Source organism: Schistocerca piceifrons, chromosome 2 (assembly GCF_021461385.2).
Source record: "Schistocerca piceifrons isolate TAMUIC-IGC-003096 chromosome 2, iqSchPice1.1, whole genome shotgun sequence".
NCBI classification, from domain to species: domain Eukaryota; kingdom Metazoa; phylum Arthropoda; class Insecta; order Orthoptera; family Acrididae; genus Schistocerca; species Schistocerca piceifrons.
In genome coordinates, this window is record NC_060139.1 from 985,811,913 (window position 1) to 986,100,270 (window position 288,358).

General features: G+C 41.7%; 1 protein-coding gene, 1 long non-coding RNA gene, 2 other non-coding genes and 1 pseudogene across 6 annotated transcripts; 4 read left to right on the forward strand and 1 right to left on the reverse strand.

Moving 5' to 3' along the window:
- Positions 1 to 1,999: 1,999 nt before the first annotated feature.
- LOC124776265 (prolyl 4-hydroxylase subunit alpha-2) lies at positions 2,000 to 205,585 on the forward strand. Of its 3 annotated transcripts, XM_047251161.1 has the most exons (13): positions 2,029 to 2,107; positions 96,974 to 97,043; positions 136,724 to 136,780; positions 174,843 to 175,035; positions 178,554 to 178,705; positions 179,191 to 179,361; positions 180,947 to 181,111; positions 190,426 to 190,589; positions 190,928 to 191,194; positions 196,113 to 196,337; positions 197,168 to 197,233; positions 200,177 to 200,342; positions 205,113 to 205,585. In XM_047251161.1, the coding sequence occupies exons 4-13, from the start codon at positions 174,845 to 174,847 to the stop codon at positions 205,181 to 205,183; spliced, it is 1,638 nt and encodes a 545-aa protein (XP_047107117.1). In that variant the 5' UTR covers positions 2,029 to 2,107; positions 96,974 to 97,043; positions 136,724 to 136,780; positions 174,843 to 174,844; the 3' UTR covers positions 205,184 to 205,585. The 3 variants fall into 3 exon arrangements, with proteins under 3 accessions (XP_047107116.1, XP_047107118.1, XP_047107117.1); XM_047251160.1 differs by lacking the exon at positions 96,974 to 97,043 and having other exon boundaries at positions 2,000 to 2,107; XM_047251162.1 differs by lacking the exons at positions 96,974 to 97,043; positions 136,724 to 136,780 and having other exon boundaries at positions 2,004 to 2,107.
- Positions 63,795 to 63,912, forward strand: LOC124778591 (annotated as a pseudogene).
- Trnaw-cca lies at positions 137,431 to 137,502 on the forward strand. Its single transcript has one exon. It is a non-coding gene; the product is annotated as a tRNA-Trp (tRNA).
- A 42,581-nt stretch (positions 205,586 to 248,166) lies between the features above and the next one.
- On the reverse strand, positions 248,167 to 278,166 carry LOC124776451. Its single transcript, XR_007015620.1, has 3 exons — positions 278,041 to 278,166; positions 249,624 to 250,042; positions 248,167 to 249,025 (listed from the first exon to the last, which is right to left on the reverse strand). It is a non-coding gene; the product is annotated as an uncharacterized LOC124776451 (long non-coding RNA).
- Positions 278,167 to 278,389: 223 nt separating this feature from the next.
- On the forward strand, positions 278,390 to 278,552 carry LOC124778102. The gene has a single exon (XR_007015834.1). It is a non-coding gene; the product is annotated as a U1 spliceosomal RNA (small nuclear RNA).
- Positions 278,553 to 288,358: the final 9,806 nt, after the last annotated feature.

The following is a 288,358-nucleotide window of genomic DNA, read 5'->3' on the forward strand; positions in this document are numbered from 1 at the left end:
ATTACGCTGCCCTGGGGCACACCTGCAGTTACTCTTGTTTCTGTTGAAGATACCCCGTTCAGGACGACATACTGCTCCCTGTCTGTTAGAAAACTTTCTATCCAACCGCATATGTCATTGGATAGACCGTAAGCGCGCACTTTTTGTAGCAAGCGACAGTGCGGAACTGAGTCGAACGCCTTTCGAAAGTCGAGAAATATGGCATCAACCTGGGAGCCGGTATCTAGAGCCTGTTGTATATCATGCACAAAGAGGGCCAGCTGTGTCTCGTGTGACCGCTGTTTCCTAAAACCGTGCTGGTTTCTGCAAATGAGCTTCTCAGAGTCTAGGAAGGTCATTATGTCTGAACAAAAAATATGTTCCATGATTCTACAACAAATCGATGTCAGTGAAATTGGACGGTAATTATGTGCCTCCGATTTTCTACCCTTTTTATAGATTGCTATGACCTGGGCCTTCTTCCAGTCCCGTGGAACTTCCCGCCATTTCAGTGATCTCTGATAGATGACGGATAAGAATGGAGCTATACAGGGTGTTACAAAAAGGTACGGCCACACTTTCAGGAAACTTTCCTCACACACAAAGAAAGAAAATATGTTATGTAGAAATGTGTCCGGAAACGCTTACTTTCCATGTTAGAGCTCATTTTATTACTTGTCTTCAAATCACATTAATCATGGAATGGAAACACACAGCAACAGAACGTACAAGCGTGAAATGTTCAAGATGTCCTCCGTTAGCGAGGATACATGCATCCACCCTCCGTCGCATGGAATCCCTGGTGCGCTGATGCAGCCCTGGAGAATGGCGTATTGTATCACAGCCGTCCACAATACGAGCACGAAGAGTCTCTACATTTGATACCGGGGCTGCGTAGACAAGAGCTTTCAAATGCCCCCATAAATGAAAGTCAAGAGGGTTGAGGTCAGGAGAGCGTGGAGGCCATGGAATTGGTCCGCCTCTACCAATCCATCGGTCACCGAATCTGTTGTTGAGAAGCGTACGAACACTTCGACTGAAATGTGCAGGAGCTCCATCGTGCATGAACCACATGTTGTGTCGTACTTGTAAAGGCAAATGTTCTAGCAGCACAGGCAGAGTATCTCGTATGAAATCATGGCGGTGAATTGAGGAAGTACAGTACATACTGACGAAACTAAAATGAGCTCTAACATGGAAATTAAGCGTTTCCGGACACATGTCCACATAACATCTTTTCTTTATTTGTGTGTGAGGAATGTTTCCTGAAAGTTTGGCCGTACCTTTTTGTAACACCCTGTATTTGTAGCGTAGTCAACACAAAATCTTACGGGGATACCGTAAGATACATAGTCTTAATTGCTATGTATCGTAACATCCACTCTATTTTTTCCTTCAATATGATTTGAAAATGGGCAAGCCGTCCGAAAAAAGTCGTCAGTAAATAAATAAAACCCTCCCACGCAATTTAAGACGGTTCCTGTAACCACATAAAAATTGCATACCTGTTTCAACTCCAGCATGCTGGAGATATAGAAATAATTTACAAGTGTAAGTTTATGCGCTCTAAGTCGAATTACTGAAACGGCGTTGAAGTTATGGCATTGAAGGATGCAGTTCGCTCAACTATAGTGTGCTTCGTATCTGTCTGTACTGTGCCTTCCGGGTGTGCAGGTGAAAATGAGGACCTCTCGCCTCGCTTGCCGGTCGTCTCACTGCGTAATGTAAGTCTTCAGATCGTGACCGTCTTCCAAGACATCCTCGCCGGTAGCTGCTGAGACTGCGGGCGCGGCACCCATAAAACACGCACCCCGGGTGTCCTTATCTAGACGGCCGCTTTTAACAGAGCGCGAGTTAACGCAGACAGCATCCTGCCTGAGCTTTCTCCGGCCTGTGCCATCCCCGTTTCCCCCTCCCTCTCCAGCAGTCCCCTCTCCCCCCTCCCCTCACCTCCTCCCCTCCCCCCCCCCCACCCTCCCACTGCCCCTTGACCAAACCGCCTGGTGCAGCAGCTGCACAGGCCAGCGGTTCATCAGTCGGCTCGTGTCTGCGTGCCCGCGGAGGCTGTGTTCTTTCACGCCGGCGTCCTCTTCTCTCGTGGAGCTCATCTGCGCGATCTGACCAACAGGTAGGCGGCACAGGCATGAGCTTCTGCGCATGCGCTGTACTCGAGTGTCCGCTGTTCGATCCTAGCTGACAGGTGGTTATCGATGCTGGTGAACGGGACACAGCCACGCCAAGTTGAGAAGCAGAGCATCTGCCGAATTTTACGCGGAGCGGTTGCAGTGCTCCCTGTCATTTTTATTATTGCGAATAGCCAAGTACAGTGACCGGTGGAGGACGCTTCATCCGCAGCCACATTTCGCTTCTGATGGCGCTGAGCCAGTACGTCCCTTACTTATTCACTAAGCGTTTCGGCTTCCCTTTCGTCCTCGTAGCAGTCGCGACGAAAGAGACACGGTGTTAGGTTTCCGACGGTGTTCGAGAACATTCTGTCGTTCAGTTACTAACTGTCGTCTGCAGACGGACGTGCAAAACTCGACATCGATAATATGTTTCCTATGTGTTCATACATAGTCACATTCCCGCCACAGCAATTTTTGAGGAGATAAACTTCACTTTAAAAGTTTCAATATGATCTTTGTCTTTAAACTCGTGTAGATCCGGATCTCATTATAGCGTATAGTTACTAAAAATGAAGGAGACGAAACTTCTTTCATCTGTCACAGTATCGTTATGCTTTTGCTGCACAATAATGCAATATATGTGTGGAATCTGTACAACCGTTGTTCTTAGACTGCTGTGCAGATTCTAGACTTGCCGGTAGCATTCAAGATGCAATCTCATCATTAATGGTTTAACATGATATACGCTCCTAATGAATTACTCTCAGACGAGGTGTACCTCTGAGCGTGCGTTTGGATTTAAAATTACAGTGTCTCTCCTGTTTACTCATTAGAAAAGAATTTATAATCTACGATGCCTTAGAGCTTCTAGTGAGAGACAGAATACAACCGAAAACCTTGGATATCAAACGTGATAAGTTAATACAGAATATGAGTCTTATATCTGAAGACGTCATAAATATTTAAAAACTGTTGTACTCGCTGGATAGCAGAGTAAAGAAGTCCTAAATGCGTTGTATGAGTTTACTCAGGCTACGGTTAGCCCTGATTCAAGAATTAAGTCAGTTTCGTATTGACCAAATTAATTGGATATTATTCTCTAATTAAATCTTGTGTTTTTATGCACGGAAGTAGTTTGCCTTTGATTAACAGTCGAAAGAACAGCTCACATGCAAATTGTATGACAAACATCGCGCCTTGAAATGTACGTTGTCGTTTAGTTCAGATGCAAGACCATGCCGTGCGTGATGGTAGGAATACAGTTCGTCTTAACGATGCGTCCAGTGTGAGGACGGATCTATTTCAGTACTTATAGCATTCCATGAACTGTTACACTCGATAAAAAACGTGTTGATATTATTGTTCTCCACAATGAACGAATCTCCTTACACTGGGTTTATTTTTCTCTGAATATTTGTGATCTAGTAGTCAGCCGATTATAGTACACAGTCCTTACTCGATCGCTTCAACAATAATTCCTTCGTTCCTAATTACTATATATTGTTCTCAGACCATGAACTGTGATCATATTTACCCATGCCGTTCACGTGATGCTTCCTGTTATTCTGTGATCTTGGTAGACCGTATGTGTTTAGTTTTTCACGTATGGCTAAAAGGGCTTGCGTATTTTTTTCGTAAAGACGTCAATTTGCCTCAATTCTCGATTTTGTTCACGCGTTATTCGGACTGTATATACGCAGATGTGAGGATGGTCATTGACTGAAGTCGATATCTGTGGACAACATTTTGTCATCTTACACTGGAAACAAATTTATATACCTCGTGGATCACATTGTGTTCAAATGCGACCATTTCGCACTTTGTGAAAAGAATTTTTTAGTCAGATGTCAATATTTGCAACTTCTTTGGCGTAGTTAATTCTGCGTGTACCAACAATGTCTAGTGAAAGGGCTGATAGCGGGAAATTCTTAAGATTACAGCTTGATAAAAAATATTGTTGGGAGGAGTATAGTACGGAACTGCTGAATTACTATCACTTACACGAACAGTATCAGAGATAGGCCAGATAAAAATAAATACAGCAAGCTGGCGTAGTTTGCATCCATCCCATGATGTTGTAGATTATTACATTTTAAGATACGTCCTCAAGATAAACTTTTCCCAACCCACAAGTGCGTAATACGAATTATTTGTGAATATTTCGTCCATAACGGACTGCATTATGAATGCTGCGACTGTTGATCGATACAAATAAAACAGTTCCTGCGCCAGTCACTTGTCTATGTTGTCACTTTGCGTTTCGATGATTCACACCTTCATCGCCAGGTGGAGAACTGTTTATTTACATGGATGGTGTTGGTGAAGAGTATAGACGTCTTTTCACAGTCGCAGACCGAGGGTAGTGTAGGTTATTTTGCGTCTTTTTCTAATGATAAAAGTTTTTGATTTAGAAAAGGCACTTTAGAGGTTAAAAAGCGTGAATTTCTGACAATGAATTGTAGTTACAGGGTCAGGGGAGAGGACATACATAAGGCAACAGTATGCAGACCCTTTACAACTCTATCGTCCCTCAAAAGACAAAAAATAACCTACACTGCCTTTGATCTGCAACTGTTGAAAGACGTCTGTACTCATCACCAGCATTAGCTGTGTCACTAAATAGTTCTCCACCTGAAGATAATGGTGCGAAGCATCGAAACCATTAGTTGGAAAATAAACAACTGCTTTATTTGTATGAATTATCTGTAATGTGAATTCAAACGTAAGCAGTTCAGACAATATTTGATGCGTAAATACTGCTTCTTAGTGTCCTTATTTCTCAATACACCGATTTTTTCAACAGATTACTAATTTCCCAGATTCAGTACTACAAATAAGAACTATCTACATAGATACAAAAATTGTTATGGAACTCAATTACTTGAAGCTATCAAAAACGTTCAGCTACCAATAAAGTGCGGATTAAAGAACGATCTACATAAATACAAAAAAAATGTGTGTGAAATCGTATGGGACTTAACTGCTAAGGTCATCAGTCTCTAAGCTTACACACTACTTAACCTAAATTATCCTAAGGACGAACACAAACACCCATGCCCGAGGGAGGACTCGAACCTCCGCCGGGATCAGCCGCACAGTCCACATAAATACAAAAATTGTTCTGGAACTCAGTTACTTGTAGCTATCAAAAACGGTCAGCTACCAATAAAGTGCAGATTAAAGAAAGTGGGATGGACTTACCATAGGCCAAGTCCGTCCTCTCCATCATCGTAATGTTTCACAGGAGTTGCTGACGTCAGATTATGTGAGTTCTATAAAACCGTCAACATCTGCTCTATTAAGGTGCAACAACGTGATCAGTACAGGAGTCAATATTCAATCGTCTCATTTGACAATGGTTGGCTATAGCAGCCGTCAATTGTGCTTATTTTAGTATGTGAACAAACTGTATTTACATATTTATGGCCGCTGCCGGATGAAAATATGTAAAAAGAAACGTTTTCAATCTTGTTTGCGCGTTCCATAACCCTAAAACTACGTAATTTTTCGTGTGAAATATTTATTCTGTAATTTTTGGCTATAGCAGCCGTCAATTGTGCTTATTTTAGTATGTGAATAAACTGTATTTAAATATTTATGGCCGCTGCCGGATAAAAATTGGTAAAAAGAAACGTTTTCAATCTTTTTTGCGTGTTCCATAACCCTAAAACTATGTAATTTTTCGTGTGAAATATTCAGTAATTTGTTTTTATCACATGTACTACATTCAACGACGCGTTATCACTGTGTGTCTGTGGAACGAGCAATAGAATGAACGTGCTATAATTACGAGGCCTATTCGGAAATTAAGGTCCGATCGGTCGCGAAATGGAAACCACTGTGCAAATCAAAAATGTTTTACTTTCATCAGTTAGCTACACCTTCCAGCTACTTCTCTAAACAGTCGCCGCTCCGACTTTGACATTTATCGTAGTGTTGTACCAACTTTCCAGTACCCTCTTTGTTGTGGACTGGCAAGACAGCCAGTCCACTAGGAGGAAGCCGAAAGGCACGCGTTTAAGCTCACGCAGGCTGGCGTGAGGTCTGGAACAGTTAAAGGAGTTGAGTCTAGTAAAAAAAGTACGTAGCTTCTGGAATACTTAACTTTAATCCATAATTGGTGAACATCGCTCTTGACGGAACATGCATCACAAGATAAATAGCAAATGATAATAGCACCTCGCTAGGTCGTAGCAAATGACATAACTGAAGGCTATGCTAACTATCGCCTCGGCAAATGAGAGCGTATTTTGTCAGTGAACCATCGCTAGCAAAGTCGGCTGTACAACTGGGGCGAGTGCTAGGAAGACTCTCTAGACCTGCCGTGTGGCGGCGCTCGGTCTGCAATCACTGATAGTGGCGACACGCGGGTCCGACGTATACTAACGGACCGCGGCCGATTTAAAGGCTACCACCTAACAAGTGTGGTGTCTGGCGGTGACACCACACTCTTCATAGAAGGCAGCCGCCTGCGCTTATCGCCACTTCTCTGCGCTGGTCTGCAGGTCGTTGTCTGTGCCAAAATGTCTTCAGAGCCAGCGCTTCATGAGAGCAGAGATGAACATCGGAGGGAGCCAAGTCCGGGCTGTATGGTGGGCGATCAAAGATTTCCCATGGAAAACGCTGCAGGAGCGTCTTCAGTGCCCCTGCAGTGCGGTGTGCTGCCCAGAACTGGCATGAAGAAGGAAACTCATGACAGTTACGTTATGTGGGCTGCATGACATATGGTGAAATCTCTCACCTGGCGGGAGACACTATTTTCCAGGCATCTTTACGTGCTGACTGTGCTCTCCGAACCGAAAAGAGCGACGTGACGCGGTCGACAAGCATACCACAGACACTGTCCAACACATGTATGCAAAACATGGTCGGACCTGCGCCGCGGTCTCCATTTCGCTCCCGATCGGACATCAGTTTCCGAATAGCCCTCGCAAGTTCTTCACCTCCCAGAAAAGGAAAATTTATTGTTGTTAAAAGCGTTGCATGTGAGTTGAGTATGTTAATAACGCTTTCACCCACATTGTTTGTCTTTCGACTAGTATTTAACATAATGGGTTCACGGTAAGCTCTAGGCTACCGAGTAAACAAACATTTACCTCTTCCCTTTGCTTTGTAGGCCGTGTGTTTTAATGTCACTTTCTCCGTAATTGTTTGTCTTGCGGCTGACGTTACAAACTATTATCTGTGTGCTTCCCTCTCGCTTTCTCCGTTAGTGGTGGTGTGACGCAAAGAACATTAATTCTGGCGCGGGACTTAACGCGTGATTCCGCTTGGCAGCGGCAGTACGTGACATGAACAGAACAAGCATACCGATGGCAAGTTTATGCAGAGACATGCATACGTAAATGATTTGGTATAAGACTCCATGGTTGTCATACTTCGTACAAGTTGTCTGCAGGTAGAAAGACTGTCGATGTTGATCCGTATGAGGTCAGTTACTGCAATTTTACCGCCGCGGTAATTACGTGACCTATACATTATTTGATCAAAAGTATCCGGACACCGCTATGTAATGTGGGCGGAATAGACCACTAGAGGCGGACCAGACAGTATAAAAGAAGGCGGGCAGAATGGTGTTGTCAGTAGACAAGTAGTAAGAGCCGAATGGGACGGCCAGGGGCCCTATTCTGTATCGTTCATACCTATCGGTGTAGTAGGATTGTCTCGGTAGTGACGTCATTTTCGGTTCTTTATCGAAATATCCTATTCAGTAAGCTTCTGAGATCTGTTGCCGGACGGTCCTCCCCCTGATTTTACGACAATTGTACCGGGAGGTTTTGGATTTCGGTGTGGACCTGTCGATCGGTGAGCTATGGTTCATGTACACCTATAATTTGTTATTTTAAACATATTTAGCGGTTTTAGCTTTGGATTTAGTGATTGTGTTACTAAAGAATCACCAGAGGACGCATCCAGATGGAAAGTGAGTTCATAATAGACTATTTTCCTTTGTTAGAAATATGGTTAGGTTGTTACTGTGAATAATTACATCCAAAAACAAAAAACGTTTTCGGTTAAAATACGTGTTATTTTTATGCAAATAAGAGTGTAAAGCCCGTTAAATATCAAGATATCGGCTCTGCTTACGTGTATTACATTAGTGTGAACTGACGTTACTAGTGGCTTTGTGTACTTTTTCTCACAAATGGCTTAGTTAGTAATCATTATTATTATTATGGAAAGCAATTATGTGAAGTCTGATATTGGAAACCTTCCAAACTATCATGCATTTATGACTTGCGCAGCACCGTTTGGCAACGAAGTCAGCCTACGTTCCTCTACACAATAGTATGAGAATTGAGCATAGCGTTTACGTTGTATGGCGTGGCCAAGTAGTTTGGAGTATTTGTTTTCTTTTGGAAAAAAAAATAAAACAAAAATTTAAAAAAATAAAAAAGATGAGCAGAGCATAAAAAAAGACAAAAAAAGCGGTCTCAGGCAAAAAAAAGTGATTAGCGCGCGGGGATGCGACATGAAAAGACACGGGTTAGCGCACGGATAGGTGCAAAAAAAATTTTTTTCCTCTTCATATATGCAACACGTTCTGAGAATGTTATTCGTATAGGCTAAGATTTTTCTGCAATATTCGTTATTACTCATATGTAAGAGCGCACTTCCTCAGTAATGATTTCGTGATTTCTATGTCTTTAAAAAAGGAAATGTGAAATTGCTGGAGATGACATTGCTGTGAGTGAAAGAACCGACAGTGACCTTTGCATTTTTTCTTGTCAGAAATAATTCACCATTTTTTCTGAAAATGTAGCGATTTCCGAGTATGCGGTTAGACAGGAATCTAAGAGCACAACTTAAATTGCTGGGAATGTAACTAGTAGCAGTCATGTTGATAATCTTGCTTGTCACAAGTACTTAACTGCGATCGAAACATCAACAAAGTAGACAGAGATGAAAGATATCCGCCGTAATATTTTTAGACTGTAGCACCATATACGAAACATTTTCATTCATGAGATGCAAGTTATTAACTTCGACGAACTGCAGGAGCTCTCGAAAATACCGAGCGAGGTGGCGCAGTGGTTAGACACTGGACTCGCATTCGGGAGGACGACGGTTCAATCCCGCGTCCGGCCATCGTGATTTAGGTTCTCCGTGATTTCCCTAAATCGCTCCAGGCAAATGCCGGGATGGTTCCTCTGAAAGGGCACGGCCGACTTCCTTCCCCATCCTCCCCTAATTCGATGAGACCGATGACCACGCTGTCTGGTCTCTTTCCCCAACCAACCAACCAACCTCTCGAAAATGCGTATTTTCCATTTTGTTTTTAAGACCCAAATCGTTGACGTAACATATAGGGAAGTGGGCTACTTAATCGTTTGGATCTCTAGGCGCGAGTTACAACCACATCTGTTTATTTTCTTATTCTTTGAAACTCTCAGAATCAATTTTTCGGGTGCTTTTACAGATGTGTTAGTACAATGTGGTACTACACACTATTCCTTCTCATTTTCCGAATCGTAAAATCCAAAACATGATGTCAGTGTGAATGAGAATAAGAAGACATAATGTGTCATTTACGACAATCTGCAGAATACAGTCAAATACGCTATCGTTATTATGCATGCATGGAAACATGCGATCAGGAAAACTGTAAAAATTTCTATGCATTTCAGCTGAGAATCATGGAAATTGATATACTGCGCCTGATACTGCTAAGGAGGAGGCAAGAGCGATGAAGACGGTCACGTCAGCTCGATAGAATGCGGCGTCATGCGTTATACCATAACGTTATGGCAACGTAAACACAATTTTTAGTACTTGGAAGAATAGCGCGCCTGTGTCGTCTGCTAGCCGCTTTGTGTTCGTGGCGCTGTGCGCGCTGCAGGGCGCATGGGCGGATACGAGGTTACTAAATAATAAGGTTGGGCAGTAAGCGCTCTGCTCTGCCATTGGCTGGCCTAGTGACGTCAGCGTGGAAGCAAGCGCTCACAAGCAGACGACACGGCATGCGCGTTTACGTCAAGTTTTTGGCGGAAGATTTTGTTTATACCAGAAATGAGATGTCTAAACTGCTTTTCTGCTGCTAAAATATTACAGTTAAAAGTGATGAGTTATATTCTTTCGCAGCTTATGCCTCACACATCGGTAAAATGTCAGATCATAACCACACTGACACACACTTGAAATTCGAAACCTCGGCTCAAATAAATCAGAAACTATTCATTTAATCGCATTGAAATGAATTTACTAAAGAGCTCGAAGTTGCACACACTTGTTTGTAAGAACAGCATTCCTTCTTTCTAAAGCCGCTATAGTATTCATCAAAGTAACTTTATCTGTGTCTCAAAAAAAAAAAAAAAAAAAAGAAAAAACTGTCATCTGTACATGTGCTCTTATTATGATGTTTCTTATTTGGTGACAGCTTTTCCAGAGTTTCCAGAGATTTCTTATGTAGTTCTCGTTTCTTATACCGTTTGGTTCTGTCTTCTGTTGCGGGTGACACATTGACAGTCGCACTACTGCACGGCAAATTGCGCGAAGGAACTGCATCTGGCTTGAGCATTCTTTTTCGGGGCAAATTAAGCAATTCAGACTGTAAATCCCTTAAGTAATCGGTTTCTGCGAAATGGAGAGAACATATTCTTGCATGCGCAACATTTACACTGTCTTTCCCTCAACATTTCGACAACCATAGTTTTTGTAATGTTTCATTACGTGGGAAACTGTGATACATTACGTCAGTTCCCTTTGTGCTCCAGTTGTAGGAAAAACGGCCCGTTACAGCACAGCCTGGCATTGTAAAAATTAATTTTCTCACTCACTTGTAGATTTTCCAATAGGAATTTCACAGGACGAACCATAAACTATAGAGCCGGCGAACACAATGTTGATTCTGCTGTCCACTATCGCTAACCGTTTCAGTTCCGAATCAAATATCAATTACAGCAAAAACCGTTAACACTCCCGAATTCCGAATGTTTCCGCTGTTGACTGAGTACCTCAGAAGAAAGAACTCAATCAAAATACTCCTTCAAACACAAAACAACACAAGAAAAACAATCATACACAATTCGAACTGTGTACTGTTTGGCACAGCTGCTTCCACCGTGACGTCATGCGCACAACTGAGAAAACACGTTGCTTTCTGCGCATAGCTTTCTGCGCCCCCCTGCGCGGATCTGCGGCGCTTGCTTTTGATTGGCTTGCGCGACGCAAACCGACAACAGCGCTTCGGTTCTGTAGACCCGAACGGTATCGCTTCCGAAATGCATCCTAAATAATGCAGGAGCTCTAATTCGAGTACTAGATCGTTCGGTGCTCTTGAGTACTGAAACGATCGGCACAATGGCGGAAAGATACAGAATAGGCACCCTGGAAACCTCAGTGACTTTGAACGTATAGTAGTCAGTATATGTCGTCTGAGTAACAAATCCATCAGGGACTTTTCAATCCTTCTAAAGCTGCCCAAGTCGATTGCTGGTGATGTGACTGTCACGTGGAACAACCACACCTACACCAAGACCAGGCATACCTTACGTACTCACGGACAACGACCGTCGACCATTGCTGAAGATCGTTGTAAAAATTCGCATGAAATCAACGGAAGGAATCACTCCCGGATTCCAAAGTGCTATCAGCAATCCAGCTGGTGTACTGCCTGTGGGATGGAGAGTTAAAAACTATGTGGTAAAATTGTAGAGCAGCTCCTTATAAGCTACATTTCAGTAGTCGATGCTGAGCGACACTGAAGGTGGTGTCAAAAGCGCCGCCGTGGGGCACTGGGTCTGGCGAATGCCTGGAGAATGTTATCTTCCATCATGTGTAGTGCCAACACTGAAGTACAGAGGAGGTGGTGTTAGGTTATTTGGATAATTTTTGTCGTTACATATTTTGCAGCACAGTGCACTGCGTACAGTAGAGGACAAGTTCGGAGACAGTGAGTCTATCAACCACGCGCTCTCTGTCATAAAGCAGCACCTGTGAGACAATGGTTCGTGGAGAACAACATTCCTGAAATGTACTGGCCTGCGCAGAATCCCAACCTGAAGCCAATGGAATTCCTCTGTGATATGTTAAAACGCCGACTTCGCTCCTGACCCTTGCGTCCAGCATCACTAATGTGTCTGGTTTCGACACTTGAGGAACAGCGAGCTGCCATTCCCCCACAGACATTGAGACACCTTATTGAAAACGTCCCCAGAAGAGTTCAAACCATCATATACGCGAACGGTGGACTCACATCATACTGACGCCCATTAATGTCTGTCCGGGTACTTCTGATCACTTAGTGAATTGTTGAGCAAGTACACTACTGGCCATTAAAATTGCTACACCACGAAGATCACGTGCTACAGACGCGGAATTTAAGCGACAGGAAGAAGATGCCGTGATACGCAAATCATTAGCTTTTCAGAGCATTCACACAAGGTTGGCGCCGGTGGCGACACCTACAACGTGCTGACATGAGGACAGTTTCCAACCGATTTCTCATACACGAACAGCAGTTGACCGGCGTTGCCTGGTGAAACGTTGTTGTGATGCCTCACGTAAAGAGGAGAAATGCGTTCCTACCATCACGTTTCCGACTTTGATAAAGATCGGATTGTAGCCTATCGCGATTGCGGTTTATCTTATCGCGACATTGCTGCTCGCGTTGGTCGAGATCCAATGACTGTTAGCAGAATATGGAATCGGTGGGTTCAGGAGGGTAATACGAAACGCCGTGCTGGGTCTCAACGGCCTCGTGTCACTAGCAGTCCAGATGACAGGCATCTTATCCACGTGGCTGTAACGGATCGTGCAGCCACGGATCGATCCCTGAGTTAACAGATGGGGACGTTTGCAAGACAACAACCATCGGCACGAACAGTTCGACGACGTTTGCAGCAGCATGAACTATCAGCTCGAAGACCATGGCTGCGGTTACCCTTGACGCTGCATCACAGACAGGAGCACCTGCGATGGTGTACTCAACAACGAACCTGGGTGCACGAATGGCAAAACGTCATTTTTTCGGATGAATCCAAGTTCTGTTTACACCATCATGATGGTCGCATCCGAGTTTGGCGACATCGCGGTGAACGCACATTGGAAGCGTGTATTCCTCATCACCATACTGGCGTATCACCCGGCGTGATGGTATGGGGAGCCATTGGTTACACGTCTCGGTCACCTCTTGTTCGCATTGACGGCACTGTGAACAGTGGACGTTACATTTCAGATGCGTTACGACCCGTGGCTCTACCCTTCATTCGATCCCCGCAAAACCCTACATTTCAGCAGGATAATGCACGATCGCATGTTTGCAGTTCCTGTACGGGCCTTTCTGTATACAGAAAATGTTCGACTGCTGTCCTGGCCAGCACATCCTCCAGATCTCTCACCAACTGAAAACGTCTGGTCAGTGGTGGCCGAGCAACTGGCTCGTCACAATACGCCAGTCACTACTCTTGATGAACTGTGGTATTGTGTTGAAGCTGCATGGGCAGCTGTACCTGTACACGCCATCCAAGCTCTGTTTGACTCAATGCCCAGGCGTATCAAGGCCGTTATTATGGCCAGAGGTGGTTGTTCTGGGTACTGATTTCTCAGGATCAACTACTTCGCTGTTTCCGCGTCCCTTTCGACACGCTTTATACACTCTCCTCTGCTAGTGGTCCCACCTGTCGTCTGTGAGTGGTTCTTGCCGACTGACGTTGAACATAGTCAGCGCTCACATTAATGTGACTGGACTTTCTAGTTGTTTCATACGCTAATTGGATTTTTTTTCTTTCATCCTCACCCTCAAGTTGGAGAACAGCTGATGAATATAATATATGAGAAGTAATAATAACAACGCCAATCGCATCTCGATATCTCTCTGTTTAAATGCTACCGGTTTTGCTGGTCCACTCCAGCATCATAAAGTCTCTATGTTATTATCGTCATTTGTCATACCACTGATTATGGCTCGTAAACGCTTTAGCGTAGAAAAGAATAAAAGGTATTTAAATAACAGGTGACAGATGAAGCCTGTGTCAGGCTATACTAAACGGATATACGATGCGCTTTGCGGTTCTTCTACATCTACATGGATACTCAGCAAATCACATTTAAGTGCCTGGCAGAGGGTTCATCGAACCACCTTCACAATTCTCTACTATTCCAATCTCGTATAGCACGCGGAAAGAATGAACCCCTATATCTTTCCTTACGAGCTCTGATTTCCCGTATTTTATCTTGGTGATCGTTCCGCTCTATGTAGGTCGGTGTCAACAAAATATTTTCGCATTCAGAGGAGAAAGTTGGTGATTGGAATTTCGTGAGAAGATTCCGTCGCAACGAAAAACGCCTTTCTTTTAATGATTTCCAGCCCAAATCCTGTACCATTTCTGTGACACTCTCTCCCAAATTTCGCGATAATACAAAACGTGCTGCCTTTCTTTGAACTTTTTCGATGTGCTCCGTCAGTCCTACGTGGTAAGGACCCCACACCGCGCAGCAGTATTCTAAAAGAGGACGGACAAGCGTAGTGTAGGCAGTCTCCTTAGTAGGTCTGTTACATTTTGTAAATGTCCTGCCAATAAAACGCAGCCTTTGGTTAGCCTTCCCCACAACATTTTCTATGTGTTCTTTCCAATTTAAGTTGTTCGTAATTGTAATACCTAGGTATTGAGTTGATTTACGTCTTTTACATTAGACTGATTTATCGTGTAACCGAAGTTTAACGAGTTCCTTTTAGCACTCATGTGGATGACCTCACACTTTTCGTTATTAGGGTCAACTGCCACTTCTCGCACCATTCAGGTATTTTTTATAAATCGTTTTGCAGTTTGTTTTGATCTTCTGATGACTTTATCAGTCAATAAACGACAGCGTCAACTGCAAACAAACGAAGACGGCTGCTCAGATTGACTCCCAAATCGTTTATATAGATAACGAACAGCAAAGTGCATATGACACCACCTTATGGAACGCCAGAAATCACTTCTGTTTGATTCGATGACTTTCCGTCAATTACTATGAACTTTGACCTCTGTGACAGGAAATCGCAAATCCAGTCACATAACTGAGACGATATTCCATAAGCACGCAATTTTACTACGAACCGCTTGTGTGGTACAGTGTCAGAAGCCTTCCGGAAATCCAGGAATACGGAATCGATCTGAAATCCCTTGTCAGTAGCACTCAGCACTTCATGTGAATAAAGAGCTAATTGTGTTTCACAGGAACGATGTTTTCTAAACCCATGTTGACTGTGTGTCAATAACCTGTTCCTTCGAGGTAATTCATAATGTTCGAACACAAACATGTTCTAAAATCCTGCTGCATATCGACGTTAACGATATGGGCCTGTAATGTAGTGGATTACTCCTACTACCTTTCTTGAATATTGGTGTGACCTGTGCAACTTTCCAGTCTTTGGGTACGGATCTTTCGTCGAGCGAACGGTTGTATATGATTGTTAAGTATGGAGCTAATGTATCAGCATACTCCGAAAGGAACCTAATTGGTATACAGTCTGGACCAGAAGACTTGCTTTTATTAAGTGATTTGAGTTGCTTCACTACTCCGAGGACATTTACTTCTACGTTACTCATGTTGACAGCTGTTCTCGATTCGAATTCTGGAATATTTATTTCGTCTTCTTTTGTGAAGCCATTTCTGAAGGCTGTGTTTAGTAAATCTGCTTTGGCAGCACTGTTTCGGTAGTATCTCCATTGTTATCGAGCAGAGAACGCATTGATTGTTGCTTGCCGCTAACATACTTCACATACGACCATAATCTCTTTGGATTTTCTGCCAGGTTTCGAGACAAAGTTTCGCTGCGGAAACTGTTATAGGCGTCTCGCGTTGAATTCGGCGCTAAGTTTCAAGCTTCTGTAAAGGATCACCAACCGTGGGGATTTTGCGTCTGTTTAAATTTGGCATGTTTGTTTCGTTGTTTCTGCAACAGTTAGTGACGTTGAGACTTCAGTAAGTAAATTACACATGTCGTCGCCAAGACCATTGCCGAATGAGAGTACCACATTGTCAGAAGACAGTACATGTTCCCGATTTCTTTCACTGCTCTGTTGCGGTACGAGTAACAGGTGCGAACAACTAGAAACATACTCCAAAGATGAAGTACGCAGGATAGTACGAGTCTTGTGAGAAAAATCTTTAAAGCTACACACTGTTATTCGGTGAAATTCTGGTAGTAAATCGACGAAATGCAGTTTCGCGTCCAGCCGCAGTGAAATGGTGTCAATAATTCGACACGATTTCTGCTCTGTTGTGGGTGAAGGAACATTGAGCGTGGATGACAATGTCCAGGTAATCGGGGAACTTAGTAGAACGTTATTACCGTTGTTTTACAGAGACTGTGTTGAAAAATAGTGCCACGTTTCCGTGACTTAGATGTGTAGTGCAGCATTCAATAAACGTTGCTTCGCCTGCCTTAATAACGTGTAGCTTACTTACTGAAGCCCCTCACATAACCAAACTGCGCCAGCTTCCGTGGTCGGTGTTTATATTCTTTGTGATAAATAGTTCCCTTTTATCTTCGCTGTTTTGGCAGTATTCCAAGTCGTTTTTTTTTTTCTGTCTGATGTTTCGCCTCGTGCTGGTGGAGATAACTGGTTGAGTCTCCAGCGTCAAATGTGTCAAGAGAAGGCAAATTGATTGCCAACTCAGCTAGCGAGGCAGCAGAACTGTCGTTAGTTAACCACGCAACGGTCGTCTTCATGTAACGTAATCGGGAAAGCACAGAAGATTGCTGAGTCCGTTCGTTTGGCGAGGGAGAGCACATTCGACAAAAGTTGGGCGCTGTCAGTTTTATTTAGCTGTTCGCTCATAATCTCATTTAAGTGCTGTCTGTTCACGGTTAAAAATGTTTCCATGTTTTTATTTCCGTGGCCACTGTATACATCACGACTTAGTGATGACTGGCCATTGGCAGAACTTCAGTGTTGGTGGTCCTCTGGCCCTAGTGCATGAACTGCTACATTTAAACGTATTTCCGGTACAACAAATTAAGTACAGACATGGAAAACCATGTAAGTCCCAAAAACGCGTTTCTTGTAGTGGCCATTTTCGCAGCAATTGTTTATAAATTACAGTTGTTTCAAAGAAAATGCCTTTTGCATGCTGCACATCGAAATTTTTATTTTTATTTGTGCACCCAGATGCGTTTCGCCTTTTGTACAAGGCCTCTTCAGTGGGTGTCCTGAAATATTACATGATTTGTCCTTTTTACACGTAGGTTATGGTTTCACATCTAGGTTGCAGATTTAAAAACAGTTCCTTGACATTTTTTACGAAATGGAAAGGTACTTACAGATAACTTCTAATTCACTGCATCTAACCAAACTGCTTTTCCTCATCTGGCAACCAGGTGGACATCTTACAGTTCACTTTCAATTCACTGTTTTCGTTACACATCACTGCAACCGCCATCTTTTTAATACAGAGATTCATTTGTTTTTCTAAGTGTTACCAACTGTTTTGTGATGTATGTATGTATGTGTGTGTGTGTGTTATTTTTAAGAATAAAAAAGAAGGAGAAATCTCTCTCCCTCTCTAACACACACACACACACACACACACACACACACACACACACACACACAAAACAGTTGGTAACACTTAGAAAAACAATTGAATCTCTGTATTAAAAACATGGCAGTTGCAGTGATGTGTAACGAAAACAGTGAATTGAAAGTGAACTGTAAGATGTCCACATGGTTGCCAGATGAGAGAAAGCAGTTATCTTAGATGAAGTGAATTAGAAGTTACCTGTAAGTACCTTTCCATTTAGTAAAAAAACGTTAAGGAACCGTTTTTAAATCTATAACCTATATGTGAAACCATAACCCATGTGTAAAAAGGACAAATCATGTAATATTTCAGGACACCCACTGAAGATGCCTTGTAAAAAAGGCGAGACGCGTCTGGGTGCACAAATAAAAATAAAAATGTCGATGTGCAGCATGCAAAAGGCATTTTCTTTGAAACAACTGCAATTTAAGTCCCAAAAACGTCGAAAGTCATTTTATTGGCCAGTAGCACGATTAATCCAGCAAGTTAGCTGGCACAGTGTGCGGCAAAAACACCTCCCATATTTCAAAAAGTAATTTCAAGCAAACAAACAAAAATTCAGAGAAAATGCTTTTATTTGTGGACTACGAATACTACGTCATTTTACATTAGCTAGTTTTTAAAGTTATATCCGGTAAATGGTGTCCTCCATTGTTGACAACTTGACAGAGCCTTTCCCAAAAGCTGACCACAGCTCTTCGTGCCTTTTCCGGTAGGATGGCAGCAGCTTCCGGGGTAATTGTCTCCTTTAGTGCTTCCAGGGTTGTGAGGCGGTGTTTGTACACTCAAGTCTTTAAGTGTCCCCAAAGAAAAAATTGCAAGATGATAAATCGGGTGGGTTTGGGGGCGATGCGGTTTGTCCTCGCGAAGAGCGAAGACGTCTAAGAAACAACTATCTCAAAACTTCTAGAGAATGACCATATATGTGAGCTGTGGCGCCGCCTTGTTGTATCCAGACAGTTCCCTCTTCATGTCCCCAGCAAAGTGGTTCAACTGAAGTCGGAGGGTCTCTGTCATGTGACAGTGATGTTAATGAGGGTTTTCTGCTGTCCAGTAGCTGAAATTTTATTTACAGTACCTGAGAAGAAATCAAAACAGCGCCTGCTGAATGCTCTGAAGAATTGTGTGACAAACAGCTCTGCGAGTTTCAAAATATCTGTCGCTTAATTCTTGGGTAACCATCATTTAGTATGGGAGTATTTGAGATCTCTCTGCAGCATTCTTCTTTCAGTCCTGTCAAGCAATTGCAGGGCAGCTGCATGTTTAACTACTGAACGCTTTGGAGATTGCTGGACGGCGCTCAAACACGCGCCACATTTTTTGGCCTTGTTACTGTCGAAGGTCGTCTAGTAGATTTTGTTTTCAGTGTAGAACCTGATCCTCTAAAGTCTGACAACCAAACTCGGATAGTTTTTCTATCAGGAATAGAACCATGTCGGACAAGTTCGAATCAAATACGAAATGCTCTCTGAGTAGTAATCACAGAATCACCATGACGAATATACTCCTCTACAACAAAAGTACGATATTCATCTAGCCAAGCCATTGTGCCTGCTGAAAATGACAGGCATACTTTTATCGATCGATACCCCCTCCACATCAGAATACCCACCAGAGCTCACACAACGGCCTTTCCAAATAGAGGTGGTCTTTTTGTCAGACCTTGTAGAACAGCACCGTTTGTACAACTCTAAAAGTATTACGTTAGTGGTAAGTGTGAGGGCCTTGGCACAGAGAAGGCACGAATTCCACGTCACAGAACAATCTGGACAGCAGTATCCTTCATGCTTTTCATTGTGTCATACTGGCATTTTGTTATAAGTGATTTAGTCATTTTATTAAGTGGAAAGGAAGTCGATAAAGGTGATTACTTTCAAACCAGTAAGTAGAGATCCATTACTGTTATGTGAGATCTCTCTGTGGCTATGCTCCTCCAGGAAGCAACGAAGTTCCCATGTCCTGTGAGCCAGGTGTTAACGCTCAGTTTGGTGGTTCTTATGTATACTTGACAGAATATGCAGGCAATTTTATGATATGCAGCAGATCCTGTACACACTTGCATAGCGCAAGACCGTAAGAGAATCCAGATCTCCTTTGCCAGATACTTACACATCCACATACTTACACATACGAATAACTGTTATATCCAAGTTTCTCGTACAGGTTAAAACACTGGTAGTTATAATTATTTTATGTTTAGGGGATGGGATCATATTTCGTACAGATCACATTTCACAGTGATCACCACGAAGACGACGTTCCAAACAATTTCGGGGAAACAACAGGAACACCACAGCAAGCAAAGATCACAGTGTGACGGGGGAAATGTCAACATTTGGGGGAAATGGATGGTTCCAAAGGAGAAGCTCCCTTCTGGTCATTCAGGGAAGTGGACAACATGGAAGGCTCTCGCCAGACTACACTCTGGTACCACGAGATGCAAGACCAACCTGTAGAGTTAGTTTTTTTTTTTTAAGTGCGGTGCTGCGCAGCCAAACAAGCATGTTCTTCATCTCCAGCCACATTCACCATGAGAGGCCTGATGAGTGCAACATCGCACTCGACATGTCCAATTTCTGGTCAGCCAGAGTATAAACTCATGTCAAGGATCAATTACCTTTTGTTGATTATTTAGTTTGTGCTTCTGAGACGATAATAAATAAACAAAACAGGATAGTCAGCGAGCAATATCATAGTCCTGATGATCCTATCTGATATATCGTTTATGTACTTTTAAGAACAGTAGAGGTCCTGTTGCGCTTCCTTGGGGCGCAACCATTGTCACTTTCGTTTCTGTTGAATATTCACCGCGTAGTTCTGTTAGTGAAACTAGCCCATCTTTTGATTATATGTAAATATGACACCACAGAGGCTTAAAGCTTCTTTCACATGTTCTAGTTTTTGTGTGTACCTCAGATGTACACAGAATTTTTTTGTGTTCCTACATTCATATCTGATACGAATAGTGTTCTTTTATTGAAGTCCATCCCTTATGCTAATCTTGTTATGGCGTATCCTTTTCTTCGTCCATCCTGTGTAATCTTAACTCTTGAGACACGAGAGTTGTTTCACTTCTTTCACAATATTGTTCAATTTTTATGTTAAGCAAGTTGCAATTCTCCTTCCTACTACTCTAAATCATCTTCGTCTTCACATTTGTTGGTTGGTTGATTTGGGGGAGGGGGCCAAACAGCGAGGTCATCGGTCCCATCTGATTAGTGAAGGATGGCGAAGGGAGTCGGCCATGCCCTTTCAAAGGAACCATTTGCCTGAAGCGATTTAAGGAAACCATGGAAACCTAAATCAGGGTGGCCGTACGAGGGTTTGAACCGTCGCCTTTCCGAATGCGATTCCAGTGTACTAAACATTGGGCCACCGTGCTCAGTCTTCACTTGGTTTATCCTGTACTAGTGACCCAGGCTTTGCACCGGTAGCACTAAGTAAGTACAGCTGAACGATTTGTCTAGGTTAGCGATATTGAATTGTGAACACAAACCTACATTTTGAACCAGTCTATCCATTGCTGAAAACCATATCAGAATTCCTACTGTAGTTCCTGAGATTAGTCTTCATTTCAGACCGAAAAACATGGCAGGGGACTGTTATAATATGTATGGAAAATAGACAGGGTGACTCAGCTGCTCGGTTTTATGCAACCCGCAATGCCTTCAAAAACCACATACAAAATTTTCATATTCTCTTTCTCGCTAAGCGCAAACTATTAGTTCTACAGGAAGGTGAGCCGTCCTTGGTGGCCGAGCGGTTCTAGGCGCTACAGTCTGGAATCGCGCGACCGCTACGGTCTCAGATTCGAATCTTGCCTCGGGCATGGATGTGTGTGATGTCCTCAGGTTAGTTAGGTTTGAGTAGTTCTAAGTTCTATGGGACTGATGACCTTAAAAGTTAAGTATCATAGTGCTCAGAGCCATTTGAACCTACAGGAAGGTGAACACTTGTTATTGTAGGAAATTTAATGTAGTTACATTCTGCAAAGGGATAGATTTTCTGTTGAGGCCACCTTTTTCGATTTATTCGAGAAAAAGCCGTGTAAGTGAGGTCATATTTGTACGTTTTTCTTGGATGATCGAAAATACAGCCCCTAGCGGAAACGTATCCCAGTAGAAAATTTAACCACATTAAACTTCCTACAAAAACGTCCAGTTCATTTTTTCTCTAGAACTGATAGTCTGGGTTTAGCAAGCGAGAGAATATGAAAGTCTTGTGCGGCCGGCGTATTTGAAAGTATTGCGGGTTTCATAAAACCCAGCAGTATGGGCAGCTGAATCATCTTGTATATGTGTATATTCCAGTCGAGCTTCGCTGCTGTCCGAAGTTGCAGTGGCTTTATATTCTACCGCTTTTCCCACTAGATACCACCTCTGTAGCTGACCAGCTTGGAACGTCCATCATGGTGACAGGATGTCACTCTAAACGCCAGTTAAATATGGAACAGATAACAATACATATATTAAACAGTCATCATTGCTATAACTATAAGTTGTACATACAAACCTTCCTCATGAATAGGTCTCTTTATTAGTGAAAACTATGTTGTTGTTGTGGTCTTCAGTCCAGAGATTGGTTTGATGCAGCTCTCCATGCTACTCTATCCTGTGCAAGCTTCTTCATCTCCCAGTACCTAATGCAACCTACATCCTTCTGAATCTGTTTAGTGTATTCATCTCTTGGTCTCCCTCTACGATTTTTTCCCCCCGTGCTGCCCTCCAATACTAAATTGGTGATCCCTTGATGCCTAAGAGTATGTCCTACCAACCGATCCCTTCTTCTAGTCAAGTAGTGCCACAAATTTCTCTTCTCTCCAATTCTATTCAATACCTCCTCATTAGGTATGTGATCTACCCATCTAATCCTCAGCATTCTTCTGTAACACCACATGTCGAAAGCTTCTATTCTCTTCTTGTTTAAACTATTTATCGTCCACGTTTCACTTCCATACATGACTACACTCCATACAAACGCTTTCAGAAACGACTTCCTCACACTTAAATCTATACTCGATGTTAACAAATTTCTCTTCTTCAGAATCGCTTTCCTTGCCATTGTCAGTCTACATTTTGTATTCTCTCTACTTCGACCATAATCAGTTATTTTGCTCCCCAAACAGCAAAACTCCTTTACTACTTTAAGTGTCTCATTTCCTAATCTAATTCCCTCAGCATCACCCGACTTATTTCGACTACATTCCATTATCCTCGTTTTGCTTTTGCTGATGTTCATCTTATATCCTCCTTTTTCAAGACACTGTCCATTCCGTTCAACTGCTCTTCCAGGTCCTTTGCTGTCTCTGACAGAATTACCATGTCATTTGCAAACCTCCAATTTTTTATTTCTTCTCCATAGATTTTAATTCGTACTCCAAATTTTTCTTTTGTTTCCTTTACTGCTTGTTCAATATACAGATTGAATAGTATCGGGGAGAGGCAACAACCCTGTCTCACTCCCTTCCCAACCACTGCTTCCCTTTCATACCCCTATACCAACAATACCAGAAGCCTTATAGTACTTGCTGAGAGGTTACCCTTCACGTACAGACGCAAAAACCTGGAGGGTGACTTCAGTTTACTACATAGATAGATAATAGAGTATTACATAAACTTTATTCGTTAGTACGGAGTTAACCTAGTGAAGAATACACGGTCAGAGAAACACTACTTTTGTAATTATTTTACATCTACACTTGTTTCTGGAGCACGCAAAGTCACAGGATAGCAAACTAGCATGCTTCTGGATGTAATACCAGAACTTAACACGTTCCAGCAGAGTGTCTGATATGATGCGGTGTCTGGGAACACAACAAATCACGACACAGTGGAGTTAAGAATACAGAGATGACACGGTGCTAAGAAAAGACTCTGTCTAAGGAGAGAAAACATGTACTGAAGTTGCCAAACAAAGAAGGGCAGATGTGACATCATAGCTCTAGCGTTTGGCCCGACAGCTGGTCCCTGGTAGTGACTACTTACGTGCAGATTGAATGCAATGCCGACCTTCTGAATGGTAGCCGTCTCAAAGCCGAGACTGTGCGCAGCTGGGTAGCGTGCGCACCGAACCATTGTCTCTGAGGAGGCACGTCCTCTGGATTCAGAGTTGCGGCGCCTCAGTACGTGACTTGCGAGAGGAGGAAGCCAGATGGCGTGTCGCCTGACCGAGCGGCGTAGCTAAAGGTCATCTTCCCAGAATCTGGCAGCCGGATACACCACGAGCTGGTTTCACTGGCAAGTACACCTACGGTGCACCTGCTCGTTCTCTCTGCGGTTTTTATCGAGTCCCTTCCCCAAGGTAAACTCATCTTGTTCTTCTTCTTTTTATTCTTCTCCCTTATCTTTTCCCGTTTCTCTGCAGGATCTGCATGTTTATATGGATTTTGGCAATTTTAATGACAGTTTGTGGCCGGATGCCCTTCTGATACCATCACTGCCCCCAATATGAAATATGTGTACTACCATCCGTGCCGGCCGTGACGTTCTAGGTACTTCAGTCCGGAACCGCGTGACTGCGACGGTCGCAGGTTCGAATCCTGCCTCGGGCATGGATGTGTGTGATGTCCTTAGGTTAGCCAGGTTTAAGTAGTTCTAAGTTCTAGGGGACCGATGACTTCAGATGTTGAGTCCCATAGTGCTCAGAGCCATTTGAACCACCAACCGTCTGTGTCTAGCTTACATCCTATGTTCAAGTTTGAGAAAGTTTTCTAAAATTAGATAAGGATAGAAGCCGAAATAATGAATTAAAATTTTTGCCAAGGCCAGGATTTGAACCCAGGACTCTACTTACTATGCAGATATGTTATCCACTACACCAGCCTGGCATTCTGGCTAACACAGCTTCAAGGACTGCACTAGTCCAACGCCCTCCCTAACGCAAACTTCAATTCACACCTCAGCCAGTCTTGATTTTCGCCTTCTAAAATCGTCAGTATTGCTGAGGAAATCCGATATTGGAACAGCACCCCAGCTTTGTATGTAATAGCGAAATCCTGGCTGCACTTCAGGTGTATGTGATCTATTGAGCTGATGAGATTGATGAGATTACATTTTCCTGGAGACATACTGAGCTTCGACATTATCTTCATTACGGACAGAAGCTGCAGTAATGAATTAAAATTTCTCAATTGGAAATTGAACCCCAGTTTCTTGCAGGATTTCCTCGTTATGTACACAGTTGGAATGCTATTCCAAAATCGGAGGCCCTCAGCAATACTGGCAATTTAAGAAGGGAAAATCAACATGGGCTGAGGTGTGAATTGAAGTTTGTGTTAGTCAGGGCATTAGACCAGGGTAATTCATGCAGCTGTGTTAGCCATAAGGCCAGGGTGGTGTAGTGGATAACACCTCGTCCCATTAAGCAGGAGACACGAGTTCAGACGACACGAGTTTGTAGCTTTGGCACAAATCTTAATTCATTCCTTCAGCTTCTATTCTTATCGAACATATAGTTGAGACCCAATATGTCTCCAGGAAAATGTAATTCCATCAGGTCAAAAATTTTTTTTAAATGTCTGCTAGCGTGTATTTGACGCAGGACGTGGGTAACAGTCCGCTATTTACCTACAAACTGCCTAAAAAAACCACATCCTAGCTGGCCGCCTCACCAGTCTTTGTGGTTAATCCGCACGGCGTATTCAATCCGGGTAGTCTTTTCTCCCCGAATCCCGGAAGCGGCGCGTCAGCGCGCTCAGCTTTCCTGGCGTGTTCCTTCCCAAACGGAGACAATAAAACGGAGAATAATCATGTTAATGACATTAGCGATATAGTCGTATATTCGATGTTTGAAGATCATGTTTTAAAGCTCCATACCTCAATCGGTAAAAACGGAACTCTTATAGGGTCATTTTGCTGACTATCTATGTGCAGTAATCGCTCCTGGGTATCTGATAATGGATAAAATCCGAAAATCATATGAGCAATAAAGTCATTCCTTGTCTGATGTTTGACTTTTACCATTGCGACCCAGTCAGCCTGAATGGAGAAGTACAGATTATTATAATAATAGTCGGCTTCCGCCTGCCTGACTTTACGTCACTTTTATGTTATTGAAATAAAAACATTCGCCAAAAATCTTGAAATCCCTGGGACCGATATCTTGCCACTATCAATGTCGATAAAAGGCAAAAATGGTCGAGATTATGGATTCCTGAAAGGGATGAACTGTTCATAGTTAAGTTTGTACAGAACCATCAGTGCATGAGTTCTACTTGCACCCGGCGAATTTTTTTGTCTGCTGCGGGGTAAATGAAACATAATTTTTTGTGTACGAGACTAATTACGTGAAATCGAGATAAACAGCAAGATAATTGCTTCCGGAATGAATTTCCATTATGGAGCAGTGAGTGCGCCATCCAGAATTCTGGCTGCACTACTCAGTTTCAATACCTTCAACAATTGAACGCGCGAGCACGAATTGGCCAAAAATTAAACAAGCTGTGTGCTTGTGACAGAGAGAGAGAGAGAGAGAGAGAGAGAGAGTAGGTAAACAATTGTGACACTTCGCCCATCTGCGAAACGTTTCGTTCGCTTTGAATCCCTTTGTTGCCACGGTTCGTCTCACTTGTTTATTTTTGTATTGTTGTTTAAAACAGTATAAATATCGGGTGGTTATAATTAAAATTTCCGTATTCAACACGTGATAACACGGAAAATAATTACCGTACAAGTACCTAACTTGGAAGCATTAATGTCCAGAGTATGGGGTGCATGATTTCTGTGCGTTTAGTTCAGTTCCAACTATGGCCACCAGCTGCCGTGATCAGTCATCGTGATTCATGGTCTCTCACACCTGAACCATTCGCAATGCACCTGTTGACGTGTCAACATTAGCTTGGACAAAAGGAGCAGGGCATTATTGGTGAAGCTCTGTTACCAAAACAACAGTAATGCTGCAGCTGCATGTCGTGAATATCGCCGGCTGGAAGGATTTTGAAGGGCCCTCTTTCTCCATCTGCTGTGCGGAGCATGACGAAGAAGTTCGAATCAACTGGAGAACTGGGCGTCGCTCCAGGAAGAGGCCGACGACCGGTTGCACCACAGGTGGTTGATGAAATCGCTGTTGCTATGGCAGACAACGCTGCGCTCAATTCCCGATCGTCAGGTAATGCACGTGCTGTGCCACAACAGTTGAACATCCTGTGCTCCCTTGCACGGAAGGTGTTTCGAACCATTCTCCAATGGTATCCGTACAAAATCAATGTCGTACAGCAGCTTGCACTACAGGACGCATGATGACGTGTTGACTTCACTCTCCACTTTCTCGCAAGGATTGAAGTTGACGGGGACCGGCCCAGAACCGTCCTATGGACAGACGAAGCTCACTTTTCTGACGGGTGAGGTGAACACACAGAATTTCCGAATGTGGGGATCTTCAGCTCCAGTCACTGTGCATGAAGTTCCTCTGTATGGTGAACGTGTCACCGTATGGCGTGGCTTCACAGCTACGTTCGTCATTGGCCCATTCTTTCTTGAACAGGTTGGCGCTCAAGGACCAAAGACGTGCAGTGTTACTGGCCAGCGGTACTGCGATATACTTAGCCAGCATGTCACACCCGCCCTACACGAGAGAGACACGTTGAACTCCACAGTTGTCATGCAACATTGGGCCCCGCCGGGCATCGCTCGTGAAGTTCACCTGCTTCTCTGAAACAGAGAACGAATTATCAGCCGATCCGTTGCAAATGCTTGGACGGCCAGATCACCTGATCTCACTCCCTGTGATTTCTGGTTGTGGGACTATCTGAAGGATAGGGTTTACCAGAGGAACATTCACTCATGTGCTGATCTGAAGCGCAGCGTATCAAGAGAGGTAGCCAGCATATCTATGGACATGCTTCGTTGTGCTGTGCAGAATGCAATCCTGCGCGTTCAGGCACTTCTGGACACTGATGGGCGCCATAAAAATGGTTCAAATGGCTCTGAGCACTATGCGACTTAACTTCTGAGGTCATCAGTCCCCTAGAACTTAGAACTACTTAAACCTAACTAACCTAAGGACATCACACACATCCATGCCCGGGGCAGGATTCGAACCTGCGACCGTAGCGGTCGCTCGGTTACAGACTGTAGCGCCTAGAACCGCACGGCCACTCCGGCCGGCTGGGCGCCATACTGACGCCCTTTTTGTAGCAGTAATGGTACCGGTATCTAATGGTATGATGTACCGCAGCAGCACATTGTTTCAATTGAATTGATTCTGCATTATTTCTCTTCCTCATGTCCTTGACATTAATGCTACCAAGTTTGGTCCTCATACAGTAATATTTTCCGTGTTATGAAGTGTCAAATAGGAACATTTTGGAATTTGTAGTAAGTTCCTATGGGACAAAACTGCTGAGGGGCCATCGTAAGCTTACACACTACTTAACTCGAACGTCCGGGGGGGGGGGGGGGGGAGGAAGGGGGGGGGGGGGGGGGAAGAACGTGCGAACCGGTACAAGGATTACAGAGTCAGTAGAAAGAATTGTACTTGTCAAAAGTGAAACAATATTTTGATAAATTGGGCAATAACGAAGTGAGGTATTAGATGTGTTTTAAAAATTTGTTTTTCAAATAGTAACAAAAAAAGAAAATTCAAGAAAATACACCACTACAACAGTAAGGCAAAATTAATTACTTGACAAGATAATACGAGACTGGATAGAGTGTTACGCATTTGTTACTATAAATACATGACGATATCGGTGGCAGAAGGACGTAAATAAAAAAAAGTGGTTTTGAGATAATCGAGACATGAATGTTCTATTACGGCAGTTGTAGATTCAAGACAATGAGTATCTCACAATTTCAGTGACATCAGGGCCCACCGAGCGTTTATTTTAAAAAGAGGCAGCACACTGTCAAAGTTATGTAGCAGACGTATAAGCGAAACGACTGGATAAACTATTGTGTTTGTCTGACTGCACAGGGAAAAAATGTAAATTTCAGGTAAGGTGGGCCTGTTCGGGTGGAGCTTAGTTTTTTAGTAAGTTATTCACTTTCGTTTGCTGCTCAGCCGTTTTCCTGATAATCTGTTGTATAATTTTATACTGCAAGTTACCAATTTTAAAAATCGTCATCTATAATGAAAATAAAAACGTTCTTGATTTAACGATTGTATTGTTTTATTTAAAACTTGAGTAAATCGACTACATCTCTCTCTCTCTCTCTCTCTCTCTGTGTGTGTGTGTGTGTGTGTGTGTGTGTGTGTGTGTGTGTGTGTGTGTTTTACGTTACATCAGCAATGACATTTATTATAATGAATTTTTATCTGAAGCAGGTGACCTGGAATAGATCGACTGCTCACAGTCCATCACGGATTTAAAAACTGAACGTCGAATTGTATAGAATTACAAGGGCATGCTGAAAAGTAACGCCTCCGATTTTTTAAATGTAAAAACTCTTCAAGCATTTTAGATAAAAGAAACGTTGTTAAGATTCTACTTCAGTACTCTTCATGTCCACATATTTATTTCTCAACATAGTCATCTTGACGACGAACACATTTCACCCAACTAGAATCCATTTTGTTGATACCGTCACTGTAGAATGTCTGACATCGTTGACGGAGTCACAACATCACCTCTGCTCGCACCGCTTCATCACTATTAAAGTGAAGTCCTCGAAAGTGTCCTTTAAATTTTGTCAACGGATTAAACTCGAATGGGACCAAGTCGAGATTGTATGGAGGATGTTCAATGACAGTGAAATGGGGCCGGCAGAGAGAGAGAGAGTATCTACCATACTGTTGTTATCGACGTATCGATCACTGGAGGTATAATCTCACTCCTTTCGATGCTTTTATGGGTAGGACCATTTTTCCAGCACTAGTAATGAGTAAAGAATCGATGTTTTTCGTTCGATAACGTGTCACTAGCACGACTCACGACCCCGCGTTCAAAGAGTACTCTCCGCACACGCGCACACACACACACACACACACACACACACACACACACACACACACACACAGAGAGAGAGAGAGAGAGAGAGAGAGAGAGAGATAGGTAGTCGGTATTCTGGAAACAGTCTCTTTGGCTGTGGTTAAGTCTTATCTCCGCGATATACTGTCTTCCCTACCGCTAGGTAGGCAGTAGATCTGTGAAGTCTGTTAAGATAGGAGAGAGTATACTGGTGGGGAGAGTATGTTGGTGGAAATAAACCAATGAGGGTAGGCCGTGATTTGTGCCTGGATAGCGAAATCAGAACGCTTGCCTGCGGAAGACAAAGATTCTGCGTACGAATCGCCGTCCGAGCACACAGTAAGGAAATGTAAATATACATTTCTGCAAGCTTTCATGCCCGCGAAAATTCCGAGAGACAGTCGTGATCTCTAAGGATGAGAGTAATTTCGAACGAGATGATGACTACTGGCTTCCGAATTCGTGGCTTTCCGCCATCAAGGAAGTAACTGCCTAGACAGGGCGCGTGAGGAATATAAACAACTACCGGGAATTCACATCGCCGGCACAACATTGCCCGTCTCTTTCACTGCCAGGTATCAGTTCCTATCCAGTGACGGTGGTCCAAGACGGAGGATAGGAGGCAAGACTCCAAAATTACCATATTTTGATATAAATGAGTATTGTCTCACAGCGATCAGCCGCGTAATGCTACAACAGGATATACGGCAGTTTTAGCAGAATCACAGGAGATCAGGTCTAGAAGTGTACAAGGGTTGTGTAATGAATAACAATTCTGTACTCTATAGATTCCAGGGAGATCTCTTGCCTGACGCAATCCTCCAATTCTCCCCCTTACGGACGCCTAAGTCATGAATTCCACTTCTTCGGAAAAAAAAAATGTGGGAAACCTCCTTCTACGAGTGAGGTTGACACTGGTTTTCCTACAAGTCCAACCACTCGGGGCATCATATGACAGTTGAGGTAGATCCCAGCAGAAGCTACAGGTTTGGAGAAGAAGTTGAGGAGGAACATCCATACTCAACAAACCTCTGTGGAGCGCACGATAGGGTGCAGTACCCACTGTGCCACGTCTTAGGGTTTCCTTCCTATCCAATCGCGTATGGAGCGCGAGAAGAATTTCTGCTCAAATACACGCTATCTAATGTTCACTTTCACTACGATTCAATGGGGGCTTATGTATTCCTACAGTCCTCACTTAATACTGCTTTTTGAAACTTTGTAAGGCTTTCATGGCATAACTGACGTCTCTTTTCAAGGGTCTGCCAGCTCAGGTTCATGATTATTTCCGTGACGCTCTCCCGTGAACCAGTCACCATTTATGCAGCCCTTATTTGTATACGTTCATTATCCAGTGCTAACCTACTTGGTATGGGTCCCACACAGTTAAGCAGTATCCTAGAATGGATCGCGCGAGTGTTTCATAACCACTTTGTAGAAGAATTGTATTTTCCCAGTATTTTACCAGTAACCAAAGCTTTATCCATGACTGTCGGTGTGATCGTTCCATTTCATACCTACACAAATTGTTAGACGTAGGTATTTGTATCAGTGAACTGTTTCAGATTGTGGTTCATTATATTGCATCTCATAGGATACCATGTTTTCTTTTTTTGCATATTGGGAAATACATAATTCAACATTTCTGAACATTTAGGGAGCAAGTTGCTAATCTTTACAGCACATTGAAATCGTATCTAGATGTGACTGGATATTTCTACAGCTTCATTCAGATATCACTTCATTATATATAACTGGATCATATGCAAGAACTTGGAGATCGCTTATTAAAGGTCATTAATTCAAAGCATGAACAACAAAGGTCCCTACATACGTCCTTGCGGCACGCCTGAAGCTAGTTCTACATCTTTCGATGGCCCTCAATCCAAGATAACATGCTGCAACATGCCGCATCCTCCCCTAACAACAAATCCGCAGTCCGTTTGGTACCGCATAGGCTCGATCCTTTGTGGGTAGTCGTTGGTGAAGTATTGTCAAATGTTTTTCAGAAGTCAAGAGATTCTGCCTCTGATTGCCTTGATCTCTGGTTCTCATAACGTCAGGATGCCTGATTTTTGCGGAGTTCATGTTTCTTGGCATGGAAGAGATAATTCTGTCCTAGATGCCTCACTGTGTTTGTCCTCGCTGTCAGAACATGACTGACAACATGAGTGCGGTTTAGGAAGTGGGGGAAGCAAGCTCTGATCAGGACATAGTGCTGGATGGTGTGAATCTGCACGCAGTGTTGGCAGTGCATGGGAGTTTTTTGTTTTATACAGAGTATCGATTCCAAAGCAGATGAGACTCATGGAAGTAGCGAATGCTTACATAGGTACGGTAGAGATTGTGCTGGATCCAGAAATGCTTTATCACTCAATTCGAAACACACACAGCGACAGCCGGCCGGAGTGGCCGTGCGGTTCTAGGCGCTACAGTCTGGAGCCGAGCGACCGCTACGGTCGCAGGTTCGAATCCTGCCTCGGGCATGGATGTGTGTGATGTCCTTAGGTTAGTTAGGTTTAAGTAGTTCTAAGTTTCTAGGGGACTAATGACCTCAGAAGTTGAGTCCCATAGTGCTCAGAGCCATTCGGCTTCGACTGGCCAAACGCATTGTACCTATCACATTTCTTAATACTCCTGTTCAGTGGCACACGGTGCGAGGCAGCATCACTGTCGCTTGTTTATGGACCAAAATTCAGAAAAATCAGTCACTCCCCACGAATGGAAATATTCAGGAAGGTTTCATAATCCCATTTAAATCACATTAACAAGCCTGGGGGACTGATATGGGGCAGTTAACTAGCGCTTTCAAGCTGGAGAAATCGGAACTGTTGTCTTTAATCCAGCAAAGCTTCTTGCGAATCGGAAAACCATATTCTCCAATTCCCGGGTTTGACCCTTTCTTACGATACCTGGCAAAAATTCAGTCGTATCACATGTGGGGACACGGAAAACAGCTTCTACTGTGCACAGCTGGGGTGGCGAAACATCAAAGTCGTGACTGCAGCGAGGTGTCACATATCGTCCAGGACTGCACCTTGCGTGCTTTCGCCGGATTTCTGCAGGAGCTACGACAGACCGGCTGTAATGCAATTCAGGCCGCGCGGGATTAGCCGAGCGGTCTTGGCGCTGCAGTCACGGACAGTGCGGCTGATCCCGGCGGAGGTTCGAGTCCTCCCTCGGGCATGGGTGTGTTTGTTTTGTCCTTAGGATAATTTAGGTTAAGTAGTGTGTAAGCTTAGGGACTGATGACCTTAGCAGTTAAGTCCCATAAGATTTCACACACATTTGAACATTTTTTTAATGCAATTCAGTGGCTGAAAAAAAACTGGATTTTGATTTTTAATTTTTCGTTTTGTTTGCTTTACTACTTGTTTATGTCTTACTGTTGATACATTGCGATTGGCAAAGAGCAAACGCCAGATTAAATTGGTGCCAAACACCGTGGTTATTTTTTATCTAAAATCACGAACTTCAATCCCTTTATTGTTTCATATTTTTTAAGTACTTCATCTTATCCCCATGTATTTCACTTTCTTGTGCTGGTGGTGTTCCCGATTTCTTATTTCCTCTGTCTAGAAAGTTTTCTAAAGTTTAGTATTTTATTCTTAAGATGATTTCTTCCTGTTATTTCGGTTCCTTGATGTTGTTTCTTGCTAGTTCTTTTCTTATTTTCGTGATCCATGCTATCGTCGATTTATTTTTCCAGAAATCGGGAATATTTGTTCCGTTACCCTCTGTCCAAAGAAGATTAATCTTCGTTTTGCCATTACTTCTGGTATTTTCTGTGTAAGTTTTCTAGGTATCCTCAGTAGTTTGTGTTGTAACCATTATTTTTTTAATAAACCATTCAGCTTGTAGTTCATAATTAACCATTCATACGCATGTAAACAGTTTGTGTTGCAACCATTATTTTTTTAATATAAAGCATCCAGCTTGTAGTTCATAGCTAACCATTCATATGCATGTAAACAGTCTGGTATTACCATTGTGGTATAGCATTTTAGTTTGTTTTCCAAGGTATGCGTTTCTTGTTGTAGATATTTTTTGTCAGACCATATGCTCTTTTCATTCTATTAACTCTTACATCTACTGCAGATGTTTCTAGTGCGTTCTGCTGTATGGTTTTCCAAGATATTTGAGTCTACTAACTTGCTCTATTTTAGCTAACTGTCTCATCACCAGGGTGGTCAGAAACAGTCCTGAAAAGCTTTTAAGAGTGTTGCAGGATAGGTTGTGCTGGGAAATAACAGTTAAGAAAAAAATTGATCCATTGTGTCATTTTCGAGTTAATTAGCATTGAAGTTAGCCAATAGGGCCTCTGCGAGCGCAAATTCAAGCGGTCCGCCAGAGACGTTGTCGCCAAACGTGTTCTTCGTTTTGGTTTCCTAAAATCGATCAAACGAACAAGAGAGCGATACAAAAGTTGGACATGGGCTGGTAGTAACAAACGAATCCGAACCACAGGCTGAACTATCTCGTGCGCTGCCAGCCACGCTATGAGAATAACTGAGATAAATTGTGTCTGCCGGGCCGCTTGAACTTTCGCGAGCAACTGCCTAATTGGCTAACTACAACGCTAATTGTCTTGGAAACGGCGCAACGTATCGAATCTTTATTAATTATTTATCAGCATAGTCTACCCATACAAGTATTTCAGACTCTTTCTGACCCCCCTGTATTTTTTGTGTATGTTTGATATTTATCGTGTTTTTTTAGCTGAAATTCTGAAATAAGTACTATTCGCTGTTCTTTTCAAAAGAGTTATTTAACTAACTGATTCTGTCAGATTTTCTGAAAAGATTGCAAACTTGTCTGCAATGGATTTCCTTCCCAGAATTATTGGTTCAGTTTTATGATTTTGTAACTCCAAATTCCATATAGTGTTGTTATTATTAGATCTCTAAGGACGGCAGTAGTAAGATACAATAGCTGCCCAAAGTCTTTCGCCTTACACCGTTTCAGAACTATTTAGTGAATCCAGTAGTCAGGGGATCTACGAACTGAGGTTAGTCAAGTGACGAAGTTTCGTTGTGACCGGTATTTTTACCTTTGTCAAGCAGTGCCTTTCGATTCATGTGCCTTTATGCACCTACACTTTCTTCAAGTCTTATGACAAAATCCGATACAGGGAAGCCTTACATATCAGTGCGCTGGTTGCACTCAAGACCTGTGTGGAATCTCTTTGTCAGTCATTCAAAAGCAGACGTTGAACCCTCCCATCAGGATCGTTGTGTTATTCATATCTGACATTTATGTTTCAAAACTAGAAAACAATACTGGCACAAATGTAACGAGGTATCCCTTTCAGTCAACAACGACCCTTTTGTTTTCTATAACTTGGTGAAATCCTTAGGTTCGCACTACAACTGGCAGAGCTGTAGACATGCAGTCGGACGCTATCTCTCCATCATCATATGCTAAAGCACAGATTTGTCTTTTCAAGGGCGTCCTCGCCACTCATGAATTTTAAAGCAGCATTTTGATGCAGAGGCTAACGCATATGGCGAGACAGACAAGCTAGTTTGCAAATACACATGATAAATCGACTCTTTCTCGTCTCTTTTTGATGAATCTAATTGGTTTACTGCAAGCCAAGAGCAGCTTTGTACATAACCCGAGAATCAGATCGTTAAGATGAGACGCAGTAGGTTAATTTTTTTTTTCTTCGGATCTTTAAGAGATTCCTCACAACTAAAACTCTCCTACGACTGTATCATCGTTGTGTTGTGTATCAACAAGTTTCGGGCTGTGACAATTTGTCCAACGTCTTCCAATATAATTGTGGGAAAAGTCTTGATTAAAACAGCCGCTATCTGGCTTATTATTCGCAGGTTCATTAATCTGCATGAGGCACATTTCAGTGCAGGAACTGGCACTGTCCCGGAACGGAAATGAATACTGAGTGTTGCCCGTAAATAGGCGAAAAGATCTATTACTGTTTGATTACAGTATTGGAGATAAAACTTTTGAGACAGAAAGAACTGAAAAATATCTGGGATTAGCCTTCCCGAATGATCTCCTATAGAACGACCATGTTAAAACAGTTTTAAGGAAAAAGAGACCAGACCGACAAATCTTTGGCAAACACAGTTCATCCACGAAAAAAAAAAAAAATGGTTCAAATGGCTCTGAGCACTATGGGACTTAACTACTGAGGTCATCAGTCCCCTAGAACTTAGAATTACTTAAACCTAACTAACCTAAGGACATCACACACATCCAAGCCCGAGGCAAGATTCGAACCTGCGACCGTAGTGGTCGCGCGGTTCCAGATTCCAGACTGTAGCGCCTAGAACCGCTCGGTCACCCAGGCCGGCCACCCACGAAAGACATGGCTGAAAATACATAGGTTTGGACGATTTACGAGTACTGTTCGTCAGTCTGGGAACTTACCATGTAACATTAATACAGGAGGCAGATGTCCAAAGAAGAGTAGCACGTTTCTTCACGGTCTCGCTTATTACGAGCGAGAGCATAGATAATGGCGGAGACTGCAAGATAGTGCGGAGGCTGTAACGTGTCAGTCGACCGATCATGAACGAACGAAAACGGCAGAAATAGAAGGGCAGCGTTGGGGTATAACCCTCTCGCAGGACCGAGCGAGGTGGCGCAGTGGTTAGCACACTGGACTCGCATTCGGGAGGACGATGGTTCACACCTGCGTCTAGGCATCCTGATTTAGGTTTTCCTTGATTTCCCTAAATCGCTTTAGGCAAATGTTGGGATGGTTCCTTCGAAAGTACACGGCCGACTTCCTGCCCCATCCTTTCCTGATCCGATGGGACCGATGACATACCAAACAAACAACCATCCAAACTCTCTCAGAGATGGCAGCCCACACTTGTTATTTGTGCTTCTGCGGAAAGCAGAACCGACATTCGGTCACAGCGATCGCCGATCCATTCTTGTGTCATTGCAGTCACCCTCGAACTCCGTGATAGATGAGGTTTAGCAGCTTCACTCAACACAAAATAAGAAACTAACGAGCAACACACAACTCAAAGCAAAGCGAAGTACACAAAGCATTTCGTAACGGCTAAAGCGAAGTTCTCTTGTTGAGGTTGGCAGTGCCGTGAACGACGTAGTACTGGCATGGCCTGTACCGATATCTTACTCAACTACAGGTCGAAAAAACTCCAACAACCACATTGTCAGTGCAGTGCCAACTACAGGTACTGGCTATAATGTGCCTACGTATTCAAAGGAAAAAGTAACATACGTATTATGATTGCCTATCCTGTCTGACGGTTCACGGCAAAATGTAAAATAACATATACGTAAGTCATTGTGTAAAGTAATCTTCTCTGAAATACGCTACTGACCATTAAAATTGCTACACCACGAAGATGACGTGCTACAGACGCAAAATTTAACCGTCAGGAAGAAGATGCTGTGATATGCAAATGATTAGCTTTTCAGAGCATTCACACAAGGCTGCCGCCCGTGGCGACACCTAAAACGTGCTGACATGAGGAACGTTTCCAACCGATTTCTCATACACAAACAGCAGTTGACCGGCGTTGCCTGGTAAAACGTTGTTGTGATGCTTAGTGTAAGGAGGAGAAATGCGTACCATCACGTTTCCGGCTTTGATAAAGGTCGGATTTTAACCTATCGCGATTGCGGTTAATCGTATCGCGACATTGCTGCTCGCGTTGGTCGAGATCCAATGGCTGTTAGCAGAATATGGAATCGGTGGGTTCAGGAGGGTAATACGGAACGCCGTGCTGGAACCCAACGGCCTCGTATCACTAGCAGTCGAGATGACAGGCATCTTATCTGCATGGCTGTAACGGATCGTGCAGCCACGTCTCGATCCCTGAGTCAACAGATGGGGACGTTTGCAAGACAACAGCCATCTGCACGAACAGTTCGACGACGTTTGCAGCAGCATGGACCATCAGCTCGGAGACCATGGCTGCGGTTACCCTTGTCGCTGCATTACGGGCAGGAGCGTCTGCGATGGTGTACTCAACGACGAACCTGGGTGCACGAATGGCAAAACATCATTTTTTCGGATGAATCCAGGTTCTGTTTACAGCATCATGATGGTCGCATTAGTGTTTGGCGACATCGCGGTGAACGTTCATTAGAAGCGTGTATTCGTCATCGTCATACTGGCGTATCACCCGGCGTGATGGTATGCGGTGCCATTGGTTACGCGTCTCGGTCACCTCTTGTTCGCATTGACAGCACTTTGAACAGTGGACGTTACATTTTAGATGTGTTACGACCCGTGGCTGTACCCTTCATTCTATCCCTGCGAAACCCTACATTTCAGCAGGATAATGCACTACCGCATGTTGCAGGTTCTGTACGGGCCTTTCTGGATACAGAAAATGTTCGACTGCTGCCCTGGCCAGCACATTCTCCACATCTCTCACCAGCTGAAAACGTCTGGTCAATGGTGGCCGAGCAACTGGCTCGTCACAATACGCCAGTCACTACTCTTCATGAACTGTGGTATCGTGTTAAAGCTGCATGGGCAGCTGTACCTGTACACGCCATCCAAGCTTTGTTTGACTCAATGCCCAGGCGTATTAAGGCCGTTATTACGGCCAGAGGTGGTTGTTCTGGGTACTGATTTCTCAGGATCTATGCACCCAAATTGCGTGTTTATGTAATTACATGTCAGTTCTAGTATAATATATTTGTCCAAAGAATACCCGTTTATCATCTGCATTTCTTCTTAGTGTAGCAATTTTAATGGCTAGTAGTGTAGATTACGGAAACTGCAGGCTCTTTCTGTCAACTTAATTAAACTAAGCATATACACTGACTTGATAAAAGCATGGGGTATCTCCAAATATCGTGACGACCTCCTTTTGTCCGGTGCAGAGCAGCAACTCGTCGTGCGCTGCAGAAATATTGAGCCATGCAGCCTCTGTAGCCGTCCATAATTGCGGAAATGTTGCCGGTGCGGGATTCTGTACATGAACTGACCTCTGGCCAGTTCGTTCGCTCGAATTGTTCAGAATGTTCTTCACGCGTTGTCATCAATAAAAATTTTCATCGTTGTTTGTGAACATGAAGTCCATGAATGCCTACAAATGGTCTGCAAGTCGCCTAAAAAAAACCCTTTCCAGTCAATCATCGGTTCAGTTAGACCACTGCACAGCCCACACTATTATGAAGCCACCACCAGCTTGCACAGTGCGTTTCTGACTACTTGGATCCATGGCTTCGTGGAGTCCGCGCAACACTCGAACCCTACCATCGCCTCTTACCAACTGAAATCAGGATTCAACTGACCAGGCCACGGTTTTCCAATCTTCAAGGGTCCGATACGGCCAAGAGCCCAGGAGAGGCGCTGCAGCCGATGACGTGCTGTTACCAGAGGCACTCGGGTCGGTCGTCTGCTGCCATAGCCTACTGACGCCAAATTTTGCCGAAATGTCCTGATAGAAGCAGTCGTTGAACGTCCCACGTTGATTTCTGCGGTTATTTCACTCAGTGTTGGCTGTCTGTTAGCAACTCTGCCGAGACGCCGCAGCTCTCTGTCATTAAAGCAAGTGCGGTGAGGCAGTGGTTAGCACACTGGATTGGATTGGATTGGATTGTTTGGGGGAAGAGACCATTCAGCGAGGTCACCGGTCTCATCGGATTAGGAAAGGGCAGGGAAGGATGTCGGCCGTGCCCTTTTGAAAGGAACCATCCCGGCACTTGCCTGGAGCGATTTAGGGAAATCACGGAAAAGCTAAATCAGGATGGCCGGACGCGGGTTTGAACCGTCGTCCTCCCAAATGCGAGTCCAGTGTGCTAACCACTGCTCAGTTAGCACACTGGACTCGCATTCGGGAGGACGACGGTTCAAACCCGCGTCCGGCCATCCTCATTTAGGTTTTCGTGATTTCGCTTCAGGCAGATGCCGGGATGGTTCCTTTGAAAGGACACGGCCGACTTCCTTTTTCTAATCCGAGGGGACCGATGACCTCGCTGTCTAGTCCTCTCCCCCAAATCAACTAATCGGTCGTTAAGTAAAAGCCGTCGGCTACCACGTTATCCATGCTGAGAGGTAATGCCTATAATTTGCTGTTCTCGGCACACTATTGACACTATCGATCTCGGAATATTGAATTTCCTAACGAAGTGGTATGTCCCATGCGTCTAGCTCCAACTACCATTCCCCGTACAGAGCCTGTTATTGCCCGCCGTGCGGCAATAAACAAGTCGGAAACATTTTCACATCAGTCACCAGAATACGACTGACAGCTCCGCGACACTTTCGGCATCTGTATGTGCGCATATCGCTATCCCTTGACATCTGTAACCTTAGTGGTTTGTCTCTAGTAACTGCCTTTCCAGATGAGAACACGAATACGTGGCACATTAAACGTCGATTATGAATCTTGCCCTTGACTGTCATTTAATATATTTTCTTATCTGATGAAAATTTTTCAGTGAGTGAAGGTACGTAATGAATAAGCAGCAATGCACGTGCTGTTTAACAGCAATTCATATTTTATTTCTAACTAAACACCTGTATCTTCAATGTTCGTCAGCCAAGGGAGAAAACAAGAACGGTAGTGGGAATATAATATGGCCACGACGACTTGTCTAATGATACACTATTGGCCATTAAAATTGCTACAACAAGCAGAAATGCACATGATAAACGGGTATTCATTGGACAAATATATTATACTAGAACTGACATGTGATTACATTTACAAGCAATTTGGGTGCATAGGTCCGTTGGGGTCCAGCACGGCGTTCCGTATTACCCTCCTGAACCACCGATTCCATATTCTGCTAACAGTCATTGGATCTCGATCAACACGAGCAGCAATGTCGCGATACGATTAAGCGCAATCGCGATAGGCTACAATCCGACCTTTATGAAAGTCGGAAACGTGATGGTACGCATTTCTCCTCCTTACACGAGGCATCACAACAACGTTTCACCAGGCAACGCCGGTAACTGCTGTTTGTGTATCGGTTGAAAACTTTCCTCATGTCAGCACGTTGTAGGTGTCGCCACCGGAGCCAAGCTTCTGTGAATGCTCTGAAAAGCTAATCAAAATGGTTCAAATGGCTCTGAGCACTATGGGACTTAACATCTATGGTCATCAGTCCCCTAGAACTTAGAACTACTTAAACCTAACTAACCTAAGGACAGCACACACATCCATGCCCAAGGCAGGATTCGAACCTGCGACCGTAGCAGCAGCGCGGTTCCCGGCTGAAGCGCCTAGAACTGCTCGTCCACAACGACCGGCATACCGTGTCATTAGGAAAGGATGGGGAGGAGCATCAGCCCAGCACATCAGACTCCCAGCCTTTGTCAGACTGTATCCGTCAACAGAAATTTTATCTAGATTCCTGTAGCTGATGTGCCGCTGAATCTAGGTAAACCTGCGTTTACTAAAAACATCCTTATGAGTAAGCACAAAATCTTGTTTGAGGAAACACAAGGCAAATCTAGCCCACATTTCAAACTACTCGCACGAAATCAACTAAGGGACTGGAAATTGGAATGTGTGTGAACATCTTTAATGTTAGCACAGTATTCTCGCGCAGCATTGCGCGTAATCGGACACTTACCAATGAGAGTGTGTAGGAGTATGTTCCGTTTTATACAGATCAATTCAAAATGAATGTAGCGATTATCTTCTTGTTGTAGCGATATGTCCTACTTTTCTACAAACTGCCTCGTGTCTACACCAGAGTATGAAATCATATCACACGCAAACAGACTCACCCGCATGTTAAATCACTTCAGTCCTAAGTTTCTGTAACAGGTATACAGAATTGTTTAATGTTACGTTGAAGCTCACACATAGTATTCAATTTTTATACAAATTTGGTAATTTGTGGTAACGTCTTATGGGATAAAATTGCTGAGATCAGCGGTCCATAAGCTTACACACTACTTAATGTGACTTAAACTTACGCTAAGGATAACACACAAACCCTTACACGAGGGAGGACTCGAACCTCCGACGGGGGTCTACCCCGCGCGGCATCTTTTATTCAGATCACTCGTGCACCTAAGGGCAAATTCTCACATATTTCAGCTTCATTTTTCACTGAGACAACTGTTGTTTCACTTGACGGGGGGAAAAATATCAAAACGCTCGAACAGATTTGTTTGGAAGCCGTGTAGATGGTACCATGGAGAACCCTAAAGCAGATAGGCTTTCACATCGACCTGGCATGGGCTGGTGGTGTCTAAACGGTACATGGCAGCCATGCAGCTGGTGGCGCTCCCTTTGTAGTAAAACACTCATTGCAACGAATCCTAGAATACTGCCCAAGTGTATGGGACCCATACCAAATAGGACCAACAGGGGATGCTGAAGGACGGTAAGAATGGTCACAGGTTCCTTTGTCTCACAAGATAGCCAATTACTCTTTGAAAGCATCCTTGCGAAGTTTCAAGAACCAGTATCGAGCGATAAATCTAGAAATAAACTCTAGCCACGTACGTACGACTGGCGAAGGTTGTTGTTGTTGTTGTGGTCTTCAGTCCTGAGACTGGTTTGATGCAGCTCTCCATGCTACTCTATCCTGTGCAAGCTTCTTCATCTCCCAGTACCTACTGCAACCTACATCCTTCTGAATCTGCTTAGTGTATTGATCTCTTGGTCTCCCCCTAAGATTTTTACCCTCCACGCTGCCCTCCAATGCTAAATTTGTGATCCCTTGATGCCTCAAAACATGTCCTACCAACCGATCCCTTCTTCTAGTCAAGTTGTGCCACAAACTTCTCTTCTCCCCCATCCTATTCAATACCTCCTCATTAGTTACGTGATCTACCCGTCTAATCTTCAGCATTCTTCTGTAGCACCACATTTCGAAAGCTTCTATTCTCTTCTTGTCCAAACTGGTTATCGTCCACACGACTGGCGAAGGGACCGCAAAAATTAGGAAAATGACAGTGCGCACAGGGGCATTTAAGCAGTCATTCTTTCCTCGCTCTATATCCGAATGAAACAGGAAGAAATCAATGCTAAGTACCCTCTGCCATGCACTTCAGACTGGTTTGCAGAGTATGTACGTAGGCAGATAATTGGCTCCTTCCTCCTACCACCTGTCTGGCTATACGTAAGAGAGAGTAATTGCTGTTCTGCTGTGAACGAAATACTGGCTCGGTGCATTGCAATACGCGTAGTAAGCGCGTGAGCTCTGCTCTATTTGCGGCTATGACAGTTGTGTCTTGTCATAGGACAGCAGAAGAAGTGTGTTCAGAGACTTTTCTCACAGCCTCAGCCAGTGGCTAGGAGTACACCACGAAGATAGTGAGGATGGTATGCAACCACATGGCAATGAACGGTGGACTAGTGGTTGATTAACAAAGCATTGAGAGAGGGGAAAAAGCGACTGACAGAATAAAATATGCTAGGACCGACTGGAGACTGAACCCAAAACCTTTGGATGTGTAATTTCACACGGAGCCATCGAATCACACTGCTTCATTGGTACTGACCAAAAAAATTGTGCTATTTGTCTTCTGAGGACCTTTTCGGCCTGACCCTGTCAGAAAGAGCTCACTTTCAGTCGATGAACACACATCATAAGGTTCCGGAAGATATAGTCCGCGGAAGATGACCAAGCCATGCATTTGTAGCAGGTGTCTGAAGACGAAGTCAATAAGACTCTGAAATCGGTAGCATTATGAACTGAAAGAACAATAATACAGCTGTAAGGATAAGTGACGAAGTTATAAAGAATACCATTCAGTCCATGGTAAGAAGATTGAAGCACTGCATTGATGCCAATGGTCATCACTTCGAACACCTTCTGTGAATGGACGTTCATGCCACCTTTTTGACCTTCGTTGACCTTACTGTTACACATCATTGGATTCGTCTCGATAGCCGCTATCAGAAAAGAAGTACCAAACTCTAGCATCTCATTTAAAAAACAAAGATGACCTTCATATCTCTGATGCGACCCCACATAGAAACAAAACACCAACCTCCTATTATGTCCCCGTTGTCCTATGCAACATTTGCCCCACAAACTTTTCAGCTACTATCATACTTTCGGAGTTGTTCTAGGTGGCAATAGGTACTGACTCACCCTGTATATGATTTACATTCTTTGTTCTTTAACTGTTACATCACGACCCGCCTAATAGCTTCTAAGCGATCAACGAATGAATAAAACAACAAGAACAACAAAAAATGTTCAAATGTGTGTGAAATCTTATGGGACTTAACTGCTAAGGTCATCAGTCCCTAAGCTTACACACTACTTAACCTAAATTATCCTAAGGACAAACACACACACCCATGCCCGAGGGAGGACTCGAACCTCCGCCGGGACCAGCCGCACAGTCCATGACTGCAGCGCCTCAGACCGCGCGGCTAATCCCACGCGGCAAGAACAACAACCACTACTATTATCATAACTAGAACGTGTTTCCACGATTCCGTGAGGTTGGTTAACTCCAGTAATTGTCATCGGTAAATGTATTTCAGGCGGGTAATAACACTGCCAGCGCAGTGATTCGAACAAGGGAACTCTTCGTTTGGACTAAGTGATGAGTTCATACACTGAATAACATTGTACCAGTGAGTAGAAAAACATCACAGTCTTTATATCCATCTTGTCATAAACGTACTGTTGTGACCAGTGGTAATATTTTCGTAAGGAATGTGTTTACGAGGGACAAACAGGTTCGTCTAACATCTGCCCTAACACGCGAACGATAGTTATAACGTACGTTCGCTCAGTCACCTGCTCAACTCTCCGGAAACATGTTCGAGCCACTGCTCAGTAAACGCCTCATGCCGACTGGTGTGTAGAAGTCGTCAAGCTGACAGCCTGTACTTTTAATATGGTGTTTTGATAGGCGGCCAATTATCGTAGGAGGCAAAGCTGACGGAGTACGTGCCTAGCGGACTGGGGCGAATGTAGGCCGCTGCCCGGCGCGAAACGAAACGTGGCACTAACGTCACGGCGGGGAAGGCTCTGCGGCCTCCGCAAGACCACACACACACACACACACACACACACACACACACACACACATGCGGACGTTGCGTCACGCGTGGGCCCACACAAGGCCGGGTGGCGGCGAAGCGTTAGCTGGTGCTTCGAAGAGCTTCCGAGTCGGCCCATCTGGCAAGTTGCCTGTAGCCAGGGGGACTGGACGCTGGCTGTAGAGTGGGTAAAGTCGTTCATCCTTGGAAACTAGTTCACTGGTGATTGCTCTTTTTTTGGAAACCGTTCATTTTTACTCGTTCACCGTTCATTGTGCTGGTATATGGTTCTTATGAAAAATTGCAAATTAGTAGCATAGGTGACAGAAGATGGAAGGCGCCAAGAGGGGACACTTACCTTCCCCCTGGAGTACAGAGTTTTTATTCATAACAGAATTCTCACACACTTGTAATTTTCGTGATTCTGCAAAACATCTCGTTTAGCCAACTGTAGTGTTAAGTGGCCGATCGGAGTGAAATAATATAAGATGGCGCACGAAAAACCGGCCCCGAGTACCAACTGCTCGCCAGTTACGCACGATTTGTTGACCGCTACGAGCAGAATAGGTAAACATGTAATAATTAGGCAGTGAAGAAATAACAAATAAGGTAATGCAAACAACTTCGAAACGATAGATGACGATTGGTAAGCGACAATGAGCAGTCTAGTACTCGGGGCCGATTTTTCGTGCGCCACCCTGTACTACTGTAATAATATTGTGGGAGTCATCATATTCTCTTTACAAAATTGACATCATACACTCGATTACGAAGCGAGGGCTTCATTCGGTTGTAAGTCGGTCTGCCTTCCATAACAAAGAACATGCTGTTTTACCTTGGATCAAAAAAAGACGGAAAATGACCACTCGTGTGTGCCGTGTCAACGTCCTTTGCATGTGTAATAACATAAAATCTTGCCTTGTTACAAGTATTTCTTCTGCTGTTTATCTAAATAGTGAAGTAAGCTGATACGCCGTTTTATTACCTGAAAAGATGTATGTATTACATACCACGTAGTTTTTATGTAATTTACGTAATTGTAAAATACATTTTAATTACCGGTCGTGGACGCTGAATAGAATACGAAAAGAACCTGAAGTTTGGAGTTCAAAAAAGGTTTGAAACAGATTCAGAATGGACTTTCGAAGCGAACGAAACGAACAACAACTCGATACTGAACTAGGAGCAGTCGGCAGTGGAACTGCGACGTGTGGCCACGCGAAGAAGGACGAATCCGGCCGAGGGAGACCGATAGCGAGACAGGCTGGAGCAAGACCGGCCGACGTGCCGTTCGGGAACGAGGCCGACCGCTTCCCGTTCCCGGGAACTATAAGTAGAAAGCCGCGACCGAAGTGAACTACGAAAGACCGTTCCTTAGAATTCGTTCCTCGTTCGTTTCGTTCATCTTGGTGAACCGTTCCTTTGTACCCGTTAGTTCGCGAACGACCTACCTCAAGAATGAGATTTTCACTCTGCAGCTGAGTTTACGCTGATATGAAACTTCCTGGCAGATTAAAACTGTGTGCCGGACCGAGACTCGAACTCGGGACCTTCGCCTTTCGCGGGCAAGTGCTCTACCATCTGAGCTACCCAAACACAACTCACGCCCCGTCCTTACACATTTACTTCTGCCAGTATCTCGTCTCCTACCTTCCAAACTTTACAGAAGCTCTCCTGCGGTCGTGCTTGGGTAGCTCAGATGGTAGAGCACTTGCCCGCGAAAGGCAAAGGTCCCGAGTTCGAGTCTCGGGCCGGCACACAGTTTTAATTTGCCAGGAAGTGACATATCTCTAGTTGGCTGTTGAACCTGGCAACACTGCCCTTGTAAAGAAAGACCCAAAGCCCCATCACAAGCAGAAAAAAAAGTAATAGGAAAAAATAATCATACACATGTGCAATAGAAATTGCACATTGCTGACAATGTAGCCACATCTCGGCACTAAATGCAGCCAAGTGTCAGCAACATTGCCGGTTAGTGTCGCCCGACAATGTCTACAGTAATGTATTTCCCGCCCAGAAGTGTTTACATGAGCCACACTACTGCCGCGCAACAGATGAAAGTGATCTACTAGAACTGATAAGACGCTACGGCATTTGCACTGCACAACGAATAAATTTATGAAGTTAAAGATAAATCGGGCTTTCTGGATGTTTTCTTTTCTAAGTAACCGAACTGTCTCCGACACTAACTCAAGAAATGATGATGGATATCCGCTTCTTCCAGAATATTGAAATACGATTTAAATTTACTGACAGCAACTGGTCCAAGAATTGGTAAGGCCAAAACCACTACGAAAAATTGTATACTAGTTGACAACCAGATTGGTTATTACTCTTTGCTTTTTACCTACTGGTGATTTGTACACAAGCTTTATGAAGCTTTTTAAAAGTATACTTCTCACGGATATGCCTCTTGGTACTAGACTTTGGAACACTATCGTGCAACTCAATGAATTAAATGTGTATGATAATATTTTATTGTCAGTCACTAGTACAATGAAAGAACTATGATTTCATAAAAGCGATAAAAAATGTTCAGATGTGTGTGAAATCTTATTGGACTTAACTGCTAAGGTCATCAGTCCCTAAGCTTACACACTACGTAACCTAAATTATCCTAAGGACAAACACACACACCCATGCCCGAGGGTGGACTCGAACCTCCGCCGGGATCAGCCGCACAGTCCATGACTGCAGCGCCTTTGACCACCTAATATTGTATCACTGCTCAAATTATGTGATTTGGCACTGCAGTGCTTTCGGCGCAAAAATGAAGAAGCACGGTTGAGATTGAGGGGGAATCAATTACAGACACGGTCAGAGATTCATATCGCCTGCCTATACCAGATATTCTCTGCCAAACATTCTCCACCCTTTGTGCACAATGCCTGGACGACCTCGGCCATACCTCGTCTGCTACTTCTGCAGCAGTCAATGCCTCCGGGCCGTATCACGACATTGGCGTATGTTGCAACTACACTACACCATTGTTGACGTCTGCATAATTGCGGCCACACGTTGCACTAAAATATGGCGTCTACACTCCTGCGGCCATACATTGCAGTAAAAGTGACGCCAACAATATTGTGGCCATACATAGCAGTAAAATATGGCCGGCGTAATCGCAGATTTACAGGAGAAAAAGAAGGGCGGATGGAGTCGTCTCTTTGTATGCAGCGAGCAAATGAGTGTGTCGAAGCAACGTTTCAACAAGTTCTCTACTAGTTATCTTCAGGGGGGGGGGGGGGGGGGGAAGACTGGGTACAGGCTGCACGAGAACGGAGGGCTGTATCAGGTTTTCACACGGTAAAGGCCCTGCATCCTGCTGTACAGCGCTGAAGCGATTGGTTTCATACTGAACAGTAGTGCTGTTCACACGATCCTTATAGAGCGCGTAACAGCATTTGGCTCTGAGCACTATGGGACTCAACTGCTGAGGTCATAAGTCCCCTAGAACTTAGAACTACTTAAATCTAACTAACCTAAGGACAACACACACATCCATGCCCGAGGCAGGATTCGAACCTGCGACCGTAGCGGTCGCGCGGTTCCAGACTGTAGCGCCAGAACCGCTCGGCCACCAGCGGCCGGCAACAGCATTTGGGCAAAATCGTGCGTGTTGAAACGTACCACTAAGGCGCGCATCGTTATTGTTATCACGGCGTCGAGCGTCATTAGGAATTCGGCAGTTCTTAATTACTCTGCTCCTGCTGCAGTACATGTCGTAGCAGTGAAGAATATAAAAAGAAAAACGCATGCGCACACGGGAGAAAAGGAGAAGCTCGACTTTTCTTCAGCAAGAACTTCTTTCAGAGGACAAATTTTAGTTTCGAAATTATTGGAGGAAGAGTGATGGCAATTACTGATTCCTTCTGAGATTTAAACAAACTGCACCTGTTTTGCCCAGAAAACAAAATATCTTTATTACTAAACGTCTAAAACTGTCAGCCAGCCTACCCAGCGGCTGTGACGGGCAGCAAAAATTTGATTTTCAATATTTCACATAATTACTGATCGACGATACCTATACGAGAAACTGGAAAATAAAGGTGTACACTGGACACAAGGGGACGCTATTTCACCTATTTTATTTAACCTCGATTTAAAGAAAATCGATAGCGAATTTATTAAAATTAGTCTACAAGGGATCCAGATGCAGGAGGTGAACATTACTAGATTTGCCTATGCAGATGATGTAGCATTAATGCGTAGCTCGAAAACATAATTAAACTAAATGATGCAGAGTTATTATAAAATCTCTGAGGAAGCAGACTATCTGGTTATAAGTAAGTAAATCCGAATTTTGGCTGTAGATGAATTTAGTTTCAAGGCAGCTGACCTCTTCAGTTACTTTGGGAGTCTTTTTAGTAACAACAGTGGAACTAATGTACAAATAAATGCCCCTCTAGCAACAGCAAACGAAATACAGTACTTTTAAGTTTTTAAAGAAGAGGGCATTTAATACTAACTTCTAAATATGCTTGTATCAACCTATTAGGGGCCTTGCCACCTCTAAAGTAAAGTAAAACACTCACCGAATTTAGAAATGTAAAATCCTGTCATAATCCACTCATTAAGAGGTAGAACACATTACGTAAAAGATAACATTATACGTTGTGAGGCATTACTCTTTAGAAAGAAAGATGATGAAAAACTGTTAATATTCGAAAGAAAGATGCTAAGGAAAATTTTTGGATCTGTATGTTATGAAAAACATGGAATGGATTCAAATGGTTCAAATGGCTCTAAGCACTATGGGTCTTAACATCTGAGGTCATCAGTCCCCTAGACTTAGAACTAGTTAAACGTAACTAACCTAAGGACATTACACACATCCATGCCCGAGGCAGGAATCGAACCTGCGACCATAGCAGCAGCGCGGTTCCGGAATGTTGCGCCTAGAATCGCTCGGCCACAGCGGCCGGCCATGGAACGGAGTATAAAAAAAGCTGAAGATTTAAGACAGCTGTACAAACGCCGTAATGTCGTCGAAGTACTAAATAAGAGAATGTTGAACTGGGCAGACCATGTAGCAAGAATGAAGGAGTTAAATTACCTAGAATAGGTTTCTGCAGAACAATAGATGGAACGAGTCGAAGAGGAAGACGCAGAATTATGTGGCGAAATAACATGCAAAATGACACAGCTCGGACGAACACCATTACCGAATGTCAAACAGTGTACTCAACAGAAGTAAATGCTCTTTGAGCAAGCGTATGGTCGATAGGCCCGTTGCCATATGTAAAATAATCACCGAATTTAGAAATGTAAAATCCTGTCATAATTCACACATTAAGATGTATAATCTTACGTAAAATGTTTAACACAGGAAGTCAAGTATCAACGTTAAAAACTGTGTATATGAGAGAAGTCAGCATACAACACACAATGCGCAAATAATACAGACAATACTCATCCAGTACTTGAGAACGAGCGCACTTAGCGACTTCGAACAAATTTTGCTCATAATTTCAAACTTCAGCTTCTCGCTGATAACTCCTACAAAATAACGAAAGGAAACAAGCTTGCCGCTTGCTACATTTTCGCTGGCTACATTTTCGCTGTTCATTCAGTAAAACACCTGCATCAGGTACGACGCTTTAATTTATTACAGTCTTTCGTACTAATTCTACGCGCAACATATTTTGCTGATAGAATGCACGTATACCACTGAAAGCACCTGGAAAATTAGAACGTCATATAGCATATATTTCAGGAGACAATGATGTCATAAACAATGAGACACGTGAAAAACTAGATTTACTGAAAATGAAGTGCAAATTATCCAGACTATACGGATCCAGTGTTTGATAATGAGAGAACTTAGTAAGTTCCAACAAACTTTAAACATAAATTCAAAGTGTTTAGAAATGTCTTTGGTGTTATTAGTTACGGATTGTTGATCCACACACAAATGCAAAAGTTAAATTCAAAATGTTTAGAAAAGATTTGAAATTAACAATGAAGATTGTGCATACTTAACGTCAAACATTTACCATATTAACTCATTCGTATAGTAATCAGAGGTTTGAAACTGTTTTATGCTTGGGAATTACATTGTTTAAAATATCTGTGGTGAAAAGGGTAGGGTTGTTCTGGGTGTCGAGGGACTTCAAAAAAAAAAAAAAAAAAAAAAAAATTCGGGTACAAGTTTCTTTGAAATTATGGTTCTTTTACCATGTGACTTCCGACACAATTTAATTACGAAAGCTGTGACCATGTCTGTGTATTAATATATCAAAGAAAGAAAAAATTTCTCGCGCACCCATTTATATTGTCTTTGTTGCTGTCATTATAGTGTTGTTGTTACCGATTATGTTATGCTTACAGCCCATTTTCAGTAATGAAAATTTTAAGAAAGAAAGTTTCCACTACCCAAAAACGTGCTAAAATAAAGTAATATGACTTGGTTAGCTGGGAGACCGCAAACTGCTCACACTTCAGCTGTGCAGTTCGACGCTTCCTTGGGTGAAGTATGCATTCCCGCAGTGTTCGTTAGTGGGCGTTGCAAAGCAATCCCGGAGCAAAACGAAAGGAAGGTACCGTGTGGCAAGCCGGCCTCAGTGACCGAGCGGTTCCTGGCGCTACAGTCTGGAATCGCGCGACCGCTACGGTCGCAGGTTCGAATCCTGCCTCGGGCATGGATGTGTGTGATGTCCTTAGGTTAGTTAGGTTTAAATAGTTCTAAGTTCTAGGGGACTGATGACCTCAGAAGTTAAGTCCCATAGTGCTCAGAGACATTTTTGAATCATATGGCAACTTGGCGCAAAGGTCACGTATTTCAGGTTATCAGTATGAAGAGAGGCCGTGTCGTTTCGACTTCGCTACTGGAGAATATCACAACGGGGGAAAAGTGATAAAGCAATAAACGAAATATATAGTGCTTTACGACAGTGTAGGCGAGAAAGACAGTGAAGGACATTAAAAACTCTTGCGTTCACATTACGGCCGAGAAAGACATGACATGACAGCTGAAAGATAAGTGGTGCTGGAAATGGATCATATTCACGTAACAAAAAACTGTTTTTTCATAGGCTCCATTTCCTGGACATGTACTTAGGAGATAGAAGCAGACTGTCTAAAATGTTATATTTAGTACGCCAGTGCACGTTTATTTTTCACTTGGTTCATCACTGAAACTTTCCATGCATATTACGATCAGCGTGCTGTAAATAAGGGTCTGCAAGGAAAACGTTACAAAACCTTTTTGATTGCTTTCAGCATTGCCTGTACACTGTTTGATTTTCTGCACACATCCAAAAGCCGCCTAGAGAGGTGACGTCATGTGATTGGAAGGAGTGGGGTTCAAGTGAAGACTTACCCCCAAGCTTTATTTTTCAATGGTTTCCCTGAATCGATTCGAACGAATGCCGTGATGGTTCTTGTGAAACTAGACACGAATGATTTGCTTCCGTATTCTTGTGTAAACAGAGAATGTGCTCCATTTCTTGTAAGTTCGTCGTCGACAGAACGTTGTACCCACAGCCTATATAAACAACATAGGATATCCAAGGCGCCGCCATATTTGAAGGCAACTGGAAACTTCGCCGCCACGTTTTACAAGGTCGTGTTGGGTGATACCAATAGCCTGCTAGCGTGGAGCTGTACGATTTCGTTTGTTATACAATAACTTCTGTTGCTACCTGTCTCGATTTTTCTTTAATTATTTCCCGCACCTCGCGTTTCGGCAAATAATTCTCAATGAGATGTGCGTTTGTTGTGTACTATGGCAGCTCAAGCGCGATGTTTGCGACGTTCGACTTATTGCATTATTCCGGTGACTTCTGTATAATATAAACGTGCATTTGTGTAATTACCGGTGTATCTTACCATATAGATTTTTGCAAATTTCTTTATAACTTTTACTTACAGTTACTACACTTTTGACTTGAATGACGTGTCACGAGGAAGTTCTGTCTTATTTATTTATCAAATAGACATATTTACGTAGGTCGTTGGTATTTACAGAGAAAACATACGATAGATATTAATACGCGATTCGAAGGGTTAATCACAGTTACTTTATACGAGGATATAAGTGAGCTAGAGTTTTTGGTTCTAGCATCGTTACTTTTTATGTGACTTTCGGTATTTCTAATGGAAGAAAGGACTGTCATGTCATATTGCTTTAAGATTTTTGTTTCTCGGAAAAGAGCAATTACCAGAATCCCTAAGATTAGATAAGCGTACATACCTACGCTCATTAGGCCGCCACTGGTTCCCGCCTTATACTGGTTATCTGTCGTTGTGTTAGCACCTTTTTGTCAAAAGAATTCTGTAAAAATATATAAAGATGAGCGTAATTAATGTTTACACACATACATAGAGCATAGAATTTTTTTAACACGTAATTCTAGTCTGAACAAACAGATATATTGTCGATACACTGAGACTCGCTAACTGCATTAGTGAGGTGTTCTTTAATAAAGTCGTCTGCCTGAATATCAGAAGACCATGAAGATAACGAATATACGATGTGGAAATTAGGAAAATGTTACTGTCACGTATAAGAAATGTAAGAAGAGAAATGACGCTGATATTTCGCTGAAATATGACATTCCAGCTGTTTTCATTACTACAATTAATACAAATGTGCTCTGAACACACACTTTAAATTATATTTTGACCACAAAATTGTACGATTTTCAAACGTATGTTGCATCTTCCTAAGTTAAATGTTGGATACGCCTAACGTCACAAAATATGGTGGCCAGTGTTGTTTGTTGCTGTCGTCCAGATTGCTGTAACAAATATAGCCTCTCTATGTTCACTATACACATCTTGGCGTTATATCCTAATCTTCCTTTCCTTCACACCCCAAGAGAGTTTCACAAGAACACTTCGTGTTTAAGGTCCCTGCCACACTTACTGCACTTTGTTGAGGACTGTATCCACAACTTCCGACCAGTAAAGTACTCGACTTGCCCCTTCAAGTCGACCTTTTGAGCACTTCAAATACCAGAGCAGTGTATTAATGTATGTCGAACAAGAGTATTCTGCTGCAGCTTCCTTAAAAGACAGGCTGCTCTCCCCGAATCCCCGCAAGAAAAATAAGACCTTAGTCGTGTTGTCTACTGCTAACTTCACGTATTCGTTCCGTATCATCCTGAATACTTATACACGACTTGACAAGATCCAGGAGCATGCTGCAAGCAGATAGTAACAGCTTATTTCTATTAGTTATCGACACCATCCTGCGTTTACCCGCATTAAAAGAGCTCCGATTCAGTGCACGAGCTGCAGTGGTCGTCTGTTTAGTTCACTCTTTCTTAACAATTACCCGGAGAAGATTAAGTGCCGCTACTGGAGGACAGTTAGAAGAACGATCATCGTTTCAGATAGCCTGGGACGTTTGAGACTGCCGCTTGCGACTATGATAGGTGTACAAGGACGACGACACCGCAAATGGAATGGGCAGCTCTTCATTCAGTTGACGACGCCCCTAGTGTCAGCGTAAGACAAGTAGGCGCAACACATCGCGATGACGGCACAACTGTCTGGCGAGTGTACGTGCTGCCCTTATCAAGGATATTTACAGGCATGTAGAGGCACTATCACCGGCTCATTTCCTTACACGGGTATATTCTGCGAATGGTTTGTTGAACAACGTGTTAAACATTATTTAAGTGCAACTGTGCTCCTTACGGGTGAGGCATAGTTTCAGTGTGATCAAATCGTAAATTACGACACTCAGCAGACTGACATTATTAATAAAGATTCTGCCTCCTTATCTGATTAGCATTGGTGGTGACTCTTTTTTGGGGTTCCGTATCATTTAAAAATGGACAATTGACGAGCTTACAATACTTTCTCAGAGAATTCTACAGAAGATGTGTGCTTGTCATTGCGACGAAACATGTACTGTATAAACCATGGAGTTTCGGGATTGCAGCCGGATGACGTCGACATCTTGGCACGATATTTCGGCAGACAACCATTCGGCCATTGTCAGGTGAGTGTTTTACACTGGGCAATGCCTAGTGCACGTCGCTAAGCTTATACGAAAAATGGTCGTGGAGGCGCTTGCGCATGGGTTACGCTGCATGATCGCCCTCTGTCGAGTTTAGAGCCCTCTACAAATGTTGCTGCATTTGATGCATCCATCTGGTGATGCATACACCCCCGCCCTCCCCCCTCCCTCTGTCTAATTACGGGTTCATATAGTTAAAGTTCAGCTACCGACATAAGAAAATTAACCGTCGCTAGAAGTGTATTTAGGCGTAAAAGATTTTCTTTCTGAAGATATTAAAGAAATCATCGGTTCGCGCGCCTTATCCAGTTGAAAGCTGCGATCACGATTAATAAGATCTCCTGCCAAACGTTTTTTCACAGATTCGTCTGTAAATGAACCCCGTGAAAGTTCTCGTCGGGGCCAATAATTCCGTGGCAGAATAGTCCACAGAATTTCATGTGCAGAAACAGTGCTCGGCTATGGCTGATTACTGGGCTGCGAAAAGTGAGAGTGGTGATCAAGTTCAACGCACGTTCCTCGTACTGTGATTGTAGTCTGGCAATTGTAGGTTTTGCCACAGTGGCATAACATTCTGTATTCTGGCAATCTCCAGTGTAAAAGACGGCTGAATGGTTGTCAGTCGAAATATCGTGGTAAGATTTCAACCTCATTCGGCTGCAATTCCGGAACTTCATGTCTGCTGGTTTTCGTGGCCTTTGTCATTGATGGTAAACTCTCCAGAGTCGTTAAGCCTCGTCACGTTCATCTTCAATGCTCCACGTTTCGATCCTTCTGATGGTATATACGTCAGGGCTCCAATGGTGCCGCCGGCTGACTGAACACTCCTTCCTAGTACAGGGATCCAAAAGTGACCATTGGAAAAGTGTGACGGGTAATTTGACGCAGCTTAACGACTCAGAAGATTTTACCATCAACATAATACAAGATAATTATTTGTATGTTTCTGCTGTCAGACACATTTATTTCATGTTTAAGATGCTGCATCGCATTTCAGGTATGTTCTGCTCGTCATCGAGCGTTTATGCATACAGATAAATGTCACTTAAAGTATCTTTATCTAAATTAACATCTTGTGCTGGAATGACTATTGGGGTATTTGGAGGGAAGGGGCTTTCATTTCATTTATTGCATATTTATACACCTGCTGCATGATATTTTAAAATACAGGTGGTGCGTTATACTGTTTTACGTGTAACAGTTCATTGTTGCACATTACTAGCAAGATTTGTTATGAGCAGTAAAACAGTGTAAAAGGAAACAGTATTCAATAAACACAAAACATCTGAGTTTATAACAGTAAAAATGAAATCTGAATCGTAATTTACAAAGTTCAGGGGCTAATTGCGCCAAATTTCACAGCCTACAACCCTGGCGGCAGTCGCTCAACGCAGGTATAGCTCCAAGGAACAAGACAACTACTCAACTTTTGCTACGAAGCGGCAAAGCCCTCGCGCGGCAATAACTTAGACCTCGGGCGTTGGGCAGGATGCCGCCAAGGTAGCGGCCCCAGAAGTCACGGCTGCAAATACCAAGGTAGACTCACGTGTTTCGCAATCAGCTGAACATAAATCACACGTGTGGTAGCACCTTCAAACAATAACAATTTTACACTCACGAATGATGAGCCTCATCTTAGCAAAGTGGATACGACTCGTAACCTAAGATAAACCAACTAGTTACAGCCAAACTTATATATATATATATATATATATATATATATATATATATATATATATATATATATATATGGCTTTTAATCAGATCAGGGGAAACTGCCAAGATTGACAGAGACAATTAGAATGGATTTTGATGTACACAGAGTAAATACATACGCCTCTGTGTAGGTAAGATGATAAACGAGTACATGTAACCAACAAGGCGCAGGTACAAACAGATCAGTTGCAGTTAAACTCTTAAGCAAGGCAGAAAATTTCACTCAGTAGTTGCCCTACGTAACTCAATTATGACTAAAACACATCAACGTAGATTGGAATAAATACACTTTACTGAATCACAATTAGATTTCAAATTCATACCCAGTACCATGACATTACCACCGGGTACAGTGCCACTCACCGGTGTTACCACTTCAATTCTTAAAATCGCACCCCAAGCAGGTGCACACCTGCGGTTTGCCAATTAACAGTATCACGTGGCTTCAAAGAAGACGCACTGACAAACATTGGCCACTCTCAAGCCAAGGCATACTGCAGAACAAACAAATACATATTATTCGCTGAACAAGACAGTAATATCGCGCCAATTTTCCTTTAATCGATTAAGTCACAGGGCCAGAAGATCCATAGGCAGTATCCTTTTAACTCGTTTTCAAATAACAGAACGAGGCCCCCGTCAGCAGAGCCCGACCTTCGTCACCTTCTTTAGCGGCTGCCCAGCATATGACAAGTCGCTCGGCGATCCGGTTGGGTACATGCATTGTCCATCCCGAATCGGCCCAATCAAACCCCGCCGCCTGGCACTGCTGCTCCAGCCCTCCCCCATCCGTCACGTGCCTTTCATCACTCCTTCCGCCGGGCCGAGCCTCCACACCTTAACCAGCAAAACCAAAGATAGTCACAAGGGAGGTGACTATCGATACCGGTGCCAGAGATAGTCAAACCGAGCCGCCACAGCTCAGTTATGGTGCGATAATCGTATGATACACCTTTAATATGTCAGTTGTTCACTTACGTTTATGATCTCCTAAAGCTTCATTCGCTTCGTTTGCAAACTGGCGGAAGTGTGGTGTAACATCACACTATTGCAGTGCTTAGTCTGACACTGACCTGGGAGTATTTCACTGCACCAGACGTTTCTTCATAGGTGTAAAGAGTATAGAGGGTGTCCCACGAATAAAGTTTAGTGTTCAGGGATATGATAGGAATCATCATTCGAAGCCAAAAAGTCTAGTAAACGTCGGTTCTAAAATGCATACCTTAACACTACAAGCACTTGTCCATCATCGATACTGTGAAACAAATCTCTTCTACTGCAAGCTCTATTCTTTCCATATTGTGAGAGGTTGTGGTATGGACGATAATAAGAGAGAGGTGTCCAGTAAACGTGGGCTCTGAACTGATTACTTAACACGAGTACTTGATTATCTTCGTTAATGTGAAACACGTCTCTTCTACTATTCAAGTGCCTCTTAAGGTATGCAATTTAGAGCCCATGTCTGCTAGACAATTTTTCAGTATTTTGGGCCATATTATCTCCTCCCAAAATATGGAAATCAATGAGCTTGCGGTAGAAGAGATTTATTTCATAGTATCGAAGATGAAGAAGTAGCGAAGCTCTTAAGGCATGCATTTTAGAGCCCATGTTTACTTTACTTTTTTACTTCGAATCATCGTTGCTGTCACATCCCTGAGTTTGGTCCATTCCTCCTAGGACATGCTTTATATTTAATACGAGGGTCGTCCACAAAGTAAGTTCCGTTTCTATTTCTATCCGCGGCAGCGCTACGATCGCAGTTATTCTGACTCAAGGAGAAGACATGTACGCCATTTTCAGATCGCTGCTGCCGACCTGTGCTTTGTAGTGCTTCTTTATAATGTCAGCCGTAAATGAAAACGCCGCCGCGCGAGAAATCAGATCAGCAGAAATGCAAAAAAAAGGTTAACCCAAAGGAAATTCATCGGCAAATCTGCGAGGTTTACGGACAAAATGAGTGATTCAATGGTTAGAAGATGGGTCAGACTGTTCAATGAAAGACGTGATCAAGTGCACGATGAAGAACGAAGTGGACGCCCGTCTGTGGTTACTGATGAACTGGTTCACACAATTGAAGATAAGATCAAGAGCAACCGTAAGTTTACACTTAGTGCCCTTGCTATGGAAGTTCTGCAAATCTCACGATCACTAATTCATGAAATTGTTACGGAAAAACTGAAATTTCGAAAACTGTGCACCCGTTGGGTACCCAAAATTCTTACTGAACAACACAAAAAACAACGGATGGGCAATGCACTTCAGTTTTTGACACGCTACAGTGACGAAGGCGATGGTTTTCTTTCTCGGCTAGTCACAGGGGATAAAACTTGGGTATCGTACGGCACCCCTGAAACAAAACAGCAATCAATGGAATGTAGGCACACTTCATCCCCAACGAAGGTTAAGCCTAAGCAAATCTTTAGACCTCGAAAAGTCAGGTGCACAGTTTTTTGGGATAGAAAAGGCATTTTGCTGATTGATTTGTTACCACGAGGCCAAACAATCAATGCACATAGTTACTGCGAGACCATTAAGGAATTGCGCCGCGTAATACAGAACAAGCGCCGAGGATTACTGTCAAAAGGTGTTTTTTTTTTTTTTTTCCTGACCTCGAATGTGACCAAACAACTCTTATGGTAATTTCACTGGGACCTCGCTCCTAGCGACTTTCATCTCTTCTCACACCTAAAATCTGTCCTTGGTGGTCAACACTTCAATGATGACGACGAGCTGAAAGAACATGTTACCACATAGTTGAATACACAGGCGGCAAACTTCTATGAAGCAGGCGTACAAAAACTTGTGCCACGCTATGACAAGTACCTACAAAATTTCCGAAGCTATGTAGAAAAGTAGTTCAACAGTTGTAGATTTTTGTACAATAACTATTTTTTCTGTATCTGTACACGTTTGTTTTATTTAACCGAACTGAACTTACTTTGTGGACATACCTCGTACAATAGGGTGGCCTTGTAGTGTGTAGATGACTTTCGACTATCGCTTCTTTTCAGCGATACTCGCAATGCTGACAGTTTGATAGCCGGCCGGTGTGGCCGAGCGGCTCTAGGCGCTCCAGTCTGGAACCGCGCGACCGCTACAGTCGCAGGTTCGAATCCTGCCTCGGGTATGGATGTGTGTGATGTCCTTAGGTTAGTTAGGTTTAACTAGTTCTATGGGACTGATGACCTCAGATGTTAAGTCCCATAGTGCTCAGAGCCATTTGAGCACACCTTAAATGCATTGCATTAGAAGTAGCTGGAGGCTGCTGAAGAATTTTGAGCTTTTGCATTCAGTTATCATATTAAACATATTATCTCCATTTTTTCTAGTGTGAATGAATACCTTCACTTCGTCCTTGATATGCAATAATTTACTTAGTCAAATTTTTTGCCAAATTATGAAGTTGTCTTCGATTTGCAAGGAAGTCGTGAACTTTATGGGCATAAAATGGGGGGGGGGGAGATACTAGGGGGGGAGGAGGAGTCAGTGGAATGTATACGTGGAACAGTAACACTGTTTAATACAAACTGGCTACTCCTGCTTTAGCCGTTGTGAATAGTGTAGTTGTATTTGACTATTAAAGGGTAGTGTTTATTGCACTGTTCTGGCGTGATTTATACGGGGTGAACCAGAGCTCCACCGACAAACTTTCAGAGCAGAAATGCACGCCCAGAATTGTCAGCCGCGCGGCAGCAGACAGCAATCCTGCCCCGCCCCCTTCCCTCCCCCCCTTTCCCCGACACCCCCACCCCTTCTCTCAGCGGAATCCAATCGTCGCGCGCAGTAATGACCACTGCAGATCCCAATAACTGCAGTGGCAGCGCCGATCCGTGCTCGCTTTATGGGCCAGTGACGCGTTGCAAAGGACCTCTCATTGCGGATCTCTGCGGTGGGTCGCAATTAGCACGCTGTTATTTGAGGGAACCCCTTCTTCCGCGCCGGCGCAAACCCGCATGGGGGTCAAGCGACGCACAGACTGGTGGTCGTTTGCTTCACGTAACAAGTGGTCGCGGAGGCGTTGATGGAAAAAGTGGGGCTCACCATACCCCGACAAATGGCGTATCGTGTATACCGAAAGTGTTCAGTGGCATAGAACCAACAAAAGAGACATTTTTTTCTAAATAAAACCGTCTAGACCGTTTAATCTACATCTACATCTACATGGATACTCTGCAAATCACATTTAAGTGCCTGGCAGAGGGTTCATCGAACCACCTTCACAACTCTCTATTATTCCAATCTCGCATAGCGAGCGGAAAGAATGAACACCTGTATCTTTCCATACTAGCTCTGATTTCCCTTATTTTATCGTGGTGATCGTTCCTCCCTATGTAGGTCGGTGTCAACAAAATATTTTCGCATTCGGAGGAGAAAGTTGGTGATTGGAATTTCGTGAGAAGATTCCGTCGCAACGAAAAACGCCTTTTTTTTAATGATTTCCAGCCCAAATCCTGTATCATTTCTGTGACACTCTCTCCCATATTTCGCGATAATACAAAACGTGCTGCCTTTCTTTGAACTTTTTTGATGTACTCCGTCAGTTTTTTATAATTCTTCTTCCCCTTCTCGCTTCATGTATTAGGTGATTGCACCAGTTCCGATCAACAAGGTGTAGCCGTCTACCCGTCTAGTTATTGATTACAGCGGTGTTATCTTGCAAGGCCTTTCTCAGGAAAGCTCACGGCGTTAGAAACTGGTCACGAATGCCTGTGTTCGACTCTTTGATCACATTTGACAATCATATGCACAGCTGTCCTGGCTGCGTGCAGACAAGCGCAGGAATTTTGCATACCCTCTGATTTTTTTCAGTGGACACTGGCTCACATATCTCTCACCGACTATAACACTCTTGTCTAAACAACATGGCAGAAACACCCGTTCCCATCAAAGCAAAATCCTTTCTGTCGCACTCCGTCGTTCAGCCACCTTCTCGAAGTCCATCTCAGTAGCAGGAAACCGACTCTGGAACAACTTCTCGCGTTATATTAGAGAACTAAATATCTCCAGCTTCAGATTATAGGTAATGACATATGTGCTAAAACAACAATAAGGATTACCATTACCCCTGTACGCAAAGGATCACCATTGTCTCTTTACGCACTCCTTACCTTCGTGTATCCCTTTTGCCAACCTGATCTACCTCACTTCCCAGTATTCTTAGCCGGTGCAGTCTCCTTAAGTTTCCTTTTCCCACAACTCGTTATTTTATCTATTTTGTACACCTGTAAGTTCTGCTTATTTCTATCATTATGTTTATTGTTATTAATGTCGTATTCATTGTCAGTATTAACATTATTACTTTTATTTTTATTATTATTGTTACATCTGTTAGTGGCAGCAGCTGCAGAACTACAAATACTGTCAGTATTACCGTTGTTAGTTCATAGTTAGTGTAATTTACTGACACTGCCAGTTCAGACACTCAAAAACTGGAATCGGTATGGCTCCACATCCCTGCCAGTACCTTCCAGAGCCTCATTGACTCTCTCCTAGCTCGTCTCACAGCATCGACGTTGCAAAAGGAAGTTACTCAAGCTTTCGACAGATGGTCACTTTGAAGCATCCCCAACTCTCTTGTGGTTACCTTTCTAGGTACTTCACGTAGACGTCTGCTCGTAGATACGTATCGTCGGTAGGTTATCCGGCTTTACTTCCCGTCGTGATAGCGACGACTTTCCGATGAGGTGCGGGCCTTGTGTTTTGCTGTTACTGCGAGTCTTGTAAATAACGCTTTTATTTAGTAATTTGCCCGGCTAAAACTCTCCCCTTTTATGATTAAGACAGCCTGCGCCACCTTTCGGAGGGAGTGGGGACGTCAAAGAGTCACAAAAGTTCATATTAAGCAGTCGGTAAAACACGTAAACGTTCACTTCAGTTAGCGTGTTAGTTAATGCCTACGCTTTCCGCTAGATGGTGCTGACTTACTGCTGACTGGCTTTGGTCCCGTAAAACCTTCACTGATTAGAACTAGGTAAATGAAATAAGTACAACACTCTTGTATTTCACTTTCACTCTGTATTCAAGGATTAAGATGGTGATGGATGATGGTCTATTTCAAAGGTTCCTAGCCTGGAGGAATCTAAATAGTCCGCAAATGCCGATATGCACGCGCTCTACGCCCAGATTCGCAATTAACGGCACACGACACTTTCAAAAGTCCACTCGTTAAAATCTGAATACGGTTACCTCTGAATTCACTCGTATCAGCAGATAATTTGAGTTTCTGTCGTCTATGTGTGCGTAAAGTTCCAATCTAACACTAAAGTCCTAAAATCCCCTTAATACTCCGTTGCTACCAACAGTCAGAGATCGTACACTACATCACTTTTAATCTCCGTAATATTCTAACAGTTTATCGTGAATCCTGACACGATAAAGTCCAATCTAATTATTGTCTCGCTGGCTGACACGGGTTCCCCGCCCTTTAACGAAACAATCAAGGGAAAAAGGCGGCAATAATGACGATCAGGCCTTTTTATAGGTTTTTCATCACAAGAGTTTAACATCACTGCCTTCTCCATGACGGAGCTTCCGTGGCTTTGCTGTACTTAGACGTTGAACTACTTGCTGATAATTTTGATCTGCAATTACCGAACTCGTGTTTCTGCACTATTTTCCCCTCTAAAAATTCTATTCTTAATTTTAAATTATTCTTTCTATAGCTTTTATCACTGTAAACTGAACCGAGGTGTTACAACTTCCCTAAGTGCATCATGTCCCCACCATACCACCAGGCGGCATTCAGTCTCGTGGTGGTCACTGGTCATGTCAGTGTATCTCAATAAATACAACAGCCCATACAAAGCGATATAGGCCACTTGTTAAGACACTGGTCTCGGACTGGGGTTCAGTTCCCCGTCGAGCCAACCACATTTACGTTTGTGTGGTTCCCTAATTCTATTAAGGCAAATGCTTGATTGTTTCGCTTGATGTGGACACTGCCGATCTTCTGTGTCCGCCTCTCTGACCTTGTCGTCGACGGTACATTAAACGTTAATCTCTCCTCCTTTACTACGTTGCTGCCACACTGGGAGGGATTCCAATCAGCCTTGGATAGTACAAGGCCTCATAGAGTAATTTGTTGTAGGCTTGTGAAGGCACTTGGCCTGCTAATTATGCCAGAGCTGCACCGGCTGTGCTCAGCGACCAGAAAGCGCGAACTGGAGGCGGCGCGAGTAGCTGGATCAGCGGTCGCGCCGCGGCAGGTAAACCGGTCGCAGACCATTCCTGGAACGCCCACTGCGGGGTCACTGGAGGCCGTCCAGATCCCCCTCCCCCTTCCCGTGCCTACGACAGCCTTCAGCTCCAGAGACGGCGCATCTGCCGCGCGTCGCGGCCTCCAGTAACGGCGCGCTAAAAAGGCCAATGCCGTGCCGTCCAGGTGACGCAAGCGGACTCACTCTTCTCCAGTGACTGCTCTTATGCAAGCCCTCGCGTGCCGAGTTAAGTATGCTTACGGTACTGGTAATTCGTCCCAGGTGTCTTCTACAGGACTCTTGACAATAGCGGCATATGAAAAACGAGAAGACTACAATTCTCTGCGGAAGGTTAAACACCAGTGGCCGTTGTGGCATCTATGGTTGGTTGCTGTATGCCGGGTGGTGATGGGGTAACGTATTCTTCCGCATTTCCAGGTATCTGCCATATTGTAGGCCAACGGCCTTGCCGCAGTGGTAACACCGGTTCCCGTCAGATCACTGAAGCTAAGCGCTGTCGGGCTGGGCTAGCACTTGGGTGGGTGACCATCCGGTCTGCCGAGCGCTGTTGGCAAGCGGGGTGCACTCAGCCCTTGTGAGTCAAACTGAGGAGCTACCTGATTGAGAAGTAGCGGCTCCGGTCTCGTAAACTGACATACGGCCGGGAGAGCGGTGTGCTGACCACACGCCCTCCAATATCCGCATTCCGTGACGCATTTGGGCTGAGGATGACACGGCTTCCGGTCGGTACCGTTGGGCCTTCCAAGGCCTGTTCGGACGGAGTTTAGTTTTTACCGTATTATAGTATTTTTTTTAAAAATCCTCCCTGCTCCCTTATTGACTACCTGATTCTCCCTATATTTCGTCAATGATCACTGCTACATAGCCGGCCGGAGTGGCCGTGCGGTTCTTGGCGCTGCAGTCAGGAACCGAGCGACTGCTACGATCGCAGGTTCGAATCCTGCCTCGGGCATGGTTGTGTGTGATGTCCTTAGGTTAGTTAGGTTTAATTAGTTCTAAGTTCTAGGCGACTGATGACCTCAGAAGTTAAGTCGCATAGTGCTCAGAGCCATTTGAACCATTCGAAACTGCTACATAAATTAATTCCGTGCGGTACTGTTCAGATTCCATGACCGACAGGGCTCGAAAAGTTCTCGTACAATAATCGATACTGTTGTCAACATATAGTCTTTCTTCGTGCTTCTGCGGAAAGATGGCGGTTTGTCTCCAAGGGAATGCGAGGAGCCGAAATGGTTCAAATGGCTCTGAGCACTATGGGACTTCACTTCTAAGGTCATCAGTCCCCTAGAACCTAACTAACGTAAGGACTTCACACACATCCATGCCCGAGGCAGGATTCGAACGTGCGAGCGTAGCGGTCGCGCGGTTCCAGACTGTAGCGCCTAGAAACGCTCGACCACTCCGGCCGGCCCGAAAAAGAATCACATAGTCTACGCGTCTAGTGGGATCGTGAGACGGGGCAATGTTCACTTGTTTCTCGGTCGATACTGCCAACCCACTGATGCGTTCATGTCGTTCCCATCAGCTGCTGGCCCGACGGGGAATAACACACGGGAGTGAGAAGGACTGAGGAAAGCAGAGTTTAAAGAAGTTTACGTTTAAACATGCTCCTTGTACCATTTGTTTCTCCATTGACTTACACAACGCAACACTATTTCGCAACGCTTCGAAAGAGCCAGTATTGATAGATCGCTTAAGCTGGCACATCGGAAAACAGAGGACAGTCTGGTACGCCTCCTGCGATATGTTGATTTCTCAAGGACTGTTTCCCTGGCTCTCTATTTCCTTTGTTTTACTATTACTCGCGTAACAACTAATGTATGAGATAAAATATGTTGCTATGAAAAGAGCCCCGAAATACCTTTTAGTGATGCTGTGCTGTGACTTTCTTTGGATCATTAATTTTCAACAAAACAAAATATATTATGTTCTTATTGTTCTGGATCTGGCTTTCTATTAAAGGAACATTTTTTCGTTACCGTAACTCGCCATAAAGTTCAACATATCTTCCTGACTTTACAGTTATTGAGAAGGTTAATGAAAATTATTTCGTTATCAATACTGATGTTACATTACGCAATGATTGTTCAACATCAAAATTTTGCAGTGAATTTTTGTTAACAGTAAGACACCAATAAGTACCACTACTAACACGAGAACATGAGACTATTATCAGAGAAAAAGATGTTTTTACTACAAGGTTTGCCAGACCAGAACTACGCACAGCAAGATTTCTTTTATGTTGTGAAGGTAAATTATCTTTTTGCACTGTTAGTAATATGTTATCAGCAGCCCGCGTCAACATGTAAAACACATCATAAAATCTGCTGCTCTGCTCTGCAATTCCGAAAGCTGAAATAAATAATTTTAGTTCACTATTACCTGCCCGCTTCTTTGCGGTATGATTGATTTCCTTTAATGCAGTTTGAATGCGCCGCGGCAGCGGCTCGTTCGTTCGTAGCGCAGCTCTGCACCACGAATAATATTTAAACAACAGAAAATGTCTTAAAGGGATGGTATAAAATACCAGGCAAGCTTATTACAAATCATAATGCAAGTTTTCACTTAGTAACGCTATTCAAAACATTTAAACAGATTAAGTTATTACACACCTTTCCAAATCAATGTCTAATGGCGCCCCTCTATCAGTCTTGACAAAAGAAATGGCTCTGAGCACTATGGGACTTAACTTCTGAGGTCATCAGTCCCCTAGAACTTAGAACTACTTAAACCTAACTAACCTAAGGACATCACACACATCCATGCCCGAGGCAGGATTCGAACCTGCGACCGTAGCGGTCGCGCAGTTCCAGACTGTAGCGCCTAGAACCGGCCGGCCCTTGACAAAAAGAATGCCACGCAAGCGTACAATATAACGTCACAGGCTCTTCCTACTCACGTAACTACAAGAAGACGACAGAGAAATTAATGTTCGGTTTTTACTATTTATAGTAGTCACATATTCTCATCTGTGTTTGATATTTAGTAAGTATCGTCTGTGGCGGTTTCAGTGCTCGCCGACACAGATATTATTTTAAAAAATCAGTACATAATTCTATACAAGAACAAAACATGACACATAATGCTTTCTCTTTATTACATAAAGTTCACACAATCGTTGTCCACGCAATTACAATCATCCAGTTCAATTATTCTTTTCTCCTTTTCTTTACCACATATAATATGTGTTCTGCTAAGAGACGTTACAAGTGGAAGGGCTGGACCCAAATAAAGATCAAGCGCCATTCGTAAAATGCATAAAATAAGTTATTTCGAACAACATAACAAGATTGAAATGTTATCTTCAGAGAACACTTAAACAATTTCAGCAGTGATAACTCTTGTGTCGTCCGAACAACAGGCCGGCCGCTGTGACCGAGCGGTTCTAGCCGCTTCAGCCCGGAACCGCGCTGCTGCTACGGTTGCAGGTTCGAATCCTGCCTCGGGCATGGATGTGTGTGATGTCCTTAGGTTAGTTAGGTTTAAGTAGTTCTAACAAGGGAACCTCCAAATCGCACCCCCCTCAGATTTAGTTATAAGTTGGCACAATGGATAGGCCTTGATAAACTGAACACAGATCAATTGAGAAAACAGGAAGTAGTGTGAAACTGTGAAAAAATAAGCAAAATATACAAACTGAGTAGTCCATGGGCCATATAAGGAACATCATGGACGAAGTGTGCTTTGAAGCGCCGTGGTCCCGTGGTAGCGAGAGCAGCTGCTGAATGAGAGATCCTTGGTTCAATTCTTCCCTCGACTGAAAATTTTACTTTTTTTATTTTTGCATAGTTATTACCTGTCCGTTCGTTCATTGACATCTCTGTTCACTGTAATAAGTTTAGTGTCTGTGTTTTGCGACCGCACTGCAAAACCGTGCGATTAGTAGACGAAAGGACGTGCCTCTCCAATGGGAACAGAAAACATTTGATCGTAAGGTCATAGGTCAACCGATTCCTCCACAGGAAAACACATCTGATATATTCTATACGACACTGGTGACGGCATGTGCGTCACATGACAGGAATATGTTGTCGACCCACCTAACTTGTACACTTGGTGAATGGGTAAAAAGATTCTTCTACCTTGCCTGATTTAGGTTTTCTTGTGGATGTGATAATCACTCCCAAAAAAGTGATGAAAACATAAGAGTTTGTCACATAAACTGAAAATAAAAAATTAAAATTTACACTTGATGGAAGATTTGAACCTAGGATCTTTCGTTCCGCAGCTGCTCACGTTACCATGAGACCACGGCGCTCCTGCGTTCCTATTGTCCTTCTTGTTGCTTATCTTCCCTTGAACTACTCAGTTTGTATATTTTGCTTATTTTTTCACAGTTCCACATAACTTCTTCCTGTTTTCTCAATTGATCTGTGTTCAGTTTTTCAAGGCCTATCCACTGTGCCAACTTATAACTAAATCTGAGGGGGGTGCGATGGGGAGGTTCCCTTGTAAGTCTAGGGGACTGATGACCTCAGATGTTTAGTCCCATACTGCTTGGAGCCATTTGAATTCCGAGCAACACACAGGCGCTGCGAAAGCACCACAGGCGCAAAGATGTGAGCTGGTGACAGAGCCATAGAGACTCGCCACTTGCGCGAGTTCTACCACCGCCACGGGCGGTGCTCAGGATGAAGAATCGACTTCACTTCGGCCAGTACAATCCGGCAATGACTGGACGACAACGGATAGAAACCTACTCCGACGGTAGAAGAGCAGCTCTCGCCCCGTTGGTTACAGATCATCATCCAGGGCTGGCACAAACAGGGAACGTCGTTAAGTGAACTGTTAGAAGTGAACAGACAGTTGTATATTGCATTTGCTATGTACTGTAAGTAAATTTACAATTTGTACAGAAAGCAGATGGCAGTTATAAAAGTCGAGGGACATGAAAGGGAAGCAATGGTTGGGAAGGGAGTGAGACAGGGTTGTAGCCTGTCCCCGATGTTATTCAATCTGTATATTGAGCAAGCGGTAAAGGAAACAAAAGAAAAATTCGGAGTAGGTAATAAAGTCCATGGAGAAGAAATAAAAACGTTGAGGTTCGCCGATGACATTGTAATTCTGTCAGAGACAGCAAAGGACTTGGAAGAGCAGTTGAACGGAATGGACAGTGTCTTGAAAGGAGGATATAAGATGAACATCAACAAAAGCAAAACGAGGATAATGGAATGTAGTCGAAATAAGTCGGGTGATGCTGAGGGAATTAGATTAGGAAATGAGACACTTAAAGTAGTAAAGGAGGTTTGATATTTGGGGAGCAAAATAACTGTTTATGGTCGAAGTAGAGAGGATATAAAATGTAGACTGGCAATGGCAAGGAAAGCGTTTCCGAAGAAGAGAAATTTGTTAACATCGAGTATAAATTTCAGTGTCAGCAAGTCGTTTCTGAAAGTATTTGTATGGAGTGTAGCCATGTATGGAAGTGAAACGTGGAAGATAAATAGTTTAGACAAGAAGAGAATAGAAGTTTTCGAAATGTGGTGCTACAGAAGAATGCTGAAGATTAGATGGGTAGATCACATAACTAATGAGGAGGTATTGAATAGAATTGGGGGGGAAGAGGAGCTTGTGGCACAACATGACGAGAAGAAGGGATCGGTTGGTAGGACATGTTCTGAGGCATCAAGGGATCACCAATTTAGTAATGGCTCTGAGCACTACGGGACTTATCATCTATGGTCATCAGTCCCCTAGAACTTAGAACTACTTAAACCTAACTAACCTAAGGACTGCACACAACACCCAGTCATCACGAGGCAGAGAAAATCCCTGACCCCGCCGGGAATCGAACCCGGGAACCCGGGCGCGGGAAGCGAGAACGCTACCGCACGACCACGAGCTGCGGACTCCAATTTAATATTGGAGGGCAGCGTGGAGGGTAAAAATCGTATAGAGAGACCAAGAGATGAATACACTAAGCAGATTCAGAAGGATGTAGGCTGCAGTAAGTACTGGGAGATGAAGAAGCTTGCACGGGATAGAGTAGCATGGAGAGCTGCATCAAACCAGTCTCAGGACTGAAGGCCACAACACATGTACTGTGAAGTTTATCTACGATTATTTGAACTTCAGCATTGAGGGCCTTTTTTGTGTTGTATTACAAGCAGTGCTGCAGACCTCTTTATTCAACAAGCCACAAAGATAAGTAAACCTTTGAAGTCATTTGTGTGACTATGTTACCAATTTGTCGGCGATTTGTAGTACCCTCTTTCTCCTATTTTGTTACCTGACTCGGGGCGTAGCTGTATAATAGTGACAGGGAGCAGTTGTCTTAGCGGTGTACTACACTAGAAGCCGTTTCGCGAACTCAGATTCGGCCTACCGTAACAACAGTGGCAACTCGGTCTCCACAGCAGTAGCGACGAGGCCTTTACAAAACTGGCAACGAGTGTTTACAAAAATAACAATATTTCGATTAATCCAGAACAAGAGCCTTAAGGCTTGGCCTGGTACGCCTCCTGCAATTCGTTGATTGCTCAAGGGTTGGAAGGACTGAATCCAAATAAAGATTTAGCGCCATTCGTAAAATACTTAAAACAATTTATTTAAAACAACATAACAATATTGAAATGTTACTTGCAGAGAATTTTTAAAATAATTTCGGTAGTGATAACATTATTTCCATTAATACAGAACAGGAGCCTCTAGGCTTCGTTAGAACTTTGAAATAACTATCAAACGCCCAAACTGAATGCAATTTAACAAGGATTATTAAGCAGTTTTTAGACTTTAGGGGAACGGTAACTAACTTTACTAATCAAAAATATGAAGTGCTCCAAGATCTGTACGAAAGTTAAAATGTACCTTAATCAACAAGGGCAGCTACAGAATAAAAGCGATATCAAAAATACGGCAGCATGATTATTAGTGCAAACCGCCTTAACCGCCCAGGCGGGAGTGTCCTTACACGTCCTGTCCCTGCAGACCAACCGTCCGTCTACATATCCGGAAGAACAAACACCGCGCATTCATGTAACTGATATGCCTAGCTCGGCAGTGGATCCTCTTTCTTCAGCGTGGACACACAAATACGTCCGACCTCCTGTGAGAATCTCAGAGTAGCGGATGGTGAGTAAAATGGAGAGCCACTGCGGATAGGTGGCGCTCGATGTGAATGCGGATCGGTCGTGAGTCGTGCCGAAATAGTCCGCGAAGTTGTCTTCCGGATGGCGCAGTTGTTAAACCACCTGCCTAGTAAGCCGGAGATACGAGGTTCGAATGCCGGTCCAGTCACATTTTCGCTCGTCGCCGCTGATTCCGCGTAATGTCCATCTGCAACTGACAGCAGAGATCCCCTTCAATTTACACACACTCTCAGAAATACACATCACAATTAAATACCAATTCAAGGGTCCGGTCTCAATATCGCGTGTGAATTCAGGTGAGTGAGCTAAGAACGCAATGAATAATTAGTGTTAAGATGTTATCTGCCTTTCCTTCCCAGTAATAGTAAATGACTCTCGAGGAGCTCCAGAAAGATGTCAGGTTAGACTAGTGACAAAATTTAACGCGGGAGAAGCGAGCGCACAAAAGTAGCAGAAAGCGCCAGAAAATTTAAGTAGGCTCGCTCACACTGCTTTTAAAATTGGACAAGCCCACCCCAGGACGGATTCGTTACTATTCTTCCGGCTAATTTGCGCTTTAATCTTCCCGCGAAAAGGAAGCAAGCTACTAACAAGGGAACCTCCGCATCGCACCCCCCTCAGATTTAGTTATAAGTTGGCACAGGGATAGGCCTTGAAAAACTGTACACAGATCAATCGAGAAAACAGGAAGAAGTTGTGTGGAACTATGAAAAAATAAGCAAAATATAAAAACTGAGTAGTCCATGTGCAAGGTAGGCAACATCAAGGAGCGTGTTAGCTTACGAGCGCCGTGGTCCCATGGTTAGCGTGAGCAGCTGCGGAATGACAGGACCTGGGTTCAAAGCTTCTCTCGAGTGAAAAGTTTAATTTTTTATTTTCAGATAATTATCAAAGTTCAGGCACTCACACATAATCAACTTCGCTCTCCAAAATTCCAGGACATGTTCAGATTTGCTTGGACATATACAGGATTTGACGGTCTACGCACGGAAACATTTGAAAACGTATAAAAACATATGTTTTGACAGAGCACAGGGAAAACTGCGCGACTGTGAAACTGTTGCATTCATTTGATGCAGTTTATGTGACAAACTCATCACTTTTTTTGGGAGTGATTATCACATCCACAAGAAAACCTAAATCGGGTAAGGTAGAAGAATCTTTTTACCCATTAGCCAAGTGAGCAAGTTAGGTGGGTCGACAACATATTCCTGTCATGTGACGCACATGCCGTCACCAGTGTCGTACAGAATATATCAGACGTGTTTTCCTGTGGAGGAATCGGTTGACCTATGACCTTGCGATCAAATGGTTTCGGTTCCTATTGGTGCACGTCCATTCGTCTACTAATCACACGGTTTTGCGGTGCGGTCGCAAAACACAGACACTAAACTTATTACAGTGAACAGAGACGTCAATGAATGAACGGACAGATCGTAACTTTGCAAAAATAAAGAAAGTAAAATTTTCGCTAGAGTGAAGACTTTAACCGAGGACCTCTCGCTCCGCAGCTGCTCATGCTGACCACGGGACTGCGGCGACCGTGCGCTTACATTCTCCTTTATATTGCCTATGTTGCCGATGAACTACTCAGTTTGTATATTTTGCTTATTTTTTCATAGTTCCACACAACTTCTTCCTGTTTTCTCGATTGATCTGTGTTCAGTTTTTCAAGGCCTATCCACTGTGCCAAATTATAACTAAATCTGAGGGGGGTGCGATGGGGAGGTTCCCTTGTAAGCAGAGCGGCCCCAAACAAGTAGGCCCGCTCGGTTTCACAGTTTAAGTGCACATATACAACAGTAAAATCAATATCCACAGTACTAATGTCTTACACAGCTTAACGGCCTGGTAGGCACGGGCCTTACGGTCTATCATACGTAGAATACACTACCTCATAGTGGATTCAAGTACCATACGTTGAATACCTACGTACCATATGTAGAATACAGTGGATACAATTACCATTAATCCAGAAACACAAGACGCGGAGTCTGAGCAGACCCACTCTATAGAACTAGGTCAAATTTTGGCTACCGATGGTACAATTAGCGATTTTCATGGTTCTGGGGGGAACGTTTACTACGGAGCCATGACCTAGCCGTTGAATTTCCCTGCATCGGCCACCACTTAAACGCAGCACACAAACGAAATCGTAGTTCGAATAATATCGCACCAAGTATCTCCGCACAGGATTCTTACAGCCAGGCCGCTGAAACTTTGCACTTGACATACGCGTTTGAAGTTGGCAGCGTAATTGAGTGGAAGAGAAGTGCGAGGCGTTTGGCGTGGGGCGTGAACCAATTCGAGCATGGTAATCGCTGCCGGTCGTGACGTCACGACTCCCGCGTTGCCGGCTTTGTTTGGTGTGAACGTAAACAACTTGCATCGTGTGTCGTTGCTTGCTTTGCTTCGCTGCGGTTTAGAAAATTCTGATACTCGAAAAAAAACTTCTTTTGCCTAGTGACAATCCTCTGTTCCAAGAGGTGCCGCTAGGCAGTTACTACAGTAACACGTGCGTTTTACGAACCAGAGAAAGAATACGCAAGTATTCATGGACAGTCATCAGTTCCTGCCGATAAAGTAGTGTAACACACATCAAAAACTCTTGGCGTTAGTGCAAGAACAGATGTAAGCAAGGGAGTATTACTGCAAAAGTTGAGAGATGTTGTCGTGAGCCGTAACGATTTCGAGTCGTCTAGATCAGATAATATATTTTTAGCGACTCCTGGAAAGAAGAAAAAGCTGCCTTACCGTGTCACTGACTTCGACTCTTTCAAGACGGGTGCAATTTGCAGGTATATTTATGCTTACTACAGCAGAGAAGACCATCCTACGGTAGCAAAGTTGCTAGTCCCTTTGAAAGAAACATGTTTTCAGGTGTGGGAAAAGTCACAAAAATTTTTTCTGAAAAGTACGGATTTTCGATACAAAGCGCTAGACGTACGCGAAGTCTTGTTAGAAAAGGTGCATATTGTTACGGCTCGAAGCAATTCTTGCGCATAATTGTGGTCAATTTGATTTGTGTTTGTGTTGACGACCATGAAGACGGTTTTGGCACTGATTCCGACTACAATGACTATGGGGAGCTGGATGCATCGCGCCATTGCCACCGTAAAATGGTGCGTGAAGAGAAACGAATATCGGTTATTTATTCCATCATTGTCATTATAAAATGTAGAGCGAAAAGTTACACTCACGGTTATTACTTATTTTGTAAACTATGTACATTGTTTTCAAGGTATCGGTCATCATCAAATGCTTATTTTCTGCATTTCTTTGCTTCATTATCGAAAGCGTGTGCTTCATTGTGATTGTATAAACGAAAAAACTTTACAAAGGGCATTATACTGGGTATTACAACTAAACTTTCCCTATTTAACACGTTATAACATGGAAACTAATTACCGTGCGAGTACCAAACTTTACGGCAAGAGTGGAAGAATGAATTGATTGTTGGAGTTAATAACGATCATCCCCCTTTACCTCCTCTGCATTACTGCAGATGACGTGTCACTGAGCACACTTGTTCTGTGCATGCAGTACACGTGAGGCGCCTAGTTGTTTCCACTGTACTGTGTGGAATACGAAGCTTCTGTTATAGTTCACTAACCTGCTGTCTTCCAAGTTGATGTCCCCAGCGCAGAAAACAGGACGCAGGTTGTAGGTTCTGTATCTTGAGGCTGAAACTGACTTTTAGCGAGATTCTGTTCTGAAATAATGTATCACTTCTTTGGGATGCCACTCGCGTATTTTAATGTAGCCACACGAGAAGACTACATTGTCTTAGTACAACACCTTCTGATACAGCAAAGTACATGATCAAACACAATGTTTACGAAAATGTATCTTTACACTATTTGTGGCACGTGTCTGTGCCTCATGACTACCGGAGTGAATCTTTTAATACTGAATACTGGCAAACACATCCTGCCACAGACAACATGACTGCACATCTCGACTGCCTAATCCAGAGAGACGAACAGGAACTTAAATAAAAATAGGAAACACATCCTACGACAGATAACATGTCTGTTCTTCTAGATTGCCTAATCCAGAGTGACGAACACGAACTTGAATAAAAATTGGAAACACATCCTACGACAGACATGTCTGTTCTTTTCGACTGCCTAATCCAGAGTGACGAACAGCCCGAAACACTTCGCGCGCCATACCAGAAAAGGCGTGACCCGAAAGCTTCCGAAGTGCTTCGTCTGCAATTTCGTCAGTCTTTTGTTTTTTATTTAAATTGTTTTTAATAATTCTAAAATGACTGATTGATAGTCAGCTGTTGAGAGATGTTTATATTAAAAAGTGAAGTCATTCCAATGAATAGTTTAACTAATAATAATAACTATACTTTAACGTTTTGGCGCCCTTGCTCCGAACACAGCAGCCACTCACAGAGCAGTAGCATTATGCAGGCGGTCTTTCTCACGGGAATGGTACCGAATCTAACACCTGTCACAGGTGCCACACATCACATTTCGTCATCTACATACTTTTTGCATCTCCACTGCTCTGAGAACAGCTTCTTGGAGCCTAATATGATGGCTGACTAAGCCAGAAATATTACAACTTGTTAGCATTAATGTGCAGAGAATGGGGCGCATGATTTCCATGCGTCACAGCGCCACTTCCAACTATGACCGCCAGATGCCGTGATCAGTCGTCTCATACAACGGACCCGTCACAGTGCACTTGTTGACGTGTCAATATGAGCTAGGACAAAAGGAGCAGGGCGTTATTGGTGAAGCTCTGTTATCAAAACATCGGTAATGCTGCAGCTGCACCTCGAGAATATCGCCAGCTGAAAGGATTATCTAAGGGTCTTCTTTCTCCAACTGCTGTACGGAGCATGATGAAGAAGTTCGAATCAAATGGAGAACAGGACGTCGCTCTGGGAAGAGGCCGACGACCGGTTGCACTACAGGTGGTTGATGAAATCGCTGTTGCTATGGCAGACAACGCTGCGCGCAATTTCCGATCGTCATGCAGTGCGCTTGTTTTGCCAGGACAATTGAACATCCCGTGGTCCACTGTACGGAAGATGTTTCGAACTATTCTCAAACGGTACAAGACCCATATCGTATAGAAGGTTGCACCACAGGGCGCACAACGACGTTTTGACTTCGCTCTTCACTTTCTTCCAAGATTGAAATTGACGAAGGCTGGTCTTGGACCATCCTATGGCCAGTCGAAGCTTATTTTTCTCTGACGGAAGAAGTAAACACACAGAACTGCCGAGTGCGGGTATCTTCACCTCCAGTCACAGTGCATGAAGTTCCTATGTATCGTGGACGTGTCACCGAAGGTGTGGCTTCACGGTTACCTTCATCATTGGCCCATTCTTTTTTGAACAGGTTGGCGCTCAAGGACCAAAGACACGCAGTGTGGCTGGCCCGCGTTACTGCGGTATGCTGCGCCAGCATGTCATACCGTTCCCACAGGAGAGGGACGCATTCAGCTCAACCGTTTTCATGCGTCAGTTGAAGTTCACCCGCTTCTCCGAAAGACATTTGGAAACGATCGAATTATCAGCCGATCGTATATTGGTCGACAAGATGCCTAACAAAGGTTGGGAACCACAGGTGTAGGTAGTGGCCACAACGCGGATTGCGAGTCGCATACGGCTCTCGCCTCAGCATACCCTAGCTGTTGTCGGTAATGCTGTAAATGCGCAACCTTCTTGTCGCATTGATAGCCAGTTAATATTCATCTTCACATTTTCGCGATGGACTGACTGATCCATCAGATTCTGGACGTGCAGTCGCAGGGACTCCCATATCTTCAAGGGATAATGCGGCCGTGTATCTGTCGGTCGTCTTCTGAGTAAGTTACACTGTAGCTACAGCACTCACTCGGAAGATGGCCGAAAGCTGCACGGCCAAATTACCACTTGAAGAAACAGAGTTCGTGCGCCTGCGCGCTCGAAATCTAATAGATCAGTTAGTGAGTTACTCTTGTACGAGTAACATGCTTATTGTTCTCCGTGCTGTAACTTCGTTGATGTAAAATGATGACTGTTGCTAGTGCCCTGACAGTTACGATATTATATAAGAATCATAAATATGAAGAAGAGAGTAGGTTTAGTAAAGTTTGGGAAGAAGAAATTCGTTTGATATAGATACGGTAAACGAGTGTATACTTTGTGTCAGATGACATTGCCACAGTTCAAGGGAATAATCTGAAACGTCATCATGACAGCAACCACAGTGGTTTCAACAAAGACTTCCCTGTTGATTCACATGTAAGGAGAACTAAACCGACAACGTTGAAGGGAAATTTAAAAGATCAGAGTAAAATCATGTCCATGTTAATAAAGGAAGTAGATTTTACAATCAAACTGGCTTCTTCTTGGCTTTTACTATTTCAAAAGCTTACAGACCTTACAAAGAAGGAAAGTTCACAAAATGAATATTAGACAAATTTTTTCTATCTTAGTCCCCGAAAATAAGAAACTGCTGAACGTACAGCAGAGAGGCGAGTTCCTATTTTTGGCGGCCATATTGTAAGTAATTTCCAAAAAGAAAAAGGATATTCAGTAAGTATGAATAAGAACACCTTCACTCATAAATGTTCGTGTTTCATACGATTGAATTATGCTTTGTTTTCTGTCCTGTTGATAAATGTGTTTAATTTCCAGCATAAGCTGCGCGGTGATTCTTATTTTAAAGAGGTAAAGTCTGAAGGCATTCGTGCACTCTTGAAAACAGGTTTTGAAAGTCCTGCCTGCCCTCTGCTTGTTTTTTTGTATATGGTAGGTAAAACAACTCTAACTTATTTTCTGTCATATGATTCGTGAATTTCGAAACTTAACATCTAATTTTCTCGCAATAGGAACATTCGTTTCTCATCACCTAGATCAAGAGAGGAAGTAAATGCGTTAAAACGATTTGCAACTGATGATGGACCCACAGGGTCCGAAATGCATCGTGTGATTAATTAATTATACACGGAAACTTGTGACTGAAGGCGTTATTATTCTTACTTCTTGTGTTTTGACTAGTCACGTGCACTACTGCAAGATATGAATAAATGTAAACGCGTATTACTGAGTATTTAGTAATGAGTCTACGAGCTTACAGATACCAAACATCAACAGTAATTTGCCATATTAGTTTTAAAAATTTTATAAAAGCTTCTTAGGTAATGCTAGCTGTTAAGTCTCTAAATAATATGTAAAAATCTTGAATGCTTGGTGCTCAACAGCTTTCAAATACTTACTAAAAGACGTCTTCTGTACACCATGAGCTGCATTACTTTTATTTGCCAAAACAGGTTTTCGGGTTTATAACCCATCATCAGCGGTATCTGATACAGTGGAATAAACACCTGTATGTGTATCGATTTCCGCGAAACGACACTCTACATATGCAACAGTAATATAAATCTACTTACATCCTGCATTTCTATAGCAATGACATGCTTGTCAGTTAATACGACTAGACCTGAAATGTGTCCTGTAACATAGTACACAGTTTGTCATATACGTTACTGCTATCAAATTTTGGGCAGTGACAATTCTTGATAATGTTAGACATAAGTATCATATACAGTAAACATGGATCTGACAGGTCAAGGAGCCTACATTACCTGTCCTTTGTTATTTCTAAGATCATATTTATATATGTCTGTGACATGCATTCATATATTTATGTAAATTACAATTTCTGACAATTTGCATGTCAAGGTAGAATATACAAAAAGTATAATATTGCAAAATAATCCAACATATCACTTAAAATTACACAATTTTACGTGCAGCACACAGACTCAAAACCAAAATCATTCGGTTAAAACTCTGTTGAAATTTTGTATATACATCTTATTCCGTAACTCTGCGTGTTCATTCACGACTAGACAAGATACTTAATGGACAAACATAGTTATGGAATAAGATGTGTATGCAAAATTTCAGCAGTGTTTTAACCGAATAATTTTGGTTCGGAGTTTATGTCCTGCACATAAAATTGTCTAATTTCACGTGATATGTTGGATTATTTTGCAATCTTATACCTCTTGTATATTCTACCTTCACATGTGAATTGTCAGAAATTTTAAGTTACATAATTATAGTATATGCATGTCAAAGTCATATATAAATATGATTTTAGAAATAACAAAAGGCAGGTAATGTAGACTCCTTGACTTGTAAGTTCCATGTTTACTCTATGTGACAGTTACGTCAAACATTATCAAGTATTGACACTGCTAAAATTTGACGGTCGTAATGTACATGACAAACTGTGTACTATTTTATAGAAAACATTTCAGATCCTGTCGTATTAACTGACAAGCATGTCATTGCTATAGAAGTGCAGAATGCAAATAGTCTTATATCTGTACAGTTACGTTCTGTAGAAATCGATGCACATACAATTGTTTGTTCGTCTGTATCAGATGCCACTGATGATTGTTATAAATCCGAAAACCAGTTTTCGCAAATAAAACATTTCTAGTGCAGCTCATGGTGTACAGAAGATGTCTAAATAATGTGGCTCTGTTCGAATCAGTTCTGTTAGCAGGCGGCTTCAAAAGGCAATTTTAATGACCGCCACAGGTTTATAGCTTTGGTTTCCTTTCTTGATGACTGTTCCCAGTATTTGCAACTTCCTGAGTTGTCTGGCTAGCATAGCTTCGCTCACCAGTGTGGCTTGTATCCGAGCTCATGCGTTAAGATAAGTTTGTGGCCTACCTCCGATGTTACTCAACCTGTACATTAACCGAACATTAAGAGAAACCAAAGAGAAATTTTGAGAGGGAATTAGAGTTCAGGGACCAGAAATAAAAACTTAGAGGTTTGTCGGTGACATTGTAATGCTGTCAGAGACAGCAAAGAACTTGGAAGAGTAGTTGAGTGGAGTGGACAGTGTCTTGAAAACACTTTATAAGATGAAACAATAAAAGAAAAACAAGGGCAAAGGAATTATTCGCATTTAACCGGGCGATGCTGAGGGAATTAGATTAGGAAGTAGAAAGGGTATAAAATGCAAACTGGCCATAGCATGCAATGCATTTAAAAAAAGGGAATTTGTAAATATATAATGAAATCGAAATGGTAGGAAGTCTTTTCTGGAGATATTTGTCTGGAGCGTAGCGTTGTTCAAAAGTGAAACGTGAACGAAAAACACGTCAGACAAGAAAAGAATAGAAGCTTTTAAAATCTTGTGCTACAGAAGAACGCTGGAGATTAGATGAGTAGATCGAGCAACTGGGAAAGTACTGAATATAATTAAGGAAAGAGAATTGTATGGCATAACTTGACGAAAAGAAGGGATTGGTTGATAGGACAGATGCTGTAGCAACAAGACATCGTCGATTATGTAACGTAGGGAACTATTGGGTATAAAAATCGTAGAGAAAGAGTAAGATATGTACAGAGTTTACAGTCAGCAGGTTGAAGGGGATGTTGGTTGCAATAGTTATTAGGAGGTGAAGAGTAGCGAGACCAGCTGTATCAAACCAGTCTTCGGACTGAAGTCAACAAAACTAAAAACAACAACATATTGACATAGAAAAACTTTGCAGTTAGAAGGAATAAAGACGGTTTCATACTAAGCCAGTTGTGGAACTAGTCGCCCTTCGAAAACAAAAATATGCTGGGAACCTTTAACAAGTTTGTCACTTACAGTACTAGTTTTCGGAACTCCCTCCCAGCGGGTATGGAACATGTCTCAACTTTCGACAAATGTTGCACCCTAGTTTATCATAGCAATGCAGAAGATTTTCCGCTAGTTCCTTGTAGTTTTCTGCCTTTGTCTACAAGCTACAACGGAATTCCAGCCTACCGTCTGGATACCTATGAAAACGTTATCGAGACGTTCATGTTTTAACAGAGTCAGTATTTCGGACCACCACAAACTCCTCCGCTGTTTCTTGAGTAGGTGCGCAGAAGTGCTGTCCCGGTGGCTCTGGGTTTTGACGGATACGACAAGTAATTTGTTAATTACTCTGTCCATACCAAGTTGTAGTGTCTGATGCGCAACTGCTGACGGCAATATACTCAGATTACCAGAAAGAAACATCATGCAGTATAATGTGTGGAATTTTGAAGGTAGTTTCAGAAATGTCAAAATTATGCTTATCGGTAACTAGTAATGAAACATCCAGCCACATCATCTTGGAAAATATAGAAAATAGGGATTTTTGGGGAAGGTTTCGTGATCAACGTATCTGTTTTGCAGGGTAACATCTATTTTTGTTCACGATCGTGTTTCACTGTCGGCTAGTGTTATCCGCAAGAACTGGTAGATCTGTCTCACATCTCATGCTCAAACCGAATGCAATCGTTAAGGAACTGGACTCGTATTTTGGCATACAGGATTTCCAGTCTCCCGTCCCAGATTATACTCATCGATTTCATTCCTCGTCCTTCTCGAACGTGACCTTTTGAACTCTTATGACCTCCTCGTTGTTATATTCCGGTATTTCTTCCTTTTTTCTTTCCATCTTACGTAATTCCAGCGGATAGCAGGTACACGATAGCACACTACCGCGAAAAAAATCCTGTAGAGCTTTATCGCAAGTCGCAAGTTTCGCGTTTGGGCAGACGAGTATCCTTGGAGAGCAGATTTCTGAAGGACGAGTATCCTGGTCGCACGTATTCAGCATCAACGAAAGCGCCTTCGAGATCAGATTGCTGCCGACCGCGTCGGCTACGGTGCGTTGGGGCACTGACCGGCCGTGACGTAACGGCTGCCACACGAGCCGTACCACTCGCACCTGCTACCACTGATGGGGCCCGACTGAGCTGCCACCACCCTAGGAAGACAATTCTCTATTTCTGAATAATAGATGTCCCTCTCTCCTGTTGACAGTAGAGGTCTTGGTCCGTACACCTTGGGAAGCGACCATTCGCAGATGGAACAGAAAAGGGAGGAAGTGATTGGTAAAGGTTGACAAAGTACCCTCTGACATTCTGCTTGTGCAGCATACATGTAGATGTAGCTCACAGCACTGATTACAACTGATTACCAGTGTGGGGAGACCAGACAGTGGAGTGCCACTGCTAGATACTCTTCTAACGTGACGCCCAAACATAAACTATTTTCGAGACTGACCCTACTCAATCTTGTAAATTTGTGGTAAGTTCTATGGGACCAAACTGCTGCGGTCACCGGTCCCTAGGCTTACACACTACTTAATCTAAAGTAAACTAACTTACGCTAAGGACAACACACACACCCATGCCCGAGGGAGGACTCGAACCTCCGACGGGGGAAGCCGTGCGAACCGTGGCAAGTTGCCTTAGACCGCACAGCTACCCCGCGCGGCCCTTCTGGATCTAATGCTCAACGCAACGTGTTGTGTCCCCCATATGATTCGTTACACAGCCTACATAAAAGATCGCTGAGCTCCTTGCCTACAACTCAGGCGCAACGTAGTTAAGAATGGAGAGGGAGCACTCGACAAGAACTTACGTTACGCATCCGCCTTCTGTCACAAAAATAGTCTGCAAAACGAGAATATAAGCCGACACGCGACTCCACTCAGCAGATAACACCTCAAGCCAACCGTTGGGCACTCGTCAGACGGTACCAAGACAGTGTGTCACCGAATGTCTTTGTACTCACTTACGGTCGCCTCCAAGAAAACCCAAGTTGGACGTTATATGAAGCAAGATGGCAGTTATAAGAGTGGAGGAGCACGAATGGGAAGCAGTGGTCGAGCACGGATTGAGGCAGGGTTGTAGCCTATCCCCAATGTTATTCAGTCTGTACATTGAGCAAACAAAAGAAAAATTTGGAGTAAGAATTAAAGTCCAGGGAGAAGAAATGTAAACCTTGAGGTTTGTCGATGACATTGCAATTCTGTCAGAGACAGAAAAGGACTTGAAAGAACAGTTGGACGGAATGGACAGTGTCTTGATAGGAGGATATAAGATGAACATCAACAAAAGCAAATCGAGAATAATGGAACGTAGTCGAATTAAATCAGATGATGCTGAGGGATTTAAATTAGGAAATGAGACAAAGTAGTAGATGAGTTTTGCTATTTGGGCAGCAAAATAACTGATAATGATCGAAGTAGAGAGGATATAAAATGTAGACTGGCGATGGCGGGGAAAGCGTTTGTGAAGAAGAGTAATTTGTCAACATCGGGTATAGATTTAAGTGTCAGGAAGTCCTTTCTGGAAATATTTGTATGGAGTAAGTCTTGTATGGAAGTGAAACATGGATAAACAGTACAGACAAGAAGAGAATAGAAACTTTTTAAGTGTGGTGCTACAGAAGAATGCCGAGGATTAGATGGGTAGATCATGTAACTAATGAGGAGGTACCGAATAGATCTGGGAAGAAGAGGGATTTGTGGCATAACTTGACTAGAAGAGGGGATCGGCTGGTAGGACACGTTCTGAGGCATCAACGGATCACCAGTTTGGTATTGGTGGCAAGCGCGGAGGGTAAAAATCGTACAGGGAAACCAAAAGATGAATACACTAAGCAGATTTAGAAGGATCTAAGTTGCAGTAGTTACTCGGACATGAAGAGGCTTGCACAGGATAGAGTAGCATGGAGTGCTGCATGAATTCAGTCTTTCAACTGAAAACCACAAGAGCAAACAATGAGGGACGTTCTGAAAGTAAGTTTCATCATTGTTTTTTAAAAAGGATATAGTGCAACAGGTGACACAAACAAATGCAGTATGAATGCACACACAGTGCTAGTTCAACGACGGAAGGGGAGTCAGCGGAGAATGAATGACACCACCGAAGAAGAGGAGAATAGCAGCAGAACGCCGTGTCCGCAGTTATTCAAGTGCACATTACGATAACAGACGGACGTATATTGACAACGTGGTGGTCAAGTGCGTGCTGTTATCATGTGTGAATGGGCACGTGGGACGTTATATGAAGCAAGATGGCAGTTATAAGAGTGGAGTAGCACGAATGGGAAGCAGTGGCCGAGCACGGATTGAGGCAGGGTCGTAGCGTGAAATCAGTTTGAAGAAACCACTCTCATAAAACTCGGTGCCCTAAGATGCAAGAAACTGCCGCACAGCCTTATCCACCTCAGCACTGGCTTAGAAGTGACTTCTCGAGAGTGCGGCTCATGACGATAACACAAGACGTCATGGAGCATGTGATGGGCTTGAGCACGGCCAATACGCAGAGTGGGTGCCACGTTCGCGCCGTTATGTTCCTGTCCGCTAACAGCGTGTCCTGTACTGCAGCAATGTTGTTTCTATTTGTGGGTGTGGAGGGACGCCTACTTTGCCTTCATCCTCCACACAGTGCCTTCTTTCTCTGAACATGCAACACCAGTGACCAACCATTTGACGGGATTCGCCATACACAGTCTGTAGGATTTCATGAAATCGAGAAATACTACATCTACCTGACTGCCTTGATCCAACGCTTTCAGTGTGTCATGTGAGAAAAGTGTGAGTTGGTTTCACACGATTGATGATTTCGGAAGCCATGCTGGTTGGGATGGAAGAGGTCGTTCTATTCGAGATACCTCATTATGTTTGAGCTCAGAATATGTTCAAAGATTGCACAGCAAATCAGTGTCAACGATATTGGACGGTGGTTTTTTTGGATCACTTCTAAGACCCTTCTCGTAGACAGGTGTGACTTGTACTTGCTTCCAAGAACTGGGCACGGTTTTTCGGCCGGCCGCGGTGGTCTAGCGGTTCTGGCGCTGCAGTCTGGAACCGCGGGACTGCTACGGTCGCAGGTTCGAATCCTGCCTCGGGCATGGGTGTGTGTGATGTCCTTAGGTTAGTTACGTTTAAGTAGTTCTAAGTTCTAGGGGACTTATGACCTAAGATGTTGAGTCCCATAGTGCTCAGAGCCATTTGAACCATTTTTGAAAGGTTTTTCGTTCGAGTGATATACAACAGGTTATAGTTAAAAGAGGGGCTAAGACAGCCGCAGATTCAGTACAGAATCTGATAAGGATTCTATCGGGCCGTGGAGCTTATTTCAGTTTTAACGATATCAGCTGTTTCTCAACACCACTGACACTAATACTGATTTCACTCATCTTTACTGTGGTGCGAGGATTAAATTAGGGCAATTCTCGCATTATCATCGTGAAATATGCAGTGTGTCCTTTGTGAGAACGACAGGTGCTTTGAAGGGCGGTATTGAAACGCTGAAGTAGCACAACCATTAGTGCTGTAACTGCACCTTATTAACGATTCACTCTCGAAACGTAAGTAAACTATTTTCAGCAAAGACCAATTAAGTACCTCCTCGACAGCGCCTCAAGACTACCCTCTGTTAACACAGCGGCCTAGACACACCTACCGTTCACCTGCACAGGCAGACTTCATCAAAGACACAGAGGTAAAAAAAGTTTGGTTACTATAATTGGTGGCCATAGTTAGAAAAAATGTTTCGCTGGCGAACAGACCTTCTCTTCAGTATTTTTCGGCCTACTTCCCCTTTCCACAGAGTGATTTGGGTTTCAACATGCGGCTGAGCCACCACTCTTAAGACAGCAACTTTGGTCGCCCCGGCGCGGCGTCCGGTCTGAACTGGTTTCGATAATGCGTCCTCGCTGGCGAATCTCACGCAGCGCTAGCTTGTTTGCGTCTCCATGAAGAGGCGTGTGTGTAGTTTACAACTCCTCGCCCATGTGGATGATGACACACCAGAGCAACGCTACAGGCTGCATTCCACTTCGAGACAAGTAAAAAAAGCGAGAGTATTTTAGTCTCACCGACGCGGCGAGACTGTTTGAAGGGGCTATTAAATCCTTCGAGCGGCACGGATTGAGGGTGTAACATCCTCTCTGTTGGGAGGTCAAACCACTGCAAGCCTTATTTACATTACTCGTAGGGAAAAAACAGAGTGAAGGCTGACGCTAGTGCAGTAGCATATTGTTACGCACAGTCCAACTGCAGATTTAACTCCCTCCTATCTGCCCCTTGTTGCGGGGCCTAAGTGTCTCTTTCGGTCTCCCTTAACCGATCAGGTGGTCACGTTGCAAGTTCCACCCAACAGTCTACTTGTTCCTCCCAGCTGCGTCGCTTCTGTGGCCAGGTTTCTCCCGCAAAGAGGTCATAAAGAAAGAATGTAGTATCAGGTGCCCCACAAGGATTAGTATTGGGGCCATTAATTTTCTGGTTGTATGTTAGTGATGTGTCGAATATTATCTCCCACTGTAAATATCGCTTATATGCTGATCGCCCAAAAAATTTGCGCACCCACCTAAAACCCAAGCAATCTTAGTCGCTCACAAAAGACTTATCACTCCACAGTTCAGAGAATTTCTTCCACTCTTAGTCCTAAACAGCACAGAAATCATATTTCTTCATCTTCAAACAATTTGGGGATACTTCTGTACCATCACTTAGACTGGACATAACACACAACTACAGCCAGTAAGAAAATGTCAGCATCACATCATTCATTACAGAAATATAAAAAATTATTTCCTCCTCGAGCTTAAACAGAAACTCGTAGAGTCACTAATACTCCCCATACTTGATTATGGTCACCATATTCTCCATGGACATTCGTATGACACCTCAGGTTGGCTAGGATTGGTGATGAATGCTTGTGTGCGATACATTTGTGTCGTATGCTATTTCGACCATATTAATCCTGCCTATGAACAATTTTCATGGTTACGTGCCGATAAGCGTAGAAATTATCGTAGCCCATGTTTGCTGCATCGTCTTCTCAATCACTGCACTCCTTCCTATTTATCTTCAACCCTATCGCTGCTAGCTGACCAACACAGCAGAAATATTCGTTTTCAACAAAGTAAAATCTTCTCTCTTCCGGTACACAATACTGCTAATTCACTTTCGTTATCAGGAACCCAACTTTATAACAATATTTCTCAAACTGTTGGAGGAATTAAAATCCTTCCAAACTTCAATGGTCCACCTTCTATCACAATAGCTATCTCTTTTTGCAGCTCAGTCTTATCAACCCTCCGTTCCCCGCCATTTTTCCCTCCCCTTGTCTACAGAGTTCCCTATTGAAAATTGTTTTTTTCCTAGGAGCCATTGCCACTTTCATTTCAATCCTCTCCTCCTTCATTATCCCTTCTGCTTCTTCTAATACCAAACAATGCTTCAACAGTGCTAATCTGATCAACATCATTCTTCAATCTTAATACTTCCATTATTTTATTATCATTTTTAGTGCAACTATTACTATTATGATTATTACTATTATTGCTAATTATTATTTTTATCAAAATTACAAATTATAATTATTGTGACAGCTATGTAGTATTTTTTGTGTGTGTTGTCCCTTGTCAGATTTAAGAGAGAACCTTAAAACCTTTATCTGGTCAGGCTAAATAAGCAATAAATAAGTAAGTAAATAAATAATATTTGCTTTCGCTTATTGTATACATAACACTAGCGAAATACTGTTTCACGGAAGAAGCAAGGAGAATATGAAGTGCAGACTAACAGAGGCAACGAGGGTATTCCTGGTCAATAGAAATCTATTACACTGAAGAGGCAAAGAAACTGATATAGGCATCCGTATCCAAATACAGACATATTTAAACAGGCAGAATAAGGCGCTACGGTCGGCAACGCCGATATAAGACAAATGTCTGGCGCCGTTGTTAGATCGGTTATTGCTGCTGCAATGACAGGTTATGAAGATTTAACTGAGTTTGAACGTGGTGTTATAGTGGGCACACGTGCGATGGGGGACAGCATCTCCGAGGTAGCGATGAAGTGCGGATTTTCCCATACGACCATTTCACGAGGGTACCGTGAATATCAAGAAACCGGTAAAACATCAAATCTCCGACATCACTGCGGTCGGAAAAAGACCCTGCAAGAACGGGACCAACGGCGACTGGAGAGAATCGTTCAACGTGACAAAAGTGCAACCCTTCTGCAAATTGCTGCAGATTTCAATGCTGGGCAATCAGCAAGTGTCAGCGTGCGAACCATTCAACGAAATCTCATCGATATGGGCTTTCGGAGCCGAAGGCCCACTCGTGTACCCTTTGAAGACTGCACGACTCAAAGCTCGCGTGGGCTCGTCAACACCGACATTGGACTGTTGATGACTGGAAACATGTTGCCTGGTCGGACGAGTCTTGTTTCAAATTGTATCGAGCGGATGGACGTGTACCATTAGTGAATCCATGGATCATGCATGTCAGCAGAGGACTGTTGAAGCTGGTGGAGGCTCTGTAATGGTGTCGAGTGTGAACAGTTGGGGTGATATGGACCCCTGATACATACGTCTAGATACGACTGTGACAGGTGACACGTACGTACGCATCTTGTCTAGTCACATGCATCCATTCATATCCATTGTGCATTCCGACGGACTTGGGCAATTCCAGCAGTACAATGCGACACACCACAAGTCCACAATTGCTACAGAGTGGCTCCAGGAACGCTCTTCTGAGTTTAAACACTTCCGCTGGCCACCACACCCGCCAGACATGAACATTATTGAGCATATCTAGGATGCGTTGCAACGTGCTGTTCAGAAGTGATCTCCACACCCGGATTTATGGACATTCCTGCAGGATTCATGGTGTCAGTTCCCTCCAGCACTACTTCAGACATTAGTCGAGTCCATGCCACGTCGTGTTGCGGCACTTCTGCGATATTAGACAGATGTACCAGTTTCTTTGGCTGTTCAGCGTAGTATCGAACTTTGGAAGTAATCTGAGGAAAAAATTTCTGAGGACGTACCTTTGGGGTGCAGCATTGTGTAAAGTGAACCATGGACTGAGGGGAACCCGGAAAAGAAGTGAATCGAAGCATCTGAGATGTAGTGCTGTAGAAGTATGTCGAAAATCATATAGACTGATAAGATAAGAAACGATTAGGTTCTACACGGAATCACTGAAAAAAGAATATATGGGAAACACTAAGAAGAAAAAGGGACAAGACAAGTGTTAGATACAAGGGAAAAACTTCCATGGTTCAAGAGGGAGATGTACAGGGTAAAAGCTGTGCGAGAAGACAGACTGCAGCACATACAAATAATTGAGGACGTAGGGTGCAAGTGCTACTTTGAGATGATGAGATTGGTTCCGTAGAGGAATTCGAGGCGGTTCACATTAAACCAGGCCGAAGACTGATGACTAAAAAAAAAACCTCTCAGGTGCCCATGTGTATCCCAACAGTCCACCAGCAGGTGTTGCTTCGCGCTACATCGCTTCTTGTAAACCAGGTTTCTCACTCAACTGCATATTCGCTTCTTGTCCACATTCCAGTAACGTCACCATCTTTGCACAGACCCATGATGCGACAGACTTAAAGCAAAACTTGTATCGGCCTAACTTTACAACAACCTGTATAAGACTGACATGGTCAAGTTTGTGGAGCACACTATCGTAAGTTTGAATGTAAACTTTATTTGTCTTGTACGCACATGTATAAAATGATGACCTATTACGATTGTTCAAACTATCATATTCAGAACATTAAAATTTTGTTACAGTGAGTGTCTCGCCAAATGTAGTACATACACTACTGGCCATTAAAATTGCTACGCCAAGAAGAAATGCAGATGATAAACGGGTACTCATTGAACAAATATATTATACTAGAACTGACATGTGATTACATTTTCACGCAATTTGAGTGCATAGATCCTGAGAAATCAGTACCCAGAACAACCACCTCTGGCCGTAATAACGGCCTTGATACGCCTGGGCATTGAGTCAAACAGGGCTTGATGGCGTGAACACGTACAGCTGCCTATGCAGCTTCAACACGATACCACAGTTCATCAAGAGTAGTGACTGGCGTATTGCGACGAGCCAGTTGCTCGGCCACCATTCACCAGACGTTTTCAATTGGTAAGAGATCTGGAGAATGTGCTGGCCAGGGCAGCAGTCGAACATTTTCTGTACCCAGATAGGCCCGTAAAGGATCTGCAACATGCGATCGTGCATTATCCTGCTGAAATGTAGGGTTTCGCAGGGATCGAATGAAGTGTAGAGCCACGGGTCGTAACACATCCGAAATGTAACGTCCACTGTTCAAAGTGCCGTCAATGCGAACAAGAGGTGACCGAGACGTGTAAGCAATGGCACCCCATACCATCACGCCGGGTTATATGCCAGTATGGCGATGACGAATGTGCAATGTGCGTTCACCGCGATGTGGCCAAAAACGGATGCGACCATTATGATGCTGTAAACAGAACCTGGATTCATCCGAAAAAATGACGTTTTGCGATCCGTGCACCCAGGTTCGTCGTTGAGTACACCATCGCAGACGCTCCCGTCTGTGATGCAGCGTCAAGGGTAACCGCAGCCATGGTCTCCGGGCTGACAGTCCGTGCTGCTGCAAACGTCGTCGAACTGTTCGTGCAGATGGTTGTTGTCTTGCAAACGTCCCCGTCTGTGGACTCAGGGATAGAGACGTGGCTGCACGATCCGTTACAGCCATGCGGATAAGATGCCTGTCATCTCGACTGCTAGTGATACGAGACCGTTGGGATGCAGCACGGCATTACGTATTACCGTCCTGAACCCACCGATTCCATATTCTGCTAACAGTCATTGGATCTCGACCAACGCGAGCAGCAATGTCGCGATACGATAAACCGCAATCGCGATACGCTACAAACTGACCTTTATCGAAATCGGAAACGTGGTGGTACGCATTTCTCCTCCTTACACGAGGCATCGCATCAACGTTTCACCAGGCAACGCCGGTCAACTGCTGTTTGTGTGAGAGAAATCGTTTGGAAACTTACCTCATGTCAGCACGTTGTAGGTGTCGCCACTGGCGCCAACCTTGTGTAAATGGTCTGAAAATGTAATCATTTGCATATCGCAGCATCTTCTTTCTGTTGGTTAAATTTCGTGTCTGTAACACGTCATGTTCGTGGTGTAGCAATTTTTATGGCCAGTAGTGTACATGTACTGCATCACAGAAACTACTGACTACTCATTTCGATCAGCAAAAATCTTAGGTTTCCATTGTCTATAGGACATTTACAGCTGTCAGCCATTATTGTAGTTTGTCTTTTCTTACAAACGAGGCGTTTCGGCAACTAAACCCTGTCATCAAGTGCGGTTTTCTTTATTCTTTTGACGCAAATACGGTTTGACATTAGAACCGCTAATACACTGAGGTGATAAAAGTCATGGGAAAGCGATATGCACATATTCAGATGGTGGTAGTATCGCGTACACAAGGTACAAAAGGACAGAACATTGGCAGAGCTGCTATTTGTACTTAGCTGCTTCATGTGAATAGGTTTTCCACGTGATATGGCTGCACGACGGAAATTAACAGAATTTGAGCGCGTTATGTTAGTTGGCTCTAGAAGCAAGGGACATTCCATTTCGGAAATCGTTACGGAATTCAGTATTCGAAGATCACATTGTCAAGAGCGTGCCGAGAATACCAAATTTCAGCCATTACCTCCAACCGGAGATAATACTGTGGCCGAAGGCCTTCACTTAACGACCTAGGGTAGCAGCGTTTGCGTGGAGTTGTCGGTGCTACCAGACAGGCAACACTGCGTGAACTAACCACAGAAACCAATGTGGGACGTACGACGAACGTATCCGTTACGACAGTGAGGCGAAATTCGGCGTTATTGGGCCATGGTAGCAGACGACCGACGCAAGGCCACTGGTTAACCATGGCCAGGTCGGGTGAGTCGCGATTTCAGTTGGTAAGATTGCGAGGTGCCGGGGCTAGCAGTGTATTTAACACTAAATTCTAGAATCTACATATGTAAATGATGCTCTAAGCCCCCCCTATTCTAACTCCGACTTTTGCTGTTGCACAAGGATTAAAAAATATACGCGAAGTGACTGTAATCAACCCTGCAAGTGGAGTAGAAAAGAGTTTGGCACCAGCAATAATTTAATTTGATAAATAAGTTAAATAAAGGAAGGTTTCATTAACGTAGTGAGAAATGATGGGTTGCTCTACCGATTACCAGAATGAAAGTTCTGTCCAAAATGACAATATGATTTATTAAGACTAAACACAAAATAATAAACAAAAACACATGAACAATTATAATACATAAAATTGGCTCAAATTGGATACACAAACAAACACTGTGAAGGTGAAGTTGTCCCTAAGCTAGATTGTGAGGTTTATGACGAAGTGATATGTGGAGCCAATTCCTTGCCACTCAAATCTTAAGAGAGACACACAGCTAACCCAACATTAATTGCTGCTACTCAAGACAGAACAAAGTTAGAAAAAGACGAACAGGCGCGCTCTGCTGAGCTCTGATTATCACCTAGGAAAATCCCTATCTGCCAGTGCTGCGGACATACATTACCAAACTGTCTTCTTAACTGCCAGAACACGATCTGGCGTACCGGAGGCGATGGCTGGTTGCTTCGACGTCCTCGACCGAAAGGCGAGAGCCGACTACCCAGAGCACCCGTACAATGCCGAACACCGAACATTCCCGCCCCCACCACAGTGGCCGTGGTTAAACGTTCCAATCAGCAACTCGAAAACCGGCGGAAAATTCCACTCCATTGCCGGAGCACTACCATTCCACCAACGGAGATTCTTGACGCCAATTTCTGCGCTGATTTTGCTACGTCACGAAGCTATGTCCTGAGCAAGCCAATCACAGTTACTATTTTGCAGAAAGCGCGGGAATTTTCCCGCCACAACTGCTTGGGTACACAAGTCATTCCCACGCCTCGCTGGTAGCCCGCCAGAAAGTGTTTTCGCTAAGATTCTGCGAAGTAACGGAACCTCTAGCCCAGCCGCTACTTCAGACCACTCCGGGCGTGTCTTTTGACAATGTCGGCGTCTGCAAAGCATTCACTCGACTTCCTCACACCCGTCGGCTTAGCCCTTTCAAGATCAGCAGAACCCGCCTGTCACCGGACCACCCGGGTGACGAGAGACGCTGCGTGGGAAGTCCGCGTGTGAAGGAATAGCAACTTTTCACCGCATGCAATTAGAGAGGAGAATCGTAAGATATGAGAGGGGGCTCATGCCACCACTCAAGATCTGATGGTAGAGTACGAGTGTGGCACAGATCCTACGAAGCCATGGACCTAAGTTGTCAAGAATGCACTGTTCGGATGTTCAAATGTGTATGAATTCCTAAGGGACCAAACTGCTGAGGTCATCGGTCCCTAGACTTACACACTACTGAACCGTGAAAATTTACTTTCAAAATCTTTTCTTAAAGAATTTACTTTATTTACTAGCGATTCATCAAGAACATTAACACACTATGTGTCCGTGGAAGTAATTGCCAAGGAGCAACTGATGGAAACAAATTAAATTTCAACCAATGGAAGTTTTATTCATAAAAGTCTTTTCAAAAACAGATTTAAAATTTATAAACAGAAAAGCACCCTCGAAATATCAAGTTACAATTATTCAGACGCAGAATAAAAAAATTTTTTTGTTACAGTAGGAGCCTTCGGGCTGAGAAGCTTCCGCTCCCTTTCGACACGTCCGCAGTCACGATCGCTCACAACGACCTCTGAAAAACTACAGTGGTGCAAATCTGCAACACACCAGATTATTTTAAACTAAAATTTTTAACAACTCACACAAACACATTAACTATGCACCCGGTAAGAGGGATGGAAATGGTACAAATACTCACACTAAGAACTTATTTTCCACCAAAAGTGCAATTTGTTTTTAAAAGGGCCCTTACGGTGGAAAGGTGGCAACTTTATAAAAATGACTATTTAAATAAAACCCATAACATTCAGACTTACATAAAGTGTACAACATGCTCTCCGTTACACATATACCGCCTCGCAAGATGATAGGCAACATAAAAACATATTTCAGGAATTCGGCCCTTGCCTTAATTCTATAAATTCATTAACACCGAATCCGACAAACACGACAGAGGCAGCTATTAACGTACGGCAGACCGACCGACAGACAGACAGACACTAACTGCCTAACAAATGCGGACGGGACGAGCAAGCTGGGGACGATAGACTGACCAAGAAAACAAGTAGAATTTAACAAGTAACTGAAACAACATATCACTAATAACTTCTAATAACTGCCATTCCTGGCAAAGACGTGGCGCAGCACCCCAAAACGCTCTCCCGAACCGTCGCTGCCAGCCGCTTCAACGGACGCAGGAAGGCGCGCCGATCTCCCGTGTCACGGCGTCGCAGCTCGCCCCGGCCAGACCGATGTCGTGGATTGCCTCCTGTTGCTCTTGTGCCGGCCGCGAAGCCACTACCCCTCGCTATACGGCGCGGCCCACTGGACTCACGTGGCGACCTCACATGCGCCGACGCTCCAGGCGGACAAGTCATCTGGTGTCTCAGTGCACGATCGACCAACCGATCCATCCAACCGCCAATGCCCATTGCCTGAGCAAACTCGAGCAGACTGGCGGCCTAACACATACTAGCTCTCCGGACGACAGACAGACACTGACTGGCCCATACTGATCCGGCTGACCAACTGACCATACTCGCCGAGACTGACAGTCTGACTTGGCTGACCAACTGCCTCCGACTGACTACCGCAGACTAACTCCAGGCCGAGCTCATGGCACCTCTTAAATGCACGTGAACAGGGAACTTTTCCCCTTTCCCACCAGAGGGAGACACCAAAGCTGCGATTGCCACAGCAGCGCCACCGCTAGAACGGAAGGCGACCGCTTTACACTACGCGCTGCGGCGCGCTCTCCAAAACAGCAAATTTTACTATGGCTGAACTACTTAAACTAACTTACACTAACTTATGCTAAGAAGAACACATACAACCTTGACCGAAGGAGGACTCGAACCTCCGGCGGGAGTGGCCGCACAATCCGTGACATGGCGACTCAAACCGCGCGGTCACTCCGCGCGGCACACTGTGGAAGTTGGTGGTGGTTCCATAATGGTATGGACTGAGGCCTCTGGTCCAGCTGAACCGACCATTGACTAGAAATGGTTATGTTCGGCTACTTGTAGACTATTTGCAGCCATTATCGTACTTAATGTTCCCAAACACCGATGGAATTTTTATGAGTGACAATGCACCTGTCACCGAGCTGATTGGTTTGAAGAACATTCTGGACAATTCGACCGAATGATATAACCACACAGAGCGCCCGACGTGAACCCCATCGAACGGTTATGGGACATAATCGAGAGGTCAGTCCGTGCATAAAATCATGTACAGGGAACACTATCGCAGTTAATGACGCCTGTACAGGCAGCATGACTCAATATTTCTGCGGGCGACCTCTAACGACTTCTTGAATTCAAGCTACGTCGAGCTGCTGCATTACACCGGGAAAAAGGTGGTCCGACACGATGGTAGGAGGTATCCCATGACTTTCGTGAGCTCAGCGTAGTTACACAACGGACCACACCGCTGTGGAGATGACGATATTGTTTGTCTTAACTCACAATGAGTCGCAACGTTTGAATACGTTGGAATTCCTCATGACCGACAAATTTTTTTAAAAACTGGTTCAAATGGCTCTGAGCGCTGTGGGACTTAACATCTCAGTTCATCAGTCCCCTAGACTTAGAATTACTTAAACCTAACTAACCTACGGACATCACACACATCCATGCCCGAGGCAGGATTCTAACCTGCGACCGTAGCAGCAGCGCGGTTCCGGACTGAAGCGCCTAGAACCGCTGGGCCACAATGGCCGGCTGACAAATGTTATTCATTTCTTACCTTAGACTGAATTTGCTTGCCGAGAGCACATGAGGCTTTCATTGTTCTTCTTTTGCACATCACGTAACTACCTTGAAAACAGTTGGATTTTATTATTACGAAAAAAGTTTTTAATTTATTAAAAGGGAACTACAGAATATAAGACAATGCGTATAATCAATCGACCATTGTTTCAAAAATTGTCCAAAGGCGATAATTATGTATATCATCAATTTATCAGGTCACTGTCATATTTAGTAGTAGTAAATGATTCCACGAGGTAATTTTTTATGCAGCTATAACGCTGAAATAAAAAAGCAATTATGTTTAAAAGTACTGCGCCATTTCTCTGAAAAGACATGAAGAGTGAATAGCAATGTATATGAGAAAGAGTTCAGTCCAGCAAACCAGGTCCAGAGGCGCCTCTGCCTGGAATCTGGAACACAGAATTTTTATTCAGTGCAGAATTCTCATGCATTCCTAGAAGTGATTATGATTCTACGAAATTGCAGGTTTAGTCCCTTCTAGCTTTTTCGTTGCCGACCTAGATCAGAAGTACTGTGATCTTCACAGTCGCTATGATTCGTTTATCGGTAAAGCGACAGTAAACACCAGGTTGCATGAAGTAAGTGTTTTCTAACGGAAAAAGCGTTTTGTTTCAGCCTCTCGTTTATTATCGTATGCTTGACCTCACATAAAAATCATGTTTCATAAAATGAATATCTTTCCGTGGTTAAATGGAACACTTAACAGGTGCCTCAGCACGACACAGGTGAAACGTTCAGGGTAGACTGACATCAAATCACACGAATGTCAAATGTAAACATGTCCCCATAGCAACACATTGCCATCGAGTAACACAATGAGTGCAACACACTGACTTGTACCGAAATTATCATAAAATATTTATTTATTGATTATTTAGCCTTATTTTGGTTATTTGTTACAGACTTTAGTTGAGGATTTTTACTTTGAATGTATTGACCTTATACTTTCTTTACAACTTTAAAATGTTGGAAAATTGGAAAAATGTTCATTTTGCCTTTTTTCCCTATTTCAGATTTACGAGTATACCCCAAAGTTTGTAAATGTATTTCTTAAACAGTTTGTACATAGAATCAAAGCTTTGCGTCCTAAACCTCCATTTCTGAGAGCTTCTAGCCAGTTGCACGTCATAACTGGCTAATCTTCTTTGTCCATCAGAATTTTTGCAGTTGATCTGCTGTTTTCGTATGTCTGATTTTCAGTTTTCCCTATCAACCTGACATTACTGATAAGAACAAAATTACCATTTGTGAATATTTTATACTTTTATTTTGAAACTTGTTGGTCATTTTGTTGGTAAGTTGTAGGAATTACGAACGCAGAGTTGTAATGAGACTATAATTTCACAACACTGAGATGAAAAAGGCGGCATCAATAATCGACTTAATATTATAAAAAGATGTATTGCGTACATCCTAATGATTTATGTGTATCTTTTAGTGTCATAATAATCTAACTACAATAAATATTTACAATACACGTTCTGTACCTCCTGTAAAATTTAATTCGTACTGTCACAGCTATAGAAAGAAATTTGCAGAATCCTGCTCCTTCCTAACCCCCTTCTCCTCCCTTAGATAAATTTCTGTAGATGTCCATAACGAGATCAAAAGCCAGTATGAGAGGTTCTCCATGGAAATGTTTTGAAATAAAAATAGGTATGAAATTAGTACCGTTTTATAATTTTATAGTTTATTGTTTACAGATATAGACTGTCTAGCAGTTGTATTTTGTTTCTTTTTCGTGACAGATCTGAGGATGATCATAATGGACCGCAATTGATAGACTGGAGACAATTTGTTTGTGATAATTGACAGAAATTACAGACAGAAATTCGGCATTTTTTCTCTTGAGACACATTTTATTTCATATATTGACTTGTATCTTCGTTTTTTTTCATCTAACTTCTTTAGACGGATAATGTGTTTCTTTTTACAGGTTGGTAGAATTTCACATCCCGACATTCGTCTGTCAGCTGAGGATAAACTGCTGGAAAACCCCACTGACGGTTAGTTATTTAATCGCTTGAATATACTGTTTATTATCTTTTTCACCGTACTAACTCTCGTTCTTTTCTTTAAATCTGGTGTCGCCTTAAATCAAACGTTCTTGATTTTGTGCTTGATAGTTTCTTAATTGTTGTATTTCTTTTTCATAGTGCGTTGGTACCGGTCCAAAAGTTACGCTTTGTGCTTGACTAGAGTGAAATTTCGGAAAATAGTATGTTGTTCTATACTAATTTTATGATTCATTTTATGTGCCTCAGTCTTAATCCTTGTGAGACCGTATGGTGCTTTTCATTTCCATCTCTAACTGTTGTGAATCTGTAACTTAATCTGCTGCTCTGCTTGCGGTGGAGGTACGTAATCTTCGAGCAGTGAACAGATGTATTGTGCTTGCTACAGAGATTCTCTGCAGTTGCACAGTCTCTGTTTCAAGCAAGACTTTTTTTTTTTTTTTTTTTTTTTTTTTTGAGGGGGAAGGGGGGGGGGGTTGGATCACCAGTCTCGTGACTGGTTTGACACTGCCCAGCACGACGTCCATTCCTGTACAAACCTCTTCATCTCAAGAGTAGCACTCACACCTTATCTCCTCAATTATTTGTTGGATATATTACAATCTCAGTCTCTCTACAGTTTTTACGCTTCACAGCTTCTTCTAGTACCATGATGTCTTAACCTGTGTTCCATTACCCTGTCCCTTCTTATTGCTAGTGTTTTCCATATGATACTCTCCTCGCTGAGAATCTCATTATTCCTTCCCTCATCAGTCCACCTAATTTTCAGCATCCTTATATAGCCTCAAACGCTTCGATTTTCTTCTTTTGCTGGTTCCCCACAGTCCGTAATTCACATCCATACAGCATTGCGATGTAAATGTACATCTCAGAAATTTCTTCGTCTTATTAATCTCAGTATTTGAGTCTAGCGCGCTTCTTTTGGCCAGGAACTCCCTCTTTGTTTATACTAGTCCGCTTTTCATAAACTCCTTATTTCGTCCGTCGTACGTTAATATGTGTACAGTGTAGTAGAATTCCCTTGTCTACTTCTTGGTCTCCAATTTCGATATTGAGTTTCTCGCTGTTCTCATTGCTGCTACTCCTCATTACTTACTTCCATCTTTCATCGCTTTACTCTTAATCCATGTTCCGTGCTCAGTAGACGGTTCCTTTCAGTCAGTATGACCCGTGATTCATCCTAGTTTTCACTGAAGTTAGAAATGTAGTCAGCAAATCTTATCACTGATATTTTTTCACCCTGAATTTTGATCCCACTTCTGAACCTATCTTTCATTTCACACTTTGCCTCTGCGATGTACAGATTCAACAGTAGGCGAGGAGTCCTTACCAGGGCCTTCATCATCAGTCATCTGCTATATTAGCAGGTACTTTGCCTCTCCATTTTCTGTGATCCATTGCTTCCTTCTTAAGGCTGCTGTGTGTTGTACCGTCCATCACGTCATCCAGTATCTGAAATCTCTTCCTTCCTCGCTTCCTTTTCCCTTCTATATAACTTTCTAAAACTGTTTTTATCAGTCCATCAGTTTTTCCTAACATATGCCCAATCCAATTTCTTTTTCTTCTTTTTATTACATCTAGCAACTGTCATTTCTCTCCCACTCTTCTCAGTATCTCTTCATTTTTTACTCTGTCCATCCAAATTACCAGGGTATCGATCCATATTCAATGACAGCTCTCATAAATTTATTACGTGTGAAAACACAGATCTGCGAGCGTCCCTGAGCCATGTACATTTCACACTCATGATGTGACGATGTGACGACTTCACCTGTAACTGAAACTTGAAACATGGATTGTCTTACCCATTTAGCATACAACACACAGTGCAGTAATGTTAACGCAGTGCAGTGTGTTTCGAGAGCCACGTGTCATGCTCACATCATTTGAAGTCAATGTGCAAATCACCAGTCAGAAGAACGTGAATTTTTCAGAGCGGTGGTGATAAATTAAAGCTTTATGGATAAAAAATCGTCATACTTCAAAAGCTCCAACTTATTTCCCTCTGTTCCTTGTCATCACAGTACTGCTACTTCACCAAAGTGCCTTCTTTCTTCAGCAGTGTGTCTGACTGCCCACTTGTTATCACACCAGCTGAAGTCTAGTACAATGATTTGCCCAGTGAACTGTAAGCTAACAACCTCAGGTGACAACTAAGAGTCTTCAGCTGTTTAAGCCAATTCCAGAAATGACAACATGTGATCTTGCTGGACGATGTAGAGGTAGTCCATGTCGAGAAGAATGGAGGGAAACTTGACCTACTTGAAGGATTTGGAAGAGGCGATTCACCAGAACAGATTAATAACCTGATTAATGTATAAACGGGAAGCAGCCCGAAGGGATTCCATAACGGTTTCATGGACCTTTTCTGTTGGCATAAACATGGCATACGCAAAATAAATTCATGCAGGCAACTAATGTAAATATTTGCTTCAACACAACAAAGTGCTGTTATAAAAAATTGCCGAGTCTTTCGTGGCCACGTTTTAAGACCCCAGGATCTTCGGTCGACGTTTGTTCAACAATTTTTCCGATGTTTCGCCAGCACAAGTGGCTGCATTATCAAAAGTTCACCCTCCGTTGCTGGTTGCGGACAGAAGTCGATGTTGTGGCCAGAGATTATAATAATGTACCTGTCTCGCAAATGTCTGAGGACTTTTCCTTCGTCACTGCCGCCTGTGTTTCTCTTCTTATTACCTGCAACGTTCTCTGCATCCGAGATCCGTTTACCTTGAGGGTTTCTGCTTGTTAAAACTTCTGTCATATTTGTGAATGTCTACGGGTTCCTGAAGAAACGGCCGTGGTGATTTTTTTGCCTATACGCCCGGATAACCGTGCATGTTTAAGCTCCATTTTTGGGATGGCCCAGGCTCAAATCCACCCGCGGTTTAACGAAGAGGGTCGGTTTGCGTTTCAGCCTGGATGTAGATTTTAGGCCGTTAACCACATCCGACTAGGGGAATTTCGAACTAATATTCGAGTCCCGCCTCATGTACACGATTCGCAAACATTTAATAAACTGTCGCGCACTTTCACATGAGTAATGATACATATGTTTTTGTTGGAGGGGGGGGGGGGGGGGAGGAGGAAGGACGTCCGACCACCCCTTAAATTAACCATGCCGACACCGCGCAGATTCGAGACGAAGGCGGAAGAAGGAAAGATAGCTCTTCTCCAGAGCGAGAATCTGCGTGTCCGCGAATATCATTATTTAGTTGGTCACACACATCGCATGATCCGCCACAGATGATTTCTGCACTTGTTGCAACCACCGATGATCTTAGTATTGAGGGATCGCCTACTCAGTCCAACATAGACTTTTCCACATGTACAAGGTATGCGATAAAATCCCAATATTGCAAGTGGGTAGCTTTTGTCCTGTGCCGATCTGAAGTACACTTCCATCTTCTTGGTAGGATTGTAAACAGTCTTTACGTCGAGTTTGTGCAATATAAACTTACTGTGTCGCTCATTCTGGGGATGTATGGCAGAAAAGCCGGACCTGACGTTTCTTCTTTGACAATGCCAGCCTCTCATGATGGCGAAACGACAGAAAAATCTTAAACAAACGTCGGCCGATCCGGGATGAAAACCAACAGGCAGTACGGCAAGTGTTGTTATCTTCGGAATGAGAAAGAAGAGCTGATGACTCATTGCATTCAGATGACGTTGTGAACTTATTATTCACTGGATTGAGCGTTGTACTAAATATCGGTTTGCGTGATAACAAAACGGTCTGAGGTGCAGCTGAAGAAAAAGAGTCACACTGGTGGAGCAACGATAATGCCATGGAATAGTGAAACACAGATTGGAGTAAAGGTAAGCCGAGAATTTTTGATCGTGATAACTTAGTTTTATGACTGCTACGTTGCCCATGGATGGTTCAGATAAGGATACCAGCTAATGAAAGCGAGAGTCACGAACTAGTAGCGGAATGTTGTACGCTAAATAATTATAATGACTGATTTAACAGAAAGACCATGAAATGGATGCTTCGAAATCGAGATTAATTGATTATACTGTGCAAACGAGACTTTGTAATTCATATTATGCCTTACGTGATTATTATGCTCGTTTATCTTCTCTGTTATTTAGCTGACGTGCTTCGTCCAAGACAGTTACCAGTCCAAGCTGTCTTGACTCACTTACTGGTTTCACGGTACATCCCCATAGCTGTATTCCCACATTTTCCGCCGATTCTTTGTCTGCGATCATCACGCTTCCATGACGAAAGAGTAATAATTGCCTTCTCGCTGGCAGAAAGTATTGGCCCTTCGATGGTTTTGGTTCAAAAATGGCTCTGAGCACTATGGGACTTAACTGCTGTGGTCATCAGTCCCCTAGAACTTACAGCTACTTAACCTAACTAACCTAAGGACATCACACACATCCATGCCCGAGGCAGGATTCGAACCTGCGACCGTAGCGGTCACGCGGCTCCAGACTGTATCGCCCAGAACCGCACGGCCACTCCGGCCGGCGATGGTTTTGGCTTTTACATAATTTTGCGATCCGTAATTGCAGTTGTGACAAGTATCACGCTACTATCCGCTGCTAGGAGATGGCTTGGGCTCCTAGCGGAATGAGTAGAGGCAGAAACACTGCATCTCAGCAGTTTTAGTCTCAGTGTTGTCATAGTCATCAGCGAAGCTCCTAATGAGCTAAAACAGATACTAGAGAAACTAAAACACTTCACCAACAACTGTGAACCTTCCAGTGGCTCGGTCGCTAAATGGGTAAGGACCAGACTGCAAACCTGAAGTTTGCGCTTTCAATCCACAGCAGGACCTATGATTAGTGTTTCTTTTCTCTCTCTCTCTCTTTTTTTTTTCTTCTTCTTTCGCCTCTGAAAATGATTTGTGTACGTGAAGAAAGCGTTGTTGCAACATGGTTGGTAGTAGTGCCTGAGTAAGTTCTTTCAAAAATCTGAAGGGCTTACTAGTTCCAACAGGACCATGCATAGTAAAGCACTGAGGATTTCAAACCAACCTTTTGGTTGAGGAGACCTTTATGTTCTTTACAGTACTCCACAACTACGACAGAGCGAAATTGCAATAATCCACTGACAGCAGGCTCTGAGAAACTGCACTTAAGGTTGGAATATTGTAACGACCGTTATGTGCGATCTGAGCGGAGGAGGAGATACGAAAAATCTTTCAGATTAAATAATGTCCAAAGTCGGATCGATTTATTAGAGAATAATGGTTTCAGATCACACCAAACAAAACTATTTTTAAGTTTTTCATGACAAATGCTTTACGATAAAATATCTTTCGCTCACGGCTGTACCTACGTAATAAGAAACTGGGATTAATTGGCGTAGTTAAAATCCTGTGACCGTGAAATTTTAAATTATAAGTCCTCCAATTTCTGTTCGCACTGGGAGATCGAACTTCCAAGAAAAAACAAGCAGGTCTTACGTACTCGTAATAAATATAATAGTAATTTCGAGGGATATTCGGAAAGTAAGTTCCGATCGGTCAAGGAATGGAAACCACTGTGAAAATCTAGCTTTTGCACATAGGCTTATGTGTTCGACAGTGTTTCTAGTATGCCTGTCCGTTACATCACTTCGCTCTATTCAGTTTTGAGCGCATGGTGAGCACGTAAAGATGCGTAGAAAATAGTGTCTCCCGCCAAGTATGAGCTGCAGGTGAGAGATTTCGCCAGATGTTAATGCAGCCGACATTACAGAACTGTCATACGTTTCCTACTTCGTGACAATCTGCAGGGGCAATGAAAATGCTCCTGCAGCGTTTCCAATGGGAAGTGTTTGATCACCCGCACTACAGCCCGTAATTGTTCCCCCTGTGTTTCATCTCTGCTCAAACTAACTACTGGCTATGAAACAACATTTTCGCACAGACAACGAGCTATAGCTGAGCGTAGAGAATTGGCGGGAAGCACAGGCGACTGCCTTCTATGACGAGGGTATTGGAAAGTTCGTACAACGCTACGACAAATGCCTAAGCCGGAGTGGTGACTATGTAGAGCAGTGGCTGGAAGCTGTAGCTAACTGTTGCAGATAAAATATTTCTGATTTTCAAAGTGGTTTCCATTTTGCGATCAATCAGAACTTACTTTCCGAATAGCCCTAGTACTTCAATGAGATGGTCACAATGACGTCTGAACCAGATCGACCAAGCCGGCTAATTCTGTTCACAAAATCTCTCCACTTGGGCCAGGAGATGAGCTATTAAAACGTAATTTTGACATTAAATTGAAGAGGCGTAATACAATGAATTTCATTTATCGTTACTTATTATACAGTAAAACTTACATCATGTGTCCGTACAGATACAAGCAAGAAGGAGACCATAAGAACAGCTGACAAGAGAAGAATGAAACAACTGACAAAAAGTAGCAAGAGATTCTCCCTCTTACTTATGGAGATAAAAATTAAATCAGGTTTATTTCGATTCAAGTCCATACACTTCGTGAGTTCTTTTGTCGTCGAACAGTATTGTTTTCTGTTCAATAAAACATAACGCAAGCTGAGGGCAATATACTAGCTGGTTAGACGTCTGTCATGCAACGCCAAACTCCTGCACTACTTGTCACTCACACATCCATAGTCTCATTAGGTGCTTGAATGCTGTAACCGTGAAAGGAAAAGAACCAACAAATAAGTAACTAACAAATAAGTTGGAAAATCAGGATGGACAAAGGCACGGACGGTGTAGGGATAATTCAAAGACATGGGAGAATACAGGAAACACCCAACAAGGAGCTCAAAATTTAGACTGGAAAAACATAACAGACGAGGTCGCAACGTCTAAGGCGTAACCGAGGAACGAATCGTTCGAGACTGACCAGCTCTGTTTCCGAGCACTGGAAATACAGCACGGTGAAGCCGTCACAGCTGACAGATACTGCAAAACATTTACATGAGTTAACGGTGGATTTCGCCTTAGATCAAGGGTATTTTTGGATGGAAGCAGAAGCAAAACGTGTTTCATGACACCCCTGTTCTAAGAGCGTCATTCCTGTGGTCGCCAGTGAGTAAAGAACATCGCGGCCAGAGCCCGCAACTACTTGCCGTAGATCGAGGTCTGTCCTGAGCGAAAAAGTTTTAAGAGGGTCGTTGCGTAAGTAATGCCTCCTATTTTTATTCATGGACACTGCAGGACATAAATAAATCACAACAACATGGCTAAACAGAGCAATATATCACCTACAGAGTATCATTTTTCCACATGGTCACCACCATTCGTTATGCACTTTTGCCAACGATGAACCACAGCCTGCGTGCCGCTCTTGTAAAAATCGGAACCAGCTGAGGCCAACCAATTCCTTACAGCTGCGAAAAGTGCGAAGTTATTCACATGAGTACTAAAAGAAATCAGCTAAATTTCGATTACGCGATAAGTCACTCAAATCTGAGGGCTGTAAATTCATCTAAATACTTAGGGATTACAATTACAAATTATTTAAATTGGAACGATCACATAGATAATATTGGCAGAACACTTAGAAGGTGCAAAATGTTTACCAAAGAGACTGCTTACCCTACGCTTATCCGCCCTATTCTGGAGTACTGCTGTGCGGTGTGGGATCCGCATCAGGTGGGACTGACGGATGACATCGAAAAGGTACAAAGAAGGGCAGCTCGTTTCGTATTACCGCGAAATAGGGGAGATAGTGTCACAGCCATGATACGAGAATTGAGTGGCAATCATTAAAACAAAGGCGTTTTTCGTTGCGACGGGATCTTCTCATGAAATTTCAATCACCAGTTTTCTCCTCCGATTGTTGCGAAAACATTCTGTTGGCACCCACCTACAGAGGGAGAAATGATCATCACAATAAAATAAGAGAAATCAGGGCTCGCACGGAAAAACTTAAGTGCTCGTTTTTCCCACGTGCCGTTCGAGAGTGGAACGGTAGAGAGACAGCATGAAGGTGGTTCATTGAACCCTCTGCCAGGCACTTTATTGTGAATAGCAGAGTAATCGCGTAGATTTAGATGTAGCCTTGACAACAGTCAAGTCTGAAGGCGCTAAATCGGAACTGTACGGTGGACATGGTGAGACAGTCCATGCGAATTTTGCAGTGAGGTGCGTGGTCGTAAAACTGGTGTGGGGACTGGCGTTATCATGTTGCAGGTGACAGTTGGTCTTCTTCTCCGGCCATACCCTGGAAATTCGGTCTTTCAGCTTAGTGAATGTCGTCTTGTAGCGTGCTGAATTGACAGTTTCTCCAGGCTCCAGGACATCCAAAAGCACCACCCCCTGGCTATCCCAGAAGACTGTGCACATCACTTTGCTTGCGGACGGCTGTGTCGTGAGTTTCTTCTTCGACGGAGAATTCGCATGTCGGCATTCCGTGAACTGCCTTTTTAATTCCGTGGTGACACCATGTCTCATCTCCGGTGACGATGCTATTAAGAAAATTGTCACCTTCAGCTTCATATTGGTCCCTCAGGTCCCGACAAATACCTGTTCGATGAGTTTTTTGTTCTTCTGTTAGCATCCGCTGGATCCATCTCGCACAGACTGTGCGATTACCGAAATAATCCGACAATGTTTCCAAGGCTTTACAGTCGATATTCAGCTTGTTTCTGACAATTCTCTGGTCGATATCCGCCGATTACCACGGATGAGTTGATCAAGACTCTTCATTGCGAGGGATGACAGCTGTGCAGGGTCGACCGGGCCATAGCTTGTCATGCGCATCTTTTTCACCTATCGCCTCACGTTGCTCACTTCTATTGCATTTTCTCCATACACCTTTAGCAAGCGTCGATGGATATCAATCGGCGCAATTTCTTCAGCAGTGAGGAATTCACACATCGCTGTTTTACACGGGCATCCGTATGAGACTCTTCGACCATAGATACTAGTAGACTGGCCTTGCTGTGCAGAAGCTATAGGGCTCGTGTGGCTCCAACATAAACCACGTGACTGTTGGCAAAACGTGGCGGGATTTCAAATCAGCGGTCTGCCATCCTATGTTTGTATCGTATTTTCCCCACATTTCTCAATTGACTGCCAAACGCTTCCAACAAAAATTACTTTTTTATTTGCGAAAAATTATGCCAGAACTACATTTGACATGGATTTGTTCACAGTACCATTTATAAAATCTAACAAATACATCGAACGCCACTCTGGTGGGTAGCGGGACGAAATTACTATAAACAATTAAAGGAAAATGTCGTTAAAATTCTTTTAAACACTAAGAGTGGGCTCATGTCAAAACTTTAAACATTGGATTCGCCGCGTTTTGAGCTCTAGTCACTTATAAAAGAAAATGGGATATGGGAATTATTCTAACAACATTCAGACTTACAGGCATTGGAAGCACAGATTTCAGAAGACGAGGCATCATCTAACGAACGCCTTCTAGTGTGTGATTTACGGAGCTTAGGCCTCTTCGATTTCATATGCTCCGGAAAATCAAAAAGTGTCGGGATAGCCAATTCCCTCCAGTCTCAGCCCTATAAAAACATCAGTTTTAAAAATGACAGACACTGTAAATATAAATATACATTGTAAATAATAACTAATCTATCAAAACGCTTCTCCTCGAAGTGCTTCGAGCAAAGGCGTATATGCGCAGATGGCTTAAAGTTTTTCCGTTTCAGGGCCTGTATCCAAAGCTGCCTTCGGTTTTCATCCTTAGGGAACCTATGAGTAGGAACGAGGAACAGTTATACTTACTTCTGTAACCGAATTATCACAGATACTTTCCAAAATGTAATATGAATCTGACTTTACAGGCATCACTTTCAACACTTTAATTTACGTGATACCATATTTCAAGTGTAAAAAACATATAAAAGTCACTTAAGCAGATTTCAATAAACGCATCTGCACTATCATAGAAACACTTACACGTGAAATGTAATGCTATTTCCCCCGACAAAACGCTGAGTACAGCCATAAGCGCAACACGAAACAACCATGTTTTGCCAACATTCACGTGATTTCAGCCCAGAGATGTTGGAGCCACGAAAATGACGCCAGGGCCAGTCTATTATATTTATGGTCGAAGATGAGTCTCCATTTTGGGACACTCCTCTGCTGGCGCAAGCTACCGCAGAACAACGGAACCACCTGCAAATGAAGGAGGAAGGTTCAAGCATTAGCACTACACAAGTGACATCTGGCGCGGACGTCCAAAGTCACCACAACAAAATAGGAGGCATCACTTTCAGAACGACGCTCGTATATCCAGGTCCCTGGGTGGCCTACCCGAAACGAGAAGAAAAAAGGCAAGGGGGAAAACCAGAGAGAAAGGATGATGGTGTTCTGTGAAATATCAAACGACCCTCCTGCTGCGGAGTCGCACACGCGATATTTTGCGTCCGGGATTGGCGCACGGGTTCTCCTGCTGTGTTGGGAATGGTGCCTGGTACGAGTCGCGTGCACAATTTACGATGCGGTTGGCGGACCACAGTCGTTTGCAACTCCAATTACGGAGGTCGCGACGCCGCTGCCCGGAAACTTTGTCGGCGGCGTGCAGGTATCTCCATGTTCGCGGAGCACCTGTTACAATAAATCTTTTGCGAGAGTAGTTTATCTAAAGGCCCGGTTCTGGCGCTCGCAAATACTCTCCTCCCCCCCCCCCCCCCACTTCCTTCGTCTGCATCTTCCCCTCTTCGCAACGTGTCATAACTGTAGTTCTCATTCGTACGCCAGACACATAATTATTCACTGGAGACTACAGAATTAGATGGCACCGCCCTAGCCCGGCAGAATAGCTGCGTTGTCTGGATTTTTTAAATGCCGTGTCAGAAGCATCAGGTTACAAAATAAAATTTTTAAAAAATTGGATGAAAGTTATGAGAATAGAACAGACAAGTACACTCACAGCGCTAGTATAGCTTGTGTATTAGAACTCCGATTATCCGAACCCTGGCTATCGGAATCGCTGGTTATCCGAATCGCAAAATACTGATTCTGTCTACGCGCGCTGTTGTCCTTCCGCGAAGCTTTCTAGTGTAGGCGCAGCGTGAACTTAATTGGGACGATGAGTCACTGTCGCCAGGTGGCTGGCCCGTCGCACCTGTTACTGTTCCTTTTGATTACTGCACTTGGAATCACGAACAATGGCTCTCGAGTTCAGGCTTGTTCTCCGCACCTACCTGTACTTCACGCATTCTGTTGTGAATTGGCAGGAGCCAACCCACGGGGTTTGGAGGAAGCCGAAAGGCACGCGTTTAAGCTCACGCAGGCTGGCGTGAGGTCTGGAACAGGACAAGGTAGTTAGACTAGAAAAAAAGGATGTAACTGGTGGAATACTTAACTTTAATCCATTAATGTTGAACGTAGCTCTTGTCTGTACATTCTTTACAATATCAATAGCAACTGATAATGGCGCCTTGCTAGGTCGTAGCAAATGACGTAGCTGAAGGCTATGCTAACTATTGTCTCGGCAAATGAGAACGTATTTTGTCAGTGAACCATCGCTAGCAAAGTCAGTTGTACAACTGGGGCGAGTGCTAGGAAGTCTCTCTAGACCTGCCGTGTGGCGGCGCCCGGTCTGCAATCACTGATTGTGGCGACACGCTGGTCCGACGTATACTAACGGACCGCGACCGATTTAAATGCTACCACCTAGCAAGTGTGGTGTCTGGCGGTGTCACCACATTCTCCGACAGCCAATCAGCTTTCATCATGTTCTCAGCGCTCTGCTGTGAATGCCGTAGCTAATGCGCGCATTAAACGTGATCGTAGCTAGTTGTTAAGTGGATTTCGATTCCATTTGTTGTGAACTGTCGTCGCTGATTGCGGTGGTAAGTGATAAATTCTGCACAAGCGAGCGACAGACATTACTTGCAGGATATACGCTTTCTTCATGCGGAAAGCACGCTCATGCGCGTGCCGCAACTGTCGCTTGGAATCTTGAACAATGCAATCCGCTCCGTGCCTCAAGATGCGCGAACCGCCACCGTTCATAGATCGGTCTTCCAGTCTGCATGTCGTGGACGTGCTGACTGTACGTGTTTTTTGTTTGTTAGTGCGTTTTGCCTTTCACCATGGCTTCCAAAAGAAAACGTGTTGTGTTATCGTTAGTAGATAAAATTATAGAGCAATCAGATCAAGGAGTTACGAGTAGACGGTTGAGACGTACAGTGTTGAACAAGCAACGATTTTAGACATTAAAAGAAGCAAACCAACACTTTTAAACTTCGTGTCAGTACTTGAAAATGAAGGTGGAAGTTCTTCAATAAAAAAAAGGTAACATCAAACAAAAATTTAGAAGATGCCGCTTTCAAGCGGATTTTGCTACAACTTTCTATGGGAAACCAAATTTCGGGTCCGATTCTTTGTGAAAAAGCGAAGATCTTATGTTAGAAGCTTGGTTATTCATCCTTTAAAGCATGTAACATCTGGCTAAGAAATTTTAAGTGTAGGTATGGTGTCCGCGAAATTGATTTAAGTCGTGAGAAGTTATCAGCAGACTCCAGAGCTGCAGAAGATGATTTTGAAAAATTTAAAGTTGCAGCAGATTCCTACGATCATGAGTTTCAGTACAACGCTGATGCAATCGGTCTTGTTTGGAAAGCTCTGCCTGAAACCTCTTTAGTATCTAAAAGGGAGTGTAGTGCTCCAGGATATAAAGTTATTAAAGACCTGTTAAAGTTCTGTGCGATTTCGACTGAAAGCCATAAATACTCCTTCTCTTGACAGGGAGGTCAAAAAGCGTAAGAGCATTGTGCAAATTCGACGGGAAACCATAAATACCCCTTTTGTTAATAGGGAGGTCCAAAAGCGCAAGAGTATTTCAAAATGTAAAAAGCTTCCCTTCTTTTATAAAAGCCAACCCAAGGCTTGTTTGTAGAGTGGTACGACGAAATTTTCATTCCTGAAATGAAAAAGCAACAAAAATCTCTTGGAAGAGAAGGCAGTAAAGCGCTTTTGATTGCTGATATTGTACCAGTTCATCCCACCGGACAATTGTTGGAAAGAGGGAATGGCCAGTTTACAACAATCTTTTTACCATCAAACGTGACAAGCTTGTTGCATCCATTGGACCAGTCCGTTATCGAAACCATGAAACGCCATTACATAAGGCAACTTTTAAGGAAACTTTTGGTAGAGAACGGAGACGATGAAGGTGTATTGGTAAACCACAACAAAATCAATTTGAAATATTGCGCATGGTGGCAGAAGCTTGAAGCTTGGTTAAGGTAGTCGCTTTAAAACGTGTGCAGAACAAGTTGAATGGCATATCATCAGAAGAAGGAAAAGGAGGAAAAGGACAAAGAAGCTCAAGTAAAGGAAATGGAAGAGAGAGGAGAAGTAGACGTTGACGTGTCACTTGAGGAAGTAAGAAACATTCTTATGAAAATTCGTGGATCATCAGAAGTTGGTGATGAACACACAGCAGAATGGATGGTGTGCAGTTTGTCAGATCCTGGGTCTCAACTGCTAAATGATGATGAACTTATTGAAAGTGTGTCAGAAGAAGGTATCGACCAAGGAGATGACCTTAATGTCGAAGTTGAAGCAGACACGTGACAATCAGCTAGTGAAGCGTTTCCGGCCTTGAAACTACATTTAAGTGGATGGAGCGTCAGCCCGAATGTGACCACATGCAACTTCTCACTGTCAAACGGATGCGCGATTTGGCTGTCCGAAAAAGTATGAAGATAGTCAGACAGCTGACTTTGACCGAGATGTTCAGCAAGCAATGACTTTCAGCAACTGTACTGTACAGTTCGCTATATAACAAATGCGTAAAAATGTTGCACTTTCATTTTAATTAATCGAAACCTCTTTTTTCTTTAAAAATATTTTTTCTCCCACTTCCAACTTTCAGTACGTAATTACTGCAATTAAAATACATAGACCTTTTGTCTAAAAACACCCAATTATCAGAATTTTTGATTATCCGACTGGGTCCGATCCCAATTAATTCGGGTAATTGGAGTTCTACTGTTCCAAAAGACAGAAAAGGGCAATTAAATACACAGACAGAAAAAAATCGTCACAATACCAAGAAGGAGTTGCGCAACATAAACGAAAGTTGGTAGGCGTGTTTCTACATGTGAAACATTATGTCTGTTCAAATTCCGAGCCAGTCGCATTAGAGTGGCGCTAGAGCCGCCAGTGTCAGAATACAAATCTTGTTTGTTTTAAGTACACGTTATAACGGTCGTTAGCGTTAGTTACCTTCGAGATTGTACGTGGTAATTTGATGTTAGTCGAGAATGCCTTTAAGGCAACAAAGGCGCCATTATCAACACCTCGCTGAGTTTGAAGGGTATCGTGTAATACGGCTACGAAAAGCCGGATTTTACTTTTGCGATATTGCAGAAAGACTTGACAGGACTGTAGCCACTGTATATGATTGCTGGAAGCGGCGGTCACGAGAATTTATGGTCGCAAGAAACCGTGCTGCGGATGGCCATGTGGCACTACCGAAAGGGAAGACCATCGTGTTCAGCGTCTGGCTCTGGTGCATTGGGCAGCAGTCGGCACCACAGAGACACAACGAACCGATACAAATCCATTACTTCAAGGACAGCTCCGAGCCAGATGCCCCGTAACGTGCACTCCGCTGACCCCAAACCACTACCTTCTGCGACTTCAGTGGTGTCAGGCTTCTTCTTCTTCTTCCGTATCCGGATGCACCAATTATATCTTCCCTTCCCAGTAATTAGCAACGTAGTTTGCTTTGTCATTGACTTTCAAAATATCATCTTTAGTGCATGTTATAGACATATCTGGGCAGATCAGTAGGTGGTCCAAGTCCTGTACTGCTCCGCATTCACACCTATCGCTATCACTGTAACCCCATTTAAACAGATTTGATTTGCACCCAGTTACTCCAGTGCGCAGCCGGTTTAATGACCCCCAAGTTGTAAAAGGTAGTTGAAATCCTGCAGATCCCTCCTCAAGTAGTTCCATTGTGGAGTGTGGCACCATTTCTTCCCAAAGAGATAGCCGCCCTGCGACAGGCTTGGTGGCGAGCTCTTCAGTAGTTTCAATGAAACTCCTGCGGGATTTCAGCCGGACACGTTGTTTTCGGTGCATATGCATCGGGTGTCGAGGATCATTCTTTTGTTTTGATCTTTCGATCTCGGTGGCTACTTGTCTGCGGATAGTGGGTGGTGCTATGCCTATGATGGGATAAATGATGTCTGTGGGAGTTGGTTTGAGGCATCCTGTGGCAATACGTACAGTTTCGCTTACGGCGACGTCAACTTGCTTAGTGTGAGCAGAGTTCCTCCAAACTGGCGCCGCATATTCCGCTGCTGAGATACTCAGCACCAGACCCGTGGTGCGCAAAACATGTGGTTGAGCTCCCCACGATGGACCTGTTAGCTTCCGCAGTATGTTGTTCCTGGCACAGACCTTTTTTTTAGTGTTGTGACAATGCTGCTTAAAAGTAAGTGCTCTGTCCAATGTTACTACCAGATATTTTGGGCTGTTTGTACGTTTCAGCTCTTCCTCTTGCCACATGACTCGGAGTTTCCATTTGGCTTGTTTGTTCCTAAGATGGAAGGCGGATACTTGAGATTTACTAGGGTTTGGTTTGAGATTATTGCCGTCGTAATAGGTAGTAAGTTCTGTTAAGGCTCCTGTGAGATTCTCCTCCACCTGTTCAAAGGTTTTATCCTGTGTGGCCACTACTACATCATCAGCATATGGTGTCAGGCGACAGCTTATTGGAGGGCAGGGTGCAAGGCTGGTTCTGGTTCAGTGCCAATGATGGCTGTGTGTTGGTTAGAAGGAGGCCAATCGAGGGCCTGCAACCAACTGTCTGGATGCTAAACTCACTGAACCTGCAACTGGAATAATGGTTGGAGTGAGATTTTCTATGACAGCAGGAGCACTCTCGTAGTAATCCTAGACCTGTTGTGCTGCCATTCGTGAATAACATTCCAGGGGTTGTTTTCCAACAGGATAACGCTCGACCACATACGCTGCTGTAACAAGTAACCTTGGCTTGCTCGATCACCATAACTGTCGCAAATCGAGCACATACGGGACATCACGTGACAACAACTCGTGCGTCATCCACAACCAGCATTAACCGTCCCTGTAGTGACCGACCATGTGCAACAGGCATGGAACTCCATCCCACAACCTGACATCCGGCAACTGTTCAACACAATGCATGCACACTTGCATGTTTATATCCAACATTCTGGCGGTTACTCTGGTTATAAATATACCAGGATTTCACCTTTGTAATGGTCTATCTCGCGCATATATTAACCTGTTATCTTGATATGTTAGTCACTTAAATATCTTACGTAGACACAGCTATTCCCGAAATTTCATTAATGTCCATTAATTATTTACTATTTCTTTGCATTAATTATTTTTTATGGTATAAGTTAACCCAGCATGCCTAACAGGTACCTGAAGATGAGATAAGATTGAAATGGCTTGTAGAAATATGAGCTAAACATCAAAATAAAATAAAAATATAGCAGTAACGAATTTAATTTCTATTACAATAAATAAATAAAAGCTGAAAGCTCTACAGATATTTGGTGCGTAACCAAGTCCACGAAAATACAACTAATACTGTCGAAGAAACAAACCCTAAACAGGTCCGAACCGTACTGAATGCAAGCTTGAGGGTAGAGTCTTACAGCTACCAACAGTAAGTGCCGTGAGTGCTACTAGTTTATTTCCAAAGAAGACAGATACCGCGTAGCGTCGACATATGCACTCGTGTGCAGATGTATTCAACGCATAGAGATACAACGATAAATTGTGGGTAAGAAATCAAGCGAAGTCCAATATGTCTGTAGTTAGCAACCAGAGACTACAGGACTCTTATACAAAAAGAAGATATCCCGAAATTTCGTGTATGAGGTTCGGGTTTACCATTGATAAGGACTATAGACGCTGTAGCAGTAATCTAGAATTGGTGATTAGCGTCTTGTATGTGATTTCCTGTCCAGATGCACTCCAAATCCTAGTGCCTTGTAAGCAAATCTCTGCCTTCGACGTCCGCTTCTGTAGCTCAGTGGTCAGCGTATGTGACTACTACACGGAGGACACGGGTTCGATTACCGATACAGCGAGGGGCGAAACACGGTGCGGCCAGCCTCGTAACACCAATTGAGTAGCTATTTCAGTGAGAAGTAGCGGTTCCATGATCAAGAAAGCCGACAACAGGGAGAGGTGTGCTGACTCCATGCCCCTCCGTAACCCATCCGAACGCCGCCATTTGAAAAGGATGACACGACGGTCAGACGGTCCAGGTTGCGTAACTTTGCTTTAAGCTTGCTTCCGCTATCCTGATTTCATGTGTTCGTCCCATTTCGCTTCTTCATTATCATACATAATGTACGAAATACGTAGTCACGATATTCACCACAAGTGCCGTAGCCGGATTCTCTCGATATCTTTCTCATTGTTACGGCCAGTATCTTGCATTTTATCCACATTTGAAGAGAGCTGGGATTCACATCATCACGAAGAAACTTTATCCAAGTCTTCCTGAATTTCCTTTTGACCGTATAATGACGATATTCTTCTGTGGACAACAGCGCCATCAGTTAACAATTTTATACTGTTGCCGACTCAATATGATGAATCGCTTATGTTCACTGAAAACATTCGCTGTCCTATTGCGCTTCGTTCCGACACACCCGATGTTACTTTCATTTCTGTTACCGTTTTGCCTTTCACTAAAACGTACTGTTTTATATTTCTTTTAATTTTTTTACTCCATCAGTCTTCGGACTTGTTAGATGTGGCCCGTCCTCCTTCCTCTGTTGTACCGGCCTCTTCATCTCTGAATAGCATTTGCACCCAACGTCCTCAGTTATTTGTTGGGTATATTCCAATATCTGTCTACCCCTACAGTTTTCGCCCTATACAGCTCCCTGAAGTGCCAAGAAAGTCATTCAGTGACTTGTTAAGACACGCCCTATCATCCTTTGCCCACTTCATTGTTTTCCACATTTTCATTTCCTGTCCCATTCTATGGAGAACCTCATTTGTTGTCATTTTCAGTGTCCCCATGCAACACCACATCTCGGACGCTTCGATTCTTTTGTTTTTCCCATTTCCATACAGTCCATGATTCACTGCTGTGCTCCAAACGTACATTCTCAGAAATTTCTTCATTCATTCATCCATTGTGTTCCGCAGATCAGATCAAGAACGAGAACCTTCGTGGATGTGGGATGTACAGGATGTCCCAGGAGGAATGGTCGGTATCATTCGAAGCAAAAAGCTTCACATGGCGTGTACCCTATTCCGAATCGTTTCCGAAGAGAACACATGTAATGTATATTTCACAAGCTGCGACATTGTCGCGAATGGAACAATGATCCAGAAAGTATTGAATAAATTTCTTTACTTCCGTCTATGATCAAGAACTTTATCAAAACTAGACATAATCGTCTCAGTGGGAATTCCGCGATCGTTGATTAATAAAATATGACAAGTTACTCTCTAACTACAATATATGATCTGAAGATGGGCAGCTAGCCCGAAACCGGTAATTGAAAATAAAGTATAGCGATCGAAGACTGAAACGCCATATTTTATCAAGAACTTTGTTTAATGTATATTTGTTTTTGGGCTAGTGGTGCACGGGTGTGTGTATGTGTGTGTTCAAAATGGTTCAAATGGCTCTGAGCACTATGGGACTTAACATCTGTGGTCATCAGTCCCCTAGAACTTAGAACTACTTAAACCTAACTAACCTAAGGACATCACACACATCCACGCCCGAGGCAGGATTCGAACCTGCGACTGTAGCGGTCACGCGGTTCCAAACTGAAGCGCCTAGAACCGCACGGCCACACCGGCCGGCTATGTGTGTATGTGTGTGTGTGTGTGTGTGTGTGTGTGTGTGTGTGTGTGCGTGCCTTACGCTCCCAACCTCTATGACGTTTTATTCTATCCAAACCTACCTCGTTGCTTTCAACCACTTTGCTCGGAATGTCTTTTAGCCATTAAAGTAGCCCGTTGGGCGCGCAGTTGTCCGTGTTGTGAGTGAAGCAGTGTGAGAGACTCAGTGTGTATCAGACAAAAGTATTGTTTATTTGTTATTACTAAAATGGCACACAGCTACACTAACGAAGAATATGCAGGTAAGGTGTATGTTTACGGCTTTATCTCCGCTAGTGTGGTACATATCTCTTCCACTGAAGGTATGCACTTTAGAACCCATGTTTACTAGACTTTTTCTTCAAATGAACGTTTCTGACATATCTCTGAATATTGACTACCTCCTGGGACACCCCGTAAACTAAAATGAGACAACGACATCATAGACACTTCATATGTATATTGTATTAATAGTAACCTGTCGTTAAACTGCTTAATGCTATTCACGCTTACGCCATCTAAATTTCATGGAGTAACTTAGTAGTAGACGAACTCCTAGTTTTATTTTGCTGTGTAGCTGCTGCTTGTAGGAAATTGTTATATACTCGATTAGATCTATAAATACTGGTCCTATTTATAGTATGTTATTGTTCGTCATAGGGGTCTGAACTAATGCTGCAACTTGCCTTGTTACTAACGGAACTTCTCAGTTCCTGGATCTAGATATTCAGATAATTTGAAGAAAGAGTCTATAATAAAGTACGTTTTTAATTGAGTTCAGTTGAAATTGATTTTTATTATCAGCAACAAAAACTTTTGAGGAATAAATATTTATTGGGGAGAGAAATCCAAGAACCTTAAAGAGGCAACTGCAAGAAGTATGTTTATCTACTTTACACGATATTCTTACTGTTCACTTCAGGTGAACAAACACTTCAGTTACATTGCCCCAGAAGATAACCCCATAAGGCAACGGGAAATGAAAGTATGCAAATTAGGCAATAATTTGTCTTTAGGACAACACGATGGGAGACGCTTCTAAGGAAATAACACAATGAAATGAACTTCTTGAGCAGTTTATCTGTGTGTTCATTCCATTTTAACTCGTTATTCAGGTGTACACCACGAGATTTTTCACGCTATGCTTGATTAATGTCTGCTTCAGGTGCTAAAAGGTCATTATCGTTTGTTTAAAATTACAAAGTATGTGTCTTAGTGAAATTAAGATTTAAATTGTCGTCTGTGCTGTGTCGGCTAGTGTTAAGGTTGAGTCCTTGATTAGTATGCTTGTGTCATTGGCAAACATTACAGTTTTTGAACCATTCTTTAAAGCGATTGTAAAATCATTTTTGTTGTTCAGAAACAATAGTGGGCCCGGTACCGATCTGTGTGGCACACCACGTGTAATGTTACCGCATCCTGAGGTTATTTTAATGCCTGGGATTTAGCCTGTTAATGAGACACTCAGCTTTCTGTTATGGAGGTAAGTTTCCATCCATGAAAGAGGAATGCCAAAACCGCCGTAAAAATCCTGACAATCAAAGGCTTTTGCGAGGTCACAGAATGTGATAACGGGATATTTTTTGTTGTTGAGCTCTGACAGCCCTTCAGTTTTAGGTTTTGCGTTGTTTTCTGTGTGGAGAATCATTTACGAAATGTAAACTGAGAGGCTGGTTACAAGTTATGCTCAAATTATGAGCTATGTTTGATACTACTAGAGGTCTCTTAACATCACAGCCTTGAAGTAGGTCCATACAATGCAGTGAGGCTTGTTATTGAGGATAGAGTACATTTTAAGAGCAAGTTAAAAGAGATGCCACGGTATGATATATATATATATATATATATATATATATATATATATATATATATATATATATATATGGTAACGTGAAATTCAATTTATTCCATAGCAAATTTGTTTCAGTATTTGAAAGCTACTTGCCTAAAATTTTATCCATAAAATCTATTGAAAAAAATGTAAATCGTGGTTATTTAAGGCAATTAAAATCTCGTGTAAGAAGAAGAGGCAAATTTTCATAAAGACCAGAATCAGTGAGGATCTCACACTACTTGCATACTATAAAAATGCTGTAATATTTTAAGGAATGTGATTAAAAAGTCAAGAAGTATACCCATTCTAACAAATTAATAATGTAGATAACAAGATTAAAATTAAATGGGATATTTTCAAACATGAGACAGGACAGCCAATCAATGTACAAGAGACTATAACAATCAAACTAAATGACAATGTTGTGACTGATAATTGACAAGTTGTGAGTACTTTCAACAGTCACTGTTTACATGTAGCAGTAAAAATAGGATTAAATGTTTCAAAGAAGCAAGAGAATAAACTAAAAATGTATTTCCACAAAACTTTAAGCATGAAGAAGTAGCACCAACACCCTTCACTGAAATTAATAGAAGTATAAAGATTGTAAAAAACTAAATCTCATATGACATTGATATAATTTCTAACAGAATTCTGAAATGTTGTTGTTAGTGATATATTCACTGCAATACTGATAGAAGGAATTTTACCAGACATGTTAAAACATGCAACTGTCAAACATCTTCATAAGAAAGGAGACAAGACAGACTTACAAAATTATCGTCTATTTTTCTTATTGATACATTTTTTGAAAACATTCGAAAAAGTAATGTACTTGAGAGTAGTCTCACACTAGGTGGAAGGACTTATTTAACATATCACTGTGTAGAATCCAGAAGGGTTGTTCGACTGAGAATGCTATTTATACATTCACTCGTCAAATAGAACAAGTGTTAATAATAAAATATCGCCATTTGGTATTTTTTGTTAGCTTCTACAGAATCGATGGCTTTACACACAACTTTTTGGGATCACACTTAAAAAAATATAAAAGTTGAACTGAATAAGTCAAACAGTATTAAAAGAAGAGGAAATTCGAGCGACTGGGGAGAAATCATAAAGAGAGTCCCACGAGGTTCAATTCTGGGTCCACTCCTATGTGAATTAGCTCCCACTTCAAAAAGCACGATTGCTACTTTTTGCAGACGATACTAGTGTTCCAATAAATCCCATTAGGAAGAAAGTAACAGAATTACATTTGCAGTGGATTATTAAACGATTGTCTGAAAATGTACTCTCCCTAAATTTTGAAAAAAAGAACACTGTATTCAGTTCCGTACAACAAACAGAGTCATGTCAACAATTGATGTTGCATATGGGCAGGCGTCAGTAAATATGGTAGAATTCTCCAAACTTTTGGCTGTACATATTGATGAAAACTTGAAGAAGCATATCAATGAGTTTCTCAAACAAATAAGTTCAGCTGTTTTCGTTCTTCATATAATTCCTAGTCTTAAAAACGGTCGAATCAACCACCGGACATATTTTGCATATTTCCACTCAGTACTGTCTTATAGAATAATTTTTTGGGGTAATTCATTACTTAGAGAGAAATTATTGATAGCACAAAAGTGCACAATCAGAATAATATCGTGTGTTCAACCACAGTTGTCATGTAGGCACCACGTAAGGAGGTAGGCATTTTAACTGCAGCATCACAGTACATACATTCGCTAATGAAATTCGTTATAAATAATCTGTCACAATTTGAGAAGAACAGTGATATTCATACTTATAACACTATAGGAAAAAAGAAACTTTCTTAAGTCATTATTAAACCTGTCGTTGGCTCAGAAAGGAGTTTTGCAGCAACAAAAAATTTTGATCATTTGCCAGATAACATAAACTGATAGGTAGAAAAGGAAGTTTTAGATATAGTGTAAGACGATTTCTCTTGGTCAATTCCTTCTATTCCGCGGACGAAATTAGATTTAAAAATTGGTATAGCCTGAGAAAAAAGTATGGTTTTTAAGTGTAGGTGCAATATGAGTAGGACTAGTACGATATTTGCTTTCCGTATTGTATTAATAGGGACAATAAAACACGAAGAATAACCAGTACTTTACTGTCCTTGTTAATACATGCCCATAAAACAAATATCGCGCTATACTGATCTGCGACCGCTCTGCAGAACGGACACGTAAAATTCCGCTTTAAAAATATTTTTGTTTGTTACGGGATACAAACCGACGACGCTTTCCGTCTACGCTGGACGTCACCTGAAAGACGTGATGACCATTGTTTGTTTCGTCTCACTCCGGCCACACAATGCAAAAACGAAATTGCAGCATCTGCTATTACGCCAGAGGAAATGCGCCTAGAGACTCTTAAGAGAGACATTCTGTATACACTGATCCGGCAGAACATTATGAACACCGACCAACTATCGATATAAAAACGTCCAGGCGATAGCAGTGTCACCTGGTAAGGAGTAACTGCCAGTCAGACACACACGCACGGTGCATGTAGTATGCGTGTGTAGAATGGGGAATGTGTGCGATCTACACTACTGGCCATTAAAATTGCTACACCACGAAGATGACGTGCTACAGACGCGAAACTTAACCGACAGGAAGAAGATGCTGTGATATGCAAACGATTAGCTTTTCAGAGCATTCACACAAGGTTGGCGCTGGTGGCGACACCTACAACGTGCTGACATGAGGAAAGTTTCCAACCGATTTCTCATACACAAACAGCAGTTGACTGGCGTTGCCTGGTGAAACGTTGTAAGGAGGAGAAATGCGTACCATCACGTTTACGACTTTGATAAAGGTCAGTTTGTAGCCTTCCCAATTGCGGTTTATCGTATCGCTACATTGCTGCTCGCGTTGGTCGAGATACAATGACTGTTAGCAAAATATGGAATCGGTGGGTTCAGGAGAGTAATACGGAACGCCGTACTGGATCCCAACGGCATCGTATCACTAGCAGTCGAGATGACAGGCATCTTATCCGCATGGCTATAACGGATCGTGCAGCCTCGTCTCGATCCCTGAGTCAACAGATGGGGACGTTTGCAAGACAACAACCATCTGCACGAACAGTTCGACGTTTGCAGCAGCATGGACTCTCAGCTCAGAGACCATGGTTGCGGTTACCCTTGACGCTGCATCACAGACAGGAGCGCCTGCGATGGTGCACTCAACGACGTATCTGGGTGCACGAATGGCAAAACGTCATTTTTTCGGTTGAATCCAGGTTCTGTTTACAGCATCATGATGGTCGCGTCCGTGTTTGGCGACATCGCGGTGAACGCATCCTGCTGAAATGTGGGGTTTCACAGCGATCGAATGAAGGGTAGAGCCACGGGTCGTAACACACCTGCCTATTCAAATTACCGTCAATGCGAACAAGAGGTGACCGGGACGTGTAACCAATGGCACCACATACCATCACGCCGGGTGATACGCCAGTATGGCGAAGACGAATACACACTTCCAATCTGTGTTCACTGCGATGTCGCCAAATAGGGATGCGACCATCGTGTAAACAGAACCTGGATTCATCCGAAAAAATGACGTTTTGCCATTCGTGCACCCAGGTTCGTCGTTGAGTACACAATCGCAGGCACTCCTGTCTGTGATGCAGCGTCAAGGGTTACCGCAACCATGTTCTCCGACCTGATAGTCCATGTTGCTGCAAACGTCATCGAACAGTTCGTGCAGATGGTTGTTGTCTTGCAAACGTCCCCATCTGTTGACTCAGGGATCGAGAGGTGGCTGCACGATCCGTTACAGCCGTGCGGATAAGGTGCCTGTCATCTCGACTGCTAGTGATACGAGGCCGTCGGGATCCAGCACGGCGTTCCGTATCACCCTCCTGAACCCACCGATTCCATATTATGCTATCAGTCATTGGACCTCGACCAACGCGAGCAGCAATGTCGCGGTACGATAAACCGCAATCGCGATAGGCCGCAATCCGACCTTTATCAAAGTCGGAAACGTGATGGTACGCATTTCTCCTCCTTACACGAGGCATCACAACGACGTTTCACCAGGCAACGCCGGTCAACTGCTGTTTGTGTATGAGAAATCGGTTGAAAACTTTCCTCATTTTAACACGTTGTAGGTGTCGCCACTGGCACCAACCTTGTGTGAATGCTCTGAAAAGCTATCACAGCATCTTCTTCCTGTCGGTTAAAGTTCGCGTCTGTAGCACGGTTCGTGGTCTAGCAATTTTAATGGTGAGTAGTGTACATTAGATTTGTGGTCATAAAGTTTTGGCTGATCAATGTATATCCTGTTAACTGACTCGTTCCTCATCAATTCGATAAAGGAACCGTTCAGATGGTCTATGTGACATGTAACTCATTAACAACGAATGTCTTCTTTGCCTGCGTGCTGGCTCCTACTAGTAAAAAGTCGTGGCACTTGTCAGATATCTGTGAAGGCACTCGGTATAACTGTTATCTTTGGTTACGAGCCGACGATTCGCGAAGGCTGGGCTTGCGCAACGGCAGCCGGTCTTGTGCAGGAGGCGCTGTGGGCGGGGGAAAGCGGCGTCGTGCGGCAGGCGGGCTTTCGTCAGGCACGACCCGCGGATTCGTCTCTGCACCGGCCCGAGACGGCCGGGCCGCAGCCTCTGTGAGTCACGGCCGCAGATAGACCAAGGACGCGCCGGCGCGGCCAGATCTGTCGCGCCGGCATTTCCAGCCGCGCGGAATGCGCGTTACCGCAACGCGACGCGACGCCGTTGCCTCGCCCGCCCCTTTAATAAGGTCTACTAGCTGGGCTGCGCTGCTGCAGCTGCCGATGCCTTGGCGCATCCCGCGCTTCTTCCTACTCCCCCTCCTCCTTGCGTCATCCTGAGTTGCAGTGGCCACATCCTGTGAGTCATGCCCGCCGTCGATCTTTCTGCACCTCTATTCCGCAACCCGTACGGTGTGTCCCGGGGGGTACATCCTGTCCACCGACCCATTTACGTATTTTATGCTCGAGCGGCGTGCGGTAGAAACGCTGTCGGTACCCCTGCTTAACTATAGTAGCTGACATTTGCAGCAATCGGGCTGGACTGCTCCAGCTAGCCATAATACGCTGATGATGCGGCGGCGAGATCCTGGTGCTGTCAGCAGCCACTGTGTTGACACTTCCTTTCCGCAAAAGCACTGTGCTTGCTAGTTCTCATGTAGGATACACATTCACACGCGAAAATTTTGCCTGTTACAAGACAAACGTAAATCCAGCCCTAATTAAAATCAAGAAATGGTTTTTGACGTGCTGTAACCGACAAGAAGAAGATGCTGTAATATGGAAATGATTAGCTTTTCAGAGCATTCACACAAGGTTGGCGCCGGTGGCGCCACCTACAACGTGCTGACATGAGGAAAGTTTCCAACCGATTTCTCATACACAAACAGCACTTGACCGTCGTTGCCTGGTGAAACGTTGTTGTGATGCCTCGTGTAAGGAGGAGAAATGCGTACCATCACGTTTCCGACTTTGATAAAGGTCGGATTCTAGCCTATCGCGATTGCGGTTTATCGTATCGCGACATTGCTGCTCGTGTTGGTCGAGATCCAATGACTGTTAGCAGAATATGGAATCCGTGGGTCCAGGAGGGTAATACGGAACGCCGTGCTGGATCCCAACGGCCTCGTATCACTAGCAGTCGAGATGACAGGCATCTTATCCGCATGGCTGTAACGGATCGTGCAGCCACGTCTCGATCACTGAGTCAACAGATGGGGACGTTTGCAAGACAACAACCATCTGCACGAACAGTTCGACGACGTTTGCAGCAGTATGGACTATCAGCTAGGAGACCGTGGCTGCGGTTACCCTAGACGCTGCATCACAGACAGGAGCGCCTGCGATTGTGTACTCAACGACGAACCTGGGTGCACGGCACAACGTCACTTTTTCGGATGAATCCAGGTTCTGTTTACAGCATCATGATGGTCGCATCCGTGTTTGGCGACATCGCGGTGAACGCACATTGGAAGCGTGTATTCGTCATCGCCATACTGGCGTATCACCCGGCGTGATGGTATGGGGTGCCATTGGTTACACGCCTCGGTCACCTCTTGTTCCCACTGACAGCACTTTGAACAGTGGACGTTACATTCCAGATGTGTTACGACCCGTGGCTCTACCCTTCATTCGATCCCTGCGAAACCCTACATTTCAGCAGGATAATGCACAACCGCATATCCTGTACGGCCCTTTCCGGAAACAGAAAATGTTCGACTGCTGCCCTCGCCAGCACATTCTCCAGATCTCTCAACAATTGAAAACGTCTGCTCTCTGGTGGCCGAGAAACTGGCTCGTCACAATACGCCAGTCACTACCCTTGATGAACTGTGGTATGGTGTTGAAGCTGCATCGGCAGCTGTACCTGTACACGCCATCCAAACTCTGTTTGACTCAATGCCCAGGCGTATCAAGGCCGTTATTACGGCCAGAAGTGGTTGTTCTGGGTACTGATTTCTGAGGATCTATGCATCCAAATTGCGTGAAAATGTAATCACATGTCAGTTGTTCTAGTATAATATATTTGTCCAATGAATACCCGTTTATCATCTGCATTTCTTCTTGCTGTAGCAATTTTAATGGCCAGTAGTGTGTCTACACTGACACAACAAATCCAAAATCCAATAGATCATTAATTTATAGCAATGAAATTTCTGAAATTCAATTGTCGAGGTTACATACTTAACTGATTAACGCTGCCGAGTTCACAGATTAACGTAAGCGCGATATAAGGCATTGCAAATGTGATACGCAGGTACAGTGATGCTGGTGTAACCATCAGAATGTTGAAAGCAAACATGAAAATCTCCATGGTTTGTCTTGTGCAGGTACCGGATGCCGGTCTGTGGCGCGGAGTTCCGTGCGAGTTGCATTTGGTCGGTCAATACAGGACGGTTAACGGTGTTTGGGGATGACACTGGAGTTGTCTTCCACTGATGTACCATATGTGCCCGATTTGAAATGTATATAGTGATAGAGCAGCCCAGGCCAACGAGTCGACACTCCGTACAACATGTTGAGTTACAACAGCAGTATGTGGGACGAATCACCAGACTGACGTACAATTTTGCAGTCAGGGTGCGTGAGAGGTAGATGCCGTGTTTCTAGACTTCCGCAAGGCGTTTGATACAGTTCTCCACAGTCGTTAAATGAACAACGTAAGAGCATATAGACTATCAGACCAATTGTGTGATTGGATTGAAGAGTTCCTAGATAACAGAACGCGCCATGTCATTGTCAATGAAGAGAAGTCTTCCGAAGTAAGTGTGATTTCAGGTGTGTCGCAGGGGAGTGTCGTAGGACCGTTGCTATTCACAATATATATAAATGACCTTGTGGATAACATCAGAAGTTCACTGAGGCTTTTTGCGGATGATGCTGTAGTATATCGAGAGGTTCTAACAATGAAAAATTGTTCTGAAGTGCAGGAGGATCTGCAACGAATTGACGTATGGTGCAGGGAATGGCAATTGAATCTCAATGTAGACAAGTCTAATGTGCTGCGATCCTTTATCATTTAGCTACTATATAGCAGGTCAGCAACTGGAAGCAGTTAATTGGCTAAATGGTTCAAATGGCTCTGAGCACTATGGGACTTAACGTCTGAGGTCATCAGTCCCCTAAAACTTAGAACTACTTAAACCTAACTAACCTAAGGACATCACACACATCCATGCCCGAGGCAGGATTCGAACCAGTGACCATAGCGGTCGAGCAGTTCCGGACTGAAGCGCCTAGAACCGCTCGGCCACACTGGCCGGCGAAGCAGTTAATTCCATAAATTATCTGGGAGTAGGCATTACCAGTGATTTAAATGGAATGACCATATAAAATTAATCATCGGTAAAGCAGATGCAAGACTGAGATTCATTGGAAGAATCCTAAGGAAATGCAATCCGAAAACAAAGGAAGTAGGTTACAGTACACTTGTTCTCCCACTGCTCACCAGTGTGGGATCCGTAGCAGATACAGTTGATAGAAAAGATCCAACGGAGAGCAGCGCGATTCGTTACAGGATGATTGCGAAAGCGTTACGGAGATGATAAACTCCAGTGGAAGACTCTGCAAGAGAGACGCACAGTAGCTCGGTACGGGCTTTTGTTGAAGTGTCGAGAACATACCTTCACCGAGGAGTCAAGCAGTATATTGCTCCCTCCTACGTATATCTCGCGAAGAGACCATGAGGATAAAATCAGAGAGATTAGAGGCCATACAGAGGCATACCGACAATCTTTCTTTCCACGAACAATACGAGACTGGAATAGAAGGGAGAACCGATAGAGGTACTCAAAGTACCCTCCGTCACACACCGTCAGGTGGCTTGCGGAGCATGGATGTAGATGTAGATGTAGACGTAGATAACCACGAGGGTGCGCCTGCTGTACTCCGAAATCGCACCCGAGACCATAACTGCCGGTGTAGGTCCAGTATGCCTAGCACATAGACAGGTTGGTTGAAGGCCCTCATCTAACCAACACGCGCTCATCACTGGCACCGAGGCAGTACCAGCTTTCATCAGAAAACACAACAGACCTCCGCCCTTCCCTCCAGTGAGCTCTCGCTCAACACCACTGAAGTCGCTACAGGGCGTCTGGTTCGGAGCTGCCCTTGAAGTAACCGATTTGTAACAGTTCGTTGTGTCACTGGTGCCAACTGCGATGCGCGGGAGCCATTCGCTGAACACGATGGTCTTCCCTCTCGGAAGTATCATGTGGCCGTCCGGAGCCCGGTCTTATTGCTACAGTACATGCCTGTAACCACCGCTGCTAGCAGTCATATGCAGTGGCTACATTCCTAACATTTGCTGCAGTACAGCAGAAGGAACTCAGTGAAGTGTTGATAATAACGTCTTTCTCATCTTAAAGGCATTCTTGGCTAACATCAGCTCACCACGTCCAATCTCAGACGGAACCATCACTCACGACCGTTATAGCGCGTATTTAAAGCAAGCCTGATTTGTATCCTCATAGTGACGCTACTATCGCCACTCTTATACAACTGGCGCCAAGTTTGAGGTCAGATGTAGAAACACACCTACCAACTTTCGTTTATCCCGCATAACTCCTTCATGGTGTTGAGATAAAAGAAATTATTCAGTTAGTTAAGGAGACGAAAATTTAATAGTCATGGGGGACTGGAATTGAATAGCAGGGAAGGAAGAGAAGGGAAAGTAGTAGGTGAATATGGACTGGGGGTAAGGAATGAAAGAGGAAGCCGCCTGGTAGAAATTTGCAAGGAGCATAACGTACTCATAGGTAACACTTGGGTTAAGAATCATGAAAGAATACGTGGAAGAGGCCTGGAGACAATAGAAAATTTCAAATAGATTATATAATGGAAAGACAGATTTAGGAACCAGGTTTTAAAATGTAAGGCATTCCCAGGGGCTGATGTGGATTCTGACCACAAGCTATTGGTTATGAACTGTAGATTAAAACTGAAGAAACTGCAAGAAGATGGGAATTTAAGGAGATGGGACCTGGATAAACTGAAAGAGCCAGAGGTTGTAGAGAGTTTCAGGGAGCATTAGGGAACGATTGACAAGAACGGGGGAAAGAAATAAATAAGAAGAATGGAAGGTAGGAGACGAGATACTGGCAGAAGTAAAGCTGTGAGTACCGGGCGTGAGTCGTGCTTCGGTAGCTCAGATGGTAGAGCACTTGCCCGCGAAAGGCAAAGGTCCCGAGTTCGAGTCTCGGTCAGTTTTTATCTGCCAGGAAGTTTCAAGAATGGATACCTTTGAGAGATGAAAAATAGTGAAGGCAGCAGAGGATCAAGTAGGTAAAAAGAAGACGGCTAGTAGAATTCCTTGGGTAACAAAGATACATTGAATTTAATTGATGAAAGGAGAAAATTTAAAAAAATGCAGTAAATGAAGCAAGCGAAGAGGAATACAAACGTCTCAAAAATGAGATCGACAGGAAGTGCATAATGGCTAAGCAAGGATGGCTAGAGGACAAATGTAAGGATGTAGAGGTATATATCACTAGGAGTAAGATAAATATTGCCTACAGGAAAATCAAAGACACCTTTGGAGAAAAGAGAAACACCTGTATCAATATCAAGAGCGGAGATTGAAAACCAGTCCTAAGCAAAGAAGGAAAGGCAGAAAGGTGGAACGAGCATATAGAGGGTCTATACAAGGGCGATGTACTTGAGGACAATATTATGGAAATGGAAGAGGACATAGATGAAGGTGAAATGGGACGTATGATACTGCGTGAAGAATTTGACAGAGCACAGAAAGACGTAAGACAAAAAAAGGCCCCAGGAGTAGACGACATTCCATTAGAACGACTGATAGCCTTGAGAGAGCCAGCCAAGACAAAACTTTACCATCTGGTGAGCAAAATGTATGATACAGGTGAAATACCCTCAGATTTCAAGAAGAATATAATAATTCCAATCCCAAATAAAACAGTTGTCGACAGATGTGAAAAATACCGAACTGTCAGTTTAATAAGTAATGGCTGCAAAATATTAACACGAATTCTTTACAGAGTAATGGAAAATTGGTAGAAGGCAACCTCGGGGAGGATCAGTTTGGATTCCGTAGAAATGTTGGAACACGCGAGACAATACTGACCCTACGACTTATCTTGGAAGGTAGGTTAAGGAAAGTCAAACCTACGTTTCTAGCATTTATAGAATTAGAGAAAGCTTTTGACAATGGTGATTGAATACTGTCCTTCAAATTCTGAAGGTAACAGGGGTAAAATACGGGAGCGAAAGGCTATTTACAGTTTGTAAAGAATTAGATGGCAGTTATAAAGAGTTGAGGGGCATAAAAGGGAAGCATTGATTGAAAAGAGAGTGAGACAGGGTTGTAGCGTATCCCCGATGTTATTCAATCTGTATATTGAGCGTTATTCATTCTGTATATTGAGCAAGCAGAAGGAAACAAAAGAAAAATATGGAGTAGGAATTAAAATCAACGGAGAAGAAATAAAAACTTTGAGGTTTGCCAATGACACTGTAATTCCGTCAGAGACAGCTAAGGACCTGGAAGAGTAGTTGAACGGAATGGACAGTGTCTTGAAAGGAGAATATAAGATGAACATCAACAAAACAAATGAAAGTATTTGTATGGAGTGTGGCCATGGACGGAAGCGAAACATGGACAATAAGTAGTTTAGACAAGAAGAGAATAGCTTTCGAAATCTGGTGCTAGAGAAGAATGCTGAAGATTAGAGGTGCTGAATAAATTGGGAAGAAGAAGAATTTTTAGCACAAGCTGACTAAAAGAAGGTATCGGTTGGTAGGACACATTCGGAGGCATCAACGGATCACCAATTTAGTTTTGGTGGGAAGCGTGGAGGGTAAAAATCGTAGAGGGAGCCCAAGAGATGAATACACTAAGCAGATTCAGAATGATGTAGGTTGCGGTAGGTACTCGGGGATGAAGATACTTGCACAGGATAGAGTAGCATGGAGAGCTAAATCATACCAGTCTCTGGACTGAAGACAACAACACCACATGACATACAGAGTGACTGGCGATTTAATGCTTGCCAGAAATACGAAAAGCATTTTATGCTGTAAGAAATTATCAGTACTGAACAGAAACATTGTTTATTAGACCGTGTGTGGAAAATAAATCGCAGACGAGCATTCAGTTTTTCTAACAATGGCCAGCTGAGAGATAAAGGCGGGGGGGGGGGGGGGGGAAGAGAGCTTTAAAAATAATTGACAGCTAGCTAACAACCTGACCCTTCCTTTATGCAACTAGCGTTGTGATTCATTCGAAAGGCTAAAATGCAGTGACATAATGGTTACACGAAAGAGCCGCGCTACAACTGAATTTATTTATCATTGCAATGGAATAAAACTGTATATTAAGTGCTCTTAGCTGGTGCATTGTACTTAAATTTCTCTATCTCAGAATTCGCTGTGTCATAAAAACTCTTTTGCCCATCTATAGGTACGTTTTGTAGATGCCGCTATCACTACTGCTATTGTTGTTATTTTTATTTCTTAGCCGGCCGGGGTGGCCGAGCGGTTCTAGGCGCTACAGTCTGGAACCGCGCGACCGCTACGGTCGCAGGTTCGAATCCTGCCTCGGGCATGGATGTGTGTGATGTCCTTAGGTTAGTTAGGTTTAAGTACTTCTAAGTTCTAGGGGCTGATGACCTTAGAAGTTAAGTCCCATAGTGCTCAGAGCCATTTGAGCCATTTTATGGCTTAGGTAACTATGATGTAAAAAAATACTGTGTGTGTGAAACCTTGGTTCGATGTAACTGAGGGCCTTCAGGCTCTGACGTCATCAAGTTTAATAAACAAATAAACAACTTCTCTTAATATGGATTTGATCTTCTCTGTATGCCCACAGATTCTCTGAACCCCGTGTGGTTTTAAGTTCTTAGATTTGCTTAGCGTATGCAGTACTCTGAGCACACACCTACTGACGCGAACAGTCGGCCTCTCCCTGCTGAACGCCGCGATGTGTACCGGAAGCGCGAGTATTTTAAGCTCTGCCTCACTTGTGTTCACCAGCGCACGGCGCCCCCGGGGGCAATATCCGAGTACGGGTAAGAACAAGTGCTGAGAAAAGTTCTTGACTGTTGGAGCTTCGCGAAGCATCTCTTTCCCCTAGGGATTTAACGAAGGAGAGGGGTCACCATTCTACATTTCGCAGCGTCGACATCTCCATATAGGGTCCATTTAAGTGTTGCCACTGTGGCCGTGCCGTTAATATGTAAAACAAGTGTCTCATCTCGGCTGTAGTCCGCCCCGGTAGCTGAGTGGTCAGCGCGACAGAATGTCAATCCTAAGGGCCCGGGTTCGATTCCCGGCTGGGTCGGAGATTTTCTCCGCTCAAGGACTGGGTGTTGTGTTGTCCTAATCATCATCATTTCATCCCCATCGACGCGCAGGTCGCCGAAATGGCGTCAAATCGAAAGACCTGCACCAGGCGAACGGTCTACCCGACGGGAGGCCCCAGCCACACGACATTTCCATCTCGGCTGTAGAATGCTGTTTTATTCTCCCGTTAAGTGCGACATGTTTCAGGACTCAAGCCCATTTTCTTTAGCGCCCGAAAACCTCAAACCACACACACACACACGAGCACATTCACCTAGAACTCTCAGATATGCTTATTTTATTATTATGGAAATGACAAGAACCAATACTGATATTGCGGGGCGACACCTCAGGCCGCATAGGTACTGTTGTTATTACTTTGGTATCCACCGTAAACCACAATGTGTAAATCAAGGATGGTAAAATAGTCTATATTAAAGTTCAGTGAAAGTCCAAATCTGCAGTAGCTGTTTATTGTGTTTTCACTGTATGGCGACCGTTTTCATACCCTATAGATATATCTTCAAGTCTACTTAATACTCAATGTGCCACGAATTCCAAGATACAAGTGCGCATAAAAACTTGTCACTCCTTGATAGAACCTTGGATGAAACGGCAGATCGAATCCGATCCGAACCATGCATACCAAGCGAGGCGGTGTCGTGGTTAGCCCACTGGACTCGCTTTGGGAGGACGACGGTTTAAATCCGCGTCCGACCATCCAGATTTAGGTTTTTCCGTGATTTTCCTAAACCGTTCCAGGTAAATGCCGGGATGGGTCCTTCGAAAGGGTACGGCCGATTACCTATCTCATCCGTGACACAATCCGAACTTGTGCTCCGTCTCTAATAACCTCGATGTCGACGGGACGTTAAACCCAATCTCCCTTCCTTCCTTCCTTCCGAACCCTGCAAGCAAGATCGTAAGAGATGGAAAAGAGCCACCGTGTTACAACAACTGAGTTAGAAAACTGCTGCGGAAGCAAAGGGAACTCCACAGCAAACATGAACATAGCCAAAGCCTTGCAGACAAACAAAAATTACACGAAGCGAAATGTAGGGTGAGGAGGGCTATGCGATAGGCGTTCAACGAATTCGAAAGTAAAGTTCTATGTACTGACCTGGCAGAAAATCCTAAGAAATTTTGGTCTTAAGCGATAGGTGCATCAAAACAAAATGTCCAGACACTCAGTGACCAAAATGGTACTGAAACAGAGGATGACAGACTAAAGTACGAAATACTAAATGTCTTTTTCCAAAGCTGTTTCACAGAGAAAGACTGCACTGCAGTTCCTTCTCTAGATTGTCGCACAGATGACAAGATGGTAGATATCGAAATAGATGACGGAGGGATAGAGAAACAATTAAAATCGCTCAAAAGAGGAAAGGCCGCTGGACCTGGTGGGATACCAGTTCGATTATACACAGAGTACGCGAACGAACTTGCTCCCCTTCTTGCAGCGGTGTACCATAGGTCTCTAAAAGAGCGTAGCGTTCCAAAGGATTGGAAAAGGGCACAGGTCATCCCCGTTTTCAAGAAGGGACGTCGAGCAGCTGTGCAGAACTATAGACCTAACGTCGATCAGTTGTAGAATTTTGGAACACGTATTATGTTCGAGTATAATGACTTTTCTGGAGACTAGAAATCTACTCTGTAAGAATCAGCATGGGTTTCGAAAAAGACGATCGTGTGAAACCCAGCTCCCAGTATTCGTACACGAGACTCAGAGGGCCATAAAAACAGGTTCCCAGGTAGATGCCGTGTTTCTTGACTTCCGCAAAGCATTTGATACAGTTCTCCACAGTCGTTTAATGAACAAAGTAAGAGCATATGGACTATCAGACCAATTTTGTGATTGGATTGGTGAGTTCCTAGATAACAGCACGCAGCATGTCATTCTCAATGGAGAGAAGTCTTCCGAAGTAAGAGTGATTTAAAATGGCTCTGAGCACTATGGGACGTAACATCTGAGGTCATCAGTCCCCTAAGAGTGATTTCAGCTGTGCCGCAGGGGAGTGTCGTAGGACCGTTGCTATTCACAACATATATAAATGACCTTGTGGATAACATCGGAAGTTCACTCAGGCTTTTTGCGGATGACGCTGTAGTATATCGAGAGGTTGTATCAATGGAAAATTGTACTGAAATGCAGGAGGATCTGCAACGAATTGACGCATGGTGCAGGGAATGGCAATCGAATCGCAATGTAGACAAGTGTAATGTGCTGCGAATACGCAAAAAGAAAGATCCTTCATCATTTAGCTACAAGGTTGGTTGGTTGGTTTGGGGAAGGAGACCAGACAGCGTGGTCATCTGTCTCATCGGATTAGGGAAGGATTGGGAAGGAAGTCGGCCGTGCCCTTTCAGAGGAACCATCCCGACATTTGCCTGGAGTGATTTAGGGAAATCATGGAAAACCTAAATCAGGATGGCCGGACGCGGGATTGAACCGTCGTGCTCCCGAATGCGAGTCCAGTGTCTAACCACTGCGCCACCCCGCTCGGTTTTAGCTACAATATAGCAGGTAAGGAACTGGAAGCAGTTAATTCCATAAATTATCTGGGAGTAGACACTACGAGTGATTTAAAATGGAATGACCATATAAAATTACTCGTCGGGAAAGCAGATGCCAGACTGAGATTCATTGGAAGAATCCTAAGGAAATGCAATCCGAAAACAAAGGAAGTAGGTTACACTACACTTCCAGAATGAGATTTTCACTCTGCAGCGGAGTGTGCGCTGATATGAAACTTCCTGGCAGATTAAAACTGTGTGCCCGACCGAGACTCGAACTCGGGACCTTTGCCTTTCGCGGGCAAGTGCTCTACCAACTGAGCTACCGAAGCACGACTCACGACCGGTACTCACAGCTTTACTTCTGCCAGTACCTCGTCTCCTGCCTTCCAAACTTTACAGAAGCTCTCCTGCGAACCTTGCAGAACTAGCACTCCTGAAAGAAAGGATATTGCGGAGACATGGCTTAGCCACAGCCTGGGGGATGTTTCCAGAATGAGATTTTCACTCTGCAGCGGAGTGTGCGCTGATATGAAACTTCCTGGCAGATTAAAACTGTGTGCCCGACCGAGACTCGAACTCGGGACCTTTGCCTTTCGCGGGCAAGTGCTCTACCAACTGAGCTACCGAAGCACGACTCACTGGCAGAAGTAAAGCTGTGAGTACCGGTCGTGAGTCGTGCTTCGGTAGCTCAGTTGGTAGAGCACTTGCCCGCGAAAGGCAAAGGTCCCGAGTTCGAGTCTCGGTCGGGCACACAGTTTTAATCTGCCAGGAAGTTACACTACACTTGTTCGCCCACTGCTTGAATACTGCTCACCGGTGTGGGATCCGTACCAGATAGGGTTGATAGAGAAGATCCAACGGCGAGCAGCGCGCTTCGTTACAGGATCATTTAGTAATCGCGAAAGCGTTACGGAGATGATAGATAAACTCCAGTGGAAGACTCTGCAAGAGAGACGCTCAGTAGCTCTGTACGGGCTTTTGTTGAAGTTTCGAGAACATACCTTCACCGAGGAGTCAAGCAGTATATTACTGCCTCCTACGTATATCTCGCGAAGAGAATATGAGGATACAATCAGAGAGATTAGAGACCACACAGAGGCATACTGACGATCTTTCTTTCCACGAACAATACGAGACTGGAATAGAAGGGAGAACCGATAGAGGTACTCAAGGTACCCTGCTCCACACACCGTCAGGTGGCTTGAGTAGTATGGATGTAGATGTAGGTGCATGATCTGTAATACATCTCCATCATGCTTGGTTCGAATCGGATGTCCATCTGCCGTTTCATCCAAGGTTCTATCGAGGAGTGACATGTTTTTATGCGCACTTGTACCTTGTTATTCGTGGCACACGAAGTACTAGTTTTACGTGACCTGAAGATATACCTCCAGGGTATGAAAACGGTCGTCATACAGAGAAAAAACAATAAACTGCCGTTGCGGATTTTGACTTTCACTCAACTTTAGTAGAGAGTATTTTACCGTCGTTGATTATAAATTATTTGATTGTCGTTCACATTATGTACAAGTTTCTAGCTGTGATTGGTTTTTGTAGCGACATATCAGTGCGTTATGAGCCCTCAGTATGGTAGCTAGAATAAGGGCGTGATATTTACTGCCTGCCCTCAGGTGCTCATCATTAAAAGTCGGCCCTATTCGGAACATTTCATGTCTACCGTTCTCTGCTCAGATTGCCGCCACACGCAACGCAGCAACACTGTAATCGCATGATGACGTGTTGTGTAATCTGTATGAGCTGATTATTAACTGATTATAACAGTAATTGTACCTGTATCTAAATGCATTTTGCAATAGGAGACGCGATTAGAAATACTTACTAATGTTTTAACTGTATTTTTTCTTCTCTCAATTGTGTCACAACAGAGTTGATATATTGACATGATCATTGCTACAAACAAATACCGCGTTTGCAGGTGACTGTGTGTGTGAAGCACATTGACCAATCCATGTTACTTCCGTGTCAAAATATATACCATAGCAGTAGACCAGTATGTGTCGCGCAAGTCGTGAGTTTTCGATACTGGCAGACGAACATCCTGTAACCACTCAGTGGCCACTACTTTACCCTCTGCCACTGACCAACTTAGTTCGCGGCAGAATTCACCAGCGTCAATGAAAATTAAGTACATCGTAAAATATTACTGTCTCTCTCTAAGTATTTGTGTTTGTTACTGAGCAGGAAAACTACACTCTTAAGACGTTAACGTTAATTGACTTTTTTTTTTATTCGGGTGTTAGTTGTTAGGTGCATATCATTATAAAATACGGCCTAGAATCGTGGGCCGCTTGCATACTTGATTCGCGCATGCGGCCCGATCACTGCCCTAAGGGATTTTTATGGTCTACTTCGTACCAACATTACATCAGCTTAGTTTCTTACGTGTTAATTACCCTAGAATGACGTAGTTCACAACAATATATTACTCAGTTTTCAGTTATGATAAGAAGAATTAGTCCATTCAGTACATAATTAAATGAAAGTGTATAATCTTTATTTTACCTCTGGCGTACCCTCTGCGATATCTTCACGTATCATTGGCGATAGGGCTACCATTAGGGGGTATGCGTACGTCGGTTGTATACCACTGCTTTGGTTCAACTAATCTGAGTACCACAGACTGCTTTTACTTAGAAGAATGAATGAGTGTAGCTCAGTCAGTCAGAACATTAAAGCGTGATTTCAGTTGAAGATACGAATACATGATTCAATCGCCAGAAAAACTACAGACTGGTTTCACTTCAATAGAAAGAATGAATAATTCAGTCAGTATGCATAATTACAACCGACTGTGTCGACTGTTTTCATTCAGTTACTACCACAGACTGTTTTCAGTCGATAGAAATGAATAAATAATAATAATTATTATACAGAATCATTACACCACAGCAAAACTTGCTCGGGCATTCAGAGATAGATGAACAATACATTGTTCGCGATGGAACAAGAACGTTGTCTATCTCAACAAACGGATACATTCTCACCAAAGGCATGATTTTAGCACAACCATCCGTCAACAACTCCATGAGATCTCTGCTACATGTCAGCCGCGTGAGTTAATCTAAAGACATTCACGCTTACAAGCTACATTAAAACGAGAAGCGTGACAAGCTGCGTTAAAACGAGAGGCGTTCGGAGTGGGAACAGAAAGTATGTGTACTACATGTTCTGTTAACCAATTTAATTGAGAAAAGAGTTATATGAGACACGTTACAAGAAGCCATATCTACTACCGACATCTACATACATACGTACGTACTCTGCAAACCACTGTGGAGCGAACGGCCGACGGTGCATTGCATGGTACCAGATATTTCGGTTTCTTCCCGTTCCAGTCAAATATGGTGCGCTAGAAGAATGACTGTTTAAATGCCACCGCTCATTGTGATAAGTCGACTTCTTAAAAAAGCTTCTAAGAACGAGCTAGGTAAGATAACTTTGGTCTGTTGAGTGAATTCGACGGGTACTGACCGCCTTTTAGTTTCTGCCAACTTAAGCAAGCTGACAACAGTGTGTTTATTGTGTGTACATTGGCAGCAGAATAGTATTGTTAACTGTTGTTGAAATTTATGTGGAATAGAATTTGACGTCTTTAACTGTCATTTTAGACGCAATAAAACAGTGCTGTCCGCTAACTAATCATGATAACGAACAGGTAGTGCTTATTCAATATCACTCGAGTTTATTCTATTTCTGTCGATTCAGGTGCTCCCGTCACCCATCCTGCAGAGTGTCTTCTTTGGTAATCAACACACCAGTAAGGTAAGAGCAATCACCTCGACTATGAATGTGTTATGTAAACGCGAATTGAACTGGTTTTGAATTTTCCAGTGTCAGTGGGGTTGCAAAATGTTTAAATGTTAGCACGAATATTAAATTTGTCTGTGGAAACCCCAGGATTTTGAATACAGCGCTCAGTTGTGACAACACTCGCGCCAACTTCCCCCCTTTTCTCATCTAATCTTGATTGTGCTGTTTGATCTGACAGTGAGGGTTAGGTTGGAAGAGCAGCGTTTGACTTGTGGACACCAAAGAATGTTAATGCGAAATTGCAACTGATTGACTTGCTACGTATGCCCTTCACGCCATTACGTCGTGTGGACTGTGCTTTGTGATTGATTCAGCCATTCTAGAATCCTTCGTTGCCAAGATTCGCACCTTGTTAACAAATTATTCTTCACAAATAACTGGCTATAAATGCGGGATAAATTCGTAGACATGGACTTGTGAAATAGAGACATTTGTATCCGTTGATGCGTATTGTGCAGATATATTGTACATCAACTATGAAAAACTTTAAGGAGACGCACACTGAAATATGTTATAAAATATTAATAAAGGAAATTTCAACTGGAAATAAGATACACGTGTTGAATATATTTAAGCGCTTGCTAAAGCGAGTGAGCGTATCTGACTCCGTGGCGCAACGGTAGCGCGTCTGACTCCAGATCAGAAGGTTGCGTGTTCAAATCACGTCGGGGTCAAACATTTTTATTTTTAGTTACTTATTCATTCTTCACTCTCAGTGTAAGGCTATAATAAATCTGGTGTTACATTGGTTATTTTATAAAATTTATCTACATAGGATGATTACAGCTAATACTCTCACGGGCATGAATTTTACGACCAAACAAATGATTGTTGTTAGTTAATTGAAGATTGTGAATGCATAACTGAATCGATCCACAATGAGGTGTGACGGCCAAAGTTAGGCTACTTACTATTAGTACTGCGAAGAAGAACTAATTTGTGTTAAGTGTCAGTTCTACAAGTTTGTCACAGTGATCTAAGGTAGAACAGTTCTACCAACAATTGCACTTGCAACAATGAAACTTACAGTAAGGATCCACGTGTAGTGTATAACGTAAATGCGCTTCATCAACTAAGGATGATTTTTGTTGCTGCTGTCTTAATTTTTTTTTTCCTACACCTTGGCCACGCTGTGAGAGAGAAACAGAGGTCAATCAGTAACACAATATACTTTGCTTATTTTCATTCAACAATGTCATGGAGTTATAGCCAAGGATAACACACATTCGGCAGAAAGTATTATTGCAGAACGAAGTGCTATCCACTGACATATGTTTTAACTACAGCATCACAGTACGTAAATCTTATGAAATTTATTGCAAATAATGCTTTACAGTTCAGCAAAAATAACGATCGTTGGTATAATTACAAAAGTGCAATAAAATGAGGTGTTTTGCGCTTCGATGAAACTGAATTTAGTTCAAAAGTCTTGTCTTGGCGGTCCATGCGGGAGTGACAGATAGGGGGATGAAGAATATCTCAAATAAAGTCGCGGCAGGCATTGAGGTGGAGGGAGGAGGGAACGGGGTCGGTTATACCTAGATGCCTCGCTTGACACTGGTTTTTTAAATTTTATAAGCAAGCTGTCACGAGATAGTCGGTATGTATCCTTAAACGTCTGCCACTTTAAGTTTTGCAGTATTTCCGTGGCAGTCTCCCATGGGTCAACATAACTGTCTCCAGTCGTTCAGTATTCGCTGTTAATCCTCTTTGATATGGACACCACACTCTTGGACGGTATTCTAGGATGGTTCGCACGAATATTTTGTAAACAATTTCCGTTTTAAAGTGTCTGCATTTTGTGTGCTCAGATGGTGAACGAAGTGTACTATTTTCTCGCCTACTGTTGACCCTATATGATTATTCCATTTAATATCGCTACAGATTATTACACCCAGGTATTTCACCGGTTCCAATTGTGAATCATTGGCATTGTAGTCAAAGGATTCTACTCTTCTGTATTCTATGAAGTGCACAAGTTTACGGTGGCTTGAACTACTGCATATATTTAATTTTTTAGCTTGTTGTCACTCTTTGTACAACTTTGAAAACTAAGCCGGATGTGACTTCGTATTTGTGCAGTTTTCGTCAGACAATACTTCATTACAGTTAACTACATCTGCAAAATGTTCAAGGTTACTATTGTGTGGCAGGCAGTTAATATACAACATGAACATCAAGGGTCCCAACACACTTTGCCGAGGCACAACAGATGTTATTTCTACATCTTCCAATGACTCCATCCAAGATAATGAGCTGCGTTCTCCTTTCTAAGAAATCCTCGATCAAATCACAAATTTCGTTTGAAAGACTATGTAATCGAACTTTCATTAACAAACGTTGCTTTGGTACAACATAAAATGCTTTTAGGAAGTCAAGAAATAGTACATCTATCTCTTTGCGTTATCCGCGACTTTCAAGAGGAGACAGCTGGGCTCCAGTCAGCTGTTTTCGGAATTCGTCCTGGTTGGCATGGCGGAAGTCAATCAACGCGTGTAATCGCTTTTATAGAACCTATGTTATTTTTTGCTGTGCTTCAGTCTCATAGCTTTTCGGGATACAAGTCTCGATAACTTTCCAAAGCTTCCAAGTATAATCAAATACGAATTACAGTCAATATAACTCCTTCGAATGAACTAGAGTAGAAACAAAATGGGAAAGTGAGCCTAAGTTCCTGTTCAGCTTTAGGAGTTATGAAATCGGATACCTTATTTAAGCTCACCGTAAGTGAAATAACTTCAAGTCGTAATTTTGTGCAGTCATCGCCATCAAGTCAAATGGTAAGCTTAGATTTATCGGTAGAATACGAGGAAACAACAGTCCACAACAGAGATCACAAACTCACGTAGAAAGCGCAGAGTAATTAGTTTGTACGATCTCAGCTGTTCCTCTCACTGTACAACAGACAGTATCGAAATCTGACAGAGGGCAGACAAACTGCGTGAACCATTGTAAATGCATGAATTCGGAGTGACGGTCGCAATCGAAAAATAATTACTGCAAGATGTAAATTGTTCATATCAATAAAATAGTAAATATTTATTTCAGGCCCTTTGTTTTCTCAAAGTATCCTATTTAGAATCATTTACCGTCTGCTAATTTTCCAGATTTTTTTGGAATCATCTGCATAAATTGGTTGAGCAACGTTTGCGAGGGATCAACGTAGTTGATATTGCTAATTTATGTAACAGTTTTGTTTTATTCAGAAATGGAAATGTCGTGTGGCTAGGGCCTCCCGTCGGGTAGACCGTTCGCCTGGTGCAGGTCTTTCGATTTGACGCCACTTCGGCGACCTGCGCGTCGATGGGGATGAAATGATGATGATTAGGACAACACAACACCCAGTCCCTGAGCGGAGAAAATTTCAGACCCAGCCGGGAATCGAACCTTTTTTTTTTTTGTAACCATATATATTTATTTAAATATATTAACAACGATACTTTTAAAAAAAGACATTTTATTCTATTAATCTATTATATTCCTAGTGATGGTTAATATTACTGTCATTTTATATGTTTTCGTTTTTATATTTTCCTTTTTCGTTTTTCTCTTATTGTTTGTTCCTCAAACCCTTTTACATGGCCATTTGTCGTCTTTTTTTTTTTTTTAGGGGGGTAGACATTGCAGGACAGGCATAACAGTTTATATTTGGCATCGATGCATTGATTTTGAGTTTATGTTTCTGTATGTGATGCACTTGTGATGCCACAGGCACATTGTGTATTTCTCGGGCCCTTAGGATTGACAGTCTGTCACGCTGACCACTCAGCTACCGGGGCGGACTTATTCAGAAACATTGCGGACAGGCTATAAAAACATGCTTCATAGAATTAGCCGAGTATTAAGGTGAGATTCTCCACTTGATCAAGGAGTAATCTTTGCATTTTTTCTTCCTGGTGCACGATGCTGCATTATTATATACCTACGGAATATGTATTCAGGTATTACGAAAAACACAGGGAAGAGCAACTAGTTTTGTAGCAAAACGCGATGGTGACCAAGGCAAGCTGGTGAAGGCATGCGGAGAGATGCATCTGCATCGAATACGGTTGAACCGACCGACAAGGAAGAAAATTAATACCATTTTAACAAGGTTCAGTACGTTTAGTTGTATATAAAAGTTGGCAATCACAGAACACCTGTGGAGTTCTCAGATGTGTTACATGTCTCTGCTCTGTGCAATGCTTCTAACCTTGGTAAGTTCTAATGGCAGTCGGAGACGATTATTGTATGTTGCAAGTGTCTTGCCGACCTCTGAAAACAACATTCCTTCTAACATTTATAAAATGTTTGTGCTTCTCACAGGAATTCACAATGTCACAATAATACTTCCCCACATGACTCTTCGAACGCAAAGAGCACGAAAGTTACCTACGATTGTCACGAATTGTTTTGCGAGGAAACATTTGTGCACTTCGTAGAAGCTGATCTGCAAGTCGTTTGTGAACTGTAATAGCTGCAGTCGAACTGTCTTCCCATTCGTCCAAAACTTTCATTTATACATTTCTGTAGTGAAACAGATGGAAAATTCGCAACGTAATTGCTTCCCTCACAGTCACGGTAATACTTTGTTTTGACCTTTGGACTTTCCCTTCAGCTTTCATTCTGATTCCTCAAGTCTTCACTTTGTGCTAATTATACTAAGCCTATGGAGTACGCCGTAACTGTCTGAAGGCAGAGTAACCCAACTTTCCTCATTCACGACGTTGCCGTTTCGTGCAAATAACTTGAGTGAAGTACCGCCGCTTGTTATTGGTCGTTAAGAACAATACATGTAGACACAATCGCAAAATACACGGACAGAATGCTAACCTCCACAAAAGCGCCAGTGAATTAAAAACGCATCTAATTTCGCTCCGCGAGCAATTTTCTTGCTTTCATTGCTTTCATCTTGGCGCAACTCGTCACAGATGTAACAACTAAATTACTCCCATAAGCGTGTTACCAATGGTGTACGGTAGGAGAAATTTCTGGAAACGCCAAGGAAATAGTACAATTACGTTGACATCTCATAAGAAGTTTGAATTTGTATCTTCTGAAGACAGGTCTACCGCTGGACAAGAAAATGTAGCCCTTAACAAATACTTTGAATGCTTTTAAATTTTTTTACTTGGCTGGAGCAGCAACCGTAGAATAAAATCTTCTTGTAGAAACAGTAAACAACCAATCAGTTGCAAATTGGAAGGTTTACTAAAACACCTTTACCATAGTTTCGACGTTTATGAAAACGTCTTCTTCAGAAGGAAAATATGGGCAACCTAAGCAAGTTAACAGTGAACACTCACTGTGTGTGTGTGTGTGTGTGTGTGTGTGTGTGTGTGTGTGTGTGTGTACCAGTATATATACTGGCACAATCATATCTCTCTACGAATACAAATACAAATTCAGACTTAACTAGTTTACATCTTGTGGCAGAGATACGTTAAAATATAGCGGTAACGCGTCGTCAGTTGTAAAATTTCACCCCCATCACTGGGTTTGCATAAAGAAAGTAGAGGCTAAGGGTTTGACTTGCTAGAAGAATTACAGGTTTTTTAACATTCTAGTCACAATGATGGATGCATTTTAAATGAACAGGTGCAACTCAAAAATAGAATTTTTTTAGATATTCTCAGAGGCCTATTTTCGTTAAAGTAGCAGAGAAATGGCTCGATCTTCCATATGACTGTAGGATATGTCATTTTCCTCGCCTTTGGTCCTAGTGATACTTGTGTTTCTTCTTTGTTATGATGTGACATATATTTGTAGAGGTTTGATGTTCACAGTTTTTCAGATATGTCGTATTTTAGAGTTATACGCGTTTTACCATCTTCTCCCGTCCCCCACTACTATCTGCCTCCATTCCCCCCTCCCCCTTTCCTTCCTTCTCTCTAATCCCATTCCTCTCCCTTTTCACGCCCCCCCCCCCCCCTTTTCCTCTTCCCGCCCTAGTTCCTTTTGCTGTTGTTTCTGTTTGCACTATCAGTTTTACGTAATCTGTTTTTATCACAGTCACTTCTTTTTAGATGGTAACTTACTATCTGTTGCGACGTTATTAATTTTAAATATGTGCACAGCTAAATATGATCTTGTTTTTAATGTCATAATTTTAGTTTTAACCTTTGAAGCAAGTTTAGTATGATAAAAGTTTCATTCACTATCACACCCTCCTTGAGCATAGCCCGCATCTCGTGGTCGTGCGGTAGCGTTCTCGCTTCCCACGCCCGGGTTCCCGGGTTCGATTCCCGGCGGGGTCACGGATTTTCTCTGCCTCGTGATGGCTGGGTGTTGTGTGCTGTCCTTAGGTTAGTTAGGTTTAAGTAGTTCTAAGTTCTAGGGGACTGATGACCATAGATGTTAAGTCCCATAGTGCTCAGAGCCATTTGAACCATTTTTCCTTGAGCATACTACTAGTGCCCCCTCTTGTCTGAAGCTTTCCTTAGCGCAAGCGTTGTGTAAGTGACGCTAGTGCACTGTACATTGGCGAGGAAGTACCACATGAAAACAACTATGTTGTGCATGTTTTAATATAATATGGAATTGTAATTTTAGCTTTGACGACGGCATTCGGCAATGCTTTAATATACCTCTGCCACAACAATTTGTAATCCAGTTGGCCATACTGTCCTTCTGAAGAAGACGTTTTAATAAATGCTGAAACCGTCCTAGGAGGCACCACATTTGTGGCGAGTTGTAGCAATACAAAGTACTTCAAGAGGAAGTCGAGTAGATATTGCAACACATACACACATTATTAATAGTTATTAACACCTGAGAATGGTAAATGCTTAACTTTGAAAACAACTATTATCCTCACAGATGATCTGAATTTGATACTGTCGCTGACAGTTACATATATAACACTTCGTTCATTACATAATGATAGTTTCACATCAGAGTAGTTGTCTGTAACTTGATATTAAGTTAACTGTCCTGTTAGCACGCAGCCGGGTCTGCGCTAAGACTATGGTTGCAGGTGAGTGGTCGCTGATTATATAGAGACAGGGCTGAGCGACACACAAATAAATTTCAGGATGCGGCGGCGTAAGGAAACACATTTGCGCCGACGTCTCCGATTCGTTGCTGCGTCTGGCAGCGAATGTTACTTGTGATGCCGTCATGACGTACCAACTTTTGCACGAGACCTCATGCTGCGGGCGACACAATAACGTTAGGACCAACACCATCACAACCAACGGATTGGACAACGAATGGAAACATCACATAAAACAACCTGATACAATGGCCTGTGCAGATGACATAGTTTTGATAGGAAACAACAGTGGTGTTACTGAAACGCTGTTCAAGAAGCTAAATAAACGGTCTTGAAAACAGGTTTAAAAATTAATTGATAAAAAGCAGAACACACGAATATACGAACGGAAAGTATGACTACAGGACAACGTCATAACCTTCACGTAGAAAACTGCAGTTTCAAGAACAATCCCAACTTCAAATATCTTGGTGTGAATATGAATTACTGCAGTAGAAAACAAGTCAAATACGTAACCATACAAAGTTTACTTTTCCCTCCAAAGGCTTCTTTCTATCCTCCAAACTCTCAACCAGGAAAACTGAGCTGAAACTCTCCAAAGCAATCACCGGGCCAATACTGCTTTACGGAGCCGAAGCATGGAGAATGACCAAAAAAAGAAAAGCACAAACTCTCAGTGTACGAAAATAAAGTGTACAGAAAAGTCTTTGGACCAATATTCGACTAAGCAACACAAAAATGGAATGGGAGATCCGACGAAGAACTAGTTAAGCCAGCCGACCAACCCTCGGTAATGAACATCGCCAAAGCGAGAAGTTTGCAGAAGAAATGGGTCGTTCGCGAACTAACAGGTCCAAAGGAACGGTTCATCAAGATGAACGGAACGAGTGATTAACGAATTCTAAGGAACGGTCTAGGCGTTAAAAGTTTTTTTACATTAAAATTTTTTTATTTGATAAAAAACTTACAGATTTTCTGTTAAAACCTAGAAACTTAGTTTAAACACATAAGACATAAGTAGATATGCACGAAATAATGAATTTTATTTGGTATACTTTTATACGAACTTCTGTATTATAAGATGAAACTACCGACACCCATCGGCACCGAAGAATTGAGAATATGTCTCACAAGGGAACATCCCCATCGCACCCCCCTCAGATTTAGTTATAATTTGGCACAGTGGATGGGCCTTGAAAAACTGAACACAGATCGATCGAGAAAACAGGAAGAAGTTGTGTGGAACTATGAAAAAATAAGCAAAATATACAAACTGGGTCGTCCATGCGTAAGATATGCAATATTAAGGGCAATGTAGACGAGGAGCTCCGTGGTCCCGTTGTTAGCGTGAATAGCTGCGGAAAGAGAGGTCCTTGGTTCAAATCTTCACTCGACCGTAAATTTTAACTTTTTATTTTCAGTTTATGTGAAAAACTCTTATGCTTTCATCACTTTTTTTGGAGTGATTATTACTTCCACAAGAAAACCTAAATCGGGCGAGGTAGAAGAATCTTTTCACCCATTCGCCAAGTGTACTAGTTAGGTGAGTCGACAACATATTCCTGTCATGTGACGCACATGCTGTCACCAGTGTCGTATACAAAATATCAGACGTGTTTTCCTGTGGAGGAATCCGTTGACCTATGACCTTGCGATCAAATGTTTTCGGTTCCCATTGGAGAGGCACGTCCTTTCGTAACTAATCACACGGTTTTGCGGTGCGGTCGCAAAACACAGACACTAAACTTATTACAGTGAACAGAGACGTCAATGAACGAATGTACAGATCATAACTTTGCGAAAATAAAGGAAGCAAAATTTTCAGTAGAGGGCAGATTTGAACCAGAACCTCTCGTTTCGCAGCTGTTCACGCTAACCACGGGACCACGGCGCTACTCGCCTCACATTGGCCTTAATATTGCCTATCTTACACATGGACGACCCAGTTTGTATATTTTGCTTATTTTTACGTAGTTCCACGCAACTTCTTCCTGTTTTCTCGATTGATCTGTGTTCAGTTTTTCAAGGCCTATCCACTGTGCCAACTTATAACTAAATCTGAGGGGGGTGCGATGGGGATGTTCTCTTGTCAGGTATGATTACGCCACACGCTTCGTGTTCATGGTAACTTGAATGAGTGGGCTCAAGTCATGGTACAAAAACACTCTCAAAACATGACAGAACTACTTCTGGGCTGATGTACATCCTCCAAAGACTGCTAATTCAACAGTTCATTAGGCCGTCGGCGCACTGGATCCCTTGCATCACTTGAAAAAGAGGCAAAATCGCGACTCGTCGGACCCGACCTCATGCCTCCAGTCAATTATATTCCAGGGTGTATTGTCCGAACGGCGATGGCCTTGCCTAAGTGGATACACCGGTTCCCGTCAGATCACCGATGTTAAGCGCTGTCGGGCGTGGCCGGCACTTGGATGGGTGACCATCCGGCCCGCCATGAGCTGTTGCCATTTTTCGGGGTGCACTCTGCCTCGTGATGCCAATTGAGGAGCTACTCGACCGAATAGTAGCGGCTTCGTTCAAAGAAAACCATCATAACGACCGGGAGAGCGGTGTGCTGACCACATGCCCCTCCTATCCGCATCCTCAGCTGAGGATGACACGGCGGTTGGATGGTTCGATGGGCCACTTGTGGCCTGAAGACGGAGTGTGTATTGTCTGACCCACTGAAAACGTACGGCCAGACCAGGCGAACGGTCTACCCGACGGGTGGCCCTAGTCAAACAACATTTACATTTTACGAGGTACCAGACTCCGAGTGTCCATTCTGGGTAGTTCCCTTGTCAATGTTCGCTCGGAAACTGGTTGAGATGGACGTGTATTCACTGACAGGAGCAATTCCTGTCGGGCTTGAAGCCGGTTGTCATCGACAAGAAGGGGCATTCATCTCTGGGCCCTGTCTGTTGGAATCTTCGTACGTTCACTGATCTTATGCCGTGTTATTTTGTTGCGAGTGGAACACCGTTCCTGGTAGACATGTTGGACAGTGCACGTCGAACACCAACAAATACGGCAAATTGACCACGTCTAAACACTACACGTCCGCAGCTCGTGGTCGTGCGGTAGCGTTCTCGCTTCCCGCGCCCGGGTTCCCGGGTTCGATCCCCGGCGGGGTCAGGGATTTTCTCTGCCTCTTGATGACTGGGTGTTGTGTGATGTCCTTAGGTTAGTTAGGTTTAAGTAGTTATAAGTTCTAGGGGACTGATGACCATGAATGTTAAGTCCCATAGTGCTCAGAGCCAAACACTACACGTCTCTTCTGCCACTCTGTCACGTCGTCCCATTTTACAGCGCTGATTCCATTCAACCGGTTAACACGTACCACGCCACTTGCGGTGGCTTAACGCAGCGGCACGGGGTGGTATAGCCGTCCCTTATCAGTTATACACCACGTCCAGAACTGCGTAGCAATCAGTGTGCTCTTTTAAGTTTGTGACTAACATTCTGTGTGGTGAGATTATTCGGCTGCGCTGTTGTCTACTCACTAACGTTTGAAAGTTATTTTCTTAAAGTTACTCTAATAACTGCCGATACAGCACGCCATCTGTTTGATGAACTTCGTACTTAGGGCTCGCGATGGGTGATTCTAAGATATTCTGCATCCGTGGTAATAATCGATTCTTTCCGTAATGGTACAAGTGGACTGCAGTGTTGTTATACCAGTGCGAATTACATAACTTAATATAAGTGATACCCGTTGTTATTTACAGTTTCGTGATATAACCCACATTTTGAAATGCTGAATAAGTTATTAATAGTTAAATTGTAATGTAAGTTCGAATATTTGACAGTTCTCATCTCGGTTCTCCAAACGGTTAAGGGTCAGCCATCTGATGACTAATTTCACCGTCTTAGTCAAGTTCGACATACTGCAGAAAAAATTGCCTGATTTTTAACTCGTGTAGCAGGTTCGGCTGTGTATCCATTTTCATCTATATAGTATTACCCATAAAAAGTACATATCTGGACCACTTTCGGCTAGTTACCATTCTGGTATCTTACTACCGAATGCAAAGTGAGTGCAGCTGAATATCTTGGCACCTGTTTAAAATACAGTAGGCGTCATGCCACCCCAATATATCTTAATGATGCATGACCAACGGGAGTTTTAACTATATGTCAAATATGTCGTCCGCCTCCGTGGTCGATAAATTGTTTTATAAACTATGTCTTCAGCAAGGTAGGGGAGTCTATAAACGACTTCTAACAAGACACAATGAATGAAATACAGTAAGTAAATCCTCAACGATAAATGAAAAAAAGAAAAGCTTTTACCATTTCCACAATTTATTGAAATTCCGTATTTAAAGTCAGTGCGAAAGATAAAATCTCTGTTTCTGAATAAATGCAATATTTTCGAAAAAAAAATTTACTTTGCTGCCTTCGGTGTGGAAGGACCCAGGCTCGAGTCGCGATACTTCCTCAGATTCTTTTCTGAAATAGGAAGGCCAGGAACGCTGTCTACTCAGCCTCGTGGGGACACATCAGGAGCTGCTTGAATGAAGAAGATCGAGATTCACCTACTGGCATTACCGGCTGAAAGGCTTGTTGATCGCATGTCCCACGACCATAGATCGCTCCTCGTACTACCTTGTGAGCAGTAGTCGGCCAATCGGAACACATGTAACGCCTAATCCGTGAGCGGTTTTTAAGTGTACTTTTTTTTTACCCAAATGTATCCGTTTGATGGGTTTACTGCATGCACTGAGGTGAAGAAAGTCATCGGATACCTCCTAATACTGTGTCGGACCTCTTTTTCGTGGCATAGTGCAGCAACTCGACGTAGCATGGACTCAGTAAGTCGTTGAAAGACCCATGCAGAAATATTGTCAGCCGTCCATAATGGGATTCACGTCGGGGCATCTGAGTGGCCAAATCAGTCGCTCGAATTGTCCGGAATGTTATTCAAACCAATCGCGAACAATTGTGGCCCGGTAACATCCATAAAAATTCCATCGTTGAATGGCTGCAAATGGCTTCCAGGTAGCCGACCATAACCATTTACAGTCAATGATCGGTTCAGTTCGACTATAAGATCCACTCCATTCCGTAGCAGTACAGTTCACCACCAGCTTGCGCAGTGACTTGTTGGCAACCTTGGTCCGTAACTTCGTGGGGTCTGCGCCATGCCCGAACCCTACCATCAGATCTTACCAACTCAAATCGGGACTCATCTGAGCAGGGCCGGCCGGGGTGGCCGAGCGCTTCTAGGCGCTACAGTCTGGAACCGCGCGACCGCTACGGTCGCAGGTTCGAATCCTACCTCGGGCATGGATGTGTGTGATGTCCTTAGGTTAGTTAGGTTTAAGTAGTTCTAAGTTCCAGGGGACTGATGACCTCAGAAGTTAAGTCCCATAGTGGCCAGAGCCGTATGAACCATCCGAGCAGGCAACGGTTTTTCAACCGTCCAGGGTCCAACCGATACGGTAACGAGCCGAGGAAAGGCGCTGCATGCGGTGTCGTGCTATTAGCAAAGGCGTTCGAGTCGGTCGTCTGCTGCCATGGCCCACTAACGCCAAATTTCGCCGCACCTGTCCTAATACGTACGTTCGTCGTGCGTCCCACATTGACTCCTGCTGTTGCTTCACGCAGTGTTGCTTGTTTGTTAGCACTGACAGCTACGCAAACGCCATTGCTGTCTGTTGTTCAATGAAGGCCGTCGACCGTAGCGTTGTCCGTCGTGAGAGGCTATGCCCTAACGAGATCCGAAATGAAATCTCCCGTGCGTCTAGCTCCAGCTACTATATAGTCCGCGTTCAAAGTCTGTAAACACCCGTCGTGCGGTCAAGGTCGGAAACCTTTTCACATGAATCGCCAGAGTCAAATGAGAGCTCTGCAAATGCACTGCCCTTTTATACCGTGTGTATCGGGATACTATCGCCCTCTGTACGTGTGCGCATCGCTATCCCATGACTTTTTCCACCTCAGCGTACTTAAAAATGGTTGCAAAGCTGAAACTGTGAAGTAGTGGAAAATGCAAAATAAAAGGATAATCTAATCCAAGTTACGACAAACAGTATTTAACATACTCAATTAGAAAATTTTCTTTAGCAGTGGACCCTTTTGCAAATGAAATATTCATATTTTGTGTTTACAGACAGCTTATTCATGACTATTGTGACGAAATGTCGACCCCATTCTGAGATTTTTGTAATTACTATCGTAATTATCATGTTTTGCAGTTCTGATATTCCTTTAGCCACAAATGTGGTGCAAGCACGATGTTCCATCGTCAGTTCAGAAAATTAAGGCCGCAACGGTCGCAAGTTCGAATCGTGCCTCCGGCATGGATGTGTGCGATGTCCTTAAGTTACACTGCTGGCCACCGTAAATGCAACACCAAGAAAGACAAGAGGTAGCACAACAAAATTTATTTTGTAGATAACATGTTGACCAAGTATCAATTGATTACGTTTACAGACGCCTGTGACATGTGGTTCCTGCCAGAATCAGTAGCCAGAGTAGCCGCCATTGTTGGAGATCACCGCTGCCACACGTCTCGGCATTGAGTCAAAGAGACGTTGGATGTGTTCCTGGGGTACAGCAGCCCAAGCAGCTTCCACACGTTGCCAAAGATCATCTGGTGTGGCAGCTGGGGATGTAATCTGGGTCACTCGTTGAGCAACCATGGACCACATGTTTTCTATCGGCGAAAGATCCGGAGAGCGAGCCGGCCAGCGAAGCAATTCAATCTGGTTATTGACGAAGAACCTTTGGACAATGCGTGCCACGTGTGGTCGCGCATTATCCTGTTGAAATATGGCTGTGGCCGAGCCCTGAAGGTAAGGAAGGACACCTGGCTCCAGCACCTCGGATATGTAGCGCCGGCTATTTAAAGTACTGGCAATGCGTACTAGAGGCGTGCGAGAGTAATATCCAATACCGCCCCATACCATAATACCCCGTGCAAGACCAGCGTGGCGGTGCATAATGCAGCTGTCCAGCATCCTCTCTCCACGGTGTCTCCACACTCGAATCCGACCATCGTGGTGCTGCAGACAGAAGCGTGCCTCGTCAGTAAAGACAACGTCAGTCCATTCTGCCGTCCACATCCGTCTGTCATCACACCATTGGCGACGGAGACGTCTGTGGTACTGCGTCAATGGTAGACGAAGCAATGGACGTCTTGCGGACTGACCACTCTGCTGTAAACGGCGTCGAATGGTACGCGCAGACACTGGATGATGCGTTACAGACGCAATGTGCTGTGCTATGGTTCGGGATGTCACTGAGCGATCCGTCACTGCCATGCGCACAATTTGCCTTTCAGCACGTGCAGTGGTGCACCGAGGTGAATGCGATCGACCACGTCGGTCCGTCGTACCCTCCTGCATCCAACGGTCACATATCCGCATTACAGTTGTTTGGTTTCGTCCAACACGACTAGCGATTTCTCTGTATGATAATCCACAATCTCGGTAAGCCACTATCCTTCCTCTGTCGAACTCGGATACTTGATCAAACGATGTTCGCTGTTGTCTACGAGGCATAACTGATCGTCTTGTGAAACAACCACAAGGTAAACACACGTGCCGAACGTACACTCGTCGAAATCGCCAAGCCTTAAATGGCGCTATGAGGTGGCGCCACAGGCGCGCGTGATGTGCGTCTGCGCTGAAATTCTAATCAGTTGCATATCTCATCGCTGCAAACCCATGGTGTAAATTTCACTTGATTCGGATGCTTCCTTCAGGGTGTTGCATTTACGGTGACCAGCAGTGTAGTTAGGTTTAAGTAGTTCTAAGTTCTAGGGGACTAATGACCTCAGAAGTTAAGTCCCATAGTGCTCAGAGCCATTTGAACCATTTTCAGAAAATTAATTTACGCCATTCAGAAATTTAAATCTTCGATTCCACAACATAAACACTGCATAATAGTTAGAGACAACCACAACCTACAAATATTTACGCACTGTTACTCCTCCGAATTATTCATAACTGCAACAGTATTTTTCTAAAACTTTCTGTAGTAATTATACTGATTTAGTAGTCTCTCACGGGCAATACTTGCTAAGACATTCATCTGCACTGGCATTGTAGGGTTCCAGAATGATAGCACTTTTATACACCGATATACCACATTCTGCAGTCTTAAGAAATCACACAAAGAAAAACAAGCTTCTTTATTGCTCTTTAATGCATCGGTGGCTGGAAATATTTTTTCGTTGCGCACAAGTTATAATACAGAAACAGCTACCCTGGCTTCAGATAGATGAAATGGAATATGACATCTCCTCACTCTGTTCTCTGTCAACCAACCGCAACACAGATAACCGACAGTTATTAATGACTGCCACAAATGACTAATATCGAACGTTAATTCCAGCGGCGATTACTAATATCGCAAAATAACGTTTCAGCCCTTGCGTAGAGGGAACAGATCCATCTACTCATTTCAATACGTTTCCAGTAAATCTGGATACAGTTTTCCCTTGTTAAATTCCGAAAATTGTACACATAGTTTTTCATTTGCTGTCGTAAATCAGAAACTAATGGGGGAAATTGAATTTCATTGCAGGTATTCTACGATTTAAAATAACAACACAGTACTGAAGATAGGCTAATTAGTTCACTAATTAGTGAATAGGTTAATTAGTTCACTAATTGCAAAGATTTTCCTGAAGCGCAGCACAGAGAAAAAAATTATATTATCATCATTTTTGATTGAGCTGTAACGCTATTTGCCCAATTTATTTACTTCATCTCCAAAATCGGATATAGTTTATTTTGTATTTTTCATGGTTTTCTAGATGTAAAACTCTGTTTCCTTTAAAATTAGTTAAGCCTGTCCGCCGGCTAGAAACTCCCTCCACGCTAAAGAAAATTTCTGCTTCGTCAATTACGGTGGTGTACATTATATTGTCTCCTAACTTGTAATATGGAACGTTGTCAGAGATTAACACGGACTTAGTGATTAGAAGGACAGATCCTTATTTTCGTTTGCTAAGAAGAATGTCAGTTGCAGAAACATCTGAGGATAGCATAATTTTATGATCACTCACAAAACAGTGATGCGAGCCTTATTTTGCAATCAGCAGGAAAGCGACGACAAAACAAACATTTTGATACCTTCTGTTCTTGCAGCCGTTTTCTGATGCTAGTTGAAAGCTGCAATTAGCGGCGAAGGGTGAGTAATTATCCCTCTGTGATGAGCGCCGGGCCAGGGTATTGCAATTTACCACATCTCGTTAGCGTTAACGAGTCCCACAAAATGCACGCGCTCTGCTATTGTTGGTACAAGAAACCCCTTCTGTCTGAAACAAAAGCAAACGAAAAGCCATGATCGTGCTAGCAAGACTCAGTTCTGGCAAAGGGGCTTCCATCTGAGAATCCCTTATAAATATTCATTATACCTTCATTCCATCTTCATACGGTACGTGTTTGTCAACGTGAAACACGACGAACGTGCTTTCCGTCACAGTAAGTGCACGCTTAGAAACGAGCTGGTGTATCACAAGCAACGTGCCCCTCATCATGGAGTGCGTCCGTAGTGCTCTCCAGCGGTGCGTGTCGGCTATATCTAAGGCACAAACCACACTGATTTTTTCTTTTTTTTACTGAAAATGGACGGCTGTAAAATAGCTACGGTAGCTCCCCTGTCCTTAGGCTAGCCATGTTGTTCTGTCTGTATTATATATTGTGCTGGATTTGTAAGGAATCACCTGTAGTTTACTGGTCCATGTTTCCTAGTGGGGTGTATTTTTCCTTCTTTTCCTGCTATTGTTTATACCAACACTAGCGGGAAGTTGCGTCCCTGGCCGATATAACAGGGCAATATTTTGCCGACCCCAAAACACCGCCAGATGAAAGTAGTATCACCTTTGGTGGTTCGGATCCTTCTGTGTCACCTCCCTGTCGATCCAACTGCGGTGAAGATCCCTGGAATGCTTCCGCAAATTCTCTCTGTTGCGCTACTAAATAAATAGCCACACTTCTCACAAACAGGGGTATATTTTTCCCAACATTTTCACTATTACTTTTCGCACTACTCTGTTGAATCAATTGATTCAATTTGAGAATATTGTACATGACCAAACAAACGATTTAAGAATGGAAATATGGACTGACGGCATGAATTGAGCTTTGTGTTAGGGAGTGCATTCGGCTAGAGTAGTCTGTGCGGTTGTGTGAGCCACATTGCCACGGTGCTGTAGTGGTTAGCACAGCTGCTTAGCTGTAGCTCAGCGTGTTCGGTCAGAGGGCTGTGTGCTCTCTGTAATAAGAAAACTGAGTCAAGGAATCAACGATCAATTTGACCGGATGTCTTGTGACGTCCGCCCAGACCAAACACAACGAACTATATCGAAAAAAAAAAAAAACACACGTGAATGGACGGACAGAATTTGAGATCAATGAATTTATCAGATTATTAAAAGGGCTTTCTGGCCAGCAGAAGTAAATACGGTGATGGAATAATGTGATAAGTAAGTATGGAAGTGCAGATTTACAAGCACTTATTTGGCACAAAACAAAAAAACGAGAACATCACAAGATTATTAATAAGTAATAGTGACAGTATTTCTTTACTGCATGTTTAAACAATATTTACAATCAGATTACACGCACTTCAGCAATGGTTACTAATATAATTTTAAATGATATGTTATAATTACACGGGTATTTTGGCAGATTGTAAAGTTTTTAAAAGAAAGTGGGTTGACTGAAGAAACCACAGTGGGAAAACTTATGGCAAATTCTATTCTCAGGCGGTACAGATTTTGCCAAAACACTCATCCATTTCCTTCCATTTTTGTGCATGCGAACAGAATGTCGTTAATTTCACCTTCTGTACAGTTGGTGCACTCGCAGTGTGATGTTGGGTTGATTCCTGTGTGGTGATGAAGTTCCGGAAACATCTTTGATAATACCTCATTCGGCAAGTAATTGATATCGGCCATCTAAGTGAACGGGACTACTCTGTGGTCAAAACAGTGCTCTCGTACTGGGAAGGGGCAGTTGTCAAATCTCCATCCTACCATACTTTTCCTGTGTTTCAAAAAATAGTTCAAATGGCTCTGAGCACTATGGGACTTAACTTCTGAGGTCATCAGTCCCCTAGAACTTAGAACTACTTAAACCTAACTAACCTAAGGACATCACACACATCCATGCCCGACGCAGGATTCGAACCTGCGACCGTAGCGGTCGGGTGGTACCAGACTGTAGCGCCTAGAACCGCTCGGCCACTCCGGCTGGCTCCTGTGTTTCAAAACAACTTGGGGTCCGTGCTAGAGGGATTGATTTCTTCAGACATTACTCGGTCGATTATCTCGACTTGAGCCCTCTGTGTAATGACCTATATCGACGAATTCATGGGCCCTTACGGCTTGCGCCGGAACACCCGCTACCTATTCGCCCGAATCAGTTCCGGGTGCATTGTGTTGAACACTGCCTGTTTACAGTTCTGCACGCTGCTACACTGAGCAGTTGGCCAGGTGTGTCGCTGCTTCCGCCCTCCTGGCTTTGAGGGCTGCTCTAGCGGATCTTCTGCCGATGTTCCACGGAAGCTAATGGCCGTTTCGCTGTTGTCAGGCACGCGCGTGGTAGCTCGTTAATTAAATTCTGACGTCACGGTGGCCGGTGCGCCGTGTCGATTGCTCCGGGCAGTTGCAACTGCCTGTTCTGTGCGGGGCGGATCGTGGCGCTTACAAAGCAAATTCTTTGCTATTCAGAATGGCTTCCTTCATGGCAGACAACAAGCATTACGAAAAAATCGATCATGCGGATCGCAACTCTTGTTGTTCTGTCATGACGTTAGAAAAACGTGTGACTCATTGCCTCTTCAACGCTTACTAACGAAAATACGACGTATGACATACTAAATTTGACTGGATTGAGGACGCAGCATGATAACTTGTATGGGAGGTCATCGGTGGAGGTAGATGTAATTATAGGTGTGTCCCAGGGAAATGTGTTGCGATCTAGTATTAATCTTCTTCTATATAAATAAACCTGTAAATGCCTATCCCCGGTAGCTCAGTGGTGCCGGCACGGGAGCTCAGCGTGTTCAGTCAGAAAGCCGGTAGACCTCTGTAATAATAAAATTGAGTGAATGGATCAACAACGAACTTGAATGGATGTCATGTGACGTGCGCAACGACCAAATACAACGAACAGCGCGATAGAATGTCAATCACAAGGGCCCGGGTTCGATTCCCGGCTGGGTCGGAGATTTTCTCCGATCAGGGATTGAGTGTTATGTTGTCATAATCATCATGATTTCATTCCCATCGACGCGGAAGTCACCGAAATGAAGTCCAATCGAAAGACTTGTACCGGCGAACGGTCTACCCGACGGGAGGCCCTACTCACACGATATTTACATTTTTACCTGTAAATGTTTGCTCAAAACCGTATACCTCCGAAATCTCTTCACCGATTGCTTTCAAATTTTGACACAACGTTGCATTTGAGTACGCACGTGGTTTTATATAACTGCTGGAACGCCACATATATAAATATGTATGTAATAGTTATAGGGGAAATCTGTATTTTTACTTCATTTATTGAGATTTTCCTCTATACAAAGGTTTTTCTCCGCTGTAACTAATACCCGGAAATTATTACATCTGCACTTTTTCGATTCATCGGTCTTTTGACTAGTTTGATGCAGCCCGCCAAAACTTCCTCTCGTGTGCCAACTTCTTCATCTCACAGAAGTCCTCCAGAATCCTGTTGTTTGTTGGATATATTCCACTCTCTGTCTTTCGCTACAGTTTTTGCCTTCTGCAGTTCCTTCTAGTACCATAGAAGTTTTTCCCCAACATCCTAACACATGTCCTACAGTATTATCATGTCCCTTCTTGTTTTCAGTGTTCTCCAAAGTTCCTTTCTGCAGACAACCTCATTTCTTATCTCAACAGTCCACCTAATTTTCAGTGTCTTTCTATAGCATCACATCTCAAACACTTTCACCTCCTCTTTTCTGGTTCTCCAAACGTACATTCTCTGAAGCGTCCTTATCGGGTAAGACTTCTTTTGCCCATGGTGCAGCGGTTGGCACACGGAACTCGCATTCAAGAGGACGACGGTTCAAATCCCTGTCCGGCTACCCAGATTTAGGTTCCTTTGAAAAGTGCACAGCCGACAGAACGTTATACTCTATCCCTCCGCCCCTGCATTCGGGAGGACGACGGTTCATACCCGCGTCCGGCTATCCTGATTTAGGCTCTGCGTGATTTCCCTAAATCGTCCAGACAAATGCCGGGATGGTTCCTTTGCAAGGGCACGTTCGACTTCCTTCCCCAACCTTCCCTAATCCGATGGGTCCGATGACCTCGCTGTTTGGTCCCCTTCCCCCAAATCAACCAGCCAACCCTCCTTCCTACTTTCCTCCTTTTGGCCAGTTATGCCCTGTTTACTTGTGTTGATCTACTTTTTAAGCCCTCAGTGCTTCGCCTGTCACATGTTATTTTTGCTTCCAAGCTAGCATAATTCCTTAACTTCGTCTACTTCGTGGTTCCCAATTTTGATGTTAAGTTTATTGCTAATCTGATTTCTGCGACTCCTCATTACTTTCGTCTTTCTCCCGTTTTCTCTCGATGCATATTGTACTCATTAGACTGTTAATTCCATTCAGCAGATCTTGTAATTCTTCTTCGCCGTCGTTGAGCATAGAAGTGTTATCGGCGAATCTTATCATTGATATCCTTTCCCCCTGAATTTTAATCCCACTCTTGGACTTTTCTTTTATTTCGTGATCGTTTCTTCAATACATAAATTGGACAGCAGGGGCGAAAGAATACATCCATGTGTTAAAGCCTTTTTAATCAGAGCACTTTGTTGTTGGTCTTCCAGTCTCATTGTTTCCTCTTGGTTCTTCTACAAATGGTATATGACCAATCTTCCCCTATGCTTAGCCCTACGTTTGCCAGAGTTTCGAACATAACGTCAGGACTGCCTCTCTTGTACGTTTCTTTACATTTGTTAAAGCCAAACTGATCGTCATCCAACAGATGCTCAATTTCCTTTTCCATTCTTCTATATATCTCTTGTCAGTAACTTTGATTGATGAGATGTTAAGCTGTTTGTACCTATACATAATTAAATCTGTCTCTAGCTGCTTCTCCATTTCAGCCCATCTCCTGTGGAACCAAGTACCTGCATGTGATCCAAACTACGAATAGACTAGGGGTTTTCAGGCTGTCACCAGTGCAGCTTACCTCACGGTATAAAGCAGCAGTTTTCTCCCCCTCCATCAGAGATCTGCTTCATTTTCTGAGACTTTTTCATTGCTGTCTCTCCTTAATTACACTCCTGGAAATTGAAATAAGAACACCGTGAATTCATTGTCCCAGGAAGGGGAAACTTTATTGACACATTCCTGGGGTCAGATACATCACATGATCACACTGACAGAACCACAGGCACATAGACACAGGCAACAGAGCATGCACAATGCCGGCACTAGTACAGTGTATATCCACCTTTCGCAGCAATGCAGGCTGCTATTCTCCCATGGAGACGATCGTAGAGATGCTGGATGTAGTCCTGTGGAACGGCTTGCCATGCCATTTCCACCTGGCGCCTCAGTTGGACCAGCGTTCGTGCTGGACGTGCAGACCGCGTGAGACGACGCTTCATCCAGTCCCAAACATGCTCAATGGGGGACAGATCCGGAGATCTTGCTGGCCAGGGTAGTTGACTTACACCTTCTAGAGCACGTTGGGTGGCACGGGATACATGCGGACGTGCATTGTCCTGTTGGAACAACAAGTTCCCTTGCCGGTCTAGGAATGGTAGAACGATGGGTTCGATGACGGTTTGGATGTACCGTGCACTATTCAGTGTCCCCTCGACGATCACCAGTGGTGTACGGCCAGTGTAGGAGATCGCTCCCCACACCATGATGCCGGGTGTTGGCCCTGTGTGCCTCGGTCGTATGCAGTCCTGATTGTGGCGCTCACCTGCACGGCGCCAAACACGCATACGACCATCATTGGCACCAAGGCAGAAGCGACTCTCATCGCTGAAGACGACACGTCTCCATTCGTCCCTCCATTCACGCCTGTCGCGACACCACTGGAAGCGGGCTGCACGATGTTGGGGCGTGAGCGGAAGACTGCCTAACGGTGTGCGGGACCGTAGCCCAGCTTCACGGAGACGGTTGCGAATGGTCCTCGCCGATACCCCAGGAGCAACAGTGTCCCTAATTTGCTGGGAAGTGGCGGTGCGGTCCCCTACGGCACTGCGTAGGATCCTACGGTCTTGGCGTGCATCCGTGCGTCGCTGCGGTCCGGTCCCAGGTCGACGGGCACGTGCACCTTCCGCCGACCACTGGCGACAACATCGATGTACTGTGGAGACCTCACGCCCCACGTGTTGAGCAATTCGGCGGTACGTCCACCCGGCCTCCCGCATGCCCACTATACGCCCTCGCTCAAAGTCCGTCAACTGCACATACGGTTCACGTCCACGCTGTCGCGGCATGCGACCAGTGTTAAAGACTGCGATGGAGCTCCGTATGCCACGACAAACTGGCTGACACTGACGGCGGCGGTGCACAAATGCTGCGCAGCTAGCGCCATTCGACGGCCAACACCGCGGTTCCTGGTGTGTCCGCTGTGCCGTGCGTGTGATCATTGCTTGTACAGCCCTCTCGCAGTGTCTGGAGCAAGTATGGTGGGTCTGACACACCGGTGTCAATGTGTTCTTTTTTCCATTTCCAGGAGTGTATTTCTTGTCTCACGATTATTTTAAAACTAATTTTGAACATCTTCCACCACGCTTTTTGTAGGACGACAGATCCTATGAACGTATCTTGATATTTCTTAATTCTTGCATGCGTTATCAGGCGACTTCACCGCGATCTTAGATCCCAGGCGAAATATTTCTTGTCCTAGGTTTGAGTATTACCGTTTCAGTTCCGTGTGTTGCTGTCTCATTAGTCATTTTAAATGACAGAAACGTTTGCGAAACCCTCTCATTACGCGTGTTTTTATAGCTGCTGTCTCAGTTATTTCAGTTTTCCCACAAGCTTTCTGGAGAGCGTACTCTGAAGAAAGTGGCACTGGCGCATTAGCAGAGAATTATCCTGTGTGTCTAAAAATAGGAAAAAGACATCCAGCTAGCCTCATCTAGAAGCGACAGGGATTTCAAAGCTGACGTTATGGTAACTAGTTCGAAGTAATGGCCTTTCACCTTTCTATCGTGAGCTGCTCAGCAGCTCTCTGGCATTGAAAAAGAAGTAAGCAACTACATCGACAACCGATTGTAATAAGGATGCCATTTTGAAGATTAGGTGGGTAGGTCACGTAACTAATGAGGAGATATTGAATAGGATTGGGGAGAAGAGAAGTTTGTGGCACAACTTGACTAGAAGAAGGGATCGGTTGGTAGGACATGTCCTGAGGCATCAAGGGATCACAAATTTGGCATTGGAGGGCAGCGTGGAGGGTAAAAATCGTAGTGGGAGACCAAGAGATGAATACACTAAGCAGATTCAGAAGGATGTAGGTTGTAGTAGGTACTGGGAGATGAAGGAGCTTGCACAGGATAGATTAGCATGGAGAGCTGCATCAAACCAGTCTCAGGACTGAAGACCACAACAACAACAACATCTCTTTTCTGCGAAGAGAGCAAGGAGGTTTTTTTTTCCAAGGAGTGTTTTTTAAGGTACTGTCACACTGAAAACCAACTCAAACAAACTCTGTTGACAACTGTTTTCAGCTCAAGGTTTGATTTAATTTTCAATTGTAGTCAACATTTGTTTGAAGTCGCGAGTCTCAACATCTAGTTGAGGGAAATTTTGTCTCGAGTTTGTAGTTTATGGTCAGTGAGCAAAAACTCGGCAGAGTTGTGTGACTTGTGCATGCGCTGTGTTTCTCTCTTCGTCTGGTGTGTTTTTTCGACAGTGGCAACTCACGGGTCAACATATCCAACAATTCAGTTTTTGTTAGAAACTGAAATGCGGAAACCTCTGTAGGATTCTTCCGATACTGCATATAAAGACAGATATAAAAGAAAATATTTGTTGAAAGAAGTTTCGGATGAAACTGGTGTACCGCTTGTGGAGCGTGAAAGGAAATGGGCAAATACGAAAACACAGTACATTCGTGAGCATTGTAAAATGGTCAAAACTAAAACTTGGTCTGGGTCAACGGAGATCTACGTTCCGAAATAGATAATTTACGAGCATGTGAAGTGTTTGGGAGACGTAAACAAGCCAGTGAGAAAAATATTTACAATCTTAAGTAAACTTACTGTAAGACTATTGGTCGGAAATTATGTAATTACAACTGCATTTTCACAGAAATTTGTCTGTTTCTCTTGCCATATCATTTTGTCAAAATCTGATACAAAGTAGTTTGCAATTAATGGCTTACGTTGTTGATAACTAAAGCTATAAGGGTTTGTTCAGAAGTTTTTAATTACATTTGTCTTTCACTCGATATTTATTGATTCATATTCCTCTTGCCATTTCTCTTTACCAACATCCGATAAAAGTAGATTGCAAATTCATTCCTTATATTCTTTGTGGTTCTTTCTGCGTTGCCGCCCTTTCTCTGAAGACATTTATTTTGCGGAGATATCCTCCAACTGCCATCCGAAACTCTGCCTGTTTCTGGATCTCCTATATCAAAACTTCCAGGTTGGGAGTAAACTGTGGCACTTCCTTTATTTCTTCTAAGAAAACCGTGCAAAGACACAGTTGCGGAAGTCACTAATGTTGCTTTTTCAGGATTAAAGTGCACCGAAAAACTGTTTACAATAGTCCAAAAAAATTATCCACAATTCTTCTAGCGCGATATATTCGGTAATTAAAGATTCTTTCCTGGCTGCCTTTCTCTTGCTATCCTGCGTATGGTTTCATCATGTACTCCGAAGGAGCAAAAGCACCATCTCCCACCATAACAAATGGCAAATCTTCACAGTCAGAATCCATTTACATTGCTTTTCTGTAACAAAAGATAAAAACGCCGAATGTGCGTTTACAATAGTTTTAAACTGTTGTCAACAGTTGTAAGTTTGCCAAACTCACAACAGTTGCAAGTTTGCCAAACTTACTACTGTTATATGTTTTTGTTTGTTGCAGTTGGTTTTTGGGGTGAAGGTACCATAAGACCGTTTGTGAGTCATCCACCGTCAAATACTGTTTTTTGTGATGTTTAAAGCTTTCCCGGCGTACTGATTGTTTTTTTTTTTTTTTTTTTTTCCTCTCTGGCGCTACCTTTGCTTCCGTTGTGCATTGTTCTCGAAGTTTACGAATATCCTTGAATGTTAGTGAATGTTTTCGAATCTTGTAGAATATTAACGAAAGTTCTAGAGGCCAACTTGGAACGGCACTGTCGCATTGATTCGTATTCCGGCAAAAACGTCTTACCGAAGAGTTGTGCTGTAAAGACAGAGGAACAACTCATCGAAAAGGTGTATCCGCTTGTAAAGAGAAACTATGTAAACAAAGATTAATTATATGAGTGAACAGTTTTAGTAAATAAAAAATGACTTAGTTCAAGAAACATTTCAGCGTCTACATAATATCAAACTGATAGTATGAGTAATCAAGACAAAAGTGTAAATTTCCAAACGGGACTCCAGTTCATTATATTACCGCTACGCGTTCACAACAAAGCTTTTGAACAATATCGTTGAAGAGGAAATACTAACTGAAAAAGAGAAAGGAGAGCCAGTATTCACACCACGATTTCCACTCGTTTTCAGTAACTATTCAGCTTTAAAAGACTACAGTTTCGTTAAGATTAGAGTATAGTATGACCACATCACTATCAACAAAGCGCGATGGCAAAGTTGCGATGTTACGGAATAAGTTTAAAAAAATTGTTTTCCTCGCACGGACAACCACAAAACTTATTCGTTTTTGCAACTGAAAGAAAATATGAAGTGTAGCTTGTGGATAAGAAGTTAGATGCTATACAAATGACATGATTCATTTCACTTTTTTCCATTTCAGGAAGCAAATGGAAATAAAGAACAAAAGAAGCGGATTCCATTCAGATAGTTATTGTACTATCGCGACAGCCACACGTTCGAACAGCTTTTAACTGCGTTTTTGCCGTTCGAGCGTATTTGTTTACCAACGTAATAGTAGAGTGGATTGTTTACAGCGAAAATATTTCGACTGCCTCGCATTTATCTCGGAACACGACACGCGCTGCTGCACAATACAGTACCAGTGATGTTATTTTGCTACACTGGTAAAGAGTGTAGTATTTAACTCAGTTTCCTGTTTTCATCCTGCAGCTGACGAGAGGTTAGCGAAGACTGCTTCCTGTAAGTCAGACCTCGATCCACACAGTATCACCAATTATTTTGACGTATTACTGCAGTTGGATTTCCTTCCGCGCTCGAGGGACGGACGTCTGTACTTAAAAGTGGAAAGTACAAGCCTCTGTTTGAGAAAGATTTGGTATCAGATAGTTCTTTGTGTAACTTTTTTGTTATTAGCGTCTTTACTCAGGGTCTATCAGTCAGGATGTTCTTACACATTTTCGAAAGAACACGTACAGTTTTTTATACGTTACTTTGTACGTTTTAGATTGGGAAATGAGACACTGAAAGTAGTAATGGAGTTTTGGGGAGCAAAATAACTGATGATGGTCGAAGTAGAGAGGATATAAAATGTAGACTGGCAATGGCAAGGAAAGCGTTTCTGAAGAAGAGAAATTTGTTAACATCGAGTATAGATTTAAGTGTCAGGAAGTCGTTTCTGAAAGTATTTGTATGGATTGTAGCCATGTATGGAAGTGACACATGGACGATAAATAGTTTGGACAAGAAGAGAATAGAAGCTTTCGAAATGTGGTGCTGCAGAAGAATGCTGAAGATTAGATGGGTAGATCACATACCTAATGAGGAGGTATTGAATAGAATTGGGGAGAAGAGGAGTTTGTAGCACAACTTGACAAGACAGTTGGTAGGACATGTTCTGAGGTATCAAAGGATCACCAATTTAGTATTGTAGGGCAGTATGAAGGGTAAAAATCGTAGAGGGAGACCAAGAGATGAATACACTAAGCAGATTCAGAAGGGTGCAGGTTGCAGTAGGTACTGGGAGATGAAGAAGCTTGCACAGGATAGAGTAGCATGGAGAGCTGCATCAAACCAGTCTCAGGACTGAAGACCACAACAACTACTTTGTTATTTCGTGAAGTGTCAGTTGCGTCTTGCGATTTAGTTCCCTCCAGCGACGACTATAAGAGGTTTGTTCAAAAAATTCCGGAAGATTCGTAATTTCACGCCAGTAGTGTGTTGGAGCGAAATGCGGTTGGCATCCCTGCACACGCATGTTTAATGTGTAACTGCCGGAAGTTTCATTGTTGTTTGTCTGCCCGTTATTCTTCAATGCAGTATTCAGTAGAACGTTGTGTCGCACAGTTTGCGAATTTCGAGCTGGCAGAGTTGGAGGGGCAAAGCGTCTGCATTAAATTTTGCGTGAAACTCGAGAAAACCTTTACAGACAAACATCAGATGATGGAAGTCCACGGTGATAAATGCTTAAGTCGTACTCGGTGTCTAAACATGGCTGGACGGAAGTTAAAGATGATCCTCGGTCAGGACTCCGTTCGACGTTTACCGACGACGCTCCAGGAACGTCAACGAAACTGAGCGTGCCAGTCGAAGACTGACTGTTCGAGAAGGTGCAGAAGAATGTAACATTTCATTTGGATCACACTGTGAAATTCTGGCACAGCGTCTTGGAATGCATCTTGTTGCCACCAAGTTCGTTCCACGGCATTCTGAGTCAAAGCCAGAAAGACCTTCGCCTCGCAATGTGTGAGGAGCTTTTGAATCGCTCAAATGAGAACGAGATGTACCTTTAAGAGAATCAAACTGGTGATGAGACGTGGCTCTACGGTTATGATGCTGAGACCAAGTCTTCACAATGGGTCGGGAAAGGTTCTCCAAGACCAAAAAATGCTCGTCAGACCAGGTCAAATGTAAAAGCCATGCTGATAATTTTCTTTGACCTTAAAGGATTAGTTCATCATGAATTCGTGCCACAGGGACAAACTGTTAATCGATGGTACTTTCGGGACGTGTTGCGCCGTCTGCGAGAAAATGTGGGAAGGAAACGGCCAGAAATGTGGCGAGTCAAATCATGGTTCTTGCATCACGATAACACATCCGCACATTCGTCTCTGTCCGGCGTGACTATTGCACAAAAAACAAAATCACTGTCGCTGCTCCGTCCTCCGTATTCTCCAGACGTGGCCCCTGCGGAGTTTTTTTTTGTTTTTTGTTTCTTAAGTTGAAAACACCACTGAAAGAACAAAGATATGCAACGATAGACGAGATAAAAGAAAATTCGCAGACGGCGCTTCGCGCGATCCAGCATAAGGCGTACCAAGACTGCTTCCGGAAGTGGAAACGGCGTTGGAAGCGGTGTATCAATTTTGGAGGAAAGTATTTCTAAGGAGACCATGCACAATAATTAAACTTACACAAGGCTCACAGACATTGGTTCTTCTGCCTTATCTAGATTTTGATTCACGGAGATTTCCATGCCATTTTTCCAGGGATGAGTTGTTAACTGTACGGATAAAAACAATCTTGGATGAAGTTTAATCAAAATTTAGAGGCCTAAACTTGAAGTATTTAGCTGACGATGTTAATTTTTCTACAATACCATCTTTTAATTTAGGTTTCTTTGCGAAGTTAGGTCAGTGTACTTAAATTATTGCCGCACTAAGTGTTGAAGCAAAAATTCGGTGTTCTGTTTCCAAAGACCACTGTTTTGCATGCCAGATAGACAGGGCTTTCGTCAGGAAATTTGGTGAATTCTCACTTTACATAAAAAGGGACGAGTTCTCGAAGTCTCTGTTGTCATGTGTAAAACTGTCGTTTTTATCATTCTTCTTGTAATACTCTTTATGAGTTTAGTTACGATGCTGATTTTGCGTCACTTGTCGAAAATGGAGGTCACGTTGTGCTGCTTCTTGCTCCGCTCTCTTCGCAGTTAGCCCTTCATTTAAGCCAATTTTGTAGCTCGGTCCAGTTTTTTTTCCGCTTTGTCGCGGGCCAAGGAACGCAGGTCGCGGGCGAAATCTTCAAACTGAAGTCTGTACTGAGAGATGTCGCGTATCAAATGTCAGAATTCTCAACGTACTCGAAAGTGCAACAATTTTCCACGAGCAGTTGCTTGGTCCGTTGACCTCAAGACTGCCCACGCTCAGAGACAAGCGCTTCTGTCAGGGATAAGCGCTTCTGTCCGGTTTGGTGCGATCCGAAATTCGGAACGAAAATACTCACATGGCTGGCGATAAAGCGCTATCATCCAACGACGCGCGCGCCCACACAGCAAAATAAATTTAGGCTCGCTGGCATACTGAATGGCCAGACGCGTCGAAACAAACTTCATCGTCGTTTCCCTTGTAAAGATTAATTTCTCGTCCTACTTCCGCCCCTTTCGAAACTTACCTTTCTCTTCTGATTGTGAATTAGCCGAGTGTCTTTCGTTCCTAGATCAAGGCAGTAAGAAAAATTCTGTTATAAAGGCCCCCACATATTAGCGACGAATCAGAGCAGTCTGTCCCTAGATGACGCGATCAGTCCATTTACTGAGTTGAAAAGATTGCTCGGGAGCGAAATCGCACGTCGCAGCAATGGATCGCTAATCGCTCGCAGATTCCATGCAATCCGATGAATGCCTTGCAACTATTCGACCATGTTTGGCAATATTGTTGGCTGGTTGAGATCACTTGAGCATCTTCGATAAGTGCTGTTTCGTTTCGCTATTACCGCGTGGAGTAAATAACTTCTCGTTGCTTTGCATTCAGGGAGCACGAACCACTCGATAATGTGAAGTCAAGTGTAGTACTACCACATACATTGAGACATCATGCAAATATAAAAACACTGACGCTCTTAAATTTTCCAGTGATTAGCGTTTATAAGGTCGCACCATAGAAGAAGAAAATTGCGGAAAATTAATTAATGATATAATGTGCGGGCTCCGGCTTATTGATTTTAAGATAACCGTGAAACAACGCGTTATTAAACTTTTTAACTTCGATACAGAATGAGCATACTCGTTTTAGAACTATGCGTAGTTCCCCCGCCAATTCGTATAATCTCATTCCCCCTCACAGACTTCGGAGCAAAGCTTTCGACTTAGTTTTAACAAAATCTTTATTTAGAGTCCCTGAAAAACATATATTCGTATGCTGAAGAACAACTGGAGTAAAGAAAAAATACGTAATTCGCTAATGCATCATATAAGAAATGAACGAGCCGTTGCGTACGTGACGTTAGAAAACATGCGGGAGCGTCATGCTTTTGTATAGCTGAAGACCGTATCGCATCCAGAAGTTTAGAGCAGGCTGTCATCCTGTACTGATGTCTAATGGCCGGTCGTAACATTGGAGATATGACTTCCGACGGATGTATTATGTATAATTAACGAGACTGAAAAAAAAAAAAAGTTTTTAAACCGGAAAATTTATCAGACACTATAAAAACTTGATTTTTGCAGACCTCCGAAGTGACTGCATCGTTTGTAATGTAATAATTGCGCTGTATTTATAGTGAGCTGTTTTTTATAATTACAAGCATTGCTGAGAACATGATACAGTACGTCCATTGAAGACTTTTACAGAACAAAACTAGACGTTCGCTTGACGCAGGCACTAAATGCCAGCAATAACTTTGCGCAGTATTTCCTGACGCGGAAAATATTGAAAGTGTAGGGCTGAGATTAAGAGGTGGGGCAATAATGCGTATTGAGAACATCAAAAACTTTTGAAATATATTGCGCTGCCCGAAAATATCCTGCCTTATGCGGGCATTACAGACAATATCCTCGCCAGTCTCTCGTGTGCTAAAGATTGTGGACATCACTGTGTTCACTGTTCGCTTTGAAAATGAGTTCAAAACAAAACGAAAGCGTTTTATGGTTAGAGGCCTTCGCAATGTATAAATCACTACCAGCATTGTGGGATGTGAGGGCGGACGAGTGCAAAAACAGTAATGTTAAGAATAAATGGTACGATTTATTGCTCAGAAAATACGGGGGAAGCCCACGAAGGACGATAATGCTCTAATTATTGGGTTCAATAATTATAATGCAAAATTATGAAGTATGCGTGTATAATCGTATAATCTTGGGAGAACTTCAGTAATGTTGTTGCATGACACGAAGACGTCCGCAGAAATTTATCCAGTGGAAAGGAGAGGGGCGGGGGGGGAGACTTTAAAATTGTCGTTTTTGCTGTAAATGAGGTGGTCAGTTCAGAGACGTATCATGCCACAAAAACTAAATTTATAGGTGACACAAAAAGCATTATATTCTAGAGAACAGATGATTATATACTCAATATTTGTTACACGTACATTACTTCGATGCTTAAAGCAACAAACAAATCGATACACAGCAGTTGCTGAAGCCATAGCGTTGTCTCATAGCGATCAACCGCGTAGTGCTGCATTTGGCTAAATGAGCTGTTTAGCGAGATCATGGGAAATCACTTCTAGAAGTGTATAAGAATTTTGTAATGAGTAAAAACGCCGTACTCCAGATTCCAAGGGAGGTAATGGTGGAGGCCGGTTGGGGGGAGGGGGGGCAAGTATCTATCTGCGGGGACGCCCATGTACGTTGACAACGATTTACAGTAATGTATCAAATATTGTACCATCAATACACAAATATGCTGATAATTTCTTTTTTTGTTCAATCTCAGTTCTCTCAACAAGTTGTCGTGAGTGACCTTCGACGCTCCTTGACCAAACGTTTCATCCACCAGTTGTTTTCTCCTTGCAACAAGGTAGAATAATTATCACACCAGCAGCAGCGTCTTTATCGTCAACATTCCAAACCACAATATTATTGAGCAGTTTTGGGAGAACTCCAATAATATTGCACAATATTGTTGACTTTGATATACAGTAATTTAATATAGCTGTTACTGAATTTAAAATTTTCAAATGGTGTCATAATCTGCTCATTACGAGATTTAACCTTATGTTGAAGGACTAACAAAATAAATCAAGAATTAAAGTTAGAAATTATGTATATCTCTTAAGGCAGTGTTATGGCGCGCAAACTGTCCAGACTATATTCATCTCGTGTTTCATAACGGAAGCACTTGGCAACTTTGAACAAACTTTAAATAGACCTAATTTCAAATCTTTTCTGAACTTGTCTCGCTTACAGCCTCACAAAATTATAAATCGAAAATAGTTTACAGTTTACTGTTGGTGTAACACAGGGGTGTGCAATTGTTTTGGCTCGGGGACCACATTGCGGAAACGGAGGTTAGCGGAGGGCTGCATCTTTTAGAATGATTGCATTCATTAGTTAACTTTACGCTTTAGGAAAAGTATAAATTTTTCATAAAAACCAATAAATATAAATTAAATAAAATACTGGCGACTTTAATCAGTTTATTTATTGTGCTAGTTTCATGTCATCTACAGCTCCAAGGACATTTAATTTTTAATCAATTTAACTAGACAGATGTAGCTTACCAATCTTTTCTACATTTTTTTAAATCATCAGTGAGACTGCTTATTGAGATTCTCATCACAGCCTGCAGGTTAATTTCTGTCAAAGAGTATCTAGTGGCCTATATTTACCCTTGTTGTTCTTAAAAGCTAGAAAAAAAATTGTTCACAATATATATTTAGACCCAAATAAAGTTTCAGCAAACAAAAATTTGTAAAAGTTAGGTAATATCATAGCATTAAATATATCTTGCTCAGTATGATCTGACTGCACGTTAGTAAGTAAACGGAAAATGCGTTCGTGGTCGTTCCCACCGCGCCGTGTTAACTCTGTGCTGTTGTAGTTGGAGTCAGGAACGATGCCGGTCGACTTCAGGCTTGTTTTGTGCACCTACGTCAAGCATTCTCCGAAAGCCAATGGGCGTTCAGGAGTATTTTGAGCGCTCTGCTGTTAATACTCAGTGTAAAGTATAAGACATGTAAATGTTGAAACAAAATACGGAAGTTGTTGCATATGCACGTTCTACGTAATAAAATACAACGCAGATAAGAAGTAAAAAAAAAAAAAAGGTTTGGGACGAGTGGGAGGCGACCGATTACCTAACATGCAACGCAATGCCATCCAGTAGTGGCACTTATGTTATAACTTACCGTTTGAATAACGGTACCTGTATCTGGGTTCAAGTCCAAAGAAGCTAGCACGGTAGTAAACTATTGAACTAGTCATCTCTAAGTGACTGGCAGCAAACAGTATTATTAATGAGTTTTTTTGACAGCTGGAAATCGCGTGCAATGCACACCTCGCCCAATATCATTTATACCAGTTCTATTGTAATCAGCTGAAATGAGAATGATCGTGACCTTGCGTGTGCCACCCAAGACAACACGCTACCGTACAACGGTCTTGACCTTCTTTTTCGCTCGCTGCAGAGACCTGCCACGAAAATGAGCTGCACGCTTAGAAAACTCAGACATCATCGGTTGAAGACAAATGAAAGGGCGAGTCCCAGCAAGGACACGCAAGCAACTGAATGACTACCTACCTGGCAGTGTTTATGACTGACACAATCTGATATGCGGAATAGAGTTTTGTAAAGTGCTTAGCACATCCGCAGTGGACTTTAGCTTGCAGATATAGGTTCATCATAAAGTTCGCTTATATATTCATTAACGCCATGTGGAATAAAATTCAGTGGAAATCCTGCACTTTCGACGCAAGTATTCACCGCAGAAAAACAGCCAATAAAGCTTATATGTGATGTAAATTCTTGAACATCCTTTTGATCAGGGGTACTCAAACATTTTGAATCACGGAGCACCTGTGAAATGTGCAATTCAAGGCGGAGCATTAAATTTTATGTCGCAGATATGTACTGTGTTTGGTAAATAAAATGACTGTTATTGACGAAGCAAAGTAGTTTCACAATTTAAGCATACAAGACATTAAGTTTAATCACAGCAGATGTTTATTGTATTCTCCGATTTCACATTACGCAGAACTTCACGGACAGAAAAAAAATCGCGCCAAAACTATAGTAAAACGAAAGAGTAGAGAATGAATTCAGCAGAACAGGTATTTATACACGTTGTTACAATCTGTTACTTGATTTTGGAAAAGGACGAGACTATTTTAATTTGCACAGTGAGTCTATTCTATATCTGGTTGAACCGGGAGGCAGAAGAAAAAGTGTGAAATCGGGAGAGTTGGCAGATATAACTCTTTTTAAAATTAATCCATCGATTCCCCAGTACTGAACTACAAGAAAAATCAACTACTGACTTCAGAAACACGTGAACAGCAGATTCGTATGCAGTCTGCTGCCAGACACACACACACACACACACACACACACACAGGCGAGACACTGAGTCTGCCCTACAGTATGTATCATTCTGGCAGCGGTTCGTTTTGTCTGTATGCGCTGTGTATCCTTCCGTTATTTTCGTTCCAAGGAGCAGACGGGCGAAAATGTTAAAATGGAACACCAACTAACCTCTGTACAATTTCTGTTTCACACAGAAGACAGTAAAATATTATTCTCTGCTCTTCTACGCTCGATATTTTTCTACACGCCACTCACGGGCGAAAAAAGGCGCTTTATTGAGATCTTTGCCCCATGTATTTCTTAATAATCAAAAAATAATAATTTCAGTAAAAAAATCCTTAACTTTTCGTGGAGCGCGTAGAACTGTTTTGTGGATCACCAAGTACTCTGCGAAGCACAGTTTGAGAAACTAGCCTGTAGATGGATAAGTGACTAGGCACACTAACAGCAGCATCACAGTAGCTTTAAGCCTCCCCTCCGTTCTATGGAATTCAGCGTCAGAAACTGTTAACTATCTAAGAATAGGGATAGTTCCATTCATTCAGCCTACATACTTCGTCCACAAAAACAGCCTAATGAGCCGGAAGTCATCTCAACAGGTTATGTCAGTACAGCCAGTAATTCAACTGAGGTGGCCACTCCCTTCAAAACAAAGAGGTGGAATCTCCCAGGACTCAGAACGAGAATGGGTTCTGTGTTGTTCCAGTTGTTGGGGACAAAAGTTTAACATGGATTCTGAACCATGGTGCAACTTGACATCTTTCACATTTAAATGTCCTTGCCATAGTGAAAGAGGTAATAAGTGTCAGAAAAAGTCATTGAACTGTCTGAGAATTGAACCCTGTTGGTAGTCTTGCACTGACCACTGAGGTGCGCGCACGCACACACACGCACACACACACACACACACACACACACACACACACACTCTATAAGAAATAACATTCTTCAAAATAATCAACTTCATTTAAATTAAATGTACTGCTCATTAATTAAATACTTTGTGTGTTGAATAACTGTTACAAGTAAAAATCATTTGTGTTTATCGCAGGTGATACTGTACCTATGGCAGAATTGCCAAACCTGTCCTCCCCCGCCCCATCGGTGAAACCTCCTCTGCCCCATCAGTGAAATGGCCATCCTGCGATTTTTTTCTACACAGATTTAGCAAATTTTTTAATTCTGTAGGTTGGTTTCATATAAGTGAAGCACAGCAAAACATACTCTCAAGTAAGATCTGATAACAGAACTACTTGGGTTAAATATTTAGCACAGTGATTAGGAAAGCAACGCAAGTCTGTCTATTGTAGCATGTATCAGAGATTATTCCACACTGGAATAACAAAAAAGTGCCTCATACGTAAGTAAGGTCTTGCTCCATTCGTCTTAGGACACCAGACACTTGAGCATTGAAACTGATGACCAATGTGAAAGTATACATTAGTTTACAACTACATGATGGTTCAATGTAGTTGAACAGAGTACAATCACTGTCTATGACTTAACTTGGAGTTTATGTAGCTGTCTGTAGACACAATGAGAAAGTAATACACTACTGGAAAAATAGTACACTTGGAAAGACCACATCAATTTTGATCCAATGACAGCATATGCCACCTGGGGCACTGTACATGTACTGATAATGGTTTCAGTATCATCCACTAACAGATAGTGTAGTGGCATAGCTACAGAGCACTATCTGTGTGTACCCTTTAATAGGCAATGCTCACAGCCAGAAGGCTCAGTGTGATGCAAATGTGCGAAGCAAACAGGCAACCACAACATGGAGGCACACTTGTGCTTCCTATAGCCAACTGAATGAGTTTGAAAGGGATCAAATTGAAGCCTTCCGAATGGTGGGATGGTCCTTTTGGAGAATTACCACAGAAGTTGGACATGGTATTTCAGTTATGCAATGATACTGGTATCTGTGGTCACATGAACATCCTCACACCCATAGACGAGGTTGTGGACACACATATCTTCTACAGCATTGACTCATGCCATAGCATTGTTGTGCACAACTAGACAGGTGCCATTAAAGAATCAGTTGGAAAATGGAATGGCACACTATGACCTTCAGTGATGAAAGCAAATTCTGCCTGCATGCAAATTATGCTTGTTTCCAGCTACAATGTGGCCTGGTGAGCGCTGCCTCATAGAGTTCATTTGTCTCAAGACACACTGGCCCTGTCCCAGGTCTTATAGTCTGGGACTGATAAGCTACGACTCTGATTCACCTTTGGCATTTCTGGAAGGGACAGTAACAAGCACTCGGTATGCGCAGTATGTAATTAAACCCGTCCTTTTGCTGTTCTTGCAACAGGAAGATGATGTGTTCTTCCAACAGGATAATGCTCGCCCACATACTGAAACTCAGTGTACTCTGCAAGATGTGCAACAACTACCCTGGCCATTACAATCTCCGGACTTGTCCCCATTTGGTCAATCTCTGGACTTGTCTCCACTCGGTCACGTGTAATATATGATGGGAAGAGAAGTGACTTGTGCGACTCATCAACTAACAACTCTTACAGTACTATGTGAACAAGTTGAGCAGGTGTGACGTAATGTATCAGAGAACAGTATTCTCCATCTGTACGACTGACTAGATACCAGAGTCAGTGCCTGCATTGTCACCTGTGGAGGTTTCAGCATGTACTAATATGGTATTTTCAGCATGGGTTAATAACTGGTACCTCAGAACCAATTGAGCTACTGATCTGTAGATGTAGTCATTTCATGTACTCCATATATGCACTGTTGCAACAATAAATCTTGAGTGAACTGGAAATGTTTAAAATGGCACACTGATTTTTTTCCAGCAGTGTATTACTGATCAACCAAGAAAGCTTATTTGTGACCTAGTTTTTTTATTTACACAGTAGATCCTACCAACCAAAATGTGGAGCGGCAAAAATACTGGCTGGAAGAGCAACTACAAAACCCCTCGAACCCCTCCAACTTTTCTCCTCAGTAGGCAGAAGTTGAACAGCTTCATTCAAATAGCATATTGGCTTCAGCTCCACCTCACCAAGTTTCGATAGTCAAGTTGCACCGGAAACTCCACTGTTGAATTTAAGTGAGCTGTGTAGACAACAGAAAGGTGAATCGAACACATTGTGGAATTTAACTGAGGTGTGTAGACAACAGCAATGTGAACCAAACACATTGTTTGCCACTTACTGTGCTAGCAGTAGATGTCTGCTTGGTGGTAGTAATTTGTGTATTAGGGTGCTGGGACAAGATAACAGTGTAGAAATTACTGTGCGACAACAGTGTGCATTTACTTTGTGGTCCTGGGGAACAGCTCCTTGTTCTTGGCAGAAGATATGAACAGGAGGGTTTCGAGAACGCAGATACATCTCCCGGTTAATTCTTAAACTGTCTTTCTTTCTTGCTTTTCTTTTCAGTCATTTACTGTACCCCTTCTGTACCTGCTCCCTCACAGGGGGCCTGTCTCACCACCGCATCAATATGACTCCGGTGCAGCTTGAACCAAGTGACTTTGATGTTGTCGTAAAAGATGTCTGAATTGATCACACTGTGACACACAAATTGCTGTAAACTTCAAAATACGTCATGCAGTTATAGATTCACAGAAGGAAGCAACACACATTTACTTCCATTTTTTTCGGAACAGCTAAGCAGCAAAAACAGGTCCACATTTTATTTAGTAATGTTAACTTTTGTTCATTTATGCAGCTGATTCTAAATCTCATAACTTGCAGGTTGCTATGTGCAACATTGCTCACCATGGGTGACAGACAGTTTAGTCAGTGATGTCCTTCTTGTTCCAGGCATGGCTGCAACCATGCGAGCCTCTGTGTCGGTACTGCTCGTGGTGCTGCTGGCCAGCAACTGGGGGGTGAAGGCAGAGCTGTTCACAGCGCTTGCTGACATGGAGGAGCTGTTGGAGACAGAGGCCGTGCTGATGCGCACCCTCGAGGGCTACATTGAGGCACAGGAGGAGAAGATGCAGCGCCTCAGGAGGTACCAACAACTATTGTTTGTGAAAGTTACACAGCCTAAAAACTGTTAGAATAGTAAAATGCCAGCAGCATAATTGCACTACTACTTCTATATGTCACTAAGTATCAGCACACAATTAGGTAGTTAGATTAACTGACACCCAACAGCCATTAAGTACTTGAGAAAATGCATTATGCTGTTCATTATAAACTTGTATCTACTGGTTTTGGTCACAGGCCATCATCACAAGAGGTAAGGTGAAAATAGATCATCATACTTCATGTTCCTTATGGGCTCATACAACATCAAAATTATGATAGTGACAGTACAATCACTGTGAAACTGTGTTAATACTGTAAATGCTGATCTTTACTATTGTTTGTGAACTTTCACAATAACTTTGTTGTTATATGAGTCCATAAGAAACATGAAATTGATTTCATGTGATCTGTTTTCGCCTTGCCTCCGGTGATGATGGTCCGAAACTGGTAGACATATAGGTTTATAGTGAACAGCTGATGGTTATAATACATTTTCTCAGAATCATGTATCTAACAAATATGTTCACATTATGCTGTTCAAGTCCAGTTGGACTACTTTTGCTGCAGGTGTTTGAATAATTGCTTAATATAACTTGCCCATGATTAATATTTCAACGTTTCGTGTTGCTTACATGAAAAACTTGGAGTGATATTGTATGTTCTCTTTATGTATACATATTACTGATAGTGGGACCATTTATCTAAAAATGTATTCTACATAAAACTTTTTTTTTTAACTGTGTGACTCAATGCATGTATTTATTGCCAATTTTTCTCATTGAAGGGACCAATAACCTGATAGTTTTATCCTGTAAAACAGGAATCATCATTATTATCATCATCATCTTCGTTGTCATCAATAAATGTAGCTCGTACAGTCACAGTCCTCTTAAATGTTGTTTACAGGGAGAAAAAATGCACATAACTGTTAAGCTATTTCTCTCGTTGAGAGGCTAGAGGGTCTATTGTGAAAATATTTAAGCCATGAAATGATGCACGTGGATATTAAGGTCGTAGAAGATGTGGAAGTTTTGTGGTGAAATGTCTGCACTATAGAGTTATGTTTCCTGGCAAACTGTTCATTAGGAAATTCCACAAAACAATTTGAAAAATAAATTTATTTATTTGTATAGCTGACCATTTACTATGGTAAATAATAAAATGTCGTGTGACTAGGGCCTCCCGTCGGGTAGACCGTTTGCCAGGTGCAAGTCTTTCGATTTGACACCACTTCGGCAACTTGCGCATCGATGGGGATGAAATGATGATGATTAGGACAACACAACACCCTGTCTCTGAGCGGAGAAAATCTCCGACTCAGCCGAGAATCGAACCCGGGCCCTTAGGATTGACATTTTGTCGCGCTGACCACGCAGCTACCGGGGGCAGACATTTACTATAGTGACGTGGGCCAAATCAAATTCATTCCAGAAGGATTTGCACATTTATGACATACAATGTAGTGCCACATTTAGTATTCTTGGGTGAACATCACATGATACTGTAATAACACACATTAATTGTGCATATATTTGTTAAATTCATACCCATCTAAATGTGTCTGTGAAGCACCCCTTGAAGTAGACTTAAGAGCCCAAGGCCAACATCTGTGTCATCAACTGAAAAGAAGCAGAGGTTCATGTGAGTACCCTCAGCAGATCTCTCTTCATGTGAGCATGTGAGGTCAGAGGAACTTTGTCAATATGAGTAGTGTGTGTGTGTGTGGGGGGGGGGGGCGGGGGGGGGGGGTCCATCCTCTTCATAAATGTGAATAGTGGCAGACATATTGTGGTAATGCCATTAGAGTTTCATGGGGTTTTCTGGGTCTTACGCCATGAATCGTAACCTAGAATCTTCAAGGGATGGTTCTCAGGCCATATTCCTGCTGTCAAGATGCTAGTTAAGGTATTAGGGGAGAAATCAAAGCATAGGTTTCACAATGTAACTCTAGATAGCATGTTTCTCATATTTACTTCCACCCCTCCCCTGCTTGGCTGTGTTCCAAAATGAGTGTAAGAGAGTTGATCCTCAAACACTCTTCAGTCCAGCTTGCACTGATAACTATGTATTCAATACTGTGTGGCTAATATGTGATTTTCATAACATTCTTCAATGCTCTGCCCTCTCTAAGCTATAATTTTTATTTGCAGTCTAATCAACCTTAGCAGCCTTTCAATAAAAGTTCCAAAGAAATCTCCTAAGATTCTGTCTGTTTGTCTGGTCTTAGTATTCTGCAGAGGATTTGATCTCAACACTAACATCATGTGAGATGCTTTTATCTAAGATTTCTTGACTTTTTTACAGACTCACACATGGAAATATAATTTTTCCCCCATTCACAACATAAATCCAGGCCCAATATAGAACATCACCATAAACACTTTTTTCTACAAGTCCCCACTACTTTCCGAGAACCACCATAATAACAACTGAAGAGTTCCCTACTTCCCATCCAAGCTGCCTGCGCTTTCTTAGATCTGCAAAATAATACCATCAATTTTTCAGACACATTACAATCATGTCCTGCCACTGAAAATTGCTTATTCTAATTCTTCCCAAAGAAAATGTCTGTGCAAAAGTTGTGGCTAAGTGCAAGTTCTGTCCTTGACACACTATATGAAGCCACCTCTGGGGCGGACTCAAACTTTCATTGTAATATTAATTAACTCAAGACCCTAAGCTGTCAGCAGGTGTTGATGTACATCAACGGGGACAGTTGAAAATGTGTGCCCCGACCGGAACTCAAACCAAGGATCTCCTGCTTACATGGCAGATGCTCTATCCATCTGAGCCACCGAGGGCACAAAGCATAGTGCAACTGCAGGGATTTATGCCTTGCACCCCTCCACCCCCACCCCCCCGTGAGACCCACATTCCCAACTTATTGTCCACTCACTACATTTGTAGTGCCCCCACCCATTACATTCATTACTCACAGCAGACAATCTTACCCAGTCCCGTAAGAGTTTGGGCAATGCGTTTTGCATCCAGCACAAAAGGAGGAGGTCAATGGCCGGTTAGCCTGAACTACGAAAGAACAGATACCATCTTCATATATACAAACTTTCATTGTCACTGATGTTTCCTCCTGTTTGATGCCCAACTGACCAAGGAGGCAGGCTATTAGCAGGCTAGATTTGCACTTGAAAAGATAGTGATTCAAATCCCTATCAACCATTTAGGTTTTGGTTTACCATGGTTTTCCTAACTTCCTTAAGGAAAATGCTGGAAATGTTCTGTTCCTTTCCCCAATCTTGAGTTTTTCTCAGTCTCCAATGACCTCATTGTTGATGGGATGCTGAGCTCCAGTCTTCCTTCTTTCTTTCTCTTTGAGTTCCAGTCTGGCACAAATTTTCAGTTAGCACAACATACTCGGTACATTTCTGCATTTCTAAACTTTTTGTATTGATATCATTTCATGTCATCTCATTTTCGTTGCTTTCATCTGCATATATCTATTTGGTACATTTAATTCAATCCATTTCTAATATTTTACAGGCATTATGCTGAATATGCAAAGGAGCATGAAGATGCAAGTCGTGATATTCAAGGTTATTTATCAAACCCTATCAATGCTTATCTTCTTGTTAAGCGACTGACTACTGACTGGAAAGCTGTGGAAGCACAAATGGTTGACGATGTTGGCTCAGGTATGTTCACTCGTCATTGTTAATAGTTTGGTGTAGTGAACTGTAGGTTTATCAATACACATGTGATAATGGGTATGGGAGAAAATCAAGTGTAGTATGCATCAATCCTTACTAGACAAATGAAATAAAAGGTATCATCTGAGACTTCAAGTTTGATTAACTCTTCATTATTTTTCAGTGTTTCACTTTGAACACATCATGTTGTCTTTATTGTTGAAACTAGTATCTCCTGTTTTCTAGCATGTATGTCCTGACTGCAGTTATTTTTTATGCCACTTACCATACCTTATTGTGCACAGGAAGTTTAAGAAATTATAACTTGAAGAACACTGTATGTAATGAAAACAAAAATACCTTCATATGTTCTATGTGAACGAAGTGTTTCCCTATTAAAACTATATTTTTATAAATTAAATGAGCACAATGTGATATATGAACTATTCAAAGCATTACATGTTTTTCTAAATGCAAGGTTCAACTTTCAGGATTTGTTGAAAATATTACACAATACAGGAACGTGTTAAAGTTCCCATCTGATGAGGATCTAAATGGAGCTGCTGTGGCATTAATGAGACTGCAAGATACATATAAATTAGACACATCATCTGTGGCTCGTGGAGAACTGAATGGTGTGCAGTACAGTACAGAAATGTCTGGTAAGTCCAAACTTGCTAATTGATCAATTAGCAACATTTGAACTGAAGTAAATCTTGAACACTCTGTACTTTTAAGGAAAATGTGCTGCAGAATTAATTTTCTTACATTTTTAATAAAAGATAGAAAAAGTTTCCTTACAACCATACTAGTGAAACACGAGAGTAAATATTCAAGACTTCAGAAATAGTAAAAGGAATCTTGATATCATTTCTTGCCTTCTATTGCAATTTCCATTCATAATTGTAATATTAAATATGGCCTGACTGCCCTTAGTACTCCTGAAAGATACAGTTATTATTTACATTTTGTTAAGCTACTTAATGTCCATTTGCAAATGTGGCCATTCTCAGTGCTAGTGTTCGTCACATGATCCAGTTTTCTGAGAGGTAACTGACCACCTGATACAGTATGAGAAGCTCACATGTGATGGTTGCCCTTCACAAAAGCATTGAATTACATAGGTATATCTCAAATGCTTTGTAACTTCCAAATGAATGAAAATCTAAACAAGAAAAATTATCCTATTGGTGTATTCAGAAATATTGCCAAGATCTTTGAGTGAATCAGAAAAATCTGCTTAGTAAACAAAAAGTTTAAGGGTATTGTTGACATATGTCTTGCATGAATGGTGTATAACCTCCCCTAATCACAGGAAACAGAGGGATACAGAACTAAACAGCTGGAACCGTAACAGATTTTCATTGTCATATACTAAATTGCAGTATGCAAGCTTTGGCATCCAGCTTGATATTGAGTTAACATTAGGTGAACACACAGGTAATTCAATCAAGAAGCTCAGTTCAATGTATTTCACTCTTAGAACTGTCTCTTATTATGCTACATGAAGACACAGAGATGACCTAATTTTGCATTGTTGTACTTTTGTTCTTACTTTGTACAGCTAAAGCAAATAACATATTTATTCAGCATAAAAAGCAATAAGGATATTGTGAAGATAACTGCACATATTCAAAGATCTAAGAATTGTTATATTCACTTTCCAGCACATTTATTGCTACATGGCATTTATTGATGATGATGATCATGATAATCTGTTTCAACTGAACAATAAAAATCATGAAAATAATTTTCATATTACCATTCCTTTCTAGTGTGGTGTTTTGTATAGTGGAATAAAATTCTTGAATAGGCTATCACACAACAAGCCAAGAATTAGCAATTCCTCAAAAATCAACAGACAATTAGAAATGTACCTTATCAACCACTGTTTCTACAAATTTCCTGATTACTGTATCTAGATTCAAAGTTAGCTCTGTGACAAGTACAATATGTATTTTAAAAAGGCCTAGAAAATGTGCTGGTAAGGCAGGAAATTTGCATATGAAATTCAGTAAGAAGTCTGGGGGACATTTACAGTATGGGTTCTGGGGGACATTTACAGTATGTGTTCTGAGACAGTTCATATAGACAAACAATCATCATTTGTTGTAACATTTGTACAGTTCATACAGCAGTACATTTTCTTTGGATATTAGTGAATTTTCAGAAATGGATTAATGACATCATTGTGACGAATGTGGGAAGAAAGTGTGTGTAAGCTCATACCAGCATTATGTTTTGCAGCTGGTGACTGCTTTGAACTGGGTCGACAGTCGTACAATAATGGTGACTTTTATCATACCGTACTTTGGATGCAAGAAGCTCTTGAGAGGCTTGAAGAAGAATACAACAAAACAGCTGTGAGATCCGATATTCTTGAGTATCTGGCATTCTCCACATATATGCAAGGTAAGCTTAAATTTTTGATTATGTTCACAAAGTTTACAAGGAAATTACAAGTAGCATAATTTCATTAAAACATTTGTTTGTTGTCTATAAAGTCAAAAAAAGTGTAAGATTAATCCACCTTAATTATTTGGGGACTATACATTTTATTGAAACATTTTGTGTATACCAAACCTGCAAACTTTTCCAGTGCAATTTTGGCATTAAATTTGACAGCATGATGGCAGAACTCATGGTGATACTAAGAGCTCTATTTCTGCAACTTCATACTTGTACTAAGTATGTTCTGGGCTTATTGGTAATGTAGTTGTTTACTATGCAGACAAACTGCCATGTTAGGAATTATAATTTGGACAGAGATCCAAGTCTGGATGAACTTCCATGGAAGTTTTTCGATGCCTTGCTTCTTTAAGGTGTGGTTTTACAAACAATTGCATGAGTTATACATAATGAAAGCACACTTCTGCTCTTGGGGTGGAACAGGGTACAAAGACCATCTTTTGTTTGGATGCCCAGATGAGTCCCCTTGCACAAAAGTGGGAATCTCTCTCTCTCTCTCTCTCTCTCTAACACACACACACACACACACACACACACACACACACACACACCCCCTGAGATGCTGGCATTGGTGGTCGTGTGTGCTTGCATGTGCTTCTGATGAAGGCTATCCAAAAGCTTCAGTTAAGTGTCTTTTAATTGTGCATGTCTGCAACTTGACGTGTCTTCTTTATGGTAAGCAGCAATCTGTCTTTTCCTGCAACTGATGTTCATGGTTTCAAATCACTTAGAATAAAAGTTTCCAGTCTCTTACTGCCTCTTTGCTAAATACAGTCTGAGATCCTGAAACACTCAGGGTGAATTTTTCTAGTGGTTGAGCCGTACAGAATCAGAGGCGGAAAAGAAGATGAGTTGTTACTGTGAACAGCTGGTGGTGGTGGTATCGATGGTGTCCAGTGCCCATCAACTGCCTCCCAGTCATCCCACACAGAGGAAGCCGGTCCCTGGAGTGCACTCCATTTCCACTTCTGGCTCAAAACTGTGAGGGTGCCCCAACTGGATATGCTGCTCAGGAAGTCTGGTGATGTTTTGTGCTGTGGCTCTGCCAATGTCTGGTCTCAAGGGGTGGTTTAGAAAGAGAGAGCGATGAGTGTATAACTGGGGGTGGCATGCTGGGTTGCAGAGGAGAAGGAAGAAGAAAACGCTATCAAGCTGAAGTGAGGAAGAAAAGAGACAAGGAAGTAGAGGAACGTTGCGTGGTATCACTGTGAGCAGCACCCAAGTGTGATGAGGGAAGGTGACCCCACCAAAGGCAGAAGGGGTTTTGATGGTGGGTCACTGTTCTGTCACCCACACCCTAGGTGAACAGGCTGCTGGATGACCACCAGGATCCATTTGTCCTGATTCTCAAAATCCCACACTCACACGCAGGTGCCCAGCATGCAGTGTTGACATGGTGGAGTGTGTAGCACAACTGGTGTCAACAGCAAGAGGTGCAGGAGCATATGAGGCAGGTGGCCATGGATAAGCTCCACTAGACTCTTCTTTCCAATGGGTGTAGCCCTGTAAGAACTCAGAAAAAGATTAAAGTGTCAATCCACAGGTGATTTGTTTTGAAAGTGCGGACAAGTCTCTCAGTTTCCCCACTGGAGTGGGGTGGAAATGTGGTGACGTGATGTACTGAATGCCATGCCAGAGAAAAGTGTCAAAAAGCTGCATGCTGGCAGCCTGTTATCTGACACAGTCATGTGGGTAAGATCTCATATGACAAAAATTCTAGTGAGTGCCTTTTCTAAGGGAGCTGGTCAGAGTGAGAATGATGCATGAGGTGCTGCCTGCTATGCTTTGCATTTAGGACAACTGTAGATGAGGCACTCGATCTGCCTGCCAAAGGGGTTCTGGAAGCATCACCCATGGAGAGTTTTGGTCTGGTGTTAACAAAATGACACCTTCCTCAAGAATGAGCCTATGATGGAGGTGAAAACAGTGATGTAGGCGGTTACAGTTTTGACAGGAGATCAGGTCTGGCCATCCCTGTAAGGTGGTGCAATGCACTTGCTGTAATATGGTATCCTTGCCCATGGTTCCTGCGATTTGGGATCTGGTGATCGGAAAGCATCCACAGCTTGCTGGGCCTCATCATCTAATAGGAAATCAAGTACATCATCTTGATTGAACTCTGGATCAGGGCCCATCGGGAGGTGAGACAGGGCATCTGAATTTGTCTGCTGAGAAGTGTTTCGGAAATGTATCTCACAATTATGTTTGCTGTGAAAAAGAGGCCATTACTGGAGCTGGTGGACTGTTCAATCAGGCAGCTTAGCAGCTGGGCTGAACAGCAATATCAAGGGCTTATGATTAGTGATTAAGTGGAACTTGGCACCACAGAGAAAATGTTGAACTTTTTTAATGCAAATATGATCATGAGTGCTTCCATTTCAGTCTGGGATTACTTCTTCTGTGCAGTGTTGGGAATTTTGGATGCATACGTTAGTTTCAGATGCATGTGTTACCGTCTGTTCAGAGGTTTTGACATTACTACGTGGTAATACAGTGCCCAGGCCCCTTTCATACACTTTGGCAGCCACCATCAGTTGCTTCCATGGCTGGAAAGTGGCGAGGCAAGGCACCTCTCTGAGGGTCTTAAATGCCCATTTGCAGTTTGCCAAACAGGAAAATGAGACGCCTTTCTTTCTAAGATTGTTCAGGTAATCTATCTTCATTCATTGAGAATGAATTTACAATAATAAGAGGTTTTTCTGAGGAAAGACTGTAGTTCCTTCAAGTTGAAGGGGTGGGCATGTGCTGCACCACTTCCACATGCTTTTTTGTGGGCTGAAGTCCGTCTTGAGAGATGATGTAACAAAGATATTCCACTGACTAGAAAGGACGTGGAAGTTTTCAGATTATATTTCAGGCTGGTGTAGAGTGTAGAATTATTTCCAAAGGTTCTGTAAACATTCTTCCATTGTGATTCCCATGACTATATTATCTGACTAATTAATGCATTTGTACACAGGCGTTCAAGGAATGGTTGAAAAAGTGCTGGGACACTAGCTGTTCAAACATCCAAGTACTTTAAATTATAAAACTCTGTGCGGCATGTTGACAACCAGTAACTTTTGTGATTCTTCATCAAGAGGCAGCAGCAAATAACATTCGGTTAGATCAGTTATTGAAAAATACTGCCCATCCAAGGATGTGCCAAAGAGTTCTTCTGGCTTTAGAATAGGATAAGTGTCAATTTCAATCTGAGTTGGCTGTGACCTTAAAATCAATACATAACCAAAGTTTTCAAAGGCATTGCTCAGTCACTGACAGAAATGGGTTCAATTACATCAATGTCTGTCATTCTGTCCAGCTCATCTTCTACTGCTTACAGCCCAAGTATGAAAGAAACGAGGATGTGCCGATTTCTTTAATATGATATGCGTTGCGAAGTTCTTTCCTTTTCTGAGGGCTCTGGAAAAAATGTTTGGGCATGCATTACAAATTTCTTTTAGCTCCTTAAAGGGTATTTGGTGGGAGACAAGGTTCACTGAATTGTTGATGGCAAACCCAAGAGCAGAAAAGGCATCTAATCCGAAAATGCTTGCGCTGTATACTACAAGGAAGGTGAGGTGTGTAATGACATTATTGTGAACTACCTCACTGGTAAATTGGCCTTCGACCAGAATCTGTTGCTTGTTATATATTACTAGGTGGAGAGAAGTTCGTTCTAATGATAGTGCACTAAGCTGGAGGTCCATAGGAAAGTTCAACAAGGATGTTGATACTTCAGAGCCTACCTGTAGTCGCATGTGTCTGTTGCACATTGCAACATAATGAACCATTTCTTAGATGCCACCGTTGCATTTTGACAGTCCGAAGTGATTAAATTAATACGCATGTATTCCTGCCGACAGGGAGGAGGCTCGACAGGTGATGGGCATCTTTTATTGCAAGTGACACATTGTGACCACCTTTTGGGACAGTTATCGTAGCAATGCTTGCAAAAACAGTCCGGCCATGATGGATGTGTGTGCCAGTTGGGACGAGACTTCGGCACTTGTTTGCAAGTTGCACCTAGAGCGTGGCAGTGTGTATGTTTTATGACAGCTACTCCCTAATTTTTGGCTAAGCTGTACGCATAACCTGGGTTGGAAGTGACTACCCAAGATTCTAAACAGTGGCCAGCTGCCTGGGAAACTTCAAACAATTGAGCCAATTTTAGTACCTCTTCCAATGTGGGGTCATCAAATTGCACATTTTTGTTTTTGATGTAGTTCCTATGTGGGGATGTGTGAATAATGGCATCCCATATCATAACTTCTACATATCATTCCTTCAGGGTTGGGTGTAATGAAACAGCACTTTCTACTGAGCCCAAGTATTTCAGCTGCCCATGCTTGGTATTACTGGTTGGGCTGTTTTTGACACTGATGGAATTCCACTCTTGATGATATAACATGACAGTGCTGGTGAAAATGGGCATTTAAGAGAGTGCTGGTGAAAATGGTCATTTCAGAGAGCACAATGTTCATAAAAATCAAGACGAGCCAGATCAGTGATGGGGGCAAGCCTGCAAAGCAGCTGAAAGGTTTGGGCGAAATCCAAGACAAAATGAGCAATTCAACAGTTGCGGGGTCTGTAACCTTAAGTGCTGCTGGAGCGACTTCTCATATGCATCCCTTTTTGGCCGTTTTATCATATAGCAGGATTTCACTGTATGGCAGAAATGGTAGTGGAGTGCAGCTGTCTGATTTGAAAGCAATTTGGTCATGGGGGCCTCCCAGCAACTTTGTCCTTCCAACTGCTATTGCAAGAATTATTGAAGAATGACCTCAGTACACAAGCTGGACGGCAGATGATGAGCTGTGCTCGATCCACTATGTTTGACCAGTGTTGTCGCCACTTATGTTGGGACTCACAACATAAATAATAGTGTGGCAAATCTGCTTACTGATATATTTTACAGTCCAAGTTTGGCACAAGCATCACAAACATAGCACACAACCCAAAAGAACAAGCCACAACAATAAATCCAGTATCACAATAAATACATAGAGAACAGTCCCTGCACAGTACTGCAAGCGAAGACAAAAAAGACCAAACAGCTTGCTGCAGCCGCATAAATAGATGGCCATGGTGAAGGCTGGTGCTAGGGAGGCACTTGCGTGAGCACCCTGCATGGCAGAGATTGCAGCAATGCCTCTCTCTTGTGGCTGTGCCCCATGATAGTAGAAGTGGAAAAAGAGACAAGTCATAATTGTGAGTAGCCGGTGGCAGTGGGATCGATGCTGTCCGATGCCCACTGAAGTGGAGATGGTTGCTCTGTTGATTATCACATGAACATATGCTCATAGCTGCCTTGTTTCCTGTTTTTCATTTTGTTCCATATTAATTTTCGTTTTACTTTTCTTTCATTTTGTAGGCGTCAGGAAGATCCTTGTCATTGCGGGCCCCAGGGCATAGCTACTGGGGGCCTCGGGGCATTGTCCCATTTGCCCCAGCCTAGTTACATCTCTGTGCTCTCCCTGGACCATCATATTTTATGCAGTAGTTTATTATTCATGGGATTTTTTTTACAGTGACCTTTAACTGAACCTGTTCTAAAACTGATTTGCTGTATTGCTGAATCAGATTGCACAAAGTGCCATTGTTGTCAGCAAGTCAACTTGTGAACAACTTATGGGCATCAGTTATGCAGTAGAGGGAGAAGGTTCCTTTGTGTCATATGGAACTGGTGATGAAAATGACATACACAAGAATCTCACTAAAATAAGCTAAGATCCTCACGCAGTCATTACACTAAGAAATTTGATTTCTCCTGTCCCGCCACGTATGCCTGAGTTTTTGTCACTACACTCAGACAGTGACAAAGGGAGGTTCATACTTTTGAGAAATATATTTCATATTCCAGGCAATAATGAAATCAGTTTTCGGATCTGAAATCTGTGCTATGCATGAATAATGTGATTTTGAATTTACTGTGTTACAGAAAGAATTGGATCTATGTGTTACATGCAATCACTCCCTTCCAATTAGTTTTTGACACTCGGACATGTTTTGAACTTGGACTCAAAGGCAAGACTAAAAGTTCCTGCAGTGTATCTTCCTTTCCTACAGTTCCTCTGACATAAATCTCCACAAGCCCCATCCATTGCCACCCTGTCCCAACCCACATACCACTACCATTATGACTGCAGTATTTTTTTTTGTTTAGTTTGCCATCATTTATTCATCAACCATTCTTCATGTACAGGATAAGCATTTTGATAACTGCACTGTTGCTGGTGCACAGTAACGAGATTTTACACTAAAAGTTACATATCACATTTAGGATACCTTCCTATTATAGAGTTCTTCTATCTGAAACACGTCTCTTGATTTATACGTTGTTAAAATGCTGCTCAAAGCAGTTGGTATAGTAAGTCAAGGATAGTTTATTATACAGCTTTATGCTGGTACATTTCAAACTATTTCAGCACCTCCTTAAACTAAGATATTCTAAATCTGTATTATTTCTGGTCTTTGTTTCATAATCGTGGATAGCACTTCTGAAAGCTAATCTTCGGCTACTTTTTCATTGAGAGGAGACAGGCATTAATATAGAGGGAAGGTTGTGGTAGCATTTGTAGTCCTCTGAACTGTGGTTGGCATGAATCTCTGTTCACTGTCCTCACTCTGTTATTTTACTTCAAAGATCTAATGCAATAAGGTAATGGCTCTGTGGCATTTTCCACATAATTATTCTATTTTATTTTTCTTCCTGCTCTATATTAAAATATTGTAATATGCATGCAGTTATAATTCTAGCCTTTCTCGACTCTCTTACGAAACAGACACTGATGATGATCTTGCACTTGCCTTAACAACTTTGGCTATCTGAGCGCACATCCTTCATACCTAATGCAACTAATATCAGAAAGATTCTGCAATTGCAAATAAATTTCTAGACTGTGTATTCTAACATTCAGTGTAAGCAGTTTTCCATCTTTGTCACTGCTGTAATCAATCCATTGCTGCAAGGTGTCTCTCAGGTGTCATTAATTTCCATCGAAACCACTTTATAACTGTGGGTCTATATTTCCTCTACTCCCACAGTGTATAGTGCTGCAGTTGCCAGACAGAAATAAATATTATGTGATGTGAGTGATTGAAACGTTGGGGCTCTCAAAGAACAGGGAACTATATATTGATTGAGAAACGAAATAATTGTGACAGTTATATGCATCCTTTAATCTGAAATTCTTTTCTATATATAATCAAATACTGCCTACAGGAAAATTAAAGAGACCTTTGGAGAAAAGAGAACCACTTGTATGAACATCAAGAGCTCAGATGGAAACCCAGTTCTAACCAAAGAAGGAAAGCAGAAAGATGGAAGGAGTATATAGAGGGTCTATACAAGGGCGATGTACTTGAGGACAATATTATAGAAATGGAAGAGAATGTAGATGAAGATGAAATGGGAGATACGATACTGCGTGAAGAGTTTGACAGAGCACTGAAAGACCTGAGCCGAAACAAGGCCCCAGGAGTAGACAACATTCCATTAGAACTACTGACGGCCTTGGGAGAGCCAGTCCTGACAAAACTCTACCATCTGGTGAGGAAGATGTATGAGACAGGCGAAGTACCCTCAGACTTCAAGAAGAATATAGTAATTCCAATCCCAAAGAAAGCAGGTGTTGACAGATGTGAAAATTACCGAACTATCAGTTTAATAAGTCACAGCTGCAAAATACTAACATGAATTCTTTACGGACGAATGGAAAAACTGGTAGAAGCCGACATCGGGGAAGATCAGTTTGGATTCCGTAGAAATATTGGAAGACGTGAGGCAATACTGACCTTACGACATATCTTAGAAGAAAGATTAAGGAAAGGCAAACCTACGTTTCTAGCATTTGTAGACTTCGAGAAAGCTTTTGACAATGTTGACTGGAATACTCTCTTCCAAATTCCAAAGGTGGCAGGGGTAAAATACAGGGAGCGAAAGGCTATTTACAATTTGTACAGAAACCAGATGGCAGTTATAAAGAGTCAAGGGACATGAAAGGGAAGCAGTGGTTGGGAAGGGAGTGAGACAGCATTGCAGCCTTTCCCCGATGTTATTCAATCTGTATATTGAGCAAACAGTAAGGTAAACAAAAGAAAAATTCGGAGTAGGTATTAAAATCCATGGAGAAGAAATAAAAACTTTGAGGTTCGCCGATGACATTGTAAGTCTGTCAGAGACAGCAAAGGACTTGGAAGAGCAGTTGAACGGAATGGACAATGTCTTGAAAGGAGGATATAAGATGAACATCAACAAAAGCAAAACGAGGATAATGGAATGTAATCGAATTAAGTCAGGTGATGCTGAGGGGATTAGATTGGGAAATGAGACACTTAAAGTAGTAAAGGAGTTTTGCTATTCGGGGAGCAAAATAACTGATGATGGTCGAAGTAGAGAAGATATAAAATGTAGACTGGCAATGGCAAGGAAAGCATTTCTGAAGAAGAGAAATTTGTTAACATCGAGTATAGATTTAAGTGTCAGGAAGTCGTTTCTGAAAGTATTTGTATGGAGTGTAGCCATGTATGGAAGTGAAACATGGACGATAAATAGTTTGGACAAGAAGAGAATAGAAGCTTTCAAAATGTGATGCTACAGAAGAATGCTGAAGATTAGATGGGTAGATCACATAATTAATGAGGTATTGAATAGAATTGGGGAGAAGAGGAGTTTGTGGCACAACTTGACGAGATGAAGGGAGCGGTTGGTAGGACATGTTCTGAGGCATCAAGTGATCACAAATTTAGCATTGGAGGGCAGCCTGGAGGGAAAAAATCGTAGAGGGAGACCAAGAGATGAATACACTAAGCAGATTCAGAAGGATGTAGGTTGCAGTACGTACTGGGAGATGAAGAAACTTGCACAGGATAGGGTAGCATGGAGAGCTGCATCAAACCAGTCTCAGGACTGAAGATCACAACAACAACAAATCAAATCAGATCAGAAACTTAAAATTAACAAAAGGAAATGCTGCTAGAATGATGTCATTGTTTCACCTTTCTCAGTCTTTAGCCATGACTTCTGTTCTGTCTTAATCTTTAGCTGTGACCTGTTTTTATATTTCAAAGCTCTCTTACCTTTTTTGCACCTATCCTTTTTTTATTTAAATTCATGTAGGACAGCAGCTGTTATTTCTTTCTTTTTACTTTAACAAATACTAAGGTTCTTTTTAAAACTACGAACTGTGATTAAGAACCACAAAATTATTGAGTTGTTTGTATACTGTGCAGAAAAAAGTAATCAATGTGTGTTTTTTTATGTGTGTTGCTTATAGGTAATGTGCAAAGGGCATTATCACTGACAAATGAGTTACTGGAAATAGTCCCTGGTCATCAGAGAGCCCTTGGTAACAAAGCATACTATTTACGTGACATAGAAAACAGTGAGAGTTTGAAACGTAAGGGAGATGATGGACAAGGATCTATTCATGCTGAGCAGGTATCATGAAAGGGTTGAATTTTCACGGTTTCTAATAGTGATAAATTTCAATTTCATTATACTTACACACCATGTATTAAATTTTCTCAACTATACATATTACAAACATCATTCTTCATTCACATGTAGTTTTTGTTGACGCTGATGTAATTGTTTTTGTGTTGTATGTTGGTGTTAAAGTATGAATAGATTTAGTTAACATATAAATGGATTTTTATATTGACGATATATGTTGCATGGTTAAGAGATTTGGATTTGGTTTCATGGTCACACATGTTTTGTGTTGTGACAAAATAATGAATCCCTGGATTCATATGATTAAATTCAATCCATTTTAGCCAGCTATATCAGAAGAGAAACTAGAAATACGGGAAGATGAATTATCAGAAAGAGATCTGTATGAGATGCTGTGCCGTGGTGAAGTGGATTTGCCAGCATCAGTGGCTGCCAAGTTACATTGTCGCTATGTTGATAATGGCATTCCTTTCTTGCGACTCGCTAGATTAAAGATGGAAGAAGCTTACTTGAAACCATTAATTGTAATCTATCATGATGTCATATACGATTCAGAGATTGCGACCATCAAACAAACTGCACAACCTAGGGTAAGTCACAAATGAAATAAGATGTGCACTAAAATTTTCTTTTGCTTTTTTCTTGAGTGCCATAAGAATAACAAGAGAAAGTAATTAATATTGAGACTGTGTTGAAACTTCAGACAAAATTAAAGCTGTGGGCCAGATCAGTACCCAAATCAAAACTTTCCCCTCAGAAATAAATTTCGTACTGGCATGTACTCAACTCCAGGGCAAAAAATTTATTTTAAAAATATGAAATCTGTTGGAAACAACATTGTATGTGCCAAAAAATGAAACTATAAATCATTATTGTTGCAACATGCTGAACTGTTAATTGAGAGTCCATGTTTTTCACAGTTGCTATTATGTATCACCATAACCAGTAAATTAAAACTTTCTATCTTTATTTTCTATTCCATTCACATGAAGCCGGTTCAGTTTATAATCAGAGCCCATTGCCATTGGCTTATTTACTGAGTAATTTTAGTTGCTCTCTGCTTTTGTCTTCAGATGCTGAAATTGACACTTTCTGCTAGATTGTAAGAATTTTTAATGCTAGTTGTCTAAAGTGTCTCATAATATCTTTTAATTGGTTTTGCTAAATAGAAAAATTGTATGGAACGAGTAAATATTTTATTTTATCTTAAATTTGCAGCTTCTTCTTTAAGTTTTCTCTTTAGAACACATATGTTCACAGGCCATAAAAAGGCCTTAATTTTCAGGTCAGGAAAAGGGTGGGACCCTGTTAAGGAAAATTAGTTAACTAGTTAAGGGTGGGACCCTGTTAAGGAAAATTAGTCAACTAGTTGAGACTCATTCGAAGAATCTTAAGGAAATGTACTTTATCCATAAAATAAGTGGCTAACAGAAAACTTCTTTGATGAATTCTTCAACATTGCTGTGTTGTGTATCATGGAGAGGTTTGTGTTGAAATTCTGAAAGCATACCATCAAGTATGGCCAGTTTAAGACCCAGGTGACACATCGGCTGCTTTGGGCGCGTAGCTAAGACGGATTCCAGAGGTGCCACCACTTTAATATTTCTATACAGGATGTACCACAGTTAGTATAGTAGCAGCTGCTTGCACCAAGCTGAGAGGGGCAGCAGGGCCAACCAAGTACAAGATTTGTATGCAATGCATATCACAATTACTAATGGAAACAGACGTGGGGTAAAGTTGCGAGAGAAAAGGGGGCAAGGAAACCGCCAAATGATAAGTCGCTTGTACAGAAAAATGTTCTCGAACTGTCCCTAATTCCAAGGAGAGCCAGGCAACATTTGACTTCTTCCCACACACATCTCATGAAATAAGTGTGACAGGAAAATTGTGCACCATTCATGGACGGATTCACTGTAAAGCAGCATGCATAGTAGGGATGTAGATAAACAATTATTTTATATGCTGTTCATACAACTTTTGACATTGTTGACTAAAACAGACACAGAAATTCCGAAGTTATAAGGGACTAAATATTTCAGGTGGAAGGTTATCTTGAACATCTACAGAGACCTGAGTGTGACTGTGAAATTGAATAGAATGGATGCTGTTTAGAAAAGAGGATATAAGATACACTCCAGTAAAAGTAAAACAAATATAATTAAACCAAGTGATGCTGAGTGAATTAAATTAGAAAATGTGACACTAACAGTAGTAGAAGAGTTTTGCTATTTGGACAGCGAAACAACTGATGATGGGCAAAGTAGGAGTGGATGTAAAATGCAGACAGATAACATCAAGAAAAGTTATTCTGAAAAGGGGGAATATGTTACTGTTAAATGTACAGTTGCATTAAGGAATCTGAAATTATGTTGCCACTAAATTTAAATTTGTGTTTAGGAATCTTTTCTGAAGCATTGGCTTGAAGTGTAGCCTTATGTAGAAGTGAAATGTGGACAATAGATAGTCCAGGTAAGAAGAAATATAGGTAAGCTTTTAAAATATGGTCTCAGAAAAAATTTCAAGATTAGGCAAGCAGATTGGGTAATTAACGTAGGGGTGCTCAGATGAATCATGGAGAAAAGAGCTGTATGGCAGAACTTAACTAGAAGAAATTATAAGTTTTAAGAACTTGTCATTAGGCATCAGATAATAGTTAATTTGGCAATGGAGGGAAAGGTGTGGGGTTAAAATTGTAGAGAGAAAGACCAACACTTCAATACAGTGAACTGGTTCTAATGGCTGTAGGTTGCAGTACAATGGCTGTTGGTTTCAGTGGTTTTGTAGAGAGGAACAGACTTGCAAGTAATAGCCTATTGTAGAGAACTGTGACAGATCAGGCTTTATGCTGAAGACTAAAATGGAGGCAAAATGTAGAGGTTTAAGAGCATTCATTCATTTCTGTATGTGTACTGTATGATATTTTTCTGGCCTGTTACACTTCCGTAAGGATCTCTTCACATTCAGTCTATGCAACAAACTAAATATTTAACAACAAATTTAGTGAATGCAAAACTACCACTGTCAGTGTTTTTCATTATCTAATATCGAATTTTAGTATGGGGTATAAACATTAGACAATTTGTATGTTGTTGTTGTTGTTGTTGTGGTCTTCAGTCCTGAGACTGGTTTGATGCAGCTCTCCATGCTACTCTATCCTGTGCAAGCTTCTTCATCTCCCAGTACCTACTGCAACCTACATCCTTCTGAATCTGCTTAGCGTATTCATCTCTTGGTCTCCCTCTACGATTTTTACCCTCCATACTGCCCTCCAATGCTAAATTTGTGATCCCTTGATGCCTCAAAACATGTCCTACCAACCGATCCCTTCTTCCAGTCAAGTTGTGCCACAAACTTCTCTTCTCCCCAATCCTATTCAATACCTCCTCATTAGTTACGTGATCTACCCACCTTATCTTCAGCATTATTCTGTAGCACCACATTTCGAAAGCTTCTATTCTCTTCTTGTCCAAACTAGTTATCGTCCATGTTTCACTTCCATACATGAGTACACTCCATACAAATACTTTCAGAAACGACTTCCTGACACTTAAATCTATACTCGATGTTAACAAATTTCTATTCTTCAGAAACGATTTCCTTGCCATTGCCAGTCTACATTTTATATCCTCTCTACTTCGACCATCATCAGTTATTTTACTCCCTAAATAGCAAAACTCCTTTACTACTTTAAGTGTCTCATTTCCTAATCTAATTCCCTCAGCATCACCCGATTTAATTTGACTACATTCCATTATCCTCGTTTTGCTTTTGTTGATGTTCATCTTATATCCTCCTTTCAAGACATTGTCCATTCCGTTCAACTGCTCTTCCAAGTCCTTTGCTGTCTCTGACAGACTTACAATGTCATCGGCGAACCTCAAAGTTTTTATTTCTTCTCCATGAATTTTAATACCTACTCCAAATTTTTCTTTTGTTTTCTTTACTGTTTGCTCAATATACAGATTGAATAACATCGGGGAGAGGCTACAACCCTGTCTCACTCCTTTCCCAACCACTGCTTCCCTTTCATGCCCCTCGACTCTTGTAACTGCCATCTGATTTCTGTACAAATTGTAAATAGCCTTTCGCTCCCTGTATTTTATACCTGCCACCTTCAGAATTTGAAAGAGAGTATTCCAGTTAACATTGTCAAAAGCTTTATGTAAGTCTACAAATGCTAGAAATGTAGGTTTGCCTTTTCTTAATCTTTCTTCTAAGATAAGTCGTAAGGTTAGTATTGCCTCATGTGTTCCAACATTTCTACGGAATCCAAACTGATCTTCCCCGAGGTCCGCTTCTACCAGTTTTTCCATTCGTCTGTAAAGAATTCGCGTTAGTATTTTGCAGCTGTGACTTATTAAACTGATAGTTCGGTAATTTTCACATCTGTCAACACCTGTTTTCTTTGGGATTGGAATTATTATATTCTTCTTGAAGTCTGAGGGTATTTCGCCTGTCTCATACATCTTGCTCACCAGATGGTAGAGTTTTGTCATGACTGGCTCTCCCAAGGCCATCAGTAGTTTTAATGGAATGTTGTCTACTCCCAGGGCCTTGTTTCCACTCAGGTCTTTCAGTGCTCTGTTAAACTCTTCACGCAGTATCTTATCTCCCATTTCGTCTTCATCTACATCCTCTTCCATTTCCATAATATTGTCCTCAGGTACATCGCCCTTGTATAAACCCTCTATATACTCCTTCCACCTTTCTGCCTTCCCTTCTTTGCTTTGAACTGGGTTTCCATCTGAGCTCTTGATATTCATACAAGTGGTTCTCTTCTCTCCAAAGGTCTCTTTAATTTTCCTGTACGCAGTATCTATCTTACCCCTAGTGAGACAAGCCTCTACATCCTTACATTTGTCCTCTAGCCATCCCTGCTTGGCCATTTTGCACTTCCTGTCGATCTCATTTTTGAGACGTTTGTATTCCTTTTTGCCTGCTTCATTTACTGCATTTTTATATTTTCTCCTTTCATCAATTAAATTCAATATTTCTTCTGTTACCCAAGGATTTCTATTAGCCCTCGCCTTTTTACCTACTTGATCGTCTGCTGCCTTCACTACTTCATCTCTCAGAGCTACCCATTCTTCTTCTACTGTATTTCTTTCCCCCATTCCTGTCAATTGTTCCCTTATGCTCTCCCTGAAACTCTCTACAACCTCTGGTTCTTTCAGTTTATCCAGGTCCCATCTCCTTAGATTCCCACCTTTTTGCAGTTTCTTCAGTTTCAATCTGCAGTTCATAACCAATAGATTGTGGTCAGAATCCACATCTGTCCCTGGAAATGTCTTACAATTTAAAACCTGGTTCCTAAATCTCTGTCTTACCATTATATAATCTATCTGATACCTTTTAGTATCTCCAGGATTCTTCCATGTATACAACCTTCTTTTATGATTCTTGAATTTGTATGTATGATTCTGATGTAAGAGAAGCATCGCCAACTTAATTTCTGATTCTGATTCTGAAAAATGACTTGTAATTGTTTTTGTTTAACATATGTAGTTCCGGCGAGCAACTGTGCAAAACTATAAGACAGGCGAACTGGAGACAGCTACTTACCGCATCAGTAAGTCAGCTTGGCTCAAGGATGAAGAACACCCTCATGTGGCAGCCGTCAATCAGAGAGCACAAGATATGGCAGCTCTTACTATCTCTACTGCAGAAGAGCTACAGGTGGTCAATTATGGTATTGGTGGTCATTATGAGCCTCATTTTGATTTCGCAAGGGTACGTACAAGCAAATAAGCTTTTTTTGAATCTTATGTTGAAATATAATGCCTACTGTTTTCTTCCTGTAGTTTCTATAATCATAACATTACTTGGATCTATTCACATTTGAGAAACTGTTTCTGTTTGTACTGTCACTGTCTTGATGATTACTAACACTTTCATGATCAATGTCAATGATTTGAAGACCATCACTGGAAGAAAGCTGCCTATCAGCTGCTTCAGACATTTTGGTGTTCAGCAATACACACCCATTCTATTTCTGTATGTTCTTTGTCCACCTTCCAACATATTGACAGCTCACCCCTTTTTTATGCCTTGGAATCCAGCAAGGGGCTTTCTTGGACCACCTATCTATTAAATGTCTGCCTTCATATCCTATCTATTTCTGTTTACATCTGCATCCATACTCTGTACACCACTGAGATGGGTATAGTGGAGGGTAATTCCAATTGTACCACAAAATTTTATATTTGTTAAAGTCATAATTAAATCTTTTTCAGCTTGTCCATTTGTTTGATTTCTTGTCTCCCCTAGTAATTCTTAATATGTGTATCTCCATTGCTCGCTAACCGCTTTGCACTCCCACTTTTCCCGTTTTCAAATGGTTTTTTACATTAAACATCTACGCCTCAGTCAGAATTGTTAGTACACTCAAGACACATTGGAAACTTAGGTTTTGAAAACATTATTTGGCTTACCAGAAGGTCTCTAGGCCATTCTTATGTTCCTACTTCTTTATTTTGCTCTCCTGCCAGTTGTTGTCTTCAACTGCCTAAGTGCAGCAGCCTTGTTTATGAAGACTTACAAAGTTTGTTTTACATTTTCAGAGAGAAGAAACAAATGCATTCAAGAGCCTGGGAACTGGAAACAGAATAGCTACTGTGTTGTACTATGTAAGTGTGTCCTACTCCTAGAAAACATTACTCACTGCTTATTATTAAGATATAATGACACTGATAAATAAAGCATATTAAAAGATAATGGATTCTCTGACAGTCAGGATAAGCATTTTCTATTTAATATTGTATGAAACAGATGAAAGTTGTCACAAGCTATTTATTTCTAAAACTATAGCTTGGCTCTGTTTATTGCTGCAGTTGTGTCCAGAATTACCTTTTTGTAACATAATTATCTTTGGTGGTCTTTGGTGTTGTCTCTTTGCATACTTCAGAGAACATTAGACATTTTAGAAAAGTGAGTGTTGAAGAATGTAATAATCATCTCTGTGGAAAGAAGGATGATTTAATTTAATTGAGCTTAGACTGAGATTTCTCTCTTAATTTAAAGGATACCAATCTTTTATTAACCTTGTTTAAAGAACTTCTGTTCTGCAGCTGAGGATTGTGGTCCAGTTGGTAAGATACTGGTCTTGCAACCATGAGGGCAGTGGTAGCATACTGTGCTTACTTTTATTTCATAATGTCATTTGATGTATTTTAAAGGGGGTAATTCATGAAGCTGAACTGAAGTTTTCCATGTCCAAAAATGTATTATAAGAATTATAAGTGATAAAACTCAAGAACATCCTGCAGAGGCCTATTTAGGGAACAAGGGATACTAACTACTGCTTACCAATATTTTATTCCTTAATGAAATTTGCCATTAAAATATATATCTATTTTTCAAACCAGCAGCTCACAGTTCATGGAATCAGTACTAAAAATAACAATAATCTTGTGACCTGATGCTTTCCTCATATGTACGCTGCTTCCATGCTTCTTGGGTGTACTACTGGATTTGATACATTGAAAATTCATGATATTTCTGTGGACAACTGAGCCAGACGGCAGATTGGTCATCCACTGAAATATTGTAGACTTTTGATGATTAGATGTGACATTACACCCAAGAACCATGGAAGAACAATAATCTTCACGGAGATTTTAAAGTCAGTCACTTTGGTCCAGAAAGGTGTCAATCATTCAGGAACACACACTTTCAATAACTTGGCAGCAGTCATAAAAAGTTTAACCATTAATAAAGGTCAGTTTAAAAGGATCCTAAATGGTTTATTGGTGGCCAACTCCTTCTATTCCATCGAAGAATTTCTAATGGGCTAACCTACATGTATATGTTACTAATATTAGATAATGTGAGTATTAGTTGAACAGGACTTCAGTACAAATTCAGTGCAGTATTTTGCTCACTTTAAATGTCTTGTAAAATGATTTTTCTATTTGATGACGCATCGGTATTATAGCCAAAAATTATGTATGCTCCTCAGTGTATTGAACATTTAAATGTTTTGAGACGAGTTATTTATTACCTTTTAAAGGAAAATATGCATGAGATTTTTTTTTTATTTATTCCATGTCAATAATGACCATTTCACTTGAGACCAGTAGAAGATACATTAGCATCTATCTCTTTTCCTCTGTAAATATGTAGTATGTGTTCTTCATTTCTTACATGTTTTACAGCCTGGATGATCTCCTCACTACGGATCTGTTGGAATGAAACATACATAGACTCTAATAAGTTTCCCATCCAGCCCCCTCCATATTTAAGGTTTCTGTTGTTTGCCAAAACTGCCTATGACAAATGCCAGAATGGTTCCTGTGCTGCTAAACCTGACAGCAGTTTTGTCAACTGTAACTTAGCTTCCTAACATTTTGTGAAAGACAAACAATGGTTTACAAAGCAGCAAAATTAAATTAAGGAATTGTTGAATATGTAAAATGTTACGCTCCACAAAAATTTAAATTACATTCTCTCTCTCCTGCTCTGCATATTCTATTGTGAATATATAAAAAATAAAAATGCTTCTATTAGACCCTAGAAACAATACATAAACTGAATTGCATATATATTCCATTTATTCTAGAGTGAATTCTAGGTGAAATTACTTCCATGGCTGGAAACAATTAAATGGACTATGTATGTAAGGTCTACACTTTTTCCTATTAATTAATATCTGATGCATAATAACAATACACCAAAATGCAGTATTCATTAAAAGATTCTCTCCACTAAAATAAAATTACAGACCTCATAATGAAGACATTTGTGTATACTGTCTCTGAAGCAATTTGTTCCTGCATGTTTTCATTGTTGACTGCTGCTGCAAGTCTTCAATAGCAGGTCTTCAATAGTTGATAAGAGCGAATTCTTCTTCCCTTCTCTTTAGATATGTGTGTGCACTTGAGACAAGATGGTCATTGCCTTCATGGAAAAATGTTTGCAGTTGCCTACAGAACCATGATTGCCCCATGCATGTACGTCTTCGTCTGAAGCAAATAGACAACCACAGATGTCTTTCTTCAAGTTCAGGGTTCCAACTAAGGAAATGCCATGGGGAGAGATCGGGACTGTATGGAGCAAAACTGGTGCACCATAGTTGAAGCAACCTTGGCAACAAGTGTGCAGGCCCACACATCCTTCATATAGTCCCAATCTCTCCCCATCAATTATTATTGTTTTATAGCCCTGAAGAAAGATGTGCATGGCTGTCAATTTGCTTTGGATGAAGAGGTGCACACCTGGGTTCAATCATGGGTATCTAGGCAACAGCAAACATTTTTCCATGAAGGCATTGACCACCTTGTCTCACAGTGGGCTCATGTGTTAACAAGTATGATGATTACTTTTGAAATAACAGATTGTCTCATTTTCATTTGATTTCCCTTTTATATGCTGTTTAATGTGGCATTTAGTTCTGTGTTCCACTATTTCTGTCTAAGAGAAGGGAAGACTTGCAGTGACTGTCGACAGTGAGACATGTTGACAATCACTTTTATATGAAGGATGTCTTCCAAGAATTATGTCCAAAGATTTCTGTGAAATCAATAGCAGTACACAGTTTTCTCTGTAATCTTTCCATTGTATTTCTTTTGCAGATGAGTGATGTGCCTCAGGGTGGTGGCACAGTATTTCCATCAATAAAAGTGGCACTGTGGCCTAAGAAAGGCACAGCTGCCTTTTGGTACAATCTGCACAAGAATGGAGAAGGAGATTATCTCACAAGACATGCAGCATGCCCAGTTCTCACAGGATCTAAATGGGGTAGCCTTTCCTTTCCATAATTTTTGTGCCACTGCATTAAAATTGTGTGTTCATAACATGGTCACTAAATTAATTTTTATATAAAAGTTTTTGATAGCTTCAATATGTAATATTCACTATTCAGATTGTTACCTCTTCAGATTGTTGTTTAAAAATAAACTTTCTACATTGTCTCTGCAATACATGCCTTGAAATTCAGGAGGTAGCAGGGATAAAGGTTGTCTACAAGAGGCTGCAATTAGGGCTAAAAGGACATCAAAGCAAAGCAGTAGTTGAGTAAAACCAAGGAAAAATTTGGAAAGGTGATTAAAATCCATAGAGAAGCAATAAAAACTTTGGAATTTCTTGAGGATGCAAAATTGTGTCAAGAGACAACAAAGGATATGGAAGAGCAGTTGAATGGAATGGATTGTCTCTTGAAAACAGGTTGTATGATGTACATCAACAAAAGTAAAACAAGGTTAATGCAATGTAGTCAAATTAAATTAGATGTAGCTGGAGAAATTAATTAGGAAATGAGACACTGTAGGTGGGAGCTGAGTTTGACTATTTAGGCAGCAAAATAACTTATTTTGGCCAAAGTAAAAAACGAATAAATGTCATTAATCCGAAGGTTGGTCTGAACACTGTAGTGCTTTACTCGGTAGTATGCTGTTGCCTTCCTCCGACTGACTTGTCCAGCCGCTTACTGGGGGGGGAGGGGGGGGGGGGCTATAAAATGCAGATTCTGAAGCATGGTGTGCAATTTACTATTTTTCACATTATCAAGATACACTTTTCTGAAAAAGAGAAATTTTATAACATCAAATATAAATTTAAGTGTTTGGAAGTATTCTCTGGAGGTATATTTTTGTGTGGAGTGTAGTCTTGTATGACAGTGAAATGTGGATGATGGAACAGGTTAAACAAGAATGAGAATATTGATTTTGAAATATGGGCTACAGAAGATTAGGTGGGTATATTGAGACTGTACTGAATTCAAGTCTAGGGAAAAGAAATTTGTAGCAAAACTTGACTAAAAGAAGGGATTACTTGAAAAGACACGTCCAGAGACATCATGAAATCATCAGTTTGGTAAGGGAGGGACATTTGAGGGGTAAAAATTGTAGGTACATATTAAAGCTTCACTATAGTAAGCGGGTTCAAATGGGTGAGGGTTGCTGTAATTATGTAGCAATGGACACTTCCCCAGCACAGACTAGGGTGGAGGGCAGCAATAAGCCAGTCTTTGAACATAAGACCACAATAATGATGACATAAAAATTACAGATCACAATTACTGATAATCCAGTTTGTTTCCTCATCTCAGTTTGTAAAAAAAAAAAGTATTAGGAAAAAAGGGTGGGTGGGATAGGTAACTAAAACCATCGTAAAATCAACAGAAGTTTGAATAAAGGAAAGAAGGAATTATCAATAGAATGAATAAACATAACATTACATCGTATATGGTCTGATTAAAATTGCTTGACAGTTGGTGTCTGTCATCTGCCGCTGCAGTGTTGCCACATCCACTGCCAGCTACCGCTCGGTTATAGTTGACATACAAAGATGATGGTGACTTCACAAATGCTGTTAATGTGTAACACAGAGCAGTGTTGGAAGTGGTCGCCATAAGGTATGACGGAAATTTGAGATTCTCTGTCGACGACTGATTGTAAGTGAGTAGTGACTGGACTGCGGCAGATGATGCCTTATGTAGCCCTGAATTTAAACTTGTGTCCTAACCTAACCACAACATTGTGATACGCAATGTATCTGAGAAAACAGGGGTCAACAATCAGTGGCAGAGCTTTGTTCATGGCAAGTGTATCTAACCTCTACAAGCAAATTCAAGACAGAAAAATTTCAGTTTCAGCACTAAAAAACAAAGTATAATTTCTCGCTATCATTCATTTCTTACCTGAAACTCTCCTCACACTGGCTACACAAACTGCTGCTTTATCAACCGATGAGCAGTCCTGTTTGGCACTTGGTTGTAGATTATAGACGATACAGGCAGATTACAAACAAATAAGGAATGATAGAGAAATACGAGCAAATTAAAAAGCCATTACGATAATGAAAATGATCCGGCAAAGTAGTAGAAATAAAAAAAATACATTTAAATGAATTAATTGCATAAAAGTAATCATGGAAGGCTTTTGTCTGTATTTAGAAGTGAAAAAAAATTGCTGTACTTCACCAGATTCGAATGTCTAACCTTCTACATGACAAGTTAATGTGCTAACCACTGCACTGCAACACTGTCTGGAAATGGATGACGTGCATGCAATGACAACAAATCATCCTGGAACACAGTACAGAGCTGCATCAAATACACGCATAGTAGTGGTTGTCATGCATGATACACATAATCATACTTTGGCTTACACCATGTTGGCATACTAGGGTACGTCTGAATATCCTGCAGAACCTGGTCCTCCAAATCTGGTGTATGCACAGCCCGCCACCTCCCTGTACGTTCATCTGCCTGAAAGGACCCATGATCACACAAACACCCTAAAAGGGCTTGAAATGTGTGTCGTGGTTGGTGTCTTTGAGGGTGCTTGTTGTGATATAGCTGTGCTGTCTCTCGGCTGCTTCCATCTTCTTGACGATATGTAAATCTCATCTCAGCTTGTTCCTGTCATGAATACCAGACCATTCTGCGGCTTACAGTATGGCATCAATCATACAGCCTGCAAAACACAAGGAACACATGACACACGGTCAAAGGAACAGTCATCATCTGTGCCATCTACTGTGACAACAGTGCCTTTCTGGACACATGTTCACAGTACCATTTTTCCTCCATTTCCAGTCAGTAATCCGTCCCTGCAGTTTGTAGGTTTTATTAATGTTCACCCTGTACACACTGCCTGAAAAAATTAGTACACCCTTTTAGAGGTCTCCAATTTACTTAAGATCTGGTGCTGCAACAGTGCATGTGGAATACATGAAATGATTATATTTACAGATCAATAGCATAAGCTGGTGTGAGGTACCAGGTGTCAGCTAATGTTGCAATACCCATACTGGTATGTGGTGCAGCGTCCACAGGTGTCAATGTAGGCGCTGACTCTCTGGCGTCCAGTCGCTCATGCAGATGGTGAATACTGTCCGGGAATACCTTGTGCCATTCATGATCAACCTATTGATATAGTTCTGTAAAGAGTTGCTGGTTGATGAGTCACACGAGTCACTTCTCATCCCATTGTATCCCACACGTACTTGATTGGAGACAAGTCCAGAGATTGTGCTGACCACGGAAGTTGTAGAGAATGTTGAGTTTCAAGGGCAGTGTGTGGGTGAGCATTACCCTGTTGGAACAACACATCATCGTCCTGTTGCAAGAGTAGCAAAAGAATGGGTTGAACAGCATTCTTCATGTACTGAGTGCTGTGTAGCATCCGCTCCAGAAATACCAAAGGTGAATCGGAGTTGTAGTCTATTGCAACCCAGACCATAAAGCCTGGCGGGGGCCTGTGTGTCTTGGATGAATGCATTCTATGAGACAGCACTCATGAGGTTTACGTCATACACACAAATGACCATTACATTCGTGCAGACAGAATCTGCTTTCATCGCTGCATACCATGCTGTGCCATTGCATCTTATAAGTGATCTTCTGACAGCACCAGTTGATCCGAGCACTTCAATGCTGTGGTGTAAGTGGAAAACAGCCTAGAGGTTGCATGCCTGTAGCTGATTCACAACAGTTCAAGTTGACATGGTTGAGCTCATAAGCAGCCTGATCTGTGCTGTAATAGCTGTACGATCTGTCATTGATGCCCCTACAATACGATGATCCTGGCAGGTGTCTGTGCTGCGTGGACATCAAGAATTTTATGTACAAGTGTGAGAATGTTCACGTGAAAACTGATACCGGCACAAATGACACAGAACTTCCAATCTGTGCGGAAATTCTCTGAATGGACCATTCTGCCATTTGGATGGCCACAATTGGACCCCTTTCAATCTTACTCAATTGGCTGTAGGAAGCACGAGTGCATCTTTGTGGCATGACTGCCTGTTTGCTTCATAAGTTTGCGCCATGCTCAGCTTTCTGATGTCAGCATTCCCTGTTAAAGTGTAGTCACCGATTGGCCCTCTGGTAGCTGTGCCACTACACTATCTGTTGGGAGACGATGTTGAAACCATTATCAGTACATGTGCTATCTCCCAGGTGGAATATGTTGTCAGCGGATAAAAATTGATGTCATCTTTCCAGGTATACTAATTTTTTCTGACAGTGTGTTACATACATATACATTTCAAGTCAGATTACAAAATGTTATGATGACTGTGAGCTGCCTCTTGTCTTGAAGATAAAGTCTGCAAAATTTCTTCAAGAGTGGAATAAACCTGTAGATTTATATGAACTGGAAAGAAGCAAACAGATGATCTTCGTTATACATATAGAATACTATGTTGAACTTAGAGATCTTACAATTATGTCGCTATCAAGTACTTTTGGCCAAATTCATAGTTTGACATTTGATAAATACTGAGTTGGGAATACAATGCAAAGGCAGGAATAAAATGATATTGATTTATGGATTGTAATAATTATGATTTAGAAGGAAACTGGTGAAATTACTGAAGGTATTTATATGACTGAAAGAATGGTTTAGGAGAATAAAAGGTCTTTTTCCCTGTGCTTATTCCTGATTTCTTTAAGTGCACAAATATACTAAAATTGTACTTTCTAATATGACTGCTCACATATTTCATTTTCCTGTTTGTCATGTGCATGCAATCTGGATAAAAAAATAATATCCTGTTTTTCAGTTTCCAATAAATGGTTTCACGAACAAGGCCAGGAGTTTCTCAGACCCTGTGGACTGTCACCAGAGGAGTGATTCTTCTTTGAACTGGACAAGTGTTCTCTCCAGTAAAGTCATGTAGAAAGCTTTACATCGTGCCATATTTTGCACTGTAAACAGCAGAGCAGGATTTCAAACATGCCTGCACTGATAAGTGTAATGGATGCTTTCCCAACGCAGTGTTGCTGCACTTGACATTTATAATGTTGAAAATTTAGTCAGATTTCAATATTGTGTTGGGAGGCTATTCAGATACTGTTGCAAAAACTTTCCACATATTTGTGAATTTTAATGATATTTATCACATAAAAATGAATGTATGTCTTTACCTTTCATATTGTTAAGGTAAATTTGTCATTAATTGGTTTAAAACCTCTAGATGTTTTTGCATTCCTTTATAAATTATTGTATAAATAAAAATACTTATTTTTTCTGTCACTTTGTGCTTTTCATTCATATTTTTTGGGAGAAAGCAGCCTGCAGGAGCACACTACACTTGTATAGTACAATAAGTGGACCTAGATTTGAATCAAGGAACGATTAGCTGTGGACTTGGTTTTATCCTACGTTTATTGTACATTGTAGCTTCTGAATGTGACGTCATTCTATCTAGTGCTTTTCATTCATATTTTTTGGGAGACAGCGGCCTACAGGGGCACACTATACTTGTATAATACAATAAGTGGACCTAGATTTGAATCAAGGAACGATTAGCTGTGGACTTGGTTTTCTCCTGCATTTATTGTACATTGTAGCTTCTGAATGTGACGTCATTCTATGTAGTGCAAGGCTATTTCACTAATCGTAACTGAATTTTTGTACAGGTCCTCCAAAGTGCTTGATGGACACCATTCCATTTGACCCTATCCAGAGTCTTGCATTCCCTCCTCTGACACCAATAATTTTTAGATCTTCTTATGGATCATCCAAGAATGAAAGATTTAGTCTTGCCCTGCTTCTTCGCCCTGTTGAGTTTTCCAGCAGTGCTGTTTTTATTGGGTTCTCATGTTTAATGTGACAAACATGGTCAGCCCATTTCAGGTGATTTATTTTAATGAACTTCATGATTTCAAGATCTTTGTATAATTCATCATAATCATTTGCTCTTCAATCATTAGGCCTTTTTTGTTTTGCCTTTTATGGTGTCCGTTGCTTCCTCGATTTCTTCTAACAACTGGCTTAAATCTTCTTATTTGGAGAAGTAACCTTTTCTCCACTCATTCTTTTAAGCTGTTCATTCCAATTTGTCCTATTTTTGTATCTTTTATCAGCAATGTTAAATATATACCAAATTTTGAAATCTGATGGGTTATGTGCATCCCTTTCTGCCCTTAGAACCTCATCTCTGTTGTTTGTATGAAAGTTTCAATCTCTGTTGTTTGTATGAAAGTTTCATGACGTTTACTTACAAAGCATGATTCACATCCATAAAAAACTGGCATTTCTTATAAAATTTCAATCTTGTTTCTTTCTTGACTTATTTTTTAATCATCAGTTTAGTGTTCCATATATATTCCCAAACATTGCAAATTTGTGTCACATGTGTCATCACAACCTAAATAGTTAAAATATTTGATTTGTTTTATTGTTAATCACAATTCTTGTGCGCACAGAATGTTTTCCTTTAAAAGCCAGTGATTTTGTCTTCTTTTCTGAAATCATCAAATGGTATAAAGTTCACACTTGAAAAAGAAGGTCAAATAAGTTTTCTTGACAAAACAGTAATTAAAGAAACATAAAACATTACGCTAATATTTTTGCAAAACCAATGACCATAGACACAATAGTAAATTACTACAACCAGAAGTCTGCTGCACTCAGACACATGTTATACAGTGTAAACATGATTTTGTTTAACAAGAGAAACTATGAAAAATAATTGAGTCCAACAATACAAATAGCTAAGAATAATGGGTATGACACACATGGGGCACATAGGCTCAATCAAAACAAATAAATAACAGAAACAATACATCTAACATATCTAGAGTGCAGGAAAACTCACAAGCCCCAAATCCACACACACACACACACACACACACACACACACACACACACACACAATGACATCACACAGAGAAGAAGCAGATGATACACTATGACCTGCTCAGACAAAATAACAAACAGAGTGGCAAATATACTGAAGAAACAAGGCTTCCAAATAGCATATAAAACTGTGCAAACCCTCCAATCAAACTTAAGCCAACCAAGAGTGACAAATTCTAGAGATCAGGAATATCCAAACATGAATGTCAAAGCTGTGATGCAGTTGTAGTGTAACACGGCATCTTATCACATACTCTGGTCCACTTTGGGTATTTATACTAGCTAAATATGATCAAGATAGCAGATATTTGTTAAGTAGTGTATAAGAAAGGAGCCAATACTGTGCACCCTCGTCTGGGTTGGGTCATAACAGCAAGGGCAATGATGAGCAGTAGGGCGATACTTGGCGTTCACTTTCTGTAAGAGGCTATATGTATGCTTTTGCACTCTGAGTTGGTGGTACTGGTAGGTTGGATGATTTGGGGGAAGGGCCAAACAGCAAGGTCATTGTTCCCATTGGTGTTATCATGGACGGCTTGGAGTAAGAGTACCAATAATGTCGACAGGGACGCAAAACAAATGAATCAGCCATATATTAAAAAGAACTCTTATGCACAGCCTAAGGGTCAGACATTCTGTATCAGACTGTGTTACTGTTTGGTTAAACTATTTTGAGTTACAGTCATTGGGACATGTCACTGAGAGACTTGAAGACTTTAAATGTAGAGAAGTACAGATGAGTGCTGGAGTTTTGTAGCTTGGAGTAGTCATTGTGATCCATATCAGCATCATCCACCAAGGATTGAAGTCCAGAAGAAAAAGAAGTTCATACATGGTGATGGGATGGAGAAGCTGGACTGCCAGAACAATTTCTAAAGATGACCATCCATCAGCCAGATTTATAAAGGTAATTGACAGATACGACACGGTAAAAATGTACCAAGCACAGACAGCTTTTTCCCTGTATGTGGCAACCGACCAGTAAAATGAAGCAATGGTGCTGAGAAGCTCACCATTTACTGAATAAAATATCTGAACGAACAGACACCAAGCATTCACATACGAGATCTATTCAAAACATTCCAGAACTTTGCCCACACAATTTTTCTCCACTTACCTTTTACTTATTGTACATGGTCTCCTTTGAAATAGTCTCCTCTACAATTGAGACACCGCTCCCAACGCCATTTCCACTTCCGGAAGCAGTCTTGGTTCACCTCTTATGGATCAAGTGAAGTGCCATCTGCCAATTTTCTTTTATCTCCTCCATTGTTGCAAATCTTTGTCCTTTCAACAGGGTTTTCAACCCTGCAAACAAAACAAAAGTCTGCAGGGGCCACGTCTGGAGGGTACGGAGGATGAGGCAGCACAGTGATATCGTTGTTGTGCAACAGTCCTGCACCAACAGAGATGGACATGCGGGTGCGTTATCGTGATGCAAGAGCCATGAATTGTCTTGCCACATTTCAGGCCATTTCCTTCTCACATTTTGTCGCAGGTGTCGCAACATGTCCCAATAGTACCATCAATTAACAGTCTGTCCCTGTGGCATGCACTCATGATGAATTAACCATTCAAAGTCAAAGAAAACTATCAGTATGGCTTTGATATTTGCCCTCACTTGACAAGCTTTTTTAGGTCTTGGAGAACCTATCCCGACTCATTGTGAAGACTGAACCTTGGTACCAACATTATAACCATAAACCCATATCTAATCACCAGTTCTGATTCTCATAAGGAACATCTTGTTCTCATTTGCAAGATCCAAAAGCTCTTCACAGATTGTGAGGCGAAGGTTTTTCTGGTCCTGACTCATGAGCTGTGGGGCGAACTTGGCGACAACATGACACATTTCAAGATGCTGTGTCAGGATTTCATGACATGATCCAACTGAAATGTTACACTTTTCTGCAATCTCTCAGTCAGTCAGTCTTCAATTGGCACACACAATTTTGTTGACATTCCTGACATGAGTGTCGCCGGTACATGTTGAATGGCGTCCCAAATGAGGGTCATCTTTAACTTCTGTCTGGCCATTTGTAAATCATGTGACCATTCCTAACACCAAGTATGGCTTAAGCACTCATCACTGTAGGGTTCCTGCATTATTTGGTGTGTCTGTAAAGGTTTTCTGGAGTTTCATGTAAAATTTAATTAAACACTTTACTTTTCCAACTCTGCCATCTCAAAAATTCGCAAACTTTGTGTTTCAATGTTCTACTCAATACAGCACTGAACAATAACTAACAGACATACAACAATGAAAGTCCAGCAGGTACACATTAACCACAGATATGTGCAGGGTTGCCAACCACATTTTGCTCTGATGCACCATTGGCACAAAATTATGAACGTTCTGGAATTTTTTGAAAAGACCTCGCAAACATTAAGAGATTAGGGCAGGGTTGGTGAGGAAGGTAACTGATGTGGTTGCAATCAGTGCATAATGCATTGGCACTTGTCACACAGCCATCGGCTCCGTTCCCAGTTCAGCTGCGATTGCATCGGGAGTCACTTATAGCTAAGCAGAAGTTGGCAATGTAGTGGCAGTTTGCAGCCAACTCACACCTAACTTAAAAAAAAAAAATAATCAGTGAGAAATATAATTGTTTTTTAGTTCAGATATAAACTGTTGCCTGTAACTAACAAAACTTAATGATATTGTATTGAAGGTTGATTTTATTGTTAACCACTTAGTAGTGAGCTATTATACTGAAGTGTAAGTGTATGCCTGTGTTAACTCACAAGATGACCACTGATGCAGAGAAAGTTGATATAATGACTGTATTTGCAAAATCAATGGACAAAAGTAAAAAACAAAGTAATGGGCAATAATAGAACATTACTTGAGGAAACCATTAACAGTAAACAAGAGGAAAATAATGGAAATTTATCATTAATGGAGGAGAACAGTAATAATAAGATTAAGAAACCATTAATTGCCAAATGGAAAATATTAATCATACGGTTGAGGGTGTTAATAGTAAGACTGAGAAAACCATTAATAGCGAGAGGAACAAATCACTAAGAAAGTAGAAGAGGCTATTAAGACCGAATTTATGTCAAAGTTCACATACAGGACAATAAAATAACAGAATTAGAAACGTAAAGTTAATCTATCAATGAAAAATCTGCCATCAAAGGTACATACATCTGCATCTACATACATATTCTGCAAGCCACCACTACTAGTCATTTCCTTTTCTGTTACACTTGACTCTCCGTACAAGCCGTAATCCCTCTGCCTTTTTTTTTCCTTTTTTGTTATTTTAATACCTGAACAATCAGGTAGGCTGTCAGCGGCATGCTACGCCACTCTTCAGCCATAGTGTTGACAATAACAGTACAAGAAGGGCGAGGGAGGGTGGAGAGGAGAGAACAAAGATGCCAATGGCTGAGGAGATGGGAGGAGGAGCAGAGGGATAGGGGAGGGGAGGCCCGGGGGAGGAGTGGGGAGAAAGGGAGGAGGGAGGGAGTGTGCCCAAAGGAACAGACACAGGAAGAGGGAGGGAGGATCAAAGTTGGTAGGAGGGTTAGATGGAGGGGAGGACATCATCAAGGAGGGGGAGCTGGCGGAAGCCACCTTGGGAGAGGGTAAGGGGGGTGGAGAGATGGAGACCGGGTGGGACGTGGGAATACAGGCGCGGCAGCGGGCGGGGGTGGGAGAGGATGGGTGAGACAAGCGGATGAGGAGGATCGAGTTTGCGGGAGGTGTACAGGAGCCGTATCCTTTCAAGGAAAAGGAGGAGGTGGGGGAAGGGGATGAGATCATACAGGATCCGCGTGGGGGAGGGGAGATGGATGTGATAGGCGAGCGGAGAGCATGGCGTTCAAGGATTTGTAGGGATTTATAAAAGGTAGGGGGGGCGGAGATCCAGGCCGGATGGGCGTAACAAAGGATAGGGCGGATGAGGGATTTATAGGTGTGGAGAATGGTGGAGGGGTCCAGACCCCATGTACGGCCGGAAAGGAGCTTGAGGAGATGGAGTCAGGAGTGTGCCTTGGCTTGGATTGTCCGGAGATGGGGAGTCCAGGAGATGCGACGGTCGAAGGTGACGCCAAGGTACTTCAGGGTGGGAGTGAGGGCGATAGGACGGCCATAGATGGTGAGATAGAAATCAAGGAGGCAGAAGGAAGGGGTGGTTTTGCCTACAATGATCGCCTGGGTTTTGGAGGGGTTGACCTTGAGCAACCACTGGTTGCACCAAGCGGTGAACCGGTCAAGATGGGATTGGAGAAGGTGTTGGGAGCGCTGCAGGGTGGGGGCAATGGCAAGGAAGGTGGTGTCATCGGCAAACTGGAGAAGGTGGACGGGGGGTGACGGCGGCGGCATGTCCGCCGTGTACAAAAGGTACAGAAGGGGTGTGCCTTGGGGCACACTGGCGGAGGGGAAAAAGGTGTAGGAATCCGTGTTATGGATGGTGACGTAGGAAGGACGGTGGGAGAGAAAGGAGCTGATCAGACGGACGTAGTTAATGGGAAGGGCGAAGGTTTGGAGCTTGAAGAGAGACCGGAATGCCATACGCGGTCATAAGCACGTTCGAGGTCCAGGGAGAGGAAGATCGCGGAGCGACGGGAATTACCTCTGCCCTTATCTTCAGCACCCTTATGTTGGTGGCAGTAGAACTCACAGAACAACAAGAAACGAGAAGTGCAACTCCCGAGTTAAAAGAGGGCGACACTGACCGATAGCAGCGCCTCTAGTGGTATGGAGATGTACTAAAAAAGGATAAACATTGCGGGTTGCATCCCTCCTAGCTTATGTACACTGTTTTTATCAGTTTTCTGGGCGTGCTATGTAATTATTTCGGCTAGCATCATAATAAAATAATTTAAACACAGCTATAGCACACTGCAATACAGCAGTGACAACCTATTATTCAGGAATATTTGTAGTCCAATTTAGCTGCAACAATTTTATTTAGCTTCAGCTATTTAAGCTACAAGCTTGTTTCGACTTACTGTCAGTTTCAAGTGTTGCGTCTAGTTTTTATGACACAAAACATCCTGGAGCTCTTATACATTGATAGAATTCAATATAAGTGTGTCAACTTACAAGTCTATTCTTGACGTTTGCGTCTGACAGTCGCTGCTTCTATGATCTTTTCTTGAGCAGCAACTGTCAGGCGCAAACATCAAGAATCGACTTGCAAACTGACACACTTATATTGATTTCTATCAACATATAAGAGCTCCAGGACGTTTTGTGAATTACAAAAACTAGACGCAATACTTGAAACTGACAGTAAGTCGAAACAAGCTTGTACTCTAAATAACTGTTACAAGCTAAATAAAAATTGTTGCATATAAATTGGACCACAAATATTCCTGAATAATGTCATACTTTGACATCTTATAAGCTGTGGGGTCAATGGAAGAAAAAAAACTATTATTAAGAGACTAATTGGAGTTAAAGAGGTTCAATTAAGAAATCTTTGTCACAGTGTTAATGAGTGAAGAACTCTAAAATTTGTTACAACTATGTTTCAGGACTGTAATTTCTGAGTAATTGCCCAGGAAACGTGCACTACTGACCATTAATTTCGTAAAAAAGTTCCTACATCTCTCAACTGTAAACGCTTCAACACAAAAAAGAAGACATCAATATTAAGTACCAAAAATAGGAAAGGTGGATAAAAACAGTGAAATGAAAACAAAACTTACTTTTTATTTGTTAAGCACACCATAAAAATTTCACTATGAGCAACAGTTTCACCTGATTCACTACTGATATTAACAATTTCACATGGAACACCTGCCACACGTTTTGGAAACTCACCCCTGTTTAGCCTATGCCTAGTTTCATTCATAAAATTTTCCTCGAAAAAATGATTTTCACAAACAAAATAAGTAGCACAATTCACATCAGGCACAGTTTACCGACACTTTTCCACTTCAGAAGCAATCCTTGAAGTAGTTTTGGAAACTTGTTGAAATGCTTGTTCCTAACTTTCTCCATTGAACCGACGTAATATCCAGATGAAAAGCCAGGGAATTTAAAGGAGTATTTCTACATCAATTTGTTGTGTTGAATATTCTGAAAAACATAAAATTCTTCATCATATAAAACTACTACTGACATATCAAAGTTATTTAAGTAAGCAAACAGAAATCACACAGCTTCGTTCGCGACAGAAGAGAATACATTTCATTTATAGGCTACGAGATTATTTACTGAAAATTAAATGTCTTACCATAGGATTAATTGCGAACACTTTTTCTGCAAGAAATCTCTTCAGCTCCACAGTGAACTTTATGAAATTTAAAGTAATAATAGGGTGTATATGACCCGGGACAACCGGGAGATCCGGGAATTTTTTCATCCAGGAGAAAACCGGGAAAAACCTGGGAATTTTTTAGGATTCCGGGAATGTTTCATTGTTTTAGTTTTCAGTCAAATTTTTGTGACTTTGACTGGTAAGAACCAATACTCCAACAAAGAATATTACTGTACCCCCTTCTGCAGGATAATACTGCAGCAACAAAACATTAACAAGAGGAAGAAAAACTTAAGTTGCAAAGGAAATCGGCCACATACAACAACAAAACATAGTACTCATAGAAGCGTCACGAAAATATGCAGCGTACATGTTGCTGCTGCACATCAAAGATCGTTTTAAACCTAAGTGATGGTCACCCAGTATGCAGGAAAAATTAACGCTTCAACTATTATATCCAAAACATAACAATAGTTAGTACACCGAATGGCACCTCAAGAAAGCTAAATAGATGATCCATTAGATGAAGCACATTTAGTCAAGGTATTAATAAGATGGCTACTGCACTATGAGATATGCTACAGATGGTGGACAAATGTTAAAGATTTTTACTTCTGTGGTCCATTTGTAAAGAACAGAGAAACTAATTATTGTAAAGTGCTTAACAACAGAAACAAGACAAGATGCAATGTCAGAAACAATATACATTCAAAAGTTTTTGTATCTCAAGAACAGTCTAACACAAACACAACTTCTAAAAATGTAGACATAACTATTGCTAGTAAAGACACAGTTCAGAATAATTATTCCATTACAATTACGAAAACTGGAGATCATTCTTCATCATGGAGCAAAATCCAGGATGTACGGTTACATACACTGGTTGCATATAGTCATAAAATACCCATGATAGAATGGTTGTTAGGAGAGGATAAGCAAACAGAGGAGATTAAACGAAAACCTATAGCAAGTGGAGAAATGGGGAATAAGAAAGTAAAAATTTATTCTGATTCAGGTAGTGAGATTGCTTTGATCTCTGAAGAGTTGGTAACTACACGCAAAAAGAAGGAATTATTTCCTATTTTACCAGTTACAGGTGTTTATATGTTAGGAGTTACTGATAGAAAAGGTAAATTAACTAAACAAAAAACCAGGACAAGAATATGCTCCTTTATATAGACATTACGTGTAGTCCCTAATTTAAATATTCAAATAGTATTTGGTGTAGGCTGGCGGTTTAGGTACAGAGGGATTTTGGATTTTTGTACATCTTTGTTAAAGTATAGCTTAGATAATTATCATGTTGCAGAACCCTTTAAATCTAATCCTTCAGTAAGCAACGAAAGCATATTACTAAGTTATGTTTAGTGGCTAGTGCCAAAATATTAGATGAAGATGGTACAAAATCTTTACAGCAAATGTCTCTTGATAATATATAGCAAAAAGGCAATGAATCTGATGTGTTAACAGAGCTACAAAAGGAGGAGTTATATCGAATTTTATGTACTTATGAAGCAGTTTCTCCCGACAACCCAGGTGTCATAGGTGACTACATACACAGTTTTAAGATCAAAAACAATGAACCATCCTTTTTGTAAACCCTACCCAGTACCTATAAGATTGAAATCAGTAGTAGAAGAAGAAATAAACAAAATGATAGACAACCAAATAATAGAACATTGTTTAAGTGTCTATTACAATCCATTCCCCCCATGAACCATGGACCTTGCTGTTGGTGGGGAGGCTTGTGTGCCTCAGCGGTACATACAGCTTTACCATAGGTGCAACCCCAACGGGGGGATATCTGTTGAGAGGCCAAACAAACGTGGTTTCTGAAGAGGGGAAGCAGCCTTTTCAGTAGTTGCAGGGGCAACAGTCTGGATGATTGACTGATCTGGCCTTGTAACATCAACCAAAATGGCCTTGCTGTGCTGGTACTGTGAACAGCTGAAAACAAGGGGAAACTACAGCCATAATTCTTCCCAAGGGCATGCAGCTCTACTTTAAGGTTAAATGATGATGGCATCCTCTTGGGTAAAATATTCCGGAGGTAAAATAGTCCCCCATTCGGATCTCTAGATGAGGACTACTCAGGAGGACGTCATTATCAGGAGAAACAAAATCAAAGTTCTACAGATTGGAGGGTGGAATGTCAGATCCTTTAAATGGGCAGGTAGGTTAGAAAAATTAAAAAGGTTGCAGTAGTTATCCGGAGATGATGAAGCTTGCACAGGATAGTGTAGCATGGACAGCTGCATCAAACCAGTCTTTGGACTGAAGACAACAACAACAATCCATTACTAGTGGCTAAGATAGCTAAGGCAGGGTTTGCCTCATGCTGGATGCATGCATACTAAATAGGCACATAGAAATGGAATGAGATAGACCCATGAATATCGATGAATTATTGACATGGTTTGAACATGTAAGATACATTACTTTGGTGGTTCTGATAGAAGGTTATTGGCAGGTAAAACTAAATGAGGATTCTAAACAATACACAGTGTTTTTATACAATGGAAAACCTTATCAATTCAAGGTATTACCCTTTGGATTGAATATTTCAGTTTTAGTATTTATTAGAGCTCTTGATCAAGCTGTTGGGAGTGGATTATTGAAAGAACTTTTGATTTATGTAGACGATATTTTATTGGTATCAAAGACATGAGAGGAGCACTGTACCATGTTAGCTAAGACTTTTCATAAATTCTATGAAAAAGGAATAACTATCAAAACTAACAAAGTCACAAGTTGGCCAAGAAGAATTACAGTTTCTAGGGTGTCTAGTGGGAATAAATGGTATAAAGCCAGACCATGAAAAATTAAAGAGCTATTAGAGATTGTTCGGAACCACATACTGTGAAACCCTAACCAGGGGACAGCGCCTTATAGTAGGCACCTTCAGTGGAAGGCAGAAGGGTTTGCGTACTTCACTGAAGTCGAGAGCTATGCCGGCGGTAGAATAGCTACTGGTAGAGTCACCCAAGCTGGATTGGTCTCAACTGAGGAGCCAGACGAAGTGTGTCCCACAACATAGGGCAGGGAGGGACTTTAATAAAGGCATGAAGCAAGGTGATAGTCTCTCCACTGTCCTATTCAATATAGCCCTGCATAGTTTAGTAAATAAAATCAACAAAAGAGGCCCCATATTTATGAAAACTAGCCAGATATGTGCATACGCTGATGACTTTGCTACAGTAGGAAGAAATATCAATACACTCCAAGAAACATACTGGGCAATGGAAACAGAAGCCTTAAAAATTAGCTTCATAGTAAATGAAAACAAAATATATGGTAATGTCACAATCTGAGGCCAGGAGAACCCTTAAAAACCTAAACATCAATGGGAAATACTTCAAAAGAGTGTCCTCTTTTTAACTACCTGGGAGCCCTAAAAACAAATGGTAACAGTACTGGAAAGGCTATAAGGGAAAGAATACAAGCAGGAAACAGAGCTTACTTTGCAAATACGCAACTTTTCAGAAACAGCCTTGTTACAAGAAAAACAAAAATGCTAATATATAATTCCCTAGTCCGCCCAGTTATCACGTATGGGTCAGAGGTATGGATGTGGACAGAACACAATAAAAATGCACTAAGAACCATTGAGCGGAAAATACTATGCAAAATCCATGGGCCAATAAGGGAGGAAGAAGGCTGGAGAATACGCTACAATGCCAAATTGCAAGAGTTAATACAAGGTAGGGACATAGTAAAATTTGTGAAATCAGAGCGAATACAATGGCTACGACACTTGGAGAGAATGGCAGAGGATAGAATTCCAAAGAAAATGATGAAAGGTGTGATCCATTCAGCTTGGCGAAAAGGGGAACCTAGAAGAAGATGAATCGACGACATAATAATGGATATCACCAGTATGGGAGACCGGCGGTGGAAAAGAGTAGCAAATAACCAAGAAGTGTGGAGGAAGATTGTTGAAGAAGCCAAGGCTCACCAAGGGCTGTAGCGCTACTGAAGAAGAAGACATACTGTGAAACAGTTATGTTCATTTTTGGGACTAGCTGCATTGTCAATATATGCAGGGACTAGTAATGAATGATCTGTACTGACTTCCTTTATCAAAGCAAAGAGCTACTTGGATTTGGGATGAAAATACTGCAAAAGCCTTTCATAAAGTAAAAGATGCATTAGTAAGTGCTCAAATATTATGACATCCGGTAATGAATGAACAGGCACATCAGAATATAGTATAGCGGTGGATTATTTCAGGGGGATACCAAAATTGGGGAACACAGAACCATTTCTTTTTCACGAAGAAGCCTAGAGAACCATGAAATAAACTATACAAGAACCAGGAAGGAATTATTAGGCATCGTTTCACGTATATAAAAGTGTGATAAACTTTTTTGGGGATCACAATTAGTAGTACATACTGATGATCAAGCACTTACCGTTTTAATGGAAAGTAGATTGCTGCATAGGTGTTTGATGAGATGGGTACTGTCTCTTTAACAGTTCAGCGTACACAAAAAATGCATTATCGAGGTTACCTCAAGTAACCTTTGCAATTGATTTTTTTTAGCCTGAACTATAACACAAATGAAGTAGGCAACTTAGAAAGACAGATAAGACAAGGAATACAGGAGGGCTATTGTTTTAAAAGTAATCTTCAACAGTATGAAAAAGGATCATTACCACCATAATAACGTTTATGGACACTTTTATACTGACTGTTATTTGGAGAGGAAATGCACACACAATATTGGAAGCTATGCCTTCCTCAGCATGCAAACTGAGTTGGTATGTTCATACATAAAGGCTATGGTCATTTTGGTATATGTAAATGTATAAAACACTTGAATAAGGGGCTAGGTAAGAAGATCACTAAATTGATACAAACATGTCAAATTTGTCAAAAATTTAAGAAAGATAATAGTATTAATTACAGGATGTATCCTATTTTACCACAGGGTTTACATAATCTAACAGCATCAGAGTTTTACAGTCCTTTACCGATGGGTAGGGGATGTGTTATGCACATTTATGTAGTTTAGAAATGCTGGTCAAAATATGAGACTGTATCCTACTAACCATGAAGACATGGATGAACTGTATGCGTAATTACTTCACATATGTTGGGAAACTGAAAAGAATTTTAACTGCAATGATCCACAGTTTGCAAGTCATATTTTTGAAGAATGGGATGGCATATGTTAAGTAACTACTTCAAAGTATAACCCACAATTGAACCCACGCAAATGTATTATGAAAGAATTTGGAAGATGATGTAGAATATATTGCTCCACTAAGCATACCATCTGGGCACAAATGATACTGGAATTTCAGTTCCTATTAAATGAACGGCCAAATTTGTCTACAGGTTTATCACAAGTAGTAGTAATGAAACAAAAATTTATTGGAGAATCTTTTCTTTCTTTCTTTCTTTCGCTGGCACCTTTATGCTGCAGTTATGCAGGCTCGGCATGGTTGGGTACGGATTTGGCATGTTATCGTTAAGGGGTGGCCGGATGCCCTTCCTGCCCCCACCCTGCATCCCCAGGATGGAAGTAGTGTACCCCAGCTGTCTGTGTCTAGTGTAATCCATGGAATAGTTGGAATGTGTCCAAATGTCTGCGAGTTGTGTAACTGAGGTGGAATGTGGGGACCAGCCTGGTATTCACCCAGTGGTGTGTAAAACCGCCAAAAAAACCACAGCCCGGTCTGGCCGGCACACCGGCCCGCGTCGTTAATCCGCCGGGCGGATTCGATCCAGCGCCAGCGTGCCTACCCGAGTCCAGGAAGCAGCACATCAGCACTCTCGGCTAACTTGGTGGGTATTGGAGAATCTTTGCTAAAGTTATTTAAATGGCCAAACATCAAACTGCAGTAGGGGACAATTTGGAACACATAGTAAGGAATTGCTTACAACAAGCAGCAGAAAGACAATTACATAAATATAATGAAAACACAATTAGGTCAACATTTAACATAGATCACATAACATTAGTGAAAGAGGTACACCACAGTTCTGAGTGAAGAAAGATACACACAAATCTTACAGAATATTGAACATAACTCATCCGAAACCTAATTTCTTGACTGAGCCAAATAACAATCAAGAAAAAGGACTATACAGTGAAGATATACTAAAGACTTATGAATCACCACTTTGTTAGAAGCAAGAGAAATACCGAGAAAATAATAAAAGGTTATTTTTGTTACGCAATCTAATAAAGAAACCACGTAACACTATCAACTGTTATCGATCAGCTGTTAATGAGTTTAGTGTATAATATCATTGGCACTGAGCAACTGCAACAGCACCACTATATAATCATAGAGATGCAAATAATCTGCTGATGAGCTTCCATATAATTAAATATACATGGAATATTAAATGGAAGGAAAAATACTTTTTTCTTTCTCAAAATGATTAAATAACATCTATCAAGGGAGAAGGAAATTATTTCCACAATTACACGATATACCTACATTGCAGACAAAGTACCAGGTAGAGGTCACTTTTTGAAGGAAAATGTTCAGACATGGTGTAATAACAAGGGCGATAGACATGACTCGTGACAAGAATCATTTATGATTAATGAATTTTTTTTTTTTCAAACACGCATTGTTAGGCTATTCCCTCCAGGGATTCAATATGGGTTTGTTGGAATCAATTTTTAGGGTCAGTACGGTGAAGCTGAAGCAAGCAGTTCTGTAGGACATGTTGAGACTCTTCGTCCTCCAGCGTTCTGGTCAAGTTCTTAACCAGGCAAGGTCTTTCTTTGGTGGAGGCTGGGATGGGAGTCTGTCTTTGGGGTTTTGTCTTCTTTTCTTCTTAGATTTCAACAAATCCATTCTTAATTTCCTTTCATTCTTCTCCTTTAGGAGGTCTGCTTATATCTATTTCTATAAGCAACAGTCTCCATCATGGAAGCCTTCTTATTTTAGTTTAGTTTCAACCCGTTTTCACAGGATTGCCAAGGCTAATCTGCACTTGTGAAACGTGAGATGATGACAGTAAGACAAATATTCAAGTGTCAAGATGTTTAGGCATGTAAAAAATTCTCGAATTCTTGGGGGGGTAGCCATACATGACGCAACAGTTGCGTTGAAGGTGATGCACTAAACACATGTGAAGGATAAAGGAAACATTCTTTGTTTGAAAAGCAGATGTGTGGAATAATAAAACAAGATCGATTTCTTTAATGTAGAGTGCGCCAAGGGAAAACTGAATTCATAACCAGGAAAACTGCATATTACTGAGGCATACAGCATATTATAAGCATGTAAGGATGTGAATATCAGCAAATTGATATAACGTAAGTCCTGATATAAATTTTTCCAAGAATACGGATTAGTTAAGAGCACAAGATAATATTATCTCACAGGTACTAACAAGTATAAAATAGTCAAAAGAGAGGAAAACATAATTCCTTCCTTAGTAACTCCCAGAAGAGATGTTTTTCCTTTAAAAAAAAAATTAATGGGTCTGAATGTGCCTGCTCTGGGTATAAGAAATAAGAAACAATATGTGGATTTGCTTTAATACATGGAAGCAAATAGACTATAAAGAAATTTAAGGTATAAACTGAGGGGTAACATAGGCTGCCATCTGGGTGTAGCCAAGTATAAAGTGAAGAAACCTCTTGGAACCAGTGTATGGAGAAAATTAGAAAATAAGCTGACAGCTGCCGTGTGATTGGTTTATAGTATAAGGTAAAATGTAGTTGTATTAGGAGAGGGTAAAAATGGGAGACAGACAGACAGATCCACGAGAAAGACTGATCTGGGTCATGTACACTTATGAAAGGAAAGACCTGTATCATATACTTGTAGGGAATTTATATGGGGCACTTTCGAGGTTGTGCAGTACCTACCCACAGAAGGGGATGAGCAATTTTTTTATGAAATGATTTAAATGGTTACAGTGACAACTAACCATGCTAAAGAAAAGGTTTCCTAACCAGTTAAGATAGAAGTTTTTCCAAATTATGGCATGTGGGAACCTCTTAGACCTCCATGCATATTAATGCTAAAATATTTGAAATTCTGATGTGTACTCATGAAAAAAGGATATACAGTCAACATATGACGCCTCTGAAAGAGATGAGCATAATAAAAATATGTATAAGGAAACAGATTTGTAAATGAATTAAATGTTACATAAGTTACAACAAATTGGTCTCTTTGTTGAGATAATAGCCTAAGAAAGCAAATACAGGGTGATTCAAAAAGAATACCACAACTTTAAAAATGTGTATTTAATGAAATAAACATAATATAACCTTCTGTTATACATCATTACAAAGAATATTTAAAAAGGTTTTTTTTTCACTCAAAAACAAGTTCAGAGATGATCAATATGGCCCCCTTCAGACACTCGAGCAATATCAACCCGATACTCCAACTCGTTCCACACTCTCTGTAGCATATCAGGCGTAACAGTTTGGATAGCTGCTGTTATTTCTCGTTTCAAATCATCAATGGTGGCTGGGAGAGGTGGCCGAAACACCATATCCTTAACATACCCCCATAAGAAAAAATTGCGGGGGGGTAAGATCAGGGCTTCTTGGAGGCCAGTGATGAAGTGCTCTGTCACAGGCTGCCTGGCGGCCGATCCATCGCCTCGGGTAGTTGACGTTCAGGTAGTTACGGACAGATAAGTGCCAATGTGGTGGCGCTCCATCCTGCTGAAATATGAATTGTTGTGCTTCTTGTTCGAGCTGAGGGAACAACCAATTCTCTAACACCTCCAGATACTGTAGTCCAGTTACAGTAGCACCTTTGAAGAAAAAGGGACCACAAACTTTATTGGCTGAAATGGCACAGAAAACGTTCACCTTAGGCGAGTCACGTTCATACTGAATTGTTTCCCGTGGATTCTCAGTGCCCCATATACAGACATTGTGACGGTTGACTTTCCCGTTAGTGTGGAAAGTTGCTTCATCACTAAACACAATCTTTGAAACGAAAGATTCATCTGTTTCCATTTGAACTAGGATAAAATCACAGAAATCGATTCTTTTAATCTTATCAGCTTCAGACAGTGCTTGAACCAATTTCAGACGATAAGGTTTCATAACTAACCTTTTTCGTAGGACTCTCCATACAGTTGATTGTGGAATTTGCAGCTCTCTGCTAGCTCTGCGAGTCGATTTTCCTGGGCTGCGAACAAATGCTTGCTGGATGCATGCTACATTTTCATCACTCGTTCTCGGCCGTCCAGAACTTTTCCCTTTGCACAAACACCCATTCTCTGTAAACTGTTTATACCAACGTTTAATACACCACCTATCAGGAGGTTTAATACCATACTTCGTTCGAAATGCACGCTGAACAACTGTCGTCGATTCACTTCTGCCGTACTCAATAACACAAAAAGCTTTCTGTTGAGCGGTCGCCATCTTAGCATCAACCGACGCTGACGCCTAGTCAACAGCGCCTCAAGCGAACAAATGTACAACCAAATGAAACTTTATAGCTCCCTTAATTCGCCGACAGATAGTGCTTAGCTCTGCCTTTTGTCGTTGCAGAGTTTTAAATTCCTAAAGTTGTGGTATTCTTTTTGAATCACCCTGTAGTACTCACCTACAGAGAGAAGTCTTAAGAATTAGAAAAAAATGACTGTATACACGTAAACAGAGCCATGACATGGTATAATGCCTAAATATGATACATGATACTTGTAATGAATGAAGCATGCTTTGTGAAATATTGTAAGTATGAGCTAGAGTAATAGTCACTAATGATACAAGTGACGTACCTGTTGAGGAAACAAAAATAATACTGTATATGAATAAGTAAATATGCACAACATCTTTAGCTTGTGTGCAGGGATATGCACTATGGGTATTTGTACTAGCTAAAGATGATTGTTACAGTATATATTTGTTAAGTAATGTATAAGGAAGAAGCAGACACTGTGTATCCCAGTCTGTGACTGTACAGAGGGTGTGTGCGCCATAACAATAATGGCAGTGGTGAGCAGTCCCGTGATGCACAGTGCACTTTGGCACTCCTAGTTGGCAGTATCATGGATGGCTGGGAGTAAGAGGGGCACCGACAGTGTCAATGGGGAGCCAAAACAAATGAATGACTTTTATGTCAAAAAGCATTTTGATGCTTGGCCTAAGGATCAGACATTATGTGTCAGAATGTGCTGACATTTGGTAAAACTATTTTGAGTTACAATCACTGGGATATGTCACTGTAAGACTCGAAAACTTTAAATATAGAGAAGTTCAAATGAGGGTTCAGAGTTTATTTAGTAGCTCGAAGTAGTCACTGCGATATAACATATCAGCATCACTACTACCCAATGCTTGTATATTGCTCTTTTCTTTCAAGCTATCTTCTGGACCTAAATCTTTATTTACCCAGATTTCTTCACTCATATCTTAGCTGCTTCATTTTGGTCCTGCTTTTGCACAATGGTGTACTTTTTGAAAGTTCCTACGTGACTGTCCGTTTCTAAATCTGCGTGTGTAGTTATGTCTTCTCCTGCTTGTGTATATTGACCTAAAATATTTTTTTAAGTTCCTTCTGTCCTTGCTTCTACTTCTCCGTTAATGACTTTGTTTTTTGTTTCTCTTGTTTTCCATCAATGCCTTGGAAACCTTTATTATTTCCAAACCACTAGTAACGGTTTCCTCCTTTTAGTTGCCCTTCACATGACCCTAAACAAGGCATGCCACTACATATAACACTATCTTCAGTTTCAGCCCTAATGAATAATTTTGTAATATTTCAGTCTTAACAGTTAGCCCAAACATGTAAAATAGGCTGCAGTTCTAATATATGTCATCAAATGATGGCATATAATATGCTTGTGACACATAATACGCTTAGCTTTCCACTTTTACTAACTCATGCATGAAGTTTGAGTGGTAATCTCTGTCTGCATATTACCCTGTCTCCAACCCTTAAGCTCTCAGGTTTTCAAATCTCGTCCAATGCAGTCCCCAAAAATCAGTCTTTCTTTCTCATCCGGTACAGTAAGTCTCATCTGACCCACAGTTCTGGGTGACTTTCCCGAAACCTACCCCTTTTCCTAGACCTCTCCAGTCCTTATCCTTCATCCCTCTTCCTTCCCCTTCAACCCTCTGCCTGAAGAAGGAGCCACTGGCGCTGAAATCTTACTAACTACAATCGTTTTTTGTGTGTGTTTTCTGCCGCCACTTGGTGAGTATGTTTTTTATCTATCCAATTGCATAATTTTGTCAATAATTGATTGTTTTTATTCTTATAATAATTGTTTTTGCTACTTAAAAAAAATTTGATAGCTTTTAGACATTTTTTCATAAACTGGTGAATACTACTAAGTTATATGAGCCATTTGTTTAATAACTGTTTCGCTATTTTCTTAACAAAAAAAATGAGGTGGCAGCTGTTAGAATAGTTTTCTTAAGCTGAGGCATACCGGAAGTCATTTGGGGCTGTTTTCATAATAACTGTCAATTGGTAATTTAAAATTGTGGCAGCTCTGAGAATAGTTTTCTAATTATGCTCATGTACGGTGAAGGGTTATACAAGTTTCCAGAATGAGATTTTCACTCTGCAGTGGAGTGTGCGCTGATGTGAAACTTCCTAGCAGATTAAAACTGTGTGCCGGACCAAGACTCAAACTCAGGACCTTCGCCTTTCGCGGATAAGTGCTCTACCAACTGAGCTACCCGTCCTCACAGCTTTACTTCTGCCAGTATCTCGTCTCCTATCTTCCGAACTTTACAGGTTCGCAGGAGAGCTTCTGTAAAGTTCAGAAGGTAGGAGACGAGGTACTGGCAGAAGTAAAACTGTGAGGAGGGGTCATGACTCGTGCTAGGGTAGCTCAGTTCGTAGAGCACTTGCCCGCGAAGGGCAAAGGTCCCGAGTTCGAGTCTCGGTCTGGCACACAGTTTTAATCTGCCAGGAAGTTTCATTATACAAGTTGTCTGCTTAATTACTGTTTATTACTTTTAAAATTGTGGCAGTTGTTGGAATCAAGGAGACTATATTTAGAGGGCAGTGAATGCTGAAACAACTGTGTGGGGCTCCAGTTCTTCCATTGGGGTGACCTAATCCTAAGTTTCCAAATGGTAACCCAGAGCATGGTTTTTCTCTGGAAAGCCCTTGTTGCAGCCATAGGGAAACCCTTGGACCTCAATCCCAGCTGCATTGTTGAGATAGGCGCTATGCTCAGTGAGGGTACAGTGTGGTTTATCAGGACTGAGGAAGAATGAAATGCTCTTATGAGATAGCTTACAAGCAAACAAGCATATAGGATCCAAGCGCAGGCAACATATTATGTGAATTGTTTTTACAACCTAAGACAGGTGCCCATAAAGCCTGCAGAAAGTGGTGCCGTTGATAATTGGTGTTGGTTTAAGAATTTATAGGTAGATATGAACATAATAGGTGTAAAACAAAGCATAGGGCTATAGATAGAGAGATGCTGAATGAAACATGTTTGGTTATCAAGAGAGCAATGCGAGATTCCTTCAGTTACAGCAGAATATTGTCAAATGACACTTCACAAAATCCAAAGAAATAATAATTTATAAAGTCAGTCAGTGTCACCAAAGTCAGTTCCAGTCCATAGCGAATGAGACAGGAACTGAAATTGAGGGTAGCAAAGCAAAAGCTGAAATGCTTAAATCGGTTTTCAAATGCTCCTTTACAAAGGAAAACCCAGGAGAATTGCCCCGATTTTGTTTATTTATTTATTTACACATCAAGTTCCATACGACCAAATTGCGGAGCAAATCTCCAAGGTCATGGAATGTGCCAGTACATGAAATTACAACACAAAAGTGATAACAGAGAGAAGGAAGTTTGAGAATGGCAACGAGTGTGTTACACTAGCAACTAATTTTGACACAGTACTTCCAACCGTCAAAACCCAGCATTGGAATTCATCCCAAAAAGAAAAGACCAGTGTCCCACAACTAAATGGATTGACTATATATACAAGAATTCCATATGAGGCGTCAATCTTCATGAACGGCTAATAGAGGAACATACCATTGCAGTGCATGGTAAAAAGTCGTACTGGTGACTTTTTACGAGGATGGTAGATACGACTGTTTTGAATGTATACTTGGCTTTCAAGACATGTGTGAAAGAATTCATAAGACAGATTGTGAGAACATACCTGAAGAATGGTCTTGAAAGGAGGCCAGCTAAGGAAAGACCAACAAAACTTGTCTCACCTTCCAGGATTAATGTACCAGGTATACAGTACGATCAGAAGCTGCATGACATCCAGAAGCATGAAAAGCAAAGACAATGCCAGTATGAGAACTGCAAAGGAAAGCTGAGAACATATTGTGGAAAGTGTAATGTTTTGTGCCGTATGGAAAGCTGTCACAATTATCATATCAGGCCTTCATGAAATTTCATTTTTGGATAATTTTTAGATTAAAACTTTTGTAAATGTTACTTATTGGAAAATAAATAAGAGTTTTAAAATTGTTGAGATCATTATTACCAATTTCTTTATCCCTTGTGTTTTTTCCTAGTACGCAGTGTAACGACAAAACAACTGCCAAGCGCCCAGTGTTCTAAAATGAAGACGGCCAAAAATTTCACATTTAGTTAACAAGTGAACAAAATTTCCTCATATTTCCATAAATTTGGTTGGCAGGACACAGTTTTCCAAAAATACAGTATATATGTTAACTAAAAGTAAATTGGGCACTATGGGTTAATACATGATGATGTTTTTCTGATTTCACAAGAAAATCATGTGTCAAGAAATAAAATCAATGATAGTAATTTCTATGGATTCAGGAGCATAGTTGAATACTGTGGGAATGAAGTCTGGAGCTCATACAAGCAGCATAGCAACATTTTCACAGTCAAAGAGTCATCAGTGAGTGTCTTAGCGTATGCAGCAATGAAGAGTGAAACTATGTTTTGTATTACGAGTTAACGTAAACAGTCCAGGAGTCATTAGGGGGTGTTCTTAGAGTGTGGAGCAATGGAGAACAAAACTATGTTTTATATTACAAGTTACCCGAAACAAATTGGGTATGAATCAAGGAACATCATACAATAGGGTCTTATAGAATGAGGCAGTGCAGCCGGGAGGATGGAGTTGCTATGTCCAGCCACTATGACATAGGTTTTCCTAGAGCTCCTATACTATTATGAGATGATACTTGGATGAATAAGGGTAAATAAATAATATTATAATCATTGTGAGCAGATGACAAAAACGCTTTATGATCAGAATGGTCATTGGTGCTGAATGAATTAGGTGGTGTTACATTGTCTAACTGCTTGAATGGCATTAAAATGGTGTCATAGTCAATCTATCACTGACTGCTTTAGAGATAGATATCATAGTGGCGTTGTCAACTCTTATGAACAATACCTCTAATTAAGCCCATTCTACTTCATCCTCCTTCATAAGCTAGCATCCACGACAAATTGATGCATGAATAGGAACACTTACTCTGCTGTACTTGCTCATGTTTCCCACAAGAACAAGCAGAAAATGGAACTAAAAACGCCTAACTCTTATTAGTACCAAGCAGGCACTCTTTCTGCTCGAGATGTTGAGTTATGATAAAATTCTTGGATTTATTTATTTAGCGTATGGCTACGTCTTGGATAAAAGGAAGAGATGTGATATTATCTGCTTCATTAAAAATTCCTCACACTACAATTAAATAATCTACTGCTGTTTGCAAAATACACCTCAAGATCAATATTAAAATATCTCTTGCTTGTAACTCCCACCAGTTTGAACAATCTGAATTAACATAGTTCTCATTTCATGAGCAGTGATGATACAAACATAACATCTGAGCTCACTGTTATTTTCATTACATTAATTCTGCAGATAATTGCATGACAAATATTACGATCTGCAATGCAACTCATAATGTTCCTACTCTCAACCAACATTTAAAAATTTAGTGATAAGTTTTATTTATAGATTGCATTTTCCTTGACAGAAAAAGTGAGTGTTGCTAATCATATAAGTTTTAGAGCAGGAACCATTACTTTTATGATTATTACTTAACTTAAATAATTCAAAGCTGATGTTCACTGTCGTTTATGTTTGTTTGTTGCATATGTACTGGTTTCATTGCTTTTTTTGGACAATGCTGAATACTTAAGCAATACTTGCAAGATAATTTTTTTGAAATAAAAAGATCCTACACTAATATACTGACAACTTGTCATCGTTTACCCCGTCACCTAATTCACACTTTCACTGCCATTAACAACTTACATGAATCACTTGATAAATCGTCATAACTGCACTCCCCACTTGTGGCTGCAGCTGCAGTCACTTACATAATCTCTCGAGAAGGCATGGTGCTTTCAGTGCCAATATTTTGCATTATTTACAATGAAGTAAAAGTTGTACAAAATTATCCATGCATGACAGTACACTCAGCAGCAAACATAAACACATTTTCCACAATTAGTTTCACATAATGAGTCAAATATTTTAACAATTAATATTTTTATCATTTACTCATCTTTAGTGGTAATGGACGTTCTGTATTAATTATTTGAGAGAAGGTATACTTAGCTAAGATCACTTGTAAACAGCATTTATAGTCGATTACTGGCTTCAGGAAGCATGGTTACTATCTTCAGATCAGTGAATTCAGCCATACAATGTGAAATTATACAGAGATAAAAGTGTAATAACAAAACAATGTTACAACATACTTCAATAAAAGATTATTACATGTCTTCTGTACCAGCTGTACAAGTACTCTTTCTAAAAACTTTGCCAAGTACAGGATGACACACGGGAGACGGACAGTTTTTAATGAAATAATACTCAGCCAACTTTAAAATTAATGCATGTCTATTTACACAAAATCAAAAAGCTCATTATTTGCCATTTTAGTTAACAAAGTTATTTGTGAAAAATAATGTCATCAAGGTGATGTCCATCATTTTGAATGCAGGACGCAAGTCTCTTCTCAAAAACATCCATCACATGGACTAAAATCTCTGCAGGGATGGCAGCAATTTCTTGAATGATTGCATTCTTCAACTCCTCCAAATTTTGTGGTTTGTGGTTATAGACACAGTTCTTAAAAAGCCACATACTGAGAAGTCGGGAGACCTGGGAGGCCAAGGAACATTGCCAAAATGTGAGATAATCTGGCCAGGAAACATGTGTCTAAGAACTGTCATTGAAGTGTTTGCGGTGTGCGATAATGCCTCGTCCTGCTGGAACCAAATGCATTTTAAAGGAATTAGTCATCTTCTTAGTTTTGGTTTCAAGAATGTTTCAAGCATACGAATGTAACGAACCAAATTAACAGTAACTGTGGCGCCATTCTCTTCAAAGAAATAAGGTCCAATAATGCAGTAACGTAGGTTTTGCTTATTCACGGTCCCGTTTAAATGAAAATGAGCTTCATCGCTCATCAATAAAATTTCATTTTCATTCGACCCCAAAATCACTTGCATTCTGTAAGCGAAGTCTTCTCGTACAGCAAAATCAGTTTCCTTACGTTGTAGGACAATGAGCATTTTGTAGGGATGGAATTTTAATTCTTTTTGCAAACTTCGTCTATCCGATTCACGACTGATTCATAACTCACTAGCATGACGTCTAGCTGACCGTCCTGGGCTTCTGACTGCCGCTTGCCTTACCCATTCAACATTTTCTGGTGTCGTTACTCTGCGTCTTCTTAGGCCAGGATGCTTCTTATCCAGTATGTTTCCAGTTGATCTGAAGTTTTTCACCCATCTGAGAATTGTGTTACGGCTCGGAACAGCTCCATGTCGACCAACATGAAACCGCGCACGAAACAATCGGTGTGTGTAGCAATAATAGACTCACGACTTTTCACGAAACTGTCATAGACAAACACTCGATGTTGCAAGTCCCACTACTCCATAGTGACTGAGTAAATGAAATGGTGTCTTGTGTGGATCAGAACTATCCCCACCACGACCACCTCCCACCACCGCATCCTCAGTACTACGCAGTTTAAAACCGTCTGTCTCCCGTGTGTCACCCTGTATATGAGAGATGAGATGAACAATGCATCAGCAAGTCAACATTAAAAACACAATGTATTGATGATTCACCAAATGCTCATGTCCATTACACACTACTGTGAACTTCATTGCAGCCAGGGCACTGTTAGACTGGCAGTTGGTGGCCATCACTGGCCAGAAAATTGACAATTAACACTGGCAGCTGTTGCTAGCATATTCATTTACTTCTTACTTAAAATTATTTATGTATTTCAATTACAGCACAATCCCTGTTACAGGTTGAAAAGAGATTCCTAAACACTTTTTTTAAAAAAATTATTTTAAAATAGCTATTGAAACAGAAGCTACTTTACAGTTGGGTGCAATTTCTACAAACTGATATACAATAAACTCCTGTATGACAATATTCTGTAGCATATAAAAATCTCAGACATCATTGTAAAATTATAAAAATATGCAGAAGTTACAAGGTGGGCTTCCGCTCTGCCATTTAGATAGTAATCTATGCTGAAGATGACAACCTAATTAATTACAATGTATGCAAATAATAAAATAATTACAGTGATAGCAGGTGCACATTTAATTCACACAGTTAGACGGTGAGACCGCCCATATCAGAACTACAAGGTGCTATCCAAAATTTTCAGGACTGGTGCTGCCATCTGTTGGAAACCTTACCTTTGGGCTAATGGTCACCATCACCCTCGAAGTAATTCCCATCTGCACGTACACACCGGTCCCAGTGCCTCTGCCTCAGGTCAAATGTTTTCTGGAAGTCCTGTTCTTTGAGGGTGTTTATCACCACCAGCAATGCTTCTTGAATCCTCTCTAGTGTCGAACCGACTGCCTTTCAACGTGAGTTTCAGTTTTGGGAATAGCGTGAAGTTGCAAGGCGCCAAATCTGGCGAGTATGGTGGTTGGGGTACAACCGTCATGTTGTTTTTTGCAAAAAAGGTCCTGGTGAGCAAGGACGTGTGACAGGGCACGTTGTCGTGATGCAGCAGCCAGTTCCATTGATGCCGATGTTCGGGCCGTCGTCGCCGCACATTTTCATGGAGCCGTCACAAGATGTCACAGTAGTATATGGAATTCACTGTTTGGTTGGGGGAAGAATTCTTTGTGCACAATTCCCTTGGTATCAAAGAAAACGATGATCATGCTCTTCACTTTGCTCTTTACCTGTCTTGCTTTTTTGGGTCTTGGAGAGCCCGGGCTCTTCCACTGGGACGATTGTTGCTTTGTCTCTGGGTCATAACTCTAAATCCAGCTCTCGTCACTGGTGATAACCCATGACAAGAAGGTTGGATCATCAGATGTGGTCTGACGAAGGTCCGTGCACAATTCAACATGCTGTGCCTCATGATTGGCAGTCAAGATCCTTGGCACAAATTTTGCTGAGACATGAAGCATGCCCAGTTCATCAGTCAACATTTGTTGACTTGAACCAATTGCTGAAGTTTGGCAATAATGTCTGGCGTTGTGCAGCTAACGGACTTTCCAATGTGAGCATCATCTCCGATGTCTGTACAGCGACCTGAACCGAGCATGCCGCTCAAACACACGCATACGGCTCATGCTCTCTCCCCCAAATACTTGTTGAATCATTGCAAGGGTCTCCGTAGTACTTTTCCCGAGATACGCACAGAATTTGATACACACGCGCTGCTCTGTTCACGGATCCATCTAAAATCGCCACACACCAAACACAGAGTATTAAGGAAAACACTGTGGACACACAACGCGTCCTCCCAGCGGAATGCCACTCTGCACACTGACTCATCAGATATGCAGCTCTCGCCACCTAGTGGTGCAAAGATCTACTACCCTTACTTTCCAGATGGCAGCATTAGTCCCGAAAATTTTAGATTCCACCTCGTACAATCTGTGGCTATGTTGTGTCAAAGGGATCTGCTACTGAAAAATATAGACTCGCCACAATGACATTAATGGATAGGCTAAAGTCAATGAGTTTAACATGTTAAAAGAATATGAAAAACATAAAAAACTCTAGGTACTGAAGAAATTAAGATTCACATGCAAGATGCATAACATACCCACAAAATGTTCATCTACCATGTTTTGTTAACGGTATCTCCCCATGAGCTGCTTATATCTGCACTGCCCACAACTACTATCATCATTAGTTGATAAGAAAGAAAATGCCATGTCCGAAACATGTTGAGTGTGGAAGGATGTGTCACCCAATGTCTATGTATGTAGGGGTACCACTGCACCTTATTAGGGCACATTATCTCCATAGGCCAACAAATGAACTGAAATCAATAGCAGTGGGAACATGTAACTAAACCACGAAGGTCGCAGCCTGTAGAGATCAGTTAGAATAAAGCCATCATTGTGGTTTCAACAGCGCCTGGCACAAAATTTAATGTCATATTTTATCTGGTTAACAGATACAAAAAATGATCTCTTGTATTAATCTGCTAAGCAAACAGCACATACAAAAATTCAAAATACATACTGGTTCACTGAACACAATATCAGTAGCTCTGGGAAAATATCACTAAGCTGCAGTGGTTGTAGCCAGTAGAGATCAGTTTGGAAAGCTTATCATTTTGGGTTAAACAACTTCTGGCACAGTATTTAATATTGTTTTTGTCTAGTTAACAAATACAAACATATCTCTTGTATTAATGTACTCAGCAAGCAACACATATGGCACTATGAAGTATATGCTGGGTTACGTATATAGTGAGACAAGTAATTCATGAGTCGACAAATTGTAACATCACAAGGCACAAAATAGGCGATTCCCTGATTTCAAGAAATGTGCAGCATACACAGGGAGCTGACAACTACACGTGACTCATTTCAGTGCTAGGTACCACGTACAGTACAAGGATATTTACTGTCAGAATCTCTATAGAGTGGAGTAATAACAGAGGAGGAGGAGGTTAGTGTTTAACGTCCCGTCGACAACGAGGTCATTAGAGACGGAGCGCAATCTCGGGTTAGGGAAGGAAATCGGCCGTGCCCTTTCAGAGGAACCATCCCGGCATTTGCCTGAAACGATTTAGGGTAATCACAGAAAACCTAAATCAGGATGGCTGGAGACGGGATTGAACCGCCGTCCTCCCGAATGCGAGTCCAGTGTGCTAACCACTGCGCCACCTCTCTCGGTGGGAGTAATAACAGTGTGGCTTGAAGTATATGTTTGGTAACAGTAGAAGGTGGCTAACTACTGTAATTACATACATACACATGTAAGTATGAAGGCAATTGCGGTAGGTAAACCTATTGAAACTGAACACTAAGATATCGTACGCTATTTTTACAACCTATTTATGTCTGTGAATCATACTAGTGAGCCTATGTTATAGGATATCAGAAACTAAATTAACAAATTTTAAAATCTGTAAGTCCTGCCTGGTTGTAAAGTATTTTAATGTTGTTTTTCATTTCTTATAAGGCTACCAATCAGTGAGACCCTTAATTCTATTATGTCTAAATCATGATAAAAAGAATGTGGCTCCCTTTGAACATGCTGCATGGCTGATGATGTGTAGGAATTGGCCTACACATCTTGGATCCTGCCTTGAAACTTACGGAACCGAGTTAGCTTAACAGGACGTTAATCATACGAGATTGCTAATATACGTATCCAGTGAACTAACCTGCGGAATTAGATATGGTTGGACAAAATCAACATAAAATCTGTTTCATGTATAATGTTTTTAAACAAATGTGGTTGATGCCATAATCTTCAACTGCTTATTATCGAAATGTGACATATTATGAATACTACAATGTGTTGGAAATAGGACCTGATACATAAGTTCAAGGCTTACAACTGCTTCTGCCATGTGTCATATGGCATCTAATATAACTGTAATTAGAGGTACATGAGGAATCTATATATGATATTCCAATACAGCTTAGTACATACAGATCCTGGTTACTACTAGTTCCTAAATATTTCAAACGATTACAAACCATTAAGTGTTACTACACACTGACATAGAACATAATCTACATATTGGCTCAAGGAAATATTGATTGGTAGGAACTGCATTTAAGTGAGTAAAGAAAATAAATATGAAGTCTATTAGGAAAAAGTAAGGAAAAGGGATTTCACTATGGAATGTAATTTGTAGGATATCATGATATACATTGAAAAATGTATTATCAGTGAAATCTATCTGGTCATTAAATCATTTCTTGTGGCTGTCCACATGTATCTCATTCCACTGGATGCTGATGTTAGCGATCTCATATGATTAACTATCATGGTAATCTAACTCAGAAAGTTTCAAAAGGCATGATCCAAGATGCTCAGGCATATGCCTAATGCAGCACTTTCACGGACTGCATTCTTTTGTATAACAGTTCCAATGTAAGAGAACCAATTGTTAGCCTTATAAGAAACAACACACAACAATATAATATTTAACAACCAGGTAGGACTAATGGGCAACAAGTTTTTCAACATAGTGCCTGATATCCTACAATATAAGCTCCCTAGTAAGATTCACAGACATTCATGGGTTGTAAAAATAGCCTAAGTTATCTTAATGGTCAGTTCAATAGGTCTGCCTATTAAAATTGCGTTCTGTACTGACAGAAGTATGCATTTACTTACAGTAGATTAGCCATCTTCTACTCTTAGGACTTCGACTCAATCTGCTATTACTTCACTCCATACATATTTTGACAATAAATATTTCGTACTTCATGAGACAGCTAACTCTGAAATGAGCTGTGTAGATGTCAGCTTCCTCGGCATACTGCATGTGTTTTGAAATCAGGGGAACACCTACATAGTATCTAATGATGTTACCTTTTGTCACGTCGTGCATTACTTACCTCACTTTATATGTAACCCAGCATGAATGTTTGATGTGTGGCTTGCTCAGTAAATTGATACAATAGATAGCTTTTGTCTTTGTTAACTAGACCAAACAAAATATTAAATTTTGTGCTGGAAATTGTTTAACCCAAAATGATAGCTTCTTCCAAGCTGATCTCTATAGGCTGCGACCACTGCAGCTTAGTGATATTTTGCCAGTGCTACTGATTTCACATCATTTGTTGACTTCTGAATACAATGTGCCTTAATAAAGTCGGGTGCAAGTGAATGTAATAAAAATAATACTTTTTAGCTTCTGTTTAAATAACTATTTTACAATGATTTAAAAAAAAGGCATTTCAGAATCTTATCAACATGTAACAGGCATCGTGCTGTAATTAAAATACATGAATGTGGGTGACAACTGTCAATTTTCCAGTCAGTGCCAGCCACTACCTGCCAGTCTAGCAGTGCCCTGGCTGCAATGAAGTACACAGCAGTGTGTGGTATGTGTACATGCAATTGGTCTTGTACTCTGTATACTGTGGTTTTAACCTTGACTTGCCGATGCATTGTTCATCTTGTCCATCACATACCTGCCAATTTTTTACCGAGCGTACTTGTACAGCTGATATAGGAGACATATAATAACCTTTTGTCAAGGTATGTTGCAAAATAGTTTTGCTATTAAATGTTACCTCTGTTCATCATTCACATTGTGTGAATGCGTTCATGCTGACCGAAACTGTTAACTGACAAAGGTTGTTCACAAGTGATCTTGGCTAAGAAGCTGTAATAGGACTATAGTGCGCATCATTTATGACGGCGGCCGAGTTTAGGTTCGCTCTGCGCATCTGACGTCACAAAACACAATCAGCCAATGAACAGAACGACGTTGCCAGATATCGACTGCAGTGCAGAGCATGGACGAGTGTCTTCAGTTTTAGAAACGTTCAGTCATAAATAAAGTAATAGAACAAAAGCAATGTCTTGATGGCAGACTTTCTTTTATAGAAAGTTTGGAAAAAGCATTCTTTATACCAATTGCTTCATATTCTATTAATTAATTAAATCAAACAAGCAATAAGCCTCCTAATTCAGGCGATAGCAAGGAAAGGTGTTTGTATCAATCTCACAAACCGCTATTCCGCAATAAAGAAAAGCAGTAATTGTTTATTTCCTATTGTACTTCGAAGAAGCGTGAGTAATTCATAGTTATAGCAACAGTGTTTGACAGTATTTTGAGTGACGTTTTTGAGTCCCCAAGGAGTTTTAATGCCATACGAGTTGCGTTAGCGTAACGGCTAAGGTGTTGGGCTGCCAATCGAAAGGTTATGAGTTCAAAACTTGTGCAGTGCTTAATATTCTTTATTTAAAAACAATGTCGAAGTGTCTTACTTTCGTTTGAATGTAATTTTTTGAAATTTGTAGTGCTTTGTCTCTTCATTAACCCTTTCGCTGCTACAAAGACGTGCTCCCCGCACTCCGCGCTGTACGCAATTTTGTCATCACTGCACTGCTCGTCTGTGCAGACACATGGTGTTCCGACTGCTTTGACACACTTATCATTCGATTTAACAAGAACTATTTGGCCCAAAAATTTGATTTTTTTACACATCTTCTTGACTGATACCTTCCCCCCATAAATGACTTAATTTTGTTTCGATGTTCAACGCAGTTATTGTGCAGTGTTAAATGTAGTAAACCATTGCACGAAATTTTGAAGAGTTTGCACAGGTAAAAGTCCATAGCGTATACTTTCTGTATGGTCAATTTTAGTAGCTATTGACAATGTTGACTGGAATACTCTCTTTCAAATTCTGAAGGTGGCAGGGGTAAAATACAGGGAGCGAAAGGCTATTTACAATTTGTACAGAAACCAGATGGCAGTTATAAGAGTTGAGGGACACGAAAGGGAAGCAGTGGTTGGGAAGGGAGTGAGACTGGGTTGTAGCCTCTCCCCGATGTTATTCAATCTGTATATTGAGCAAGCAGTGAAGGAAACAAAAGAAAAATTCGGAGTAGGTATTAAAATCCATGGAGAAGAAATGAAAACTTTGAGGTTTGCCGATGACATTGTAATTCTGTCAGAGACAGCAAAGGACTTGGAAGAGCAGTTGAACGGAATGGACAATGTCTTGAAAGGAGGATATAAGATGAACATCAACAAAAGCAAAACGAGGATAATGGAATGCAGTCGAATTAAGTCAGGTGATGCTGAGGGAATTAGATTAGGAAATGAGACACTTACAGAAGTAAAGGAGTTTCGCTATTTGGGGAGCAAAATAACTGATGATGGTCGAAGTAGAGAGGACATAAAATGTAGACTGGCAATGGCAAGGAAAGCGTTTCTGATGAGAAATTTGTTAACATCGAGTATAGATTTAAGTGTCAGGAAGTCGTTTCTGAAAGTATTTGTATGGAGTGTAGCCATGTATGGAAGTGACACATGGACGATAAATAGTTTGGACAAGAAGAGAATAGAAGCTTTTGAAATGTGGTGCTACAGAAGAATGCTGAAGATTAGATGGGTAGATCACATAACTAATGAGGAGGTATTGAATAGAATTGGGGAGAAGAGGAGCTTGTGGCACAACTTGACTTGAAGAAGGGATCGGTTGGTAGGACATGTTCTGAGACATCGAGGGATCACCAATGTAGTATTGGAGGGCAGCGTGGAGGGTAAAAATCGTAAAGGGAGACCAAGAGATGAATACACTAAGCAGATTCAGAAGGATGTAGGTTGCAGTAGTTACTGGGAGATGAAGAAGCTTGCACAGGATAGAGTAGCATGGAGAGCTGCATCAAATCAGTCTCAGGACTGAAGACCACAACAACAACAAGGGTTAATGCAGCCGTGGTGGCTTTACTTCATGAACTGCGCACTCCCCCCTAAACGTAAGTTTGCGTACTATACTATACTATGGCGCTGCTTCTCCTGGCGCGTGCATTGTGTGCAACTGGCAACGCAGCAACCTCTCGCGTCTGGGCGAGCATGCGCGAGTCGCCAAGATAAATGAATTGAACTATAGTTGTAGAGTAGGAAATGAATGCTTCAATACAACTCATAGTTTAGCAGATTGTATATTACCCAATCCGCAATATGTTATGGATGAAAATTAGGAAGTATGGTTTTTCTTAATTTCTATGAGAAATTTAAACTGTGTGGTTCGTGTATACACCGAATCAACATCATTTCATGTCATTTAACTGTAATTACAGGAAGTTATAATTAGTTAGAAAACCTGATATTGTGAATTAACAAACTGTCATAAATTTCAGCACAATTTATAATTTCATTCTTGTGACTGCGTTATTACATTCCCATAGAAAAGTTAGGAGAAGTATCTATATTGTAATTAAATCAATAATTAATCAGCTAAATTTGTAAATTTCAACTTACCTAAAAACAGACTTTTGGAATATTTATCAGTCATCTGATGTAATTAGCATGACTTATGCACTTTATGTATCATGTCAATAACGAAAAAGCAAATAGATCAATTGTAATTATTTTTTTTGTTAACAGTTCTCAAACATTCGATTGATTTTCAGTTGTTTAGATACTAAGAAATTATCATACAGACTTTAAAATGCAATCCCATTTTGGCATTTTGTACCTGCACCTCAATTAATGTCAGGAATAAATCAAACATAAAATCAAGATGTAATTGATGATTTTACAATAGATATTGTCATTGTAACTTCATTACCATATTTCCACACAAAAGTCAAAAGAACAACATTTAGAAATCTATTCAGAATGAATCATCATTTATTGTGTTGAAAACTGTACTAATAGTCAGTTGTAAGTAATTAACTTTTCATTATAAATCAGTATATGTAATTGTTTTCGACAACAGACTGAAGAACATACATTGTTAAGATAGCGTATATATTGAGCAGTGCAAAGTACTTGAAGTCAGTCGCAGTTTGGCCAATGTAATGACACAAAATCTGTAAGAGTTGCTGTTTATGTGTGAACATCTCTGCAAATGCTAATGGAAAATACATCTTCAGTTCAAAGGATCCACCAATATCTTGGAAAATATCCAAGTTTTCATCATGTCCGCAATTCAGGCAAATCTGCAATATACATCCCCTAATGGACTTTATTGATTGAGGAGATTTGACAGTTCAAAGCTAACTATTCCACAGCAAAAACTACATCACTCTCATACTAGGATGAATCTCATCGAGTGAAGTATTTTAGCCAGAATTGCAGTTGCAATAACATTACAAAGTCCAGTTTCTCTCAAGTAATTAATATTAACATAATATGCAAATTTTTATTGAAAATAAATTAATACATCTACATTTACACCTTCCACTTATCCAGAACCATGAAAACACTAATCTCAAATCCTCCCCATACTGGTACTATACAAAATACAATGTTTGTTCCATCTCATATTGAAGACATATATTAGTCAATATCCTGTGAAGTCTGATTAGTAATCTTCATGACACTATGCAGTGAATGGCGAAAATTGAAAATCACAACATGGTCATACATTTACTTTTATGTAGTGAAATTTCCAATGTATCAAGAGGTATAGTAAAAAGATATATTATGTACTGCAACTGATCATCTCAGTCTGTTACATTCCACACGTTCTCAGAGTTTTTTACATAAAATTTACGCAAGGTACACTGCCAGAATATGCCTCTAACAAAGAAAACAAATATTTTTACTTGTCAGAACTGTGTTCTTGATTGTGATAGTAGCCCTTATAAAGAGTAACTGTTTGTATTGTTTTTTTAAGCAGCCTTTCTCCTTTGCTATAATTCTTGCTTAAGTTCCATATCAGATGTCTCTTTTATCCTACAAATCGTGAAATACCATTTGTGCTAAATCAAACTGAGGGCATAAAAAACTGCATGGAAAAACAGTAAATACCGGGAGCATAGATAATACATTTATTACTAATTGGCGATGTGTTTAAAATCGGAACTATGTATGTACATCAATAAATACAAGTGTAATCTAATTTCTGGTACATGACAACATAATGCACAACTTACGATAAATCTATGAGAAATATGGACAGAATGGGGGGGGGAAAAAAAAAATTGATAGTGCGAGCAAACAAATTACAGTACTCAAGGAAAGTATGCAACTTTTTACAAAATATCGCATGATGTTCAAAGAGAATTATAATTCCTACAAAAAATATTAGTTTATCTGGTTTCAATCAGTAATGTATGCTTTTATGTCTGTTCATTAAAATAAATAAAATACTGTCAATACATCCTGTGTTAGTTATTTGGGGTCATATTGACCCCAGCAGTACTAAGTGTAACAAAAAAAAAAAAAAAAAAAAAATTACGGTTGTAGGAGTGTTAAATGATATCGATATGTGGTGAGCTATAAGTATGTTATCTTTGTTCCTACATGCTGGTCTGTTCATTTGCTAGTTCGTCCACATGGATTGTGTGTGTGCTAACATGTATTAATGTGTAATGTTGTAATAAATCACAGAATGTGTACACATTTATCATGTTCTCAATATCCATGGAACCTCAACAGGTTATGGGCCCAGGTATCCAGATAACCAATCGTTAAAAGTAATAGCAGATTAAAAACCCATATGTCATGATTCAAAGACCATGGTGTTCACAAAGAATAATTGCTTGAGTCAACAAATGTGGCAATGAATTATCTAATAAATGTGCCGAAGCTGAAAGGATGTGAGAACTATGGAGAATGGACGTTCGCTATAAAAAATTTGCTTATTCTCGAAGGATTAGCAAAATTAGTCTAAGAAGTAATTTCATCAGAAGATTCGAAGGCCAAAGTGGAGATAATTCTCGCGATTGCTCCATCTTTATATGTGCACATAAGAGAAGCAAAAGAAGAAACTGAAATCAATGTCTGATGACTCTGGTTTTGCGAAAAGAATAAATTTATTGAGAACACTGATATCAACACATCTAGAAAAATGTGATTCAATGACAAGCCATGTGGACTAGATACTAGATAATGGTGACAAATTACACGGAACAGATTTTGCTATTCATGATGAATGGATTGGTTCGTTATTGCTAGCAGGATTGAGAGAAAAATATTCTCCCATGATAATGGCAATTGAGCATTCACGAATTCCAATCACAATGGATGCAATCAAAAGTAAGCTTCTTGACATGGAGGAAGAGATCACCATGACTGGTAGTGCTTTTAGGGCCAAAAGTTGGCAAAGTAAACCAAAGTTCTCTCACCGAAATGGAAATACACTGGCAAACCAAAACAAGGATGTTGTTTGCTGTAGATGCAAGAAATCAGTACATTTTGAAAGTAAATGCCCCAACAGTGATAATGATACAAAACAAAACTTCAAACATTTTCAGTGCATTTTCGTAAGTGGCTCTTTTCACAGAAGTGACTGGTATGTTGATTCCAGTGCTAGTTTGCATTTCACAGAAGAATGGATAAAAAACGAAGTAAATGATGTTAACATACATGAAATAATGGCTGCAAATCAGGCAGAAATTCCAGTGTAGTGCTCTGGAGAAGTTGATTTAACAACTGTAGTCAGAACGAACTCATTTGATATGTTGTGTGTGCTCCAGAATTAACTATAAATTTGCTCTCTGTGAGCAGGTTGATTGAACAAGGAAATTTTGTTGAATTTAATAGTCATCAGTGCAATATTTATAACAAGCACAATGAAATAGTTGCTGCAGATCTGATTAATGGTGTGTACAAGCTAAACATTGACAGAAGTAGTCATTTTTTGGGAATGATTAAAGCATCTGATTGGCATCGAAGATTAGGTCACCAAAGGATCTTATTAAAATGAAAGATGGTGCTGTAGAAGGAATGGTACGTGAAGACATTAACATCAGCAAGCAAAACTATGCAGTATGCAATGAAGGCAAACAAACAAGATGCCCTTTTCCACTTGGAGGCACTAGAGCCTCTAAACCACTTAAACATGGTATTAAACATCAGTTATCTAACAGCAATACACCAGAACAAAACAGTTTGGCAGAAAGGTTGACTAAAACTGTTGTAGGAAAGGCAAAATGTTTACTATTTGATGATAAACTTGATTACAGATTTTGGGCTGAAACTGCTAATAGAGCAGTATATATGTGAAATAGGCCAGTGAGTTCAAGTTTAGGGAATAAAACACCCTATGAACTATGGACTGGCAAGAAGCCCAACATTAGTCATCTTTGAATAATATTAGTCATCTAAAAATAATTGGAAGCAAGGTCATAGTGCATATTCCCAAAGTCAAGAAAACAAAATGGGGTAAAAAGTCAAAAGAAATGATCTTAGTGGGATATAGCAATACTACAAAAGGCTACAGACTCTATGACCCTGAAACAAATGATGTGGTGATAAGCTGAGAGGTGACTATAATGGAAAATATTAATGATGCAGAAACTGAAATAAAGAATCATGAAGAAATCACCACTTCAGTGAGGGATGATGAAGAAAATAAGAAGTCTGATACTGTATTAAGAGAGGAACTTGCATAATGTCCCAAAAGAAGAATTTACATCAGAGGAAGAAACTGATGATAAGAAATATGTTACACAAGAAGATGAAGTAAAAAAATCAGAAGATCACAAAGGCAGCTTGAACCAAATAGAAGACTTGTTGATTACGAGATTTATTCTTCTGCCGGAACTTCAGATCAACCCGAGGACCCAACAGCTGTGCAGGAGGCCCTTAGCAGACCTGGTGCAGAAGAATGGTAACAAGCTATGGATGAGGAGATCCAAGCTTTTGAAGACAACAATGCTTGGGAAGTGGCAAATCTTTCAGAAAGTACAAGTGTTGTGCAGTGTAAGTGAGTATTCAAGAAAAAAGTCAACAGTGAAGGTGAAGTGCAGCATTGTGCTAGACTAGTGGCATGAGGATTCACTCAGAAACCTGGAGCTGATTATGATCAGACCTCTCCTCCTGTGATAAGGCATTCAACATTTAAGGCTTTATCTATTGAACTAGATTTGACATTAAACATCTCGATGTTAAAACTGCTTTTTTAAATGGTATTCTCAAAGAGGACATTTTCCTACAACCCAAAGAATTAAATCTTTGTAATGATAAAAGAAAGGTTTTGAAGTTAAAGAGGACTATGTATGGTTTAAAGTAATCATCCAGAGTGTGGAATAAAAGAGTAAATGGTGTCTTAACACGATCGCTGCCACTGTAATTGGCCTTGCGTTGCCAGTAATCAATTATTTTTTTAATAGAATCTCAAACTGCATTGCTAAAAGTAATATGAAATGTAACTGGTTTATAAGTAAAAGACTAAATTTACTCTCGTGAATCAAATTTTTTTGGGGGCGCACTAAGGCGTCAGTGACATATTGGGCCACATTCTGTAGCGGGTGGCCATGGACACGCTAGTGCGTCTCGTTTATTTTTCCTGAAAATTGTGACAGTTTAGAGTACTACATTTTTATTTTATACTCAAAAATAAAACAAAACATCCTGCTGACAAACAACATATTTATTGAACAAAAAATATAGTAGAAACAGCATTCAAAAACAAACACAAGATCTTGAAGAAACTTCTGAAATAAAATGTGTGTCAAATCTTTTACTGATTACACTCAAACAAATAAAATAAATACAAAGTTCAAGAACAGTACCTACACATAACTGTCGACAAATGAAAGAACAAGAAAGTGCTATCTACCTTTAGAGGTGGTGAACAACACAATAATTCAAACAATACCCTGCTTTATTTGGGCACTCTGCGGACCTGTAAATCATGTCTGTTCATTGTCCTCAGCTGGCACATGATCTGCACCTTTTTCTCGGTGTTTTTGATTTTCCAGTTGATTCTTGTTTTACCACAACATGTTGGGGATTTCTGACTGGCCGTTCTACGTGCTTTTGTAGCAACAGTGCTTTTATAATACTGAGTCTGAATTCTTGGAGGGGCATTTTTGTGCCAGAATATTTATTGTGTAGGGCATGTGTGTTTGTCAGTATCATTTCCATAACTTGGATAAAAAGTTTCTTGTACCAGCGTATGGTTTCTTGTTCCGAAAGGCTGGTTTTTCATTCCAAAAGCAATGTGATGATATCTGATCACGCCAATCAGCTCCCGACATAAATTTATTGTAATTTACAATGGCCAAGGGCTTAGATTTCTACACCTTTCTTTTGTTTTCAACCTCAACCACTTCATTTGTAAATGCATTAGAATTGTAGCAAACCGCCCTCTTATCATACCACTTACCTACCATACCTCCTTCCACAAATCTGGCAATGGCTTCACCTTTTCGTAATTTTGCCTTTGTATTTCCTTGGGTGTATCCTTCCTATTCGCCTTCAGAGTTCCCTTGCAGTGAGTCTTCTTATCTAGGAGCAACTTAGCCAATGCGAAGTTATTATAGTAATTTTCCATGTACATGTGGTAACCAGCATTCAACTTTTCATCCAGTAAATGAAGATCAATTTTTTGCACATGGCCTCTTCCTCCTAAATCGTACAGCACGCCAGTGTATACCGCGAATTTTAGGACCATTCCAGTGGGAGTTGTCAAAATATATAGCTTTATGCAATATTTGTACTTTTTATTTTTGATGTATTGGTGGAAAAGTAATCTTCCACACCAAAGGATTATTGATTCGTCCAGTGACAGTTCCCGTTCAGGATAGTACATTTGGTACATCCTTTCATTGAAAAAATTGATAACTTGATGTATTTTATACAACCTGTCAGATGGTTTTGGTTTACCCTGTTTTCGATTTTCAGAAAAATGCAACGCACATAGTATTAGAAGAAAATGATTTCGTGAAATACTATGTCACATCTTTCCAACAATTTATTTGTAAATGTTCTTTGGTTCCCACAGAAAGGAATAATTCAGTTGTGTTTTGATTTGTTCCTTCTACAACTTTCAATAGAAATTCGTCCGTGAGCAAAAGACGAAAATAATCTAAGGGTGTGTTTCCCGTTAGTTGAATTAACAGACCCTCATTTTTTTATACACGGGCAATTTACCATTCCAACTGGCTTGCTTTCTCAAGCAACACTTGTATCATCTACATTACCACTTGTTACCACTCCTTCTGCCCTTACCCTGTCACTTGGATCCACAGCCGTTTCTACAGTCTCATCTAAAGCAAACTCAGCTCTGTCAGACTCTTCACTGGATTCCCACCCGTCCTCCCCACTGGCCCATTCCTTTCCGAATCGCTTTCTTCTAATATTCGTAATAATTCTGCATCCATTAGTTTTTGTATGTTTTAAAGTGTATAATTCTTATACTGAAAAACATTGTGCTAAGCGAAAATTTTGAAATATCTGAAGGAAGCTAGATTTAGAATTACGTGGTTATGTGGATGCAGATTGGGTAAATTGTTCTTTAGACAGAAAATCACTCACTGGTTTTATTTTTAAACTACATGGTTCTGTAATGTCATGGTAGAGTGCTAAGTAAAAAACTGTTGCTCTTTCTAGCACAGAGGCTGCGTATATGGCTCTTTCTGAAGCTTGTCAGCAGGCCATTAATTAAGAAACTTGTTTCATGAACTGATAAGCTTTAATAAATGTGTGTCACATTGTTTAATGATAATCAGGGTGTCATGAATTTGTCTGTTGATCCTTTAAATCAAAAGGTCTAAGACATTGATGTTTGATATCATTATATAAGGAAACTGTGTCCAATAAAGTTATAAAAACTCTTTACTTGCAAACAGCTGATATGCCTGCTGATATAATGACAAAAGGATTGAGGAAATAAAAACATGATTTTCAGAACTGTATGGGTCTAGGTATTATTATTATTATTATTATTATTATTTTTTACGAAAATCATTTAAATGTTTTGAAGTGGGGTTGTTAAGCTGGTCAAACCCATTTAAATGATATTGATATGTGGGGAGCTATGTGTGTATTATCTTTGCCCGTTTTTAAATCCCCCCCCCCCCTCGCACGCCATTCTGTTCATTTTCCGGTTCATCTCTATTGATCGTGTGTGTGCTAATATGTAGTGAAGTGTACCAATGGGTAACACTGAATGTATATATGTTTATCATTTTCTCAGTATCCATGGAAACTCAGCGCTTCTCTGTAAATACATCCCAAATGACTCAATCAACTCAATACACTATACATAACAATTAATCCATAACTATAATGTCATCTTGATGTTTCTCATAATACCGTTGTTTCAGTAATACACAATACCTCATAGCCTGCCATAATACATCATCATCATAACAAACCACAAAAAAACCCTAACGCATTATAACAATCACATCATCTCACAATAAATCCTCACTACTTCAACTCACCATTACTTCCCACCTAACTGCAACATCATAAAAAAAAAAGGCATCCTTTTCCATCTCATCATGCCTCACTGCAGGCAACACATTCTCAACATCATCAGTACTGCATCTGACAAGATTCTTGATTACTTTGCATAAAATGTCGCTCCTTTTACTATACTTAACACATACCTAAAAGTATGAGTATGATAATTGGTGATCAAGTATCCTACAGATTAAATACTTCCAGTCAGTTTGAGAACACAGGAATAACAATTACACTGGCGTGACTGCCTGGTTCCCCTATCTTCCCCTTAATTGCCTTCATCATCATAAAATACGGTCCAGTCACATTAATGTGACCACAGCCTATGTTCGACGTCAACTTGCAATAACTACTCAGACAGCAGGTGGCAGAACTAGCAGTGCAGGGTATATAAATGATGTAAGGGGGAATTCGTGAACAGTACAGCTGTTGTAATGTGGAAAAGGAGTGATGTATCTAATGTGGCAAAATTGCATGATCATTGACTTTCTACATCTATACTCTGCAAACCACTGTGAGGTGCATGGCTGAGGGTACAACTCATTATATCCATTAATAGTGTACCTTCCCATTCCATTCACATATGGAGCATGGGAAGAATGACTGTCTGAATGCCTCTGTGCACGCAGTAATTATTCATATCTTATCCTCACGAAGCAATGCGTAGGGGACTGTAGTATATTCCTAGAGACGTCATTTAAAGCTGGTTCTTGAAACTTTGTTAACAGACTTTCTTGGGATAGTTTGTCTATCTTCAAGATACTTCCAGTTCAGTTCCTTCTGAAGCTCTGTGGTGCTCTCCCATGGGCTAAAAACACCTGTGACCATTCGTGCAACCCTTCTCTATACGTTCAACATCCCCTTTTAGTCCTCAGAAATATTCTAAAACCTGTTGCACAAGTGATTTGTAAATAATTTCCTTTGGAGACTTTCAACCCATGGGTGGAAGCATTTCTGAAATAGCTACATTTAAAAATTGTTCGCATGCCATTGTGGTCAAAGTATAACTTGCATGAAAAACGATACCGAAAACTGGTGTTAAGGCAACTGCAGTGCACCACAGGCCATTGGACAGATGGCTGTTTGTTGTGTCCCAAACATGGGTTTTATTTGAAGTTGGGTGATACAGTTCAAAACCACACCTTAGCTGGTTGGTCTTAATGAGAGGCAGACATACGACCTAGCTAATAAGTTACAATCTCTGGTGTGAAAGGTAGAAACGCTGGGTGGTAACTCGTCATGAATGTTTAACAATCGGAGGTTTATTCGGAAATACAATGAGTAAATCCTAACTGCTCTGGCTGAGATGCTTCCACTAAGCGGCAAAGTCTGATACAGAGAGAATGAATGACAAACACCCCCATGACTAAATCAGTTCCAGTTGCTAACTCTGCAATGAACTCTGGCTCTCTCAGCTGCTTTCCCACAGCACCTCACTTCAGAATATCTTGCTGCAGAGTTTTGTCCACTTACTACTCCCCCCCCCCCCCCCCCCAACCAGAAATGCTGTTTGCCTATTAACTTCAATTCCAATCCTTATCAAGGAGCCTGTTATCAGAAGTACACACAGCCCTCTTTGTGCATTTATAGCTTTTACCTCACAATCAAACACAGCTGCCCATCAGCCTGGCATCGGTCAGCCTGCTTCAGGGTCTGTGGCTCCTCTTGCCACACCTTAAGACCCTAGTGTTGTCTCCTTGTTATTAACAATGTAATTCAAACTATGGTAATAACACCTCCCCTGCCAGCAGAATTGGTATTACTCTTCAGAGTAGCACCAATTGTGAGGTTTTTTATTCACCTCTGACAAAAATGCTATACATTTTGCATTTGTTTTGCTTCTTTTACATATTTTGGTTGAATTATATTTACATCAGCATGTTGACATTAACACATTTACATTAAAACATGGATAATTGACATTAACACTTTGATATTTATAATTAACATTGGCATAGACATTTCATTTCATATTTTACATTTGTGTATTGCTTGGGTACATTTAATTCACTTATTTTGTCAACTTTTACTGTTTTATTTTAACAACTTCATTTTACTTAAGTTTTACAATTTCTTTTCATCTTAACATCTATTCCTAAATGATACTGACTCATCTTGGCCCTTTGGACACCTTTTATAAATAACTACAACGTAAGTTTCTCTATTGAAATGTCTCCGAGCCAAACTGGTTTCAGGATACTGCTTCACAATAGTGTTTCGTATGTGTATTTTTCCACAATATGTGTCCTTAGAAGCTTCTCTCCCACATAAAATGATCAATACTTCTTCTTTTGGAGCTATATATAACCATTCATTACTGTTTAAATGCTCTGATTCAATCCAACTGTTCTTTGTACCCAATCTTCCATAATTTCTCTCACCTGTTGCAACAATTTTGCTTCACACTCTACATGATCAAAAATTGATAACAATGCACAGTCATCTATTTTTGCTTAATTCTCTGAAGTTTAACTGCTCTGCTGAAAGTTTCGTATATTGCCTTTTGGACTCCTCTATCAGCAAGAACTCTTTTTCTAGCTGTATGTACACATACTTTCCTTTCATTTCAAGGATCTCTTTTGGTAGTGTAAGTGCTTTAAACAAAAGTTAAAATTGTTGTTATATATCAATGGTATGTTGATTAAATATCATAATATACTAGCAGAAATGAAAACAGTGAAGTCAATTATTCTTAATAGTACGTAACCTGATATTTCAGCTACAGGAACAGGAAACTTTACATCTTTTAGCTCATCATGTATTAAACTTAAATACTTTACAATTTGGACAGGATTGATAATGTGAGGCTGTGGTATGCCTTTATGTGCATTCACAATGGCATTTACCATCTGCTTGTATTTTTCCTCGATCTGGCAAAATAATGCTGACAACTATAATACCTGTTTTGTTATTGTTACAAAGGGAGCTACCTGTTTAAATCCCATGTTGGTTTCTTTCACATATGCTCTCATGAAACATTCTAGTCTTTCAATATCAGTCTCTGACATGTTCATTTGATTCTAATGTACAAACAGTCCTGTTCACACCTGCCACTGTGGCCCTTATCACTGCCACTTGCACTTTTATCAACCTCAGTAGTCCTTATGAGTTTCTTTTCATAGTATCTATTCTTCCCTTGTAATATGTTGCATCTGTGTCATCTAATGTACTGAAAAGTATAATTTTACTTACCTAGCCTGTAAAGCTAAAGATTTCTCTTTTTCTTCTTGTCTCATGCTTTGTCAGCTGTTGTACTAGTCACCGCAGACCTATAATTTTCTCTACATGATATGTTACCTGTTGGTCTAATAAACAACACTCTATTAAACCTACATTTAATTGTTGTAACGTGTCTCTGAACCTTTGTACCACTGCTTTATCATATCTTTCTGCTGTCTTAATGCTTTCTGTTATGGAATCCAAATTTACATAGGTAACAATTATCAAAGTAGTGCTGTATCTCTTTATTTGTCCTATATTATCATAGTATAACCCTGAAGAACTTGGAAATTATGTCATTTGAAAGCCATTCAATGCATAATCTGATGCAGATTTGGTGTATGTTGCTATCACTATGACGAGTTGGACAATTCTTCACCCAAGTGCCGTACCTGAAATTTAAAAGAATTGTTTTAGTCTGTTTGCATGTACCTTTGTTTCTTTTAATCTTTATAACTACATTCGGAGTATCAACCTTCGTTATTTCACACCCTCATCACAGTGAATCTAGCTTTCTAGATCTACCACATCTTACCAATTCTGTGCTGGCATACGCCTTCACCAGCATACTGGTCAGGACTTGAAAACACTGCATAGCAGGCACTGAATTAAGCATGCCTATGATAAGAGAAGACCAAGACACGACCACAGGCTACACACCGCTAACACCCCCTGGGCAGCATGCACATATGCCGCTGCTGCCTCTGTCTCAATGTCCGTAACTCAGTACGTCGCATCGAGGCTCGGTTCGCATTGCACCTCAATACATCACACTGTGCTAGTCTTCCACAATGATAGTCTCGTTGCTTCACTCCCTAGCTAGCTGTGAAGGAACATTAGTCATTTAACCAAAGAACTTCATCTTGGACATAACTGAAATTAAATACTCAACTGGTTCCTGCAATAAAGTATATTTTAACCATGTGTGCATTTTGTGTTGTTGTGAGTGGAAACCAGCCAACCAACTTATCATACCACCATCTCTTCATCCAGCCAGGAATGACAAAACATTATATGAGGGCACAGCCACAACAGATTCATCATACAGTAACACTATTTCCTACCTTGAATTCTTTTAGATTTTGTTTCCTTTCATACTGTTCTATGCTAGTTTTATTTTTTACTACTGATTCTCTTGAATTCTCGAAGCCTATTAACATATGATTTGTAATTTTAACTTACTTGTATTGATTCCTGTTGCAGTACTTCTGGAATATTTACATTTCGCCTGTACAGTAATTCAAATGGAGTGTACCCTGTGCTGCTGTGTGATGTACTGTTAAACACGAAAACTAGGCAAGATACCAACTTGTCCCATGAACTTTGATCACCTGTGGCGAAATGCCTTACATATTTAACAAATGTTCTGTGAATTCTTTCCACAGCACTGTTAGATTCTTGGTCTGTTAAAAGAACTGATGGAATTCCATTCTTAATATTGTATGTTCCACAAATGCTTTGGCTACTATTTTGGCATCTTGCCTTTCAAGTGGAACTGTTAGGGTAAATTTAATTAAATCTTCCTGAAATGTTAGTAAGTATCTCTTACCTGAACCTAATAAGCCTAGATGACCTACAGTGCCCATTGAACATATCTCAAACACTAACTTAGCTGTGACAGTAATTTCTAAAAGCATTCTCATTTTTTGTTGCATGCGCTTATTTTTCTGACAGGATGAACACCAAATTTAATCTTCAATATTGTGCTTCGTTCCATGCCACTGCTTGTAAGTCTTTATTCTTTCTAACGTCCTAAATGTCCTAACATTCCATGATGCCCTCCCAAGGGGTTATTGCGTGTTTCTCTAAGTATGTTCTCCTTCTCCTTAAGACTAATTTCCTCTTCACTATCTGTTTCCTTTTCTATTTCTGGTGACACCTATGCTTGTCACACGTTCATGGGATAACGTTTCCCACTTGCTTCTGCAACACTGTCTCCACGTTCTGTTTCGCCTCTATGTCTTCCTTCTCTTCAGACTTTATTCTGCTCAGAGGATTTGCATCACTGTTTAACCTCCCTGGTTTGTATACTACCTCATGATTGTATTTTTCGAGTTTCGGTCTCCATTTCAGGAGTCTCGAACTTGGGCCCTTTACACTGAATATCCCTGTGAACAGCTTATGGTCGGTTACCACTGTAAATATTAATCCACATATGTACGCTTGGAACAGTTTCACTGCATATACTACAGCTAGCAATCCCCTTTCAGTAGTGCTATTGTTTAGTTCTGCTTTATTCAGTGCTCTTGAAGCATCTGCAATGGGCAAGTCTTTACCAACTTTCTTTCCTTGCAACAATACTGTCCCCAAAGCTGCATTGCTAACATCTATTGTGACAATAAACAGTTTCATAAAAGTTGGGTACGAAGTAGTGGAGGATTTATCAATTTCTCCTTCAGTTCGAACACATTGTTTTGTCATTCGTCTCATTGGTACTCCACTCCTTTCTTTAACAACTTGTGGAGCGGATTTGCAATTTTGCTTAAGTTTTTAATAAATCTTTGGTAGTACCCTATCAACCCTAGAAATCCTAATTCTTTTGTTGTCCTTGGGTGTGGGAAAAGCTTTACCTTCTCCATCTTTGGCGTATCTGGCTAGATCCCCTTGTCAGTAATACAATGACCTAGGAAGATTACTTCCTTCCTCGGAAACACACTTATCCCCTGCAGTTTCAATTTATGCTCTCACAAACTGTCAAAGGTTTCATGGAGCTTCTAATTATGCTCCTGCAAGTTTCTTTCATATCACACTATATTGTCTCGGTAGACAAAGCATTTCAAACCATGCAAACCTGCCAAGACTGTGTTTATCAGTTGCTGGAAACATTTGGGCTCCCCTTAGTCCCATCGGCATTCTCTTGTATTCACAATGCTGATAATGAACTGAAGGCCATTTTGTCACTGTCCTTCCGGTCCGTCAATACTTGATATCTGCTTGTAACATCAAGCGTCAAGAAGTATTTTGCTTGCCCTAATTGATCCAAAATATCAGAGATATTCAGTAGTGGAAATGCATTGTCTACAGTAATTAGCATTTAAATGCTCTACTCTTAGCTGCTTCTGTAATGCACTCAACTTTGTTTCACTGGTGATTTGCTTGCTGCCTTTCACTTTGCATATTTTTACTAGTGGTTCCAGCTCCTCTGCCAGTAATCTGACATTCTGCAGCTGAACTCTACTCTCTGGTAGATTCGCTATGCTCACTATGCATTTAACCTTTTGAACTTTCACTAACAATTCAGGTACATTTCCTGTCTGGGAATAACTATTTGCTTTTTGCTCTGTCCTGGCACCTTGCCTTCCTCTCTTAACATTATTTTTTCTTCTCAGGGACCTATTTCCCGATCAGATTCTGGATCCATTTCGAATTCATAACCTTCTGATTCCTCTTCCACTATTAAAGGTATGTCTCACCCTTGTAGTCTTACAACCGAAGTTTCTACCTATCAGAGCATCGTATGGAATGACTAGTCCTGACCCACACACATGAAACTTTTGTCCAACTTTTCTGCTGCCTTCCACACTTCAATATATTTGTACTGTACCTATTGCACTTACCCCTTCACTCATTATGCCATTCAACAGAAGTCTTTCTGCTTCATTTACTCTAACTGCACTATTCACTGGAATACTTGTTCTCTATAGCAAACACAACTGTGATCCTGTATCTATCAATAACTTTAAGTACTTTCTAAAGTCTACACAATATAGTACTAGAACATTATTTTCCATTTTATGTTGCACAGTCAAATTACCCTAACCATGGGCTTGCTTAGTGCAACAACACCCGACTGTGCAGCCTTACGGCTCTTTAGTTTCCCTGTACCATATCGCCCGTTTTACTTGACACTGGCGCCCTGCCCTTCCTCCAGGCAAGCCAGGGTCCTTTGTGAAAATCGCCAGTGTAATGGCCCTGCTACTTAGACTTGAAGCACACTATGTCTTTTATTCTCATGAACAGAATGTCACAATTAAACGGTAGGTTCTATTGCAGACATCTCCATTCCTGTAAACCTCTATCAGTTTCTCTGCGATTTCTTTTAAATTCTCTGACATCTATAGGATTTACTTTCCTCAGTTTTACCCAACACTTCATGTCCATGTGATCCTGCTTGTCACATCCGTAACAAAAGTTAGTGAACTCTTTACTGGTCGTTACTGTTGTGACAGTGCCACGACATTCAAAAGTGTCGCTACGTTAGTACGCGAACACGGCGATAGAGGCGCTCCGCAGCTCGGCCGAGCGCGGGAGCGCCACCTGGCTATGAACGGCGCCGGCCGCATGTCATGGCATGGCAGTCGAATGACAGATACGGAGTAAGTAACATGTAACCCGCTAGTGTTTCTACTTTTGTATATCCACGCAATTTATTAGTGATTAAAGGTTATAACACTTTTTGGCGACGAGGATGGGATCGGACATGGATGTTAACTGTGTGTTTTCTCAAACGAATAAGTTGTTTGTTACTGTTCGTGTTCTGGATAAAGACATTCGCATGCAAGTGGACACTGGCTCTGCAGTAACTCTCATTAATTCTCGCACGTATTTGGAGTTGGGCTCCCCTCCCTTGTCTCCAGTTACGCGAAATCTACGAACGTATAATAAGCAGAAAATTCCTATCGTTCGCCAGTTTCATGCTTCCACTGCCTACAAGTCTGTTGTTAGGCCCCTCACGTTTTATGTGGTGGATCATGCGGGCACTGAAAACCTGTTCGGTTATGATGCTTTCCAGTTGTTCGGGTTCTCCATTGATGATGATGTGCACCTCATATCTGAGGACATTCCATATCAACAGCTGGATGGCTTGTGTTCTGAATTCTCGTCCGTGTTCTCTGCTGGTCTGGGTCGTGCCAAGGATTTTGAAGCCCACATTACTCTTAAACCTACGGCTCGCCCTAAGTTTTTCCGGGCACGCCCTATTCCGATGGCGTTGCATGCACCTGTCAAAGCTGAGATAGACAGGTTAACAGCTTCGGGGATTCTCCTTCCTGTTACCTCCAGCGAATGGGCATCACCCATCGTGGTGGTTTCTAAACCAAACGGGAGTCTGCGATTGTGTGGTGATTTTAAATCCACTGTCAACGCTTAAAGCCTCATTGACACTTATCCTCTTCCCCGTCCTGAGGAGTTATTTACCAAGCTCGCTGGGGGCCAGTTCTTTTCCAAACTTGACTTATCGGAGGCGTACCATCAGTTGCCGTTGGATGCATCTTCCAAGGAATTTCTCATCATCAACACTCCTTGTGGGTTGTATCAGTACCAGCGGTTACCATTTGGCGTCGCTAGCGCGCCGGCCATTTTTCAGTGGTTTTTGGAACAGCTCACGGCTTCCGTTCCCGGCTGCATCAACTACCTGGATGACATTGTTGTCACGGGGGCCTCCACTGAGGAGCACCTTCGCAATTTGTGTTCCCTGTTTCGGGTTCTGCATTCAGCTGGGTTGAAGTGCAATCTGGACAAGTCACAGTTCTTCCAACCCTCCGTTGTGTATCTTGGTTTCCACTTGTCCCGTGAGGGTATACGTCCTCTACGACAGCACGTTGTGGCCATTACCGCTCTACCCCGGCCGTCTACGGTCAAAGAACTTCAGGCGTTTCTAGGCAAGGTTGCTTATTATCACAAATTCATTCCCTCCACGGCGGCGGTGGCTCATCCTCTGCATCAGCTGTTACGCAAAAACGTTCCTTTCTGTTGGTCCGCCGAGTGTGAGCAGGCTTTTGTCCGCCTGAAGGCTCATTTGCAGTCAGCGCCTTGTCTTGCCACATTCCGTCCGGGTCAGCACTTGGTTCTGGCGACTGACGCGTCACAGTATGGCCTAGGGGCTGTTCTCGCCCATCGGTACGCTTCCAAGACCCTCAACGATGCCCAACGGCGTTACTCTCAAATAGAAAAGGAGGCGCTCGCTATCATTTACGCTCTCAAAAAGTTTAGCGTTTTTTTGTATGGTTCTAAGTTTCACCTCATCACCGACCACAAGCCGCTGGTCTCTCTGTTCAGCCCCTCGGCGTCGCTTCCGGATAAGGCAGCTCACCGCCTGCAACGTTGGGCCTTATACTTGTCTCGTTTTCACTATGAGATTCACTATCGCCCCACGGCCCAGCACGCCAACGCTGACGCGTTGTCGCGTTTGCCGATGGGCCCCGACCCGGTTTTCGATCGAGATGAACTACTCTGTTTCCACATTGATGAGGAAGAACGTCGTGCGGTTGAGGGTTTTCCACTTACAGGTTCGCAGGTCGCGTCGGCTACGGCGCGGGACCCGGTCCTGCATCAGGTGATCGGTTTTGTTCAGCGGGGTTGGCCGGACAGGACCAAGGGCCGGGCATCGGATCCCCTTCGCAACTACCATGCCTTGCGCCTTCGTCTGTCTGTTCATGAGGGTGTTGTTCTTCTGGCCACGGATGGCGCATCTCCACGGGTTGTGGTGCCCGCCTCTCTTCGCAAAGATGTTCTCAAACTATTGCATGAGGGCCATTGGGGGATTTCTCGGACTAAGTCCCTGGCCCGCAGACACGTTTATTGGCCCGGTATTGATTCGGACATCGCCCACATGGTCGCTGCATGTGATCAGTGTGTTCAACAACTGGCTGCGCCTCGTACTCTGCCCTCTCCGTGGCCTGATCCGGCGCAGCCATGGGAACGGGTGCACGCTGACTTTGCCGGCCCCTTCCTCGGCACTCATTGGCTACTGTTGATTCACGCCTTCTCGAAGTTTCCGTATGTTGTTCGATGTCCGTCGCCCACAACTGCGGCGACGACGCTGGCTTTGTCCAAAATCTTCGCGCTAGAAGGTCTTCCATCCACGATTGTCACGGACAATGGCCCTCAGTTCTCTTCGCAGGCCTTCCGTGATTTTTGTACTGGACAAGGGATTCATCATGTTACAGCACCGCCCTTCCATCCGCAATCGAATGGGGAGGTCGAGCGCCTTGTCCGCACTTTCAAAAGCCAAATGAAAAAATTCCTTAGTGATTTTTTCCACAGATGACGCTCTGTTGCAATTTCTGAGTTCTTATCGCTTCACGCCTCTGGGTGATCGCAGCCCTGCTGAACTCTTGCATGGCCGCCAACCGCGCACTCTACTGCACCTGCTTCACCCTGTCAGGCCTTGTACTGTGTCCTCTAGTGCGGGAAAATACCCGGTGGGCGCCGACGTGTGGGCACGGGGGTATGGATCTCGCCCTAAATGGATTCCAGGGGTGGTCCAGGCTCTTCGCGGCCGCCGGCTTTGTGAAATACGTACGGACGACGGCATGGTTGTTCGCCATTACGACCAGATGCGCCCACGAGTGGTGGCCACGCCGGTACCACCGCCCCTTCTTTCGTCTCCACCAGCCCGAGAAACCAGTCCTGTCACTGCTGCCGATCTTCCGGGCGTGTTGCTGCCGCCGCCGTCGCTACCGCTTCCGAGTACGCCGGAACTGGCCCCAGTCGCGACGCCGCCTTCTCCGGGTCCCATCTCGCTGGAGCACACCCCCAGGTCCACGACACCTATTGATGCTGCTCCAGAGTTTTCACCCATCATCTCGTCCAGAAGGCACGTTCCACGCGCAAGCTTCCGTCCTGGACATTTTCGACCATACTCTCGTGTTTCTCCGCGGGATCTTCTCGGGGCCTCCCAAGAGGCCATGGATGTCTCCGCACTGTCCGTGTCTCCAAGGAAGTTGAGTGTTTTTTTTTTTTTTCGAGGGGGGAAAAGTGTTGTGACAGTGCCACGACATTCAAAAGTGCCGCTACGTTAGTACGCGAACACGGCGATAGAGGCGCTCCGCAGCTCGGCCGAGCGCGGGAGCGCCACCTGGCTATGAACAGCGCCGGCCGCATGTCACGGCACGGCAGTCGAATGACAGATACGGAGTTAGTAACATGTAACCCGCTAGTGTTTCTACTTTTGTATATCTACGCAATTTATTAGTGATTAAAGGTTATAACAGTTACCCATACTCTGCCCTCTGGCTTATTCTTTCTACATTTACTTGCAATACAACCTATTAAACTGCACGTGAAACATTTTAAGTCCTTAATTTCTTTTGAGCCCTTCACTGTTTCCCTTCCATGATTAAACATTCCCCGTTCTTTCACTGATAATATTGCACGTTCCTCTTGCAGTGCTAATTCCACTGCTGCTGTCAAACCGGTTTCATCTCCTCGGCTTCACACTACTGTCTTAATTCTATCATTACTTAGGCCCTGAATAAACCACACTCTTCATAATGAATCTGCCAACTCTATGGCACCTTTCAAGTTTTCCCAACCTGTAAACCAACCTACTGCCTCCCTGCAATTTCTTTGCATTTCTGCTTTTGAATTACACGACCTGTGCATAGACATCTAATGCCATGTACCTCCACAAACCTACCAACAGACTGTCGGATCCCTGATATGCAGAATTAGTGATTTATTTTATTCCAAAGATGAACAAACAAGCTTTAAGCAGGTGGTCACAATGCTCATCAGTGTAAATTACAGGTATTTGGTATTGTAAAGCGCTCAAATATTATAAATTAATAATGGTGACATCAATGTTTATGATTCTGTAACATGAAGCTCACAAATATCATAAGGGCACCTACATCATTATACATTCACAAGCACAGGTGCGACTCCATGGGGGCCCCTCAAAAATTCGTTTGGGAGGGGGGGGGGGGGGAGTTCCCAATAATTTAAGAAAATTAATTATTAGTTATATTATGCTTTGTAAAATCACAAAATTGTGTTTGAATTTGTTATTTTCCTTATTTGACGATAGTTACCTTTTAAAATACATTCAGTAACGAGTTAAAAGAAATGATTATTATGGAAGTAAGCAGGTTAACTGAAAACAAGTGGTGTGAATCATGATAGTGTTACGGTGCTGTGGGAACACTTAGAATTTGTCCCGGTGCGCGAACCTTTGGGTAAAAGCAGTGGAGCTCACATAATAGTAGATACAAAAACCTGACTGAAACCCAAACTTGATAGCAGTGAGATCCCTGTTAACCTAAATGACATCAAAATGGGTGACTATTGGGAAATGAAGGAAGAATACTTGACTGTTGGGAAATGGAGGCATATTCCTCAAAGCAGACATGAAACTCAAATCCACCAAACTGGAAATTAAAGCAGTTTGGGGATGATTTGTGCAGGACTCAGCATCAAGGGTGTGCATAAACTTATACTTGGGTCTATCTATCGACTACCAATCTAAATCTCAGAGTAAACCTCGACTTGCTAATACACACATTTCCTAATTATACTGTCATAATTGGATGAGACAATGATCATCTCACAATCAACTGCAATACAGTTTTGTAAGTGGTAGGCATGACGAGATATCCTATGAAACAATATTATATGCTATATGTAAAAAATAACTGGAACAGATAGAGGGGACACCTTGAAAAATAATAAGGACAGATAGAGCGGATGCCTACTCATGACAGAAATACATTAGATGTAATGGCAACCAAAGATTAACGGTATTAGATTTTCACGTGTATACATTATTATCATCGTTCATGATTATGATCAGCTGTAGATTAGTATTCTCGTGTCACAGGTCAATAAGTGCACAAACAAATGGCAATAATCAACGCAGATTAACAAAAACTCTACACACTGATTACTTTGTAATAGTAACACAGATCATTAAAGAGTGCCACATAACATCACATACTAAATGATGGCTACACATAACTAAACAAACAAACTGTAACACAATGTTTGAACTGACTGGCTTAGAAACTTGCATGTTGAATGTCGACTACAGGCTGACTTTAGCTTTGTGCAAGACACCACTTGCAAGATGCAGGTAAGACATATTACAAAATGTTAACATGTAGCTATTATATTTTATATAATAACAAAGTTAGAAAAAGTACAAAAATACATAAACTCATTAGGCAGACATACTTTTTGTTTAATAATTGGTACAAATAATGGTTCTATTGTATGTAATGGTAGTTTCATCATACAGAGGGATCTACACAGCCAGCCAAGAATTTTCTGCAAACTCTCTAACTGAAATATTTCATAAAATGACATGTTATTCTAGGAAAGTTATACTTTTTTTCCTTTTGGAATAAGGAAAATTAGGGCTACACAGCAATAACACTGAAATTTTGAAAGGATTACATTTTACGACTGAAACATTTTAAAAATCAATAATTTCAAATAATGATAACTTTTGCATCTTGCAGTTTTCAGAAAACGTAATATGTTCTTTAGATAGACAGGGGTTGCCTTTCAAATAAGGCATATCAATCCTAAAATTATTGGCTGGGTCAAATTTTGAAGCACGTGTGGTTTTAGTTAATTGCAAATTTTGGACATTTCATTAAAGAATATTTTTCTAAATGAGTTACTTATGCTGATGTCATTGGCTTTCTGTAAACCATACAGGTTAAAAAAATTCTACTTGAACAAGGAATTGATACGTCATATAACATTATTATAAAACATTATTTATATTAGGAGTGGTATTATAGCAACTGCAGTTATTCCATCTTGGTATATCTCGACATCCTTAAATTTGTCATGGCCATCAAGTAGCTGCTGTATTACTTGATTCTAGAAAATAAAGACCAATGCATATTCAAATGAGGTATAAAATTAAATTTGTGACTGGACTGAGGATTTCTGGTTATGGGGGAAGCAGCATGTATCCTGGATGGAGAGTTAACAACACATGTAGATGGGCTTCAGGGAATGTGTTAGGACCCTTGCTGTTCTTACTGTATATTAATGAACCAAAAGACCATATCAATAATAATCTTAAGAGTTTTTGCAGATGAAACGGTTATTTATAATTAAGTACTATGCAAAAGAAGCTGTATAAATTTTTATTAAGGTTTTGTTAAGATTTCCAGTGGTACATCAATTGGCACTTATTTTAAATGTTCAGAAGTATTTAAACTGAGCACTTCAGAGGGAAAAACACACACACACACACACACACACACACACACACACACACACACACACACACACACACACACAGCATCCCATGGCTATCAGCTTACTGAGTTCACTATTAAACACTGACTGTGAAGACAATGTTGAAAACTTATTACTGCATGCAAAGAGGCATTTCAGCGGTATTCTTTCACTGCTACATTAGTGAAAAGAACGGGAAGAAACCCTAATCCATGGCCCAATGGGAAGTACCCTCTGTTGTTCATTTGACTGTGGGTTGCAAACTATGGATGTAGATGTGGAAGCACTGGGCAGATGTGTGCCTAGTAAAATAGTTCATAGTAGAGGGACGCTTCTGGACAAACAGTCTCTCTCTGCAAAGAAACTTTAAAATACAGAGACTACTGCAGAATAGTTGTAAAACACAGTCCGAGACTATAGACATCAATAAATGAACTTCCTAAATGGAGCAAAACATAAAATATGGGAGAGGCAACGACCCATCTACAGCAGATTGAAGTGTGGAGCACAGAAACAAGTAACAGAAAATATCATTCACACTAGTTTTCTGGCTATCTCTCTTTTTCTAGTAAGTAAACCCATTCACATGCACAACTACACAGATGCCCAAATGTACACTCCTCTCCCACGGATGCGGCAAGACTCTTGCCATGGCTAAGAGCTCTTAAGAGTATAGACATAGTGGTAATAAATGAAATGTGTTTGGCTGTCACAAGGGCGATTCGTGAAGTATTCAGTGACTACTGTAGCAAGATCTCATTGTAAAATGTCCTGCAAACCCCAAAGGAGTTCTTGTCTTATGTAAAGGTTATCACTGACGCAAAAATTAGTGTTCAGGCACCCACAGGTGATGCATGAACTGAAACTGAGGGTACCAAAGTGAAAGCAGAAATGCTAATTCCACTTTTCAATGGCATTTTACAAAGGAAAATCCAGAAGTACTGACTGCACCAGTTTAATTCTCATGTCTCACACCACTGCAAAGATAAGTGATATACAAATATAAGTGTCAATAAAGTTATGAAACAACTGAAGCTGCTAAAACTGAACACATCCCAGGGTCCAACAGAGTCCCTATAAGATTCTGCCCATAATTCACAAATTTATTAGGCCCTCCTCTCAACTGTGATGTACCACTGGCCCCTGAACAAACAACTGCATCCAGGAATAGAAAAGAAAGAAAGAAAAAAGGCACAGGTTACATCTGTCTCGAAGTAGGAGAACAGAAGTGATCCACAAACTTACCCTACATAAATATGACATTTATCTGCTGCAAAATTGTCAAACATTTTTTGAATGCAAACATAAAGAGCTATCTTGAACACTACAACCTCCTTAATGCTAACCAGCATTGATTCTGAAAACATCAATCATACAAAACCCAACTATCATTTTTCTCAGATAACCTGAAAGCCAGGGTCAAGGCAGCCAGGGAGATGCAGTATTTCTTGGATTCCAAATGGTAACACCATGCTACATGATTTTTGATGTTTGTGTAATTTTCACCATTCCTGAAGTACTTGTTACACAATCTGATGTACTCAAGATGTCACACTAGCTTTGCAGTCAGGCACTACCAGTTCTTTCTCTTTGCTGTAGACATTATCTTGCATTTATCCACATTTAAGTAAGAGTTCTCTTTCATTATATCATAAGGAACTTTTGAACAACTCTTTCTGCAAATACTCTATGACTGCCCAATAACAGTACTTTCCAGTGCACAACTGCATCATCAGCAAATAAGCTTATAGTATTGTTGATCCTACCTGATAAATCATTTGTGTGTACTGAAAACATTAGAGGTCCTTTTATGTTTCCTTGGGGTCACTTATCCTTGATGATACTCTATGTGACTGCATCTTGGTGGGTAATTGATGTGGTACACTGTCTCACAACTTTCAGATACATGGGAAGACAGAATCTACCTGTTCCTCTGCATCTAGGGTTTGCAAGATGTCAAATATGAATGGAGCAAGCTGTTCCATACAACTGTTTCTTCCTGAATCTGTGCTGATTCTCTGAGAGAATCTTGTTTTCCTCCAGGAACGTCATAATGTTTGAACTTGTGGTGTGCTCTAGGATCCTGCAACAGATCAACATCAGTGATACTGGTCTATACATTTGTGTATCCAATCTATTAACCACTATAGAAACAGGAGTGACTCGTGCTCTCCTTCAGTCACATGAGATGCTTTGCTGTACAAGAGATTCTGGAATTCCACCACAGTCTAATGCCTTGTTCACTTTTGGTTGTTTTAGTTTTTTTTCCCTTTCCTTCAATATCAAAGGTGCTAATGTCCAGACTGGTCATTTGTGAGTATATACAGGGGTCAAAGATAGGCGTGGTAGTATGCTGAGACTTTCTGCAGATAATACAATTTTCCAGCATGAAGTGCTACCTAAAAAAAGCTACACAAATATTGAGTCTGATCTTGGTTCAATTTCAAAGTGGTGCGAAGACTGGCAACATGCTTTTAATGTTCAAACATGCAAAGTTGTGCACTTCAAAAAATGGAAGAACATAATACCCTGTGACTATAATATCAATCACTCACTATTAGGATCAATCAACTCATCCAAATACCTGGGTATTATATTTTGTAGAATATGTAATGGAATGATCATGTAGGGTAAAGTAGGTTGCTGACTATGGAAAATCAAACCGTTTTATATTCTGGGAATCTGCAACTGTTCAAAGGCATGCTGGGTCCCTCTTTGCATTAGTGTGCTGCTAACATGTATGCACAGTTCACGTTGAATAACTCATCAGAATTTGAAGGATGTGGGCTGCTTTTACTTTGTACAACACTGGGTTGCTCTGCTGTCACACTGGTAAGACACTGCCACCTGATATGTTCCACACAGTAATTTGCACAGTGCTGTGATTAATTATGTTAGCTATGGCAATTTTTAATTGTCAATCCAGCCTTCTCTTTTATTTTTAGATGCAGGAAATTTTAAAACACACTGACTGCAAGGTTCACCTATCAGCAATTTGTCCTAAATTAATGGAGCATGTCTTTGCTACCTTTCGTTTGCCTTAGCATTGGCAGTATTCACTGAATCGAATTTGGACTGGGAGCGATGAGGGTGGGTATGCCTATTGTTAGCACATTTTAGACATTCCTTTATTAACTTTAATATACAAAAAGTGGTGACACTGTACATCACTCTTTACCGTGTAAGTTGCACCTGAAAATGTGCCTTTAGGCAGCAAAACTGTAGTGCTTCAATAAACAACCATTTTACCAGCCGTTAGCAGAAATCTTCCTAACAACTTACCTGCAAAATGTAACCCGCCTGCATATGAGCTCACTTTGATAAGACTTATGTGACCCAGTCTAGAAATTTGGTCTGGTGAGTGGGATCCATACCAAATAGGACAAACAGTGGATTTTGAATGTATACAAGGAAGGGAAGTATGAATGGTGGAAGGTTTGTTTTGCCCATGCTAACACCTATAAACATCGAAAAACCTGAACCGGCAGACACTCAAAGACAGATACCAATTATCCTGCAAAATCCTACTCAAGACGTTTCAAGAACGAGTTTTACGTAAAGAATCTAGAAATATTCTCCTACATGGGATTCCCTATGGGTCACAAAGACATCAGACTAATTACAGCACGTTCATGAACATTTTTGCACTCATTCTTCCTCTGCTTCATACAAAATGAAGGGGAAAGATGCCCTAATAAGTAGTGGGAATGGCAGAACATGGACGACGCATATGTAGACTTAATACTGTTGTGGGTATGTTAGGAAACTTAATGTCAGATTCAGGTTTAGGTCTCAGTCATGGTCAGTGTGTGAAAAGGCAGTTCCTCGAACTGCACTATACGCTGAAGAGCCAAAGAAACTGGTATACCTTCCTAATATTGTGTAGGGCCCCCACGAGCATGGCGTGGCATGGACTCGACTAATGTCCAAGGTAATGTTGGAGGGAATTGACACTATGAATCCTGCAAGGCATCCCAGATATGCTCAATAATGTTCATGTCTGGGGAGTTTGGTGGCCAGTGGAAGTGTTTAAAATCAGAAGAATGTTCCTTGAGCCACTCTGTAGCAATTCTAGACATGTTCGGTGTCACACTGTCGTGCTGGAATTGCCCAAGTCCATTGGAATGTACAACGGACATGAATGAATGCAGGTGATCAGACAGGATGTTTACCTACGTGTCACCTGTCAGAGTCATAGCTAGACATATCAGGGGTCCCATATCACTCCAACTGTACATGCCCCACACTGTTACAGAGCCTCCACCAGCTTGAAAACACTCCTCTGCTGACATGCAGGGTCCATGGATTCATGAAGTTGTCTCCATAAGTATACACACGTCCATCTGCTCGATACAATTTGAAACAAGATTCGTACGACCAGGCAACTTGTTTTCAGCCGTAACAGTCCAATGTAGGTACACGAGTGGGCCTTTGGCTCCAAAAGCCCACATCAATGATGTCTCGTTGAATGGTTCACATGCTGACACTTGTTGATGCCCCCGCACTGAAATAGGCAGCAATTTTTGGAACAGTTGCACTTCTGTCACACTGAATGATTCTCTTCAATCATTGTTGGTCCTGTTCTTGCAGGGTCTTTTTCCAGTCACAGCGATGTTGGAGATTTGATGTTTTAGTAGATTCCTGATATTCAAGGTACACTAGTGAAATGGTCATATGAGAAAATCCCCAATTCATCGCTACCTTGGAGATGCTGTGTCCCATCGCTCGTTCGCTGACTATAACACCAACTTCACTTAATTCTTCATAACCTTACATTGTAGCAACAGTAACCGATCTAACAACTGTGCCACACAATTGTTGTCTTATGTAGGCATTGCCGATCACAGCGTCATATTCTACCTGTTTACATATCTCTGTATTTGAATACACATGCCTATAGCAGTTTCTTTGGTGCTTCAATGTATATATGAAATAGGAGTAGCGACTTCACATAGAAGTGTGAGTTTTACAGAGGTCCTGGACTGCTATTACCAGCCCCAGGTTAACATAGTTGTGAGCCTTATGAACACAGAGTTGAGGAGGCTGCTGCTGACTGAAATAAAGCTGCATTTGAGTGCAGCATCTGTTGCTACAATTGGGAGATGGTGATATTCTACACACAGCTTAAACCTGAATAAGAGGGGGAAAGACAGGTCGGTTGAGCTTCTTGCAGAAAGTGTATGGGGGGAGGGGGGCACACCATCATGCAAAGAAAGATCCCTGTTGTTACTGGTTCCCGAGGGGTACCTTTTTTTTTTTAGGTTATAAGCAGGTTTCATGCAGCCTGTTGTGAAAGAACTTACAGTAACAGAAGAACCCCACAAAATGCTTAAGACTGCACTGACAACCAAGGTTAGCTGATTTCTTCAGGATATTAGATGATTGAGTAATAAGTATGATAAATAAGGTAGCGGTCTAACAATCATCCTGCTATTAGTGTGTGCGCGCTGAGCGTGGTGTCACCCCACTTGTGTGTGTGTTTGAATTGCCTATCAACTGTATCAGCACAGGGGAGCTGCTAGACGCCACCTTGTGGGAGGCTGCACTATCTACCAGTGACTCTCTCTCTCTCTCTCTCTCTCTCTCTCTCTCTCTCTCTCTCTCTCTCTCCTCTCTCTCTAGATTAGATTTAGATTAGATTAATACTAGTTCCATGGATCATGAATACGATATTTCGTAATGATGTGGAACGAGTCGAATTTTCCAATACATGACATAATTAGGTTAATTTAACAACATACTTAAGTTAATATAACAACTTTATTTTTTGTGTTTTTTGTTTTTCTTTATTTTTTATTTTTATTTTTTTATTTTTTTAATATTTTTTTTCTTAATTTATATCTAAAAATTCCTCTATGGAATAGAAGGAGTTGTCATTCAGAAATTCTTTTAATTTCTTCTTAAATACTTGTTGGTTATCTGTCAGACTTTTGATACTATTAGGTAAGTGACCAAAGACTTTAGTGCCAGTATAATTCACCCCTTTCTGTGCCAAAGTTAGATTTAATCTTGAATAGTGAAGATCGTCCTTTCTCCTGGTATTGTAGTTATGCACACTGCTATTACTTTTGAATTGGGTTTGGTTGCTAATAACAAATTTCATAAGAGGATATATATACTGAGAAGCTACTGTGAATATCACTAGATCCTTAAATAAATGTCTGCAGGATGATCTTGGGTGGACTCCAGCTATTATTCTGATTACACGCTTTTGTGCAATAAATACTTTATTCCTCAGTGATGAATTACCCCAAAATATGATGCCATATGAAAGCAATGAGTGAAAATAGGCGCAGTAAGCTAATTTACTAAGATGTTTATCACCAAAATTTGCAATGACCCTTATTGCATAAGTAGCTGAACTCAAACGTTTCAGCAGATCATCAATGTGTTTCTTCCAATTTAATCTCTCATCAATGGACATACCTAAAAATTTGGAATATTCTACCTTAGCTATATGCTTCTGATTAAGGTCTATATTTATTAATGGCGTCATACCATTCACTGTACGGAACTGTATGTACTGTGTCTTATCAAAATTCAGTGAGAGTCCGTTTACAAGGAACCACTTAGTAATTTTCTGAAAGACAGTATTGACAATTTCATCAGTTAATTCTTGTTTCTCAGGTGTGATTACTATACTTGTATCATCAGCAAAGAGAACTAACTTTGCCTCTTCATGAATATAGAATGGTAAGTCATTAATATATAATAAGAACAACAAAGGACCCAAGACTGACCCTTGTGGAACCCCATTCTTGATTGTTCCCCAGTTTGAGGAATGTGCTGATCTTTGCGTGTTACGAGAACTACTTATTTCAACTTTCTGCACTCTTCCAGTTAGGTACGAATTAAACCATTTGTGCACTGTCCCACTCATGCCACAATACTTGAGCTTGTCTAGCAGAATTTCATGATTTACACAATCAAAAGCCTTTGAGAGATCACAAAAAATCCCAATGGGTGGTGTTCGGTTATTCAGATCATTCAAAATTTGACTGGTGAAAGCATATATGGCATTTTCTGTTGAAAAACCTTTCTGGAAACCAAACTGACATTTTGTTAGTACTTCATTTTTACAGATATGTGAAGCTACTCTTGAATACATTACTTTCTCAAAAATTTTGGATAAAGCTGTTAGAAGGGAGAGTGGACGGTAATTGTTGACATCAGATCTATCCCCCTTTTTATGCAAAGGTATAACAATAGCATATTTCAGTCTATCAGGGAAAATGCCCTGTTCCAGAGAGCTATTACACAGGTGGCTGAGAATCTTACTTATCTGTTGAGAACAAGCTTTTAGTATTTTGCTGGAAATGCCATCAATTCCATGTGAGTTTTTGCTTTTAAGTAAGTTTATTATTTTCCTAATTTCAGAGGGAGAAGTGGGTGAGATTTCAATTGTATCAAATTGCATAGGTATGGCCTCTTCCATTAACAGCCTAGCATCTTCTAATGAACACCTGGATCCTACTATATCCACAACATTTAGAAAATGATTATTAAAAATATTTTCAACTTCTGACTTTTTGTTAGTAAAGTTTTCATTCAATTTGATGGTAATACTGTCTTCCTCTGCTCTTGGTTGACCTGTTTCTCTTTTAATAATATTCCAAATTGTTTTAATTTTATTATCAGAGTTGCTGATTTCAGACATGATACACATACTCCTGGATTTTATAATAACTTTTCTTAATATAACACAGTAGTTTTTATAATTTTTGATAGTTTCTGGGTCACTACTCTTTCTTGCCGTCAGATACATTTCCCTTTTCCGGTTACAAGATATTTTTATACCCTTAGTAAGCCATGGTTTGTTACAAGGATTCTTACGAGTATATTTAACTATTTTCTTGGGGAAGCAGTTTTCAAATGCATTTACAAAAATGTCATGAAATAAATTATATTTTAAATTGGCATCAGGTTCACGGTACACCTCATCCCAGTCTAACTGCTGTAGGCTTTCCCTGAAATTTGCAATTGTTAAATCGTTGACTGAACGTACTACTTTGGAGGACTGTTTAGTATTGCTGAATGGAGCTATGTCATATATTGTAACTAGCTGTGCACCATGATCAGAAAGACCATTCTCAACAGGCTGAGCATTTATCTGGTTAAACTTATCTTGGTCTATAAAGAAGTTATCTATCACTGAGCTGCTATCCTTTACCACCCGAGTAGGAAAATCAATGACGGGTGTCAAATTGAAAGAACCGAGTAATACTTCAAGGTCATTTTTCCTATTACCCTCTTTCAGAGAATCTACATTGAAGTCCCCACAAATAATAATTTGCTTCCCCCTGTCTGACAGATAGCACAACAAGGAGTCCAAATTTTTCAGAAATAGATGAAAATTTCCTGATGGGGACCTATATACAGTTACAATTATAAATGTGCCTTTATTTAATTTAAGCTCACAGGCAAATGCTTCTATATGTTTCTCTACACAAAACTTTTTTGTTTCTATACTTTTTGCACAATGATAACTTTTGACATATATGGCAACTCCTCCTTTCTCCATATTTTCTCTCATTACATGTGCAGAGAGCTTATAACCACTTACATTTACCTTACCCATATCAGTAACAATGTGATGCTCAGACAGGCATAGTATATCTATTTCATTCTCAGCTTCTAAATCTTCTAAACAAACCAGAAGCTCATCTACTTTATTCTTTAAACTCCCAATATTTTGATGAAATACACTTACATTATTTTTAATTATACTTTTATGAGAACCTTTCCTTATTCTAACATTTGCAGTACTCTCCTGTCTGAGTTTCTCATTGTGCTTAGGCCTAGTTCCTATACCAGTGGTCACATGGTGTTCAGAGAGGCAGATTATGTCAACTGGGTTGGGTGACTTTAATTCATCAATGCAATTACCTAGGACTGAGATACAACTTGGTGGAGATAAAATTTCTGGTGATTGGTGAAAATTTATAATTGATAGCTGTGATTGGTGATCCAGTGTGCTAGAATTGTGCTGTTTAATTTCTTTCCTAAACTGAAGATTTGTTTCAATCCTGAGAGATTTCTCTCTCTCTCTCTCTCTCTCTCTCTCTCTCTCTCTCTCTCTCTCTCTCTGTGTGTGTGTGTGTGTGTGTGTGTGTGTGTGTGTGTGTGTGTGTGTGTAGCAGTGTTGACTGGCCCTCTTTACATTCATCTAGTTGTACCATTCACACCCATGTTTTGTGTCTTGTAATGTGTGCATTCACAAGAGATTTATAAATAAAGCCATATTTGTGTTACTTGGATCGGTTTCCGCATATGAAGTCTGTAAGTGCAGTTTCATCAAGTTAATCAGTATGGACGCCACTGATTGAACAGCTTATTTCAGCAGTGACCACTTTGTCGGCTTCCCTTAACAGACAGTGTACCATAATACCAGTGCACTACTCACTTTTTCTCCAATATGATGATTCAGCTGAGGATTGGGAAGCCAATGAAAAATGGCTTTGACAGCATTTTTTTGGCTTTCAGTATGACAGACCAGTATTTGTGCAAAGCCTTCTTCCTCTTGTGGATTCCACCTAAAATGTATCAATTACTTTGTCAGCTTGCCCCTTTACAAGAACCAGCAGATCTTAATCTTTATGAAATGTGCAGTTTATTGTCCAGCTACCATTGCAAATGAACACATCATAGCGGCATGAGTTGAATTCTACCGATGCCACAAGAAACCAAACCATCCACACAGTGCCTGGTCAGCCAAACTTCACTGCCATGGACGTAGACAGTGTGATTCCAACGCTTGTGACTTCTCCCAAGTTGTTTAATGAGCCAAGTGTTTTTCAACAAGTGCTCTGGCTGCAGGTCGACACAGCTGCTGGAGTGACATTACTGAATTCTCAAACCTATGTGAGCTTAGGCTTGCAACCATTAACACCGGTACATGGGAGATGGTCAGCTACAACAAAGAGAACATTGCACTGTTGGGACCATTTATGGCATATGCCTCTTACATGTCAGTGATCCATTCCATTACATTTTTGGTGGTTGCGAGTGTTGAGAACTTGTTCTGGTTGGATTCATCTCAGGCATTTGGATTTTCTATCACCGATGCAGTTCACCTTATGTCTGATCTGTTACTGAATTCTCAATTGGAAACACTGTGTGAGGAGTTTCTGGACTTGTTTTTGGAAGGTATAGGTTTTACTACAAATTTCTTTGCTTATATTTCCTTGAAATCAATGGGTCGGCCTTGTTTTTGTCATGAGCATCCTATTCCAATCGCCCTGGAAGATCAAGTGCAAGCAGAAATGGATAGACTTCAATCTCTAGGGGTGGTGCAACCTGTTACAGCTAGTGGATGGCCATCTCTACTGGTTGTAGTTCGGAAGCCGTCTGGGAAACTTCGCCTCTGTGGTGACTTCAGCAGTCGATTGTGGATATGTATCCTCTCCCATGTGACAAGTAACTGTTTGGTAAAAATATCTGGTGGCCAGTACTTTTCTAAACTGATTCGTTTGAAGCATATCTGAAGGTTCCTGTGATTGAAGAGTCTCAGCAGGTTCTTGTTTTGAATACTCTTTTTGGTCTCTATCAATATTTGTGCCTTGCTTTGGTGTTGCTAGTGCCCCTGCTATTTACCAACAATTTTCAGAGCAACTGACTGTGCCTGCCCAGGGATGCATTAATTATCTGGATGCTATTGTTGTCATGGCTCATTCACAGCTGATCTCTTGAAAAATTTGTGCACTGTTTTCTGTCTTATACAGAACAGTCCACAAGCCCTCCGCCAGGCCACATCTCTGGTGTTATGTCTCTGCCTCGCCCCTTGTCCACGAAGGAGCTTCAGGTCTTCGTAGGGAAGACAGTCTACTACCATAAATTCCTGCATGAGGTGTTCACACTGGCCCACCTGTAGCACGCCTTGTTATGCAAGCTGCTGGAGACCGGATTACGAACATGCTTTTCAAATGATGAAATCCAAACTACTCATGGCCTCATATTTAGCTATGTTCTTTTTGGACCAGCACATAGTTTTGGTGACTGATGCCTAACAGTCCCACTTTGGAGCAGTCCTGCTGCACCAAAGTGCCAACGACTCTGAAGGACCTGTTGCTTTCACCTCTTAATCTCTCACTCGTGCCCAGCAGTGTTACTCTCAACTGGAGAAAGAGGCTATTGCCTATGCTCTCCGGAAATTTTACATTATTATTTTTTTTTTTTTTTTGTGTGGCACCAAGTTTCACCTTATTACTGACCATAAACACTTCGTTTCCTTGTTTAACCCTCACACTTCCTTGCCTTACCAGGCAGCACGCCACCTACAATGCTGGGCACTGTTCTTGTCTTACTACAAATACAAAACCCATATTTGGCCAATGTGGCCATCTTGTCCTGCCTTCCTGTGGGTCCTGATTCCAAATTTGATTATGAAGAATTGCTTTGCTCCATCTTGACAGTGAAACGAAGGCTGCAGTTGAGGGTTTCCCAATTATGAGCTCGTGTACATCAGCTTCCGTTGCCGCTGAACCGGTTCTCTGCTAGGTGGTTTGGTTTGTTCAACAGGGCTGCTCACGTAAACTGCCAGGTTGGGCTTTGGACCCTTTTGTCCACAGAAGACCTCTCTCCCAAAGTAGTCATTCCCCCTGTGTTATGGTGCAAGGTTCCATGCCTTCTCCACCAGTACCATTGGGGAGTTTCATGCACTAAACTGTTAGCTGGGTGACTTGTTTTTTGGCAAATGATTGATGGCAAAACTGTTGATTTTGTTGTGGCTTGCACACAGTGTGCCTGACAATAGGCAGCTCCAGGGTCCCTGCCCCCCTGGCCCACTCCCTGCCACCATGGGAATGCATTCCTATTGACTTTGCAGGTCCTTTCTTGAATTCTTATTGGCTCTTGGTTGTGGATGCATTTTCCTGGTTTCCTTACATTCTCTGGTGTGTGTCTACGTCAGCTGAGGTCTCAATTCATACGCTTTTGGGGGAATTTTTCTATTGCGGGGTTGCCTTCAACCTTTAATTTCCAATAATGGGCCCCAGTTCATTTCTCATATCTTTTGTGGCATTTGTCATATTACGACTCTGTCATTCAACCCTCAACCAAATGGCGAGGGAGAAAGAATAGTGCATACATTCCAAGTCCCAAATGAATAAGTTTGTTGTGGTTTCTTCACCAGATGGTGCACTTCTCAGTTTTCTGAGCACCTTTCACTTCACACCTCCAGGGAAGCTGAGCCTGTCTGACAGCCATGCACGCTCCTCCACCTTCTGTGACCTGTGCTGCACCTGCAGTGGTCGGGTTCATCCATCCGCTTCACACCAGGATCGCAGGTGTGGGTGCAAGGTTTTGGTTGCCAGCCAAAGTGGTTATCAGCCACTGCTGTCTGCTGCCTTGGACCCTTCTTCACACCACACATATGGCCTACTGGCAGGTGGCTCACCACTTTGATCAGTTGCGCCTCCGCTTGCCATCGGAAGCTATTGGTTCATGGGTACAGCCCCCATCACCACAGCCCACCCATCGTCCTCTGTCTCAAGTCAGTGGTTGCCTGCTGTGGAGCCCCCATTCCATTGGCTGCCTCCTCCATGTGCGGCACCCTGGGGTTCCAGCTTCCCGGCACCCTGGGGTTCCAGCTTCCCGGCACCAGGCTTGGATCCAATACCACTGCCTGCTGTAGCAGTCAAGCTGCCTATATTGATCCCTTCACTATCACTGCCTCAGCCTTCATCACCAGTGGATCCAGCCCTGTTTGCTCCTCACTGGGACCTGCCTGCTGCTGATGACACAAAGATGACGATGTCATCCTCCTCTCCAGTGCTGTCATTGGTCAACATGCAGGACCGTTGCCCTTGCACGTGCGCATGACCCCATGTTCTAGCCCTATGCTCCAGTACCTGCCCAGCACATCGTCCCACCTCCCCCCTCAGCACTGTGTGTGTGTGTGTGTGTGTGTGTGTGTGTGTGTGTGTGTGTGTGTGTGTGTGTGTCTACATATATACTCATCACTGGAAATCAGTTAGAATGGTTAATGATTCCAGGACAAACATGAGTAAGAGTAGTTTACAACAGACGATGGATGAAATTTATAATGCACCAAATGATATAAAATTTAACCTATTCCATGATAAATTCATATCATAATCTATAAACAGCATTCCACATACAAGCTAATCATAAAGGACATTAAAGGGCCATGTATAAACCATGGAGCACTAGAGGCATTGAAGTATCTTGTGAAATGAGTCGTATTCTACAATGTCTGTTCCTCCCAACATTGTAAAATAAATTTTGTGCCTAGACAGGCAAAATGACAATACTGGCATTGATCTATCGCCTTATTGCATGAATCCAAGTAATGTTGCAAGCATTAGGTTATGTAGACAGTGTGGCATATGGAGGTTTGGACTGGTCAGGCCAGCAAGCACGGACAGGTGAAAGGGTTAAGACAACCACTTGCAATACGTGGGAAATCTTGGTTCTAGTCCCGGTCCAGCACAAATTTCCATGTTACTAATAGGTGTGTAGCTATAGCTAATACAGCTCTTGTCAAAGAACTCACAATTAGCTAATAAATTTCGTAACAGGAAATGTATCTGTCGGCAAGAACAAGTAAAGATCCTGGAATCACTGCACACTACAACAACTAATCAAAATTTGAAAAAAAAAGTCTTTGTAAAATAACATCAATACGAAATTAAATGGAAGGGCTACAAGTGATCAATCACAAGTAGCACATATTTTGAATAATCATTTCTTAAATGTAACAAAAAATTTAGGAACAAGCAGTGCAAAAGAAAAATCCATGGCGTATGCCGAACAAAAACTTCTATAAAATTCAATCATATGGGTGTACCACCTATTTCTCCTTCTGAAATGAAGAAAAATATTATTCTCAAAATTAAAAGGTCACCTGGATTTGATGGTGTTTCCTAAAGAGTACTTAAGACTTGTTCCCATATAGTATGCATCGTCTTCTCTGAAATATGTAATACATCAGTAACTCAAGGTATTTTTCCATAGAGTTTGAAATATGACATCATTAAACCTGTCTATAAGAAAGGTGGTAGGAAAGATTTCGGTAACTACCAACCTGTTTCACTACTGACATCATTTTTCAACATTTTTGTTGAATAGTCTCCTACCTGAGCAACAACAACATTTTCAGTAAATCACATTTTGGATTTCAGAAGATTTGCTCAGCTGAGAAGGCCATTTATACATTCACTAGCCAAATTTTCCAAGTACTAAATAACAAAATCGCACCAGTTGGTATTTCTGTGACCTATCTATCACATTTGATTGTGTGAATCACAGTATTATGGAATTGATGGAATAGCCTTCCAATTGATAATGTCATATCTAACAGAAACAATACAGAAAACTGCAGTCAGACACTCAAACAATGTAATCAAGCGAGATACTTCTGACTGGGAAGAAATGATGATGTTTGGGGCACCCCAAGGCTCAATCTTGGGGTCCCCTATCGATTCTCATATATTTGAATGATCTTCCATATAACATACAAGCAGAATTAGTTCTTGTTGCAGGTAACACTAGTACTACAACAAATCCATCCATCCATCCATCCATACATACATACATACATACATACATTCATTCATACAGCAACAGGAGGAATGGAAATGTGTTTGAAAGTATCATACACCAGTATTCTGTGAATGGTCTCATTCCCAATTTAAAAAAATATAAGTTCTGTACATCTACAGGTACTACACCAATATGTCTAACACATGTTGAGGAAATAATAACTATGGCGGAAACTTCAAAAATTGTAGGTTTCCATATTGAAATTGGAAAAACCACATTTTGGAACTCCTAAAGCAACTTACTTGAGCCACATTTGCACTTAAAATCATTGCAGATCTTGAAGAGAGACAAATGAGTAAGGTGACACATACTGTGTATCTTCATCAGTAATGTCATATGGCTTAATATTCTGGGGTAACTCATTGTTAAGACAAAGTGTTCATCAGTCAAAAATTGCTGTAAGTTTCTTGAACAATGATGTACATAATTACAATACCAGAGGGAAAAAAATGACATTCAATACTTTACATTAAGGTTGTCTATGCCATAATAATGGAGCACAATCCTGCCACAAAATTTCTTTTATCACTAACCCAATGATATAGAATGTCTGACACACACACAAAAACTAAAAATACATACTGAAAGTGTTTCTCCTTGTCAACTCATCCTGTACCGAAGTAGAATTTCTACTTTTGTAATGTGTAGATCATAGGTAGATATCATGGGTAGGAATTACTAACTCACAACTGTATTTAAAGAAAAGAAAATAAAATAAATAAAATTGTTAATAGTCAAACCGTAGCGAGCCAAATTTATGTACCAGCGTGTAATGTAAATATAAAATGACTCACTTCACACCATTATGATTAATTACAGAAATGATCCCCAGAAACTAACTAAATTAGAAACAAGATTCAAACAACAAAACGAACATTGCATATTTTTTACTTTGAACAGCCCTGCTGCCTGTGTCGAGAACTGGTCAAACTAGTTCTAATATAGTCCATCATTGTTGTCAGTGAGTTTGCCAGAGGAAACTTGCTCTGTTATACTTTGGCAAAAACTCTTCTGATTCTCAGTTGTCTAATGAAAGGTAAGTCATTAACATTACTACTGTTATATCACTTATACATGGAGCAATACTGTTTTACAACAACAATGTTAAAAAATATAATGTGGTCTACAAATATACAGAGTGTCTGTCTGATGATTTCATCTGCGAGTCACTAATGCCAAGATAGTGTCAGATCGGGGAAAGTGACAAAGATGTTTACCCCAAGATGAGTGAAGTTACTTCCCTGTGTTAAACATCAATACTACAGGTCAGATTAACTCGTAAACTCTTTTATATATGAAGCTACCATCCACCATTCTATCACTTTGTGTTGATTCGGAATTAATTCATTAATTTATACAAACATACAGAAATTGGACCAACAAACATGGGATGCTGTTGTGATAACACTAGACATATTACCCAATATAAAGAGGAAAAAGTTTATGATGTAAGCCTTCAGAAAAATGCACAAATTTCCTATATATTATTTTCTCTTTTACTGAAAAATATTTGGTGTGATACGTTATAACATATAGATTCAAAAATTTCTATCAATACCAATGGTTTGGTGAAAATTCTGCTTTCAAGTGGTCACTTTACCCCATCTGCCTCTACCACTGAATGTGCATATACAATTGTAACATTGTATCATGCGTAGTTCGGGACATATGATATCATCAACATTGAGATGAGTCAAAAACTAACCTTTGCTTAATACGGAGTGTGAGTTAGTCAGACTATACTCAACTAGTGTTTGATAATGAGAGAATTAAGAATTTCCAAAAAATTTTATATGTAGTTTCAAACAATTTCTAAACTTCTCTCACTTACATGCATAGCATCAATATTTAACATATAGACTTATCTGTAAAGCAATCATGTGTTTGAAATTGTTCGGTGGGAGAGTTCTTGATTACTTACTACACAATGAACATGAGATCAACTTATCTCACGGACAACTTTATGTTGCTTGCTCAAAAGTGGATTCAATGAAAATTTTATTTATTCTTGGTCTTGGAAGGGAAACTAGAATATTATTTATAATCAGTATTTAGTTCTACATTAATATTAATGCGAATATGGAAATGGTTTTAAAATATATTCTTTTACTGTTAGGTTTTAAAATTTAATAATGAAATTATCTTTATTGTGCCATATGACATCCTGAATAATATCTGAGTGCTGCATAAGTGTGTTGTGGTGATAGTGATAGAGTACGCTTCAGAACACGGAAACTTATGACATTATGGACTATTTTATTGCAAATTTATTCACACTTTTTACAACTGCATGTGGTAAAATAAAAAATCATCATTATGCCCAAGATAATTATTTTGTTGATCAACACAGCGACAGGCGCAAACTTTAGAAGAAACATGCATATTATAAATACCTTATGTAATTACAAACCCAAAGGGATATTTCGTTGGCAAATAAATTCTTAATACCCGCAACGTCAATTTACGCAGCACGATTTTCAATTGCAGAAAAAAAAGGACACTTGGTTGATATGGCAAAACATAGTTTTAGTGTTTGACGCAATAGTTAGTGAAGGTTTTGTAAATAACCTATAAACATAATAGGTGTCAACGAAATTTTTGGGGAAAGTGGATATTATTCTACAATTATTTTCCAAGCAGCGTATTGCTTTTTGATACTGATGATCGTGACTGACTGACAGGAAAACTTGGCTAAATACAATGAAGAAAAATGTTCGAATCAACTATTCTTCATATGCTACTTCTTTATTTCGTACCAACTTGTGCACTTTTAACCGCAAAACTTACAGAAAACGATGGGAAATTCAGTGTTGTGCAATAGAGGAAGGGCAGCTACACTTTGTTCGTCATACAAAGCAGGCAAGACATTCCATCACGCGTCTGGCTTCGTGATTGACAGACTTTAATTACTTACCCTCAACATTTTCTCAGTTGACAGGTAGTAGTGTAGAGCGGCGGCAACAAATATCGCCATGTGCGCGCTTGGGGAGCCATCTGCTGTCGCTGCAAGGGACTAGTCAGCCCAATTCAACTGAACAGCTTCGAGATGAGACACTGCAGTTTTTGTCAAATGGTGTCTTCAGGCGCTATCATCTCATTTCTGACAAAAGGAACAGTGCTGCAGGACGACAAAAATATTTTGCTGACATTGCCGGCTTTGTGCATTGCTGGAGTGGCCCCACGTAATGTGAACAATGCTACACACTCGATTCGTGTGATGCGGTCCGTATGGCATAAAGGACTGAGTTTTTAAAACGTAAAGCATACTTACCTGGCACAGGGGATACCGTGATCATGAAGGCGGTTCCTCCAGGACGAGGCTCTTCCATTGCACTTCGGTTGGGCTGACCCCTGCGATTACCCCTAATGTGGGTAACTCGGGTGCATAATTTTTGGTAGTCGGGACTGCGTTCGCGCAGACCCGGTCTAATTTAAATCCAACAAAGTGGAATGGATACTCACGGACAAGCTACGATCTGATCAACGGATGCAGGAGGCCTCTCAGTATAGTATTATACAGAAGCAATCGCTTGCTCCCATTCCAGAGCGGCGTAATGACGCCGGCTTGCTCGTTGATCGGACGGTTTTCAAACCCTTCATCCACTGAAGATTAAATATACTCTAAATGCGCAACTGAACCAACACATACAATTTTTTTCTCACAGACAAGACGAACTGGTCATCTCCTCTCCCAGAGAAGAAAAATGTCAATTACGTATGGTATTCTTTTCCTTCGTTGTCATTTTAACACCTTATACAAAGAAGCCGGCAGTGGCAATACTACGCCGCTCTTCCGCCACAGATTTCAAGTAGAACATAGGAAGACATAGAAAAAAAAATGATGGACAAAAACAAAAAACAGTACACACACAAAGTAAAAAAACATGGAGCCGTTCACAGGCGTAGTAAAATAATAAACGTTCAGCACTGGTACACGCACATAGGCGACTGAAATGACACACGTGAACGATGGAGCGTGGGCGGTGAAATACTAAGGCACTAACATGATGTTACAGAAAGAGCCGATGGCGATGATCTCCGGCGCGCGAACGTTCACTGTTTGTGTACGAGTCCAGAGTCCGGGGACCTGCCAAAGGAGAAAAGGTGGGGGAAGGAGGGGGGTGGGGACGGGGGGAATGAAGGTAGGGGTGGCAGAAGAACCCGGGGGGGGGGGGGGGGGGGAAGAGGGAAGGAGAAGGGAGAAGAGGGTGCCCTTGGGAGTATGGTACTTTTGGGGCACAGATCTTTTAGCATCATATTGCGAGCGACGCATTTAGCATCTTTAATTCCCGAAGATACGACACATTACCATACGGTTATGTGACACAGAAGGTTTTTCAACAAAGAATTTCGAGGGTAATGTACCCCATGTGCCTTAAAACGCGCTTAGGCAGTACCAATGGTTTGCTCTCATTACAGAACGACACGTTGACGGTTGTTTGCTCGTTATTCGGACTGTTTTCTGACCTTCACCACTGCAGATTAAATATATTTTATATGCACAACTGAACCTTTGACACACTGGAACTGTTTGCTCTCACAGATAAGACAACCTGATCATCTCTTGAATCCTTCTCCAACAGCACTACAATATCGATTACAGATGTTACTCTTGAGGTACAATGCTATTGATAGTTCTCTACCAAATGAAACTTCCGATGATTTTACGATAGCCTGTTATCACAGTTATGTTAGCAGAGTATCATTCTGAGGAAGAACTTCAGGAGAATTGAATCGGTGGTTGGAAGAAGGGAATAGCAACTATAGAATACAAGAAAGGAACGAAAACCAAGCCATCAAGCCCTGAAAACCAGGTCTGAATATTCCGGAAGTTGGAAGAAGGAAACAAAGACTGTATTTATTTCTGTCTTCTAACTACTGCCACGTATGGCCAAGACATGGCAGCACGGCACGGAACAAGTTCGCTCTTGCTCCATCTGCTGGATATCTTTTTAACTAGTTAGTTTGCAAACAGTGGGTTAAGTGATTACGTGTTCGTGTAAAGATTTTACTAATCAATAATTTCTTCGTACTACAACATACTTATATAATGTCACAGATTTCCGAGAGTGATTCTGAAGTGGCTTAATCGTTCAGAAACAAGCGGAGAAATGGAGTTCGCAATGTTCACTGCTATAAACGTGAAGTACAGAAGAGGCAGCGTCTTCTTGGTCAACAATATGTGAGTACCTCCACAGGTAATACTATTCTTGCAAAATCCAACACCACAACATTTCGTTTTCTTGCAAGTTGAAATGTACAGACTACTTCCCTCCTGAAGAGAAGAAATATTTTCTAGACAATTTATATGATGGACGAAACAAAAATTAAAAAGATACATTCCTAATGGGTGTGATAATGCGACGTGATCCAAAACGCCGCCGTTCAAAGAACGAAAACCCTAAGAAACGAGACAACGTTTTCGATTTCTTCGTTCTGAACAATGCCAACAAAAGAATCCAAGTTTGTAGAAGTGCATTTTCCGTTTTATATGCCATCAAAAATAAAGGGCTTTTCCGTTTGACTACTTCAATTGTTTCTGGAAAATCTGCAATTGATATGCCCGGTAAACATATGAACCGGGGTAATGTGTTACCTCCACAAATACTAGGTGCCATTGATGATCATGTAAATGAGTTCCCAATACACCATTCTCATTACTGCAATAAGGAAATCAAATATCAAGTGCTGAGCTGGACATAAAATCTTTGCACCGCCTGTTTTGTGAGAAATATCCGCATTATGCATTTAGTGTCAAATACGATTTTTATCGGAAATATTATAATGAGAACCACGGATATAGATTTTGGAGGCTCCAAATTGACGTCTGTAGCACATGTGAGGATTTGGAAACGTTAAGATCAAATCACCAGTTCCCAACGACACCGCAAAACGTGTCCCAGTCGCTGAAAAGATGGTCTATTTACGTCGTGCCAAGAAATTTTACTCTAAACAAAAAGAAGTGTTGCATCCATGCAATGAAAAAGAAGAATGTAGGGTGCCTCGTCTTTGACTACATGCAAAACCTTCCACTGCCGAAAATTGCGGTGAAGGGACGTTCTATCTAAGAAAGCTTTGGTTGTACGTTTTCTGTATCCATGGTGTGAAAACAGGATCAGCAAATTTCTACACATATCCAGAAGGTGTGGCTAAAGGAGGTATGTAGCCTACTTTGGCTGAAGATTCAGGTCATGGGTCCAACTGTAAAAGAACTTCACATTTTTTGCGACGCTTGCGGTGGACAAAACCGAAATATTACTGTCGTCAGGTTTCTACTTGCCTTGGTATCACTCTGCCGTTTTGCTACAATTCACCAATATTTTCCTATTCGTGGACATTCGTTCCTGCAGTGTGATAGGATCTTTGGTACCGCCAAGCGTAAGATTAGGAAAATGGACAGAATATACACTCCGGACGAGTACTGTGAGTTGATACAAACATCGAGAGAATCTGGATATTCTGTGAGAAAGGTGACTTTGGAACAAATCGTGAACTATAAGAATTGGTGGCCAAAGTCCTTCAAGAAATCAACGGAGAGTACTGACAAACATTCAAACTTTTATATTTCTAAACACAGACACCTTCAATATTCAACTGATATAAGAGCGCCGGCACACTCCGAGTCGTGGGCGGCGGAATTCCGGTCACAGGGCGGCGGTAAGAGGCTGCAGCTGCGACGCTCTTTCCCATAAGGTCGACTCGAGGGAGGCAGGCGCGTGGCATGGACACAGCGCCGGGACGAGCGAGGTGGGCGTGGCCCTAGCCCCCTTGTCAACTCTGTAACAAGGCGTTTCGCAGCTCCCCGCGCGTCTGTAAAAACGGGTTATGTGTGTCGAAGGGTTCTGTAATAGCCTCCGAATTCACTGATGGCATCGTTCAGACAAGATTTATCCTTCAAAAACCAAAGTTATTGGATGAAATAATGCTTCCTACAGACTCTGCATACACAGGAAAAATGCCCATAAATGAGAAAAAAATGCAAGCCGTAGAGAAGATATACTTACAGAAAAGAAAGACTTCTACGAGAAATTAATGACCTGACCTACCACCTCAGATCCAGCTGATCATGATGATGAGTGATTTTTGAGTCCAAGTTTTTTTCTCCAAAACTTTCTGCGCCTTCTTGGGGTCAAACAATTGATGCCCTTTTCAACTATATACATTTTTCCAATAGCCTACAGTGTTATGTTTTTACAATTTTGAACAAAATTTGAAAGACATTATTGACTTACTTCTTTATTTTTAGTCACATTTTCAATCAGTTGGAAGAAGGAAACAAATCCACCAACTTTTTTTAATTTTACGAGTCAAAGTACATCATCTGGAAATTGTCCGAACACTGCAAACGGATGGAAATGTTGTTCTGTATGTGAAAAAAAACCTCGTTCAATGAAAAATGCGTAAGTTATGCAGTTTTTTTTTTTTAATTTCCCAACAAACAGGTTTATTGAGTTATTTCCTTCTTCCAACTGCCGATTCAAATATGATGAGGGCTTTTCTGTTTTGCAATAAAATACGTAAAAGTGTTCTCATTGGTGACAATGATGTAGATCCGACCATTGAAAGTCAGTTTTCTAGACTTTCTTTCTGTACCTACTGCGGGAAATTTTTATGTGCAAGTTTAATCTCTGTACCGTAGCCTTGTGTGAAAATTCACTTTCTACCACGAGTCTAGAATTTTTCGGAATGTAAAATACAATTCTCGAACAGTTCCTTTACACATACAATTTAAAAAAAAAACGCACAAAAGAATATGATTTTCTGCGTTATTTAGTATAACAAAATCATTAAGGGGTATGAAAAGAACACCTCAATAATTGTCAAAATAAATGTTATGTAAATTAAATTTTTTTTACAGAATTTGCGTCTTAAATCTAGTTACAGAAACGTTACCTTCTGAGCTAAGGATTAACAACCTTGTGTGTTGCTTGTCGAAGTAACTTAAGACGAGGCCAACTTAACGTCTCTGAGCGGATGAATGGTGGGAGTGCAGACATGTCTGTGGATGGGGGGTGCTAATATCATATGTGCCCCTCATACGTCGATTTGGGAGCCATCTGCTGTCGCTGCAAGAGACTTGTCGGTCCAATTCGACCGAACAGCTAGGTACTGAGTGACTACCACTTGACTACCAAATGGTGTCAAGCGCTGTCATTCTATTCCCGAAAAAAGCGACAACATTATAGGGCGACAATGTCTTGCCAACGCTGCTGGCTTTGCGTACTGTAGGGGTGCAGAGTGCATGTATCAAATCATTCGTCGGAAGCCACCATCTCACATGCCGGTGTTCCACAGGGAGGCATCTGGTCCCCCCCCCCCCCCCCCCCCCTGCATACACTATATACAGCTGACGTACCTACGGTAACAACTGAGAACGAAACGATAGGAATATATGCAGACGACACGTTCTACTGGGTGACGGAGCTACGAACAACAACCATTCAACGCAAGACACAGTCGTACCTCCAACGACTAGAAACGTGGATGGAGAAATGGAGGATACGACCAAACCCGAAAAAAACGCAGACAGCCCTTTTCGAACAGACACCTCACCAAAAAACGCCAACAAAATAAAGACGACATCAGGCTCTCACGATGGGGCACACCCTTAAGGCTCAACGATACAGCCAGATATCTGGGGGTATAACTGGACAAACACCTAAACTGGAAGACCCACCTAACTTACCTACCGAACAAAACCAGACAAAGACAGAACCTCATCCGACAGGTAGAAGGCCGCATCCATGGCTGCAGCACAAAAACTGCAGTCCGCACCTACAAAACCTTCGTCAGACCGGTACTGGAGTATGCACCGGCCCCCCTGGGTGGAATACACGCTCAAGTAGCAAATAAGCTATAAGCACAGAGAGAAGACTCCTACGCAGTATCGGCAAAGTCCCAACCACCACCCCCAGCAACGAAGTCTACCGAACAATACAAGCTGAACCACTATAAACCAGGCTGGTCAAGCTTCGAGCGCGGCACGGCAGTCATGCGCTAAACAAGACCTGACATGGAAGACCTCATCTCCACCAACCACAAAACCCGTCGAAAACCGAAATACAAATACATTACCCCCTCCAGTACAACAGCCCTAAACACTGCAAAAACATTCCCAGACTTAGTCCCAATCCTGGAACCACCGACAGCCAACTCCACCACTCATCCCCACCTAGATGAGAGAACAGACAACTGAAACACACACACACACACACACACACACACACACACACACACACACACACACACACACAACACTACAAACAAGACCAAAAACCTTTCAAGGAGCTATGAATATATAATTGTAAATATTACCCTACATATATGTTGTACAAATATATTTCAAATTCAACCAAGAAACTCTCTAGGAGCTATTAAACTAAAATTGTAAGTAGTAAATAAGACCCTATGTATATATCATACAAATATCACTCAAAAATTTAAACTGACCTGATGTATATCTTGTATAAATATATCTAAAAATTCAACTATTAAATTGTAGGAAATGTATTAATCAAGCAATAGTATTTTAAGAAATATCAATGCATTAAGCAAATATTTAAATCATACTATTATGTGATACAAAATCGTATTATCAATATGAAATATGCACTAAATCACATCACATAAATAAATGTAAAATAAAAATAAAATGTGAAACCCTATGGCTGAAAAGGGCATACAGCAAGCCCTCGAACAGCCCGCCCTTCTCCCTCCCTCGAACAGCCCGCCCTTCTCCCTCAGAGAAGGGAATGAAAAGTGGAAAAAAAATTTAAAAAATTAAAGCCCCCATGTTAGTTTTCGGTCGGGGCAGATTCTGAGGTACCTAACTTTCGGACAGAAACGCCCAATGCATTTCTGTGCATAACTTACGTAACGCAGAATGTGGTGCAGGATTGGAAACTGACGTGGGGGGCACGACATAGAACACGTAACCAACTGCGCACATGCGACACTTAAAGGGAGTTAGAACGGAATTGTGTTTTTCACATTTTCGGATTTTTATCTCATTATAAAATTTGCAATTTTCCGAAAAAAATTATGTATATATCACTTACAAACTCACATGGGAAGTATTTTATTTTATTAAATATAATCCGCACTGGTTGAAAATGTTAAAATTTTTACATGCGTTACGTCACGATTTAATAAAATCGCAGATTTTTTTTATATAGAAGGCTGTTGACTGCTGTGTTATAAAAGTCAAGTCCAGAAGAGAATGGGCACCAGGTTGAGGAAGTTGAAACAAAGTTTGAGAGACAAGAAACTTTCTGATGGTAAAACCGTAAGAGGCAGGCTGACAGACAAAATGATTGATGAACTACGGCAGTATTATGGGATGGCCATTGGAAATAACACTGAGGATTTGTTGAAAATGGAGCTGGCAGTATGTGCTACCTTCTACCACAGACTGTCAAATGATGAAAAACCAGTAAACCACCTTTGCCCTCCTGGACTTGATTCATGGTGCAATTATCACAATGCCCAGTTCACAGAGCCATAAACATTCCATCCCAGCAGCAGTCATGGGTATCATAAAAGCTATTTAGAGAGATCTGGCAAACCCTGATTTTCTGAAGAAGTGTCTGCATGGTCAGATTCAAAATCCAAATGAATCATTCAGTAATCTTATATGGGCACGCTTACCAAAAAATGTTTCTGTTGGAATGAAGACACTAAACTGGGGGGGGGGGGGGGGGGGGCTGTGTCAGTGATGCTGTTATTTGCTTTCAACGATGGCAACATTGGTAGGGTGAAAGTGCTTCAGCATATGGGAATTAATCCTGGAGCAAACTGCATCAGAGAACTTGAACGGATGGACAAGGTTTGCATTGATAAAGCAGACTATGCTGCGCAGTTGGCCACTAAAGAGTCCAGAAAGAGGAAAGCAGTTGGCCACGAAAGAGTCCAGAGGGAAAAAAAAAACTTGGAAAAAGATCAAGAGGATGATATATAGTATGGTGCAGGGTGCTTCTGAGTGACTAAAAATAAAAAATAAGCATATATTAGGTGAGTTACAGTCTTTTGAAACTTTACAAGTCGTTCCTGAAAATTTAAATTTTCTGTTGCATTTTTCCCTAAATCTCAGAAACCACATCGAGTAGAGTATCCAAATTTTCAGGGAGTAATAACATACATATCGTGAGTCTACTGAACTAAAAGAAGTACATAATGTTATGTATAATTACAATTATTTACGATAACCTACAAAAAATACACAAAATTTTAACCATGTAATTAAAAAATTGTATTTCCGAAAGCGGTAGTTGAAATGCAATTATTGTACAAGTTGTACAACTATCCTTCAGCCGTTTTTCCCCCAACATTTGAGGCTATAATGAAACAAATTGGTTACACATGTATCATTCAAAGTATTTTCCATCGCTGGCCGCTACTTTCTCCCATCTTTCGGGCAGTGTGCGAATCCCGCGTCGAAAAAATTGTTCATCTTTTGAAGCGATCCAAGAATCCAATCCGTGACTACTTCATGAGATCGGAGGCGTTTGCTCAGCCAGGCCATGTGCCATTGATCTAAACAGGTGATAGTCAGAGGGAGCAATGTCTGTAGAATACGGCGGGTGGGGTAGGACTTCCCATTCTAACGTTTCCAAGTACATTTTGACCTCTTCTGCAACGTGGGGTCGAGCGTTGTCGTGCTGCGAAATCACTTTATCCTGCCTCTCGCTGTATTGCAGCCGTTTGTCTTTTAATGCTCTGCTCAAATGCATTACTTGCGTTCGATAACGAGCACCTGTGATTGTTTCACTTGGTTTTAACACCTCATAGTACACGACGCCGAGCTGGTCCCACCAAATGCAGAGCATGATCTTGGAGCCGTGAATATTCGGTTTGGCCGTCGACGTGGAAGCATGGCTGGGATATCCCCAAGATTTTTTTGCGTTTAGGGTTATCGTAATGAACCCATTTTTCGTCCCCAGTCACACATAGGATGCAGAAATCCCTTCCGTGTTTGCCTCTGAAGCAACTGTTCACAAACACACAAACGCTGTTCAACGTCTCTTGGTTTCAGCTCACACAGGACCCAAGTTCCTTCTTTCTGAACCATACCCACAGCCTTGAGACGTTTTGAAATGGCTTGCTGTGCCACTCCCACTAATCGTGCCAATTCCTCTTGAGCTTGACGAGTCTTCACTCAGCAATGTCTCCAATTCTGCATCTTCGAAAACATTCTCTCTTCCACCACTATGCCGGTCTACGGCGTTAAAATCACCGTTCTTGAAGCGTTGAAACCACTCAGGACACGTTCTTTCACTAACAGCGTCCTTACCATACGTACTTGAGAGCATTCGATTAGACTTAGCCGCTGTTTTCTTCATACTGAAATAAAACAGTAACTCCTCCCGCAAATGACGAGAGTTAGGCTCGTAAACTGACATTTTCAATCAAGAACAACTTTATGATGCAGACACAAATCGACTAATGTTTGAATGAGGTTATGTTGACCGAGGTGTAAGCTAACTGCCTGACGTCTGCGATCTGTTTCTTTCGACCGCTCCTTGCCGTTGTCACCACCTATAGGCAAACGGCGGAAGCAACGTTGTACACCTTGTAGTTCAGTAGACTCAGAACATACAGTTTAATGTCCTGTAAAAGTTTCATGTCCATGACTACAGTGGTTCCTGAAATACAGGGAAGCCAAGTCACTAAATGTAACATTGTAGGGAGAGGGCGTTCCAACTCCATTTAACCAGTAGGGCCGATTTGAACACAACTCGAACTGTTCGAACAGTTTACGCCACAATTCGGGAAATCTCGCGTACTGTTCGATCTTTTGATTGGCTTTCGATCTATTGATCTTCGTTGGTACTATCGCAACGACCCGTCTTGGCCTTTTTTAAAATACATTATGGATTTTAATAATAAAATAAATCGTGAAACAAGGGCTGCATATCTTCTAGGGCACAGGTTATATGTAACAACGGCAACTGATAAATAAATAAATAAAAGATTGCAATCATGATTCTGTCCAAATCTCGAGTGTACGCTTCTGCCTCGATCTAGTAACGTCTGATGGTACTATCTCCAAGATGGATCTTACAACTGTCATTTCTTCTCGCGATAAAAATTAATCACTTTACAGGATATGTTCCGTCAGTTCGGCACTTAATTCGCGATTAACTGTCTTGATTGTTTCATCTGAATGTTGTCAATTTGTTTTCAGAATGATTAAAATATGGTAATGTTACTTTACTATGTGAACAGGGATTGGA

Coding starts and splice junctions, on each gene's coding strand:
- LOC124776265 (XM_047251160.1), top strand. CDS start 174,845: ATGGCTGCAACCATGCGAGCCTCTGTGTCGGTACTGCTCGTGGTGCTG. Junction 197,234..200,176: donor TAGCTACTGTGTTGTACTAT/GTAAGTGTGTCC, acceptor TTTCTTTTGCAG/ATGAGTGATGTGCCTCAGGG. Junction 200,343..205,112: donor TCTCACAGGATCTAAATGGG/GTAGCCTTTCCT, acceptor CCTGTTTTTCAG/TTTCCAATAAATGGTTTCAC.